We start from the raw sequence: 278,250 nt of genomic DNA, 5'->3' as shown, positions 1-278,250 counted from the left end.
ATAATTTAATTTTTAGTGCTGGCAACACTGAAATGGCTAGATTATAAGTAAACAATGGTGATCTGTTAAACTATTGTACGGGAAGGAGAATTTTTTATTATCTTTATTTCATTAGATCATTCAATCAGTGTCATTAAATTATTATTATTAACGAGTTTACGAACATTAGGATGATGTAAATATTTAGTGCCATTTTGTAATCATTATTCGTGTATTTAGCTAATGCCAAAGTTCTGAATATATTACTTAAATTGGTGTGATGGATAATTGAAATTTTTTTCTCTGTGGGTTGTGTCATGTTCATAATAATCAACAATTTAGTTTTATAATGTTACAATTATTTAGATTTAAGATGTGCAATAATATTCATCACATTTACAGTGAGAACATAAGATTGTGAAATAATTTGTAAATTATATTAAAATAGACATAAATGTTACCTTTTTATGGAATAACTATATAATGTGTATCTTAAAGTTATAACATTCAGTAAAAATAAAAATATATATTTCATGAAAAAGGCTTTTATTAAAATGATGACTTCATAATATTAATTCCATTTTTAAATTACACATTTATTTACATCTTTACATTTTTTCTGACTGAAGGTCATACATTTGATTTGAGGCACCATTTATATTTGTATACATATAGTCAGAGCTGGGCATTAACTCGTTAATCCGTTAATCGTTAATTAACGAAGTTAAAATTTTGCTTAACGGATTAACTTTTAAGTTAACTTCAAAAAGTGTTAACGCTTTTGTTAACTTCCGTTAAACTCAACTTCCGTTAATAATAGTCCGTTAATCGTTAAATTAGTAACTTGGAGACGTGCTTATTTTGTTAAAATTACGCGCCACGCCACGCTCGTAAGTTCAACTGTGTTGGGCGACTGTCGGCGACTCGAATGGTGAATGAACGAGTTGATAATTGATATATGTGAAGTTCGCGTGCAAGTGTGATGCATCAGAGCGTCCGGGAAAGACGTGAACAACAGGACAAAATTAAAAGAAGGTTCGAAATAGTATATTTCATTACGAGTATATAAAAGCAAGATTATGTAATAGCCCACATTCCGAACGCTCTTCGTCCCTGCAATACGCCACTCTTTGAGCAACTGTATTAAAACACTTTTTTACTCGTGCTTTTTCTTAAGCTTTTCCAAACTCGTCCGTTCTCTTTCCCAACTGTCAAAATAATGTCTATTAAAAAGAAAAAACTAACCACGATTTTTACAAAAAAAAATCATTGAAGTTTCTATGATTCATGCAAATATTTCTAAAAAGAAGCTCCTAATTTGTTGCAATATCAGATTTAATGATTTGATTGAATGAATTAGGTTAGGTTTCATTTTATTTCATCTCATTAAAATTTCATTTTCATTTCATATCAATTAAAATAATCTACTGAAGATTTGGCCGTTAAGGCATAGTTCCCTTTGCCTACCCAGAATGGGTGAAGAAAACAAAAAAAAAATCTCTGTTTTTATTCTTTTACGGTTGGCGCCATTTTTCAAACATTTTAGTTAGTTGAGTTTATTGTGTTTTTATTATTCTATTAAATTGCTTAATTTTTTCGCAACTGTATTAAAAATAGAATGTATAGTCAAATTACTATTTTAAACAAGTGTCGCCACAGTAAGTGTGAAATTAGTATGTATAATTTGGTATGGTTAACTGTTAACGATTAACTTTAACTTGCGTTAAATATTCGAGAATTTAACGCTTTAACGATTAACGAAGTTAATTTTTTAATTAACGAATTAACGATTAACGAAGTTAACTTTTCGATTAACTGTGCCCACCTGTGCATATAGTATATAGTTAACTTTCATAAATCTGTATACATATTTATGTTATCACATAAATAGATCTAAATTAATACAATAAAGTGTAAATTCTTTATAACGCAAGATCGTAGCAATCACGGCATATTTTTGAGTCATTCTTTTTGTAATAAAAAGCCCTATACTTACGAAACGCTATAAGCTATATATTTCCACGCCATTTAACTTCGGGAGTGAGTAAATTGAAAAAAATGTTATGCGAGAAAGGGACAAAAATTGCAAGCCAATAACAGCAAATATGGCTGCCATGATAATAATTCTCAGCCAATGGCGAAGATCTTCGTTGTCATTTGAGCATTTGAATTTTGACATTTGCAATTACGAGTTATAAGTAATGTACTAATTTTTGTTAAACAGTAAAACAAAGTTTTTCTTTATAACAAAAATGAATAGAATTGAATGTTAGATGAAGCCGTACGTGAACAATTAGTCTTAGATATATTAAATCATCTTATTTTATTACAAAAATATATTAATTACAATACTGTGTAAACTTTCATATGCAAGATTGTTCACTTGATTTAAAAAATACCAACATGTTCAGTAAAATATACCCAATGTTTTATGATAAGGTATACTTTCGACCTCTTTCGCGTGTTTCCTTCTGTAGCACCAGAGGTAGTAATCAATTAGACTGGAATTAGGCACAGATACATTCAAATGTTTTTCTTTTATCTCATCTTCTATTCGCTTCTTCAGCAATTCAACTGCATGAATAGAGCATCCGCGTATTTCTATTTCTTCATCTGATCCACTTTCAAGAAGCTCATCTGTCAAGGAAAAGAATAAAAATAATTTTCGTTAACTGAATTTTTGTCTGTAATTTTTTATCTGTTTTAAATGAAACTTAATAGTGACATAGTATTGATTAAAAGCAGCACCTATTTAAGAAATTAAGTTTTTCAAAATTAAAAAAAAATTATCAAATGAGGTACTAAGTACTAACCATTCTTTAATTTATTCATTAGTTCATCACTATAACTCATAACACCAAAGTAAACCAATACTTGAGGCACTCTATAATCGGCAAACATTGTCAGCTTGTCAACATCTTCAAACTGTCCCCAGCTAGTACCGTTGAAGAAATTCCACAAGTCGGCAACTAAGATCTGTGCTCTCTTATAGAATGAAACTGCTCGACCGTTATACATGGCTTCATCTCTAAAGCATGGAAAGTTATCAACTACAATCTCAAGCAGTTTTATAGCTGATTTATTAGCTTTTTTTACGCAAGTTTCAAATGTACCATTGTACTTTTCAAGTAGTATATTTCCAATTTCATGTAAAACAGAAATTCTTTGATCGAAAAGTGGTATAATAACATCATTGTCACCTTTCATGATGTCAAGCAGTTGTTCTTTTGTTATTTTGGAATAAAATTCAGGATTTGTTATGTCAACACCATTCTGGTATGAAAAACAAAATAAATTTAATAAAAATATATATGCTCAATAAGCGATCTATGCTTCCATCGCCACTAAATCTGTCTGAAATGTTTTACTACTATATTCAAGAGTTACAAGGACAAGAATATACAGGAATAGATTCTATTCTTTAATATGTCGTAATGAGGAAACCCTTTACCAAACAAACCAAAAAACAAGGTCCATTCTCAACTATACCTTTATTGCTCTGTTTAATGCAGCCTCTAAAGCGAAATATCCAGTGTAACCATCAACAACCCATTGCTTTTCTTTATTCTTAGACCAGAAACAAAAATTCAATGCATCTGTCACAAAAACCCAATCGACTGCTCTCGGATGGTCTTTTGAAGGATGAATTGAATCTGAACCTGTGTCTGGCATTTGTAGCTGATTACATTTTATACTTGACAGTATCTGGAAATTATGATTTTATTATTTGAATAGCTACACAAGATAAAATAACAGATTTATTTAAGGGGTTACTTCTAATTCGAAAAGTAACTGAGACAGAGATAAATACATCTTCATTAATACAAATTATTTACCTCTTTGCACAACTTTTCATTGCCGTCTTTATTAATTTTAACGTGTTTTGCATGCTTAGCAATAAACTCTCCAGACTTAGCTGGTAGCAAAACTCCATCTCGATCCATTATGCCTGTGTAATGAAATTAAAAACTAAAGAAATTAACTTTTATACTTTTTAAATTCTTTATTAACAGGTTTTTAGGACTTTAGATTTGAATTGAGACACATGACATATTTGACATTGACAGCTTAACAGTGACAATGTTCGGCAAAGATTTATGCTCTCGAGATGGATGGCACTTTAAGGCCTAAGCTTATTGTCTCAATGGGGTAAAAAATACTTATTTGACTCTTACAATACTTAAATAAATCTTAAATATGGTTTTAAATCTGCCTTAAATAGTAAAATTATATGAATCTCCAATAATGTTAAGATTGGTAGACATTTTATTGGTTGTGTAGTTTATTTTTAATTTAAATCCGTTAAAGCACCTTTGAAAAATCATAGTGAAAAAATTGTCTTTGTTAATTGGTTGTCAATGTCAATTTAAATATTTAACCTCTTTGAATTAAAATTTGTTGTCAAAACTTAGCCAAACGATTTTAATTCTTTTCATTGATAATTTTCTACAATTCAACATAAACTTATCAAAAATAAGTTGTTGTATAATAAAAAACAATAAGAGATAATGGCACAAGACGGAAATATAAAAGTTACATTTGTGTCACAAAAAATTAGGAAAATACGATGGATACCTGAAGACTATGCAGAAGCTCAATGTTTTTTCACCGGCAGCTGGGATGACGAGGTTAATAATATTAAAGTATGGATTTTGGATTATATAAATGACAACGAAGTGAAATATCCTAAGGATGTATCAACATTCATAGTTGAAGGAAATGTTACTGAAATTCAATTTACGAGTAAAAATGTAATAGCAGTTTCAACGTCGGATGGAAAAGTTAGACTTTTGCAAATAAGCGAATATGAAAGAAAAACTCCACTGAAAGAAGCTTTTATATGGAATAACTTGCACAAAATTGCGTGAGTATTTTAATTTGTTAAATTTATTATTACACTAGCTGTCGTTACATATAATTAGGATGGTAGTGACTATTTTAGAGGTAATCTTTTAATAAAATGTACAGTGGGCGAGCATGTCCCTGCACATCACTAGCCACCATGGAGGGTGACATAGCCACAGTGGGTGAAGATGGCAATGTCAACATACTGAACAGTCGCAGAGGAGACATCACCAGGACCATAACAGAAGCTGACAGCTGCTCCTTACATTCTGTCTGCTTTATTAAGCATAATGAGGTAAATATAGTACGGCTTTAGTGTTAAAATCCGGTATAAAACTTTTTAAATGTTTGTCATGGATTTTTAAGACTATATATTGTATTTTTTAAATAATTAATGTTTCTATTAACTGAATTCAGGTAATCACTGGTAATCTGCGAGGACACATGAAGATTTGGGACCTCCGATCATCAGACAACAAGCCAACAAATTCATTTTTATTTGGTGGTGACCAGTTAGCAACAACTTGCATCATCAATCACCCAACACAACCATATTATATCTTAGCAGGCAGTGAATCGGGGGCTATAGCGATGTGGGATTTACGAGTAAATACATTCCCATCCACATTAAAATCCCATCCATCAGGAGTAACAGAGATGAAATTCCATCCGGAGAATCCAAATAAACTTCTCACAAGTTCATTGTCTGGAGAACTGTGGGAATGGAACATGGAGGCTGTAATGAAAAACACGAAAACTACGGAAAACTGGATCGCTCTACAAGATAAAAATACAACACCTACTAATACACTATTGGAATCTTTCAAACCTCTAAATTCATTTGATTGTAACAAAGGTAATATTTTAGTTGCTGGTGAAAATGAAGCTATACATTTCATTAAGAATTTTAAATATTAAAATAAACATTTTAAAAACTTATTTTCGTATCTTTTTCTTTGAATAAAACTCATTCCCATAGTGACTACCACCCACTAATACCTGTGACTAGGCCATAGTCAACTACACTGGCTCACTTAAATACTCTTTTATTGTAATTACGTTGACATAAGTCAACTACTTTAGGAGCTGTAGGTGTGTCGGTGGTTCAGGGGTTAAGCACTTGACTTGCAATCTGCAGGTCCTGGGTTCGAATCCCGCCATGTACCAATGTGTTTTTCGATTTACATATGTACATTTATCCGACGTTCTTACGGTGAAGGAAAACATCGTGATGCAACCTGCACATATCTGAGAAGAAATTCAATGATATTCAATGGCGTGGTGCGCAATTTTAACAAAATTACAGCACGACTCCAAGTTTCTAATGTAATGATTAACGGAAGTTAACTGAAGTTAACTTAAAAGTTAATCCGTTAAGCAAAATGTTAACTTCGTTAATTAACGGTTTAACGAGTTAATGCCCAGCTCTGCGTGAGTGTTTTAGCCGTTTCTAATTAAGTTCATGATAATGTCTCATGAATAATTTAATGAGTTTATTATTATCAATTTTACATTAAAAAATACCACTATTAAGTATTTAGATCACACGGAAACAAGAGTTAAAATAAATAAATTAAACACAATATTAAATATGTATATTTTATTTAAAATTAGAAGTATATATTCTTATGATGAAGTAATATCAAATATATGATAATACACAAGTCAGTCTTTGCGTGTCTCATTACGTCATAAAACATAGAAGACACCACAACTACAAAGTAATATTTACACAGAAAATAAACAGGAATATTATTAATACTTTATCAGGAAAATATCATTTATAAGGCACTTATTTATAACCATCTTAAAATAACAGCAGGTTTATGTAATTGTTTGGACAATTACTATCTCTGTTAAATATGTTCTGTGTAGTAAATATTATAAGAGAGTAAATAAAAATGTTTATATAACATGTATTTCAACAGTGGAAATTAAATCTGCAACATGGTAACTCAAAAGACAACCAAATTCAATGGCACCAAATTCTGATGAATGAAATAATTTTGTAAGAAAATTCTATGACTGGAATGAATTTTGATATTATTTGTTATTTACGTAACATATGAGTACCGCTGCGGCATTCGTTAACACAACATCGCGTTTGTGCTGCTCTGTGTTTTTTAATTGTTTTAGTTGGTATAAAGTGAAGTTTATGTGATGTAAATTGCACGGCCGTGTGAATAGTGTAGCGCTCTTTAAATTGGTGCTTAGATGACAAAAATCGAGCTAGTTTTACGGAAGTTATAAGTAAAAACATTTCTGAATAACTGCGTCGGTTTAAATAACGAACGCGCTCGTCACTCGCTCGGACGCTCGCAACGTTTACTCGCCCCGCGCGCTGAGTCATCGTCGTCGTCGACGTCGATCGTGAACATTCGACAATACTAAGGTCATCGCTCACCTACCAACTTGACAACGGTTCTCGATAAACGATGGAAGAAATAATATTATCACTTCGACAAATACAAAATGAAATGCGCGAACAAAAAAACATGATTTTAACAACTGCCGAAAAAGTAACGGAGAATGTAACAGAAAATATAAATAAACTAATAGATGAAAAATTTCAACTATGGGACAGTCAATTCGAAAATTTAAAGGAAAGATTAGAAAATCAAGATCATAGATTGAATTATTTAGAGAGGCAAGCAAGGCAACGCAACTTAGTGTTTTTTGGAATCGAAGAAGATGAAAGTTCGTACCTAAATATGGAGAAAAAAATGATAGATTTTATACATAATAATCTTTCAGTAAAACTAGATAACAGAGATGTACAGGTGATAAGGAGAATAGGGAGGAAAACGGAGAAGCCTCGCCCTATTGTCATAACTTTTACGACATTAGGTATGAAAATTGAAATCTTAAAACACAAGATGGCACTGAAAGATAGCCCCTATTATATCCAGGAAGATTATCCACAACAAATATTGCAAAAAAGAAAAGAATTGCAGGCACAGGTAAACAAAGAAAGAGAGAAGGGAAATAAGGCGATAATTAAATACGATAAACTAATCATACTAAACAAAAAAACTGAGCAACCGCCAGGCAATAAGAAAAGAGTTCTTTCAAATTCTCCAGAAAATAATTTACACTCTTCTTTAGATAAAAGAACTCAAGCCAACAAAAAAAATAAAACTATCTCCGCACATTCTTCACATTCTTCACAAAATTCATCAAATATAGGAGGAGTAAGAAGCGGTATGCTTAACTATCTGGTGACAAAAAATACAAAGAGCACGATAAGTGAACAGAGTAGAAGTGACGAAATAAAATAGCAACGAGCGCCAAAGCCTTACTCACAAACAAATTATAATCAATCAAAAGTTACATACAAAAAAAATCTCCCAAGACGGCCGGTCACCGTGGGAGAGTATGACCAAAACCCTCCAAAAATAAAAACGCCCAACAAAAATTCTCTAGCAATGTTAAACATTGCAACATACAATGTTAGAACACTATCATCCTACGAACGTTTAATAGAGATGGAAGAAGCTATAAAAGAAATAAAATATGATGTCATTGGATTATCAGAAGTGAGAAGAAACGGTACCAAAATAGAAGAATACGATAAATTTATTTTATGCTATATAGGACAAACGCCAGGAAAGTACGGAGTCGGATTCATCATTAACAAATCATTAAAGCAAAACATAGAGAGTTTCATTGGTTTAACAGAGCGTGTGGCACTACTAAATCTAAATATTAATGGATACCAAATAACAATAATTCAAGTCTATGCACCAACAGAGGCGGCAAGCGACGAAACCATCGATGACTTCTATAACACAATAAGAGACGCAATGAACACCGCACATAATACTGTAATTTTAATGGGCGATTTTAACTCAAAAATAGGACAGCCTAAACCAGAAGAATTTCTAATTATGAAAAAGCATGGTTATGGAAATAGAAACGAAAGGGGACAGAGATTGATAGATTTCGCAACGGAGAATAAACTAACAATTATAAATACATGTTTTAAGAAAAAACCTAACCGTAAATGGACATGGCTGTCTCCAAATGGACATTACAAAAACGAAATAGACTTTATTCTATCAAATCGACCAAATATTTTTCAAAATATAGACTCTATAAACATAAACTTCCCGTCAGACCATAGACCCTTAAGAGCAACGATAAAGCTTTCTAAACAAAAATTGAGCAGAATTAAGTTCACAAAGACCTTAAATTACGAACTGAAAAGCGAAGAGGAAATAAAGAAGTACAGAGAGAATTTAAATTTATTATTAACTCCATTACTCGACAGTATCTCACAAACGAAAAAACCTAGAGTACAAGACCTATATGACCAAATAATAACTGCAATCAAATCAAGTTTGCAGAAGTCCCGATTAAGTAGAAAAGAAAATAAGCCTCATAAAATACTATCCGCCAACACAATACGCCTATTAGAAAAAAGAAAAGAATTACAAAAAATAAAGAATAAATCGAGGTCCATAAAAAATCAATTATTCGCATTATACAAATTAGTTAACAAACTTATAAGGAAAGATTATACAAATTATAGATTAAATACTTTAGAAAGACATTTACAACAATCAAACAGTGCAAAGAAGGGTTATAAAGATCTCAAAACAAATATAAACTGGATAGAACGACTAACAGATTCGAAGAAGGAGATATACCAAAGAAAAGATATTATAGCCACTGCAACGGAATTCTATAAACAACTATACAATAACATCACGGAACCCAACAACACACAATCATATGAAGAAACCGTCCACCTAACTGGCATAAAACCTATCGACGAACTAGAAATTATGGAAGAGATAAAATCATTGAAAGCTGAAAAGAGTCCAGGCTCAGACAATATAACAAACGAAGCACTGAAAATAGCGAACACACTTTTAACTCCACTGCTAGTTGAACTATTTAATATAATATTACAAACTGCGGAGACACCGTCACAATGGTCGGAATCTAATATTATACTTTTATATAAAAAGGGCGATCCTAAAGACATTAATAACTATAGACCGATAAGCCTGCTACCAAGTATATACAAACTCTTCTCCTCGATCATAAGTAAACGCATAAGCAATATTCTAGAAGCGAGACAACCAATTGAACAAGCGGGTTTCAGGAGAGGCTTTTCTACAATAGATCATATACACACACTAGAATTAATAATAGAAAAGTACCAAGAACGTCAGAGACCTTTATACATTGCTTTTGTTGACTACCAAAAGGCTTTCGACACTGTGTCGCACACGAGGATATGGAAAGACTTAAGAGATCAAGGAGTAAATGAAAGCTACATAAAAGTTATAAAAAGCATTTATAAAAACAACACAGGAAGAGTAAAACTTGAGGCCACTGGTCCAAGTTTCCCCATAAAAAGAGGAGTCAGACAAGGGGATCCATTATCTCCGAAAATATTCATAGCTGTACTGGAGTCCATCTTCAGCAGTCTAGACTGGAAATACATGGGACTACAGGTGCAGGGTACATATCTAAGCCATCTCAGGTTCGCAGACGACCTAGTGCTGCTATCGGAGACAAGCACCCAACTACAACTAATGGTCGAAACACTACACTCTGCTAGTGTCGCGGTTGGCTTGGAAATGAATCTCGCAAAGACGATGACAATGACAAACGCAGAAAAAATCCCTATTAAAATCAACAATATTCCACTAGAATACACAGAAAGCTATATATATTTGGGAAAAAGAATAAGTTTCGAAAGAAGAAGTAACGAGTTCGAAATAGATAGAAGAGTACAACAAACTTGGAATAAATATTGGGGTCTTTACGAAATATTTAAAAGCAAGCTCCCAATCAACATAAAAACTAAAATAATGAACACAAGTCTTCTGTCATGCTTAACATACGGCTGTCAGACATGGAAGTTTACGAAAAAAGTAAAGCACAAAATTAACACCTGCCAAAGAGGAATGGAACGAAGCATGCTCAATATCAGAAAAGCAGATAGAATAAGACACACGGAAATAAGAAATATAACTAAAGCAAAACACGCTTTGAGTTATGCATTAAAGCAAAAATGGAAGTGGGCGGGACATGTTGCAAGACTAGGTGATCAGAGATGGACTGTTAGAACAACGTTATGGAAGGGACCAAAAGGAAGAAGAGGTATAGGAAGACCTATTACACGATGGGAGGATGAAATAAAGAAAACAGCCGGCACTTCCTGGGCACAGGTGGCGCAGGATAGAGAGAAATGGGCGTCTTTGGAGGAGGCCTTTACCCGAAGAGGGGTTCCTACAGATTAGTTTATTAAAAAAAAAAAAAAAAAAAAAAAAATTAAATTAAGGAATTGTAAAAAAATTGCAAATAGAAGTAAATTACTTTGTACATTTTATTTCATTTTTTTAATTTTTTTTAATTTTGTTTTATCTGTATGGAAATAAATGGCTTTATTATTATTATTATTATTATGAATAAAATGAATATTTGGTATGTTTATTCATTTAAATATTTTAAATGCGTTTATAAACAATACAAAATTTGTTCCTTGTTTACAATTAAATACTATGCCTTGATATTTGAGATATATTAACCAAAAAAAATCTTCAAAGTTCAAACCAAAACTTTATACAAACAGAGTTCGTAAAGCCTCTATTGTAAAATGTTATAATTAAAAATAAATACGTTTAAAATTTTCCTTTTTTTCATATAATAAAAAAAAAATAAAAGCCTCAATATTCTGATATTTCTTGATATGTTCTGTAAATAATATTTAAAAATAGAATAATTTTCTATATTTGAATATAGAATTAAAAAGTAACAACTAAGGTCCTATTTCACTGTGACTTTAATATTGCTAAGAATTTTATATAATGTTAAAAACAAAGATAAATTGAGAATATCCTCATTTTGGAAGTTGGTTAAAAAAAGATTCTATGTATAATTATTTAATATCTATCAAAATAGTGACTTAGATATTTATTTAATATATTGGTAATAAAACGAGACAAAACACAATGAGTCACTTTGACGCAAACTGCCTGCATTTCTTAACCTAACCTTAAATTTAAATAATTATCTATTCATATTCGATTTTTGTCTTTTAAAGGTATATTTCAATCGCAAAGGAAACTTGTGATATGAAAACAAACATTGTTATGGCCAACACAAATTGTAACAATTTGCAACATTTTGTTGTTTTGATGATAACAATGTCAACGGTAAATATAATTTTCTATATTTCTGACCTAACTATACAACATTATTTTGTTGAATAGTGCAAATAAAACATATAAATATTGATGTTAATCATATAATAATGTAATTTTTACACGTAATACCTGCTGCAAACTCTTTGGATTGACTGGCAGAACGTAACACACAAGTCTTTCGATCGCCACACCGTAAAGTCGAGCTTCACTTCACTAGTATAAATAAATACACGTCTCGTTCAATTTCAAATTGCACTAAATCCGCTGCACCACGTTCACCTCCCGCACACAAGTCGCAGTGCGCAGTGCTCAGTGCTCAGTGCTACTGAGCACTGGCTCAGGTGTGCTGAAGTCGTGCACGCGGCTTGCGCTGCGCCGCCGCCAGCAGCGAGGCCGGCACCAGCCACAGCGAGTCCGCCCAACGCATCAGCGCCTCCGTCACCACGCAGCTGTTGGCCGCCGTCGCCACCTGCGTCTCCAGGCTGTCCGTCGGCTTGATCAGTAGACTGAGAACATGAACGACCTTTTTTTAATACTAGAACAACACAGCAGTAGAAAGACTCCTTCCCATCCGCTAAGAGAATAAAGCGATCTGTGTGTAGAATACGGTACCTGGGCGGGAAGAGCGTGGGCGCAATGATCATGGCGACGTTGTGTTCGCTCATCTTGTTGCGGTCAGCGCGAGCGGCGACGGCGCGCACGAGGCGCAGCACGGCCCGCAGCGTGGCGCGCTGCTCGGCCGGCAGCAGCAGTACGAGCAGATTGAGCGCGCGCGCCTGAGTGCCGCCGCTGAGGGCGTATGTGTGGTAGAAGAGACGCATCAGCTCCTGTGTGAGCGGCGGCTGCGGCAGCTCGCGCAGCAGCCGCTTGTAGACCGCGGCCAGGTCGTGGCCCGCAGCGCGCCGCAGCGCCGCCTCCACTGTGCCGCGACCCGACCACCACTCGCGCTCCACCAGCTGACACAGCGCCTCCACCTGCACACGTAACACCGCTTTATACAACAAAGTGCAACACCTACATAAAGTCAATAATTGCATTTTATTTTCGAGGGATGAACGTTTTAGTCAAGTAATCAAAAGGGTCCTTCGAGTCGGATAAAACTTAGAATGAAAATGCACAAAATTCATACACAAAACGTAAATAGTCATTTGGAATAGTTTTTATTTAACTCTCTTCTTATCTTATTTGAGTGTGAGTGTTGTTGCACCTTATGTTTATTGCCGGGTACACGCAGCAGGCCCTCGTCGGCGCAGCGCAGCGCCAGCGCCGCGGACACGGCGCGCAGCACACTCGGCACCGAGCTCCACGTCTCTTCCCACAGAATCATGTCCTTGCGCAGTAGCGTCTCCACAGACACCCCGAACACCGAACCCTCTGAAATACGTCAATATTATAGCACTCAGTGTACCCTTCGACAGTAGCGCATATTACTAGTGATAGTCATTCCTTTGGGCTAGCAGACATAGCTGCAATAATCACCTTCTTTCCTCTTCTTCTTGTGCGGCTTGCGCTTGTGGAAGGGCAGCGAGTAGCGATCGAAGAGAGCGGTGAGCTCGAGCCACACCAGCGGCTGCAACTTCTTCAGCGTCGGTTCCGCCACGCACTCGATATCCACTGTGCTGCCCTCCTCCGGCCATTCCTGGAATACCACATCCATATAGTGATCCAGATTAAACCCCAATTTTTTAGAAACCTAAGCAGAAATAAGAGTATTTATAGTTATTATTAAAGTGTTATAGTAGTTACCTCCTCTTGGTTGAGCACTTGCCGGTCGAGGTTGAACTTGTGCTCGAAGCTGAGCGGCTGCTGCGCGGCGCCGCCAGCACTCGTCACACTCTTGGTGCGCGACACGACCGCGTGCTTCTTGCTGCAACAATATACAACCGTATTGATCACTAGCCTGATTCGACTCGATAAACTTGCGCGTTTTACCTCTGCTACGTCACTCTCATCGTCATATACTTTAGATAGAACCGTCTTGTTCCTATTGCGCCCATTTTAGTGTTTGGTGGGAATTTTGGTTTGATGATAAATGGGCAAGGCATATACGTACACGAAAGGATCGCTGTCCTTGAGGATGGAACCGTTGATTCTCTCTTTGCCTATCCTCGGCCCCTGCACAGTGCCGTATCTTTGGTAGCCCAGGAGTTCTATGCCCTCTGCAAACAACACCAACGCGAAAGGTTATTTTGACATTTAAGTAAGAAGTACGTTTCAATCTAGAAAGCCGATAAGCTGCATTGATTTGGCAATCTTGCCAGAGACCTTACCGGTGTTAGAGGCAATGTCAGCCCAGTGCAGATCGTTGGGCTTAAAGAGCTCGTGTCCGCGGTGTGGGGCAGGCGGGGAGTGCTGCGAGGCGGGCGGAGAGTGCTGTCCGGGCGGGGAGAGACGGGCGCGACGTGGCGCCGGCGCCGACGGCGTGCGGCCAAGCGCACTGTGACCACCTCCCTGGTATGTGTCGCTGCGGACATCATTAATTACAAACTTAAGATTTTCTTATGTCAGGTGCATGCATGAACAGTATCTTCCCGCATCCCGAAGGCGGTGCTCTAATGACTTATGAAAATTCGCCTTGAGTTTTAAGTTATTAATATGAAACTCACACAAAGTCTGAGGGCGCCGACGTATCAGCCCACTCGGCGGGCGGTGAGCCGGAGCCGGCGCTCGGCAGCGAGTCCAGCGAGTCCGGGGTCGCGCTGCGCGACCGAGGCTCGCTGCCGCTAGAGTTCTGCAACAAACATACAATTTTTAATCTGCCATTTTTTACTACCCCACGCGAACCTCAGACAAATAGATGAACGACAAATGTCACGACGTGAATCAGAGAAGAAAAACAAACTAAATTTTAAACCGATCGCTATCAAACTGTTCAGGATATCACACTGTCTCAATCTTGCCTGAAAACCACATTAAAATCGGTGCAGCTATTTAGGAGTTAATAAGTAACAAACATAGAAGAAAACCTGAATACTGGACTGCTTGAGTGGCACAGAAGTTGTAAATGAGTCATCGGGTAACTGTGACATGAGCCCTTGCCTATGTAGACGTAACAAAACACCTTTGTTCTTATATGTTATCCCCACGTCTGTGAAGATGAGTAATCGCATGCCGATATGCTACACTATTCTCTCGCTTCTTAAGAGAATTTTTATACCATGACCAATCATAACAAGAAGGCAGATCGTCGGATAATGTACTGTACATGTACTGGATACAAAATATTACAAACGTCCCTGACAAGAATTCCTCCCGTTGCATAAGGCTCAACCTCCATAATACCTTCGAAGTATGTACTCACATTAGTTTAAGCTACATTGTGTTGTGTTTGTTTAGGTTCCTTTAATAATTTGGTGACGACGTTTAAAATTACAGCAATACTCTACGAACAGTACATTATACTTAATACTTACTTATCCTAAAAGGGATAGGTAGAAAGCATTGTAAGTAGCGTGTGAAGCCCAAAAAGAAAGGGTAAACTTGTGGTAACCGCGCTCGTAATGGTCCAACCGCAAAACAAATAAAACTAACGATTGTTCACTCTAATGGAAAGAGAAACTCGCGTTATAATTGATGTGAAGATGTGGGGACATCTCAATGAAAGCATAACATTCCGTTTCTTACTTTTTATGTTTTTGTCGAGGAAATTGAGAAGCATATTTTTATATATTGTTGACTTTTAACAGAAGAGTTAGTTGCTAGAATTTAGCTTGCTGATTCCCGTGCGTGCTCCAGAGGTCAAAAACCATCTCAGTCGCCCTATTTATGTTTTATGATTTCATGCCAATTATCCTTATGCTTTGTGCCACGTGGGCGTTTATTAAGGTGCACGGAATTTTTAAGGACAATTAAAATAGTTGCGGCGAGGTCCCGGATCGCGTTACGTGTCCCCACAATGAAGTCAACCTCGCGTTTAAAATTATTACGGTCATGGGCCCGCGCGCCAGACACAACAATTATAAAACACTTATTCGCAAATTGATATTATCGGGGCCACGCTTATGGTCAATTTATGTATTGTGCGGTGTTCAACATATCATGATAGGGGAGAAAACGTGTTCATAATCCTAATTACTGAAGTGAATTCATTTATAAATTGACGCTTTGGTCAAATTGTCAAAGATTTTATAACTGCGATAAAAGTGTATTAACTATCAAGCAAGGAATATTTTTTTGAGTTAATTAAACTATATAAAAATAAAGTAATATACCGTCCCCGCCTCCGTCAAATTCTTCTTCTTCCCATCTTTTCCTTATAAGAAAGGGTGGGAAGGGAAAGAGGACCAAAATAAGATCTCCGACACTGATTAGTATCAGATATTGTATCATAAATTTTTCCTCTTTATCATTCATTCATCAATCCTTTTGAAGATATTCTAAACATGAGATCTTATCATTTGCGCTGCATGTCACATAATGTAGGAGTGCATTAGGTTGAATGACACCGAAGCTTCCGAGAAGCGCTTCTCTATGCATTAAATCAAACCGTGTGTGTACGTGGAAGTGCCACCACGGAGGTCATAGCTCGAATATTAATATCACAGGAGTGGCTCAGAATGGGAATTAAACTATTTTATTGATATAAAATAAAATGTTAAACCCTTGTTCATTACTGGTTACGAACAAAAATATAATATATAGCTTTTGCACGCGACTCCGTCCTCGCGAGATTTAAACAATCTTAATTAGTAGTCTGTACGTGTTTTTCCAGATTATGTTCTATATCTATGCCAAATTTCACCGATATTCGTTGAGCCGTTCTAGAGATACCTTTATACAAACATCCATCCATCTAAACTTTCGCATTTATGATATTAGTAAGAAATAACATTAGTATAAGAATTTAGAATTAAAAAGTGCTAAGTGTTCCAGAATGTTAATTAACCTTAATGAACCTTCTTCGTTCAAATGTCATTTGACGCTTACAGTGTCTTAAATTGGTCTAGACAACCTAACATGATATGATTACATGATCTTATGATTACTGGTAATCAATCGTAAGTGGAAAGTGAATTTAATTATTTCACATAACATAGCAGTACTAATTTGACAACCCTAATCACTAGGGTTGACACACACACATGCTGTTTGCACCATTAAAACTCCTTCCGGAGTCATAGAACGTGTTTATATAACTATTCTGATAAGTGGAAACGCGTTGAAGACGAGATGTGGTCAGTGGACCGGTCAGGCTCGACATTGACACGCAGCCCCTCCTCTCCCCGTCCCTACCCCGCCCCTGCGCCCCGCGAACACCGGATACCGAGACTTCCGACCGCAAGCCACTCTTATGCCCATATACAACGGACAGGTTTCTTGACCCAGTAAGGGACGCCTTTGCGTGCAGCCCTATTCGATATTAACGATAAGATCTTGGAAAGTTACTAATGAAAGATGGGAATAAAATCTTTTAGAAAACTAATAAATTAATTGACCTACATCTGAGAACCATAAATCACATAGATCTGAACATTTCTTTTGATTTACTTATCCCGTGCTATGATTCGTTTTGATAAGAAACTTGTAACATTTAATTGCAACTTCAAAACCGGTACGTAAATAAAATGAAGTGTGAAGTATGATTTTTTTTAATATCTGAAAGGTAATTAAGTGGCTCATCACGCATGCTGCACGCTGCATGCTACTTGCGAGGCATCCGGCGATTGTAGCCACTAACGACTTGATTTCCATCTTGAAATACATCGCGATTATAAACTACGTAAAACGATCCTACTAATCTTTATACTGGATTTATAATGATTGAATATAATTAATCAAGTTTTCTAAACAAGTATATAGCGGCGTTTTAGGTTCAATTCTGAGTTCGATCTATGTTTTTTAGGTTGCAAATGAGCAAACGGCCATCTGAATTTTCCGATACATCCCTAATTCCAGATACCTGCCTATAATCGACGGAAGACGGAGGAAGCACAAAAAAAGAATCACCTTCCTATACGTCCCCTCCTCCGTCAAATTCTTCTTCTTCCCATCTTTTACTTATAAGAAAGGGTGGGAAGGGAAAGAGGACCAAAATAAGATCTCCGACACATTATCCGAGTGGCCGAGGTATTGCAGCGGTCGAGCCAACCCATTCGTGGAACAAATGTTGTTGCTGACTTCTACCACTGTTAATTGTAATGTTTCAAATTAATTAAAAAAATCCTTTCTTTATTATAGCCAATAAACGTATGAGATTTTTACTCTTTCACTTTATTTAAAGCGTTTTCTTGGCTCCATAAGCAAAGATTTTATAAAACTGTTTACACAGTATATGAATGTATCGTTGTGGCATTTTTTCGAATACCTCATATTGTTGTGCAAACACTAATGAAGTCCCAATTACGAAATTTACAAACAAATACATAATGAACGACAATTCAAGAGAAATCGTTACACGTCAAAGACATGTTCAAGGGAAGTCAGTCAGTAAGAATTTATTAATTGGTATATTATATCTTTTGATAAATTTTGCAGGATCTCTCAATTTCAAAGATGTATCTTTCAACTAATTAGATAAGCGTTTAAACAAAATAGTATTTGTGTATAAAACATCTAAATTTATAGGTGACATAAGTTGCTAACACAGTTGTAACGTAAGTTGTGTAAATATGATAAAATGAATACACAACTGTTATGAACACGGTAGAGTCTTGACAGTGGTAGACGCCAGCAACAACATCAGTTGCACGAATAGGTCGGCTAGACAGCTGCAATACGACGACCACATAAAAGACAAGCGTCAATTTGAAGCAAAAACGTCCTCTTTCCCTTTCTATCCTTTTTTAAAAGAATGGATGAAAAGGGGAAGTGGATTTGTTGGAGGAGGAGCCACGTAGGAAGGGAACAAATTCTGTTTCTACGTATATTTTCTCATCTGTCGATTTAAGGTAGGAAGAGCATCTGCAATTGCGGATGTCTATAAGCAGCGGTCGCTTCTCTATTTCGGCGAATTTAAGTGACCGCTTACTCATTTGCCACCTTATATTATAAAAGAAAACACGAATCTATTAAGCAAGTATTAAAACTAGCACATTATCATTTTTTTTATCATCTATCTAATAATAATAATAATAATAAACTCATTTAATCCATTCAGAAAGCAAATCTCTTTATATGTTGTTTTTTTAGCATCAGGAAGTGACAAAACGAAACCATGTAAGAGGTAGCAATGAACTAACAGTCGCATTGCAACAGTCAAATCTCAAGGTCATAATAAGCACGTGCGCTCGCCTCTGCATGTCTACTTCATATGAAACTACAACTGGAAGATATATCAAGTAGCGTAAAACTCTTCAAGTTATTTTGCCTTGAATGCACACACGAATAGAAACCTACGGTCGCTTCCTTTGCCTACTTTGGAAGTAGAAAACTTAAAGTATAAGTTTGGGAAAAAAATGTATGTAGATAAAAGATTAATTTAAATTATCTGTAATAATTATTATAAAGTAAGTACACACTGGTTTATTTACATGAAACCATATTATTGAAATTTATTATACATCTACAAATCAAAATTATTTTACGAGTTTTAAGTTCCTTCATTAATTACATTATAACTTTTACTTTAATGACGCCGATGTTATCTCGTACCGTATCAACTGTCACTTTATTAATCGTAAACTGATTTGCTTATCAAATATGATAAATTGATGCAGGGCATTCACACTAGTACCAACTTTGATGAAGTTAATGAAAATAATTTAGCAGCCTACACAGAATACCATTATTGCAAATTATGACAGAATATATTACCAAACTTTTTTAAAGACTAAAGTAATGTTGTCATACAGCCACATTTTTTTTTAAGACACGGGTCAAAGCGGATCGTCAAATGTCATTAGAGTTTGGTTTCATACCAAAGCATCGAGGTAGGAGCGCACCATCGCAAGTCCTTTGCAGCTCCCCATCTTCTCGCGTACCTTAACGCGCACGGTGTCACAGATCATGTTGGCACACGCGTGTTCGCATCACAACAACACCACAGCACAATGCTCACTGAACAACCAATACACTTAGTGTACAAAACACTCAATTCAATTTTGAAATTTGCCGGACGCGAGGCAATTTGTGTCGGCACAACGTCCGTTTACTAACGCAGATCGAGCGAGGAACGCACTTTTGTAATTGTGACTAACAACTGAATATTTAACGATTTTTTTAAATTAAACACTGGTATTTATCACTGTTAAATTAATATAACACAGAGTAATCAAAAGGACTAGTATCCAGGCCAGAAAATATTAAAAAAAAATGACACAGGGTTAAAGTAATTTGAAAATGGAATGAGTTAAATTTAATCGATTATTCGCGATATTTTTTTTAAATTCAAACAATTATCAGAACATTTCCAGCCAATTATTTAGACTATAAATTGAACGTGACTATACAAGCGAGATACGTTCGCATTAGTTGACATTATGTTTGAAAACTGTTTACAAATTGTATTTGAAGTTCTTCTTGCTCTTAATTGCATATTTATCTAATGACTGACGTTCTTACTTATCGTATCGTCAAAATGGATTGCCCTGCTCACGTCTAACTAGTGTTTCCATCCATAGTTTGTTTTCCAAACGTTAGATTTTTAATATACAATGTAAACTCTTTATAACGAAACTTAAGGGACTGATCATTTTTTGTCGTTATATAGAGTTATCGTTATATGGAGTGAACAAAAAGACAACCAAATTAACAAGATAACATAACAAAAACAATAATACCGATAATAAATATTTACTGTCTACAAATATGAACATATTTCTTTGTATTACTCTCGGAGATAGCAGGATAGCAAGGTTCGCCATTGACGGATTACGTCACGGATGACATCATCATCATCATTTCTTCGTAATAGAGAATGGCGTATCGCTATAAAGAGTGTTTCAATATGTGGGTTTTAACGTAAACAAACCAAGTTGGGCTCACTTCAACGTTACAGGGAGTTTATTGTTATAAAAGATAACGTTATAAAGAGTTTACACTGTATTTTATCAAGATTTCCAACGTATGTTTGTCGTATGTCGTATTCGATTATGAATTAGAAAATAAAATACTAAAAGAAAAACTGACTTTAAAATTTTCAATTAAAATGGCTTTGTTTTCTTCTGTATGTAACCATAGTATAGGTTTATCTGATATAGTAGCCAGAAAAAAATTTCTCTTTCATACCTCAAATCATAGTTGTTAGAAACCAAGTCGGTCCATTAAAGCATAAACACTTGGTAACCCTATCCAAGGCCGGGTTCTCTTTTGTTGAAACCCGTAATGATTTCTCACAAAAACGTAAATGATTCCGTGACATAAAATTAAGTAATTGTCGCATCAAGATCGGTCAGAAATGTACAACACATATTTGACATTCTTCTAAATAGGTCTTCCTATCATAATGATCCAAATCTTAATAAGACAATTTCAACTTCAAATATAAATGTGGATAGATTTCGTAAAAGTCCTTTAAATTAAACAATTTTTTTATTAACTTATTTCATCTACTGCAATTTACTGTCGTAAATTTTAACTATTTATAGGTCATAGCTAAATCATATTACGACTGTAATTCAATTTCTAAATCTTTTCATAAGGTAAAGAGAGAGTTGCATTTGCTATTGTTCCCATACCAATCAGTCAGAACCATAAACAGCGAACAATAACAGTAGGTAAGCTTACGTTAGAAAATACGACACAATTGCTATGTCAGATAATAGAATTCTTAACTTTGGGTGTAACTATTAATTAAAAAAAAAACATTTCGACACACAAAATTCATGAGAGTAAAAAACATGAATGTTGTCCAATAAACTTCACCATAACAAGACAAAGTACCAGATTATGGCACAGATTGTGATGTCATTATTACTTGACATTGTTTACAGTGTCAGTATTGCGACATTAAAGCAAAACAGTTTGACAGTTGATTAAAATGCACTTTACAGAATTTAGGTTATGTACACACAAATATTTACTGATTGTTACAATTGCGTGTGCACTTAAAGGACATTTGGAGCGAGTTGCGTAATTTTATTTATGTTGACACGTAAATAATGCATAATATGAATATTGAATGACATAACAATTTAATTCAAGTTTACGAATGTGCACATTTATAAAATACCACGACTTAATGATTAATAAAGTTTTATTTATCATAATATTGAACTGCAAAGAACCGTTCCGACATTTCAGAATATACGCATCACAGCGTATACAACTTGTTCTCAGTGACAGGCTAACGGGACACGAAAAAAACAAAACGTGTGCACGGTTGATAAGTTTTGACGTATCAATCGATCTGCATGTCAGTTGTTATTTTGTAACATCATTAAAAAACACTGTTGTTTATTTAATGTGAGTGAGGCTTATAAAATTTCTTGGATAGCGGCAATGTTTCTTAAGACGTCGAGCGAGTTTAAGTATAAGTGTGAATGTAGAAGAAGCGAGAGTGGTGTGTTAGGGAAATGGAAATAAACGATCTCTGTCTACCCCGAGGGGTAATGGCCATATTGTTAATATATTTAATAGGGAATGTACAAACCTCTAAATCTCTGAAGACATCTCTGATGTCTGGTTTACGGGCGCGCGAGGCGGCGCGCTTGCGGCGTACAGTGCGGTTAAGGCGGCGCACGCGGCGGCGCACGGCGGCGGCCTGGTCGCGCGGCAGCGGGCGCACTGCATCGCCCAGCTGCGCCTCTGTCACCTCTAGGCCAACGCGCGCCGGCGCAGCCAACGAGCCCAGCCCCGCCGCCTGCAACCACTCCGTCTCCAGCTCGCCCTCTACAAACAAAACATAATAATATTGTTTTAGTTACTAGTGGATAATAGTCTCAGGACAAACAAGAATGCAACAGAGCAAATAGAAAACATCTTTGTGTGTTTTTTGGAAAGTCTTTCATTTATTTATTTATTTAAACTAAAATTATTTGTGTATGTAACATATAATTTTTGTGACATTACATAAGAAATGCAGTGTTGTACTGGAGAGCTTAACTGTAAAAGAGTTCTCTTACAGCTAACCATAACATAGAGAGAGGTTGTTTAATGGGTAATAAGTAAATGTGTGTACAAGTCGTCATAAGTACAGTATTATTAAATCTCGTACCGATGTTAAATTTCTTAAGACAACTAATTGTGTAGAATGATAAGAAAATTTGAAGTGGCGAACGTGTCCTTTAATAATATTTAAGTTGATCAACTGTTGAGGCCTTCATTCCATAAAATACATTAGAACAAAGACTTCATTTTTATATATTAAATACACACTCCAACAATTGATCATTTAAAAGTTTAATTGTAGGAATAAATAATGAGATATTTTTAAGTTTGATCTTATACGATGTTTGATTTAATTCGCAATTATTATCTGTTATAATAGAGATGTTTGCGAGGCGAGTTCAGATGAACCTTGCTTGATGTGCCGATCTGTTTTTGTGTTACCATCATAAAAACTAGTGACACAGACATAGGATAGCAAAAACGCGGGGAAGGTTAAAGAACTCACTTGCTGAGTTAATTTAAGTACAAGTTACCTCGTACTTATAGTTATTATATATATATTTGTGTACATATTTTACTGACATATGTAATTTATTCAAGAAAGATACTACACTGATTTGAAAGAATGTCAGCTAAAAAATCTTGGTTAAATAGTTATTTTTTTGTTTTCAGAGTAACAATATAATGCGAAGATTTTTTCTGATACCTATACTTGAACTAAATTGAATTGAATAGGTTAATTGATAAAACAATAAAAGTTTTTCTGCTTGAGATTTCAAAAACCAGAGATTTTCATAACTCAAAAAGAATTCAATAACATTATTCCTATTAATAACTTTTTTCTATTGTTAAAATCTAATTATAAGCGTTTAAAACTTAAATATTGTATCTTTAATATAAAACATGAATTAAAAACAAGATTAAATTGACTGAAAAATGCGCACGCGCATTCGTACATAACTAAAACAATATCTGTATATTTATATACTATTTATTTTCCGATATTCAGTTCACTCGTGAAACAAGATTGTGGGCATTACAAATTGGTATATTTCTCTCCGGTTTGCTAAAAATAGGGCGTACAACTAACAAACAACATCCTGTAAAGTCCCGACTGAAATAAACCACTCCTGGGTTACTGAAATGAGATGAGAGCGCCAACTAACTGTTTCATTGCTCTTTTGTTAACTTTGACTTATTAAGAGGCTTGTACATGTTGGTTTAAAAACCGCTGCTATTCGTTTTTTTAACATTTAAATACATGTGTGGTAAGTGAAAATTTGCCACAAGAAACCAAACAATTTGAAACGAATTGAGCGTAAAAATTCTTAAATAATTGATTACTAAGCCGGATAAACCCTTCCTTTCAAATGCTTTAATCAGATATAATATTTAGTAGGATGTTTAACCACGTATTATCCATTAAGGTTCTTCCTGTCATTTACAAATAACGCGTCTTCAACATTAATCTGGTGACGTCATTGATTGTTTCTTGTCAAACAATTGTCAGCCTTGATGACAGTCAGTGTAGGCCACTCGCCTTGCAAGTAAACCTTGAGTACTTGAAAGAGACCTCGTCTTCACTTTCTTAGTCGTAGTAATTGTAACCAAGGTTGTTTGATACACATATGAAAGTGAATGAATCGCATCGCGTGTCATATTGCAATATTTTTGTTAGCATAAAAATAAAACTATCTTTCGAACTTAGAGTGAATCTAAAAATATTGAAATATCCTCAAAGAATTCTTAGCAACATATACTACGATAATATTAGGACAGATACAAAACTAAAATGGTACATATTTCCATCCATCCAGCCTCGTAACGCCCACTGCTGGGCAAAGGCCTCCCCCAAAGATCGGTCCTGTGCAACCCGCATCCAGGATACTCCCCCAACCTTGACCTTGCGGGAGGCCTGCTCACGCTGCGTCGACCTGTACGTGGCCGCCATTCTAGTAGGTACTTTGCGGCCCCACCAGCCGGCCACATATTTACTCAAGCAAAAACAAATCTGTTGTGATTTTGACAGATACAGATAAAATGAAATATATTTTTTGAACGTAATACATGAAACCAATTTGTATCATAGATAACAGATAAAAAATATTTTCATAAGATCGATCTTTATTGTTTCCTGTCATTGTTAAGTCACGAATACAAACAGAGATAGCCAACCTTTAAATAATAAAAAATACATTAAAAATAATCACCATAACTTTTTTAAATTGACATAATTAATTTTTCCAAATGAGTAATTTAATAGATTAAGATTTATTCAAAGTTTTAAAAAAATAAATTCACATTTATTCAATCGAATATTGCACCACAAAATAATATGTCTAATAAATCAAATCTTACTAATATTATAAATGCGAAAGTTTAGATGTATGAGTGTATGTTTATTTGAAGGTATCTCAGGAACGGGTAAACGGATTATATTGAAATTTGGCATAGATGTAAAACATAGTCTAGAACACACATTACTTATAAGGTATATTTTCTCATTAGGTAACTTAAATCCCATCTGATTGAATTTAACAACGGCACAGTTATGTGAATGAATACGGGTAACTTTCAACAAGTACTAGAAGTAAAGAACGAGGTATCTCGCCCCATTCCCTTAAACTATAATTTATAGTTGTTGCAACTTCAACCGAAGCTATTGTTGTTACTAATAGGAGCATTTTTAACACAACAAAAAATGAATACATTATAAAAAAAAAATTATTGACTTCTTTCTGGAAATAAATAGTAAATATATTTCTAAATTTAAAGCGATGTTATTCTTGGAGACAGGACGTTTATGCATCAGTTGATTGTTTCTAACGATGTCACTTAACTCGTAGCAGGGTGAATGTCCTGCGACAGACGCTAACAGCCACACACAACCCAATGCACATCTGATGTATGACAAAAGACATGCTTTGGACTTTGGATGTATAGGAATTAATCTATTTTTTGTTCACGGATGCAAACTAATTTACGTTCAAACCACCATAAGGTAAGACTTTTATGGCTCCGAAAATAATCTAGAAATGAGTAAAGGCTTTATTTAATTATTTTAGGACTATTTAATATTCGATTTTGTAGACCGGGTCAGTAAAGTTAGTTGTATTATAAAAGCACATAGAGTAGCGATTGTCTTGTTTCTAAATAAAAAAAAAAACAAAAAAAAATAGTGCAACATCTGAACTTGAATAACAAAATCATTAGAATAAAATTGTAATTTCATTTACTAGTTGTCGCCCGCAACTCCGTCCGTGCGGAATTAAAATAAAACTTAATAAGTAGCCTATGTGTTTCCAGACTATGTTCTACATCTTTGCCAAATTTCATCAAGAACCATTGAGCCGTTCCTGAGATACTTTCAAACAAACATCCATCCAAACATTGGCATTTATAATATTAGTAAGATCTCTACATCTCTCCATATACTTGGTGACCTATTTGATATAAATATAAAATTTTACCGCAACTAGTTTTTATGAATTAAAAAAAGTTTGTCCAATAACGGAATCGTGGTCCGTATGTTTTACAAGCATCGAGTCCATTCATGTGTGGTCATTGTAAAGCAGTGTGTACACATGCAGTGATTTATAGCTGATATAAATCGCGTATAATGTTACATAGCAATTAACTTTAATAGCGGTCTCTTGTGAACACATGCCGTTATATCAAGTGATCTGAGGGACACTTTACATAATATCGGTGTTGTAATTGAATATAAAACAAAAGAAAATTGTAAAATCGTATATTTTTAGACAAAGCTTCATTGACTCTGACCTCTATATCTGACCTTTAGTTATAAAAAAAAAAACTTGAGAGGTGTCAAGGGACACCCGAATGGAACGAAATTCCTTTCGATTAATTAATGAAGGAACCAATGTTTATTGTATGAATAAAAAACTTAAGTCTTCACAAGAAGTACATTTTATTTCTATGAATTTTCGTTATATATTGTCATGTCGTTGCCATGGTGAAGTAGCGCTCATTCGTCGTTAACATACCATAGCAAAAAGTGTCGTGACAAGTTTTCGTAAGAATTTTTTCCGTCTAACCCCCTTTCACAACGCGCGATAAGGAACTTCGTTCCAAAAAACATATTGATAGAACCTCGTCGAGAATTGTAATCCCTATTCTTAAATTACAGATCGGTCTCTTGCTTATGAACTATCACTTCTTATTGTTAAATCTGATTACAAATTTGGGTACATTTATATACGAAAGTCACTCACCTATAACGTATTTGGCGTGAAATCGGCATAGCGCCCCCATAACACACATCGGTAGCTCGTTGACTTTATTATATTTATAATGCTATCATTAACAAAGACCGTGAATTTCCGCACATCACATTGTAGTTTTAAATTCTAAACACACAAAAATCGGCGCATCCAACAACCGTTGTAATTGCACTAAATTTACAATCACGCGATTTATAAATACAACTAGTCCGAGGATATTATTGTTTAAAAAATAAAGTCTAATTTACCGATCGATGATAAGAACTTAGTAGGTGTTATGAATCAACAAAACGTCATAGTTGGGATAATGTAGGAATCCATTGTCTTAACTCATCGGGCTAGAGTGCGTGACGTGTGATGGGCGTTGGCGGGTGAAATGTAGCGCGATCTCTCTTCGTATTTTTAATTTAGAAAGAGATAGGTATTAAATATTTTTGAGAAAATGACGATGTTTTCAGTAGGAATAGTGACGTATTGGCCGCGTGTATCGTGCGGCGGCGCGTTTCTCACTGCGTGGGCTCGCCGACTTCTCGACTCAGTTTATTATGGTCTTGTATTTATAGACTTGATCGATATACAATTGGAGAATGAGATATATTCAATGAAACGAATATTAAACATAGATTGAATGATCTGTTTGCCAAATTGTTAATACGTAACTAACAAAGCTGGCAATCGATACGACTTATTACAATTTCGCGGGGGAAGTAAAATATTTTTAAAAGTTCATTAAAGTACTGGCCAGCACGAAAGTAAAAAGTTGTCGTTTTGAAATTAGTCGTATAATATTAATATCCATAATATTCCCTTGACAATACATAATTCCGCGGCATTCGGAAGTCTAAACGGCCTCGAATACCATCGCCTTTTAACTTTACCTGTATACCATATTAGTAACAGCTTGTCTGCTTAGGTATTATTTATTTATTATCTATTGCAACAGAAAAAGGAACAAAATGAATATATGTCTTAAATAATGTCGGTGACTGTACCCAGATATATTTAACCTGTCTAGACTAATTCGTGCGTTGACACAAATACCGCTCACGAAGAGTTCCAACTCATGTTGTTTGTTTTTTAATTCCCATATTGTTACATATTACTACGTTTATATACTCATATGTTTTTATGTAATTGGAGATAATAATAGATACATACTCGTATATGTGATAAATTGGAAAATGGTTGACATTTTTGTTGATAATTTTGGTGTAAATGTGAGTGTAATGTTATTAAATAGACAAACAGATAAGAAAAGGCCAACTGGTAGATAATTATTTTACGCATTTATAATAAGGAATGCAAAAAGTAACCGATGTAAACATTTTAGATATTTTAGAACAGGAAGACATCTCGTTAGTAGTTCGGTGTGGCGATTGGCGACATCTTCCGCATTGCTAACGCCACCATAATTTATATCGCCGAACCGAATGTAATGGAATTCCAAGAACTTCCTTTGAAGAATTTAATTTAAAGGATGCCTTTTTTTATTTTCTTCAATTAAATTACAATTACGTCAATGTTCATTATGCAAAGAATTTACGTTGATATGATAACGTAAGCTGTCAGTTTCCATTTCCAAAACATATGTATATACAAAGATATAAGGTGTTTGCAAGGAAAATAAGGGGGAGGACTTTATGATTGTGTAGAAACTAGCTGTCGCCCGCGACTCTGTCCGTGCGGAATTTAAAAAAATGTTAATGAGTAACATAAGTGTTCTTCAAGACTATGTTCTATATCTGTGCCAAATTTCATGCAGATCCGTAGAGCCGTTCTGGAGATACCTCCAAACAAACATCCATCCATCAAAATCAACATTCGCATTGATAATATTAGTAAGAAGTAAAATATTTCTAGTATTTAAAAATCGTCAGAAATTATTCGTTAATCCAGAGCAGCTGAGTTTTAAACAAACGACCGTCTAATCACGACCTAAGATATTATCTTATAAAGTAGACAAATACAAGTAATATAAAGAGAAAGAAGGTTACATAAGAACGTTGGAACATCTTCACAAACAAGGTGAAATGTCTTAGTCAGTGGGCAATTGATGAACGCGACGGAAATATGACTCAGCGAACAAGCACGAAATTACGAACAAAAATATTACGCTTTTAAAACACTTATCGTATTTGTCACGTAACCAGAAAAAGACTATAGTACACTGAAGATATAAAATCAAAGTAATTATTTCCAAAAGACTTTAGGTAGGTCATTTCTAATATAAACTATTGAGAAATCAATAATTAATTAAAACATAAACTTACCACTGTTTGGAGGTAACCAAAATCCATTAAACTTGCATCGTATCAAAACAACCAATTTAATTAAACCGGCGTAAAAATATGCAACATTCGAACACTGTTTCAACGCGCTTGTTTCATTTGAATTATTTCGATAAGTATTTAAATCCATAACGACAAATATATTAAACAAAACTGATCTCAGAATTGACCCTTTGCGCATACCGTCTTAAAATGAACTGACATTCAAAATAAATGTTGAAAGAAAAGGTAAACAATGTCACGACTAAAAGATAAACGTTTAAAAAGATTTAACTAATTAGTGAACCTTTTGTAATGAGCACTTGAACTTGCAGTAAACAATTCCTGTTAACAATTACTGATTACACTGCAAAACAAATGTATGAACAAATAAAATGGGACTTCTAAAGATAAACGAGAACTTAAGTTAGACAATAGAAGCAATGGGTCAAGATAATTATCACATAAATAACTTAAAAGTGAAAATATTTGAGTGCTAAAACCTTGGATGAAAACTTTGTAGTAAAGAAACTCAATTTTATCAGGATACGGTTAAGAATTTGATTGAAAACTTTTTAAATATTCCATCAAGGTATAGCTTATAAAATTATTGTTAATTAAAATATAAAAATTTATAATTAAATCAACGAACTACTTTATTGTTTATTTAATATAATAACAAAAATAAATACTTACTCATTAAAAACCAAATTTCTTGCTCGAAAAACATGACTTAAGTTTTCCATTTAAATATTAACAATAAATAATAACTTTTCACAATAATAAAAAGATAATTTATAAACACTTTCGCTTCCGGTTGAATCGTAATATAAAATGCGTCGTAAATCTTTTTTTTCGATGAATGTTTTTCAATAACATTTGATAAGAGATGTAGGGCTGAAGATTATGATGAGTTAAAATAATACAGATAACCTGTCAACGACCATATAAAATGCGAACGGTTTTTTATCTATGTAGTATTTATTGCTTTTGTTTGCAGGAAGTTTCTTTCTTCGATTGCAAGTAAATCTTGTTTTAATCTACTTAAGAAATAGGTGAATAACCACTTCAGTGAATCAATTGAACAACTATTCTTAAAGAAATCTGTTTCTTCATGCTTTGATGTATTAAGGATAATGTAACTTTAATATGGAAAGAGAGAAGTAAATTTAATAAAGGACAAATATTTAATATTTTAATTGAATCAATTTAGGATTACAAATAAAATGAAACTGGACGGAATACTATTACTGAAAACACAAGAATTTTAATAAAACAACTATCATCACCGTAGGAATGATGATGATTCCTACGGTAAAGGAAAACATTGTGACGCAACCTGTACATATCTAAAAAGAAAAATTCAAAGATATGTTTGAAGTCAACCTGCACTCCGCCGGTCAGCGTGGTTGACTATTGCCTAACCCCTAACTTTGGGTAGGCTCCGAGCCCCTCAATGAGGACGTATAGTGAGCTGATGATGAACTATCATCAAAATAACAATAACAATAACCCCCGCTCGTAACCCAGAGGAATTAAACTCGGGGTCTCCATTTGGCGCGGTCCTGACAAACTTTAATACAGATTAATAAATTTATTGTAAGTTATTAACCTTGTATCATTAAAACTTAGAAGTACTTTTATGTTGTTAATTTAGTAGATTAGTTTCATGATAAATGCATTTATTTTTTATCGATACTTATTCCACGATGTTTGATAATCAAGTGATTGTATTATCTCGTTATCGTTTTTGATACACAACTCACAAGTTAATCATTACCGATAAAAATATATGCTACTAGCTGTCGCCCTCGAATCTGTCCGCGAGCTATAAAAAAACTTAATAAAGAGCCTATATGTTCAACCAGATTGTGATCTACATCTGTGGCAAAAATCATCAAGATCCGATGAGCCGTTCCGGAGAAACCATCAAACAAACATCCATCTATCTAAACATTCGCATTTATAATATTAAGTAAGATGAAATAGGTGAACTTTTGACGCCCAAGTTAAACCATTTGAATACGAGTAATACGATGCAAGAACAATAAAATGTCTTCTTAAAACTAAAATGTTACATATCTACATAGTATAGAATAACAATACATTTTTATATTTCTTTTTTTTTTTGCTATAGCAACATTAATATTACGGATGTCATTAAGGCGAAACAATAGCAATCATTATAGTGTGTGCACCGTTAAGTTACAAATGCGGTCAATTTTGACCGGCCACAAGCAAACGGGAACACTGTGTTAGCATTCACCTACCTGACGAGAATCGATTACGAAGCGATTTCGCATCGATTGTTACCGGCAAATCGTGTATACTGCTTGTTTATAATTTACCTAGGCATATCATACTCGTAAAAATTGTCACTTTATTGACTGTCATTTTTCGTGCAGCAAGCTTCATTTCTTCAAGATTGGTGGGCACAGATGACAGAGCAACTATCATACGATTTGCCCAGGCAATTTACAAACTGGCGTCGTTCACAATTTGTCGATGACAGATCTGCATTTAAACGTGTATGTAAGTATTGGGGTAGAATGACAACCATCTTGTCAGCAATCAAGTATATTTCATGTCGATCGTGAAAGTAGCTTTGTGATAATACACGTTGATTTATTGCAGGCGCAAGAGTACATTTTGTTTAGATAATAACGGTTAAAGATATTGAATGTGGGTGTAAGACATTATTATACGTAACAATCTGAACAAACAAAACGGTCTCCTTATTGACCAAATAACGGTCTCAGTGTGGCAGTTACTTAATTAGGGTGCATTATTTTACACTTAACCTTGTAACTAGCAAAAAATTATTAAGTTAATAGTGATAATGCATAACACCAATAATTTCAAGCTTAATAGACATTCGTTATTCAAATATGCGATGAATTGAATGGTCGGCGCACGCGCATATAATTTAGACAATAGCCTGTCACATATCATTGCTGTATTGACGCATACTTTCCGTTGCTAAGCAAAACATTCTATGCACATCGTTTGAAGTTTTGATGAAACCGAATATGGTTACAAGTCAGAAGCAAAATCAAATGAACACGCTTTTTAATTAAATTACGTTTCCTTAGTGTAAAAACTTATTTAGAAACAACACTGATTACGGCAGTTACAGCTTACGGTTTGTTAAATTAATTTAAATAAGCATCAAATTTTAACAAAATTAACTACTAGTAGGATAGGAAATTAGATATCCACTAACAGTAATTATCCAAATTCACCGTAAACAATTCAATGCATAGATAAGAATGTCTTAATAGATGCACAACAATGGTCGCCGCTAGAGGGCGCTGTCAGTTCCCACGTGCGTGTGAGCGCGTGGTCGGCACCGTGACGTCTGGGGTTCTGTACACCCTCTTTTACATATTATAGCGTTGTTATAAATAAAAATATACGTTCCCAGGAATTTTACACTTCAATGGTTAAATAAGTAATGTACTTTTTTATATAGCGAACTTGATCTCAAAGAAATACGTTAATGTAACCTTTTTCAAAACACGAAAATAAATGAAAGTAAATATTTAAAACAAATTGTTTTAAATTTTAAACATACAAATATAAATGTACATAACAATTATTGTCAAAACGTTATTCATTTCGTCAATCGCGTTTACGAAAGCTTGGCAATGTGTTGGCCTATCGCATCAACATTGCTGTAATGTGCCAAATATTAGAACGAACCTATATGTAATGGGTCCAGTCAAGGACAAACAATGTCACTTTCATACTTTGAACAACCTTATGAACTAGTTTAAATGTAAAATTTCTAGATAACACTAAAAGGTTTATTATGTGCAAATCGAGAAATCGTTAGCAATACACGAGCGAGACAAATCGCAAGAGCTGACATTTGAACATCGATCACGATCGGGAAAATCGATAGAACAAAATCGATTTCCCCATAAAATGGAAGAAAGTACAGTCGTGTTCGAAATCATGTGGCGACATAATGACGGCAAACAATCGGCTCCCACGCGAAAGTGGCTGCGGTGTCAACTATCAACTGCCAACTGACGAGCTCGGTTCTTGTAAACTGTTGTTGATGATTGTACTGTCATGTAACACTACGCATTGTGTAAAACAACGTTGTCTTCTTTATGGAAGAAGAAAGTTTAATCCAATGATCCTTATTTTAAAGGTTCGGAAACTATTGTACTAAATACCAATAAGGAGTATTAAATTAAAAAAAATAGCCGACTTCATAAAAAATAAACTCAAACAAAATGAACTAAAAAGTAACATAAAACAAAAACAATCTCAAATGGTTATCGTGAGAAAACTATAAAAGATAGATATACATGCTATCGCGGACTTTTATTTAGCACATTTAAAGAGCTACAATTCGTCCATACATCATTTTTATGTAGGTCCTATAGTTTAGCCTACGTAAGCGCTGAAAGCAAAAATGTCCCTAATTTTTGCAACACATTTTGAAGCTGAATTCAAAATCTACTAGACCCATCTGCAAGCGCTTCTTTTCGATTAAAATAATTTTTATCAAAATTGGACCACCAGGGGCGGAGTTTCGCGGTAACACACATAGAAGAAAAAAAACAGTCGAATTGATAACCTCCTTCTTTTTGAAGTCGGCTAAAAGTAAATAAAATTGGTACCGTCAACACAAGATGACTTTATATTATATTGAATAAGCACTTAAAGTTAGATGTAATTCAAAACCGGTGGTCTGGTGTCCAGCGCGGGACAAACGCGATACAACTACTGACAGAGCTTTATGACTTGTAGATACACTATTTATGTCTGCAGATTATATACAATAGGATTAATAACATTACGACTTATATTTGAAATAAACTGTAAGAAACACGTTTGTATTTTACATTTAACTACAACGCATGTAATGGCCGTCGTACACATATATTTTAACGTCGAGAGCAAACTGCGGTCCGTGTACGGAGGACTTTGCTGCCGCCGTCTTATTGAACGTAACACGTTTCGAAAATATCGCAATATACTGGTCCGGGGGCCAGCGACAGATTTTCATGACCAATCCCCTCCCAATCGAAAATTCGTAAATTGCATAAGGGACTTATACTATGAATACTCGCGACCGTCAGCTGCGACTCCGTGGGTGGGGTGGGCAGTGGCAGCCTCCCAAACATACAGAAAAAAAAAATTTTCAGTCATTTCTTCTCATTTGAAAATTTATCACAGTATAGTTTATGTAGTATTTTGAAAGAAAAACATAGTCAGCTGACCATAACACGGTGGATTATACGCAGCTGACGGTCGCGAGTATTCATAGTATAAGTCCCTTATGCATTTTACGAAGTTTCGCTCGAGAGGAAATAATTGACCGAAAATGCACCTGGCTCCCGGACCATCGTATTATGAGTACCTAGCATAGCAATTAACAGGATGTTTAATTAGTCCACTTTATTGTTGTTTTAAGTACATTTTTTGTACGCCATAGACTTGGCTATTGATACATCATGTATGTACCGTTATTACAGAGAATGTAGGAGACGAGACGAACGATTTCGTTTCGACGGGACTTCACAATTTTTACTTTGATATCGTTTGTAGATAACGTCAGGGACGTGCGACAAGGTCTAGAACGAAATGGTAATAAAATGATGTCATTTTAATGCCTAATAAAAACTCAACTTCTTATCTTACAGAGCACTGTATATTTAAACACTAAGGTTAATTCTAGAATGTTTTAAGATCAATTTTTCCCGCCGTCTATGAAACATTTTCTTGAATTAATTCTGAGAAAAACTAGATTATTTCATTGTATTTGAAATCGTTTTACAAGAGGGACTGATACAGGATGATGATGGAATCCTAAACAGTTATATATTTTTATGAGTACGATTGCATAGTCCGTGTTGAGGGAAAGTCCGTAGTTTAGTGCATGCAGTTATTGTGCGCTAGAGGCAAGTTTCTACTCAAACTATTGCTACAGACTTGACGGATTTCCTCATAACACGCTAGATCTTGTAATTCTATCTAACTTGATCTTGTAACTAACAATTTAAAGTTATGTGCCAAGCAAGTGACATAATATTTTTAACCTGTACTTTACCCGTATTGTGGATTTCTGATACCTAAATACGTTAAAAACATAGTTATTTCTGTTTTGTCAAAAATAATAACAGAAATCAGATGTTTTTTACATACATTTTGGTCTCAGAAACCAACGGTTAGATTAGCAAACTTTTTGAATATTTAAGTGGTACTCCATGTCATTCGATTCCTCAAAGATATAAAATATACTAGATTATAAAATATACTTAAATATATAAGATATAAAGATTCTTCGTCTTATTTGATTTGATGCATATATAAGCATACCATTATTGCCCAGCGTCGTCACAGTCACATAAACAAACATCTTTGTTTTCAACATTATCTGTTCTGAGCTTCGCAACGCACAATGGCAGCAAGATAAAGCGATTGACAAAACAATGCCCAGCTAAATATTATTTAAATTAATATTTTAATATTGGCATTTGTACATAATATATATTTTATAATATATAATAAATAAACCATTAATCAGTATTTAATTCGACAACAAATAGTAACATTTTTATAATTATTCAAACTTTCGTGAGACATTAACTAATATAGGAACGGTTAAAACACTCACGTACATATATCCGGTGTCGGCACCGACTAGTTTCGAGCCCATCGTGGGCCCTTCATCAGGGTGTGTGGGACTGATATTATTTCGCTGACGCGGCCCGTCGCTCACTCAGAGACGAGAACCGTGATAATACCAGTCCCACTCATCCTGACAAAGGGCCCCCGATGGGCTCGAAACTAGTCAGTGCCGACACCGGATATATGTACGTGAGTGTTTTAACTGTAACATTTTTATAAATATTCTTTCCGACACAATTAATCTTTTTTTTGTTTTTAAATCAATGACTCGCGAAACAAAAAAATTTAATTAACAACTCACCTCAATACGTCAAAAGATAATTAAAAACTACAATACAAATACATTGAGATATAACTACTCTAAAATAGACTCTATGTTATTGTAATACAGGTTTATAGGACAAGATTTAGTTAAGCCGATTAAAAGAATACCAAGCTCCCACGCCGGGATGACGAATGTACTTATCGTAGGCTGAAGTTGGTTTGGACAATTACAATAATTGTAACAAGTAGGTTGTCTCCCAGGACGTGTTGCGGCACAGATGATATCATTGAAACGTCTAGTGGACTTTAAGCTGATTGTAGATTGACTCTTACTGGTTTATGCGACCCTGGTATGTGCTTTGATATTGTGAAACCAATAGCTCAAATATTATAATTGTTTTATTGGTATATACGAGTAATGTAGAGCAGCATATAGTCGCTGTCAACAGCTAGTATAGCATATTTCTACAAACACGAATTAATGTACAACAACACAAAAGAATCTCTAAAAACTGTTTATAATTCTAATGGCCACTTCTTATACAACAATAAATATAGGAAAAAATAGCGACTTCATTCCATAAGAAAGCGAGCAGGCTGGACCCGTCCACGTGTTTAGCGATTTACGTCACATAATGCTCGACTAAATTTGCCTGATGAAAAAGTTAATATGTTATTTATAAATAAAATATTTGGGTTAGATATGAAATTCGTATAAAACTCATCTGACCCTACTAAATGTAGTACAACATTGTCAATAAATAGGTATCATTGAAACACGTATAAATCTAAAGATTTTGTAAAGAAACTCGCGGTACAAAGAGATAGTCGTAATAAATCGTCTTCACCGTTACATTCCGACCGCGGACTGACGGCGAAAAAACCACAACAAACTAAACGCAACCAATTCAAAACGCTCCCGTTGCTCGAGTGAACACACACAAAAACTTTCCTTACTCTTATAACTGTGGAAAATTATAACAAAAAAATAAAGATAAAACTCAACACAACCAGTGAACTATATTTTAAAGTCGGTCACAACTTTGTTTTGAAGTTTTGTTTATGTTTTGGTATCGATGCTTTTGATGGTAATTTCTTTTTTTTATTGAAAAAATAAATCAATGCAAGCTACTAAAAATATAACCTCGATTAAAATTCATATCGTCAAATAAATACTGTATTTTTTTTATTAAAAAGATTTCAAATATTTAGTCGTAAACATTAGGCTAAATATGTAAATCTTAAAATAATAAAAGTAAATAATCAAACTAAAAATAAACAACCGTAAAAATTACAAGTTTTTTTTAATTAAAATAAAAAATACACATCCTATCAGATTTTAATGTCTAAAGTAAAGAACCGTTTGCATTAACGTAGTTGTGTACAAATTGCAGACTACACAGCGGCTGGAACCAACGTAACGGGTATCATTACACCACCACAGTCGAACTTTATTAGAATTTCACCGTTGTACCAATACACATTTTCACAAACTGTCACTAACCATGCCTTTTTGGATATTGTGGTTTTGCTTATTATGCTCTATCATATAAAAACATGTTTTAAAATTTTTGTACTGTCATCAGCTCTATCTTTTTGTAAAAGCATGTCTTGTAGTGACAGATTTTTAAGTAAAACATTTGTCTTATAAATTATATCCCAGTATCCAATTCAGTTTGATATTTTATATATCTATTACTTATACAAGTTTGACTCATACTATACACAAAAACATATAGTAGAGGTTATACTAATAAAACAAGCCATTTAAATACAATAAAAAAAACCAATGCCAAAAAAAACTGAATAACTTCACGCATAAAGTCCAATAAAATATCACATTGATGTGTGTCTTTCGTATATTTTATTTATTAACTTTTATCTATTCGACTGTACCTGACGGGTATTATTGTGACGAAAATCGTTAGGAACAGTTAAGCTGGTCGCGACTGTACCTATGTGAGAGGTCGAGAGGTCAGCTGACAGCTTCCGCGATTATACCACGTAACAATGCGTAAGACGAATTTATAATTTCATATACACAAACCATAAACCACAAACGTGCATAGAGTTATGTCCAGTCGAAGAATTAAATGCGATTACCACTTAGTATCGCATATGGTTCAGTAAACTGTCACAGAACTTTAATTCATCATCAGAATTTTATTTCTTAACCATTACGGTGATATATAATTTGAAACTCACAACGCATTTAGTTAGAAAAATAACGTTTTAAATATATCGATCTTATGGTGACAGTTTGCTGTACTACTTTCGATCGTAAGTGGGTAGCGAATTTATTTCTTTCACTGTATGTATTGATTGGATATAATCATACAGTGTGAGGCTGCAATCTCTAATTTTCCTTTCACTAGTTCACTAAACTATTTTATTATGGACTTTCTATTTAATACTCTACGTGATGTCTTTATTACGTATTTTAATAATGACTGCTGACACCTGTTTAATGTCTTATTGCTATCAATGTGAAAGGAGATTTCTATTTCATTATCTTTTAATATAATAAGGAAATAATTAATAAGCTTTAATAATATTTAGTCTTCTTTACCTTCCCACCCTTTTCTTATAAGGAAAGGAAGGAAGGAGGTGGATTTGATAGAGATGAATAGGAAGGTTAAATATTCTCTTTTTGTGCGTCTCCTCCTTCGTCGATTGAGGGTAAGCAACGCATCTGCAATTGCGAATGTCTATGGGCAGCGACCGCTTCGCCATTTCGGCGAATTCATGTAGCCGCTTGCTCGTTTGCCACCTTGTAATTTAAAAAAAAAGATGAAAATTTTTCTGTCACAAGAGAGTTTTTTAAATAAACGGTTATTGTAAATCTCTTATTGAAAATAATCTGCCGCAGAATAGTGCAGTGATCACTAAGGGTCTGGATAAAGACTATTAAATGATTATAAGAACTACAGATAGTTATTAAGAAAAATTGCGAATAAAATATCTTAGTTCTCACATCTGTACAAGGGTAGTAAGGCGACCTAATCAGACTTTAACAGACAAAAACTGTGAAATAATTAGAGCGTAACAAATAAACAAAATGTTATTGCACTTAATATTGTTATAATCTGTCTAGTGACCGTCATATCATGGGCTTCCACTGTCAAAAGAATACAAAAGCATATTTTTATCTCAGTATTTTTAGAATGTATGAAAGAGATGAATAGATTTTGTATTTATGTTATCGTAGTGGAAGTCCACGGTTACCCATTTGTCGCTTGTAACCGAGGTTGCGTAAACCGTACGGTTGTTAATGAACCGCCAGTAACCACGAGACGTGGTTGTTGAATAACTGCAGTTAAAACCGCTAACTAGTTAATTGAACTTAGTCTAGATCTTCATCAAGCTTGTTTGATGTAAACTTACATGAATAAGGTTAAGTTTATTATTATTAGTATAAACAGTAAATTTAAATAACAGCAATCAGTATATACAATCAGTTAGCCGCGACTCTACCTGCGCGGAATAAAAAGAATATAGTCATAAACATAACCTATGTCACCAAGGGATAGTGTAACTTTCCAAAACTGAAAGAATTTTTCAAATCGATTGAGTAGTTTCGGAGCTTATTCAATACAAATAAACAAATCTTACTTTTTTATATTAGTACTAGCTGTCGCCCACAACTTCGTCTGCGCTGAATTAATAAGTAACCTATGTTCTACAACCGTGCCAAATTTCATCAAGTTCCGTTTCGCCGTTGCGGTGACACCTTCAAACATCCATCCATCCATCTAAATTTTCGCAATTATAATAATAAGTAAGAAGTTAGATTAATATGCACTTGCAATAACCAGATGGAAAAGCGAGTTGTTGGATAAACCAACAACATACAACCAAGCATTTCTTTAAGTCTAATCTGGACAGAAATTATTTTTCATTATATTAGGTCCTTACATATGAAATTGGCGTTTTGTATGGGAGGAACAAAAAGTCGAATATTTTTTAATATAATATATTTAATTAATCAAAGTATGAACCATTATTTTCTATGCACTTTTGCCATCTCATAGGTAGTTCATTGATCCCTTTACTAAAAAAACCAGTTGGACGGGAATCAATAAAATCTTTGAAGGCGATTTGGACTGCCCCATCGGAGTTGAATTTTTTCCCTTGCAAGAAGTTATCCAAATTTCGAAAAAAATGGTAATCTGTTGGAGCAAGGTCCGGGGAGTACGGAGGATGTCTTAGACTTTCCAATTGAAGCTCTTCTAATTTAGTAGCCGTCTGTTGCGCAGTGTGTGGTCTAGCGTTGTCGTGAAGCAGCAGTGGCGTGGAGCGATTGACCAGCCTAGGTTGTTTAGCCGCTAGCTTTTCCATCATGGTTTGCAATTGCTGACAATAGACATCAGCCGTAATGGTCAGGCCAGATTTGAGAAAACTGTAATGAACAATACCGGCACTAGTCCACCAAACGCTTACAAGTAACTTTTTTGGGGTTAATTTTCGCTTGGGGCAGGATTTGGCTGTCTGGCCAGGATCCAACCATTGCGCTGAGCGCTTCCGATTATCGTAAAGAACCCATTTTTCATCACAGGTAATGATTCGGTTTAAAATACCTTCATTATTGTGCCGGTTTAGTAATGTAACGCAACAGTCGACGCGCGTTTGCCGGTTTGCTTCAGTCAATTCGTGAGGTACCCACCTTTCAAGCTTTTTAATCTTCCCAATTTGCTTCTAGTGAATTAAAACAGTTTTATCACTAACATCGCAGCCTGCAGCTAACTCGGACGTGGTTTGCGATGGATCCGCTTCCACAATAGCCTTCAACTCTTCATTATCAACTTGAGTCTCAGGCCGTCCACGGGGCTTTTTCTGCAGATCGAAATTTCCAGAACGAAAACGTTGGAACCAAAAACGAACTGTGTTTTCTTTTGCAACACGACCGCCATACACATCATTCACCCTTCGAGTCGTTTCCGCAGCACTAGTGCCACAGCGGAACTCGTACTCGTAAATAATGCGATATTTTAAGTTTTCCATTTTGTAAAAAGAGTGACGCAAACAGAAAAAAACAGAAGAAAAAAAACAAATGAATGACGGTCATCGAACCACAAATACATGAGTCTATAGCTGTAAAAATTTCAATTTGGAATTCCTTACCAAAGAGGAGAAATTCGTGATTAAAGTGGCCAGTACGAAAAACGCCAATTTCATATGTAAGGACCTAATATTTTCCAAGCATCAAATCTGAAAATTGCAATGATACAATTCTATTTATAATCGGAACTTTATCAACACAAATGATCTATTTAAAAACAAAACTATCATTTATTGATTGAAGGTACACAAAAGCATAGAGCACTCAATTTGATTACGTCACGCGCTTTGACCTCAAGGTACAATGCTTTAAATGGATTGCGTAAGCGCAGATATTTCAGACGGTTACTGAATGTGAATAGGTGCTCTAAGCTATTCAGGCGTTATAACGAACTTAGGACGCATTCACACTATACCGATAATGTTAACATCCGCCTGATAAATGGTCAGTACTGTATTAGGGAACAGCGACATCTATTAGAAAAGTATAAAAATGTAAACTGCTAAATACTGCTTGAATCATTACCTATTATGATGATTTTAAACCAAAAGATGTTACATTAAGTTCTTTGTAAATAAAATGGTTTAATTTAAACTTTGAACAGATTAATTTTCAATGATCGTAAATTAAAAGTTACCATAAAAAAAAATTATAAAAAATATTTTACGTCAGTGTGTTAACCGCTTTATTGAAACTCGGTGAACGTTCTTAAAGTGAATTGTCAGTCTTGATAATTGAAATGGCAGCTATATCATTACTCTCCTACAATAATATTCGTAAAATCACAGCTGCGAACTCGACAAATTGTTGAAATAACTATCATGATTTGGTTGCAAAACCCTTTCGCAAACAAACATTGATAAATAGAGACCTCTAAAAATTGATTAAATAGTTAAACAAAACTTCTTTGTAAAACATATCATCGAATCATATTCGAAAGACAGTATTTTTTGTTTTACTAGCTGTCGCCCGGGACTCCGTCCGCGCGAAGTTAAAAAACACTTAATAAGGGTATGAAAAATAGATAGTAGCCGATTCTCAGATCTACGAGGGTGGGTCAAAAAGTTCGCGGAATGAGGGGTATGGAGGGGGGAAAGGTGACTTTTTACTACCTGCACTAGTTGTGACACTCATTAAGAGTATAAATACTAAGTTTAAAAAAAAATTGGTCATAATTACCTGAGCTACACATCAATCAACAAGTCAATCCGGAAGAAAATTTCAACATGGAGAAAATTGAGTTTCGCGCCGTCATCAAGTTCCTTACCAAACAAGGAAAATCTCCCCGTACTATTTTGGAAGAAATGTCTTCTGTTTACGGGGACTCTTGCCCTGGTAAAACCATGGTTTACAAGTGGCACAACCTGTTTAAGCAAGGCAGGGATTCGATTGAAGATGATCCGAGGCCAGAGCGGACTGTCGAGGCAACCACGGCAGAAAACGTCGAAAAACTTGAAAAAATTATATTGGAAGATGCCCGTTTAAAAAAGAAACAGCTTGCAGAAATGATTGGAGTATCAGCTACAACCATTTTGAACATCCTACACGACCATCTTGGCATGTCAAAGGTGTGTGCAAGATGGGTGCCGAGAATGCTCACGCCACACCAGAAGCTGCGGCGAGTTGAGTGTTGTCGCGAGTTTTTAGCGCTCTGTGGTGAACAAAAGGATGAAGTTTTGAACCGAATTGTGACTGGAGATGAAACTTGGGTTCATCATTATGAGCCTGAGTCCAAACAAGACTCCATGCAGTGGCACAAAAAGGGCACACCACCTCCGAAGAAATTCAAAGTGTCTCCGTCGGCTGGAAAACTCATGGCTACTGTTTTCTGGGATTCAGAGGGAATCCTCCTTATTGATTATAAAGAAAAGGGTGTCTCTATCACTGGAAAGTACTACGCTGCACTATAAGAACGTCTGCGAGATGCTGTGAGAGAAAAAAGACGGGGAAAATTGACTAAAGGTGTGCTCCTTTTGCCACCAATGCACCCGTGCACAAGGCGCAAGTTGCGATGGCTGCTGTTCAAAGAGTGGGCTTCGAAATCTTGGAACATCCTCCCTATAGCCCAGATTTAGCCCCAAGTGATTATTATTTGTTCCCAAAAATGAAAAAAGAGCTTCGAGGGAAGAAATTTTCCAGCGATGAAGAGTGAAGAGCGCAATTTCGGCCTATTTTGAGGACAAAGAGAAATCATTTTTTTTCGAAGGTATTAATAAATTAATTGATAGGTCTAATAAATGTATTAGAGTTAAGGGGGAATACATTGAGAAGGAAAAATAATTTTGTGCTTTATTTCTTACTTTTTACCCTCCATTCCGCGAACTTTTTGACCCACCCTCGTAGTCAATCTTATATATAAAATTCTCGTGTCACGGGGTTCGAACTTGAACTCCTCCGAAACGGCTTGACCGATTCTCATGAAATTTTGTGAGCATATTCAGTAGGTCTGAGAATCGGTCAACATCTATTTTTCATAACCATGGGGGGGGGGCCCATTTAGTTTTTTTTTACTGCGCGCGGACGGAGTCGCGGCGACAGCTAGTATACGTATAAAATTTCATAAAAATCAGTCAAACGGTTTCGGAGGAATATGGCAACTAACATTGTGACACGAGAATTTTATATATAAGAAAACAGTCTAACCAAGAGTATAAAAAAACGTTTATTATGTCGTATACTTGAAGAAATTTGTTCTATATTTTTCCGTAATATAACGAGGTCTTATATATTTCTGGTCGGACTATAAAAGAAGAAGAGATATTACTTATAAATTAAACAGCCATCAGTAGAATGTCAATCCTCATGTCGTCAAATAATTCATTAAACCAAATTATTCAAAGCAAATAACTATCAAGGTTGACATTTAAGGTTTTTTTTTTGAGCAAATTACGCGCATCGCAAGGTTATATTAAAATTTTCGCATATAAAATACGATGTTGTTTGCATAAAATACCTTATCCATTATCTATAATTTACATTGAAAATTATTTGGTGATTACCAGCATGATTTGTTGTTATTACACTTAAAAATTTTGCGCAGTTTCGTTTTTATTTTAATGATCTCAAAGCAAATATCGAATATTAGAATCCACTTGCCTGGATTCTTTATTCAAAAGCATTTAAAACATGTTAAACAATAAAAGATACCTAGATACAAAATTTAGGGCTTCACCATAAAAATCTTAGACAGTGTTTCATTGTAACTTAACACAACTTAACAGAAGTCATGATTATTGAAATATGATTATGCGTAGGTTTCCGAAATGCCATTTTGTACCATAAGTACTTATGCGGGAAGCAGTTTTAGTGATACGTATTTAAGGATATAACATACTACTTTACACTTGACGTCTGTTCTTACAGTGAAGGAAAACATCGTGATGCAACCTGCACATACCTGACCTTGGCACCCGCACTTGGCCAGCGTGGTTTACTATGGCCTAGTCACCCATAACTTAGGGTAGGCTCCAAGCCCATCTGTGGGGACGTATAGTGACCTGATGATGATGATGATGATGATAATGATGACGTCTGTAATATTAATCACCGTCGTCGTTTAAAAAGATAAAACACGTGTTTAACAAAACAGTGCCTAACTGTTTTTTGGAATAATAAGGTTGATATTTATAAATTGAAATAAAATCTGGCTTCTGAACCGAAAAAATACCTAGTAATAATATCGTATTGTAAATAAGAATTAAATAACAGATTAAATATATTCCATAATGAACGTCACTATTATTTATTTATTCATTCTTTACATACATAGAAGAATACTCACGTATTCAATAAATATGATATTAATATATAAAAACAAGACATTACTTACATTGCACATTCTTCAACGGTTCAAATGTTAGATTGCGAGCACAGACAAGAATGCTTTCTTCTGGTATGCTTACCGTATGCTTCGAGAGATTAGCATGCGCCCGGCGGCCGGCATTCCGATTTACGCTCAACTCTAGAATTCCTCAACTCTAGTATTTATTACTGAGCATACCCGAAACTAGATTACTTTAATTTTGTATAATAAATATTTTTCAAAACGATTTGGATTGATAGAGATTTTATCTGTCTAGTCTACTTCGTGTGAAATACAACTAGTTGTTGTTCATTTCTGCTACTGCTACAACATGATTAAATTCCTATTCAAAGGGCGTTGAATATTCAGTTAATTCTAATCAATTCGTAAGGCATACACAAGCTATGTCTCGAGAAAATTTCTGAATTATTTGAATTTGTATACATATTTAATTTAATTACAGGTATCAATTGTAAAAATATCTTACAAAAGTAATTTTTTAATCGTACAAAGTTAATTTAAAAACATATAAATAATCAAAAATAATTAACACAAGCGTAAGAGCGTCTAACGAACATCCAGCGTACATAATGCGATCAGCAAACAATAATTAATGTCACATTGTTTACCAACCATCACAGTTCGTCGCCAGGATACGTTGCGTCTTGATAAACATGATGTAATAGACGTTTAGAACAGATTCTGAGGTCTTGATAAGATATACAGCATCTGTTTATCTTACCCGTGTCTTTGACCATCGCAAAGAGCATATGGAATGCACAACAGTTACTGCAAAAGAGACCTTTATAAAGATTATATGCCAGAGACATTTATATTTAAAGAAGGAGTCGTAGATACCGCATTCAGTTGTGATCTTGTCGTTAACTGGTGCACTTAATTTAGTATGGGAAAATGATGATAGTACAGGAGTACCTTAGTGGTCAATTTAAGACTCCCATGCTGCCGCATTTGGTGTCATTAAGTGATCCCATCACAAGTACGTCAAAGATCTTCATTAGTGATCAATGGGCAACTATGAGTACGACGGAGTCCACAAAATTTTAATCACCTAGCATCTAGCATCTCAAATACAATCAAGTGCATCAGACAGACTGATAAGGTTGCACGTCCTTCACATTACAGTATGGCAGTCGGGCGCGACCTTGTGACCCTGGCGGTCGCATCGCACCTCGCACGCCGCCCGTCGCGCACGTTCCGTTATACTGAATCTCATTCTGATATAACAAGGCTCACCATACATTACAAAACAAAAATCAGGACAAGAAATCGATAATTAAAAAAAACAATATTTTTAACTAGTTTTACTTCTTGTATATTAAATCCTCCTTGTGTATGAGTGCTTTGAGTATTAGTAATGCAGTATTACTAAGAGTCGATACTCTTACTTCAAGCTATGCCCATACGTAATGAATGCACCACAAAGAATTGTAAATTGTAAATTTACTTGTAAAGTTTTGAAAAAGTAGCACTTTTTAAACTACATTTTTGTATGAATTGCATTACAAAGTTTATTCGTAGTCAAAGTAGACTATCCTTGAAGTTACCAAAAACATGGTACGAGTGAAAATAACGGCCGTAACCGCATTATTGGTCGCACGGCTAACAGCGCGCCAGAGTAAACATTGCAATGCACACGCATTTCATAGCAGAGTCGGTCGGCGCCATAAGTGACTGTCTTCAAATTAGTGGCCCGTTAAAGAGTTTGTGTTCATGGTCATAGTGTTAAGAAATTCTTTCACCTTTTCAGAAACGGTATTTTTAAAGTACGGAAAGTGTAAATTGTCTCATGTCTCATAACTCTGTCGATTTTTTTTTTGTCTCTGGTATGGTTAGCACTGGTAGTTATCAAATAGTGCTAAAATATGCTAGAATAGTGGATATTCCTATATACATAATTGATGTATTTTCCTCGTATATCTAACCTTAGGTCACGATTTTTTCTACGCGAAATTTAAAAAAAAAAAATTGTAATAACTATAGCTACTAGGGTTGCCAGGTCGCCAAACCTACTAGCCGGACAGACCAGCCAGTTTGGCCGCACATTTGGGTAGAAAGGTCGAACACCCTATATTATTTAGGATTTTGTCTCAGTATTAATAGGTACACTCTCGTTCGGGAAATTTAAAAAGCCTAACAAAAACCGGCATAATTTTGGCCGGACACGCAATCAAAAAGCATACCTATGTCCGGCTTTATCCGGACGCCTGGCAACGCTAACTATAGCCTATGTTACTCAGTCATAATGTAGCTTTCTAATGACAAAAGAATTTTTGAAATTGGTCCACTATTTTTTTTAAGTTTATTCGTAACTGTTCGCAGAGTATGTTTTCTTGAACAGTGGAAGTGGATTGCCATAGAAACACTTGTATAATTTGAAAAGAACGTTTATTTTAATTTAAGAAAACTTTTACATATTTTATACCGTGTACTTATCTTGACACTTGCACAAGAAGGAGGAACCATAGATCAACAAACTTGTTTTTTAATAGAATTGAGTGTTGCCTTTATCCAACACACCCCCTCAACAATCAATTCAATTTTTTCTTTTATATTATACCCTTAACATTTTACATGACACCCCCTTAATAAGTACAGTTAAGAAACTTAATTAACAAAACTTTGATATTCTTTGACTGACTGGCTTCTTTAAATGAATAACAAATATATAATACTTATTTTACTATACAATCTCTAAACTTCTCAAAACATTGCTTACCTAATGGCTTTGTAAACATGTCTGCTACATTCTCATTTGTATTAACATATGTCACATTAACTTCACCATTACAAACTTTTTCCATTATATAATGATATTTTATATCTACATGTTTTAATCTTTTATTACTGTCACTAGATGATGAAATTTTTATTACACTTAAGTTATCTTCTAAAATATTTATATAAGTATTATATCCAAAATCAATTAATAATTGCTTAAGCCAGCAGCCTTCAGTTATAGCTAAACATAATGCAATATATTCTGCTTCACAAGACGACAATGATACAGATTGTTGTTTTTTTGTACCCCATGAGATAGGACAATTAAATATATAGTATATAAATCCAGAAGTTGATTTTCTATCGGCTATATCCCCAGCCCAGTCTGCATCACTGTAACCTTGTAATGTTATATTGTTATCATTATACTTATACACTAATGACAAAGAAATAGTACCTCTTATATATCTCATAACTCTCTTTAAACACTTATATAATGCCATACTTGCACAGTTTAAATATCTACTAAGAAATCCTATTGCTAATGATAAATCAGGTCTTGTACAACATGCATATAACAAACTACCTAATATGCTTCTACAATTATTTTCAATTTCTTTGCTTTCTGGTTTATCTCTCTTTAACAATTCAAAATTAAAGTTTTGCTCTAGTGGTGTAGACACTGTTTTACATTTATACATATTATATTTAATTAGTAAAGATTTAAGATATTTTTCTTGGTTTATAACTGTTACAAAATTTTTAATATCTTGTTTAATACTTATACCTAAATATGCATTTGCTATTCCCAAATCTTTCATATTAAATTTACTACATAATGAATTTTTAAATGTTTTTATCTCTATATCATTATTTCCAAAATAAATTAAATCATCTACATATAACAGTAAGTATATAAACTTGTCATTTTGCTTTCTAAAATATAAACATGGGTCATTTTTGGATCTAATGAATTTTTCTTGTAACATGAAATTATTAAATTTTTCATTCCAATAACGGGGTGATTTCTTTAAACCATACAAAGATTTTTTAAGTTTTACTATTTTATCATTATGAAGTTTCATAAATACCTGTTCTTTAATTTCACCATGCAGGAAGGCTCCTACGACATCCATCTGGAATACAGGTAACCTCTTCTGTACTGCAACTGCCATCATAGTTCTGAAAGTTGTTAAACTTGCAACAGGTGTATATGTATTGTTGTCACAATTCTTCTGTTCAAAACCTCTTGCCACTAGCCTGGCCTTGTATAATTTGTTGCCATTTGTTTCTTTTATTTTAAAAACCCATTTGCTACTAATTACATCTTCCTCTTTAGGTATATTTTTCACCTCTTCCCAGGTTTCATTTTCTTCCAGTTGTGTCATTTCCTTTTCTATGGCCTCTGCCCACTTTACTTTTTCAGGACCAGCCATCGCGTCTTCATATGATATTGGCTCTTCGCCTAGACAAAAAGGGTTTGTTTCATAATCTTCCATCCATTTCGGTGGTTGTGTTTTTCTTTTTTGTGATTTAACTTCTTCCTCAGGTAAGATATTTTCTGTTTCAGGTAAATTTATTTCATTTGTTTCCGGTATGTCATATAATTCACAATCTGTGTTTTCTTCTTCTGTTTCAGATTGGATTGGACCTTCTTCATTGAATGAGTTAATATTATCATCCTCCTGTTCCTCTTCTTCAGGGTCATCTACAGGTAAGTCTTCTTTTTGTACATATTTTTCTTTATTTTTATTATCATGTGTCTGATACTTCTTTTTAATTACTACAATTTCTCTTTTTAATTCTACATCATTTTTCTTCGGTAAGTATACTCTATAACCTTTGCTTGTGTCACTTTTATTAAATGGTAGCTTATATTGTTTGCCTTGTAAACATGATATGCATATTTCTGAATCATTTTCTTTATATTCAATATTGTTTTGTTTCAGAATGGTCTTCACATGCTCAATATTTTGGTGACCTAACTTCGAATGCCACTCAGCGAGTCCACTATTTGATTTACCAACCATTGCGATATCTGATTCATATTTAAAATTCATTAAAAACATTTTACCTTTTCTGTATGCAATTGCTTTAATTAAATTATCTTTTATAAAAGTGCATTTCTTTTGATCACACATCATTTTATAACCTTTATCCATTGCTGCCGTTGATGAAAATAGGTTAACTTTTATTTCTGGTATAAATAAAACATTGTATAAAATTGTAGGTATCCACTGTTTTCCATTGTATGCGCTTAAGTGTATTTCACCTTGACCAAGAGCTTTTATGATTGAACCATCACCGATTATGACTTCTTTTGGCACTGATAAAGTTTTATAGTTTACAAACATATTTTTATTCTTGCACATATGTTCTGAGGCACCACTGTCCAACACCCAGTATGTCTCTTGAAAATTGTTTGCACATGAAAAGTTTATTGCCGAGGTAATGAATGCATTTGTATTACTTCTTAAGTTGTCATCTTTTTGGTAATAATTATTTTTATTTCTGAACCAACAGTCTTTTTCTTTATGATTAAACTTCTTACATATTTTACACTGTTTATAATTTTTTTTACTGTTTAGATTGATCATGTTTTTCTTACAGTCTTTTTTATAGTGTCCGACTTGTTGACATTTAAAACATTTTCTTTCACTGTTTCTTGATTGTGTAGATAACGCCATTTTCTTCTCATAATCATTGTTGCGTTGCTCTTCTAGCATCAATCTTGATATTAATTCAGATAATTTTCTGTCTGCCATAGGAACTGAATCCCAAGCTGAAATGAAATGTCTAAAATTTTCTGGCAAAGAACTAATAATTTTAGTGATGAGCATAGATTCAGGTATTTTTCCACCTGCTTGATTTATTCTATTTGCCAATTCTTCTAACTTTGCTATATATAATGATATTTCTTCATTTTTTATATATTGAATTTCAAAAAACTTTTGTTGCAAAATATGTAATGACGTGTCTGATTTTGATTCATATATTGAACACAACTTTTCCCATATTTGTTGAGCAGTTTCACAATTTGACACTTGTAAAATATTTTTGTTGCTCAGTCTTGTTACAATTATAGATTGTGCCTTTGCGTCTCGTGTTAGCCATTTTTGATCTTTTCCGTCATTTAAATCTGATCCGTTTACAACACCAAATAATCCTTGTGCTTTTAATATAACACGAATTTGAAATTTCCAAGACGTCCAATTTGATAATCCTTCCAATAGCAATATATTTTGGTTTTCTGAAGTAGCTTCCATTTTATATACCGTTTACCCGGCTCGTTCTTTTGACCACGCTTTACCGCGCTATTGTATCTATTGCAATCCAGTATTCTGGGCCCATAACCTGTTCGCAGAGTATGTTTTCTTGAACAGTGGAAGTGGATTGCCATAGAAACACTTGTATAATTTGAAAAGAACGTTTATTTTAATTTAAGAAAACTTTTACATATTTTATACCGTGTACTTATCTTGACACTTGCACAAGAAGGAGGAACCATAGATCAACAAACTTGTTTTTTAATAGAATTGAGTGTTGCCTTTATCCAACAGTAACAAACAAAATACAAATCTTCCCTCATTATAGTATTAGCATGAACAGGTACCCGAGAGAAGTTAATCTGAAAGTCAAATTTATTGCTGTACAATTGGTAATAAATCTTAAGGGCCGCTGTACAAGGACAGCTACAAGTACAGCGGCAGCAATTACCGCTGTCAAAAAATGGTCCAGCACGCCGACTAGTTCAAGCTGCCGCAGTCCTTTCTTGACCGTGTACAGCAGCTCTAAGTATATCTGTTCCAGTGACCTTTAGCGTATGATCGTATATTATGTTTGTCTGGTTACGAGCGCTATAGGCGAAAGGTTTGCGTTGGGCGATTGAGAAATGCAATGGGAGTGTTGCCAGCGCTTTGTTTTATCGATTAACATTTACTCAGTACATTGGTCAATAGTTGCTTCATACAATATAGCTAGAATATAAATTAAGCAATTGCCCAATTGACAAAAAATAGATTTCACAGATCATAGTGATCCCTTTAAAAAAAGTTAACTAAATAATATGCTTTTAATAATTCAATTGTTATCGCACAAACGTCATAAGGCCACAAAGAGTTTAAGAGAAAGCAGGTTTTATTGATACTAAGAGAAACGAATAATTACTGGCAGGAGCACATAATTACATTAAAAATAAAACAAATAAAATAAAGATCAAATAGTAATTTGAACGTTTCCACGATTAAAGAGTTCTAATAGTCAATTTTATTCATGAAATAATTTATAATGCAACTAAAATGCGGATCTTATTAACGCAATATTGCACTATCGATCAATCGGATTCCTGCTACAATATCGATATCTTGTGGTCAATAATCGATTGCTTTACGATGTTGCATTTTGCTGCCAGGCGGCGCTGTGAAACGCGGGAAAGCTAACGTAATGATAACGTAGCGATGTCTTATATATAATTGTGCTGATGATTAAAAACTTATATTATCTCACTAATATTATAAATGCGAAAGTTTAGATGGATGGATGGATGTTTGAAAGTATCTCCAGAACGGCTCAATGGATCTTGATGACATTTGGCACAGATAAAGAGGAGTCTGGAAGAACACATAGGCTACTTATTATTTTTTTTTTAATTCCGCGCGGACGGAGTCACCAGCGACATCTATTCACAATGAGTATAAGTTTTTATGGAAATATAGCGCACTATGAATAGTGCATTAAAACGTGATTGCATTTAGTTTTTTAACTAGAAAGTTCAACACTGTTAAAAGTAATACAGTACTAGATAAAACTAACTTGGAATAAAAAAAGAAAATGAGTCTAGATTATTTAAATATGATTCCATAACATGTCCATAATACTATAAAAATCTTAATTGTACTAAATATTTCAACGTGATAAAACTATTAAATAAATTTACTACTATTTAACCGAATAACTTATTAATGATTTCTCTATTTATTTATTACTAGCTTTTACCCTCGGCTCCGTCCGCGCGGAATAAAAAAAAAGGCACACAAGTTGAAAAAGTTCCTATGTCCGTCTCCTAGTTCTAAGCTACCTCCCCATCAATTTTCAGCTAAATCAGTTCGACCTATCTTGAGTTATAAATAGTGTAACTAACACGACTTTCTTTTATATATATAGATAAGATATATTTTTAATCTGCAGTATCTGCAGGTTATTAACATTGTACACATTATTTATTATCTGTGCTCGATTGTTTCAAAAATGTAGTCGAACAGGAAACTGGCACGGGCGTAGTTTGCATTCGTCCTTAGCGCTTGCCTTCTGTATTTGTTTACTTCCTTGTAACATCATTTATTTGATAAGTTTCACTCAATTCTGAGTATGTAAATTATAAAGGAAATGTAAGGTTACTTTTTCTTTACATTTTTAATGTATTCAATTATGAATAACCTCTTTAAAGATGTTGCACTTGAAGGTTGTATTCACTAATTTAAAATAATTAAAAAAAACCATTTGGATTTGTTTAATGGTCGTCTTTTTTATTTCATAGTAAAGAGACTAACACAAATTCAGTGTGAAGCAAGAAAAATGCAGTCACAATATGCTAACAAGGATTTTTGATTTCGGGCGAAGTTTCTCAGTTTTGCAACATCCGAACTTAAATTTCTGTTTCCACAGAGTGATTAGCAAAAAACTTATTTCACTATAAGGAAAATATGTTTGTTTGTCAAATAATAAATGTTGTTAAAGTTGACATAGCGTGGCGGCGACGCGATGGTGTAAGATTTGGGTGGGCCGGCCTTGCCGTGCTGGGGACGGCCTCAAACCAGTTCCTTGAAGGCCTCTCACGCTGACGAGTAAAAGTTATCTCGAAATTTCTTTTTTCTTATTTAATTGGATTCCATCCATGCATATATATGGAGGGTTATATTGTGAACTAGTAAGTAAGTAGTAAGTATTCTAAACCCTTCTGAATCTAACAATGTATTTAAAACGAATCCAGTTTCATAAATTTAAAGTGAACTTGGTAGAAGTGTGCAGAATTCCAGTAGGAACTGTAATCCTCACGTACTTATGTTAGAGTGAATTAACTGAATATTTTGAGTATATGGTCCACAAATACTCATAAAAGACGAGCGAATGGTATTCGGCCTTAACATACACAAAATCCGGTGTTAGCCAACCGGATAACATTAACGTATATCTCGAGAGATTACTCTCAAGCGGTTCTTAATACTTGCCAATTGGAGCGAGAATTTTTGTTAACGCTTCGCACAGGTGGTTTTATTGATGTTAAATCTCCTTTTCCACAAAACTAATAATCGAGAGAAATTTTGCTGCATAGTGGAAATACATAGTTCATAGCAATCGCACGCGACTTGAAGTTTACTGGAAAAGAGGTTTAAGTTTCGTAATCTCTAGCTTACTGAAAATTATCGCCTCCGGTTATAACCTTCGTGTTTCTATTTAGTATTATTAAATTGCTTATTACACATGTAGACCTTAATTAATTTTAAGTAATATATTAATCGATGTTACACATTTTTATTTGGTAATTACAGCAATAGGTAATGAAGCAATTGATTTTGGTTTTCAATTTGGAATATTTGAATGGTATTATAATTAGGTGATTAATATGATTATTGAAGGTCTAATATGCGACATAGTTTTTATTTATATTATAGCTAAAGTAAAGTAAATTTGGGGAAAGATTGAAAACTAAAAACCTTAAAAAATATAATATAAAAACTAAAATATGTCATTAAAAGGTGTCCCTTTAGGCAAGGTTCCGAAGATACTGGCAGCGTTCCCCCTTTAAATGGCTAAACTAATTCTTTGTCCGAGGTAGCTGCCAGCTCTTCGGTCTCCTGTGATGTCGACTAACCTTTTTGCTGTTTCCTTAAAAAGCCTTCTAGAGCTAGGACCCCACGGACCAAGGTTCTCGACATCGAATGGGACGAATTCATATTCGGAGCCTAGACCCCTGTATTTGTTAGCTTTAGTTTTTTTTATTAAGTTGGCAACGAGCAAGCGGTCACAGACATCCGCAATTGCAGATGCGTTGCCTACCTTTAATCGACAGAAAAGGTAGGCAACGTCCCCTCCTCCGTCAAACCCACTTCCTCTTCCCATCCTTTACATATAAGAAAAGAGTAGTTTATAGCTATCACATACGCAACTAAAAATCACCGGGAAGTTATTTGATGAGGCGATTGCATTAATAACAATACTTGTTTATCTTCACATAATTAGCTACATACCTTCGTAATGATTATCGTCATCATCATTGTGGTGCGCGGTGCTGATCTGGCGACACAGGTCCTCGTACTCGGCCCAGTAGGCGGCGAGTGCGGCGGGGTCCGGCGCACGGGGCTCCACACCGCCCGGCATTCGGACCTCCGGCGATTCCTGCCAACAAACACAGACTTTACCCACTGTTTGGATTTAACGTTGTAAAAGAAGACCTAGCTTAATTTTGACTACTTTAAAATTGAATTAAACATACGTAGATAAGCATCGAATGAGACAATCGTTTACAATAGTCAAGTGGGTCGAATGCGTCGCCTTTACGAAATATTTATTCACTAACCTGAACACTGAGGACAATGGATTACAACATAGGCGTATAATAAATAACGAAATAATCGCAACTGTGAATCACATAACAACTGTATTTCAAATATTAATTTAAAAAATATAAGCCTAGATATAAAAAAATATAAGCCGTTTTTCACTAAGGCAGCTCGAACAAACTTAGGCTTATATTCACCAATTAACAGATTAATGACTACATACAATGTATGGCATAATTCTTGTGTAACAGAAGATCCTAAACAAGATCATGGTAGTCCAAATATCGCACAATCCATAAATGATGCGTCTCAAATTGATATCTTCTCTAACAAATTGTCTAGGTTTAAAAAATATCTTCGAGATGTTATGATTTGATTTTAGTTGTTCCTCTTTTTTATAACATAATTAGCTTTATCACATAGATCTTACTAATTTTGTTTATATAAAGTTTTGGTGTTTCCTTTTGTTGCTTTATTATACTTGTATGATGTGTACACCTATAATTTGGATAAATTATTATTCCGTTTTAATTTGCTTTTGTTATATTAGTTATTGTGCATGTGTTATAATTTACCTGTTGGTGTATCTAAATAAATATATAAATAAATAAAAAAAACGCCTGTCACTTTAATGTACTCGAAGTTTTGCTGAAATTAAGAACAGATGGGAAACTAGTTGAAGTTAGTACAAATTAATGTCGTGTGACAATCTAATCTAGTCTACTCCTTTAACAGCTGTATTCTTCTGAAAATTATTTGAATTAACCCAAGTACACGAGAACATTAGTATTTAATAGTACATCAATTCATAGTATGTATTACATTTTCTTTGACCATTTCTACGGTTGACGTAGTACATAGTAGAACGTCTATAGATAAGTTCCATATCTATTCATGTAATACATCGATCTTTTATCTCACACAATAAGATTACAAACGACTTCGTCTCACGTGCTGCGTCCGCAACATTAGCAAATACAAGTGGCAAGGCCGTCACTTTGAAATATTCCATTACAAAACATATCAATACAATTTAAACCTTATTCTTAAGTTATAAGGTAAGTTTTAAATTATCAAGTTAGTGCAATTTACTTATAACTAGTAATTCAAAGTAATAAAAACTTATATAGACGTTCAAAGTCAAAGGAGTTTGTACGAATTTAAATATTATGTTCATAGAATAAAAAATATTAACAACCAATAGACATAAGATATCGTATTATTTATTCAGTACCAGCGATCCTTGTTTTGTTTTATAGCAAGTTCTTAACAATGTAGCCATGAAATTCCTCCCTTATTAATATAACACTTGCAGGTGCAAACAATTTAAAATAAACCAAATATAGCAGACGTAATGCTAATAACCTACTAACGGGTAAAGTCATGAAGTTAATTTAGACGTATTTTAAAATCTATCTATCTATACATATATAAAAATGAATTGCTGTTCGTTAGTCTCACTAAAACTCGAGAACGGCTGAACGGATTTATCTTATCTTAGTCTTGAAATGTTCGTGGAGATCTAGGGAAGGTTTTAAAGGCGAGAAAAAATTCATACCGCTATTAAATTTTTTTTAACTGCGCGCGGACGGAGACGCAGGCGACAGCTAGTATTCAATAAAATACCCAATGGATATTCACGTATAAAATCGATAAAGATAATCTAGCATTTAAAATAGAACCTTAAGTCAGAGTGTTAAGATATTTAATGCCTCAAAGTTATTACTTATGATTCAGATATGAGTTGCAATTTTATTTGATCTAGTGTTCGACACTAAAAGAAATCGAACAATACATCTTACGTATTGTTTATTGCAAAAAAACAGCGGTTAATTCTGAATTTATACTCGAATGAAACATTGTGAATCGATTTCCCGCAGAGACGAGCGTAACATAAGTAAATTCACGCCGCATTTAGATATATGGGTTAGTTACAAGTTTCTCGTCCGCAGTTCAAACATGGCGCGATAACTATGACAACGTCCTGTTCCGTTTCCGTCGTTGACAATATATAGATTATAAAAAGGACCTTCTTTGTCTTTTGTATGATTATAAAACTTTTCATTTTATGTCCACTAAAGGGCACTACTATACGAATGCGAAAGTTTGGATATATGAATGGATGTTTGTTGGAAGTTATCTACAGAAACGTTCAATTCTCGGTGAAATTTGGAACTGGTGAAGAACATAGTCTGGAAGAACACATTGGCTACTAATTAAGTTTTTATTTTTTTTATTTCGGCGCTAACGGAGTCGCGGATAAAAGCTATATAATGACAAGAGAAATTAATATAATTATTTATTTTAACCTTTTATATATGTATCTTAAAGTTAAATCTTTATAGTGATAGATTTTATTCCCTATTGTTTGTCTAAGAACAGGGCTCTTGATGTCATAAATCATTTTTATTATTTTAAATTAATAAGGTACAATATTAATTATTAAACAATACAAATGACGTAATGTAATGAGATTCAATAAAAAAAAAACGTGTTCAAAAACAAAGAACCTTTGTTAAAACACGAGAAATCAAGTTCAACGTCTTCAAACAAAAATTTCAACAAAATGACACGTAGAGTTTACGTCATAGGTATATGATCCGATCACATTTCTTTTTAGGTTTTAAAGAAAAAAATATAAACAGACATCTTTTATATCTTCTTATAGTAAGGAAAGACCACCCTTGGACAAGCTTCGCAACGCATAGAAATACTTCGATATGTATTGTAACTTTGCGCCCTTTCTACATTAGGTACAATTGAAACTTAATATTTTACTTAGCAGAACCCAACAATGTATTTTTAATGTAACTATACTATATAAATAACCTTTATATATATTTTTAAACGAAATCCTAAAAAGCAAAATGTAACTGGGACTTTAAAATGCTAGGCTATTGCATCACAATTCACCGCTTTGATATATGAGGAAGTTTATTTTAAAGAATCTAAAATTTGCATAGTTTCAATGTGCAACAAATGAAATATTAAATCAGTAATATTAAAAGATATTTTCATAATGTTCATTAATACTGTAGTATTAAATCAATTTATATTTAAATATAACAATACTTAACCTTCTAATTAATAATTTTTGCATTGAATTATAAATAGATAACAATAAATATATTAATAAATAAATATACCTATATATTGATAAATTATCTTTTTAGAATGTTAATTTAGTTTAACATTAATAAAATAACGACTTGTTATTCTATTTTTCATCGATTTAAATAAATTTATTTACAGTTTTCTATTTTTAATTATTGTGTTTAATTTTATTACATTTATGTAATAATAAGAAATGTAAAATTCAATAATGTTTTGTTTTACATTATAATAACACGGCAATAAATTATACACTTTCTTATTGGCATTTGTGACTTATAAATGTGTAAATAAATGCTTTATAATTTCCTTTATTTATATATTCTTATTTCTACCTATTGCGGTAACTTTATATAAATAAAATAACAAAAGAATTTCATTATTCATGACTTATTCCGTTCACCGGATATTCAGGAATTTTAGGCCACTTACACACTATAATAACTTTTCAACCGTAATCTAATTAACGAAATATGTACGAAAAACTTACATCGACTGTATTAATGTATATAAATATTTATTTTAAAGTTATCCCCCCCTAAAGTAACCCTTTAATTGGTTAAATGTAAACTAAAATGATTAAAATTGATAAACAAACACAAATCGAGATCGTTTATTATGTTCAGAAGATATTGTGCAGGTGCAAAGAAACAGTTTTTGTAGCAAAAGGAGTTCACCAGATGTTTGAGCCACGCCTTCCAATAGACTGCTACAATATACAGGTGCATTCCTAACCTTTAATAGTTCAATTACCTTTATTATGAAATTAGGTTCTATCATTTTATAAAAACTACTATCCTTGGAACCAAATATAGCGGTAACTCTATCAACAAGTTCGAATAAAACAAAACAATAATCATTATAAAACCAGCTGGCATTCGAGATTCGCCTTGATCTTCGAAAAGGACGATGTATCAACTTTAACAGCTGTAATATTTTAATTAAGTACTAAAATGTTTTGTATTACTACACCAGAACATAGAACTATGTATTTTAATTTAAAATTTAACTATGTCACTAATGCCACTCATAAAAATTAAAACACTAACCTTTAGTACAGATTTCTCGTCCTAAAATGACTGATGACGACACAAACGACAGTAACACTTATTACAAAAAATGATTACAGTGTTAATTACTAAAACAAGTCCAGTGTGTATACACCTTACTGTTTACTGGATTTAAAAGATATGTGGGTTTATGATGTCATCTTAGTCGCCTGAATCAGCCGCCGGCAACGCGAACACGACCCAAGGCTCAATGAACCGATCTTGTAATGAACACTCGTTTAACGTATCCTGACAAAGGATATTCACAAGCATTTTAACTGCATTCTACAAAACCGAGTTACTGTACTTAATTAGAATATTAAAGGCAAAATTATTGTTGTTTTCTTTGTTAAGTTTACGTATTTCTGTATGAAAATATGCAATTATAGCGACTTCGTAATTTTCATAGTTAAGTAGCTGTCGCACGCAAATCCGTCCGAGCGGAATTAAAAAAAAACTTAATTAGTAGTCTATGTGTTCTTCCAGACTGTGTTCTACATCTATACCAAATTTTATCGACATCCATGGAGCCGTTCTAGAGATACCTTCAAACAAACATCCATCCATCTAAACATTTACATTTATAATACTAATAAGACTTCATAAGATATCAACTAAGTTCGTTAAATATACCTACTAAAATCTTTATTGAATTTATACATATTATTTCATACCTTAGACTTAAATTAAGAAGTAAGTACTAAATCAAATCTCGATCAAATCGCGTGCAATCCATTGAACCATCACACTTCATACATGACCATAATAAAATTATCAATAGGATGTTTTTATTACGTTTAAATAACATTAATTTCGCGTCATCGTTCATTTTAAAAAACATAGTTTTTTAGAAATACATTAGTCATTTCATTTTAAAAACATAAGCAATAAAAGATCCTATTCTGTGATTTCCGAAGAATATAATCATACCGTTATTACTCAATCTCAATATAGTGACACATAGTAAATAATGGGGAAAAATGTCAAAAACAAGTTAATGAATGAAAACTAGATTCTATCATGTAAATAAAAAATATCATCTTTATTTTTAAAACTTTACAGCATTATCTAATTCGTATTATCAAATAATGATAAACATTTTACGTAATAAATTATATTTTATTATGCATTTTTAAATTTGATACAAGTGATTATATAAAAAAGAAAAAGGACATTATTATTTTAATGTTGGTTTCTGAGACCAAAAACCCGTTTACAACATATTGCAGCTGTGTTTTGTTAAAGATGACAAGAATAACGATATGTTTTTTTACATAGATTTTGGTCTCGGACACCAACGGTTAGTTTATTTTTATAATTTTCATTATTGCAATGATTGATAGTTTTTTTTTTAATGCTTATACTAAATATGAGAGTAAAGTTAACGTGAACGACATTAAAAAGAAAGGTCTTATATAACGTGCGGTATCTCGTTACTAACGAGTTTCGAAAACTCTCAGAAACAGAGATATGATTATTTTTTATTAGTTAATTAATAAAAAAGTAAAGGGCAACTCGCATTTAACTATACATAATTACTAACAACTTTTACTTAGAGCACTAATAAAAGAAAAAAAAGTTGTATTAAAAAAATATTCAACGTTTAAAAAAACTAATTACTAAACTAAAAAAATATTCAATATGTTTAAATTATTAAATATTTTATTATTAAACTTTTTCGTAATAGTTGATCAATATAAAATTAACATAATCTAACTAATATTATAAATGCGAAAGCTTAGATCGGTGGATGGATGGATGGTTGAATGAATGAATGTTTGAAGGTATCTCCGGAACGGCTCAATTGGTCTTGATGAAATTTAGCACAGACGTAGAACATAGTCTGAAAGAACACATAGGCTACTTATTAATAATTTTTTTCTGCGCGGAGTCGCGGGCGAAAGCTAGTATTATAATAACAACAACGATTTTAATGAAATTGTAACGATAAAGAAAATCCGATATTCACGAAAACACAATACAGGCAAATTAGAAACAATTAAGGTACGAAAGAATAAAAAATACAACAAAAGACGTTGCAATTATTTCATAAGCTAACAGCAAAGAGCAGAGCAAAAAGCTGTCTCGCTCCAAATGACAGACCGCGATGTAAAGACGGACAGACAGACATAATTAATATTACATCATTAAACGCAACTCACTTCAACATATCCGCAGCGCCTATACGAATATATAATGACATAGTAATTACCTACTTTCATTTTTCATTTTAAATTATAGATATAAATTGTCAAAAATTAAACAGTTAAAATTCTAGAAGTTAATAGAATAAAATTCCTATGTAATTTCTGAGTGTATGTCTGTCCGCAAGGCCGCGTTTATTCCCGGTAATCTCCAGAACGGCTAGACAAATTTTAACGAGACTATGACGGGAAGGTAGCTGATGCCTGCAGGCATGTTATAAGCTTTTTTTTTAATTCTGCATTGACAAAGTCGTATGCGACCGCTAGTTATGAATAAAGGCATAGATGCCTTGTTACATTTCAGTTCTTCTAATCCTCATTCTGACTCCTACATTACTTAACAATAACAAGTAAAATCGTGTTTTGTTCTGTCTAGGAAAAGTCACGTGAATTCAAATTTTCCGCAACATATATCCGGTAACGTGGCGTTGGAGATAATACGATCTCAAAACACTCCACACGATAAAAATTGACCACTTTATGATTGATGCCTCATTCATACTGATTACAGGTATATTTTTATTTGGTAGTCAATTGATTACGCACAATAGCAACAATAAATCACAGGTTCTAAGAAATGGGAAACCCACAAGCGATACCACAGACACGTTTTGTATTGGTAATAACAATCTTTCGATACGATCAGGTTATGGAATACGTTTTCTTCTTGTCTTAACATTTTTTAATACGTCTGCTGAAAGTAAGAGAAAATTAAAGTAAACTGTAACATATAACTTTGAAAATATGAATTCTGGCCAAAGAATCTTTAATCTTCTATTGTACACATCTTTTCTGGACACCCTGTATTATTACAGATAGAATTATGTACCTTCTAGCATTACTAACAATACGAAATGCATAATCAATAATCTTATATATAAAATTCTCGTGTCACGGGGTTTGAACTTGAACTCCTCCGAAACGGCTTGACCGATTCTCATGAATTTTGTGAGAATATTCAGTAGGTCTGAGAATCCGCCAACATCTATTTTTCATAACCCCCCCCCCCATTTACTTTTTTTAACTGCGCGCGGACGGAGTCGCGGGCGACAGCTAGTAACTCAATATAAAGATGACTACACATGATTTCTTGTCAGAATAAATTAATTTTAATTCGAGAGATCTTTCGTATACTTGTAAAATAGCAACGAGATGTTTACAAATGTGTGCGATCATCTTTATCTGGTCAGATCTAAGCCCGCCTGCGTAACGGAACTGAAGAATTTACAGCGTTCTTCTGCTGTGCCGCTATGACCCACTCACCAAACCGGACTCGCTGATTTAACAACTAAAACTTCAAGCTACAGGAAAACAAGTAAATAATTCAAGTAGATTATTACGTAAAATGTATTAAGTAAACACTAGAAAATTTTAAAATACTTGATCAACGGTAGTTTCACTGTTTTGGCGAATTTAGGTGGCCGCTTGCCATTTTATAATATACTAGCTGTCGTTCGAGGCTTCGTCCGCGCGGAATCAAAAAATAAGGTAGTAGCCTATGTGTTTTTCTAGTCTATGCTCTACATCTGTGCCAAATTTCATCAAGATTCGTTGAGTCGTTCCGGAGATACTTTCAAACAAATATCCATCCATCCATCTAAACATTCGCATTTATAATATTAGTAAGATATAAAAATAAAACTTTTGGAAGCAGCTTAACATACTTGAATTTTATTTATAATCGTCATAATGTAAACTACATAGATTGTTTAACTTTCATAATCATTACTAGTAAGTTCATAACACTGTTGGACTTTTTGAGTTCAAAAAAATGTTTGGTATATTTTATAATAGTGTAAAAGTCCATAAAATCGATTCAATATTTCCAGACGTTTCTGACTATTTAATATACATACATAATAAATTCCCATTAAAGTGTTTAATATAATTGCTACCCGTTCGGCAAGAAGATAGCATAAAGTTCTCTTAATGTTAACATTATTCAAGATCTGATATCAGAAATGATAACCAAAAAATCAACATAAAGTTAACATAAAGATAACATAAAGCTCTCTTATGAGCCATCTAGCGCCATCTTTTAGAGATCATTAAAAAGATATCAGAAAGATAACATTTTCTAGATATCATAAAGTTAACGTTTTTATGTTAAAATTAAGAGGCTAGTGTAAAATTAAAATCGACATGGTAAATAGGTTTAATTATTGTTTATTTGATAACACAATGAATAATAACGATATGACATACCAATATAAATAATCTTATTATTAAAATTATAAATACTTTTACGGCTCAAGTAATGATATAGGAGTTTTAAATGTTGGTGGTGGTTGCTGATCCTTTTGGCTCACGTACGTGGCAGGTGGCATTGGTATATTATTTAAGCCGCATTCACATTTGCCTGACGTGTCGTGTCGTGACGCTTTGTGTCGTGATGGCTACTGTTCACATCTATGTGACGCGTTATGACGCATTTTTAATCAGTTCCGTTATAGCTCTCGGAGAGTTTACACATTCGCAATGTTTTTTCATGAATCATCCGATTCGGATTCAGATTATGAAGAAGATATGCAGTTATTGGCACTGGCAACACTTCTAATAAAACAAAAAAAGAGAAGAAGATATTGGATACATCCAGTAAATACAAAAAGATAGTTTAGTTTTAATAGATTGATCCTTATATTGTTTACATTTTGTATCATAAATCGCTTTATATTGTCGTACGTACTCGATCAGCTCGTCGTCCATACCTTCTGACGCGTCACAACACGACACGTGCGCGTGCACACTAGTCCGACCAGCTGTGTCGTGTCGCTGCGCCGTCCCCCGCACCTCACCCAACTGACGCGGACCGGGATCGCCACTGACGCGACACGACACAAGCCATCACGACACACTGCGTCAGAGAAGTGTGCACGCAACCATATTAATTGTATGAGACCGATACCTTTCTGACGCATCACGACACGACACGTCAGGCAAATGTGAACGCGGCTTTATTCCGCTATCTGAAAATAAAGTGTTTTATTAATAAGGAACAAAATAATTATATATAATTGAACAACTTTATTTGTTACATACCCTCATTATCAGAAGAACTTGACGATATTATCCTCTTTCTACTTTTAGTTTCTTACTTTTACATCTTGTGTTGAATCCTAAAAAAATATCAAATTAGAAATTGAAAATATTCATTAAATTTTAGCGCATTCTAAATTTTATCAGACACTTTTACAAAGACGATGCTGATAAGTTTTTTTTTTTAATTATGTATGAATGTATGAATTAAATGAACAAAATTGTATACAAATGTTTAAAGTTAGAAATATTTTAAAAAGTAAAATATTTAAACTGCATTTAATTAAAATAGCGACGAGCATCGTCTTACAACAATTTTAAATAATTTAATTAGTTATAAAATATAAAAAAATGTGTTTATAACCTATATTCATACTTACAAGTTTATTTGTTCGGCAATTAAATTCTATATAACTAACTGAATAATAAGAATCACAAATACTATTAATTATAGTTTCAACCAGTATGTTAAGTCAAAAATATTACGTTTATGTTGTAATAATTGAATAAAACCACTTAGCAATGCCGAACGAATTACGATGCAATTCACGCTTGTCAACAATCACTCTTTAATGGATGAGTGAGAGGTCCGTATAGAACAAAATGGCCGCTGTTGTCGCGAAAAGTACTAACAATTCAATTTTTCGTATATTTCAATTTCGAATTATTTTTGAATTGAACACCAAATTTATTTTTGAAAAAGTAACTAGAATTGTTTTTTAAAAATGATTATTAAGGAAATTCAATAAATCTGAAATTTTTTTAAAGTTTTATTAACAAAAAAATATGATCTCGAAAAGTCATCATTTAGTTATCATTGAGATTGCTTTAAAATGACATCGACAAAAAGTTATCGAAAAGACAACATTTTTCTGAGCTCTAAAAGTCAACATGTTTCAGACAACATTATGTCATCTTTCTGACTTTTATGCCGAACGGGTATTCAAATACAGAACGATATATTGGTTTACCAAATAAAGTTGTAACGACGTCCATAAGTAATAAATATAGACTTAGTTTTATTCATACTTAGCTTATGTTATTTTGGGTAAAACCCCAATTATAACTTCCTCGTACCGGTTTGTTTTAATATTTATATTATTTTACACAATCAATAACTCTAACGAACATAACTAAAATTGTTTTAATAAAAACATCGTTAATTTAAGATTAACATTACTTTAATACGTCACATATTTTTTTTAAATTACATGGCATTTATATGAATTGGTTTTGGAAACATAATTTGTTTAATCTATGCAGTATGTTTTTATTAATATATGATTGAATTTAATGGCTGTTTTTTCTAACCTATAGTGTTATCCCTGACACAATAAAAATAATATTGAATTGCTTCCGGAGACCTTGGATCAAATTAATAGTTGATTTCTGATACCAAAACTCCTTTATGAAACATACCGTCATTCTATACAGTTATGTTGGTCTCAGTAACCAACAATAAGTTGTCTATAATAAGGTTTAGGGTTTTGATAACGTGTTAATTATAGTTTTCATGTCTTTTTCTGTTTATTAATATAACTTCTCAATAACTTCACAATTTTTTTAATCTTTAACATAGATCAGAAAAAAATAATGTTACTTTAACATAAAACATTTTTATACGTTTTCAACACAAGTTGAATGCACTGAAAAAAGTTCTTATCAGTTTATTTATGTCGCAGATGTGTCAATTTGAAATTTAAATTAAATTCAACTGTGAACTGCTAATGGTAACGAGATACGATAAACTTTAACAAAAGGTCCCATCCTTTTGTTAAAGAACGAAATTAAAAATGGTATGCCAGTTAAAAGAAAAAAGGTGTTTGTCACAATCATGAAAATCCGATTTAAGATTAATTAAAAAATTAAAGACGTCATATGTAAATAGGAAACTTAAAAAGTAAGTACACGATACATGATTATGCAACAGCAGCGTGCATCAGTGACAAGAGAAAGGTCTGTCCGGGACATGTCCGGCGCGGCAATCCCATTTGCCACTGCCACTGTCCGGTCCGGACACGCGACTCACTCCCAATCAGAACAAACGTACATTCGAATTCAATGGAAATGAGAAATTAGAACAAATCTATCTAAACAGTTTTACCTTTATAAGGCTGTAATCTCAGACTTTTATTAAATCAGACAAAATAAATCTAACGCATGCCTTATTCCATTCCAAGGGTTGACTGCGCAATATCAACTTATGCCTTGTTTACATTAAACCAGTACAGTAAGACAGTAGCGCTCCAAAACCAGCGCAGTACACAACTGGCACAATGTAAACACCAATTGGCCAGTGAACTAATACAGTCAGGTTTTATCGTACTGGCATAACGTAAAGCAGGCATTAAGGAAAACGCAGCACCTCATCAGATCAAAATTCTACGAAGACTTTTTTTAAAACAACGTACTGCAAAGTTCAGGCAGAGGGCATAATGACATGGGGCACCTGCGCATGTCAAAACGCGCCGTGCTCCACAGATTATAAAAACATTAAAAACAATTTTTCGTAATTGCGAATGAACGTGGCCGGTGGCTGAATGTTAAGAGTTGCCATTATCATTACGTTTAAAAAGCGGGTAATGGTTTTAGCGTTTGCATTACGCTTCTGGACAGAAAGGCCAAACGATTAGTTTTTGCACATTAAATAAATATTTTTAATATTTTTCTTGCTACAGACACTGTTATTATATAGAGAACAAATGACTATCGTTTACAAAATGATGCTTTTTATTTTAAACATCTATTAAAGCCTCATCATAATTTATTTAGTTTTTTTTTTTATTAATATTATATTGTTTTGAAGATCGATCGACCAAAGCTGAAAGGATCATTTTGATAACAGTTTAAAAAGCTTTTAAGTTACTAAGATAATCGCAAAGCTTAAAGTGATCCTCAATAAATTACGAATCCTGCAATACTGGAGATAAGCTCTTTGATACTTGAATAAAACTATAATTTAAAATTGAGACGAGATTATTTTAAATTGGAAGAGATGGTTGTGATGAAAAACTGTTTTTTTTTATAATAATAATAATGTAAAACAAATCAAACAATTGTTCATTTAAATCTCACATTCCAACTAAGACTTACGCTTATAGTTTATTACAATAGTTGATCCCGTAACTTTAAAGTCAAAATTCACAAAACATTAGGTTTAGCTTAACACATTTTTAACGTGTTAAAAAACCGGTTGATTATCAATGCCGTAATTGCACGATATAAATGCGCAAAAAGAAATAAAAAAAAAAACACTTATAATTACGCAATTCACTATAAATCGAAATCGATAATGTTACAAAGAGTGAAATAATAAATATCGCACGAAATACATATCTCGAACGCGAAATCCCGAATGATGCACGAATAATTGACAACGCAACGAACGCAACATTTACAGTCGATGAATTACTTTTACTCGCCCATTAATATTCTGTAATCTGTGATGCTGTGATGCTGCTATAACTAAATACGAGTGAGAGCACTGACTTTTACGTATTTTCTCACGCAACTGATAAACTTTCAAATATACCACGTTAAAAGCAACGAAATACATTTAGAAACACAAAATCAACTTGAAATAAATAAATATTATTTAAAATAATAACAATAATATTGTTATTATTATACAAGTCTCTCAATTTTATTGGTCACTTGTTACCTATAACTTTTTTTATATAAGAGAAGGGGACAAACGAGCAGCGGGAACACCAAGGTGTTCATCAACGCCCATGGACATCCGCAATACCAGAGGAATCGCAGATACGTTGCCGGCCTTTAATTTAATGATGAAAAGAAAATTTCAACACCAATACGTTCGCTTGTAGTTAACGTTAATGTGTTAACATGAGTTATCATAGTTGTCTTTTAGAAGTGCCTCTCAGTTGACACTCAGGTTTAATATCATCGAATAAAGATACATAAAATATCCAAAAAAAGAAATAAATAATTTCGTAATCTTCACTTCAGTCACTATAAAGTCGAGGGAAACTGTTAGTCGTTTATAAAAAGTGAAAACGTCCGCCTCTGGGTCACGGTCGTTTACCTTAGAAAAAGTAAGATCTAACTTTTTGAAATTTAACATATTTACTTCAATATTATTTAGCATGTTTATACGACGAAAAGTAAACTCTACAAACATTAGAACTTGCGACATAAACAAAAATTTACATGATTCTTCATACAAACTGAACCATTGCTTACAAAAACATGAATGTATTTACAAAATATTAACCTATAAACATTGTCATAATTATTATCTATGTATGTTATAAGTTTACGTGTTTACAACGAACGTCGCAAAGCATTGGTTCATTATATTTCATACTTTAATTACTTAAACTAGTCAAACGAAAAGAGTCTACTATCAAATTACGTAAACGATATGGCAATAGAAATAAACGTGCTCTCACGACCGTGTTACACTTTTAAGATAGGCAGTAGACAAATGTCATTGAGCCTAATTTAACAAGAAGAATATCCTACGTTGTCATGTAGGAAACACAGAGCTGTACGTCTATAACGTACCCTAAGTATAAAAACAGACACTGTACGTTTGTGTATTTAGTGGAAACCCACGGAAAACATTATTTCTAACAACTTACAAGGCTATGACGTCACTAGTTATATACAAGATAATGTACTTCCACAAACTTTAATTATTATCAACTTTTTAAATTTACACATTATGATACGGTTGAATTGTAATTATCTTATCATAATCAGATACGTGGAGAACATATCAATGAAACTGCAATCAGTGTTGCCATCAATTTGAAATTCAAACAAGAAACAAAACGGACGTAAAAATTCCAATAAACCGAAGCGTAATTTATGAATGAACAGTACAGAATACAATCGACTAACCGATTAAAAATCCGGTTGTAGTGTTTATGCGGGTGCGCAGTCACAGGTCAACATTCAATCAGACTTACCAACTTCAACATCTGTGATCTCGATGCCCACTTAGGCCTTAGTCCACAAAACAAAAAAACCCTAGTAAAGTACTAATTTAACCATCGGCGTCCACACACACTCACTTTTACCAAACTATATACCGGCTAACATTCGAAACACGAGTTTATTGCGGTCTTTCGTCCAGACGAAATATGTTTTGATACAAACCGACCACTGTTTCACAACACTTTAATCCGTTTATAAAAAATTAGGGAACAGCAATATTTGTTTTTTGATCAAATCACTCGAATCTCGTAAAGTTTTGGTGCTAGCAACATCAACGCCCGACATGCGACGACGTCAACGGTCGGCGCGACACTGGCTGGCGTGGCGGGTATCGAAATTGAATTGTGAATCGTGTAGAGTCTTGAATAGGGTGACAATAATTTACTACTCTCAAACACACTGATATACACAAAATTTAATTAAGATGTGTTTTCGCAGGGAAAACTCAAAGCAACAGCAATGCAAAGTTAACAAAATTACAAATGACAAAATATCAGAGTGGCAGCAATATCTAAACCTAAAATTATTTGTTGCGTTAATTAGTTCTGCACTAAGGGTATTTAATGGTTCCTTAGAGACTGTTACAAAATGTTGCAGAAGTAAGAAATATCTCACATATTTGAGAAATGATGGTGTCAATAGTTGCGAGGCATTGTGCCTCTCTCTCAGGCAGGCTGCGCGGGCGCAGGCCTGACGCAGCCAATAAGCCTTTTATTTGTGTCGACCTCACGCAATCAACCTGACACCTCTTTCTTCTTCAGGTGCATTTCGAATCCCACGAGCATTACAATGTTACGAACGTAACCGATTTGTAACCTCTTTTTATTTCCTTTTTAATTTAAAACACCATTTAAATTTCATCGAAAATAAAAAAAAATCCGTTGCAAAAAATCACTGTATGTGTTTATAATTTTAAAAGAAAAATTCAAACTTGTGTTAAGTACACTAGCACCAATAAAAGGGAGCGTAACGTAATTACTGAATTTGTAATCGAATACAAAATTAGTTCTAATTGATATTTTGTGTAATCGATTTTGCAATTAATATTAAATATACACTTTTGCCGATGACGCAACGAATAAAAATGTATAATAATAAATGTATACTTATAAACAAAATATAATATATATAAAATACATATGTATATATTTAGAAACTAAAACGTAGAACGTTTATTACGAAACAGAGAGACATATTGAATTGGTCCAACAATTGTATAAATAATGATTCATACGTGATTAATATTACACTGTATTTAATATTAAATGAGAAGAAAGTAAAGAAAAATTGTATACAATAACTTTAGACTAAGATTTTTTATTATTATTTTGAAATTTTATTTAAAATTAACATTCCATATACCTAAGTTTAACGTAAGCGCATCTACAAACAATAGAATAAATATTATTACTGTTTTCTACATTACCAACAGATATAAAAGGAAAAACTGAGATACCGAGAGATAAAGGCTCAATAGAATTAAGATTTCTTTTATTAACTATCTTAGTATCTAATTTACTTGGATTGATTTAAAAAAAAAAGTCAATAAATGTCGGTTTCGCATCTCTCAGATATAGACAGTCGTAATCAAGCAGAGACTAGTGTAATATAATGTTATTCGAATCAAAACATTAATATAATGATAATATGGAGTACAATGTATTCAAGACATACGGAAGACAGTGACACGATCATTTTTATAATATTTTAAAATATAATTTTCAAACAATCCGGACAATCAATCTGAAAGAATTAGCAAGTAGGTATTTTATATCTCATCACAATTTATCATAACAGACTAGCTGTCGCCTCCGTCCGAATTAAATTAAAAAAAACATAATAAGTAGCCTATGTATTCTTCCAGACTATATTCTACATCTGTGCCAAATTTCATCAAGATCTGTTAAGTCGTTCCGGAGATACCTTCAAACAAACATCCATCCATCTATGTATCTAAACTTTCCCAATTATAATATTAGTAAGATTATAGTTAATCTCATATCATCATACAATTTTGAACGAAATTCCCAGTAGTAGTTTACTTTGATATATTAGGGCAGTGATAATTTCGCTATTTTGGCGAAAAATTACATAGTTTCTCAAACGGTTAAGGTTTCCACTATCGAAGTAGTTGCATACAGATTAATGAACAAAAATATATTGTAATCTCTTTTCTCTTCTATCTCTCTTTTTTCATGAATCAGAGTGATTATTGTGTCTTGATACAGATATGTTACCAGTGCCAACCCACTGGTATAAGTAAAAACTAATTTAGCTATCATTAATATTATCTAATATTCAATCAAGCTTCCCCAGCCACGTAACCCACGTTTCTTCCTGCAAAATAAATATGACTGATGACATAACAAGTGTCATAATTTGATATATGTCATAATCGTGCGTAATCTTTTCTTACATAATTTTATCGGATCGATCATAAACCGATTGGATTAACTTGTTTATCCTTACCTGTGAGTTTTCGCTGTCGGAGCACATGTGCGAAAAATGTATTGTTGTCTCAAGTTTTATAATAAGAACTAGCTGTCGCCCGCGACTCCGTCCGCGCGCACTTAAAAAATGGGGGGGGGGGTTATGAAAAATAGATGTTGGCCGTTTCTCAGACCTACTGAATATGCTCACAAAATTTCATGAGAATCGGTCAAGCCGTTTCGGAGGAGTACGGGAACGAAAACTGCGACACGAGAATTTTATATATTAGATGTAAAGGATAACAACATGTTAAACCTGCGAAAGATTTAAGGGCGCTGTTTCAACAGTCGTTAGCATCAACATGCGTTTTGCGATAGTCCTTACTTTTTCTTACCGCGGAATATTCTCGTCAACTGAGTCCCCGCACGACACTTGCTTAACATCTTTGTCCGTACGAGGGAACTCCCCACATATACCTAACGATTTAGATCTAGTAATGAAAATGTGCCCTAACTCTATCTTTAGCTTTATATTAACAACCTACCAAAAATCATCTTGTTTCTTAAAGTCCCGTAATGTAAAATTTTATACTTATTCTACACTTAGGGATTTCCTTGATGAACTGAGTCTCACACTGAGTGAGGCAGTGACATTATGCTTGATTTTGTTTTGAAGTAGGTATACAATTCGAGATGAATGATGAGTAAACGTGTTAGATCATCGTTAAATTGCATTTCATCGTCACATCACAGATTATGTTAAAAAGATAAGATATTAACGTCAGTGAGATACAGATATTGGAATATTGGTACATTATATTGTTACACTCTACTATTTTAAAGTACGACATCTTCAATTTTACAGCATAAGTGACAAGATGCGTCGTAATTTCAGAGGAAAATTTTCCTCACGCAAATAAAGGTGATAACAATTATTGCTTTATTATATTTACATGCACTTATTTTGCTTAGGTAAAATTATATTTAATCAAATTAACTGCATGTAGTAATTATAAAAGACTTTTCTCAGACAATCATCAATCTTAATATAGGTAATCTAATTTCCGTACCTCGAAAGAAAAAAACGAAACCCTTATAGAATCACTTTGTTGTCCGTTCGTCTGTCTGTCTGTCAGGATCCTTTTTTCTCAGAAACGCGTGGATCTATCAAGCTGGACTTAACATCAAATACTCAGATCTACTGTCCCTCGAAACTGTGAAAAAATCAAACTTCTAAGCCAACGCAATCTAAAAATACAGCCGTTTATGCCGAAAATTTAAGCAAATTTTCGACACTCGCAAAGAAATCAAACCTGCAGGGTACTTCCCGTGAACTCAGAATCTTAAAATTTGGTACAAAGCAACGTGTCATAGTACAGATGAAAGAAAAATTTCGAAAACCGTAAATTTTACTAGTTTACCGACAGTTTTGTACGGAACGCTTGATGCGTAAGTCTGACTCGCACTTGGCCGCTTCTTTTCTATAGTTCTGTATCCTTTTCGTAAAGGACAAATGTTATCATTATTCTTCGTTTTAACATAAATTCAAGCCACATATAATAAGTTATCGCTAAGTTATTTACTTGATGCATTAACTAAAAATTTCTTTCTACCATTGTTGATTAATTTTAAACATAATAATTCATTTCATTTTAAAATAAATTAAGTGTTCACAAAATATTACAAAAAGATTTTATTTGTAAGTACTTTGCTCGAAACTTTAAATAAAGTACCACACTACCACACCTAATTATCTCACTGTTAGTTCCTATTTCCACTTAACGGCTAACAGCGCGAAAGAAACGCGCGCGGCTTTTACATTCGCACTGGAATTAAGGCACGGCGCTCCATACAAAAGACGCGGTCAGAGTGGCACGGCTACCTAGTGGAAATTGTATTTTTTTACTTGTGCAATCTGTTGGCATTGCGTTGGAATAAATTTGATTACAGCGCAAGTATCGGCCGCCTTTGAACGCGGGACGTCTCGCCCGCTTTTTGCACCAACACAAGTCGTTCAACTCGTCTGTAAGATAAATTGCTTCTGAGAAATGAAGAGTCCTTGCCCTGACTACACTCCTACCATCCAAAGTTGTTTTTTTTTTATCTTTCAATATAATTTTAAAGGCAGATTTTAGTTAAATTACTGATGTTTATTTAACTATTAAATAAGGTAAGCTCGCAGCTTCTGCTAGAGGTTCACGATAACAGTCGAATGTCGAGACCAAAACCCTAAGCCGCTAGATCTATAATCCGTACCCTTAATCATTAAGCTATTGGCGCGTTACTAAGTATGTACTACGCTTAAATTATAGTCTTTTCAAATTAAAATAAGTTCCACCAAAAGTTGTTATAATAACAGTTATTTCCTTTAAGGCTAATTATAGGTAAATCAACCTTATTTGAACTTAACGCCCCCTTGTGGACAAACAATCACATCCGGGAGGCGAGGCTAGTAATGCGTCCGTCTACTGTCCAATGACCGGAACGACACAATTACCGAAGAAAACAAAGACCTTATTGAATTTGTAACAACTATGAAATACAGGAAAGTAAAAAGCGATATCGTAAGTTGAGCATAAGTAATTTCTAACAGTATTATTGACGTCAAAGGGACATATGGATACAAAGACTATTGTTAGCTACTTAAAGAAACCGCAACAACGTCGCAGACCAGCGTTTTGTCACTTAACATGTTTGTAAAGCAACAATTCTTGTAACACCATTAAATCAAAACAATCACCAAACAATACAAATTCGCTTACCAGAATATACGTTGATATTTACGTGCACTGTCAACAACGTGACTTTTTTGACAGATATGTTAACTTGCGGTAAAGTTGTGATTTTTTTATCACGTTAATTTATTGTGGCAAAACTTTGTCATTAAACCAGACACATCTCCAGTTGAGCAGAGTGAACTAGAGTTATGCTATCGATTTTGAATTTCATAAAGTAACTAGATTCAGAAAGAGCCTCCAAACTAAAAGAAAGATAATTATGTCTAGGGAAAAAATGCTTACATATTTAACCATCTAAACAGAGAGGCCATACAAGACGATACGAAAAACGTTATTAAAATAAAAAGTAAAAATTTTATCATACTAGTAGTTACCCGCGACTTCGTCTGTGCGGAATTTTAAAAACTATCAAGTAATAAATATAGCCTATAGGATAGTGTAGCTAACCAACAGTGAAAGATTTTTCGAATCGATTCAGTTGTTTCGGAGCCTATTCAATGCAAATAAACAAACAATCGTATCTTTTCTCTTTATAATATTAGTATTTTAACTATAGATTAATAACATGGAGGCAAGTGGCTGAAGAAATTTAAAGACATGTTTTCCAATTGTTACACCTGTTACTATCATATTGGTACGCCATTATAGTAAAACACAGTTGTAGACCGGTGCATTTTAGCTGTCAACTTTCTTCACTATCTATATATAAACGTCGGGCGTGGCGGACTGATATAACAATGTCTGTCTGTCTGTCAGTCTGTCTGTCATTTCGTCACGCGTTAGACGATGCGATATATTACAGATCACATCGCACAGCAACGCTTTCTGACCAGACTTTTATGATCAATTATACGTCATGCCCCCGCCCCACTGCCCCGCCCCCCTTCTCCAGTCTCACTTCACGCACGTCAAGCTATTTTTTAATTAATTAGGATTTTCTCTAGATAAGATAGACATCTAGAAATCATGACATAACTAGTAAGTGATATAATTTACACGTCTAGCTTAATTAATATAAAGTCTAATTATATTTTTTTTAATTTCATGCTTGTAGAGCCAAAAAAACACTCGAAAATCTATTGTTTTTCGTATAAATTGATCGATAAATTGAATAAACAATAGTTAAATGGTAAATAATTCGGAAAAACAAAAAAATCTGGTACCCCGCTTCCTTTGAGCCTTTCAAAACACAACAACAATAAGCTACTGGTTCTTAATTTATAGTCGTTAAGTGGAACAAATTGACGACCATTGTTACTTGAACCCCGTGGCCTTGACCTGCGGCAGCGGGCAACGGTCAAGTGCTCTCGGGTCACGAGTAGCGTGCGCCTGCGCAAGACATTAGTTACGTACATAATATACGCTGGTTATTACGAGATATTATTCAATGTTTTCTTAAATTAATCATAAATAACATAGTATTAAAATTAAACGATTTAAATCAATAACGCATCACGCTATAACAGATAAACTTGAACTCTAATGATATGTTTTATTTATAGCAATAACTTACAGTGGAAGCCTACCTTAACATTAGCTTGAACTACAGTATTGTATTAATACATATTGTTGCCCCTTTTTTTAAAGACAATGATAAAATTGATAATACTTTAGTAAACTAAGTTAAGGCATACAATAAAATCCTTCCAAGCGTTGTAAGGATATGATATATATATCATATATATATACTAGGATATATATATGATATATATATATATATATCCTAGTATGATTCCTTGAAGACGACTCAACATTGAGTATGAATAATGGATACTTACACAATCGGTGTTGAGCGAGCGCCAGGATATAAGGCTACTGGACCTGCGCAGAGCAGGTCGCGCCCTTCCGCCGCCGCCGTCGAGCCCCAACATCTTGTAGCTGCCCTATAACAACAGTATTAATGTCAATGTTTCTAAAACTGTACCGTGGGTGTCCACTGTCGAAATAGATTAACAAACCAAAAAACTGAAAATCATTTTTTGGTGATTAAGTCTCATACAATCTAATAAGTCTCAAACGCATTGGTAATATGTCCTCTGAAAATGGCCTCGTAACAAACTTGTCTAGCGCGGAAAACTAACTAGTGTGTGATAAAGTTATACAAATTTATGTAATCATGCATCAACGATGATTATCACACGTAGTATGGAGGTCTATCGGAAGGTCTATCGGAAGTGACACACTTGTGAGCGCCGCTGGGGGCAGACACGAGTTGAAAGATAACTGCAGTCGATTAAGTTCACTCTGTTTACGGAAGCATGCAGATAAAAATGTTTCTAATTTGTAGAACCACACTCTATCGTATTTCGTTATTTCTCAAAGATCAGATTGTCCTGTTACTTGATCAAAGCATGTAGTACTTAGGGATATTTTTTTAATATGTGTTTGTCATTTTTTTGCTTGGTTAATGGTTCACCATGGCGCGCGACGCGGCGCTGTTGGTGCATAAAAATGTCTCTGAGCCGAATGTTAACGTCGAGAAAGTGTTGTGAAAGCGCGCGCGTGCTCTGTGCGTACACAGACTACACTCGTACAGAGATAAATATATTTTTCCGAATTACTGAAACTTTTCAAAACTTATCTATTACTTTTCTAAACGAATTCCATGATTATGACACTTTTTAATGACACTTTCAGGCTCAAAATATCTGATATGGATAAAAATAAATCAATAATAAAGTCAAGGTGAACTGAGAACAAAACACTTACTAGTTGAGGCCGGCGACCTCCTGCCCGAATTTATTGTGTCAAACGATGTGATAGACATCCTAATCCTACTTTATCTATTTACAGTTACCGTGTTACCGTGGGTTTCCACTGTCGAATCACTCTTTCAGAAACATATTGTTATATTTTTCATTCTGAACTGAAAATATTAAACACTGAAGTCTCTGTGCGTTATTACTCTGTGCATTTAGGATAATATGGGAAGCAGTCTAGTCTATTTTTTTAAATGTTACACTGACCAATTGACCCCTATAATGTTTTCTATTAATGATTCTCATTTTTTTATTACATTAATTACTAGTAAACTTAACTTATTTACTTTTATTTTTTATTAATTCAAATTTAAAAAAAATTTTTGATCCTACAGTCAAATTATTTTAAATAGTTTTGTGGGACGTAGTTCTATTTCCAAGGTTAACATTGTATTATAAATAAATAAATAGTGAAATGTCCTATCTTTCCGTCTATATCCTATATTTTTTTTAATCGTCACATTGCAAGAAATTTCATGCCATTTTAATAAAGTACTTTAAATAAGCCAGAGATAATTTTATCAACTGGAAAAAAAACAATGAGCTAATAATTTTAGTTAGTTCTTGACCAACTCGCAAAATTTTACTGATCTCATTTGAATGCAGATAAGATTGTAAAGAAGTGTGCCAAGTAAGATCATTTGTCACTTCTGTGTCGTGTTTATCGTAGATCTCATGTTATACCAGCTGATTTTCTTTACGCAACTTTTAAACTAATTTCGTATACACAACACAAGTTTACTCCACTTTCGAGGAATAACAATAATGTAAATGTCAGACCATTTTTTTGATTATCTGTGACGCCTAAGTTAATTCTGTACATTTCAGCTACTGACCAGAGACAAAATTACTTTTCTTAAACAATAACAAGCGATTTAAATCCTTAGAAAACTTAAATAGAAGTGAATTTAGGCTGTTACGCTCGCTATAATCTGTGGGCTCATGTCAGCTAGGAAGTATTTACTAATGCGATCTACGTCAGGTTGGTCGACAAAATGGGCTACGCTGCCCCAATACGTATAGCTGAGTTGCAACCGTTGCTGTAATACTTGCGGTAATATATTTGCGAAGTGTTAGCACCCGTACATTGCTCTGATTTACGAAATTGTAGTTTCACCTACATTATAAATCTCTCATGTTTTTACTTCATTATCATACTTGGATCAGAACAGAACTCCGTAGTAGACTTGCACATTTATTAGGATTCAAATTAGCAACAGTAATGGTTTACAGCATTACTTTGCGTATGAGATCTCATAAGCAGTGAAATAAACTAAAGTAATTTACAGAAATAAACAACATTAAATTGAATTTTTCTAGTATTACGCAACTACAATATTTTAATACATTCACGGTTACACAAATGAGATACGACACTGCAGTGGTAGAACTAACAATATGTATGTCTACTGATATTGATCAGATCAAAGTTTCCTACTTGACAAAAGATGAGGATGGCAAGGAACCGATTTCAATGGCGATCCATTGCGGGAACCTACGTTCAACAAGACGTGTATTGCTTAATAATCAAATAAAGCTTGATTGTTGTTTATAAGATTGATTTTATAATTATGAAAATGTATTTAAACAATCACAGTTCATAAGTTAATATCAAATGAAATTCTCATATCGATTTCCATCAGAACCATTCTTCTATGTTCCGAGCATGACAAAGAACAAAGGAGCGCTCACAATTGAGTGTCGAATAATGGCTTCGTTTTGTTCCGGCTATTTATTATTGAAATTGGCATAAACCAGACGAAGGCTACATCCGAAACAAGGCCTCGAATTACCTAATAACGTTGTGTGCGAGAATTAATAACTTCGTATTGCTAATGTACACGAAAACTCAATGCTTATTGTAGGATCTTGTATCTGACCTGTAAAGTATTATTCGTATACGATAATTTGAGACATGTGAGATATATTTGTAAATGAAATATCACACGCTTTCAACCAACAATAACGATAATAATAATAAAATTTAAGACAACGTTAAAACTTCTTCCGCATTCAGAATAGTTACGTTCAATGGTCAGAAAGACAAAATAGAAATCCAATTGTGAGAGATACACAGCGATTTGTTCTAAAACAGAATCTACAAATTGACAATTAATATAAAATAATTAACAAGTATATAATAATAAGTACAGTGTGTCAGGATACAATTTACTTACCAACAGACTACGTATATGTTGATATTAACTGTGTAAAGACCCTCTGCTCTGAATTTCAAGAAGAGCGGTCACTACATTGATCTAGATTTTACATATAGACAAAATAGCGACAGCGACTCTCAGTGTAAACTGACACAATGTAAACGCATATTACGGTGTTTTAATACCATAAGTACCTAATATTTAACGTGTATTTCCACAGCCGAATACCGTGTACAGAAACAGTATAGTTATCCTCACGAAACTTATGGTAATATTTTTAAAACTATCAGTATTTGTAACCAAACAGCGAATAAAGGAAATGGTGGCTTACGATTACATAAAAAAATAATCAATAAATAAATTGAGTTCTCTAGAATTGTGTAATCATGGTCTCAATTCTAGTTCTTACAGATTCAGCAGATCAACTAATTTGTATGTGTCTCGTATGTCTGCATAATTAGCCTTCCAAATGGCAACACTGACAAACAGTTGACAAAATTCTATGCACGTGTAAGGAAGTTTGTCGAGGCCGCGATCAACTACAAAATATGGAAGCACCATATAAATGCGGCTGCCGTAACTTCTGTTGGTTATTAAAATAATTGTATTTAAACATTGTAACATGAACACAAACCATCACATTTATGAACAGAATTTAAAAAATAAATTACATTGCGTGTTATATATTGCGACAGGTTAGTTTAAATAAACTATAATAAAAAAAGGGTTTAATCCTGCCATCATGACATACCATCAACACGTAGATAAACTTTGTAGTTGGTACCAAAAAAGATGAAATTACTAGTTCTAAATTTATGTAGTTAAACTTGTTCAAAGGTTATCATTTTTGGTAACCCTAATTGGGTTAAACGTGAGAACTTAACATACCTTGGTTCTCTGGCTAATAATTATGCAAGGCGAGGGAAACCGCGGCACAGAACATGATGTAACAGAAGCTCTGTTGAAATACACATCTTCTTTTAATGAGCAACTTCCTTTTTCATCGTATTCATATAATTAATTATTACACAAAAGCCGTTTCCGAGATCACGGTCTGCTTGGCGCTTGCCAGATTATTTTTTTAGTGCATCTCCGTTATAAAACTAGGTTTGCTATTAATTAATTAAATATCAACAGTAACATTTTAACTTATGTAATTGTTAATTAATGACCACTGAAAGTAAGATTTTAAAAAGCAACCTAGATAAAAAAAGAACGGAGAAAAAGAGACACGAAACTTAAAATGTTAACGGACATGCAGCGAGCTAAACAGTTAAATATGAAGTAAAGATGTTGTAACTGACGTCTCAATATTTCATAAGAGTCATGCCAGCGGAGTGTCGTGCTGATTGGATGGATTGATAGACGACGTCCTTCGTCACTCACAAACGAAAATTAACTCACTTTCAAGTTATCACAAAGGATAACAGCAATGATGTCATAATGTCTGTCACTTCAGCAAACATAAAATGATAACGTCGTATACAAAAAAGAACAAAAAATTCAATTAACATTAACAACCTCACAGATAAATTCATGATCTGGTTTTGCTTTTATATTTATTTATTTCTGATTGATACTCGCTTATTGTTTGTTTTAAGCTAATAGCATCAATAAATTTAGTTCTGGTCCTCATAATTCTGATTACACAAATCCAAAAGAATTAGTATTAAATGTATAAAGGTGGGTATAGACTAGAGCATTTACTTGTAACAAAACAACGAGCCGCTCTGTAATATGTTGTTGTGTATCACCCCTTCACTAACCAGATGTGCTTTGGAAACTATGCTTTTACCTGTATCATATCATTCGTTAAAACGTTACATTACATAGAAATGCTTGAGAAAATGCTCTAGTGTATATTCACCTTAAATCGTTTTACGTAAGCACATGTCGACCCTTCTAATGACTGAGTCTGTCCATTATCAGGACATAATTTTGAAAGGACATCCAAAATTATGTCTTGGAATCCTAATCGATAAAATATGTGACAGTTTACATTTCGCAAGATTTTATTCATTAATGGTTTTTTTCTTTTGTAAATCGGATCCACATCAGCATAATAAAGTTTGATAATTTCCTAATACACATCGAGAACTGTTTATGCTCTTTTCGCTAACAAAATAACATGTCTTATTTTCTGCTATTTTTTAACACAAGTTGTCGCCCGCGACTCTGTATGCGCGGCATTAAAAAAACCTTCATAAGTGGGATATGGCCTTCCAGACTATGTTTTTTTATTCCATGTGGACGGAGTCGCAGGCGACTGCTAGTCTAAAAATAAACTCCACACATTGTGTCTGGATCAAAATCCCTAATGAATGCGACCTTTAAAGGGCTTAAAGAATTTCAAAAGCCTTACGTCAGCAGAGCTTAAAGCATTGTTAGGCTTCTGCAAAACATTCGCATGGAATTACGCAGGAAAATTTATTGTTAGAGTAAAACGAACCATGAGCAACACGGTTAAGGTGTAAAACACATGTCACAGACTAATTCAATACTAATCTCTATTCAGAAGACAGGTTGAGTTATGTAAAACATGGTTGTATAAGTTAATTAACTATATACATATATATTTACTTGTAGTCTACTTATTTAGACTTCCTGCGCTATTTTATTTATATTATAATTTTGCGAGCTATGTTAAATAAAATGATTTGTTAAAAAATAGCTGTTGCCCGCTAATCCGTTCGCGCGGAATTAAAAAAAATAACTTATTAAGTAGCCTATATGTTTTCCCACACTATGTTCTACATCTATACCAAATTTCAACAAGAGCCGTTTTGGAGATACCATCAAATAAACATCCATCCATCTATCTAAACTTGCACATTTATAATATTAGTAAGATCTTATAAAAATATTTTACATTCTTTATATTGAATCTAGACAGAACTTATTTACATTTAAAATCCTAATCCTATAAATAACTCCATAAAGAAATAAATACCATTATTCATATGTTAATCCGTACGTCAACACAATGAAACAAACCTTAAGATATTTGCATCGCAATTCTCGACTCATATTTGCTAAAGGAATTCGCGCTTCGACAAATGTACAGTCGGACACGTCGCTGGCTCCAATCATTAAAATGCAAATAGTACTGCTAAGACATACGGTAACGCTTGTAGAATATATCAACTCTTATTCATATTATTTATATATATGAATAAGACTATATTATAACAGCTATTATTTTAAAATATAAAAGTATATGTAATTAGAAACATGACATAAAAATGGTATCAACTTAGTTAATCCTGTGTTCCCCAGTAGATATAACGTGATGTTTTGCAGTTAAAAAAACATATTGTTTAGAGTAATATTCTCCCACTTAAAAAATCATCCTGTGTCGCTGTGCTACACACTGCTAGTCGGACAACGGTCAATTAGACACTACTTGTAATTAAAGAAAGATGACATCATGTCTTAGATTGAGTCTCCAATACTTATATTACATACAGGATGTTCATTGAATATTTCAATTATTTACAACTTTATTCCTCCATATTCCTCATTCAACTTTTGAACATACTTGTAGCAAAAAACCGTTTTCCACACTTGACCGAGAAAATTCACAACTAGCATGTACATATTTTAAAAGCTAAAATTTAAATTCTTCTACATGTCCATCCATCCATCCATTCAGCCTCGTTACGGCCACTGCTGGGCATAGGCCTCCCCCAAAGATCGCCACGATGATCGGTCCTGTGCAACCCGCATCCAGGATACTCCCGCAACCTCGACCAGATCATCGGTCCTTCTTGCGGGAGGCCTGCCCACGCTGCGTCGACCTGTACGTGGCCGCCATTCCAGTACTTTGCGGCCCCATCGGCCGTCCGTTCTGCGGGCAATATGGCCGGCCCATCGCCACTTAAGGTTTACAATTCTTCTAACGGTACAGACTACAGGTCTTCTACATGTAATTCCATATTATTTAATAATATCTCCGTAACAAAGGAAATGTTATAATAAGCTATACGGAACATAAAGATTTCTTTCACACAAGATATAATGAAATCATTTAATCGTCTATTGTAGTGAGTTTAACTTGTAAAGATTTGATAGAGTTAATCTGAATCACACGTTTTTATTCACATTAGGATCTGTGTTTCCTGTTCCTATTTTTCATTATAAAACGGGAAATTCACTCAATGTATTACTTTCTATTTATAACATCGGGCGTGCGAACTACACACGCGACAAATAGTTTTTGAGTTATCTGTGTGGATCTAAAGTCATAGTAGTTTATATTTTTCTAGCATTCTCACGTGTCCGTCGTCGCCTGCGTACGTCACACCTCCTTGCTCAAAGGACGGCCATAACATTAGACTTACTGTTGGTTTCTGAGACTAAAAACTCCGTATAAAACATATCGTCATCCTCCATTATCTTTGACAAAATAGAGATAGCAATATTATTTAAACGGAGATTCTGGTCTCAGAAAGTCACACTTACAGCAGCCGTACATGTGATCGTCGTTTAATTGTTCTCTACGTGATTATGTCATTTGTTTACAACAGACCATATAAAGACTGATTGATTAATATGTATTATTAGAATAAACCTATGTTGCATTATAATGCTATACAAATATGGCGGAACATGAACAATTACGTCGTAACTTATGTGTTGATAAAGTTATTTAAGTTCAATATTCTTAAGAAGCTTTACACACTTTTTATTATAGGTTTTTTTTTTAGAACACGTACAAGTGGAATAGGTTCAATAAAAAACATTACAAAATTTGAACGCATCTCACACCTTCAATTAATAGGCAGTGAACACAATGGCCCGTACTAAGGGCGCGTACAAACGAAGCATTATATAATAGGGTCCGACCGCACGGAAATCACGTTTACCATGTGCCTTCTAACTGTTACCTCATATGGCAATAAAAAAAACAAAGACGTTTTTAAATGTCTATGGCATGATACATTCAGCGGCGTTACGTTCGACCAAAGTTATGTCGCACTTATATCAAATTGTGTAACCAAAATTTTTGATTTTTATAAAATTAAAACAGAAGCTGACATAAAAATAAATTCTTTTATATCAAATAGTGTAACCAAAAATTTCCATTTTAAAACAGAAGGTAACCTAGAAATTCTAAACTGATGAATTTTAATGCGAACTGTAACGATATAGTTTGTGTAAAAATTGAAGACAGTGCGACACAAGTGTGATTTTCAGTAAAATAAAAATTAATAATAAACTAATTAATAACGAGAATTAAGTCTATAAATAGTAACATTTTAAAAGATCATCTTTAAGTACTACTTTTTCTAATATATCCTGATAAAACATGAAGTCATGGTCACAAGAACAGTGACAAAGGCATACTGCGGAGACTGCGGACCTGCGTTGCTTTCTAACTCAACATTGACGTAATTCTCAAATATTGCCGCTTCACTGCACCGCATCACAAATCACAACCCACGACGACGTGTGGACACTTTCTACAAGACTCTACTCCTTCTCAACCTTACATAACATTTATATATTTAACTAACTTCCATTAATGGCTGGTCGTAGAGCTACTCTATACGTCTTGTCAGACAATTTTTAATTAATTTAAAAATCAAGTAACAACGTATCGAAAAGAACTGGAACCAATTTCCACTCATTGAACACTCCCATTGAAAATGACTAAGTCAACATTGATAGACGCCAGCAACAACAATGTCAGTTGTGCTAATGGGCTTGCCCGGTGCAATACCACCAAACAGATGGCAGGCATCAAGTGGAAGTCATTCCGCGTTTCGTCTGATGAATGTGCATTCTGGAGGTCTAATTTTAGTCTTCTTTCCCTTCACGCCCGTTTCTGGGAAGAAAAGGATGGGTAGAGTAAGTGGATGGAGAAGGGAAAGCATTGGAAGAGGAAATATTCTCTTTCTGTGCTCCATTGACTAAAGGTAGAGCAAAGCATCTGCAATTGCGGATGTCTATGCCGTGGTCGCTTTGCCATTTCGGCGTATTCCACCTTAAAATATTTTTTTAAAGTTTTTCTTTAAATTCCGGGCAAAAAAAGTCGCGTGCAAAAGCTAGTCTTTATCTAAAATAATTATTTCAGTGAAAAAAAATCTTAATATTGAGCATAGCTTCTTTAGTATTCGGTGATTTTCGTCTAAATTCGTTTGTCAGTTTTGGATTTTCCTCTACGTTTTATCTTATCGTGGTATTTAAGAATCGGATTTTGGTGGGTAATACATTTCTTGAAAACTTTTGAGTCACATGTATGATAATGGTCTTAATACAAGAAAGACAATTCAGATAAAAAATTGAAATTAGGTAGGTATGTGGGTGCACAAAACGTGAAGTCTAGTGACATTGATGCAAGTTCTGAAGTTTCCCCATCGATTTTAGCAGAGCTGGGCATTAACTCGTTAATCCGTTAATCGTTAATTAACGAAGTTAACATTTTGCTTAACGGATTAACTTTTAAGTTAACTTCAAAAAGTGTTAACGCTTTTGTTAACTTGCGTTAAACTCAACTTCCGTTAAAAAAAGTCCGTTAATCGTTAAATTAGAAACTTGGAGACGTGCTGTCATTTTGTTTAAATTACGTGCCACGCCACGCTCGTATGTTCAACTATGTTGGGCGACTGTCGGCGACTCGAATGGTGAACGAACGAGTTGATAATTGATATATGTTAAGTTCGCATGCAACTGTGATGCAGCAGAGCATCCGAGAAAGACGTGACCAACAGGACAAAATCAAAAGAAGGTTCGAAATAGTATATTTCATTATGAGTATATAAAAGCAAGAGTATGTAATAGCCCACATTCCGAACGCTCTTCGTCCCTGCAATACCCTCCCATTTTTTTTTTGAGCAACTGTATTAAAACACTTTTTTACTCGTGCTTTTTCTTTAGCTTTTCCAAACTTGTGCGTTCTCTTTCACAACTGTAAAAATGATGTCTATTAAAAAGAAAAAACCAACCACGAAGTTTTTACAAAAAAAAAAATCATTGAAGTTTTTATGATTCATGCAAATATATCTAAAAAGAAGCTCCTAATTTGTTACAATATCAGATTTAATGATTTGATTCAATGAATTAGGTTAGGTTTCATTTTATTTCAACTCATTAAATTTCATTTTCATTTCATATCAATAAAAATAATCTACTGAAGACTTGGTTGTTTGGGCATAGTTCCCTTTGCCTACCCAGAATGGGTGAAGAACTTTTACGGTTGGCGCCATTTTTCAAACATTTAAGTTGGTTGAGTTTATTGTGTTTTTATTATTCTATTTAATTGCTTAATTTTTAGCAACTGTATTAAAAAAGTTGTTTAGTACACGTGCGGAACTGTCATTACAACTTGTTCCAACTGTCAACCCTCACCTTCGGCTGCGCCTCGGCTTGGGTAGACATTTGTCGGAACTCTTTGCAATGACAGGCTTTTCGAACTCGTAATGAAATATACTATAATGCATTCATACTTGTCTCTAATACTAATGTGTTATAGAATGTATAGTCAAATTACTATTTTAAACAAGTGTTGCGACAGTAAGTGTTTAATTAGTATGTATAATTTTGGTATGGTTAACTGTTAACGATTAACTTTAACTTGCGTTAAATTTTCGAGAATTTAACGCTTTAACGATTAACGAAGTTAATTTTTTAATTAACGAATTAACGATTAACGAAGTTAACTTTTCGATTAACTGTGCCCACCTGTGGATTTTAGCATTATTTTGTATTAAGGTATCGATTTCAATTTATGTTTTTTATTCGGATTAAATATTTTATATATCTTGTCAGTACACAATATAAATGTACGCTTTAAGTAAAATATGTTAACAACAAAACACATACAATCTTGAAGTAAACAAAGGTTGTTTTAGCACTTTGACCACAAAGCACTTTGGTGTTCAATTTTATGACAATACGCTGCAAGTGTAAGTACCTTTGCAAGTAAATAAAAAATAAATTCTAGTGAGAAAATGTTCACGATATGTCTTAATCCTTTTCTCGTCACGATTGTAAATACTAACAAAATACCTAGATTGTGTTTATTTTTGCATAAAGATTAAAAAATAAATTTTACCTTTACAGGGTCTGTGTCACACTGCAACATTATTGGTGCACAAAAAAAACAAAAGTAAAACAAAACTTTATAACAGTACAAATCATTTGCTACTGGCAAAAACTAACCACAGATAAATGACACAAGTATGAGATAAAGTTTAAGATAAAACATCTGTAGATAACACCTGACTGAAAACACCAAACACTTTGAATTATTTAAAAAAATATTATGATTGACAACCCATCACTGATCCCTATAAATGGTTATCCATTCCAGTCCAGGCCAGTCTTTGTTTAGTAGTAACAGCTTCTGCTCCGATCCGACTTAAATGTGCCTGTTGAAATACCTGTAAGTTAATTCTACCTCTGTTATCAGTTCGAATCTTCACCATCGCATCGCTAACAACCGCAGCTGTCTGTGTCTAAATGGCGAAAACCAAATAGGCACAAAATACCACAGTTTCTAGCCTATCCATATGTATAGAGGTCAATGCAGATAAGGAAGAATGTCATTGGCGGGAACTACGCAATTATGTCACATGTCACGGTCTCGCCAACTGGCAATATATTGAGAAAAACTCCTTTATATAAATCTGTTAATATCCTTTTAAAGAAAGTCGACAAATAAATTGCTATTATTACTCAACCTTTTTTAAATTAAATTTCAACCTCGAGATTGGCCATTCTAGCTTTAGTGTTATACTAGCTGTCGCCAGCGACTCGGTCCGTGTGAAATTAAAAAAAACTTAAAGAATAGCCTATGTGTTCTTGCAGACTATGTTCTACATCTGTGCCATATTTCATTAAGATCCGTTGAGCCGTTTCGGAGATACCTTCAAACAAACATCCATTCATTTATCTAAACATTCGCATTTATAATATTAGTAAGATTTATGATCTATATATACAGTTAATAAAATTGGGGTGTCTGTTTATAATATCAAAATAAAATTTTAATATCTAGTGTACATGATAGGTTTGCGTTACTTATAAAGAAAAACCATTTTTTTTTAATATTTGTGTTTGTCTATCTGACTATGTCTGTCTGACTATCTGTCTGTCAGTTTATCCATCCGCAAATCCGCGTTTGTTCTAAGTAATCTCGGAAACGGCAAACCTATTTTTTTCATTTCTATGTTGACGAAGTCACAAGGAACAGCTCTAATGCTCAAATAAATCCCTTATATTGATACGGTATTAATCACAGCAACTCTAGTAACTGGCACAGATAATGTTGCAGTCTTATTCAAGGAGGTTTCTCTACGACCATTAATAAGGCCTATGTCGGTGGCCAGTGAAAATACTTCCTGTCATTACCTTCCGTAATAGTCGAAGAACACACGCCTCCCTTGTTACTGGCCATTTGATCTTATAAGGGTGTCATAAAATTAACTTCATAATAAAATGAAATCATATGCTACCTTTATTTCTACCAACCATTATTTTCAAAGGATTATTAATGAATGTTGAATATTCGTTGAAACAACGGTTGAATTTGTCACGGACTTAATACAGCCTAGAACATATGACATATAGAAATAGTCTTAACCTACAAAAGACTAGGAAGACTATTAAAATAGCACTTGTAGAACGCTTCAAGCAAATTCGGCGAAGTTACGAGGCTGTTTTAATATTGTTATAGAAAGAATAGGCTCGTGCACAGGACACGTAAGGTTATGCTATAAAATCAAGATCAACGTGCATCCTCGTGCCGACCAATACTGTAGGCCTGTAGGCGTCCTGCATTCAATGACACGCTAATTAAAAAGGCAATCGCCTGTACTTTCTAAATACAATCACATTGTATTATTTATATTATAGAAATTTCCCTGTCTTATATTAAATGCTTTTTTTAATATTTTTTTATTTCAAAACACAATTATTATAAACATATTTTAGGTTAATGCTTACTTTTAAAGTTTGGACATAGGCAAATTAAAAAATATTACCAACTACTAAGTTAATACGATCAACCATCCTTATCTTTCAAATATGTGAATGTGTTTTTCTAATGGAAAACTGTATTTCAGTATACAGGTACATTTCCGAAGTCTAACTGTCACTCTTTAATTCATTAATCGTTGGTTTCTGAGATCAAAATCTCTATATAAAACATATAGTCATCCCTGTATCTTTGACAACAGAGATAACAATATGTTTTAAACGGAGATTTAGGTCTCAGAATCATACGATAAGTCGGTCACTACAGGAGCCACTTGTGTAGATCTCATAGTTTGTAATTTAATATTACATATCACAGTTAGATTTAATCTGATTTTAAATGCTACATTATTGCCTTGACCGTTAGATTAATAATTGGTCGACATCAATACGCCCGGTTGTAACCCGGGACTTATACAAGTACCGGGACATGGCAAATAAATTAAAACGGAACGATTAACCGCCGATTAAAAGAAATGAAGTCCCACACGATCGTTTCGGTTTGCGTAACACACATGAGTACTGTATTATATCATTAAAATATTTTAAGAAATTTATTGTTCATCGCAGAGAGCGTGTTCTACACATCATTTTCATACAGTTCGGAAGTCACTCAGACATGACCCTGGTTGAAGTTTAACTTAAATGGTCACACAAGACAGGGATGAAGTGGAAGTAATTCCGCATTTCGTCTGATGAGTGTGATGCCTGAGGCCTAATTTTAGTCCTCTTTCACTTCCCACCCTTTTCTCATAAGGAAAAGATGGGAAGGGGAGGATTTGATGGAGGAGGAGATGCATAGTTAGGTTAAATATTCTCTTTTTGTTCGTCTCCTCTTTCGTCGATTAAGGGTATCGCATCTGCAATTGCGAATGTCTATGGGCAGCGGTCGCTTCGCCATTTTGGTGAAGTCATAGAATTAATATATTTTTTTAAACATTGAAAAACGTTCATACGATACCAAAATATTAGTCTGAATCAGCTCTTATATTGGCAATTTTCATTGTCATTTACGCTTCACAATCTTATAGTAGAGCTACTGGTAGTAATGGACCCGTCACCCCAGTCGTAGTTAGTCGACCCAGATCCGCTAGAGAAATGCAAATGCACCCTGCGAATGCATTATAATGGCACCTGCGCAATGACTACTCGCACACGACATAATGTTAGTTTCACAAGAGGGTAGCAAAGTGAGCCGGTGCAATACTGCTATTGTTTGTAAGTAAAAGTCAAGAGGCACTTCAAGAAGAAGAAGAAGAAAAGCCAAGATTCGAGTGTACTACAAGAAGTAGACACGTGTATAAGACAAGATATATTACAACTTTTTGAAAAAGGGACAGCAATATTTTTAATACAAGTATGACGGCAAGTGTGCGTTTGAAAACTACCAGTACAATAAGTAGTACGAATATATGCGACAAGTACATCAAAAATCTCTTACCAAATTTAACGTTGCACTGTTTATTTTCCTGGCTAATTGTGCTACCCTTGTGTGAAACAGCATAACGGAGTTCCGCGCTGCCTCTGACACGTTCGTTGAATTGTATAGGTAATGTGTAGGTTTACTTCCGCCTTCTGTAACGTCTCCCTCACCTTGATCCATTCATGCATCTCGCATCGCTAATCAACTTATAATTTCCTGGTAGGACATACTTGTAACATGTATTTCCTCTTATTACACAATAAGAGATGTTTTACTTTATTAATTTTCTTACAATATCTTACTAGTTTATGAAATACAAATTATCAAACTAAACCTCAAAATAATAAGAATAATTTTACAATAAGAAAAACTCTCCTTTACTTGCCACAAGACTAAAAATGGCACTTTTCTCAGCGTTTGGCTGCGTCTATGTACTCTTTCAGACTGCACTAGCGCGTGCGGCGGTCTTGGCGTCTGCGTATTCACAGTGGCGATCGAGCTAGGAGTGTCATTGCACATGTGATAGGTCGTTCTCAAACTTTGCTACGTATTTAGAAGACATGGATGAAGATTTGTTTTTATTAATGGAAAATTCATACTTTAAATGGAAATTTCAATATATGAAGTTTGGCACACACGATTTAAATAAAGGAAGAGAAAATTTTGGAGAATTTTATGTATTATACGCTGATTTATTACTATTAAATGTTGCAGATGTTTGCTTTGCCACATAGCAGTGCGATGTTGTACTGCAGATATAAATTCTTCAGTATTGATATCCATGACGATTGACGACGCTTCGGCGGGTGAATCAAAATGGTTTAGAACCACACGCGTAGTCGCCTAACAGACGCTATATCACTGTGAACGATACGGGCGTACTGAGCCATTAGAAACTCCCGCGCCACGCGCGCCCGCGCCCGCCTCATGAAGACGCGCAGCTCGCGGGAGCACTGTGAACGCAAATGGCGTCTGCATACATTTTGATTTACACGCGCCCGCGCTAGCACCCGCGCCCGCCGGCACTCTGAAAGAGTACTATGAGTGCCCATATTACTTCAATCATCAAGTTCTATTCTATAATACTTCCAATATGAATATTCAGTTGTTATTTGAACATCATAAGTAGTGTAGAATTATTTACAAAATTTTTATTTCAGATAGAAGTCGGTTTACATAACACGCTAATGTTTTTATTTGAACTGTCAATTGTCAACTCCGTCTTGATTGGAACACATTGGAGCGTGGTGTGCGCCGCTCAAGGAAATGCCGTGAGAAAACTCTCAGTTATTTACACAATTATTTATTTACATACGCACTACTTCATAACATCTTACAGTACATAAACTAACGATGTTAAAATGTGCAATAAAAAATGTACGTTATTATTGAAACTTACAACAACATGAGTAACTAATCTTATATATAAAATTGTCGTATCACAATGTTCGTTCCCGTACTCCTCCGAAACGGCTTGACCGATTCTAATGAAATTTTGTGAGCATATTCAGTAGGTCTGAGAATCTATTTTTCATACCGCTATTTAGTTTTTTGTAAATGCGCGCGGACGGAGTGGCGGGCGACAGCTAGTAGCTATATAATATTAAAAACAACTTAAACAGCAATACTTTTTATTTCCTTAGATATAAACGCATCAGGTGAACCTCTAGATGTTTAATTAAAAAATAAATTTTATTAATATGTATGCATTTCTCACAGTTACGATGATTATGTGATGTTAAGTAAGATAGATACAAAGTACGACGTCACTTTCGATTTCATTGCAACAGATGGAGAAAGCGTAGTTTATACTATACACTGTTACCGACCTTTCCAGTCGGTTAGTGGTCAACAGTGGTAGAGCCAACATATGTTGTACGAATGTGCCGACTCGAACGGTGCAATACCACGACCACACAGACAGACGTCTAATGGAAGTAATTCTGCATTTAGTCTGATGAGTGTGCGTTTCCAAGACCTAATTTTAGTTATCTTTCTCATCCCACTCGTTTCTTAGAAGGATGGGAAGGGAAAGTGGATTTGATAGAGGAGGGGACACGTAGGAAGGGAAGTTCTGTATTCTCTTTTTGTGCCTTCCCTCCTCGATTTAAGTTAGATAACGCATCTGCAAGTGGATGTCTATGGGCAGCGGTCGCTTCGCTATTTACCATAGTCCATATATCATATATGTATTATCTATGTCGTTTAGTACCTTTTAATAAAAAAGTAATAATTTCAGATATGTCAGCTCTTTACTAAATAACAAAAAACTTCTGTAATAAGCTAGATCTTGCTTGATTATTAATTTACTATGAATGATGACTACTTCCGGGTGTTTGAGATTCTTCGTTTGCCGCATTCATGAAATAACCGATACATCATTGACTTCACTTGGTCCAATATCCTCAACCATCTTGTTTTCAGAAGAAAATATTAAATACTTCAAAAAAAAATGAAACAAGCATTTATTCCAAAGGTTTTAATTCGCGTCTATTAGCACATTACGAGCACAAGGCAAACCTAAAAATAGTCAATTCTGTTTGTGTTCAATGACATAAAAACACCAATAGATGGCGTTGATCAATAAAAAAACCAGTACATTTTTAAGGCGATCACTCTTTTTAAAAATTGTATTGTAAATCTCAGTCACTAGATGGCGTAGTTTATGTCGTCTGCTATTCTGGATGTTTTAACAAGTCAGACGCTAGATGGCGTTGTAACTAACTCCTGTTGTGTCTGTTACCCCAACCACGGCGGTGGTCGTCTTTATATTCGTCCATGTTGCGTTGCCGCTCCAACTCCTCAGGATCATCTTCCTCAATTAGACGCTCCTACAACACGTATGAATGTATTAAAACAATTATACGCTAAATTCAGCAAGCGTGAGAAAAGCAATGAAAATGTAAAAAAAAACTTGAGAGGTGTCAAGGGACACCCGGATGGAACGAAGTTCCTTTCAATTAATTAGTGAAGGAACCAATGTTTATTCTATGCATAAAAAACTTAAGTCTTCACAAGAAGGACATTTTATTTCTATGAATTTTCGTTATATATTGTCACGTCGTTGCCATGGTGATATAGCAAAAAGTGTCGTGACAACTTTTCGTAAGAATTTTTTCCGTCTAGCCCCCTTTCACAACGCGCGATAAGGAACTTCGTTCCAATATAACACGAAGTCAACAACAAGGTAATCAAAATTCTAAACTAACCTTGTGTATTTGTTCTGCCTCATCTTGATCAGTGTCCGCAGATTGTATCTTAGTATGAGGTATATTTGGTCCGGGGAATCTATAAATCAGCAATAATTAAATTAAAAGAAAATAAAACCTTATTCAATAAGCTTAAAGGTGTAGTCTAACATATACTTACGTTCCCTCTTTAACTCGTTTATCATAGAACTCCTCAACAGTCATAGTAGGCAGGGAAGGATAGCCGGCTCCGAACACAGCCTTTTGTATCGCATCTCGGGTTATTATAACTGGTTTCAGCGGAACTGACCGCTCCTTCTGCCTTGACTTCGGTTCTAAAAATACAATATCAAAAAAATCTTAATTAAAACAGAATTTTGTATCTATTAAAGTAACTTTAGTATATACTAAAAACTTCTTTTATAACTTAGCTGTCGCACACAACACTATACAAGCTGGATTCTTACAAACTATGTTCTAAATCTATGCCAATTTCATCAAGATCCATTTCACCGTACATAACAAACATACCTCCATCCATTCATCTGTCTAAACTTTCGCATTTATAATATTAGTAAGATTACTGATCTTGAACAAGTTTAAGATGAAAATAAACAGCAATTGATCAAGTTATTTTTAAAGAAAATTATCTATATCTATATATATAAAAGAAAGTCGTGTTAGTTACACTATTTATAACTCAAGAACGGCTGAATCGATTTGACTGAAAATTGGTGGGCAGGTAACTTAGAACCAGGAAACGGACATAAGATAATTTTTACCCCGTTTTCTATTTTTTATTCTGGGCGGACGGAGTCGCGGGTAAAAGCTAGTTTAAAATAAACTTAATGTTATATTTACCTCCGCTATGTTTCGCCATATATTCTAAGATAGGTTTTTCCTGTTCAATGCTGGCAAGTTCATCCACCGCCTGATTGATGTAATGCAGTAACATTGTCTTAGCATACTCCCGCTTCGTCTCTTCATCTACACCAGCTAGTGACATCGCTTTGGACAGGTTTGTTAATTTATCTTTTAGCTCTTTAGCCTCCTTGTATCTCTTGATCTTTGCTTCTCTTGATTGAACCTGCAATCATAATTCTCGAAAAAAAAAGTCCAGGAGGCCTAAATTTAGTCCTCTTTTTTTTTGGAAATAATTGGATTTGGCAGAAGAGGGGACACATAGGAACGAGAAATATCCCCTTTCTGTGCGTCCCCTTCTCTGTTAATTAAAGGTAGGCAACGCATCTGCATTTACGGATGTCTATGGGCAACAGTCACCTCGCTATTGCGGCGAATCCAAGTGGCCGTTTGCTCGTTTGCCACCTTGACATAAAAAAAAATAGCACCATCTATTTTCAGTTAAAAGGTCATCTAATTGTTTAATTATAAAAAAAATATCTAATATATAAAATTCTCGTGTCACAGTTTTCGTTCCCGTACTCCTCCGAAACGGCTTGACCAATTCTCATGAAATTTTGTGAGCATATTCAGTAGGTCTTAGAATCGGACATCTATTTTAAATTTTTTTTTTAACTGCTCGCGGACGGAGTCGCGGGCGACAGCTAGTATATATATAATTTTTCACCTAAGTAGGAATTAATTTAATTTTTGTTTGTATGTACTAACCATATTGGTAATTTTAGCGATTTCACTCTGTGGTCGTGTTGTTATTGTTTGTGTTTCATTTTCACTGGACGACACCATCACATCTGTGAGGCCGTAATCTCTGCATCTTGTTAAGAAATCTCTGCAAAATAACAACTACAATGTAATCATATCATTACAAAAATTAAAAGTGATACTTATATGAAAAAAAGTTACGAGTTACAAGGTTTTATATTACACTAGCTTTTACCCGCGACTCTGTCCGCGCGGAATAAATAGAAATAGAAAACGGGGTAAAAATTATCCTATGTCCGTTTCCTGGTTCTAAGCTACCTCCCCATCAATTTTCAGTCAAATCGATTCATCTTGAGTTATAAATAGTGTAACTAACACGACTTTCTTTTATATATATAGATGATTAAGTGTGAGGAAATTTTTAAATGTTGTCAACCAACAAGATAAATTATAGAGGTTTACAGTCAAACAGGGATGTCTAGGGAGGTGAAAGAGATTGTTATCTGTTGGTTCTGTAATAAAATATATTAAACATACATCCACAAAGGAAATGGCATAAGAAAAAAATATACATGACAGCTACATTATGAAAAGGATCTCATGACACTTTTTTAAAATTGACAGGTCGCTAGTGAGCTATTATAATTAACTTTTGTTGAATTATGCTCAATGAGTCAGATAATTTGTTGGTCTATATTTGTAGAAATAACCTTGGAAAAAAATTATATACATCAGATGACTGGCCAGTAAAAGTCTTTGAAAAATTAAGAATATGAAACATACTTGAAATAGACTTCAGCTACATCTATAATGTCCTTCCTGTGTCTGCCACATAACTTCAATGTCAAGGTTCCGAGCAGTGCAGGCAACAGCAAATATTGCAGGCTGTCTGTCGGCAACTCCTCAAAACTCTCATTCTTACTGAACATTTCCAATAGCGAGACACGGTTTGTTGTCTTCTCAAATTTGCCTATTGCAGATTTAATTGTCATCTAGAAAGCAAGTAATTTTTTTTAATATTTAAGAATGTTAATTTTGTGTCAATCTTTTTGGTTGCACAAAGTCATCAAGTGTTCCTCCCTCACAAACCTTTACACCCGGTCAAATCTAAAACTGTATTCTGCAGTGACTCATACAATTTTCTGAGCTGCCAACATTTTTGGATACCAAGTTGTTACAATTATCACTAAATTAATTATAATTAACTAGCTTTTACCCGCGACTTCATCCACGAGGAATTAAAAAATGCACACAAGATAAAAAAAGTTCCTATGTCCTAGTTCTAAGCTACCTCCCCATCAATTTTCAGCTAAATCAGTTCGACCGATCTTGAGTTATAAATAGTGTAACTAACACGACTTTCTTTTATTTATATAGATTTCATACATTCCTCTGAGTTATACTTTTTAGTTGATTGCAACATTTTATTGTTTTTTTCTATTTACTAAATAGCATAAAATATATATTCTGGAATAAGACAAATTCAACAATATTTTATTGATTTTTAATTTTAACGATATTTATTAAATTAAAAACTTTAAGGGCCCATTTGAAACGAAATTGGTCTTCTTCTTTTATTAATTAATAGTGGACCCCATTGTTTTTTTTTTTTTTGATGATTTCACCAACGACAAGGTTGAAGATAAATGAAAAATTGGTGAGATAAACACAACACAAGACTGTTTTTAATTGACTTGACATGCTACCTTAAATGCGTATGGTACTCTACTATAATATGAAATCTGATGTCGCGAAATGTTTGCCTTGGTCCTTTTTATTGATTTTATTAAGCAATAAGTGTGCATACCTGAACCGGATCACTGTTGGTAGCTTCTTTGCCATTTTCTATGTCATTAAACATTTTCATAGCACTGTCGAACATCTCCTTAAGACTTTCATCATTTGAGGACTGTGGTGTACTGACTTCAGCCATAAGTATCACATGAATTTCTAAAACTGCAAGAATTCCTTTTTTCCGAAAAATCGACTTATAATGAAATTGAAATGTTTTTATAATTTTCAACCAATGGCAATGTCAAATGAATTCTGACAGTGACAGTGACACTTCGGTTAATAAATGAGGTAAATGTTGTCCTATCTAATGTTTTAAAATACGATTTAGCAAAGCAAAGAGAAATAGTAAGTATACTCTAGTGGTTTAAAGTATCTTCGTGCTTATAGTGATAGTGCTTAACCTTAAGCGTCGACGATATGCCTGCATTATGTATCTACGTAGTACCTTACCAGCATAGATGCATTATATCCCGGTTCCCGTTTATTATAGAACAACCAGACAAAAGCCAGAAGCCACAACGGCCTCGCGGTTCCGGCGTGTTTCCGGTGACCCATAATATAAATAGCTAAATAATTATAGTACTAAAGCTAAATGCCAATATCCAAGTTTTTTAATGGTCACCAATCACCAAGGGATAAAGGAGTTTCTTAGTGCTGTTTTCATACATAGCATTAAAATTAAAACTCTTAAAGATTTTAAACAAATATACTACTAACTCCTATTGACGGGAAGGTCAGATGTAATAATGTCAGTTTGCGGCCTGCAATTCATGATGCGGTGCGGGGCGTTGCGTCGGTAATAAGCCGCAGCGGCGCCGCTCGTGTGGCTCCTCTTTTACTCATGGAATCAACTCTCGCTACGTAGTACGTACGTACCACATACTACGCTAGGAGTATTATGTGTTCTGTGGCAAAGACGCAAAGAGTTTGTTGCAGTTGCAGTTGGGAGTTGTCGTGCGAGGCGAGTGCGTGTCTGGTGTCGCGGTGTCATGTAAGTTTATTCCTTGTAAGCAACGAGCCGGAAAAAAACAACAGACATGACCTCGGAATATGTGTAGTTACATTTTACTGTTTTTTTTTTGCCTTGGTCGTTGATAAAATTGGTTTTCTGTCGGTTGTTTCTTTTTTAATTTTGCTCTTCAAAATATGTAGTATTAAAAATCGTAGATTCTAAAAGGAAATGTTGATTGCATCTGATGTTTAGTAAACTGATACGGCTTACTTCTTAATACCACAACTAAAAAAATTGCATCTCATGATGTTTTTTATAAAAACACGATGATAGCGACAGATACCTATGTATATATTTTCAGAAATAAATACATTAATATTTATATTATCAATGATGTCTAATGCAATACATATTAGTTACCATCCAATAGTTAATCGTATTTATAAGATTACCAGAACTTAAAATAATAAGAAAAATAATCCTAAACACGTGAGGTGATTCCTGGTACCTATTCCTAGCAGATTTATTTTATTTTAGGCTGATATTCGCAGTAGCGTCGCGTCAACAGAAAGAAAGTTTTATAACGCAATACCAAAAGTGTTTTAACTGGTGCGCCCTACGAACGTCCTTTACGAAAGAAAGTATTGATTAAAAGTATGCGTTCGAAGAACAAATATGCTAGAAGCGTAAAAGGTGTGGCAGAAAAATTAAAATAATGGAAAACTTAGTATTTTTCCATCATAACACATTCACTATTGAGAACATCTGATACTTTCGCTTATGTTGTAAGATTCGTATAACCGTGCGTCCGCACTCCAAAACGTTCACATAAAACTTTGTTGTGGTCTCATGTTTTTTTAGAAAGAAGTATTTTATAAATGTTTACGAACTGCGCAGTGCGAAGCTGTAACACCAATGAATTGTAACTTAATACCATTACACATACGTTTAACTTGCTACATAAGCTAACTGCAAATGCAAACAGGTGCTAACTGTTGATTGCGCTCGTTATATAAACACTCACACACACACACACTCACATCTTTAGCTACACATATAATTGAGCATTACATTATGTTCATCATGTCGCTAAAGCCCTTTCAAAGAATTTTCAAGCAAAAAAGTAAACTTTCATAATTTTTTTAGTAAACTCTTATAGCTCCTTTAAAATGATTTAAAAGGACGCACGAAGGCAATGCGAGGTAAAATGGTTATTGTTTACTTAAAATTAAATTTTATTTACACTATTGTTTTTTTGCCTTCAGCATTTTACCTTCAATGGTACTAAACGTACCATTTAATTTAATTTAATTTATTTTCAATACAGTCTGCGCAAATACGAATGACATTCCAAAAGGACACAAATCTCTGACTCTCGAAATTTATCAGGTAATACAGTGCTTTTACGATTTTCACTTACTAAACTGGACTCGAGTTCGAATGGGGGAAAAGGGCGAACAGGTGGCACTGAACGTGTTAAATAAAAGGACATTTAAATAATACCTCAGTTCTATATTATGTTGAAGCTAGTCTTGTAGGTTAGGTTTCAAGGTTAGTACTGTCCATTGTCAGTCAGTATAAGTACATCATAACATAAGTGCGCGGCACTCCCCGGCGCAGCGGTCAACACATCGTCGTTACGCCACACCGCGCTGGATCACTGATTCACTATGAACCTAGTTAAAACTGCGTCTGTCTCATCTCATTGCCTAAAGTTTTATTGAACGTAGATAGAGTACGAAAGAACATTCAAATCATTCTTAGAAAGAGACAAATATAGTGTCACATACGATGCCCTATGCCTTGTTGCCAGTAAAAAAAAACAATTAGTGCTGTGGCCAAGTTTTCTTTGCAAACGGCAAAATTGATAATTTTGGTAAAAAATAGTGATAATCCGAGGTACAATTTGTTGTTATTATTTAAAGTTTTACTTCATCTCGAATAATTATGATAAAATAAAAGAAAAGTTATTTTAAACAATAAAACATGATTAATTAACTAGTTAACTATAACTGCTAAAATGACTTGAGCTTTTTTTGGATAAAATGATTGACAATAAAGAATATTACTAATCATTTTTTAGATAAACAACATTATCCTTAATATTTTACATCGGAAAAATAATTAACAATATTTCATTGAATTTATTTAGCGCTGATGGCCAACTGTTTGCCTATATGTATAAACAAGCTATCGCCAACGACTCCGTACGCGCGGACTTAAAAAAAACTTAATTAGTAGTTTATGTGTTCTTCCAGACTATGTTATCCATCTATGCCAAATTTTATCAAGATCCGTTGAGCCGTTCCGGAGATACCTTCTAACAAACATCCATACATTCATCCATTCATAAAAATTTTCGCATTTATGATATTAGTAAGAAGTGTTTACTCCTTCCTAAACAGGTTCATCGGGACTCGAGTGCACTTAGTCTGACCCTTAAGATCATTGCGCGGTTTTCTATATTTAGATACGTACCTTGTCGTCAGAACCACAACCTGTTTTTATCGCTTGTTTCCTTTGGATAATGCAAAAATAGAAGTAAGGAATTGGCCTCTTTTAAATTCCTCTTAGGTTTTACTTTTAAATAGCACGTACCTAAGGTGCAAGTTGTTTTAATTTGTACATAGTAGCCATGAGTCCTAGACCTTTCGTTAAAGTTGAAAAAATTAATTATAATTATGTCAAACGTATAAAATGCAATCAAAGGATTGTGAAGCTAAATCTCGGCTTACGGTAATATTATTGGCACGTGATAGAGAGGGCCTAATCAATACATGACCTAATCACGGTAATCGCTACTTCTGGAAAATTCTGGCGGGAAACGAGTAGTGGCCAGCGCAGGATGGCAGCCATTAAGGCGATTGTCGCGCCACTCCGGATTACGCATAATGTCACAATGGCGGGTACAATTCAAGGCACGGTGCGGCCGAGCGGGAATGACGAATTGACCTCGGTCCATTGATGATCCATGGGAAAAATAAGACTGTTGAATGAATATTTCCAACACAGTGCAAATAGAGGTTGTATAAGATTTATCTGTTTAACATTTATTAATACGTTTATAAACAACGCCGACGTTATGTTCAAAGTTGTAATAACACACATAAAAAAAAAAAATACAGTCGAATTGATAACCTCCTTCTTTTTGAAGTCGGCTAAAAAGGTACTAGATGTCGAAGTCAAAAGCGCTGTGAATAGTAGTTGTAAAATATAATTTACTATACCTTGCTATACTCGGCATTTTTCTGACCTCGCTGTCACATTATTGTTGGTAAAATAATTATCTATAAACATCCGGAAAACACAATAATCTCATTCAATTAATATTTTTATTCCAAAAGAGTTTTACACACAGTGACCTATCACCTTAAGATCGTTTTATTTTTTATTTTGTTAAGAATATTGAACAGCATTCAAAACATGTAATATGTATTCATTCAATTTGTCGTTCCCAGCGATTGTTTGTACACATAATTATTGTTTGTGCACGACGTAACTTGAATCCTAATCATGTCATAATATCGCCATATCTTAGCAACATAATAGTAACTGGATGCACAACCTATGTAATAACAGAAGAACAGAGGTCAAGAGCAAATTTAGAATTATTGAGTACCTATTAAAGACCAATTTCATTCTATTGGCTGCCGCACGTTGGTAATCACTTTTTGACCAGACAAAGCCAATAACAGTAAAACCATCTGGCCGGTTCCTATATTGTTATATTTTTTTATGTTATATATATATATTTTTGATTTCACAAGTAAACGCGTTTACGTTAATCATTATACTGACTTGAAACTTTAAAGCTTAGTATGGACCTTACCTGAAATAACATCATCTTTAACTTCTAAAAACCCGAAACGGGCATGGACCTGAAGAAATTTTATAAGAATAAATATTAAATATACTTAATTGTTTTTATTCCAGATCTATTCTCATCTAATATGGGTGCGAATGTATTGTGAAAATCCCGTATACGAAGACAATCATCAAATCAAACATGGCTGCCGTAACGGTCTTTTCTCTATGCCTCCTGGCGAGCGTTGTATATGGTTTCAATGGCGACAGCTTCGAGCTGGAGTGTCCGGACGAGTGTGACTGTCACTACTTCAGAATCAACTGGGTCACCGACTGCTCGGAGAGCAACCTCACTGAGGTTCCCTACGATGAGCTCAGTATGAGCGTGTACATTCTGGACCTCAACGGCAATAACATAACAACGCTACAGACATTCCCCCCTGACATCAAGATGAGGAGATTACAGATCGCGAATAACAGACTCACCAGGGTTGAGAAGAATTCATTCAAAGGACTCGAATATCTCATAGATGTCGATCTGTCCGGGAACAATATCACATATGTGGATCCGGAAGCATTCTTGTAAGTTTATTTGCTTCTTCTTTTTCTATTCAGTCACGTAACGCCCGCTGGGCATGAACATTAATTTGCTTACTTATTTTAATGATATTAGTTTGTAATAATGTTTCGTAAAGAAAAAAATGGTTATTGTGAGAAAACTATAAAAGATAGATATATGCTATTGCGGACTTTTATTTAGCACATTTAAAGAGCTACAATTCGCCATACATCATTTTGATGTAGGTCTTATAGTTTAGCCTACGTAAGCGCTGAAAGCAAAAATGTCCCTAATTTTCGCACCAAATTTTGAAGCTATATTCAAAATCTACTAGTCTTCTAGTTATTTAAAAAAAAAAACAAAAAAATGGGACCCATCTGCAAGCACTTCCTTTCGATTAAAATATTTTTTATCAAAATCGGACCACCAGGGGCGGAGATTCGCGGTAACACACATAAAAAAAAAAAAAATTCAGTCGAATTGATAACCTCCTTCTTTTTGAAGTCGGCTAAAAAACAAAGATCAACGTTGATAACATGGTGTGTACCTCTATTTGAAATTGGCGTAATTGAAAACACGAAAACTACAAAAGTTTTAAAAGATACAATGGAACATATGTTTCCATAACGATTTATTAATTCAAGAGTAAAGAAACTTTAATTCGCGTATCGTATCGTATATAGCTCTTTACGTATCGATTATTTGTAAATATGATCGTAATTTCCCGGAAACCAGTATGACTAAGTCAGAGAGCGTCTTTTCCGCGTTTAATCCCATTATTTCAACAGAAGGCAATGTCAGACGGAAAGCCGATAACTGCCAGGTCATTGCGTTCAATAATTATAATTCACGCGAGGTTAGCATACAGACTGTACTAAAATACCCTTTGTTATAGCACTCAATAAATAAATATTTATATGAATAAATAATATTCATAAATAATTAAAAAAACGAATATATACTGAGTTCAACCATGTACTATTTAACTTGATTCTTGATAATCATCAGATAAATTTAACTAATGCACGTTTTACTGCAACTGATATCCAATATATTTAATATGTAATTTAATATCTATACATAGGTTAATAATAATAACACAAGCAAGTAGACTCAGAATCGTAAGACGATCAAACGGAAGTGCAAACTCCTTGTATGCGATCTATATCTGATAGCTTTGACATGATTTATATTGTTTACCTTCGATTATTTATAAGTACTTAGTGTTGTCACCAGTAGGAAATGTAAAGCGCTTGAATGGTAAGACTCTAGAATTTGTAGATTCGTAATGCGGATGGAAAAAAGTTTAGAAACGTCACTCGTCAAAAGAATAGATGAAGATATGTAATTAGATCATTTGTATGTTTGTGGCCAATGAATTCAGTATCAATTCATAAAACAATATAAGTAGATAGGTAGAATATTAACAGGTGGCGAGACAGTTACTATCACAACACAATAAATGACAAAATTGTAGCAATTGTTGCTGAACTTGCGGCGAAGTGGAATGACGGCAAATTGCCTCAGCTCAGGCCAATATTAGATAATGGGCGCATAAAGAAGGCAAATTGAATTCGCCACACACACACACTTCTTATACGTTTTGAGGCCCCTTCATCCTTGCTTTGTCTGTATCAAGATTTACATTCATATGAAAAATACAATCAAATAAGAACATCCGAAGTTTTATCTATTCATTTTAATAATGATAATTTTTACGTCTGTTACAGAGACTCGCGAGGCCTCCTTAATGTGGAACTTCAAGACAACCCGATTACAACTGTGGACGGGCCATTCCTGATCTCCAGCACGCTGCAGTACCTCGACATAAGTTCCTGCAATCTTTCTGTCATCAACACACAGTTCTTCGACAACATCACATCTTTAACAACAGTGGATCTCTCTAGTAATCCTCTCCGTAAGCTGGATGTCGGTGTTTTTGATGTCTTAACAAGTCTAGACAACTTAAACTTAAACGACTGTCAACTCACAACAATTAGCGATGGTGCATTTTCTTCTTTGACAAACCTTAAAAGGCTAGAACTCGCAGATAATTTCTTAACTAACACAAACTGGTCCGAAGTACTAGGAAATCTAATCAGATTGGAATATCTCAATTTGAGAAAGTCAGGCATAACTTCTTTGACCGAAGACACTTTTTCGAACTGTACAAATTTGGTCACACTTATTTTAGCAGACAATGAATTGCGAGATTTAGAAGTTGCAGCCATATTAGGTAATAGCGTCACCCACTTAGAATTATTAGACCTATCTAACTGTCACATCAAAGGTCCGATTTCGGGAGAAGCGTTTGCAAACGCGACTAAATTAAGAGTTCTTTATCTTTCTGGTAATCCGCTGTTTGCACCAGATTTACAGGAAGCACTCGAACCTCTTCCCAAATTGGAAAGACTATTCTTGAGCAACTGTGGTTTGCATAATCTCCCAGATAACTTTAACGTTTTTGAGAACCTGTTAGAACTAGATATATCACATAATCCTCTAGTCAATGTGTTTACTAAACTCCTAGCTCCCCTAGAAAAACTGGAATATTTAAATATGGGCTACAGTAATTTATCTTACATAGGACCAGACTCTTTTGCAAAGATGACCTCTATGAAACGTCTTATTCTTTCTGGTAATGATCTACTTTCTCTAGAAGCGGGTCTCTTTGGAAATTTAACGCAATTGACAACATTAGAGTTGGAATTCTGCGGACTTAAACGGCCGCTTAACGCAAACGCATTCTTTAAAAATCTCACTTATATGGATTTGCGAGAGATCCGGCTAAGTGGAAACCCTCTTGTAATCCCTGAATCTGGACCTCTGTTCCCGAGGCAATTGTCCCAGGTTACGATACTCGATCTCAGCAACTGCAACATTCTATCTTTGAACAGAGATGCTTTCAAAAACACCGAGAACATTACTGACCTAAACTTAGCGGGTAATCATATTAAATCCGGCGATAACAGCCTGTCTTTCTTAGAACGACTTCGTCACATAGAAAAAATTAACCTTAGCAACAATAATTTGACAACTATAGAACCTGAAGTATTCATAAACAATCCTAAGTTACGATCACTAAATCTGCTCGGTAATCCTTTCTTATGTAACTGCAAGATAGCCGAAATGTGGGATTGGGCAAACATGATAAAGGGAGACTTGGATATGTTGGTCGGAGCCAAGAGCGCAGAGAAAGACATCGTCGTAAAAGGCAACAAAAAGAAAAAGAATTTGTACTGCCATTACAACGAGACTCAGCTCCGCAATTTGACGCTAACGATTAACAAATCAGTGCCGGGTCGAAGGCCTTTCGTAAAACCTAGAGAGCTTACTTACGCTTATAGAACGTGGGCGAAATATGTTAGAGAGTCGGGCTGCGAACCAGTGGTGAAGATTTTAAGACCCGTTGCTTTAGTGGCCGACCTATTTGATGTCAATAGCGGGCATATATCCACAGCGGCTTTAGTTCTAGCTGTCCTCGCGTTAATTTTAGGCATGTCCACCTTAGTTATGACGATTAGATTGTTTCGGAAAAAAGCACACATAATGGTGGATACAGAACAAAGAAAGTTAAGATAGAAATTAAGACATGTAGTTATTTCCAATTTTATAATATTAATTTAATTACAAAACCTATTTTTGTACCTATTTATGTTAAAGATTGTATTTTCTTAGGATACTGTTTAAAAATTCTTCTAAATTAAGTAAAAATGTTTGCCTAAATAGATTTAGCATATTTTATTCAAATATAGTTTTGTATATTACTAGTCAAGTAACATTGTGAGGTTGATATTTCTCACGTAACTTGTTAAAGATTTTTCAGTATTGATTTCACTAATAAAACTATCTAGATCTTCTCGTTATTTTATTGAATAATTTATATTTATATACATGTCACTCTATGGCTATATACTTAAGTATATACTCAACGATGGCATTAAAACCAGCCTAGGTTTGTTATTGCTTATTTCCTTTTCAGTTACTCAGTAAAATCACAAATATTTTACATAAACCATTATGTAAAGTATAAAAGCCATACGTATGCGACTCTTTAAGATGTAACCCTAGTTCGATGCAGCCTTTTTATTTTTCGTTTCGGGTTGTGAGTGTGGACTCACTAAACTCTTCTTTGACTATCCTCAAGTGCGACTATAGATGGAGATGGTACCGTGACCACCAAAGGACCGCAATAAGACTGAGTTCTATGTAGTCTGTATGAAATTAATTATTACCCGATTGACTCGGGAGGTAATGTTTATGCACACATATAAGTTTTTATGTATGTACACCAATTCCATTATAACCTAAACGAACATATCGATTTTGACGAGTGAAGTTTCGTTCAGTTCGTACCTTCTTTCCCTGAGTGTCATAGTCAATTGTGTTTTTAAGTAGCAAATTGTTTTATTATTTGTTTTAAAAGTTTCATAGAATAAGGAATTTATTAACAAACTTCTCTGTCACTGCCATGTTAACTCATGGATACTCACACTTTAATAGTACAATTGAGTGACGCATTTGACTAAATAAATAAATATACTGATATATAAATTTAAACATTCGTGCTTTTTACTATCATAATATTCGGAAGAGACGGAATTTTAAGGTTCCGATATTTCGACACAGTAGCCCGGGAAATAAATTTCAAATACATCTCATTTCTTACGAAAATTAAATAGAGTACTGTAAAAACCTAGGTGTTTCCAATCCAACCGGAAACACCCACCAATATTAGATTTCATTTGCAAATTTAGAAATAAAAAGTTATAAAAAAATTATGTTTTTATCAATTAGAAATCCGTAAATAACTTTAAAATTGCAAAAATATTTTTCGGCAAAAATCAATTAGGTTTTTCTTTGCTTGTTTCAACGTGCATAATGATCTCTTAGGCAATGCAGCCTTAGCAAATAGTTACACTTTTTCAAACCAAATAAAAAACACCAAGAAGTGTTTGTGATCTGATTGTATACTTTTTAACTTATTTTATTTTCTCGCCCTCGACGTATTTCTTCATTTGTGAAAAGCAACCTTTCGCGTCACTCGATTGTTGCGGAAGCATATATAATCAGTGTTTAGTGTTTTTTGCTCCCTTTACGGTACGGTAGCTGACTCCACTGAAGACCGGAGAAATTTTTATTTTATTTCTATTTATAGTTGATTGGCAAAATCGGGGCAAGAAATAGATAGCGTCACGTAACGTATCGGCGGAGAAAGTTTGTTGCAAAATATTGAACAATTATTTAACGATTTCAGTTTACAACCGCAGTACACATTTAATAAAATAAAAAGTAACATTGAATTAATTTATTTTTATACCACTACATTTAACTTACACTAACTTTTGGTTCAATAAATAACTCTATCAGCTTTTGTTGCTACCTCCTGATGTACTACTCTTTGTAATGTACCAATTTTCTTTGTACATTTTTTTCCTTGCCCCAGGTTTTTCACTCTCGAGCCTTACGTTGCTCGCCATCGGCGACAGTTCGCTGTCGAGGAGATAAGGTAAAGAGGAAGGCTCGAAACCGTATTGGAACTGAGGTTCTACGAATTGTGTCTTCGTTTTAAATCGTTGAAACGGTTGAGAATCACGAGCGGTATTGTCACGGGGAGTTTCTTTGGTGTAATCAAATTCGTACAAAACTGTCGGCGCCGCAGCCGCATGGTACCTGGCAAACTGTTGCTTGGGTTTTTCTTCTGGATCGTAGTAGTAAGGAATAGCGGAGTACTTGGCGTTTTGCTTTTCATGCTCCTCGTTTTCATTTTCATTTCTCTTTGCGCTAAAATAATTTTCGGGTTTATGTTGTTTATACATCTCAAAGTATTCCTGTTTGTTAATATGTCTATCGTTGATACTTTCAGGTTTAGCGGCGGTAAAACCTAAGAAATAATCTTCTTTCACTTTATCTCGACTGTCTTTGTAACTGGAGTGGGTTTCTTTCGGAAACTTATCACTTTCCTCATAATATTGCTGGAAGGGCGCATGCTCAAAATCAAAATTATCATTCTCACGAGCTATGGCGTACGCTTCCGGATTGTAGATGTCCTTTTCGATTTCTTCAGAATTCCTCTCGTATCCTGGAAATCCGAAAGCTGCATTTTTGTAGGCTCTTTCGAAATTTTCTTCTTTATCTTCTTCTTCGTTGGCCGGTTGCCTGTTCTGGTTTTCATTATTATTACCTTCAGAAAATTCACGACCGCCTTTGGGTTTTTCATACGTATGTGAATTGCGGACATAGTCATCATGGTGTTTCCGGTGTTGTCCTCCACTCTGTTGTGTTTCTTGCGGACGGTCAGGTTGCTGGTTGTGTATGTGCTGTTCAGGATCAACTCGAATATGCTCGTTGGGTCTATGTGCGGGTAATTGGTTGTTATGATTATTATTCTTAGAAATTCCGGCATGATAATGTCTGTGTTTGATTTGAGAATTAACTAGGTCCATAAATGATTTTGGGAACTCATGATTATCTATATGAGATTCATCTTGGAGATTTTTCTGATTGTAAGTCACTTGTCTATGCTCTGGCACCAATTGGTGTGAGGGCTGAGGTGCATTTGAATATTGGTCACGTTGTATGTTGTAGGTATTTTGCGGAGACTGTGGCTGTTTCGGAATATCATCTTCAGATGAATTTTCTGGCAGCTCGATAGAAATCACCGGCTGCTTTGCACGGACGTGATCACTTTGCTCTTCGTTTTTATTCTCGTCTTTGGATGTGTACGTTAGTTGCTTTGGATCTTGTTCACGATTTTTGTTATGCGCTTGATTTTCTTGCTGGGGAGCCCTAGAATTATGCTCGTAACTATAATGTACAGGTTTTGACTGAACTTGTTTCTCGTATGTGTATTGGATAGGTTCAGACCTTGTTTCTTTGTTGTAGCTGTAATTAATGGGCTGCGATTGCTCCTCTTTGTTATAGTTGTACGTGACGGGCTTTGATGTCATTTCTTTATTATAACTTATAACTTGTTCCTTGTACGTTTCCTTATAATTAGGCGACTTAATTTCATGGGAGATCTCAGGACTTGCATTCGGAGTTTCGTTCATTGTGATATCTGGAGTTTGATGGTCGTCTTCATTTTCATTATATTGTGGTCGCGGTTGTTTCTTTTTATTTATGTTTTGCTTTGACTTTGGTTTATTTCTAACCACTCCACTTTCTTTAGATTTAGGTTTGAGTTGTCCTGATTTATGTTGTTTTTTGTTATTAGCATTATAATCGTGCAATGAATGATAAGTTGCTTCATTTATTCTTGGCAAGAAATGTTGTACTTGAGGTACCAGTGGGTTATCGAACGTCAATGGTTCAAGCAGACTGATGTCTAACAAAGGTAGGGGCGGTCTAGTTTCCAATGATAATACAGTTTTTTTTCCATTAACATAAGTAGTAACTTTGGCGGGAGCCGCTTGCAATTGTTCTTTATCAACGCGCAGCGGTTGGGGATTATTAAGATTTGAATTTTTGTGTTCTTGGGCAACTGCCGAATTTCTAGGCGACTCTTGTAAACGCTGAAATTTCGGTCCATTGCTTTGCTGTTCCACAGACTGCAAGTTGACAAAAACCGATTTGTTGCTGGAGGGTTGTTGTTGTACCACTGGATGAGGAGTAAAGTTATTTTGTTGAACTGGAAACGAAGCAAAATTCCTTGTATTTGCATTATGTACGACGTGTTGCGGTACTGCGTATCTTGCAAATGGCGATGACCCGGGTGCTTGGAATCCGTGCACGTTGAACTGTGTAGGTGCAAAAAAATGTTGTGCTCCTTGTTGTGCCCCAGGTGTGCCAGACACCAAAGGTTGAGACAGGTGTAGTGGCAGATCTTGAAGGCGCACAAACTGTTGAGGTAATGTTGTCTTAAATCCCACCATTTGAGGCGTCTCCGCAAATTTTCCGTAGGAATCCGTCAAAAAACCGTTTGTGTTCTGTATAACAACTCTCTCTCGGTTAACGGGCACGAGCTGCATATCTCTCGGTGCAGTCGCGAGCCCCGGGGCATGGAACGAGTAGGCGGCGTAGGGCGCAGCACTGGCGTACACTACCGCGGGAACATGGCGGTACAGGTGGGAACCACTTTCATTGGCAATGTTGTCTACCAGATTCACTTTAGGCTTTTCAGGTTCACCTAACGTTTCACTCAACGCAAGGCACGCCAATATCAGTAATGCCTGTGAAGAAAAGCGTTATTCAAATTAATGTATTATAAGAGACTACTTTACACCACGATAAATAATGATTATAACCTGTGACTTAAAACCTTCTTCATCAATCCAAACCATGATTTTTATTCTATAATAAGTACGACTAATAGTTAATAGAAAAATTATAAGTACACTCTTTTATTCACTAAACACAAAAAAATAAACTTTTGTTTTTAAACGCACAACGCTAAAATTAAATTATCAAATAAGATTTTAATAATCTGTTAAATTACCTTTCTCCTCATGATGGGCGTTGTTGGATCTAAGAACGCGGGAGCGGCACTGCAGAGTCACTCAACTGTTCACCATCTTATATTGAAAAGCGCGCGAAATACGGACCTGTCATTTTCCGACATTCCCGCGCTGCGTTATGTCATACCTTCAAACAAATATCAACATAAATAATATTATGTGACTGAATGTAGCCCGAATGCACTCCTCTTATTGATAAAGTAGATAAAAGATTGCATCACGGCGACTTAAAGGTAGCCAACGACACAACTAATAAAACTTACAAATAAAAGAAAAAAGTTTGATTACAACGACGTTTGGACGAACTCACCCGTTCCGCTTTTCGTAACGAAAGGGGCCGTCTTTGATCGTCGTTTTATAAAGCGATCATTACATTTAAAGAAAGATTTATTAATAATTAATTCACGTCACAACATTGTTAACGTTTCAGATATAATTGTTTATTAAACTTTATTTACCAAAACTTTAAAGCTTTATTTTATTTATTTGGCTATTATTTCATTTTCATTACAAAATAATATAGAAACAGAATTGTTTAAGACTTACGAATTACTATGTATTTAACTATGCCAATGATATTTTGAAATCTTAAAAGTATCTTAGCGTGGAACTACGACGAATCTGTCATTTAAAGAACGTTTTGCAAGATAGCTTAACGGTGAGAGATGACAAGGTTAAATTGCGAACTTACCGCGTTTTTTTAAGTCAGCTGGGATTTGAATCTTTCTTGACGCTGGTAAGTCATAATCTCAGCCACCGAGCTATCGTTTTGTATTTAAAAAAAACCACCACAAAATGAAAAATGTTTTAATTGAAATAAACATGAAATAGTAGCTGTGAAAGGATTAGCTTCATGCTTCGCGGAGCGGATCTTACAAAATTGCGCTGAAAACCTCAAATAAAAATAAGGTTCCGTCACACAGACAAGCCGTCAGAACTCCATAGTTTCTTCATCAGTCATATGTTTCTTTCTTTATGCGTTTAATTGCCCCATTTATGTACGTTATTTAACCGAGAACTTTTTTTGAATGGTATTACAAATTCGTCGAACAGAGCAAAGCGAAGAAAATATTATGCTCTGTATAAATTGTTAATAAACACCATTATTCTCTTCTGATTTGTTTGTAATTTCTGAAGTGTTCGACGCATCTTCTAACTGTTAATGTAATTGGAACGAAAATGGAACTTATAATTGTACGTTAATGAAACAAAATATACGAGGACATTTAATGAATACGGGTAAAATAGCAATAGAGCAATTGAATTGTGCGTGTCGGATGAAAACGAGCGGCAACGTGTGCCTGTACAGCCGCGATCAGACAATGAAGATACTGATATACTTTTAAAATTAATTTAGACATGCTTCTTTATTGAAACGAGTAACTAATTATCTTCTTAGTTTAAGATTTCTAAACAAGAATTAACAGGAGTTTCAAAACAGCTAGAAGCCAAACAAGTACAATAATCTGTTAATTCTCTGGTGTACAAGAAGCATATGAAAAAATTATTAAAAAAGAAAACAAACAATATAACGTAAACGAACCGATTCTTTATTCTGTTATAGTAGTTCCGTCTGTTATTTTAGTCTGTATTTCGAAAATATACACAGACAAAAAATAGCGAACGTAATCATAAGCTGACTTAGTTTACTTTCATGGACAGTTAAAAAATTGTATAATAAACTTTGTTTCTTTTTCTTATGGAAGAAAAATAGGTGAAATTCACAGTTTTCGCGGGAGAAAGCTATTTACAATAAGAAACAGTTGGTATTTGGTAATTTGTGTAATTTCATGCAAAACATTGATCAAATCTTAATAATATCGTAAATGCGAATGTTTGAATGGATGGATGGATGTATGTTTGTCTGAAGGTATCTTAAGAACGGATGCATTGAACGCTGAAATTTGGCATAGATGTAGAACATAGTCCGTAAGATAACATAAGTTACTAATTCAGTTTTTTTTAATTCGCAACTGCTGTTTCCCGCTGCTTGTTTGCCACCTTATTAAAAAAACATAATAAAAATAAACTTCCTTACTGTACGCAACTAACACTCGATAATTTTGCACTTATTGTATTAAAAAGTTACTTTTTATATTTTTACTTAAGAAATATATGCGATATTGCCATTATAAAATAAAACAAATTATTTATTTTTAATTTATTATTAATATTTACAAAACTTAATCTATTTGATGTCAAACTTTTCTTATAATTACAAAATTACATTCTATCACAATGATTCGACAGACATCGACAAGATGTAGTGATCAATTACTGTACCATAGACAACCTCTATGGTGTGGCTTGTAAATTCGACAAAAAAAACAAATAAAGAAAACAAACAATTTTATAACAAGCCATTCCGTATGTCTATACAATGATTTATTTTTTATTTGAATTAAAAAGTAAGAAATTATAAACCAAACAGTTCAAAACTAATTTAAAAACAAACGGTTAACACGATTTTAGTTAACCATTTCTATTCATTATAACTATGAAGTTACAAATGCGTTTGAAAAGTTTTACTTACGAAATAACACGTGTATTGTAAAATAGAAGTAACTAAAGTTATTACATCTCAAATATGTTACGATAAATATGTAGAAAAAAAAACAGAAATATCGATTAAAGCTTTTAAAACTTTATGCATCAATTTATATTAATAAAAAGCGTTTTTAGATTCCATAAGCCTATTCACACGTTAAACATTTTTTGATTAACAAACACAAAAAGATTCATATCCTTTAACTTAGCCTCTTAAGAATATGTCTGCAAATAACAAAATGTCTAAAAAAAATAGACACCTAAATGTATTTTTAGTCATTTACGTAGAAATATCATGATTGTATACAAAAATTATCCATATAGTCCTATCAACTTATTTGGCCCATTTCTACCGGACCACATAACTTTGTAGCACTATATATGTTGCAAATTCAATACAAATATCAGGAATACGAATTTATTTGTATCCTTAGTATAATAGTGGGTATCACCAGTAAACTTATTAGAACTTTATTAGAAAAAAATACCCCACAAAAACAAAGCTTTTTTACAGATAAGCACCATGTGGTACAACAAATAGTTCACCATCACTTTCTCTGAACTTATCAAAAAATAAGTCACAACCAGTCAAACACCTAGTCGATTAAAAACATTTCTTGTGATAGTCAGATCTTTAGGATCCTTATTACCTAACCTAGACTTAACTCCAACACCCTCCGGCATAGACAATCGTCTTTCTGGTTTGTTGAAAACTTGAGTGTGTTTTGGCGCGAAAACTTTCTTAGTGACATTGACAGGTGGATTCTTTGGCGCCAAAACTTGATTATTCAAATTAGCCTTTTTAGTTGCTTCAATTTCTTTATATTCTACATGACTGGAGAATTTAACCGATTTAGGTTTAGGTAAAGCTAATTTTTCTTTAACACTGACTGGTGTTTCGTCGGCGCGCATTGTCCCGACTGCAATTTTCCTCACATTATTCTTCGTTGCAGTAACAGTAAAAACTTTTTTCACTAACGGATTTCCTTTCAATATACCTTCATACTTAAGAGCATCCTTTGGAATTGGGATAACTTGTTCATCATCCTTCTGTTCAGACTTTGAACCCAATCTGGAATATATCTGTTTAGAAACCGGTTTTAATGCGACAGTTTTGACAGCTTCAGAATTACCCAAACGAGCGAATACAGTCTGTTTGCTAGATGCACCTGCAAACAAATATTAGCACATAGTACATTTCCTAACCTTTATTTATTATATATTCAAACGAAAAAGTTCCAATATAAAAACTTTTTTAATTTCTTTTTATTTAATAACTTACTATAACAAAACCTACCAGTATCTTTGACAGGAGTTGTTTTTGGTGCCAGCGGGGCAAAGCGAATGAGGCGCGCTCTCTTCATCTCCACATCATCATCACTGGAAATTATATTTAGTTATATAACTGCAAATGCCATACTAACTGGACACTAATCAATGTCATTAATGAAGGTTTTGTGTAACTTGTCTTCATTGATGTGAAGAAAATAATGTATGTAATCCATAACAGAAACAGAAACCTGCGGCATTGTAACACATATTTTGCAGAGCAGTGTAACATGTAATTTGTTTAATTTTAGAGTACTGCTGAAGACCCACACTATTTTACGAAAGAGTACCTTATAATACAATAAATTACAGAATATATATATTGTGTTATACTCTGAAGCAAAAGTTAATGCCATTAATGCTATGAAACATAAAAAAGTTATAGGTTTATAGAAAATAATAATTGTGTATAAACAAATGTATGTTCCCATGTATGAAAATAATCAAAAACTATACTTAAAAATCATAAATATGAATTAATCAATTTATACAACATAAATGTCATAAAATGGATGTGTCGAATTACGAGGGGTGCCATATAAGCTGGGGTACCGTGGATCTACTCGTCAAGTAAGTCATATTAGTAGGTAAATTAAGGAAAAAAATCTGAACATCAACCTCCTATTTAAATTCTACTGACCTAATTTCATTAGATTTCCTTTTTGGTAATGAAGAATTTACAGGAGAGGTCTCTTGCACTTGCGGGTTCCGTGTGTAATGTTCTAGTATACGGCTGGCAGCTGCAATATGCAAAAGTATTGTATTATTTCTCATAAAGTGTTGTAAAGTATCTTTTTATTTATCACCACACAAACTTTGGATGGACAAGTTGATTCAAATTCAGCCATTTGTATGGTGTTTGGTGCACAAACCATTTCTGTATAGAAAATCTTTTGTATCAATCTTTTGTTTTTTTATCAAGAAATAAACTGACGTGATGATGGTTGTGTAACAGTTGCACGTCCAGTGACAGCAGCAACAGGAACCTTCACCGATACAGCGGTGGTGCTGAGCACTCTGTCTCGAGCGGTACTTTCATGCACTTGCTTAGCATGCCTAAAACAATTACATTTTTGAAATAAATTGTATGTTAATTAATGTTTTAATATTCTTTAACATATAAAGACTAACCGCAGAATTGCAATAACATCTCCCATTCGCGTGATGCCCATATCTCGGAGATATTCCTTGTTCAAATCGAGCAACATGTCATTTTGTATGCGATTTTCTGTGAAAGTCAGAGCGTAGGTTGCGCCTACATCGGACGGAATTCCCGCAGCTGTGAAAAAGTTTACCCACAAACCTGCAATGAAGAAAACATGTATAGAAAATTATTAATCGCTAGCTAACTTCTGCCTGCAGTAGATCCTCGTCCTCGGTCCTCGCATACTTAAACATTGTGTGGAAATAGAACTCTTCATTATTTATGTAAGCTATTAATAAAAGTTTCATACTAACTTGTGAGGTTTGATTCCATTTTAATTATTGTAGAAAAATCTAAAATAATAAATAAACAATGAATACAAGAAAAGTATCAGATTTCAGAATTCCACTTTTGAGTTTTGATTTTGATTTGACACCATTTTACTACTTTTTGACATTGACATTTGTCAATTGTTGCACAGAATAAATAAAATTATGGTATTATTTTACAAAAGGGAATTTTCAGAAAATTGATTTGTTTAAACTTTCGTGACACATAATAATACATTAATTAGGAACGGCTTACCTCACGTGTGATCGTCCGGTGACGGCACCGACTAGTTTCGGACCCGTAGGGGATCCATCTTCAGGGCGAGTGTTTATTTTGAGGACTTCGCGGTCACGTGGCGTCTAGCACTGACTTCACGTCTCGCATTTTTCATAAAATTGATTTTAAACGACACTGAGAATTAGCTTATTTGTCTTATTTAGAAGTTTTTTTTTTGGGTATCGTAATTTAATTTGAAGAAAAATAACCAGTTTTAAAAACATTGGGTGACCCTCGTATCAGTCACAAGTTTTATTGGCTCTTTGATCATTCAGCTAAAAAAAACAATTACCAAGTGTCAGTGTGACACGTGCCAGTGTCAGTTTCTTTTTGACAAGTTAAATTTTGAAATATTAAAAGGTTTATGCGGTCGGTATGTAAATGAATAGTCATTTTTGCGTAAACCATTATTCAATTTTAAATTTTTAGCGCTTGCTATTCGACTCGAGTACTTCATTCATTGATATGCAAAAATTTGCGCGGGGAACGATTTTTATCCGCAGTCACTTAACTTTATTTCAACTAAACTATCAAAGTTTCAATTCCTTACTCCAACAGACAAAGTTACATTTAGGTAGATAATTAATCACCAACGAAAAAAGCATAAATGTCGGTTAAATTCGGTTTATGATAGAAATTTATTCAGTCAATGTTGTTTACCAATTTACAGTTGCCTATTCACAACAAAAGCATCCTGAAAAATTTACAAAAATGTCTTCATCAGGCGTAACTTTGGATGCCATACCAAAAGTGGACATTGATAAGTCGGGTGTATTTAAATATATTTTAATTAATGTTACGGATAAAAATAAGCAAGAAGAAAGTCCGGTGACAATTGTTAGAGGTTATGCCCACTGCAACTATCACTCTGATATATTAGATGAGGTACAGTATTCTGGGTTCTGCTGCATGTACAAATAGATACTTATATATTTTAATTTAGTTACTAAAGACAGAAGCAGTATTGAATATGAAGTTTTTGGATACAGACCATAAATGAGAGAAGTGTAGGGCACTCTACTTGAACTCTCTTTGTTAATGCTGTTATCAGATTCAGCCTGATGATTATTTTTTGATATTCTTTTTATTATTTTTAGGTTGAGGGAAAGCTTCACCCGCTTCAATGTGAAGTGTTAGGAGGTGGCCGCATTTCTCATGATGCTGACTTTAAAAGGTTTAAAATATATGGTTATTCCCAAGGCTTTGGGAAGGCAGATCATGAGGTCACTGCTAATATTATAAAAGATGCATATCCTAAATACACCATCACAATAAGTGATGAAGGCTATTAAGGAAATAACTGCTACAAACCAGTAATATGAGACTGTTTCCATTTAAATCTTTGATATGTGTAGCATGCTTGAGGTCAAATAATAAAATGCCAATTTTGTATGAGTAAATTTATTTCCATAGACTTATTTGCATATTTTTTTATTGTATTAATGCCTTATTATAAAAACATTTTGATCAATGTTTAATAAACTTAACTTGTTGGTGGAGCTATTTATATCTAGACATTATGTCAGTTTCTTAATTTCTGATGCAACAAAGTCTATTCTTGTTTCCGTCCCGAATTTTTCTATATTTAATTTTTTCTTCTTACAAAATACTATTGATAATACACAAACAAAATAGAAAACACTATTATTGCTAAAGTATACTTAAAAAATGTTAAACCTAAAAATAACATCCCAAATGATAGTGATACTTTGGCCGCAAGATTTTAATGTCTTTATTTTAATCTGCTGTCAAACTCTAATGTCAAAAAAGAAATATGTCATTCCGTAAATCACAAAGTTTATGATTTCATGTTAAAATTTTACTTTTATAAGACTTTTGCTTAGATAAATACATTAGATGTAAGTTATAGCTCTTGTAATTATGGCAAATTTCACTATTGATGGAAAAATATGCATTGAACGCGAACTTGAAGTAGTGCCTTCAAACAGAGAATTTGAAGACTTAATTTCTCATCTCGATGTACTTAAAACGTGTAAATGGATATCTGATAATAATTATTCGAAGGTAATAGATATATAATTATACTAGCTGTTTGAAATTGTTTCGCTTTGAAACACCTATGTTTAATAGTCCGTCACTTTGTTTAAAATATTTTGCAGGTGTGTTTACAGTTTCCCGACGAACTTTTAAATGTGAGTGCTGTTATATTTGAAGAGATAAAGAATAAATGTGATGTTGACCTGTATATCTTAGGAGACACTTCATATGCTAGGTACAAAAGTTTATATGAAAACAAAGTATTTGTTAACTAGTATGTCTCAATTTTCAGATATATGTGTCATAGTATTATTTAATATTGCAGCTGTTGTGTAGATGCAGTGGCGGCTATGCATGTACAGGGTGATGCAGTGATTCACTATGGTCGTAGTTGTTTTACAAAATCAAACATACCAGTGTTCACAGTCTTACCTAAGAAAAAATTGAATTTGGAAGCTTCTATCAAAACTTTGCAGGATAATTTTGGATCGGATGAAATTGATAAACTTTGCCTGTTTTATGATGCTGAATTTGAACACTGCAAAGGTACTGATAATCTTACAAATATAAATGCGAATGTTTAGATAGATGGATGGATGTTTGTTTGAAGGAATCTCCAAAACATCGGCTCAATGATGAATTTTGGCATGGTTGTAGAATAAAATCTGGAAGAACACATAGACTACTTATAAGTTGTATTTATAAAGTATGCTGGCCACAGCTAGTAAATTTATAAAGATTGCTGGATCTCCACTCTTCAAGTCTTACTTAGTTACATTGCCACATCACTCACAATCATTTATACCTTACTTAGTTGCACATATTTCCATCACAGCATTTAGCACCTTGTCTTATGTCTGTTAATATATAGCTTTGAGGTATGTATACTCAACTTAATTAATAGTATAATTAGTAGTAGCAATAAAATAGTAGCTTTAACAACTTTAACAAATAAATTGACAACACTTTTTTTAATATAAAACCTTTTACAGATGAAATAGAAAAGGCATGGTATCAGCAATATCCTAATAGTTACATAGCATATATTGCATTGGAAGAAAATAGAAATAGATTTCTAGGTCGTTTGGTAAGAGATTTAAATGGTGAAGTATACAATTCTGATGTACTTAAGAACTGCACTTGCATTTACATCGGCCTGAACGGACAGACTTTATTTATATATACTATATCTATTGAAGGTAAATATATTGAGGATGATATTCTATACTTAAACAAATTGATTAAATGTCTAGTAGCTGCATATATTGGTATATTTTATGAAAACGTTAAAAAGGTTGTAATTTTTCTCAGCAAAACAATGGTTTTCACTAAATCCAGAAACATTAGAAATTGTCAGCAAGACAGAGACTGCTTGGTTTAAACGAAGACGTTTCCTAATTGAGAAGTGTAAAGACGCCAATGTGATTGGTATACTAATATGCAAACTAGCCGGAGATCAGACAAAAGATATTATAAACAGACTGAAAGATTTATGCAAAGTTAACGGAAAGAAAAGTTATATTATATCTGTAGGAAAACCTAATGTTGCTAAACTTGCTAACTTTCCAGAGGTTAGTTAAAACTATGTTCAACACATCTACATATATAAAAGAAAGTCATGTTAGTAATACTATTTATAACTCAAGAACGGCTGAATTGATTTGAACCAGGAAACAGACATGGGATAATTTTTACCCCGTTTTCTATTTTTTTTTATTCCGCGCAGACGGAGTCGCGGGTAAAAGCTAGTATATCATAATCAGATTACAGAGATGTAGATTAATATCTGCTTCCTCATTTTATTTTCAGATTGATATTTATGTCATGGTTGCATGTCCAGAAAATGATCTGTACAACAACAGGGATTTCTATAAACCAATTGTATATCCGTTTGAACTCGAAGTGGCTTTAAATTCGAATCGGCAACCTTATTTCACAAATCATGTGACGGACTATGATGAATTACTTCCGGGCAATAAACACTATTGTGATATAAATGAAGCTAAGGAAACTACAGATGTTAGTCTTATAACTAACAAAATAAGAGAGACAAAAGTTCATAGTTCAATTGAAAGTTCATTGGAGTTAGCTGAAAAACAAAGTATGGCTTTAGAGACTATTGGACAGAATCTTCAAGAAAGATCATGGAAAGGATTGGAACAAAAATTAGGAGAAACCGAGGTTAAGAAAGCAGAAGAAGGTCGCAAAGGGATACCACTACAATACAATAATGAACCAGAGTAAATTAGAATCATATATTTTTATTTACAAACTCGGAAATTCTTTTTAATCTTCATACAATAAATCTAAACATGACATGTTGACATCTTGTTTTGTCGTCTTAATTTTTGAAAATAAAAAAGCTTTGATTTTAAACATGCAACAAAATTCAGCCTCAGGCTATCAGATAATACAAATTATACAAGTTTAGATCTTTTGATTGATTGGATTTTGTGGAGACTTTGTCCATTCTTTCCTGAGCATCTGTTTAAGTTGGGACAGTCTCAAAGAAGGATTTTCTGCCTTTAATCTAGGCAGATTAACTTCTTCAAATGCTGTGAATGCTGCTTTTAAGCGTTTCTCGGGATGTTTATCAGTATCCAATTTGTCACTGTAAAAAAATTATAATTTATGTTACTAAATAAAGAAAAAGTTTTAAAAGCACACAGAATTGTACATATACACACTGAACAACACAAGCTTACTTTATGGGGTATTTGATCAGTAGGCCTATTGGTCTAATGTGATTTTTTTTGGATTCTATAGATTCATTCAACCCAATGGGAAATGCTTTATTACATATGCTTAAACCCTTATTTGCATATATTATATACCTCCCAATAGATGAAATAGTTATCTATAGATATGGGACTCCATGCTCCTCACAAGCATTTATAATATATTGAGGGCTAACCTCAGCAATGTTGGTATCCACAGTTTTGTTTTAAAGTTGATAATTTTTACCTTAATATGGAGATAGCTTCATCTACTGATTGCGCCACTTCACCCTCCAGCTGCAACCTGTTTAGATTCTCTTCTAGTGGAGGTTCTTCAACTACAACTCTTGATGGCTGTAATAAACAAATGACCACAATTTATAATAACTGCATCCTCTAGTATTGCAGATGTCCATGGGCGTCGATGAACACCTTGGTGTTACCGCTGCTCGTTTGCCCCCTTCTCTTATAAAAAAAAAAAAAAAACTAATGCAAAAATTATATCTACCTCACAGTTCACACTTTTAATTATGCTTGGTATATTCCTATGGAAAGCCAAGTTAATAAACACCCTTGTAATACTTATACTGCCACTAAAGTGCTATATGCAATAACATAACTACATTTGAAAAGCTCCTTCATCTGGAAGTTGATGGACATGATCATGAAAATAATGCATAATCGGGAAATTACGTCCAGCAGTGGATTTATTCAGACTGATGATGATGATATTCTGTTAATAACTTACCACAGGTTTTTCAGGCTCTGCTTTCATAGACCTTTCTTTTATTTGTTCAATTTGTGCTCGAGTTATCTTTGGTTGTGGAGCTGCTTTTACACTGCCTTTAATTGATTCCATCTCCTGTTCCAACAGTGCTTTAGCTTCAGCTTTTTTCTTTAATTGCTCCAATCGCTTTTTCTCCATTTCTTCCTAAAACAATAAATATTCTTTGTCATTTTTTTCAGCAGAAATTACTCCTTCGCACATAGCAACACAATATAACAACATAATCCATGAGTATGTTTAAGACTAATAAACATTATATATCAAATTACTTAAATGTAATTAACTTGAGGGTAAATCCTTAACATAATAATAATTGCACCTTCTTTTGCATCTTCTTTTTCAACTTATCATCGTCATCTTGCCAAGCGGATTCTTCTATCATTTTCTTAAGTTTTTGATCTTTTTCTTGCTTTGCAAGCTCCTTCCGCTCCCGTGCGGCTACCGCTTTACTGTTTTCACCCACAAACTTTTTCGGCATGTTAATCTAAGAAGATATACAAGTATTAAAAATCGCAATAGCTTTATAGTATATAAGTATCACTCAATCAATAATTATGGAGAATTATAAAGCTTTTTATGAAGCAGAAATAAAAGAAATCTTTCCTAGCAAACTTACAATCTTTTTCGTATAAAATTAAACAGATTTTCTTTATTTTTGTGATATTTGACAATTTAAAATTTTTCCACAACCCACAACTCCAAAGAGCATGTGAAAGAAACTCGACAGATTAAAAACTTATTTAACGTCTAAAAACAATGTTTTTTTGAATATTTATTACAAAATGCATATTTACGTATAGAAGATTTTTCGTTAAAACCCCCAATTTTTACACAAAAACTATAACTTTTTAATTTTACTTTAGTACCTAACATAAAACGAAACTATAGTGAGACAGTGACGTTGACGGCCTGACAGCTCATTGGTTTGGTGATTTTTTTTTTGACATAATATTACGATTTCTTTCTTGTCCTGTCATTACTATTGTTTTTTTAAATAAATAGTTTATTGTTTAAAAAATTCTATCAATAATTGTGCTTATTAAGGTAATGTGTAATTAGGAATCGCATGATTGACACTTACCGCTAATCAAACTGATAAAATCCATCATGGCTTTAGTTGCTTACGACAATAGTGATTCGAGTGATTATGAAGACGACGACCAAGAATGTCCGCCAGTCCTATTGACAAAATCAGTGGAAGGTATAAATCTGTCACATTATGGTTTTGTTTCCTTCATTTCATAAACTTTGTCATTAGATTAAGTGAATAATTATTTAATTCTATTTTAGATCAAGTTACCAAACCGTCTACCTCACAGAGCATAAATGAAAAAGAACTTGAAATTGACAATGATAATAGTTTGTTTAATGCTCTGCCACAACCAACAAAGAAAGTATCTGGTATTATTGAAGAGGAAGATGAGTTTCTACACAAAAAAGAGACCGCAAGCATTGCAGTTAAACCCAAATCTAAAATAACTGTACCATCACTGAGTGATGTAAGTAAAATAATTAATTAGTGAAGCACCTTTATCTCTATAGAGATAAATTTATAAATTTCAAGGACAGTTTATGAAAATTTTATGTTTTTTTCTCTTACAGTTTAAAGATGTAACTGACACAGTACCTATTGCAAAACCCAGAGCAGTAAATGGTGTAAGTTGATATACAATTTTCTTTAATTTATTTGTAAAGAAACACTAATTAACTTATATTAAAAAATATTATTTTATTTCATAGAAAAAGTCTGGATTACTAAGTATCTTACCACAGCCTAAAAATGGAAGTATATCAATTAAATCAACAAAATCTCTAATACCAAATGTCTTGAGACAGAACACAGGCAGTAGTAGCATTAAGAAAAAGGAACCTTTGCCAACTCAAATAAAAAAAGCTAAGTCAGATACTAATACAATATCAAAAGACTCTGATGAAAGTGACAATGATGAAGTACAAAATGATTTCTTTTCTATAAACAAACCTATTCATATTGAAGATATACCCTTACAAAGTGAAGACACAGAGAATTTGTCTGAAAGCAAGATTACAAAAGAACCGAGAAGTATAGAGTCCTATTTCAAAAAAGATGTGGACAATGTTGAAGTAGAACCAGGTCTATCTTCATACAATCAGATGGAAACAGAGTCTGTAGTAAGCTTAGATACTGCATCCAGCACACAATCTGATGATAGTAATTTGATTCTTGATGAAGAAGCTGTAAGTAAAATTTTTATACTCTTTTGATTAGTTCAGCTATACATAATGCAGTAAAATCTTTTCATATTATCACTGAATCAAATATAAAAAAAAAAACTGGTTACTATCATTGTCTATGGATTACCATAAACATGTTCTTTCCCTCGTCAGTTAAGTTGATTGAAATGTTTTTTTCTATATTCATTATTTATTTTAGATATTGAAACTTGTTGGTGCTAGAGGGAAGCGTAAGAGAGAAGAAATTCAAATAGTTGACTTCAATCAACAAGAGGTACTTGTAGAGGCGAGGCAGTTGCTGCTCAAAGGTCTTATGGATGACACCAGCAAAAGAGTTTCCGCAAGCAAAAAGAAAGGCAATGAACCTACAAACATGCAAAAAAGGAAACACCAGATCACATACTTGGCTCATCAGGTAAGTTTTTATTAGAAGATTTATTTATAATTCCCACACTTGATATATTTAAGTCTATGTATCAGATAAAATAGCATTTGTGTAGAAAAAAAAAATGTGAGCCGTCATGAGACGCCTGGCTGATGTGAAACATCGTGTGTGTACAAGTAATATGCATAAAATATTAAATATTATTAAAATAATATATATATATATATATATATATATATATATGCTGGAAAGCATAAACGCTGTAACCCTTGAAATCGCGAATATGTTTTTCACACGTTTATAATTTCAACCATTATCAAACGATAATGATTTTATTATAGGTTAGCACAAACTACACCACATTGCTAAATACCGCATGCTTGTAGGCGTATCAGCTCAGGAGTTATCATTTTTTGGCTCTCCTGTAAAGTTCATACTTTCAGGGTTACAGCGTTTACGCTTTCCAGCGTCGATATATAGCGTCGCCACGCCAACAATTCGGTTTACAAGTGAGCCTATAGATATTTCACATCAAAAGTAATTCATAAGCAGATAATTAATAACTTTTGTTAGTTAACTGCTAATATAAGTATTGTATCCATTTTATGTTACATTCAGCAAGTTTTACTTTATTATTATTTTTTTCAGGCTAAGGCAAATGAGGTGGAGCTCCAAAATAAATGGGCAAATAACAGAATGTCTAAACGGCAGACTCAATCTAAATATGGATTTTAAGTTTTTTTTATAATCTCAGTATAGATTTAGATGTGTAAATAATAAGTTAAAAAATAAAACATCAACATATTAATATTTGTTTCTATTAATTTAAACCTACATAAGTTTACAAATAACTACAATCTCTTAGCTTTCCTTGGTCGTGGAGGGTTCCAAGACACATGTGTATTGTCAGTTACTGACACTATATCTAAGCCACCCATTTGTAGACCTTTTACTGCAGACTGAAAAAAAAAATATTTTTGTTTAGTAACATTTCTTTTATTTTAATTACCAATATTTAATTTTTTCTTACCAATCTACCAGGTCCTAAACCTCTGACTCGCACTCTAACAGTTTTGTATCCTTTATCTATGGCTTTCTGAAAATAGTTTTTATTAAGTAATGCAAGTTTTTTGTTTAAATTAAGACTTAAGTTCTACAACATAAATTTACATTTGATGGATTTATCACATATTGAAATATCTATCAAAGCTACATATTTTCTTTCAATTTATTGTTTTACTAGCTTTTTCCCGCGATGCGGAATAAAATTCCGTCCGTGAGGAATAAAAAATAGAAAACGGGGTAAAAATTATCCTATGTCCGTTTCCTGGTTCTAAGCTACCAATTTTCAGTCAAATCGATTCAGCCGTTCTTGAGTTCTAACACGACTTTCTTTTATATATATAGATTTGAAAACAAAATTTAAAAAAAAAATTTTTGATTAGGAATGGTAAATACAGAAAAGATAACTTACCGTAGCAATACTGATGGCAGTAGTTTGTGCGGCTATGTTTGTACCTTTCTTTGTGTTCTTAAAACCTTCCATACCACATGATCTGGTGAGTTTTACAGATCCAGCAGAGTCCGTTACAGTGAAAATTGTGTTGTTGTGAGTGACTCGGATATTGCATATCGGAAGATCTTTGTATGGAACACCATCAAATAAATAGTTGTCCGATTCCAAAGTGGGAAATAAATTTTGTTTCCTTAAAATTTGAATAAAATGATTACTATGATAAAACTACATTAAATCTTAACAAGTAGTATTTGAGTTATGTAGCTGTAACATTGGTATGTTAATCTTTTACTTTACTTACAACTTTAAGACTGAGTCTAAGTCAATAATTTTCTCCCCTTGGACACCCTCATCATCTGCGGGTATCCTTTTATGGTCAAACTTTTCTGTCGCTTGCGGAGTGGTTGTGTAAATAGAACGTACTACTGAATTAGTTGTTACTCTGATAGTATTTCTTATAGCGCTTAACATTGTTTATTGATTTATAATGAAAATTATTCAATATAACCTACTATATTTTACATTAGTGGCATGACAATTAACTGACAGTAAGTTTATTGACAGATGACAGCTGTTGGATGTATCACAGGGATGGGCCTTGTCTCAACCGTTAATCACCTTTCAACCGTTGACCGTTTTCACGTAACTAGTTGGATTCAACGCAAATTCACGTAGGAGTCACTGATCGTTTTTTTTTCCGCCAGTCTTTGAGTTCATTGAATGTTTGTAATATGATTAACTAGTTGACAAAGTAAACAATGTTTTTGGCCAGTTAACACCAAATTAACCGTTTCATAGGGTTAACGCCAAACTGCTAACGACGCAGTAGGGGATAAAATTTTGACACCATATATCGTTTTATGGATAACGATAATTTGTATAATTTTCTCTAATTTCTCGCTTCTTGATATTCAAACTTTTTAAGGGCGGTAAATTAAAATAAAACTAAATTTTTCGTATTGATGTATAATTTAATAACTTATTACACTGTAATTGTATAATTGGAATAATATTTATAATTTACTGATTAAGAATATTCTTAAAATATAGCACAGATTGTGTGAAACCTCTAAGAGGCGCGGGCACTCCGATGTGTAATAGCTGCAGTTGCCCAGCTTCAGCGATGTAGTTGGCTTTCTTCAGTTGATCTATCGCCCAGCTAACTGTGTATGTGTTAAGTTCATCTTTGGTTGCGTCCTTGTTGATTATATAGTTGATGATGTGGGTGTACAGAACAGTGGGTACGAGTGGAATGAACATATCATTGTCGAGTAATTCCTCCATGAGATCATCTTCTATTTCTTGTTTTTTCACCCATTCCTGTAAAACACAAATTTTAACTTTCAATAACTATTCCAAGTATTATGCTTGTATTTTTCCTGATAATATTCAAGATTAATTAACCTGTGTGCAGAAGATTGTCTTACCTTGTGCCGGTCCAGTAGCAACAACACGAGGCGCGGTGTGTGTTCACAACGATTGAGCAGCGCGAGCCAAATGCCGCATAGCGCGCCATTTTCTGGTGCACTCTCGCACAACCACTGCACCTCCTACACAATACAAATTTAACTTACTATATCCCTACATCTATATATATATAAAAGAAAGTCGTGTTAGTTACACTATTTATAACTCAAGATCGGTCGAACCGATTTAGCTGAAAATTGATAGGGGGATAGCTTAGAACTAGGAGACGGACATAGGAACTTTTTTTTATCTTGTGTGCATTTTTTTTATTCCGAGCAGACGGAGTCGCCGGTAAAAGTTAGTATGAAATAATAAAAAATATGTGTTAGTTTTTTTATTATTATTATGATATTTTTTAAATCGGATTCGAGTAAAATGCGCCAAACACCAAGATGTCATGTAAACAGTTTTATAGTAAAGTTACTAAGAGACCTCGTCGTCCAGTATAGGCTCTCGCAGCAGCAATTTGATGAGTACGAGCGCTTCAACCTGGTCCGTGGAGTTCAGTAGCGCGTTCACGTACTCGCAGTGCAAGCTCCTGCCGTCTCTGTGGCACACGAACAATACGTATATCACCAATTCTATTCATAATCTTAATATAGCAAGTAAGTTCGCATTTCCTTAACATTACAAACAAAGCACAATCTAATATATAAAATTCTCATGTCACAATGTTCGTTCCCGTACTCCTCCGAAACGGCTTGACCAATTCTCATGAAATTTTGTGAGCATATTCAGTAGGTCTGAGAATCAGACAACATCTATTTTTCATAACCCCCCCCCCATTTAGTTTTTTTAAACTGCGCGCGGACGGAGTCGCGGGCGACAGCTAGTGAAAATATACTTTTACTGTCAGAGAGATATAAAATTTAAATTTGGAGACGTAATTTGATTACAAATTTGCAATCGAACAAAGTGTAAAACTGCATTAGTAGTATATTTTCAATGTATATGTTCAGTGATGTCTACTGACTGTTCTTTGGTTGGAGGCCAGCAGTTGAGGACATCGACGAGTGCCTTCTTCTTCTGCCACGAATCAGACAGCGACATGAACTTGCTGAACACATCACGACGACCTTCCTCCGACAGCAACTGATCATCTATTTGAAAAGAACTGAACTATTGAATCAATCGGAAGGAAACGGTACGTTATACGAAAACTGGTATAGTTCGTTTCAATATTTCTGTCGGCTCGAGATCAGCTGTGCTCTGTGCAATGCCCTCTTCCCACATAAAACTGTATTCTGGGCATCGATTCCGATTCGCTACAATATTTAATTTCTTGTATACCTGTGATCAGTCCTGTACAACCTGCATCCAGGACACTCCTGCAACAGATCATCGTGGCGATCTTTGGGGGAGGCCTATGGCCCAGCAGTGGGCGTTACGAGACTGAATGGATGGATGGATGGATACCTGTAAGTTGTTGTGCGTATTCTTGATCTGGCCACTCATTGCGCAGCAGCGCAGCGGTGGAGTGAGCGAGGTGCGCAAGATGCGGTGTGCGCGTGCGCCGGCCCAGCGCCAGCAGGCCCAGCTGTCTGTGGGGCGGCAGCTGCAGCGCCTCCGCACGTCGCACCAGCTCACTCACCACTTCCTCAGGGAACTTCACCCCCTCCTTATGGTACTGGCACACTCGGTTCACTAACACCTCAATTGATCTGAAACATGGAATAAGTCTTTTTTATAACTAATTTCAGAAAGAGAAACATGACTACATAATCCCCCCTCACACCTTCGATTCTCTTACGTTTTTTTGACCATGATTGGTAAATAGTTCGATTGGTAGATAGTTAGATTGGTAAATAGTTCGATTGGTAGATAGTTAGATTGGTAAATAGTTCGATTGGTAGATAGTTAGATAGTTAGATTGGTAAATAGTTCGATTGGTAGATAGTTAGATTGGTAGATAGTTAGATTGGTAGATAGTTCGATTGGTAGATAGTTAGATAGTTAGATTGGTAGATAGTTAGATTGGTAGATAGTTAGATAGTTAATTAGTTAGATTGGTAGATAGTTAGATAGTTAGATTGGTAGATAGTTCGATTGGTAGATAGTTAGATAGTTAGATTGGTAGATAGTTAGATTGGTAGATAGTTAGATTGGTAGATAGTTAGATAGTTAGATTGGTAGATAGTAAGATTGGTAGATAGTTAAATAGTTAGATTGGTAGATAGTTAGATAGTTAGATTGGTAGATAGTTAGATTGGTAGATAGTTAGATTGGTAGATATTGGTATATTAGTAGAAAAGATAGTCGTGTAAAATATCGAACCGTCTGTTAGGAATAATTTTACTGAGTTTACAAGTTTTAAGTTAATGAACAATTAGTGTTAAATGTGTATATATATATATACAAACTGTAGGTCGTCAGTATGGTGTGAGATCATGTGGTTGCAGACTTGATGCGGTGTGAGGTCGAGATGCAGACAGTGCAGCAGTGAGAGGAGTGAGGCTGAGCGCACTCCGCCCGCCACCAGCGAGCTCAGCGCGCACGCCGCACTCTCCATCTCCCCGTGACTCATCTCCAGCTCACTGTACCATATAAAAAAAAAACTTGAGAGGTGTCAAGGGACACCCGGATGGAACGAAGTTCCTTTCAATTAATTAGTGAAGGAACCAATGTTTATTCTATGAATAAAAAACTTAAGTCTTCACAAGAAGTACATTTTATTTCTATGAATTTTCGTTATATATTGTCACGTCGTTGTCATGGTGAAGTAGCGCTCATTCGTCGTTAACATACTTATGCCCGAATACTGAAACGTCACTTAAATATGTAAGAGCGTCTTAAATTATAAGACCACGCTTAAACTCCAATATGCAATTTTCGTAAGTCAGTTAAAGACGCATCTCAACTTTGATGCCACTCAAGTCGTACCATGCTTAGAGGCCACTCAATATCACATTTCTTATACTGGATCGTCACTCAACGACATTTTGCTGTCAAAAGAACTGTCATGTCGACTTAAGTACGCCAACAATTTAAGAGTGGTCGCGAGCTATCTTAAAATTGAAAATCTAAGGTGTTAACATGTCTGCTTCATCATTATCATCGCTTTCGGAGAAATAAAATTCTCATGTCACAATGTTCGTTCCCGTACTCCTCCGAAACGGCTTGACCGATTCTCATGAAATTTTGTGAGCATATTGAGTAGGTCTGAGAATCGGCCAAAATTTATTATTCATACCCCTATTAAGTTTTTTTTTTAACTGCGCGCGGACGGAGTTAGTATTAGACGGGCGACAGTTAGTATTAATATAAAAATGCCGACTGAACGAGAATATATCGAAATCGCAAATAGGTTTATAGCGACATCTGTCTGCGCCCGCTTAAACTGCTTAAAAAGTGTCTTGATGATATTATGATTTATTAAAATTTTATTAATTTAAACTTGTCAAAACAAAACGCCAGATGCTTTCCATTCTACAAAAGTATGGTCAAATTTTTTAATTTTTTTTAATTAAAAATACTTTAAACAGAAAGGATATTTTTTAACAACCTTCTTTGATTTTTGAGTATTTAGTATTTATATTTTAATTTTCTTTACTATTTGGGAATAAACGCGTCTTACAACTATAGGTTGTCCAAGCCATGCTGCGTGAAACGGATACGTAAAGTGAATTTTAAGAAAACGTAATCGAGAACAAGCATTTTTTATACACTCTTTGACCGAAAACAAAGGATGTTGCCATGACGTAAAAATAATACGCCTACTTACGGAATCACGCGCTTACATGTCTTGATTTGCGTTTGTGTATTCCACTTAAATTTTGACGTCTGTTAAATTGTAAGCAATGCTTACGAAACGAGATATTTAAGTAACGTTTCAGTATTCGGGCATTACTATAGCAAAAAAGTGTCGTGACAACTTTTCGTAAGAATTTTTCCGTCTAGCCCCCTTTCACAACGCGCGATAAGGAACTTCGTTCCAACTCTATACATCATCAGCTCATTATACGTTCCCAATGAGGAGTTCGTAACCTACCCCAAGTTAGGGGTGTCTAGGCCATAGTCAACCACAGCCAAGTGTTGGTTGACTTCACACATATAATTGAATTTCTTCACAGATATGTGCAGCATCACGATGTTTTCCTTCATCGTGAGAACGTCGGATAAATGTACCTATGTAAATCGAAAAACACATTGGTACATGACGGGATACGAACTCCGGGCCTGCAGATTGCAAGTCAAGTGCTTAACCCCTGAGCCATTGACGCTCATACCTCTATATCATACTAATATAAATGCGAATGTTTGTATGGATGTTTGAAGTTATCTACAGAATGACTCAACAGATCTTGATGAAATTTGGCACAGATGTAGAACATAGTCTGGAAGAACACATAGGCTAATTATAATTATTATTTGTTAATTCGGCGCGGACGGAGTCGCAGGCGATAGCTAGTTTTTATTTTCATATTAAAAATTTGTGCTTTAATAACGTAAAATCTAGTGAACGTATTGACAAGTTACTATAACCTATCGATGGGGAAACCCTCCTAGTTGGTTATAGGCTATTATTTTTTAGACTTCTACCTATTATTCTTAATATTTTTACATTTTTAATAGATATTTTGTTGAATTCCATAGATATATGTTATAGGTTTTACTGACGTCCAGCCATGGTCTTCAGGTATATCGCTGGCTTGGCGCAGCGCCTGTACAGCTGCAGAGTGGTAGTTGTCCAGGAAGCGCGCCCATCTCGTCACCTCCTCCCCCACCTGGCACCATGACTGCTCGCTGCATATATAAACACTCTTAAATCTTACTAATATTATAAATGCGAAAGTTTACATGGATGGATGGATGTTTGAAAGTATCTCCAGAACGGCTCAATGGATCTTGCTGTAATTTGGCACAGATATAAAACTCTAATAGTAGTCTATCTATATCTAGTATCTAATAATAGTCTGATAAAACACATAGGCTATTCCTTTTTTTAAATTCACGAAAGGATTCGCGGGCGACAGCTAGTTAAAATATAAACGGAACTTCTTACTCACTTCTTACTAAACTTGTAGTCGTTTTCCTGCTCCTGTTGGCAGTAGTCCACAGCTTGCATTAGCATTAAATTTCTAGTTCCTGCAGGTACACTGTTTAAAAAAACAATCTTTAAATTATCTATTTAAGGCTAAGAATACACGATACGGTAAAGATCCTGTTGTGTTATTTCTGGCCTTCTAGTTACCGTTTAACGGCGTCTGAGCTGAAGCAGGTGTCGTTGAGGAATCTCAGCAGGTCGTCTTTGGCCAGCTTGTTGAAGTAGCTGGAACATTGCCGGTACTGCTGCATCCACTTCTTGCTGCTCGCGTTAGCACCTACCTGCACATACTCAAACTCTTGCGTAGGAGTTTTTACGATGGATATGACGTCACACATTATAAGACCGTACTGAGCGTGGTGTTAGATGGAGAAAGAGAGTTTAAGGGCGAGAGAGAGTTAAAGAGAGAGAGAGAGCAAACGGCTCGACATTAACTGGAAACGGAGTTGATAAATGCCACTGACTGTTGAATACGGAAATACGTTAAATCTAAAATATAAAATTCTCGTGTCACAGTTTTCGTTCCCGTACTCCTCCGAAACGGCTTGACAGATTCTCATGAAACTTTGTGAGCATATTCAGTAGGTCTGAGAATCGGCCAACATCTATTTTTCATTATTTTTAACTGCGCGCGAATGGAGTCGCGGGCGACAGCTAGTTGTACTATATTTTTCTCACTAATTGCCTAAGCAGTTTATTTCTGAATAAAATATTTCTAATATTGGCCTGATTTTCTGTCCTTCCCTTTTCCACCTCTTTCTAGTAAGGAAAGGAAGAAAAGAGGACTCGGATATAATGGAGAGGACACCTCATCCGACCATTAAAGGTAGGCAAGTCATCTGAAAATAAGGATGTTAATGGGCAGCGATCACTTCACTTCGCTATTTTGGCGAATTTATACTGTAAATAAAAAAATAAAAACTTTCAAAATATACACTCACACTAAAGAAGTGTTTAGTGAGCCAGGTGGTATAGAGTGAGTTGACGGAGAGAGGCAGTTTGATGGCGGGCGGCAATGTGCGCAAGAACTTGCCCACCATGCCCACGTTCTCCGGCCGCAAGATGCCCAGCAGGTGATCTGTCAACTCCTGCGCAGACGGCTGCCTCAGCAGTAACTTGTAGTCCAGCTCTGGAAAGTATCTTGTTATCTTAATATAAAGTATTCATACTTGAATTTTGTTTCAGAATTTTTTTATGCCATTATGGTGCTGTAAATGGAATTACCCAAATCTCACTTCTTACTAATATTATAAAAACGAATGTTTAGATGGATGGATGTTTGAAGGTATCTCCGGAAAAGCTCAACGGATCTTGATGAAATTTGGCACAAAAGTAGAAACATAATTTGGAAGAACACATAGGCTGCTTAGTATATATTTTTTTAATTCCGCGCGTACGGAGTCGAGGGCGAAAGCTAATAAATAATTAAAGCTAAAAAAAAACTTAAAACATCAGTTCATTATACATTTGGTAAAAGCAATGGCACACGTGTTAACTTTAATGAGAAGACTCCATGCAGGTACTTTAGTATGAAGTAAGTTGAGGTTACCTGATGAGGCGGCCTTGGCTTTCTTGATCAGTTTGATGTGCTCCTGTGCGGTGAGACCGTGTATGTGAGGGCGGTCGTCCACACGCTGCAGCAGACCCAGTATAGCCAGCAGCTCGCTGTGCTCTGAGCCCTCACACACCTCCCATAGCGCTTCTTTTATACTAATATCATGTATATTATTTAGTTATATTAACCTAAATCTGAGCTAAGATATAAGTGTTATTACTAAAGTTATTTTGAATAAGACTTTTTTTTTATTTAATTTTTTTTTGTACAATTTTTTCATCGTTTTGAAGTTTTTATATCATAAGATGGCAAACGAGGGAGTGGTCACCCGAATTCGCCGAAATAGCGAAGTGACCGCCCATAAACATCCGCAATTACAGATGCGTTGTTTACCTCTAACCGACGGAGGAAGACAGAACGAGAATATTCCACATTCCTATGTAACGCCTATTCCGACAAATCCACTTCCCCTTCCCATACTTTCCTTATTTGAAACGAGTGGGAAGGGAAAGAGAACTAAATTTAGACCTCCGACATCATAGGAAACGCGGAATTTCTTTCAATTCAAGTCTGTCAAAATGTTAATGACATTTGGCAAGATTAGAAGTATATAAAACTAGCTTTTACCCGCGACTCCGTCCGCGCGGAATAAAAAAATAGAAAACGGGGTAAAAATTATCCTATGTCCGTTTCCTGGTTCTAAGCTACCTGCCCACCAATTTTCAGTCAAATCAGTTCGACCTATCTTGAGTTATAAATAGTGTAACTAACACGACTTTCTTTTACATATATAGATAGATGATAATTTGCAGTATTATTTTTGACATACCGTGTGTGTGCATCAGGCTGGTTGTCAGGCATGAGGTTGATGAGGCGTGTGTCGGCGCGCGCATGCGCAGCGTGTGTCAGCCATACGTCCAACTCGTCGAGTGCGTGTCGGCGTGCCAGCGCACACGCCAGCCGCACCTGCGCCTCCTCTGTACTCCTGGTACAACATATATAATTAAGGTTCTCATTATCACTCAGAGAACATAATAAAACAATTAGGTAATTAATTAGGTATATGTAACTCTGAAGTAATATAATATTATGCCAATTTAAGTTTTTTTTTTTAATTAACTTAAGATTTAAAAACTACCTATTAAAGATATGCGATGTAATTTAAGCACACACTTGTGCCCGATGAACAAAACCAATCGTAAGAATTAAAAAAAATTGAATTATGCCGCATAAAAAACTTAAATCTGTCTACCCTTTAGGATTACCGGTGTTGTTATATTAACTAACCGATAAACAATTTGAACATAATAAGTATCGCCGAAATAGCTCAGTTGGGAGAGCGTTAGACTGAAGATCTAAAGGTCCCTGGTTCGATCCCTGGTTTCGGCAGTCGACTTTTTGTGACTTTTCATAATTTTTCAAAGAAAAAAAAGTATAAACTTTATAATTAATGCACAATTTGATAACGCATGTATTTTTTAAAATACATTTTTTTTAGGAGTATTTCTGCATACCTAGCGAGCCTGTAAATAATTTCCCGCCTATAGTCGGGATCCGCGCCAAACAGCAGTCCGTTAACGTTAACTCCGAAGTCGCGCATACGCTGCACATCCAGCACACCGGCTAGCTGCTCCAGGCATGACCTGATGGTGGCCAGCTGCTCCTCCGTGGCATTCCTCTCCTTTAATGTGCTGCGAGCCATCTAGGCAACAAAAATAGAACATTTTTTTAACAAACAAAACTTGAAAAATCCGTCTAGTAACTGATTTTTTTTAACTTTACCTGTTTAGGTTGAGCAAGATAGACATTGTCCTTGAGTTCCGATGAGTTGCATTGCAGCAGCGTGGCATAGAGCGCGGCACTGGCGGCGGCTGGTGTGTGATGCGCGCGCGCCAGTCGCCCCGCACCACCTGCCGCGCGCACCAGGCACGCCACGCTCAGCGGAGTGTCCTTGTATAACATCTCCTCGCCACATTTCTCCAGCACTAGAATCAAAATCGCATTTGTACTATTAGATTTTATGTTTGATGAAAATCTGTTAGTTTAAAACTATTTAAACTTGTTTCGTTGAAACGTAGTAAGTTTGTTTAGAAAAGAAACATTGTTTCAAACTTTTTAAAACTAAACTAGCTGTCGCCCGCGACTCCGTCCGCGCGCAATTAAAAACCTTTTTTTTACATCTGTGCCAAATTTCATCAAGATCCATTGAGCCGTTCCGAAGATACCTTCAAACAAACATCCACCCATCCATCCATCCATTAATTCGCATTTAAGATAAAATTGGGAATAAAACCATGCGATCGTTTATGACTAAGTACCAGGCGTACATAAAGTGTGAAGGACTTACCGTCAGCCTCAAGCTGTAGATTGGCGTTGTCGTGCAGTGCTGAGTGCGTGTAGTACCAGGCGAGCAGAGTGCGGCCGAGGCTGGCGGGGGGCGTGGGTAAGGAGAACCGCTCGTAGCCGTACTGTGTGCTGCAGACGCCGTGCTCCGGGTACAAGCAGCGGTAGAACTCCGGACAATGTACGCTACGCTCTATTACCTCTTCAGATGACTCTTTGTTGTCACTGCAAATTGTTATGATGTAAGCAAAATCTCGACCTGTTATTGATTTAAGTAATAACTAAATAAGACTTACCTTAAGTTTAATTTATCACGGAATGTTTCAATAAGGTAATTAAATATTGGGACTTTTTGAGGCACGAGATCTTTCTTTTCGATGATTGGCTGGAAATAAAACAAAAAAATCAGTTAAAAAAGACGAAATTCAGAATGATATGAAAATCAGACAAAATTAGAAAAAAAATCATTACAGTGGTGACAGCGTCGGCAAACTCTTCATCTGCGGATTGGCGACGAGTAGCCAGCTTCATCTGGTCCGCCAGGCCGACGCCGGTCTGCTGCAGGTTTTCTATTTCCAGATTCAAACTGTAACATAATAAAAATATTTATAATTTTCCGCATACATTCACTATACCATTTTTAACCCAAATCAATATTCGATCTCGAACCACTATTGTTTATCGGCAGTTATTTTAATTACCATTTCTAATCTATTTAATACAAAAATTAACTGATCTAAATATCTCAAGCCGTTAAAAAACAAGATGTATTCCCTTTCATACAAAGTGGGCAGTGTTTCCCAAAGTGGGCGATAACGCACCCTTGGGGGCGTTTGACACCTAGGAGGGGGCGATAAGGGGCCCAAAAAATGGGGGGCATTGAAATTAATTAAAGTAATGAAATTGTGGTTTTTAAGTTTTAGGGGGCTCTGAAATATAATTGATTTTCAAAGGGGGCGGTGAAAGAAAATAAGTTTGACAATCACTGATCTAAAGGATTGCTTATTGATTTGTGTCATTTGTAGTAACAACAGACCGGTCACAAAGTACTGTCTCGAGGTCCGAGGGTGCTGCGTGTGCTGCGGCGGCTGCTAGCAGAGCGCGACGCTCGTCTAGGTCTGCGTGTGCGTGCACGCGCTTTGCGGCATCGGCCAGCAATGGTGCGGCTGGCGCGTACCGCAGTGCGGCCAACCGTCGTGCCGCAGCCGCACACGCCGCACCACCTGCACCACCAGCACCTAGCGCCTGCTCACCCACCAGCTGCAGCACCAGACCCTCGCTGGAATACACATTAACCAAGTTAATAACTGATCTATGATTATATTTAAGCGTTTCTATCTAGCTTTTGAGCGTCGATGGCTCATCGGTAAAGCACTTGACTTGTAATTTGCAGGTCCTGAGTTCGAATCCCGCCATATACAATTGTGATTTCTTACAATGAAGGAAAACATCATAATGCAACCTGAAATTTATGTGTCAAGTCAAACAATCCGTACTGGGCCAGCGTGGTTGACTATGGCCTAGTTACCCCTAACTTAGGATAGTTTCCAAGCCCTCCATATGTAAGTATAGTGACCTAATTATGATCTGGTTTTTGGTTATTTTTAAAGGCAATTAACTGAGTAACTCAAAGTTTACGAGTAAGAGATAATAAATACTTACCGTGCAATCTCATCATCTCCGGCAATTCTGAGCAGTTTAGCTAAATCGAGCAACTTGTGACTGGCGAGGAAGGCGTTACGGTTTAGAGTCAGACATTCCTTTATCAACAACATTCTGTCTTCACAGAGACGAACTGAAAATTAAATTAAAAAAAAGTTAAATTTAAAAAGATTAGATTTCATGAGAATAATACAAAAATAAAAAATGGGGAGTACCTTGTATAGGAAGGATCGTTAGTCCAAAACTGCTCAATAGACTGAGTGCACTGATGAGATCTATCTCTTTCTTTATATCTTCATTTTCGTCTTCTATCAATGATAGGCAGCATCTATGTACAATAAATTACATTTTTTAATGTAATATTTCTAAACAAAACTAGTAAAGTATTCATTAAAGCTTTACTTCGCTAGCTCCAAAGCTGGATCAGTGAGAGAGGATGCTGAGTTGAAGTACTCTTTGGATGAGTCTAGCACGAGCTGTACGGAGCGCGCGTAGGGCAGTGCGGGCGGAGGGCGGGGCTGCGCACGCGCACACGTCAGGGCAGACGCCGCGAGACGAACACTTGCCGCCTCACCTGACGCCAGCAGCGCGGAAGAGTATATCTATAAAAATTAATAAACTTTTTGTTTAAATAGCAAGACTTTCGAGCATTATAAAGCTGTAAAACTGTTCAGACAAAAAAATGAGAAATTACCTCATAGCACTGCTCCTTGGTAACACAGTCAAACAACGTTGCTTGAAGTTCCAGAATATCTTTGAGGAGAGATTCCCAGTCTTGCGGCGTTGGTTTCTCTTCTCTAAAAAAATGTGTAATTTAACATTAGGTTAGTTGCATTCGATATATATAACTAGCTTTTACCCGCGACTCCGTCCGCGCGGAATAAAAAAAAAAGAAAACGGGGTAAAAATGATCCTATGTCCGTTTCCTGGTTCTAAGCTACCTGCCCACCAATTTTCAGTCAAATCGATTCAGCCGTTCTTGAGTTATAAATGGTGTAACTAACACGACTTTCTTTTATATATATACAATGTATGTTTTGTTCGTATGTTTGTTTACCCTTGCGGCAGAGTGCGCGCTAGTCTCGCCAGCAGTCTTTGCGCTGCGCGCGCATCTCCGAGCATGTCGCGCAGATCACGCAGTGGCACGCGCACGCCGCGCCAAGCTGCGCGCGTCGCCCCGCCCACCAGCCGCTCCAGAGCCGACACGCGCCGCACCAGCTCGCTGCTGCTGATCGTGCCGTCACTGACACAACACACTATTAAACTACGAGTAACTACCTCCCATTTCGAAATATAAACAATACATAATTGACTATAAAAAAGATTAAGTCTGAGACACGACGCGACCGCGAAATACTCAAAATAAACACTCGCCCTGAAGATAGACCCCCGATGGGTCCAAAACTAGTCGGTGCCGTCACCGGACGATCACACGTGAGTTAAGCCATTCTTAATTAATTAATTATTATGTCTCACGAAAGTTTAAACAATTTAAATGTTAGGGTAGTTTGTTTGAGGGACAGATTTATGTTGGTAAATTAGAAGACCCTGAAGATCTACTAAGATATCCTATTTTTAGTGAAACTAAAGTTTTTTAACAGTATTAGTACAACTCACGTCTCCTTGAGGATGTTATTGAGGAGGTCTACGGCCATGTCGAGTTGGTCGGTGCCGTTGTGCGCGAACAGACAGCGTTCCGCCAGCTCGATGTGAGTGCGTACATCCAGCTCGAACTCTTTAGGGGACTGCAGCACCTGATAAGCAATACATCAGTGAACACCAGCCACAATAATATTATTACAGCACTGTATTGTGAAGTTATGAATAGTTACGAGCAGTATATATGAGAGGTCGTCAATGCTGACGCTCTCCAAGAAGTCGATGATGCCGCCGAGGCAGGTGCCGGCGCGCTGCGTCAGGTTCTCGTACCGCTTCAAAAACGGCACCACGAATTGCTTCACATCCGCCACGAAGTTCTCCGGCGTCGACTGACAACATAAACAACATATTTCTAAAGATAGATATTTCGGCCATATTCGCCACGAGGAGGGGGGAGGAGGTCGTGATTATAATGAATTGCACTGGCAATAAAAGCTAATTACTCACCATTTTCATGAGCATCTTGCAAGTCTCAAGCGGGGACATCTTCTCAAGGTCACTGAGCGTGACCCCTTCCACATTGATGTCGTAGAGCAGAGTGCTGAGGGTCAGGAGATGGAAGAGTATATTGTCGAGGCCCTTGACTCCACCGCCGATGGCCGCGAGTGTGACTAGTGCTAGTGCGTGCGAGGCGAGTCCGCTGCGTGCTTCTATATCGCGTGCTCGACGTTCGTACCACACCCCGTAGTCAACGAACTCCTCGCTTGCTGACTCCGTCTCAGGAGTTGTGTCCTCCGACCAGTTGGAGCTCCAGATTGATCTGTATATTAATTAAAAGAGTTCACGTTACGAAATATATTTGCAACGTTGAAAACGTTGAACAAATTAACGTCTAATGTTCTTAGACGGTTCCGGTTGGATATATAATTACCTAGATGTTAATGTCTTATAATTTATTCACCTGAAGATCTGTTTCCTGCACCAATCCTTCTCAATCTCGAGTGGTTCAACTTTGACTGGGGGTCTATGTTCGAACAACTGTAGGGGGTGCGTGGTGGGTAAGATGTGCTGGAAGTCGAGAGGGTTGATGGTCTCGGGCAGGTTGTCGAGCACCGTCAGCTGCATTTGTACGGTGCGGATGTGCGGCCAGAGGCAGGTCAGGGCTTCGATGCGGCCTTCTTTAGCTATCTCGACCGCGCTGTGCACTATACTGTTGCTGCGAAGGCAGTCGTACTCCTCTTTGTTGTAAGTTGACTTCTCACATTTTAATATTGACTGTAATCATAACATATTATTTTAATTCATTGTGTATTTGATTAGAATCATTGTATAACAACTTTACTTCTTTCTGTTGTATGTTACCTCGTACAGACGCAGCCTCTCCTTGTAGAAGAGCATGACGTGTCGGCAACGCAGCATTTCACTCGTGTACGCGTTCAGGTCCTCCAGCGTAATGTCCTCCGGGTCCTTTAACTTATCTTCACCACGCTCTTTATTGATTTCTGGAAGCATAGAGTTCACAGAAAAAAATAACAAAGAAAGAAAAAAAAAGAATCCGGTAGTTAAATCATTTTTATGCGTAATATTGTTTTAATCGTTAACTTTCCCTCCCCCTATTTCTCTCTCTTTTCTGACTATTCTAATATAGTTTAGACAATTTGTATGAAGATGTAAAGAACTATATATGTTACCATCGAGTATCCTCTCGTTGGTGAGCTGCAGCCCGAAGTGCAACAGGTCGTGGGCGGCGGGCAACGTCTCCGGCAGCCGGTCCACACACTGGTGCACCGCCCAGATCTTCTTTGACACTTTGCTCTGCAACATATAAACTGCACGGTACAATATTGCAATCATCTACTTGAACATCTTCACTTTCAAGATTAAACAATAATTGAATATTAAATTCACTTTAAAATTGGTCTATGGAAAGCTTCTGGTGATTTTGTTAGGGGGGGGGGGACCTCAAATAGTTAATAGCACAATGTAAGTGTTTGTGTTGTAGTTTATGTTACCAGATAGTTGTTGATGGCGTCAGTAGAGACGGGGTTCTTCCTCCACTGCTGCTGGTACACGAGGTCGCTGTCCAGTCCGAACTGCTCCGCCAGAGACAGCGCATCCGAATAATTTCCACTCTCGATCTAATACAATCGCATTTATTTATTTTTCATTCAATCATTCATTAATGAATGAAAGATGAAAAGCTGTCATTCACCTTTCTGGAAAACAGTTCAGTTGGTGTGGTACTCTTGACTCCCAGTAGCCTGTACACTCGGGACACAACTGTGATCTTCTTGGGTTTGGGTTGGAAGGTCTCCATGTCGGTGATGGCGAATAGCACCGTCTTGAACAACTCCTTAGTCAGCTCCAGCATTGAGTCGTCCACATCCTCTTCCACTTTGACAACCTCCATCTAGAGAAATTAATTTAAATTTACAAAATTAATTTACTTTGACTTTGTTTTTTTTTTAGTTAGAATTTATTTAGTAAATTATAAAATACAAGAAAGTAAATACAGTATATTACGATGTAAATATCTTACAGTTTCATCGCTGGTGGACTTCTTGGCAGGCAACACATTGGACTCGCACTCCAGCACCATGAATGCGCCTTCGTGGGCGCGTGTCACCTGAAAATAAAATATTTTTTATTACTGTAAATATTAAATTCATATCAGCTTATAACTTAACAGTTATTGTGATATAAACCTGCGGCGTGCCCTGGAAGAACTCGGGCTGGTTGCCGAGGATGTTCTCCATGTCCTGTATACCGCAGACGCTCACCGCGCCGCTGAACCGCGACAATATTATCTCCTAAACAATAAAAGTTTATATATCGCAATGAGTTTTTTAACCAAGAAGGAGGGTATTAAGAGCACTCGAAACACACATTTATGCGTAGATTAATTAATGTAGAAGCGAGAGCAGTGTGTCAGGATCGCACCAAATGAAGGGCGGCGGTCCCTGCCTACCTCTCTGGGTTATGGGCGTGAGTTATGTTATTGTTGTATAGCTATTAATATTAAATATAATTATGTGTGTATTTTAATGTACATGCGAAAAATGGGTCCTTCGAGCCGGATATCCAGCATAAGTATAATATATTGGATCAAAATACATGAAATATAAATTTTATATGGCAAGTGTTACAATAGCAAAAAAATAAAGAAATAAAAATAGCTATAATTAATCATAATAGTTTAAAGCTAATACCTGGAGGGAACAATTCAGGAACAAAAATTCTTTCCTAAGATCTATGTAAACTATTTATTTAGGTGTGCCACTGACCTCATTGGTCCACCAGTTGACATCTGCGGGGTAGTAGAGCGCGGGGTCGCTGTGCTTATTGCGTGCGAGTGTGTGCGGGGGGTGCGGGGGGTGCAGGGGGCTGCGCAGGTGGTGTGAGGGCTGGCGGGCCAGCGGCCAGCGGTGCAGCAAGCGCAGCAGCGGCAGTCGCCACACCGACACCTCACCATTGCAGTGAACGCAAACCACCTTACTGCTATCCCCAGATACCTCCATGCGCACTATGAAGTTCTGATCAAAAGGTAACAGATTATTATATTTTTATGAATGAACGAAATATTTAAATGATAGCAACTAATATTTTAATTAATATCTTACCATATTCTTAGAGGTGATGAAAGGTATGTAGAGGTTGAACCTTTCATTGTTGAGTTGCGTTTCAAGCTGGTCGGACACAACTGACAACTTGTAGAATGGCTCCTCGTTCAGGATGCGCCACGCCGTTATACCTGCACTTAGCGGCGACGACGAATCCTAACACAATACATACTTTATTTACTGACAAATACAAAAAAAGTGTTTTTTATAGTACAAGGTAATAAGCGACCGAAAGGCCACCTGAAATCGCTTAAACACCTACCGAAACTGTCATTTTTATTATATAAATGTCAGCTAAAACGCATAGGCAAATGTTACAGATTAATGGTTGGTCGCGACTTCGTCAGCACGGAATTAAAAATGTAAGAATTGGTAAATACATCAAGTTCGAGAAATAATTTTTTTCATATTACATACAAACACTCCGATTTCATTAACATGTATCAATGTATAATTTAAAATAGGTTAGCTTAAATTATTAAGACGATTATTAAAAAATACATACATGTAGCATTTAGAAATACCTTAGTATTCCTGGGCACACCCGCGACGTACAGAGCGTCGTGCGGCGGGCAGTATGCCAGCGCGGCGACACCCGCGGGGAAACGGAAACTGTGCCGCAACTTGAAGCCCTCCGTCTGCGAGACCACGTAGCCACGCAATCGACCGTCGAAAGTCACCACAAGCACCTCCCAGTTCCTACCACATATATATAATACTCGAAAAGTGCTTCGAAAAAATCAGAGACGATAGGTTGATCTGGCGACCGAAAACCTAGTGCGTCTAATATAATTAAGAATATATAATAGTAACAATTTAATAAAAAAATTAAATTCTTACCATTTAGTATCCTTAACCCTGAGTGGCATAAATATAATGTCAGATACTGCATGAGTGTTATCTGTGCACTCCAGTCCACCTGGCCTTGCACAATCCTAGAAATAAACATAATATTTAAGAAATCTTATAAGAACATAATTTATTTAACACTTAACACAACTTGATAGTTATAACACTGATCTGCAATGAAATCCTCCTTTAAAATTTTTTGACATAATTATGACGATTCAAATGTTCTGAATCTATCCCCGTTGGCCGATTTTTTCCATCACATCTAGGTTTTTTTTTCAATTAATTATTTTTTCAAATTTCAAAAATTTGGTTTTTTTTTATTTACACAATATGAAGAATTAAAACAAGGAGAAAAAAAAAATTTTTTTTGCAGACCAGTGTAATTCACAATTTTTAATTACAATAAAATAACTTACAGCTGGAATGTTGAAGAGATTTGAGGCGGTGAGGTCAAAAAAGCTGACTATTCCATTGCCATAGGCAAGCACCAAGAATGAGCAGTCAGGACTCCACACCAACTTACGCCACTGTGCATATCCATCACGACTCACTAAAAAATCATTAATTTAATAATAAATCGGTAAAAGAAAAAATATATTTGCTTGGTACAGTTATGCATCAATTTATCTTTCTCTTTTTTTATTTCATATATATGTTTACCAAGCCTTAACGATGTCAAAAATATCCACATGCTTAACATGTTTATGCTATCCATGTTTGAGTCTTTCAAATTGATTTACATTATTTACATTTTTTTCTTCAGTCATTTGTTTTGTATTTTTACATATATAATTCATAACTCTGTAATTGACAATTACATTAAACTTTAATGATTAATCTATCAGTATGTCCTTTATACTTTTGCATAATATTTTACATATAACATTGACCTGTAGTTCTAGCTGCAATAGTCGCATATTCTGACCGTTTAGTTCTGATTTCTAAGATATTGTCAGTGAGCACCGCTATCACTTTACCCTCATCTCCAAGTGCAATGTGCCACTTCTGCTGTTTCTCCTTATGTCTGTAATAAATTAATAGATAAAAAATATATATTCTATTTTTACAACAAATAAGAAAAATCTGTGATGTCAAATTCTTGGAAAAAAAAAATTGGCATATTGTTTAGATAATGATAATTATTTTCAGAAGTCACAAAAAATGCTAGAAATATTATATTGACCCAATATTATATCTGTTGTTCCAATCTTTAAACGGGTTTTATATAATAAAGTAAAAATTACTTACGCTGTAACACTATCAATAAGACTTTTCTTAGGACCAAAAAATTTAAACCATCGCCAAAGTGCTGAGATATTTTCCGGCAAAATACTGTCGTTTTTTTGCTGTAATTCCAATAACATCGAATATATTAGAAGTGCAATGTAAAGAAAGTAAAACAATTTATTCGATAAAACTTACTAAATATTCTGGTTCTGGTTTCCATTCGGAAAACACATAGAGTTCGTGTAAAATAGATTTACTTTCTGCCATCTCTTCTACATGTAACACCGATAAATTACAACTTAATGGTTATTTTTCTGATTATTTTAATAAAATTCATTATAAACCCGACAGTCACTACAGTATTGCACGGTATTTAACTGTCTTTTTGACAAGATATTATTTTGTTGGCGAAAATATTGACGTTTTGCAATCGCTTTACGTTACGTTTTTCGTAAACATTTCATTTTTTTCTTGTTCAATCTCAAAAGTATACAAAAAATATAAATTGTTTCTTGAAAGACTACAAAAATAATGAAATATTAAAATTTTGCAGCATTTTATCTAACTGTAATGACCAAAACTTTCTCTCTTTATGTTGTATTGGTATATTGGAATTTATACTTTTTGACTGACGTTTGATGTTTGGTTGTCCTCTTCCGGTTAATTTAACTTTTAATAAAATAATACCGATCCCGATCGTATCGATTGATTACTTAAATTATTCTTAAAATTAATAATGTATCAATCAAGTCAGCTAATGAGGCAAAATTAGTGAGACTAAATATTTGATAAGCCTTTATTGAAATTGTGATAAAATGGATTTTTTCAATCAAATTTATGAAAAGGTAAGATGAAGATGAAACAAATTCTTTCATATATACATATTTAATATAAACATATATTTAAATTAGTTTATTTGTAGAAATTGCAAGAAAATGGTGAACTAATTCGATTTTGGGAGGACCATATAAAAGCGTTAAATGACGTTCAATTCAAGTTATATTCAGATAAATTAAAAGTCCCAGTATTAGTACCAATCGGCAGCAGAATTCTATTCCGTGGGGAATTGAAGCATACAAATGAAGTGACAACATCATTGGGTATGGGATACTTTGCAAAATGTTCCACAGAGCAGGCTGAGATTTTAAGACAACACAGAATTAAAGGTTATTACATTTTTACTTTTTATCTTATTTATCATGTAAAATTTTAACAATTCCTGTTGAAGTCATGTTTTTATTGAAGACATCGCATTTAATTTAATTTTCTTCAAATAACTAAAATAAAATATTTTGTAGATGCCAAATCAAAATTGGACATTTTGATGAAAGAGAAGGAATATCTAGAAGTTCAAATAAAGTTAAAAAATCAAACTGTATTTGATGACGGATCCGATATAACTGAGTACCAAACTGAAGAAGAAGACAGACTGTGGAGAGAAAAACATAAACAGAATCTTAAAATCTACCATCAAAATAAAAGTAAAAAGGAAAAATCAAATAAAGATGAAAAGTCTGATGATGAGTTGTGGAATAGACTTGAAGAATTAGAACTTCAAGAGGAATTACAAAATGAACTAGCCAAAGATACTGAAAATGCCGAAGATATAAGAGATTCATTAACAAATAATAAAAAGAAAGAAGATCTCAATGAAAATGTCGGAGAAAGCAAATATGATATTACAAAAGAAATACTTGAAAAAGCAGTACCTGATGCTACACATATCAATCCCGAAAATACAAGTAGCTTGGACCTTCTACAAAATGTGTTAGATAAGCAAAAAGAACTGGAGGAGAAAATATCGGAGATTAAAAACCGGAAGAGAAATGTGACCAAAACTGAATCGGATTTGATGTCTCGGCTGGATGAGTTGGAGCAATTAGAGGAAGTGGAAGATGAAATGGACAGGTATAATTTACTCTCACTTTGATTAATTCAGTGTCAAAATTATTAAACATATTCTATATTTTACTGACATAAAAAGTGAATGAACGGACAGCAAAGTGATCCTATATGGCTTCCTTTTTTCCTTTCAAGGTACGGAACCCTAAAAACACTTCTTATCAATAATATGTTAAATTCTTTTTAATTAAATTACAGGTTAGATGATGTTCTTTATGAACCTAAACATGGAGAGGAAGAAGAAAATAAAAACAATGAAAATGTGAAAAGGAGTGTTTCCTTTGCTGATCAAGATGAAAGTGAAACATTGGAAATAACTTTTAAACATTCTGATGTACCGGCAAATGAAGAGTCATATGATCCAAAAAAGGGGATATTAAAGCCAAGTGACATTTATGACGCATTTTCTCATCTGTTCACGGAAACAACATCAATATTAAGGAAAACGAAATATAAATCAGAAACAGAAGAACGGAGCAATGATCTTGAACAACATAAGAAGATAAATTTCGAATTTAAGAAGGATAATGCCACAAATATTTTAATAGTAGTTGATGATGTTAAGGAAAAAGAATCATCGAGGCAAAGAATATTAGATAGCAGACATAAAAGACCTGTGAGTATTTTCAAAAAACGACGGCAGCATAAATATTAAAATTGTGTAATATAAAAACTTAACAACAATTTTAGAAATAAGTTTAATAAAAGATTAATTTAAACATATTTTAATCATGTAACACCTGTTTTATTTAAAATCCTTGAAATAATGATAACTCGCAGCCTAAACTAGGAATTATCAAAAGGTAGGTCTAAATGATGTCCTAGAAGTTAAAACCAATTTTATAGATTTTTTGTATTTAGGTCTCTTGTTGTTGGACGCCAAGACCCCATTTTGAATTGCTGTTTGTGCCAATGCACTAAGAAGGAGCAATAAGACTTCAAAGATTGTGATAAAGAATTTATTGATAGAATAACCAAAGTGAACATAAATATTCCAGAACTTGAATTGCTTATGTCGCAATTAAATATCTGAGTCGTTTCAGTTCACCTCTTTTCGACTTATTTTGCGTTAAGGCAAAATAGTATCTCAGCAAGTTTCCATCTGACCCTAAGCTTTGGCTTAAAAGCCCAGTAACCAGGCCATAAAATCTCCAAAAATAATTGACACTGATAACTGACATTTGATTTAAGGTTATGTTATGCTTTTCAAATATAATTGATAATAATTAAAGATTGCAACAATAGGTTACAAAAAAGAATGTTTTCCCGAAACTTAAGAAATATCTGCCGAAGATATTCACAAAATGTAACATTTAGAACTGTCGAGGCGTCCCCGGTAAGAACAAATTTTGGTTTCATACTTTGGTATAACAAATCTAATATTTTTAATAAAAATATGTAACATTAATATATCATTGTTTTTATAGGCGCAGCAAAATGATAACCAAATAGGTTTATTTTATACAATGGATAAAAATTTGTCTAAAAAGTTGTTTGGCCAAGGTGGTTTGCCAAAGAGTTATATGAAACAGACAAAAACGTTTACAGAAACAAGTCTCATGGTCCGGCAGCCGGCTCTTGATGTTATTGAATGTATAAAGTCAAGCGATTTAAATCAACCTGCAATCAGATATGTACTATGTATCCTTTTATTCTAAAGTTACCCAGGGATTTTTCATGCTATTATTATCATCTCGCTCTTTTCCCTACGGAGACTTGGCACAGTATTTACTCTTCCATACAACTCTATCAGCCCTCATATCTGAATTCACTTTCTTTTTATTCACATTCTCCTTTACTAAATCTATCCATGTGGCCATAATTAAATTACAGAATTTGTCAAAAGGTGTATTTTAAACATATTATTTAAAAAAAAATTATTACACTTCCTTAATTCAGCAAACAGATGGTGAAATGGGAACAGGCAAGACATTGACACTGGCACATCTCATTCACTATGCACATGATGATGGCTTTTTAATTGTACATGTACCTGGTGGTGAGTATTATTTTTAAATACACTAAGAAGAAAACATATATTTTTAGTTATATCACAAATAATTTTATCCTAATAAGTCACCAAAACGTGGGAAGCCTGAATTATTTAAATTTTTAAAATTATGTGCCCTTTGTGTACAGTATCACAATGGCTATGGAAGGTGCCTCGGCTGAAAGAGATGTCCAACTCACAAACGCGAGAGGGATTTGTTGATCTTCCATTAGATGCTGCCGCCTGGCTCCTGCACTTCAAGAGCCAAAACCAAGTGCTATTGAAAAATGAAGATGTATGTCATAGTTCAAATATGCCTTCTTATATGATTAACAATGACATAGCTATTTTTTATCTCTGTAATATATAAAATTCTTGTGTCGCGGTGTTTGTGGTTAAACTCCTCCGAAATGGCTTGACCGTTACTCATGAAATTTTGTAAGCATATTGAGTAGGTCTGAGAATCGGCCAACATCTATTTTTCATACCGCTATTAAGTTATTGTTAACCGCGCGCGGACGGAGTCGCGGGCGACAGCTAGTTATCTATAAGATTCTATTGTCTATTTTATTCTTGGTGAAAAAGCAACAACATGAGGATACACTGTAGGACTTGTGATGGTGAATTGTGACTACGAAAATTTGTTACAGTTAAAAATATCCAAGGAATATGTTTGGAGCAAACGTGAGACAACACCTGCAGGCGCCCCCCTTGCTGACCTGGTGGAGCAGGGCATTGCGCGTGTTAAGTACGCCTGTGACGTCATCGATGCACTCGTCTACGAAATAAAGCAGCTGTCAAATAATAACAAGTAAGATAGAGTGGCTTCGTTTTTTATAAATTTGGAAAGTATGATTCATTGATGTATGTAAGAGGAAGTGACAACGAGATGTGTCAGGACTCCACCAAATGAAAGCTTAATGGTCTCTGCCTACCCAATCAATTAATGGGTGTTAGTAATTTTGTTGTTAAGAAGAATTAATTTAAGGACTAGAGTTGTTATATATTTAGAAATGAAGTTTAAGTATTAGATTTTTTTTTAATTCCAGGTGTAAAACATTTGTAGCAATAGATGGATACAATTGTTTCTTCTACCCACGGACTAGACTCAGCACTCCTACTAAGAAGGTTGTTATGCCAGAAGAAGTTTCTCTCACAACCTCCTTTATGGAAATTACAAAGAATGATTGGGTAAGATTTTAATGGATAGTATATATAGTTATAGTTATTTATTTATACAAGTAACTGCCCACTTGAACATAGTACCCTCTTTCATATTATGTTCTCAAGTAATGTATCAATCACAAAATAATCATAGGAAGAAAGTGTAAAATAAGGGCAATATAATTAATGAAAGATTTAATTTATGCTATAATTAACAATTGTAACTGATAATTACAGAAAAATGGTGTGATTGTTGTGACAGTGGAGGATATATCTGTACCACGAGACCATCAAGAGAGCTATTTGCCTAGATATTTGCTTTACAAAAAGGTAACATTATAAACCATACTTGTGATTTTATAACTTATTGTTATAAGCAAAGCAGTACCAAGAGTACCAGGATTCCATGTTTTGTTGTATTTTTTAGCCAACTTCAAAAAGAAGGAGGTTATCAATTCGACTGTATTTTTATTTTTTTATGTGTGTTACCACGAAACTCCGCCCCAGGTGGTCCAATTTTGATGAAAAATATTTTAATCGAAAGGAAGTGCTTGCAGATGGGTCCCATTTTATGATTTAATATCAAAGATCAGATGCAATAACTATGTGAATTAGAAACTATTAATATTATGGGCTAGTTTTTTTCCCACCTGAAATGTGTCTAATGCATTGTCTTAGTTTTAATATTCTTAATTTTTTTTCAACAGGGATTTGAACACTTGGATCCATTTGTTCCAGTAAAAGTTGATAGGTATTCAGAAAAAGAGTTCCTTACATGTGCTAGTTACTACAGGGACCGACTGTGGCTGCGAGGGCCTGAACAACTTGAGAGTGAACTGAAGCTGGCCAGTGCTTGTAATCCTTACAAATTCATGGAGCTCTGTGCACCACTGTAGATAATGTTGCCATTAAATAGTATTTATAGTTGATGAATTGTTTCATTTATCCCGATGTCTTTTAAAATGTAATATATAAATAAAAGTAATTTTAGGCATACATGTTTTTTTAATTTTTATTTCATTTTCAAACAAATAATTTATCAATGTTTAAGCAATACAAATTTTTATTAGATAGAAACAAAGAATAGATACACATTGAACCAGTTAAATATTTATTTTAGAACATGAATTATCTACATAGTTACACTTATTAGAATCTTATACATTGTAGCCGATAATGTGACGCTTTCCGATACATTCTCCAACATAGAACCAGAAAAGAACTTCGGCACCAACTAGTGTGTTAAGTGTGGCCTGCTTCACAGTTTGCTGTTTCCATGCGCCACTTTTCGCACTCGATAGGAGCTTAGAAATACCAGCTCTGATTTGAGGAATTTCGCTTAATTTGGGCGGCGCTAGTTCGACTCGAGCGTACTTCATGAAAATATTGAACTTAGGCCTGGCTTGTGTGAGGGCCGCTGTAAGTCAAAACGGATTTAATGGCAAAAATGCATCAAAAATAATCAATGCTTTTTAATGATAACCTTCATGTTTTTAAGGTAAATTACATAACACAATCAATAGTAAGATATCACACATAAAATACTTTATTTGACTTACACGAAATCATAGACGGCACTTTAGCGATTGCGTTTGCCATGGTGTTAATTTATTTAATCGAAACAAATGAATTAATCAGAGGACTCCGAAGTTTTAATATCGGAATGAAAAGATCCGATTCGCAGTAGAAGTAGAAGCAGATGTCAAAAGTTACTGCAGAACGGTGTTTCCACAACTAAAAATGAACCTAAAAACCTTTTTTTTACCTAAAATTCTATGGAAAAAATTCCATATGAATAAAAAACTTTAATTTAACTTAACTGAAACTTTTCTACGGAATTGAAAAGACTAGTTTCAGTTATTTCACTGATTTCCTTTTAAGCAAAATTCATTAAATTAGAAACCGAAAAAGAAAGTCCTATTTGTGATCTAGCAACACACAATGCTACGTCTTGCATTTGTGTCAAAAAATCAACGCCGGTGGACAAATACTATGAATTATTTTATCATAGATTTATTTCTTAAATTAATCTAGATTTATTTAAAAAAATAGCATAAACACGGTTTAAAACATATTCGTGTTTATCAGAAATAAAAATGTATATCCGTGGTATGTATAATGCTTTATCGTACAAGTAAATAAATAAAGTGTACTGGCGTGGCCGTACTTTTATTTTATATACAAAAGATTGCGTTGAAGAAGGCCTTTTAATTGTATTAACTAAATCAATATTATTTTGTCCTCATTTACAAATAAAATTAACAATTAACATTGTTGTTTTTAATGTTAAGTATTTGTTTGGGCCACGTCATTGCTCACTACCGGCGAGACAAATTGCCGATTAGGTTACATAAAATTATACAAAGCTACTTAAGAATTACTTAATTTATAAAATCCTTGTTTCAGTGATATGTGTACTTTTTATAAGTTCCTTGGCACTTAGTCAAGGTAATGTCCTGCAGAGTACAGTTAATGTGAAAAAACTGCAAGGAATCTTAGAAGAAGGTTTGAAAAGTAAAGATGTAGGCGCTCTTCACTTTGCGATCAAAGGATTGAAGCAAATCAATGCTAAAATACCTGAAGTCTGTGATGTAAGTATTTCAAATTGAAAGTTTCTCTTTTAATTATTTAATATTTTAAAACCCAGCCATGTAAATTAAACATAAAAGATGATTCTAAAATATCTTTTTCCAGGTTTTGAAAAGTTTAAAATATGACATTTCCAACTTAGAACAAGTGTTTTATATAACCAATGCAGCTGCCCTAGCAAACTGCCTGACCGTTTTGAGCCCAGAGCTTCTTGGCACTCCAACAAGGACTCTGGACAAAAAAGATGCTACTCTACAAGAAATATACTATGCAGTATATTCATTGAAGGCAATGGGCAAAGGCACCATCATGGATAAAGAGGACTCCCTGAAGAACCTTATACAATTGTTGAAGAAAGATGACTCACCTGCTAAGTATGTTTTTTGATATAGTAATAAATAGCTAATAAAATTATATTATAAAATAGTTGTATAGTAAGTTTTTTCATATAAAATTCACATCTTTATAAACACATATCACAAAAATGTCGTAGTTATTTCACTTTTTAAATTATAATAATGTTAACTATTAGTTCTTATAAATTAATACATTTCTAATTGCAGTTATGGCTATGTGTTTGCCCTGTGCGAGCACATGGGTTGTGGTGCATGGACAGCATCACATGCTGAAGGTGTGCTACTAGCAGCTGATGAGACAGATGCCCGCGCGCTTCACTTTGATGGTGGACTGCCTGCCACTGCACTCATACTAGGCAGCATAGCAAGGTAATTTATCACTTATACGGTAAGAATTTGCAGTTGCAGTTTCAGTTGAAATGGCCTAGTCACCCCTAACTAGGGGTAGGCGCCGAGCCTCTCAGTGAGGATGTATTATTTTATTTTGGAGCAATTGGGCACTTTATTTTTATTAAAGTATATATAACTTTTGGCTACAGGACATATAAAAGTTTAAAGAAAGCATCACCTCTGAGTGAGGAGCAGCGCTACAAGTTCAGCAACTATGTCTCTGGGAGGTCGGTGAGCACGCCCCGCGGCGCTGCACTGATGCTAGAGGCAGCCACTGCGCTTGCCGATGACGAGGTCAGAATCATATTATTATGCCGATGTTTAGTTATCTTTACCATTTTTACTATTTAGGTAATGTAAATTTGTTATTAATCCAAGATTTGTGAGGACTTTTCTTTCCCATGTTTAATTATTGATATTGTAATAAATTATGGTTTTGTTATAAATTTAACAATGGTTATTTGCAAATATTAATAATTACACATGTAGTTTAAATATCAGCAAATCATAAAATTAAATATTATTTTCAGCCATCTCCTATTTGTATTGTGATCAAAGGCAAGAAATATGTGACCTCTGAGTCAGACTCTGTAGAGATTTCGATCACTGACCTTATTGGCCGTCCAGTGCGCGGCTTGAAGCCTGAAGAAGTCGTCGCCCAGTCCGCAACCCGCCTCGCTGACGACGTGGTCGTTTTGTCCAAACAACCACTAACTCAGAAATCCAATGATCCAACAACTTTCGTACTTAACCTCGGCAAGATTAAAGCTCAGTATGGTCTGTACAAGATATCTCTCAGTGCTGGCTCTAAAACGGCCAACCTGAATGTAGCTGTGCTCGGTGAGATTCAAGTCAGTAGCTTGGAAGTAGGAATCGGTGATGTTGATGGCACCACCAGTCCAAAGATCACCACAATCAATTACCCCAACAAACTGACAGAGGTACTCCAAGCTGATCACATGCAGAAGTGAGTACTATAGGATATCCTTAAAAATTTCATAAAATCCTAGTTGTTTTAGCAATACAATGGGCAACCAATATTAATATTATGTTTTCATTTATATAATGTATTTGAAGAATATTATACATTGAGTAAATGATTGGATACAATTGTTTTTATATTCAAGCTGTGTTTGGTTTGTAGGGTAAGCTTGAAGTTCAGTGTTCGCGACAAGTACAACAATCCAGTGTCAGTGCAGCAAGCGTTTGTACGTATCGCCCCCGCACACTCCGCAGCCCCCGCTGACCTGGAAGCCATCTTTGTTGCCGAGCCCAGTGCTAAAACATACAGGGTCGAACTGGTCAGTGCATAAATACTTATATATACATTAAACATATTTGTGTTAAGAATTCTACTTGCATTTGACCTCAGTGGTATTTGATTTGATTGCAGTTATACGTATTATGAAGGTTGTGAATGCTTGTTAAGATATTTTGCCAGACTTTATAGAAAATAAAAAAAACATTTGTTCCTGTGGAAGATTATTTATGAGCAAAACTACCAGATATATCTAATATATAATTCATCAATGTTGTTTTTTCATGATATAGAACGTAGGCGCAATCGCAAAGCACCTGAACCACCAGTCGGGCGCGCACTCGCTGACGCTGTACCTGGGAGACAGCGCCGTCTCCAACCCCATCGCATGGCAGCTTGGCGACATACACTTTAACTTCGGAAAGGACACCAATGCCCTCGGTTAGTCATAATCATCTTCATCAGCTCACTATACTTCGGTCGACGGCCATAGTCAACCACGCTGACCAAGTGCGGGTTGGTTGGCTTCACACATATCATTTAATTTCTTCTCACATATGTGCAGCATCACGATGTTTTCCTTCACCGTAAAAACGTCGAATAAATGTACATATGTAAATCGAAAAACACATTGGTACATGGCGGGATTCGAACCCAGGATCTGCGGATTGCAAGTCAAGTGCTTAATCCCTGAGCCACTGAAGCTCTCGAGACGCTCAGTCATAATACTATTAACAAAATTAAATGTGTTTTATATTACATACTGCTGTTGTCAAAACATCCTTCTATATAATGGAAAGTAACTGAACTTAAATGTCCACTATTATTATATTTAAGTGTAATAACTTAACAAAATATCATATATGTATTAAGTTGACATGGCAATGGCGGTTTACATATAATTCTGATAATAAAGAAGTGAAAAATAATTATATATAATATATTTTTGTGTATATCAGGTGCAGTAGTTAGCGAGAGCCGGCAGTCCCGAGCTCGTGGTCCACTACCGGAGATAGTGCACCAGTTCCGAGAGCCGGAGGCGCGGCCGGCGCGAGCTGTATCGGATGTATTCGCGGCGTGTTGCGCAGCGCCGCTGTTGCTGCTGCTGGTCATGTGGGCCCGTCTCTCACCCCGTCTACGTCTACCTCCCATGCCTGTCGCCCTAGTCTTCCATCTTGCTCTAGGAGGTACATGGATATACCACAGCTATAAACATAGTACCGAACTGAAATAACGTAGAACTTAACTCTTGAGTATATCTTTGTTGCGGTAAAAGCCAAAGCTAGTTCTCGTTAATTTTACTACGGGTATGTTCCGATATGCACTGCGAGCACTGCACAGTGCTATCACTGTAGAAAAATTCGTTCCGTTATGGACTGCCAGTATACTGCCGCAGTACCCTAGAGAAATATATGACGTCATAAATCTCCGCCATATTCTACTGTGAGCACTGGCGTTTTCGAGGTAAGGTACTCGCAGTACTTTGATGACGTGATCAGTCAAAACCACCCGAGTGCCTGACATCTTATAAACAAAGCTACAGTTTAATCAGAAAATGTTAAAGTTCTGTAATTAGTTTGGATTAATAAATAAAACAATGGAAGAATTGCAAAAATTAACCTTATTAGACTGTGTTGATAATGAAAAACATATTCTTTTTTATGAAAAAAGTACTTATTTTTATTACATTATAAATTCAATTTATAATTAATATTAATTAAAATATTTTTAATTTGACAGTACTCCAAAACAGTTTTTTTTAATGTACTAGAAAACTTGAATACACTCATTTGAATGTTGCGTCAAAAAATGCGGCTGACAGTATACGAGATTGCGTTCCGTTTTAAATCGTAACCAGTATAACTGGCTATAAAGGAACGGCTTCACAGTATACTGAATTGACGTCACACTCTACAGTGGTCGCAGTGCATATCGGAACACACCCTAAGTAACATATGGTATTTATTTTACATTGTTGAGGCGAAATAATACAGATTCTAATGTATATACTGTTACAAATATGTTGATGTGTGCAGGCTCGCTGGGATTGTATGTTCTACTGTGGCTGCAGTTGTCGATGTTTGCGACACTGCGCTACCTGGCGCCACTCGCGCTCCTCACCTTCCTCTCCGGGCACCGGCTGCTGCGCCGCCTTGCTCAGGACAAGCAGACACGCTAACACCCAATCATATACTCACATTTACATAAATACATAATTTATTATTTGATTTCAACATTGTTCAAATAAAATTCTGATTTTTTGCACATCTACAATGTTTAAAAAATCCTATTTGGATATTTCTATTTGATATAAACTCTGGAATATTATTTGTAAAATGTTAAAATCATTAAAAAAATGTTCGAATTAAATATGTCTACTGTTCTCTTGATTTTTATTCTTTATAAATTGCATCTTATTATTCAAGTGTCCGATATGTAGTTGTAAGTAGAGAACTTTCCTAAAATTGTAATGTCTAGTAATTTGTGAAAACTAGAAGTTTCTTTGATAGTTAAGAATGTGCAGATGTTTATTATTACATGTCACAAATAATTACAATCAATTCGTTGAGAATTGTGAAACATTCAATTTAAATTTAGTAATAAAAATGTGTTCGTATCTGCAATATAATTTTAAGGTTATGTCTGAATATGTTTGTAATATCTGAATAAAAAAAATAAATTAAAACAGCAAAATTGATGTACACTTCATAAAAAAATGTTAACACGATTTTTTGCAAAACCAATAAGGTTCAAAGTCGCACGTGATTTATAATGAGGTTAGTTTGTGTACTAGAATTATAATTTAATGAATAAACGAGTGATTTTGTTATATCTAATGGTTTTTATTTTTCATTTATAACAATAAAAAAACTATTTTCCATTTATAGTATGCCACTGTTTGTGGTTGAAAAGTGCCAGCTAATTTTCCTAAACAGTGAAAACTCTTTGAATAAAACTACTTTCTCATAGAAATTATATTTATTAAAAAAATCATATCACAAATTTCAATGATACAAAATCATTAAATTTTTAATGATTTCATCATTACACACTATAACACGCATTACAATACAATATAATTAAATCATTTATACTATGTTATTATCATAGGATCAGTTCAAATCACTGTTTGACACTCATCAAACAATCTATTATTATTAATAATTAAACTATTCATAATTTAAATTAAAAATACATAGAAAATTGCGAGCACATTCAGTGCTACTGTCAAAAAGAGAAATAATTAATATATTTGTTATAAATTATTATGTTTATAAATATTGTAAGGTTCATGCAACACTGGGCTCCAAAGTATCAAAGAAATGGTCAAGTCTCCTTCCATTTTAGTACTAAACCAATATTCATAGAGCTTTTATCTTTCCTTTGAGCTATCTTTCAGAGGATTGCACAGATAATGTATAATTTTATAACAGACATAGCCAATAGGAAAATATTTTCTTGGCAGTTAAAAGAGGCAATTGTGCCAAGTGAAATGTTTTGTACAAATTTAAAAAGATTCAAGTATTGGATATCATTAATTAAAATATTAATTGTGAATGTTATCCATAATACTGTCAAAACTAACACTTATTTATAATAACTTAAAACTCTGCATCTAATGTGAATACATTATCCATTCTGTTGGACATCACCCCCCACTTCTGGTACTCTCCCACTTTCTTTTCAAAGAAGTTTGTCTTACCCTCTAATGATATTAGATTCATGAAGTCAAATGGATTCTTTGTGTTGTAGAACTGAAAAAAAAAAAAAAAAGTATATTTTACAAGCCAACACAACTTAAACAAAATGTAATTTTATAAATGACAAAGTTTTTAGTGGATGGATGGATGAATTGATGTTTCTTAGAAGGTATCTCTGTTACGGCTCACAGATCTTGATAAAATTTATTAATTTTATTTTTTATCCCAAGCAGACAGAATCGGTGTCGCCTGGGACAGCTATCTAATATATAAAATTCTCGTGTCACAGTTTTCGTTCCCGTACTCCTCCGAAACGGTTTGACCGATTCTCATGAAATTTTGTGAGCATATTCAGTAGGTCTGAGAATCGGCCAACATCTATTTTTCATTTTTTTTTTAACTGCGCGCGGACGGAGTCGCGGGCGACAGCTAGTATGTATATAAAGTTCTGATATGGAATTGCCACCTTTTTAAATATTCACCACATCCATAATATGTAAAAGTGTCATAATTGTACTCAATTGAATCAATTTTATTGCAAAATGTTTACCTTCTCTCCGATCAGATCTACAAGTAGTCTGTCAGCAACAAACTCAATGTACTGCGACATCAGTTCACAGTTCATGCCGAGCAGCCGAACAGGTAGTGCATCTGTAAGGAACTCCTGCTCAATGACAACCGCATCCTTGATGATCTGCAGCACACGCTCTTTGCTCGGCTTCTGCACTAGGTATTTGAACATCAGGCACGCAAAGTCCGTGTGTAGACCCTGGAATTAAAATTAAATTTGTTGGTTTTTAATTTACATTGGTATTTTTAGCACAATAATTTAAATATGCAAGTTGAAGTGATTACCAATTATAAAATATAAAAACAAAAAAACTTGAGAGGTGTCAAGGGACACCCGGATGGAACGAAGTTCCTTTGGATTAATTAGTGAAGGAACCAATGTTTATTCTATGAATAAAAAACTTAAGTCTTCACAAGAAGTACATTTTATTTCTATGAATTTTCGTAATATATTGTCACGTCGTTGCCATAGTGAAGTAGCGCTCATTCGTCGTTACCATACTTTCTATAGCAAAAAAGTGTCGTGACAACTTTTCGTAAGAATTTTTTCCGTCTAGCCCCTTTTCACAACATGCGATAAGGAACTTCGTTCCAAATGCATCTAATTTCAATTCGTAATCTTGCAGATTGAATAAATTGTTTTGACTATCAAATAATATAATGAAAATTGTAGTTGTATGAAGTCATTATTGCATTTAATTTGCATAATAATCACTAATATCAAATGATGTATAATTACTAGGGATGAAAAATGTAGGCATAAATAATAGACTTGAATACATGATTAGATTAAACCTATGTGAGATAACTGTGGTTTAACTTAGAACATGTTATGCTTACTTAGAACTGATAACTTATCATTTGTCCTACTTTTCAATTTACTATCAGTAAAACTTTTGTGATATTAAAGACTGAAGTCATTGACACCTTTCTAGAATTTATAATTAGGGTGTAGGCATTTTAAAACCATAAAAATTCTAGTTACAATAAACAAACAGAAAATTTAAGCAATATATTGATTGCAATTTATTCCCTCATCTAAATATAAATTATATTTTAGTAGTCATGCAATTCTAATGATAGACATTTGAGGTAAACCAACTATGGTGTTGATTTCAGGCTACATTTCACATAATTATATCTGGATATTTCAGAAATTTATAAGATTAAATTTAAATTATAACATTTCTTACCTCATCCCTAGAAATAAGCTCATTGCTGAAGGTCAGACCAGGCATTAAGCCACGCTTCTTCAACCAGAAAATTGATGCAAAGCTACCAGAAAAGAAGATTCCTTCCACAGCAGCAAAGGCAACTATTCTTTCCCCAAAGTTTGCTGTCTTGCTAGCGATCCATTGCAGTGCCCAGTCTGCCTTCTTCTTTACACATGGTAAAGTTTCAACTGCATTGAACAAGAAATCTCTGTAAACAAATAACATTGTGTTACTATATTAATAACTAGCTTTTACCCGCGACTCCGTCCGCGCGGAGTAAAAAATAGAAAACGGGGTAAAAATTATCCTGTGTCCTTTTCCTGGTTCTAAGCTACCTGCCCACCAAGTTTCAGTCAAATCGATTCAGCCGTTCTTGAGTTATAAATAGTGTAACTAACACGACTTTCTTTTATATATATAGATGTATAACTGAATCAGGTGTTTATGTACCATAGAGGTTTACATATTCAACAATAATGATTTCGAGATATATGGAAAAACATACCTTTCTTTGGGATCCCTAATATATGTATCAATCAGCAAAGAGTACATCTCAGAGTGTACATTTTCCATAGCGATTTGAAATCCATAAAAGAACCTTGCTTCACCGATTTGAACTTCTTGTGAAAATCGCTCTACTAGATTCTCATTAACTATACCATCAGAAGCAGCAAAAAATGCCAACACATGTTTAATAAAGTGCCTCTCACAGTCCTTTAAACTTTCCCAATCTGATAAATCCTGGAGACAAGGATAATTTAAATTACGATAAGTAAAATATCATTTGCGAAATTCCAAACAAGTAGAGCAACGAAGCATGACGCATGTTTAAACTGAACTTTACCTTGGATAAATCAACTTCCTCCACAGTCCAGAACGAAGCTTCAGCCTTTTTATACATTTGCCAAATATCAGGATATTGGATAGGAAAGATGACGAAACGCCGCGGATTTTCACGCAACAGTGGTTCCAATTCTGGATTAAATGCCGCTACTTTTTCCGTATCTTCTTTCTCCACATCCATTTTGTACTCAACAACATTTCCATTCTGCGGGGCCAAAACATTTTTCACGGGGGACTGTAAATAGAAATAATGACTTTTAACTTCCTTGGAAAAACACCGGAACAAACCACTTTTTAAATTAATACTTTGCCATATCCTACCTTTATATGAACATTCGTCATTGCTTCGTAAATATTTTCTTTGTCAAAAGCGTTAGACATTATACAAAGTTAAATTTCACTAATTTTAATTAAAAACTTTAGAGGCGGCTAACCTCTGTAATTTCAACTGAAAGATAACTATAAAATGAAGCCTCGACAACTCTAAACTTGTTGACATAAATATAAAGGCGGGAAATAGAAGCATGTTCTGAAACCACAATTGGAAAGACAATTTGAAAATAAAAAATATATGTATTTTTTTTTAATTATGTTAAAATCCTATTAAATGTTTTTTTAACATACATTCTGTTTATAAGTTATATTCTAAGAGTTGTAACTTAAATTAACATAAATGTTAACAAAATCGAGGGAGATTTTCAAGGAGTTTCCAAATATTTTGCAGCATTTTGAACGAATCTTTACACTTTTGAAGTTTTTCAATAAATGGCGCGAAATGGGTATCCCCTCCCTAATAAAATTAAATTCACGTTTTTATTTAAATACCGATTAAAATTAAAATAAAAATGCCGATGATGATTTGAAAAGAAGAATTTAATTTAATGCTATACCAAATGGATATGAATAATTCAATGTTTCTGTGGAACATTCAGAAAAACTGTTAATTTCCCGCGAAATTTCCATGCTTGCATTTATCATGCTGTAAAGTCATTCGCCAATGACTCTCCAATCCTAAGATAGTGTTTTTTTTTAAATTATGTACCGTGGACATGGGTTGCTGCTGCCGAAACCTGAAAAAACATAAACTGTTATCACTTTTATTCTCTATAAACAAAAGAGATAACAATATGAGTTTGGCATTTGGTAGTGAAAACTCACGTTAACTTGAAGACAAATAAAATAAATATTATATTTATATATGATATATGCAATAGTTTAGATGGATGTTTGTAGGTATCTCCAAAACGGCTCTTGATGAAATTTGGCTCAGATGTAGAACAGTCTGGAAGAACACATAGGCTATTTAAATTAAATTTAATATATATTAATAGATTCATTTTAAGATACTCATTTTTCATAAAGCTGAGATTTGTTGGTTTTATTCATCACTCGTTTTTTTAATCGTCACTTAATACTTAAATATTTATTTTGTACAAAAAGATCTTAAGAATAGATAAAATAATAAAATAATATTAAATTGTTTACTGAATATATTATATTCAGTGAATAAGTTATTATAGTTAATTATTTTTTTATAATTAACTAGCTTTTACCCGCGACTCCGTCCGCGCGGAATAAAAAATAAAAAACGGGGTAAAAATTATCCTATGTCTGTTTCCTGGTTCTAAGCTACCTGCCCACCAATTTTCAGTTAAATCGATTCAGCCGTTCTTGAGTTATAAATAGTGTAACTAACACGACTTTCTTTTATATATACATATTTTAATACAAATTCACACAATTCGTTTACAGGTAAAAAATAGTAACCCAATAAAATGGTTTATGGCATCTTTGATCTTGGTCACACCGGAAACTGTCACTTGATTGTCACTGTCCATTTCATCTCTGTCAATGAAAAATACAAAAGTTCAGTCATCAATAATATTTTGAAATATATCAGTGTAATACATTCAATTCAAGCCACAAAAATATCTCAAAAATGTCAGATAATGACGACGATTATATGTGCGAGGAAGAAGAAGACTACGGTTTGGTAGGTCAATTATTATTGTTTCTGTACATTTTAGGTAACATTTCGGTTAACCATTAATAATACGTTTTACATTGAAACCTTTACAGTATATTGATATTCTTCTCGCCATCATTACAGAGTTAGAGAAACTAAATATTATAGTGGATATGGCACAAAACTTTTCGTTGTAATTTTTATAACCTAAATCATTGCATAGGACTGTTTGTGTAATTATTGAAATTCACCCATTTATGTAACTTATAAGCTTTGTGCGAGAAAACATATTTATTTAATGTACTTTATCCATCTTTTTCTCGTATCTTTTAAATATTACATATTATTTCAGTTTTGTGCATGCCTAAAAATAATTAACATATATTTATATGTGGCAGGAATATTCAGAAGACAGTAATTCTGAACCTGATGTTGATCTCGAAAACCAGTACTACAACAGTAAAGCGCTCAAAGAGGATGAGCCAAAAGCAGCCCTCGTCAGCTTCCAGAAAGTTCTGGAACTGGAAGGAGGAGATAAAGGAGAATGGGGCTTTAAAGCTCTTAAGCAAATGATAAAAATTAATTTTAAGTTGGTAAGTTTTTTAATTTAATCTTGTATATTTGTTGAACTAGACCACTGAATGGCTTTTTATAAGTATTATTGAAATATGTGTTTGTCTTCTAAAAATATTAAAGTAGTTGTTCTTAAATAATTAATTATATAAGTGTTCATTATGTACACAGTAAGGACTTTATTTAAGCCAAAGAGGTTTATTGTTTTACATTTTTTTTTCAGGGAAATTTTACAGAAATGATGTCTCGTTATAAGCAACTCCTCACATACATAAAAAGTGCAGTGACACGGAATCATTCAGAAAAATCTATCAATTCTATACTGGACTACATATCTACATCTAGAAATGTAAGTATATATTTTTAACTTGAGGCAGCAGTTGCAGGTGACATTATGTTGGATTATGCTAATACATTTTAAAAAGCTACTCTAATACAAATGAAAAAAAAAAAGTATTTATTCGAATTTTAGATAAAGAAATCAATGCAGTAGTAAAAATTATTTTCAAAAATCATCCTTGACCTTGTCCCACTTACGTAAGGTCGGTGTACCAGATTTCCGTCCAAATCAATCTGTCTGCCGTCATCTCCATTGTCACCCCCTTCTTGATCATGTCACCTTTCACACAATCAATCCATCTTTTCTTAGGCCTACCTCTACCGGTGTACCTCCACACTTATACTTAACATTCTCTTTGTCACATGCTATTCTTCCCTCCTCATAACATGCCCGTACCATGTTAACCTTTTACTTCTCAATTTTTTTTCACTAACAATGTACATAAATAATATTAGTAATATTAGGTCAGTTTCATAACCAGAGTTATTATATCTATTATTATAATGTCTGTTGCAATTTTCAATGTAAGTTATGAAATGAACAGATGGAGTTATTGCAAGACTTCTATGAGACAACATTAGAGGCGCTTAAGGATGCAAAGAACGATAGGCTATGGTTCAAGACAAACACAAAGCTGGGCAAGTTGTACTACGACCGCGGAGACTTCAACAAACTGGCCAAGATATTGAAACAGTTACATCAGAGTTGTCAGGTAGGTGTTACTGATGATATTTTTTTCATTAACTAGCTTTTACCCGCGACTCCGTCCGTGCGGAATAAAAAATAGAAAACGGGGTAAAAATTATCCTATGTTCGTTTCCTGGTTCTAAGCTACCTGCCCACCAATTTTCAGTCAAATCGATTCAGCCGTTCTTGAGTTATAAATAGTGTAACTAACACGACTTTCTTTTATATATATAGATAAGCTGACAAACAAAAATCTCCATATCTTTTGATTCTCTAAAGAAGAGCCTCACTGATAATGTAAATGCAAAAGTTTGGTATTGATGTTTCTTACCATATAACACCAGTACCACATTCAAGAATATAGCATAGGGTGTAAACCCTATTTTTATTTTATTTTCTAAACTAACCATCTTTTTTAATGACATCTAAGATTAGTAAATTTTATTGAAAAATGGTAAATGATGATCTTAAATATATCACATAATTGTAAATATAACTGCAGACGGATGAGGGTGAAGATGACTTAAAGAAGGGTACTCAGCTGCTGGAGATTTACGCACTGGAGATCCAGATGTACACAGCGCAAAAGAACAACAAAAAACTGAAAGCCCTCTACGAACAGTCCCTGCACATCAAGTCTGCTATCCCGCATCCCCTCATCATGGGTGTTATTAGAGGTACACAATGTCATATGTTATATGGTCATTTTAGCTATGTTATTAATAGATTTGACTTTTCGTTCTAAAGCGTGTTGCAAGGTGAGAATTGAGAGCAGAAAAATAAGGAATGGTATATCTTCTGATAATTTACACCGTTCATTATAGTTACAGGTAACAATTTTCTTTTTAAAATATTTCATGCTATTACGGCTTAGTCAGTCGCATAGAATGTGTTGCCTAAAGTGAAGTATGTTTTAGAGCAGTGTTTCCCATAGTGGACGATTACGCCCTCTTGAGGGCGTTTGAAACCTAGGAGGGGGCGATAAGGGGCCAAAAAATGGGGGGCATTGAAATTAATTAAAGTAATGAAATTGTGGTTTTTAAGTTTTAGGGCTGAATAAAAATTAGGGGGCTCTAAAATATAATTGATTTTCAAAGGGGGCGGTAAAAGAAATAAGTTTGACAATCACTGTTTTAGAGTGTGGAGGCAAAATGCATCTCCGCGAAGGTGAGTTTGAGAAGGCGCACACAGATTTCTTTGAGGCGTTCAAGAACTATGATGAGTCCGGCAGCCCGAGACGCACCACCTGCCTCAAGTATCTTGTGTTGGCTAACATGTAAGTTTACACTAATTTGAGTTATATTTGAGTTTTCTGTTGGTAGAAAATGTTTTAAAATTGCAGATAAATATTTAATTTTTTACTATAAATATTTTTTTTATTTTAGGCTTATGAAATCTGGAATAAATCCATTCGATTCACAAGAAGCCAAGCCATACAAGAATGATCCAGAGATTCTCGCCATGACCAACCTAGTTATGGCATACCAGAACAATGATATCAACGAGTTTGAGTCCATACTCAAACACAATAGAAATAACATAATGGATGATCCGTTCATCCGGGAACATATTGAAGATTTACTGAGAAACATCCGCACACAAGTTCTCATCAAACTGATAGGTCCCTACACCAGGATACATATACCTTTTATATCCAAGGAGCTCAATATTGACGAGAAAGAGGTCGAGAATTTACTTGTCACATGTATTTTAGACAAGTGAGTATTAAACTTTTTAAATTCAATATTTTATGTTACTTGTGCGATTTTTAACTTAGAAATCATCTGAAATTATCTTTTTAAATAACAAGCTAGTTTATTTTGTTTTGGAGTGTGCTCGGAAAGAACGGTTTAGACTTAATTATTTTAAGGTATTTGGGTATAACGTCGGTCAGATAAACACTATCCTGGGTTACCTGTCTTCTGACGAGGCCAGGATGATATTTGACCGACATATGTTTAAGAAACAATGTAGATGACTAGATGTATTGTGTATTAATTGGAAGGCTTATGGGGCGGTATGGTCGCAAAAGACAAAGCCTCTTAAATAACTAAATAATAAAAAAAACTAGTTTTTTTTAAATATATAAGCTTAATAATAAAAAAAAATATAGTATATTTGTTTAAAGATAACACAAGTAGAATGTTTTTGATATGAAACATCTATAGGCTCACTTGTAAACCGAATTGTTGGCGTGGCGACGCTTGCCGTGGCGACGGGTCGCCAAACTATACTGAGGTATACATATATATATCATCATCATCATCATCAACAGCCTTTATTTATTATCTTTTATGCATATTACTTGTACACACACAAAGTTTCACATCTGCCAGGCGTCCCATGACGGCTCACAAGTTTTTTTTTGTGTTCAGCACGATCAGTGGACGCATTGATCAGGTGAATGCAGTACTGGAGCTGGCGAGTGGTGCACGAGGAGCAGCGAGATACTCCGCACTGGACAAGTGGACAGCCCAGCTCTCCTCGCTGCATCATGCCCTCGCTAACAAGATGGCCTGAGACTTCATACTTTAACACAACCCCACAGATACACAAACAGACTATAAATGACATACAATATATATACATACAACGGTCTCTATAAAATCTTTGCAGTTGTATCTCTGATGTGGAATTTTTAATGTATAAGACGTTCATATTTACAGCTGATTGTATATTTTGGTAATATTCTCCGAAACTTCATAAAGTTATTGTATATTTCTTTTCAAATATCTTGGAGGTCCAAGATCCAAGTATCTGTCTCGCAACAAGTTCAGAGCCGCCATATCTGAAAATTACTATATACTGATTTAGAAAAATTCTTTCATCATTATAAATTTGTTATTTCTATTTTGTTCCGTGAATAGTAGCTGTTAGTGTTTGTGATATTCGATAATTTAATTTAAAACGATTTTTGCTATCACATCGTATTCTGCAACGCGTATACGATAAAAAATAATATTTTTTTTTTTTGGTCGGTAAAAAACATTTTAGAGATAACAAAAGAAAAGAAAGTTTATAAAAATGCAGAAATTACTGAACACTGCTCTTCAAATTGTAATAATTTGTAAATAAATCGTATATTAAAAAAAAATGTTCTTGTAACCTTGAATTTCAACTGTGGTCTCACTTGTTTATATTGTCTCTGTCTTATTCAAAGAGAATGACAAGGACGGGAATATAGTAATACAAGATTCCACTGCAGTAGAATTAACTAACAAAGCAATATACTCATAAAGTTAATAAAATTACGTAAAATCAAAGTAAATTGTAGACATTTCCTTCAAGCAATTAGCTTACACTTTTGATATATAACTGCTTCTTTTAATCCATTGACTGCGAAATACGATGTAGTCGTAATAAACTATGTACTTTAGTCTTTTTAAACAAAAAATAAGTTCAGTGCTGAATAAAATGCATATGATGGAAAACTAAATTTTTGTTTTTTTTATACCATAAGGTGGCAAACGAGCAAGCGGTCACTTGAGTCCTCCTAAATAACGAAACGGCAACTGCCCATAGACATTCGTAATTGTAGATGCGTTGCCTACCTTTAATCGACAGAGGACGCACAGAGAGAGGATATATTCTCTTCCTGTATCCCCTCCTCGGTCAAATCCACTTCCCCTTCCCACCCTTTCCTTATAAGGGTGGGAAGGGAATGTGGACTAAATTAGTCCTCCGGCACCACGCGGAATCTACCACTGTTAAATGTTGTTTTTTTTTTTATTAATATTATTTTATTGTAATAAACAACTGTAGCTTCCATTCTTTCAATGTATTATTAAACTTTACGATTATCTACCAGGGAAAAAAAAGATATTTTAAAAGGTATACAAAATTTTATTATATTTTTATAGTCATGTAGTATATAGACAAAATGGACGGTTCGATATATCACAGGTTAGTTTATATTTAATTTTTTTTTATAATTGCTTAATTTTATGTTAAACTTCTGCTATTTTTAATACAATACACAAAAAAAGTTAATAAATCAGTAATTAATTTTTAAAAAGTAAAAAATAATTATATATTTCATACACTCTTGTTAAAAAATTGATATGTAAGTAAACAGTGTAAATATTTTAAAACTAGATCTAGGATAAAAATAACATCTGAAATCCAATATAGTATTTGCCAAAAAAACTTTTGAGTAGCATAAACCAAAAGGTTTTCATTCAACGATAAATGGCACTATTAAAAATCAATAATTACAGCAGTCAGAAAAAAAAGTACGCTATGTGACTCAAATAACTTACATTTAACATTTTCAAGATAAAGATAAAAATACTAGCAACGCTTCCCGACTGAGGGGATATTCGAGATTTTTTATATAAGAGGTATCCAAAAACATCCGCACCGCCTTTGAAAAAGGTTACTTTCGTTTCTTGAAAGACCTTAAATTGTACTGTTTTAAAAATACCGCTGAAGACAGAATGTCTCCTAAATTATATATTACCAAATAATAATTAAGTCTTAATTATACTATAAATGCAAATGTATGGATGGATGGATGTTACAAGGTACATATCTCCAAAACGGCTGCATAGATCTAGCTAAAATTTGGCATATATGTAGAAAACACTCTAAAAGAACACATAGGCTAATAAGTTTTTTTTAATTACGTCAGAACAGAGTCGCGGGCGAAAACTAGTATTTGTATAAAAAAAATATTATCAAAATACAATTCGCATTCAAAGAGTAATCAGCTTCATAAAAAAATATAAAGTAAAAATTAAAGCTCTACATTGAGCAAAATTTATATTGAAAACAAAAATGGAATGCTTGAGTATGTATGTATGTATGTATGGAGTCATACATGTGATCAGCGCGGCTTGTCGTGCAGCCAGGCGCGGAAGACGGGTAGTGTAGTGGGGTAGTGTGTAGGTGGCTGCTCCCCGCGCTCACCATCCTCATCACGTTCACGGAACGGATATGTGCCGAGTACAATAGGTAGTTGCAGCTTCACCTCTTTTTCCAAACTCTTCGGCTCAATTATGAACTGGGGATGTAAAAAAAAATAATCAACTGTTGGTTTTTAAATGTAAGATGAATTAGCAGAATTATTTTACGATTTTTTGTACAGACAATGCCAAATCATAAATATCTTATATACATAACTACAATTATGTATTAATCTATATATATAAAAGAAAGTCGTGTTAGTTACACTATTTATAACTCAAGATCGGTCGAACTGATTTAGCTGAAAATTGAGCTTAGAACTAGGAGACGGACATAGGAACTTTTTTATCTTGTGTGCATTTTTTTTTATCCCGCGCGGACGGAGTCGCGGGTAAAAGCTAGTTTTATATACATAATACTTGAACAATGAGATATGTAAGCTTCTATTTCATAATAAACAATAGTCTATGTGTGAATTTCACACCGTGTTTTCCAATTAACTTCAAGCCTGTAATTACACAATGTTACATAATATAATGGCAACACTAACATATACGTCATAGTGTACGGCGATGAGGTGACAGCCGCGTAGATTTGTGGGTGGCAGTGGAGGCACATAGAGCAGCTCGCGGCGCCACACGTCGGAGCCGCCGGGCCGCGTCTTACCGTGCGTCAGAGTCGCCAGCTCGCGCACCTCCTTCGCCGCCACTTTACCGTGTGCCGAATACTGGATTGTCTAACAATAAAACACAAGCAATATTATGAAAGAATATGTATATGATATATACTCCATCATCCATCTCATAGTGTCAGTGGCTCAAGCTTTAAGCACTTGACTTGCAATCTGCAGGTCCTGGGTTCGAATCCCGCCATGTACCAATGTGTTTTTCGATTTTCATATGTACATTTATCCGACGTTTTTACTGTGAAGGAAAACATCGAGATGCAACTTACATATATCTGAGAAGAAATTCAATGATATGTGTAAAGTCAATCCGTACTTGGCCAGCGCAGTTGACAATGGCCTAGTCACCTCTAACTTGGAGAGGCTCGGAGCCTCGCGGTGGGGATGTATAGTGAGCTGATGATCCCATTAGCTCCATTAGTATGTTACTTCTAATAACTGATCCCCAACATTAATTAATTAAAATGGCTGACCTCTGTTAATGCAGCTCGTGTACACTTGATAGCGGTGCGCGAGTTGTTGACGAGTCGTGCAGAGAGCGCGATGCTCTCACCGGGAACGTATGCGCCGCGGTCGAGCGACACGCTGCACGCTACCGCACCACCGCCCACGCATCCCACACCCACGCGGTGCTCGATACTGCATTCTAGCTCTTGCTGCAAACAAATACATGATAAAATAAATATCTCTTCATGCAAATGTAAAATACATCCAAGTACTGACAGGGTCGCCTAAATATATTTGGCTCCAAAAGGAGGTCTCGCAGACCTAAAAGTATGTCCATTGGTTAGTGCCCCCTAGGTTCATCACCCAGGTGGCCATAAAACCTGGGGGCCATGCACCCCTAGTACCCTTGGTTTTGAGTAGTGGAATAGTAGTATTAATAAATATTATATATATAGGAATAGTATATTAATATTATTCAAAGAATTGAATAAGTAACATTTTCTCAGTTTATACAGGAAAGTCTATAAATTATTTAAAAAATTTCACCTTTAACATAAAATTATACATACAGATAACACAGGAGGCTCCAAATTTAGATCAATTGGATTCATAACAATAAAAACTTGCTGGTTCTTGTGTGTTAACCCATTTGGTTCTCTTAAAGCAGCTTTACAATAGTACTGGACCCAGCCGTGTGTGCCAAGGAATGTTGATGGTAGTCCCATAGGTAAACCTAGCTTAAATGGAAAACTGTGGATGCCCGGAGATAATAATGATGGTGTATGACCTGTGAATAAAATTGATAACACTTTAAAATTTTAAAAATAATTTTTGAACAAGAAACATCAATGACTAATAAATCTAACACAACTACATATGTAAATAATAATCACAAATTCATCCTGATTTATCAAATATAGTGTTTACCTGATTCACCAAGAAGACGCATCCTGAAATCAATATAATTCTCTTTATCAAACAACCGCTCATGACGACCGGAGCCCACTCGCACTACACCCTCACCGATGACATGGAAATGTAGACCTAAAAGATATTACGATGTAAATAAAGATTTTTCTTTTATTTCTTATTAAGTAACAATTAAGTTTCAACTTACCTAACACTGGTGTATCTTCTTGCAATTCCATTAACACTTTCCCAGACAAAAATTGACCCGGAAAGTATAACAATGATGTGTTATCAAACACAATCAAAAATTTCAATAACTTCCTTGGCATTTTCGTGAGCTTTTATGTCTTTTGCAATTAACGTAACCGTGAATACGATAAATATGGACAACAATGCTACGGTCTAATGTACACAATAATTGATGCGATTGATATATGTAAATATATGAGGATAAAACGTGTGCAGAATAGTTTCGTAATTTAGATTGTTACACGGAAGCAACTCCAGTAGAAAGTAATTGAAAAATACTTATACCAAGGCGCAGAATGTAAAAACAAAACCCTAAGTTACGACTCTCTTGCCTTAAATGACCTAATCTAAGCACTTCTCACATAATCCGTAGGTTGAACAAAGTTAAGAAATATTTTAAGTGAAGGCCATCAAGTTCAAAACGTTTGTCTTCAACTCGTAGGAGTATTATAAATTATTTTACTTTACATTAGAAAATATCATTCAATTGATTTATCTATTCAGATTTATGTAATAGTTTTCACCATTAAGAACTAATTAAAACATTACTTAAATATAAAATTGATTTCGCGATCATCCGCGACAAAACTTTTTTGCTTTTTTATTTTGACTTTTTTGTCAAAGACTAAACACAAAAGTAGATATTTGATATTTCATGTAGTTGTTTTGATAAATTCACATGTAACAATTTTTGCAGAAATTGCATTACTTTTTTAGTGCATGTTGAAATCGGAAAACGCGGCACATCTCAAGTGATCACCGCCAGTCGAAAAATAAAAATGTTGTTATCGATTCAAAATGTTTTGGTATGATCACAATAAGACATAATATTTTGTTATCTGTTGTCACCGATTCATTGAATGGCGGTTTGAATTCGTTCCTATTGGTGCATATAAGACATCTTGTTATATTGGCCAATAACAATGAAGTTTTTGACATTGATCAAAACATGTAGGAATAATAAAATTTAAACAAATAATAAATGAGAAAACAACGTACTGTGGCAGCCAAAATAAATTAACCTTTGATTGGATTATAAATCTTGCTAAAGAAAGAAAAGGATCAAAAGATAATAAAAATGCCGAGTGAAATGATAACTCTTCAACTTGGTCAATGTGGAAATCAAAGTAATTTATTACTTTTAATTAAAGTGCCGTTTTGTATACGATTCAGTTAATTTCAAATTCTATATTTTTGTCACAGTCGGCTTCGAGTTTTGGAAGCAATTGTGTATTGAACATGGAATATCTCCGGAGGGAATTTTGGAAGAGTTTGCTTCTGCGGGATCAGATCGGAAAGATGTATTCTTCTATCAAGCTGACGACGATCATTACATACCTCGCGCTGTTTTGCTCGACTTGGAACCTCGAGTTATACATACAATTATGAATTCACCATATGCCAAGGTAGAGAGAGGGATATCTTTGTTTACATTTGAAATATTTGATATCTTTTTCATGCTCTCATGGACATGTTTTTGCAGCTTTATAATCCCGAAAATGTGTATTTATCAAAACACGGGGGCGGGGCGGGCAACAACTGGGCATCAGGATATGCACAAGGTGAAAAACTTAATGAGGAAGTATTTGATATCATAAATAGAGAAGCCGATGGTAGTGATAATTTAGAGGTATTATTTTAGAATTTTTATTTTTTCTTATTTGTGGTAATTTTGTAAATTTTTATTAACATATTACTTATATTTTTAGGGATTTGTGCTCTGTCATTCAATTGCAGGTGGCACAGGTTCTGGAATGGGATCTTATATATTGGAACATTTATCAGACAGATTTCCCAAAAAGCTAGTACAGACTTACAGTGTCTTCCCCAATCTTGATGAAATAAGGTAAAAATTTCTATTTAAATAACTAAGGAAGTTTTAGAAGAAAAAACAGAAATTGCCTTGACACGAAAAACTTTTATCTCTACCTCTTTAATATCTCTCTACAAGAAGTGTTAAAAATGTTGACAAAAACTATATACAAAGTTAAATATTATGGTAAGATATTTATACAAATTTGTATTCCTTTCAGTGATGTAGTTGTTCAGCCATATAACTCATTACTCACATTGAAGCGTTTAACGGAGAGTGCGGATTGTGTTATGGTACTGGACAATACGGCTCTCAACCGTATAGCCAGTGACCGCCTGCATATACAGAACCCTTCATTTGCACAGATCAACACTTTAGTGTCTACTATTATGAGTGCCAGTACTGCTACACTAAGGTAAAACTCAATCTTACAAGTATTATTAAAAATTGGGATAGATGGATTATTGTTACCACATAAATCCAGAATGACTAAATCAATCTAGATGAAATTTAAAATAAGTCATTATGACCTGGACCACCTTAGCTGGAGAAAGTCATGGGCATCAGATATACAATTTTTAAAACAAAGTTTGTTGTTGGAAAATTAAGAACAATGTCATCCTTGTCAATTGAGCAATTTCCAGTGCTCCATCTCTTGTACCATTCCCTTTACCTCCCGATACATATATACACATAACAAAAGTTCAACAAACTAAAAAAAGTATGACTGCAATATTTGTAAATTCATAAAAAAAAAAAATTGTCAACTAAAGAATGGCTAACACTTGTGAAGTACGAGGTGTCACGCGACCACGTGTACAGCCAAAAATCACACCCTGAAGGTGAACCCCCAACAGGTCTAAAACTAGTTGATGCCGTCACCAGATAATTATATGAGAGTGTTGGCCATTCTTAATTATTTTATAATAATGTTTTGCCTGCAGATATCCATCATACATGAACAATGACCTGATCAGCCTGGTGGCACCTCTGATCCCCACGCCGCGCCTGCACTTCCTCATGACCGGGTATACACCACTCACCGCTGATCATGAACTCAACACTGTTAGTAATGTGGAATTAAATTTATTTTACTCACTACAATATTTATTCGGTAGTAATTTTTTCCTTACTTACATTTTTTTGGAACATCCTCTTATCCATCAACAATCTTATCTGAAAATATCCATTAAATCATTCATAATAAGCTTAAGATGCCTATGATCAAGCTTTATAAATTAAATGTTAATATTATTTTTAAGGCCCCAAAGATTCGAAAAACGACAGTACTAGATGTAATGCAAAGACTGCTGCAGCCAAAGAATATGATGGTCTCTCTCAGCCCTGATCGCACAAATCAGCATTGCTATATATCTATACTCAATATTATACAGGTAATCACGATTTGTTTTATTTTAAGCCAGTCCTGTAAACAGTAAAAAAACATTGATATGAGGTTGGAAGCCCTTTTTTAAGATTGGTATGTGTAATCTGTTTTTTTAGCCGACTTCAAAAAGAAGGAGGTTATCAATTCAACTGTTTTTTTTATGTGTGTTACCGCGAAGCTCCGCCTCTAGTGCTTTGATTTTGATAAAAAATATTTTTCGTAATGAATTTGTAAATGATGTTAATCAATGTTTCCACAAATTTAATGTAAAATAACAATAATTATTCTAAAGGGTGAAGTGGACCCATCACAAGTGCACAAGTCACTGCAGCGTATTAGGGAACGAAAGTTAGCCTCGTTTATACCATGGGGTCCCGCATCTATACAAGTGGCGTTGTCGCGACGCTCACCTTATGTGCACGCCTCACATAAAGTATCTGGTTTGTTATTGGCCAACCACACAAACATCTCCTCGGTAAGTAGATGATCATATATGTCCGTATTTATAAGGATTTAAGCAATTTCTGAATGCTCTTGCAAAGTTATAATGCAATCATACTGATATTATAAAAGCAAATGTTTAGATGGATGTTTGCTTGAAGGTATCTCTAGAATGGCTCAACTGAACTCGATGAAATTTGCATAGATGTAGAACATAGTCTAGAAGAACATATAGGCTACTTATTAGGTTTTTTTTAATTCCGCACGGACGGAGTCGCGGGCGACAACTACTATAAACATAATACTTCTGCATTTTGTATTGTAGTGTTTATGAAACAAAATATATATATTTGATACTGTACATTGCATTATCTTTGCAGCTCTTTGACCGATGTCTCCAACAGTTCGACAAACTGCGCAAGCGTGAAGCATTCCTCGAGGTGTTCCGCAAAGAGCCCATGTTCAAGGAGTCATTGGAAGAGTTCGATGAATCGCGCGGCGTGGTCGACGACCTCGTGCAGGAATACCAGGCTGCTGCCACGCCGGACTATGTGCATTGGAACCCTGGTTTGTACATGTTTTATAACTAAGAATGAGCAATATAAATATTTGACAAAGTTGGCCTTGTGCCTTGTTAGTATTAGCACTAACATACACTTTTGGTAATGTGTTAAATTCTATATTTACAGAGAGCAGTCAAATATAACAAAGGCCATATACTAGGAAACTCCATGTGGTGTTAAGGTGTCCCTCGCTGTAAGCATTCCAAAGGAAAGCGGAACCAAGTGAAAGTTTTACTCAGAGAATCTCTGTCGTAATTTTTTTTATAAGTGCCATGTAATATTGTAATCTCAGAAACGTAACTTACGCCTAAGAATCTTCCATGTCTCATATTGTTAACTTGCCTATTTGCACTAGTTTTCGTTTGTAGGTGTTAAAAAAAAAAAACGAAAATTTTCTTATACAAGAATTTATTATAATTAAATACAACTAACTCTCAACATTCCCTTTGCATATATCACTCCCGTGCGTAACACATTGCGGTTTCTTTGCCACGAGTAAAGCAGTAACAAAAATAATATCACAAAGTAAATTAATTGCATAAACAGATTTACAATGTAATTGTTTTATATAAGTGTTATGTATTGTAACAATTCGTTATTTTAATTAGTCTGCATTAAATTACAATAATAAACTGTTTAATTCTTACTTTGATTTTTTTTATTTTTACTTTAAACCCACAAATGTTACAAGAGAGCACAACCTACACCATTTGCTTATATTAACATCACTTTAAGTTCAATGGCTTTATTTACACAGTCCAAGGTTAATAACATAAGCGAAAATATTGTTAAAAAATGAATGATTTAATTGAATTTACAGTTGCATTATTACTTCAGAAGCATAAGAAAATGACAACAGAATGTTATAAAATAATACATGATGAAAATTAAATATTAATGCTTTTAAATAATATTAAAGTTGAAATATAATAATGGCACAAAACATGCAGTGAGTTTCAAAAATAGAGGACTACAAAAGTGTGATTATTTTTGCAAATTCTACAACACTTATATTTTCCTTCTTAAAATAACCTATAAAAAATTTTGTAACATACACACATTGATACTTGTCAATCTCGTGTTTTTTTCCCAACAAAATTTCTATTTAAATGTGTAGAGTAAATTACTGACCAACAGGGTTAAAGGTTAACTTGTTTCTATACTTAATTTGTATGAGTGATAGCAATTCTTGAAACATCGGCTACAGCCAACATTTACCAAAATAAAATACATACATTCTTGACATAACATTAATACCTAAATTGTATAAATATAACAGTTGTTTTTATAAAAATTATAGTTTTAACATACATACTAGTTATTTTCAAATCACAATGAAAACATCAAGTTGCAAAAAGAAATAAGATGTCTACCCGCATAGGGTTTTAACTTAGATTACAAATTAAAAGCAATTGCATAGTGATATGAATTAGCAAAATGAAAATAGGAATTAAAATTAATGGCTGGCTGCCTCCATTCGGCGAGGCTAGGAGGTCTGGCTCGGAGCCTGGTACTTGGGCTGTATGATGGAGGTCTTTCGGAGTGGGACGGTTTCAGGTGTTGGGATGGCATCTCCTGTTGGCAACTTGGCAGGTACAGCTGGTGCTTTGAATGGACCTGCTAGATTACTTGGCCTCTGTTTTGCCATTTGGTAATCACCGGAATCAAAGAATTTTTGCTGTAAAGGAAATTTATTTATAATACTAGGACTAATATAGGATATATTTAAATAGGATAAATATAATATTACTCACTCCTTTAGCTAATCTCTTCTGAAGAAAAGCCGAATGTCCTCCAGGCCCTTTACCTAATATAGCATTTGGAAACTTTGCTTTTAGCTTAGCTTCCTCCAATTTTTCTACTTCTTTCGGCTGAAATAAACAAATAATAAAAAGTATTTGTTGTAAAGAAAATCAGTTTTATTATTTAAATAAGTAGTTACTGTATAAACTTACATCCTTTGTTGGCTCATTTTGATCAGCTGATTCACTCATCTTTAAAACCTGCAACAAAGGTGATTGAAAAAATTTTTTTCGCAAAAAATACAACGTTTACATAACATGTAGGTACAATATAAACACAAATTCATTTTATATCATTGTCTTCATATAACCAAAGTGCTTTAGAAAGAACATTACTTTTACGGGAATAAGAATAATTTTGTTTGTCCTACAGTTTTTGTAATACAAGTACAATTTTCATGTCTTATACTAACACTATGGAAGAAATTGTTGCTATGTCGTAAAGCTTTGTTTTGTTTACCCTATTATTTTTTAAATTACAATTTATCTTAGGCAATTGTTTTTCACCGATATCACCAATTCGTCATCTAAATGGAATTATTTACAGCATATGAAGCACAATAACATATCATTTCACACATGGTACAAATATACGAGTTTATAATGACAGTTACAGTATGATTTCTAACTTAATTGTTTACCTCAAGTCTTGCAACAATAAGGTCACTTTCTTTTTAAATGCGGCTGATAAGATAATGAAGTGATGGAAAATACCGATCTAAGAATCGTAACCGTTGCAACAAGAAAATAGTCGTCAACAAATAAAAACGCTCTCGTTCGTGATTTTCTTCAAATCAAAAATGGCGTTTTTTTAAATTATTGCCATAGTAGTTTGTCAAGCATTTCTCAATATCAAATCATGATGTTTTTAAAGGCGTTTTTAAGTTTTCAGTATCAGATCATAGCGAAAATGTAAAAATAAATATTTTGCCATAACTACTTTTCTTAATGTAATATTAACTAGATTTTGAATAAACTCAGACTTCTTTTCAGTTTGGAGTCTGGAAACACTGCTCTCTCTCAGCTGGCAACATGCCAAATGCCAACAGTTGTTAAATGTCAATGTCAACAGTTGTCAAATGTCAATGTCAAACGTTGTCAATAAACTTTCACAGCTTTACGCGCTTTACGTTAAAGTTTGTTTATCTTATCATAGTTTAATGTTGATTTGTTAAGCAGTTTATGCAATTTCTTGAATTTATATTATATTGACTCCAAGTCTAGAGATACTTAAAAAAACGGTAACTTGAAAGCATAAAAACATTTATAAAACTTTTTGGTTTAGAATACCTGATATGATTAAAGGTTAATTTTTATCGTGTATGTTAAAAAAATGGACGAAGATGTAGCAGATGATATCGATGGCTCCATTCATAGTATTCACGTCCGTAACTTCTTTTGTCATGAAAACTTAGAAATAAATTTAAACAGAAACGTAAATTTTATTGTTGGTCGAAATGGCAGTGGCAAAAGTGCAATTCTGACGGCTTTGGTGGTCGGTTTGGGAGGTAGAGCTTCTGCTACAAATCGTGGAAACAACCTGCATTGTAAGTTTTAAAAAATATATTAAATACCACAATCAATAGTTTTCATATCAGACATAATACTATTTTTTTCTTCCAGCATTTATCAAAAAAGGCTCCAACTCTGCCACCGTGGAAATAAAAATTAAGAATAGCAGTCCAAAAGCCTACAAGCACGATATTTATGGAGATTACATTACCATAGTTAGAAATATAAATGCATCAGGTGGCTCCAGCTATAAAGTAAAATCTGCCACAGGTATGAAAAACAATTAAATTATAAAATTTGTTCCTAATTTGGTGAAATAATTATCAATTAGTATGGATAGTGACTTGTTATAAGTTATCAATATTATTTGTATGAAAACCATGTCCTTTATTTACAGGTGAAGTGATTTCAACAAAATTTGAAGAAGTAAACACTATAATCTTAGCCCATGACATACAAGTGGACAATCCTATCTCTGTGCTCAATCAGGATGATGCGCGTAGCTTCCACGCATCTGATGCTAAGAAGATATATTCATTGTTCCGTAAAGCAACAAATCTCGATCAAACAGAAGGGAATTACTTGAGGTCACTTGAAAACTGTAAGAAGGCTGTCTCTATCTGGAACAGAAAAAATGAAGTAATTCAAATGTTGTTTCTATAATTTTTTTCCAATTATTCCTTTAAAAATTTTCGTGTATGTATAAAATCGAACCTGGATAAGTGTGAATCCTAGGGACTGCAATGTTGTTCTTGCTTATCTTTCTCTGTTACCCGAGCTTTTTGCTTATGAACGTTGTACGTTGGGTATAATGACTCTCATTCATCCAGATTCAATTGTATTTATCCTCATGAATTATTAACTTGAGCCATACGCATATTATCGTTATTATAGGCCTGTGCAGAATTGGAGAAAGAATATCAAAAGTGGAAAACAAGTTACGAACAGATGCAGTCACGTGACGAAATTGAAGCACAAAAACAAGCTTTACAAAATGAATATTATTGGAGTGAAGTAGCGGAGCTCGAAAAAGAGGTGGATAACATACAAAAACAACACGACAAACAGAACGAAAAATGTGAAAGACTATTGGCATCCTTGCGCAGGATGGAGGAAGAGTTTGGTGGCGAGAGCAGCGTAATTGCGTAAGTAAATTTTCATTTGCTTATTACTTGTTCGTATGTGTATATGTTTAGTTGTAGCATTACCATGTTATATTATTCAATGAGGTATATTGTGTTGTATTTGAATTAAAAAACAAGAATATTTTCCATCAGTACACTAAAAGCGCAACTGGAAGAGAAGACAAAGAAGAGGTCAGTTCTGGAGCGCGAGGTGGAGCAGGCGGAGGGCGAGGTGCGCGAGTTGCAAGCCGCCTGGCGCGCGGACCAGCTCGCTAACGCCAAGCTGTACAAGTTGCTCGACAGGGAGCGCACCAAGGTCACCGACTTGGAGAGGGAGATGAGAGAGAATTTCCAGTAAGTTTTGTTTTTTTGATGTTGTTTTTAGCTTAGTAAAATGTTTCACTAGAATACAAAAAAAAACATGAAAATTAATTCCGAAATTCTAATGTTTGTATTAATTACAATCCGTTAGATTCTAGGTTTCTAACGTAAAGAGTAATCAAAATTGAATATCTAGAAGATCTTCATCTGGAGTATGGAAGTAAGTGTGTGTTTGTTAGGTGTGAGGACGCGGCGGGGAGGCGGCGGCTGCTGGAGCAGGCGCTGGAGGCGGCGGAGCGCGAGGCGGCGGCCATGCGCGCGCGCTTCGACACCGCGCAGCACGACGCCGCGCAGGCCCGCGCTCACGCTGCGCACGCGCAGCAACCTGCAGATGCAGCCGCAGCGCGCGCTCAGCAACAGCGCAACACTATCAGTTAGTACAAGCAATATCGAGATAGTGGTCTTCATCTTATACTATTACAAGGCTAATCATGCATCAGCTTGTTTTGGCTTTGATGGTAGTTTTGAGTGTTGTGTATGTGCAGAGCAGTTGAAGCAGCAGTTACGCGAGCTGGAGTCGCGCGGCGGAGACTCGCTGGCGGTGTATGGCGGGCAGATGGTGGAGCTGTGCCAGCGCGTGCGCCAGGCGGCCGAGGCGGGACACTTTAGCGCTCCGCCCCGAGGACCCGTCGGTACGTCTGTTAGAACTAAATATTCTGAATTACACAACATTGAAATCATCTTCATTTTACATAATTTTTTACAGGACATTATCTGAAGTTGAAAGAAAAGAAATGGGGAGGCGCTATCGAGCATATCATCGGTGGTGCGATAAAGAATTTTTGCGTCAACAACGTCGAAGATTCCAGAAAACTGTTCGATATTATGAAGCAGGTATGAATAGATAATAACGCTCCCCACGGCTTTTGAACTTTTTTTTTAAATACATATTTAAAAGGAGGGATGTTGTACTTTTATTATAGGTGTACGGCAGCAGCTCGAAGCCGGGTGTGACATGCAGCGAGTTCCTGAGCCGGCAGCACGATGTGAGACGCAGCAAAGTGCGGGCGGCGGCCGGCGTCTGCGCACTCGACGCGCTGCACGTCCCAGATACTGTCGTCGCCAACTTCCTCATAGACAACCTCGCCATTGAGACCATACTCCTCGTCGCCGAACACGGTCAGCCACTGCTCGATACTACACCCTGAATGTGTTAAAATACAAGGCAGTAAAAAACTGATTGTTTGTATACATATATTGAAATATATACTAGATCAAATACTGCGACGCTAAATGACTACTTATATTCATTGTTAATATTATAAATGCGAATGTTGGGATGGATGGATGGTTTGTTTGAAGGTATGTCCAACGACTCAACGGAACTCGATGAAATTTTACATAAATGTTGAAAATATTCTGGAAGAACACATAGGCTACTTATTATTTTTTTGTTATCTCGCGCGAACGGAGTCGCGGGCGACAACTAGTTTATAATAAATTTGAATATTTATAAGTATATGCTATGTTCCTACAACTTGTACTACCAGAAAATAATAATAGTCAGTACAAAAGTCGGTTGTGTACAGAGGATGCGGTGCGTCTGGCGGATACAGAGGAGAATGTACCGGAGCGGTGCTCCAAGATCGTGACGCTGGACGGCACCGAGTACCATCCTGCGCCCAACTACCGCAGCTACGGCGGTGCAGCGCGACCTCTGCGCTTCTTACATCTCAGCACAGCCGAGAGGAAGAAGTAACATTACATTTTCATAAGCCATTAAGCGCTGCACAAACACATATAATGGCATAAGAACTAGCGAATGTGACAGTTAACACTAATCACTATCTGGTATGATATGTGTAGGCAGATAATGGGTGAGATTGAAGAGGCTGAGAGAGTGCTGAAGGAGATGGAGATGAAGGCGGAGCAGCTGAATGTAGAAGCTGCGAGGGCGAGGGGTATGGAGCGCGAGGCGTCGCGTGCGCTGCAGGCGCTGCTGGCGAGCCAACATGAGCGCGATGAGGCTGTGCGTAGTGCACGAGCCGCACTCGAACTGCAGGCAGCGCCGCTACAGTCCGTACTGGTCAGTCATACCACTCAGAGTCGTTAATTGGGCACAAAAGAACTTTAATGTAGCTTCATACTAAAGGAGACCAATTCACTATGGTAGAGGCAGATACTATGATTATCATCCCTTTATTAGAAAAAAAAATTATTGGTCATATACGGACACATAAAGTTATTTAAAATATTTTCTTGGGTAATAAAAAAATATAGTTTTGAATTTACTAAATGAATTTAAATAAATGTAATTATTTTTACAGATGGAAGAATTGAAAGTGTCAAAAGAGAAGTTAAAGACATTGAACGAGCAGGCGGAGGTGTGCGCGGCGAAGGAGAGTGAGTTCAAACAGAAGATACAAGAGCGGCAAGAGATATTGAACAGTGTTAAACCCAAGCTGGAGAAGGTCACCGCCGCATGCCGCAATCTTGCTGTAAGTACATTACGAGACTACTTTAATTGAATACAAAGTTTATTTTAAGTTTTTGGAACGAAGTTTCTTATTTTTTAAATATTTCTATCATACTAATATTATAAATGTGAATGTTTAGATGGATGGATGGATGGATGTTTGTTTGAAGGTATCTCCAGAACAGCTTAACGGATATTGACAAAATTTAGCACATATGTAGAACATAGTCTGAAAGAACATGCATATAGGCTACTTATTTATTTATTTATTTATTTTGGAAAATTTACACTTACACAGTTATACTTTCAAATATTACATGCCCCGCAAAACTGCTTACGCAGTTTGACTGCAGGTCACTCGCTTTACATTACTTAGATGGTTACAATGTATTTAACAAGTGTTTTTTTAATAATTGTTTAAATTTACCAAGTTTAGGCTCACGTCTTATGTCCTCAGGTAAACTGTTGAGTAAATATGGAACTCGTTTTTTTAACATTCTATCTCCATAGTAATTTTGTACCATGGGTATTTCAAATTTACCTTTCGACATAGAACTTGTGCCCGTTTTATGTTGCACCAAATTAGCGAATCGATCCTGTTTACTATGGTTATTTACAAGTAGAAGATATTTATGTTTCAGGCTAGCCGGTAAAATTTTACATATTTTATATAGTTTAGAGTAATCTCCTTTACATTGATTCTTTGTCTTTTTATTTACGAGTAAATACTTATTACCTATATTACCTATTTTTTATAATTCCACACGGACGGAGTCGCGGGCGACAGCTAATTCCGCATAAAAAGATGTCTAATTTATTATATAGCGTCTAATCAGTCGTATCATATAGCTATGAGGTTACTGATAAAAAACTCAATTTTCAAATTGAGCTCTCCAGACAAGTTGTGATACTGAATGTGTTAAAATGTCGTTATTATGATGATCTTATTTATAGTTACTAGCTGTCGTCTGCGACTCCGTCCGCACAGAAATAATAAACTTAATTAGTAGCCTATGTGTTTGTATAAGGTATGCTCTACATCTATGCCAAATTTCATCGAGGTCCGTTGAGTCGTTTTGGAGATACCTTCTAACAAACATCCATCCATCCATCTAAAAATAGGGTTTCTTAGTAAGAGAGGAAAATAAATGTTAATAAAAGAAAATAAAGACTGGCCACCATGCCAGGGGAGAACGAGAGGACGGCATAGTGCCGTGCATAAAAAAAAAATAGGGTTCTTTGGTTCTTCGGCGGAGTGATCCAAGATCCTATCCTCAGAAATACGTTCGGAAACTATAGCAAACTATAATGAATCATTGTTATTTAGGACGAGATAGAAGAGGAGCAGCTGAAGGTGGAGCGCGGGGTGTCTGAGCGGCGCGGGCTGCAGCAGCGCGAGCGCGAGGAGCGAGACAAGTTGGTGCGCGTCGCTGACGTGCTGCAGGAGCGCCGCGCTGAACTGGACAACAAGGTGCAGCTAGCAAACAACATATGTCCTAGGACTGAACAGACCAGGTATAGGAAAAGTACACAAATAAACATATTCATGCACACACACGTTACAACTATATGTATAATTGTGTGTAGAGACAAGGCGATCCTGGTGAACGAGCTGAAGAAGGTGCAGCTGAAGCTGAGGTCTATCCGTAGCGACGGGTTGAGCCGAGCCGAGGTGGCGGAGCGGCTGCTGGCCGTTGAGCGCTCATATCGCCGCACCAAGCGCGCCCTCGACAGCCTGCGACAGCTCATAGACGAGGTCACCTCTCACATATATACATACTGAACTCTGATCATGAATATGTGCATATTGTCTACAAACATAACGTACATAGTAATATGAAACGTTTGGAATAACATTTCGCAGCCATATTTAATGTGTCATTTAAATTTCGTTCATAAACAGTTGCAAAGCAAAATGTATTTGCATCGTAGCTTGCACGTAGCAGTCTACAAACGTCTACGAGAAAGCGTAGCACGCATTACTCACGCGAGTAAAATTAGAATTGACTTGCCATCTTTAATCATTTGAAAACTATCTCGCTCGTATAATATTTTTTGTGTAATATTTGACGGCTTTTATTATAAATAGTTGATTTTTTTTACAGATAAAGGCCACTACGAGCAAACATCTGAAATTGTGTCACAAAGTGCAGTCGCTGATAGCGCGCCGCGTACAGCACTGCTTCCAGTCGATACTCACACTTAGAGGGTACTCGGTAAGTTAAACTATGTTCAGTATACAATCCTTTATCAGATGTCACATCGGCAACGCGGCCATTTTATATTTTGCAAAAAATTAAGGGTCGAAATTAAAAGTACACCTTTATATTTTAAAAACTAAAATGTCGTATATTTTTATATATCAAATATTTTTTTTAATTAGGGTCAATTAGAGATTGACTATGCGAACGAGTCGTTGCGCATAGCGTGCGCTGGTCGCGGCGGGGGCGGGGCCGAGGGCGGGGCTCGCCGCGCCGCCTCCACTGCCTCGCTGTCGGGCGGCGAGCGCTCCTACTCCACTGTCGCCTTCATCATGGCGCTCTGGGAGTGTGTCGAGCTGCCCTTCTACTTCATGGACGAGTTTGATGTTTTTATGGTTAGTAATAAAACATTGATATTTAAGATTGAAAAATAAGTCTACTCTACTAAATCATTTAGAGATTTTGCAGTATGCTATATGTTGCGTCCTCAGGGTTCTATACAGCCTTTTTGGACATTTTATAAAATATTCTTTTTTTACATCATTCAGGTTTTGACGTGTTTGTTTTATATCTTGTACGCATTTTTATTTATTTTTTTACACTAAATTTAATATGAGTTTTCACCCAGAAGGCTCGGGCTCGATTTCCGGTACGGGAACCACAATGAATGAATGTGGTAGGAATGGACTGAAATAACTTTTCACTATAAATTTAATATAAAAAAAAACTTAAAAAATGCGTCAAAAACTGAATGAAGTAAAAAAAAATATTTTATAAAATGTCCAAAAAGGCTATATCGAACCTCGAGGCCGCAACACTATAGGTTTTTCAAATTAGTTTTAAACCGGATAGCAACGTAGTATAGTCGTCTGTTGTATACTTGTGTTTGGTGTTGTACAGGACAATGTGAACCGCAAGGTGGTGCTGGAGCTGCTGGTGGCGCACGCGCGGCGCAGCGCCGGCAGACAGTTCGTGTTCCTCACGCCGCAGGACGCCTCCGCCGTCACAGCCTCCTCTCACGTCACCATACATATGTACTTACCTTTTACTTCTTACCTTATGCTTAATGTTTGTAAGACGAAGAACTATTTCAGTGACCAAAAATTTTTTCTTACGAAATCAGGTCAAGGATTAAAGATTTCCATTTCTCTCTCATTTATTAATATCAATTTTTTTCGTAAGAAATATGTTTGAGTTGGTCGATTTATTTTATTATTTTTTTTAGGATGGCGGACCCTCGACCGTAGTACAAAGATGAAGAAACAATATGACTTTTGTTTACTCGTACGAGTGTTATTTTATAATTATATTTTATATACACCAGTAATTTTATAGGTTAAATAAAAAATCTATGATTAAGTCATCAACACAGTTTTATTTAATACAATTGACACCCGTGGCAACATTGACATGTGATATAGTGTGGGGTGTCATGTCGCGAGAATCGAACCCCGCACTGTCGGGGACCGGCCGCGCACCATGCACCTATGAGATCACGCACTATACGGAATACAAATGAAATGTACAACTTAAATATAATTAGTACTTGTTATATTAGCTTCAAATAAATTGATATAAAAATAACTTATATATCTACTAAGCGAACTACCTAACAATAATGGTTATATTATTTTCTGATATATATATAAAGTAACAAAATCCATTTCTAAGTCTTATTTATAAGGTGGGAGTACACCTTGACGTATAAGCGTAATCGTTCGACTTATATATAATATTTAAATTAACTAAAATTTCAGAACTCAAATTGTCCCCATTGAAAATTATTTCTACAATGTGACGTCACGAGTTCAATGAACTTACAACTATTACGATGAACTTTACAATTTTGTATAACACATGTCCACCACACAACTAAACATTTCTCTAATGAAAACTGAACATGTTATTTAGTGTTGATAAATAAAACATTGACTGTAATAAGGAGTATATAAAAAACAATACTTACTACATTTTATTAACCTTCAAAAATTGGAGCGAACAAAAAAAACGGTGTTATTTTGTCACCTGATAAAGTGATAAGATCTAAAATATTTATTCAGAGACATAGAGATATTTAAACAAAATATAAGATTTGTCCAAAATAAATGAGACATGCAAATTATTGGTTTACGACCTAATTAAAATTTGTATACAATTAGAAAAAGAAGCAGATTATATAATATTGTTTATATATTAAATAGATGACACATAACATTAATTATATAGTAAATAAACTCAGTTATATACATTATTGTAATCTAACAAAATTAATCAACACTAAATCACATCTGCAGTATATAAGGTAATTATATAATTCTTCTAAAGAACAAAGATCTCAATAACTTGTATCTAACTTATATATTATATATTATTGATGCAATTATATATTATATACTTATAATACATCACAAACAAACACAAGGATAACCGTTTAAACGAAAAAAAAAATCTTACTGGATCACTCGACTTGCGAACAAAATAAATAAATAATAAATATAAAACACAAGTGTAGTGATTTCATATTAAACGGTATACTGATTGTACTTAACATGCGTAATTATGTTATTGTTTGGATTAATTTTATTTCTTCTCTACTCTCTCTACGTCGTCCGACCGACATTCTTTGGCTAAATAGAGCTTCGTTTTTTATCTCTGACTATTGTTCGCCCATTGTATGTATTTTGACTATAATTCATACATAGTCAAAGATTTCTTTCTAATGTTACACTTTAATTGTGTCAAATTCAAACTTTTTCTGTCCGTGCATTTTTTTTTAAAAAAGATATGCAAAGTTTTCTCTAGAAAGTGAACATCTTGTCATTAAATCTAGTAAATTTTTATCTGAGGAACATTTACATGAAAAAAAGAGTTACATGCTACATACTTAAACGAAGAAAAAAAACTTGTTATAATTGAAATAAATAAATTTACAACCTTCTGATTATGGCATTAAAGTGTACGATTTGGAAATACAAGGGTTTTTTTTTCTTTTTCAAATAAATGAGATATATATATATATTAAATAATACTCTATATTAAATTAATGCGAACCTTAAATGAGTTATAAAATATTTTACAACAGAGTTATTATTACAAAACTATATAGCACTAAGATATATAACGATAAGCGTGAGTTCGCATAGCCGAAAACACTCACATAAACCATGTGTTTTGAAAACATGTTTCATGTAAATGTTTCGTCAGTGCAAACTCGATTTCTTCAAACAAAAGTAAATCATGGAATGTTATAACATATGAACACACCCATATCATTTACAAATAACTTATTCAGTTAAGATGAGTTTCCACTGTCGTATAACATGTGTCACAACAACTGTTTCTCTTTGTATAAACATATGATAATGTACGGTAGTTGAAACTGATGGATTTGTCAATATGTATGTATATTATAAAGAACCAAATACAAGTAGCAATTTTAAATACATATAATTGAAATGGTTTAAGATTTATAAAAAAAAATCTATTATTGATGGAAAATATTTTCAAATAAAGTTAAGGCGTTTCGGGACCAAGTTTCATAAGTAAACTATAATTTTATTTTAATACTAGCTATTGCCCGCGACTCCATTCGCACGAAATTGAAAAAAAACTTGATAAGAAGCTTGTAATCTTTCACACTATGTTCAACATCTGTGCAAAATTTCATCAAGATCCGTTGAGTCATTCCGGAGATACCTTCTAATAAACATCCATCCATACAAACTTTCGCATCTATATATATAAAAGAAAGTCGTGTTAGTTACACTATTTATAACTCAAGATCGGTCGAACTGATTTAGCTGAAAATTAATGGGGAGGTAGCTTAGAACTAAGAGACGGACATGGGAACTTTTTTATCTTGTATGGATTTTTTTTATTCCGCGCGGACGGAGTCGCGGGTAAAAGCTAGTTTATAATATTAGTAAGATAAGTTTATAAATGACGCATCAATTGAGAAATCAAAGTGTCATTTGTCACTACAAATTGCATACAAAATCACATTAGCATCATAAACCTGTTTTTTTTTTCGATTTAGTGTTGGCACAGTTTGTACTATTCCTCCATACATACATCAGCCGTCATATCTGAATTCACTCCCTTCTTACATATATCCTCTTTCAGACAATCCATACATTTCTTTGGTTCATCCACATTCAATCTCATTACTCTTATATATGTGATCATTTCTTCGCATAGTATATACAAAATGATATTGACATCAACTATCAAATTATAGTATCCAAAGTTCATACAAATTATTTATATCAATACTAGCTGTCGCCCGCGACTCCGTCCGCGCGCAGTTAAAAAAAATGAAAAATAGATGTTGTCCGATTCTCAGACCTACTGAATATGCTCACAAAATTTCATGAGAATCGGTCAAGCCGTTTCGGAGGAGTACGGGAACGAACATTGTGACACGAGAATTTTATATATTAGATATATTTTTAGTATAATTTTAAATTGGAATACTAATCATAACTTAGTGCCAGCCTAAGATTTCCTTCTAGTTGATAATTCATAAAGAAACGCTATGGTATTTCCCGTACAAAATTAGACTTTTTTTGAATGAAAATAATACATAAAAACTCCGAAAAAAAAAAGCATTAAAGAGTATTTTTAAGAAATATGATATTTTGTTGCAAAATGTAAAGTCAAAACATATATTGTCAAAATGTAAAAAATACTTAACAATAGCCTTTTTTCTTCAGAGGATCAGCAAAATTTCAGCCGTTATGTTTGAATGGGCTATGTAATTTGAGGAGTAAATATATTGTTTATAAGATAGTAGTGCTCTAAAAAATTTACATCTCTTCAAAATTCCGAGAAAATGTAATTAGTGTGAACACTTAATCTATATTAATTTATTAGTATATTAAAAAAAGCTGAAATCATATTAGTTCACTCTTGCATGCATTGTTATTTTGATTTTCTCGGAATTTTGTCCAGAATATAAATATAACTGTAGAGTGTAGTTATGTACTTTTGTTGACGTTATGTACTTATTTTTTCGTATATATTTTCAATGTATAAAAAAAAATTAGTAGAACCTAAAAGTATTTGCAACATATTGAAATTATTATAAAAAAAACACTTCCTTCAATTTTGTCCTTATCTAAAACCATTTCAACATTTAAATATCTCACAACAAAACATATGTTTTCGTCCGTTAACTATTGTCAGATCTTGACATCTCAACTGAGGTATTTCCCGCGCTGTCAATCGACAGACTATCCCTTATTCCAAAAGAAAGCCTAAATTTTATAAACAATACATCGCAAATTATACACAAAGTTTTATATTACAAAAAAAAAAAACCAAAAAGACACTTTAATATTATACAATTTCACTATGAAACAGCTTAATGGCCGCCATGTATGGAAAATGATGCATGTTTAAAAAATGTAGGCGTTCATTTTGGAATGGGTTATATAAATATTTACAATAAGAAGAGATAAATACAGGATGTTCAGTTCATACTTCAGCATGTAGCAAGTCGGGCACTTGCCTGGTGGAGGGCGTGGCTGCGGTGGGCGTGCCCGGCGTCTTCTGATTGGACAGCGGCGGCGTGGGCGGGTACATCTGCTCCGTGTTCTGTGTCGCATCACCCTCTGTACTGCTCGTCTGTTCTGATGTTTCAGGTTCATTTTCAGTTAATAATTGGTATACTTTGTCCTGTGGAAAGAAATTTCTATTTTAACTATGAACTTATTTCCCTTTGTTATGAGTCAGAAAGAAATAAGTGCGTCTTCTAATATTAGTTTAAAAGGTTAATAATTTATATAACACAATGGCTAATGCAACTTGACTACGACTGTACTGAAAATATTTTAACAATAACTCATTAAAATATCAGACACCCAAAAATTAAAAAAAAAATAGTAAAATAAAAAAAAGCACACACATGCACTTTCAAAACCACACAAAACACATACTATTACACACTAATTGTTTTTTTTTAATATATCTAAATATAATGTATCTTTCAATATGTATAACAACTAACACTTAATACCTTTAAAAAATAAATAAGAGAAGGCGCTGCCTCCAGAAACATAGTTTTAATTAGTTCGGGAGACGGAGCCCCACCAATTTTGTGAAAAATGGTTTTAAGAACAAAATATTTTTTTTTAATTAGTCTGTAGAATTTTTTTTAGACTCCACATAAGTAAATACAGAATGTTGTATATACTAACAAACATATCTAAGGTGACGTTGTGATGCTGTATCCGGTGGCTCTCGTCTCGGTTGAGGGCTGGACAGAGTAGTTGTAGGCCGGCGGCGCGCTGCACGAACTCGCCGTCTCCGCCGCGCACCACACTGGCCCCGCCCGCCGCGCGCACCACAGCAACGAAAGCCCGCATCCACTCGTAACACGCCGCCAATGACTCCCAGCTGTAGCCTACACAACATATATTCAATTATAACACAACTAGCGTTCGCCCGCGACTTCTTCAGCGAAGAATTAAAAAAAAAAAAAGTTTGCTACAATATTCCCGCAATCAGCTTCCTTCCAATGAAAATCCCGACAAAATCGTCCCGAAAGACAGACAAAAATATTAAAATTTGGTTTTCGTTATAGGTAAAGAAATTAAATAATTCACGTAACCGAATTAAGATTTTTTTATTTGGAGATTACATACCGACACCCCAATTTAATTAGATGTTTAGATATAAATAGATAATATTTTAAGGATACTGTAAAATCCTGAAAATGCCCATAGTTTGAAATATTACATACTAGCTTTTACCCGCCACTCCGTCCGCGCGGAATAAAAATAATGCACACAAGATAAAAAAGTTCCTATGTCCGTCTCCTAGTTCTAAGCTACCTTCCCATCAATTTTCAGCTAAATCAGTTCGACCGATCTTGAGTTATAAATAGTGTAACTAACACGACTTTCTTTTATATATATAGATTAACAAAAAAGTCTACATACCTGAAACCCTCATAGCGAGCTCTTTGTTGAAAGCGTGTGCCATTGCGGCGGCGGCCACCGTACTGTATGCGAAGCGATTAACATCAACATGCAGCACTGCGAGGTCGACCAGTTGTCCGCAAACTACGAACTCGAGCGAGGAGTACTGCGGGAAGACGAAGGTGTACCCGCGCAAAGCGTTCGCGGCCACATCACTCTCGCCGATGAGACGCCTCTTGGCACCGCGCGCTTCACTCGCCACCTGCATGTACACGTTCAGCCAGGCGTTGATGGTCAGCGGCGTGATGCTCCACGATAGCACCTTCAGGATCAGTAGCTCCTCCAGAAGGATCTCTTCCGTTGTGCAAGCTCCGTCTGTTACGTACGCGAACTCGCTCACTTTAGGTGGGTACACCTCTTCAACTTTGGCCGCGATAAATAAACATGTTATACCTGGAAGAGGGGATGAAAATAACTAAAATTTTCACATAAGATGTGGTAAGCGTGAGACCTTTTTAAAGTAAATTATTGAATTTTACATAATTTCTTTGAAACTGACAAAAATTTTTTTTACGAGTAACTAAAATAAAATGAACCAATAACTTCTTTCTCCATACACAAATAATTTAAGCTTAGTCTACATTTTATGGACTGCAAATATATATCCAAATAAGTCAACGAGGAAATAGCAGACCTTATGTTTCGATTGAAATTTTAAAAAAAAATATTTTAACTGGGGAGAAATTTCATAAATGTGCATGGCGACAAAGTGAGTGCGATATCGCGTGTGTATCAGTGCATGATATCGCTCGATAAATGTTAATGAAATAAACAGGACTCAATTCTATCTTCATATCATTCGATATGATCTTTAGCATTTGTTACGTCATTATGTCCTAGTCATTAATAGACGCCTATAAAATTTTATAATGTTTCAAAACAATCAACAACAGTGTTTTTTGATCCCTTTTTTAAGACTCCTAGAGTAAAGAGATTACAGTTACTATATTATAACCGAGTACTAAGATAGATACAAGCTGAAGAAGGGGAGGAATATTTTTTTAATTCAACAAACTTTGACAGTCGTATAAGACGAAGAAGTTCGTTACTAAATAATATGTTACCTATAAGCTGCAGCCGGCTCTTGGGCAGGTCGTCGGTGTGTGATAGATACCGGTCGATGTAGTCCACCGTCAAGTGGAACGTCTCCCGGTGCAGCTTGTATACCTCGCACACCTGCAATACACATACCTTGTTGTACAATTTGTTTCCTTACACCAGGGGTTCTTAAACTTAATTTACTACAAAACCTTTATGGGAAGGTATCTTAGATTCTAGGTTTGATTACTCTAGGCCCTAAAATTTGTAATTCTTTTCTTGCATCCATCGTTCAATTTGCGTCCTAAGTTTTTGTACATTCGACATATCAATATTTCATATCTATACTTTAGTATTTTTTTTAGAAATTTTTAACTTTTTTTAATTTTAACACACTTTAATATATGCTTCCCAGCACAATAATACTACTAATAGCTGTAGTATTCCAATGTTTCCATTGCTTAAACACATGTACTAAGCAATATCTCTGTTTTAAAAAGACTCTAGTTGATATATGTTTGGTAACAGGTATTTCTAAAATGGATATTCGCGAAACTGATCATATTGTTAATGTTGCCAAATGAGACATCGGAAATAAATGTGATAAAATCGTAAATAGTATCCCTTAATCATTGGTGTCGGAATATTGCTTCTGTTTTCTAGCTTTACCATTATTGACAGTGAATAGAATTGAGACTTAGCTAAAATTACTCGAATTCAAAAATATGTAAATATTTTGGCATTCGATTTACTACACCAGCAAGATAATAAATTCATAGAACAATATGCACGATTTAATAGTTATTTAGTTTCCTTCCTTATAAAATTTTTACTAATCGGGTATAACAATAAAATACTCATGCCTGTTCGTATAGAATTATAAAAACTATGGATTTACAGTTTGCGAAACGGTGTTCGCTTTCGGCCTCTAAATTTTTGTGAATTTATGGGTCAGTCACCAGTCAGATAATTACTGATAGACGTTAAAACTGGAATACCAGTGGAACGCAAGTTCTTTCGATGCAAATCACTGGCTTTAAATAAAAAATCTTACTAATATTATAAATGTGTATGTTTAGATGGATGGATGGATGTTTGTTCGAAGGTATCTCCGGAACGGCTCAACGGATCTTGATGAAATTTGGCACAGACGTGGAATATAGTCTGGAAGAACACATAGGCTACATATTACGTTTTTTTTTTCATATAATTCCGCGCTGACGGAGTCGGGGGCGACAACAAGTATTTAATAAATGTATAAACATTGTCAAATGATTTGGATTTCTGTTCTTTTTAATCTACCTTAGCTCTTAACATGAAAATAGTCATAAAAAAAATGACGCGTTATAATCAAGTAGTCGAAAACGAATATTTCACAGGAAATCATTTTAATTTGGTACTAACAAATTAAAATCTAATGGGATTGCTATGCGATCAGTTGGGAAACGATGTGATGTTCACTGGGTCGAGTAACGGGAAATCACGCTGAATCCTTTTTAGGGCTCTTCTTATCTTAACCAAAAATAGCGACAATAATGGCCGATGTAATGATGTCGACAAATTCCATTTAAAGACTTTGCTTAATAATAAGTATCCTAACGTATACATTTTCGATTCGTATAAGTAAATACAACTTATTTTACAATTTTAAAATATCAAGTTAACTGCCGTGCCTTTTCGTAATAAGGCGTAATATGACTCACTGCACACAGATTTTTGTGCATTTCGATTTATAACTTTAAGAAAAATAATAAAAAGAAGAGTCTTTTGACGTAGTCTATTAACTGTTTTCAATAAGAGTGCGAGTGATTTAAGGCACGTGACAAATAACATGGACGCTACGTCAAGATACGTACTCTACGTTTCTCGCCACCGCATTGGGGGCACCAAAGGTCTACTAACGCATTCCATCTTATCTACCCCAACAAAATAAAGTTTACCAGAGATAATGCTCCTTTATTGGAATCTTATTACAAATGATTTGATCTCAAAATGTTTGTGTTCTGTCTTATATCACGTATAGAAATTTAGAAAAACAATCATGAAATTAATACTGTCTTGACAATTTTTTTTTAATAAAACACTCAACAACATTTAAATTAACTGTATTAACTCAAAAATACAGTTAGACACTGTTTACTTAAACACGTGTTGTAATCCTTTGGCCGCCGGTCATTGATATTAAGAACGTCGACACGATTATAAAATAGTGTTTTTAAATAGGTATCACGAAAATAGCTTCCGGTATAAGTATTTGTGGTAAGAGCGTCGGTGACTCAGGGGTTAAGCACTTGACTTGCAATCTCCAGGTCCTGGTTCGAATCCAACTATGTACCAATATTTTTTTCGATTTACATATGTACATTTATCAGACGTTCTTACGAAGAAGGAAAACATCGTGATGCTACTACCTACACAAATCTGAGAAGAAATTCAAAGATATGATGTCACTGGGCCAGCCTAGTTGACTATGGCCTAGTCATCCCTAACTTAGGGTAGGTTACGAGCCCCTCGGTGGGGACGTATAGTGAGCTGATGGTGATGATAAGTATTTGTTAATTATTTGTCGAGATCGCATTTCGGAAGCTTACTCATAATCATATTTCAATTTCGTGATTACTGGTAATGTCAATATCAGCGTCCCATAAGTAGGATGACATAATAATTGAAACACTAAGTTTTTTATGATTAGGCTCTCAGTGTAAATTTAATTAAAGATTTCTCATTCGATTTTGTGCCCAGGTTCTTGTATTCTGTATCTATTCAGACTTCATTAATAACCAACATAACTTTTTTTTTTTAGGAAATTTTGCATTAGAGTTTATTTCTTCTTACATAACGTTTAAAACGAGACGAATAGTTCGTTCACCTGATGATAATTAATACGCCCTGCTCATAACAATGTGCTACGTGTTCTGCACGACTTTTTTTATACAAGAAACCAATTTGAAAAAAATACAAAAACGATACTTAGATGCAAAATGTTCTTAGCTTTAGTCGCAACATTCTTTATAATTCTGAACACAATTAATTGGGTTAATAGTCACTACGAAGTGTAGCCCACTTGCCTCTACTAGTTTGTAAGTAATTGAGTAACGCAGGTTTACACTATTCGTTTGTCATGTTGAGTGCTAAGATATACATTTCCCAAATTTAGTCAAAAGGCTTCCCAGAATTATATCCAACTCGATCCTAGATAATTTCAATCATTCATTGAAATGGTACAAACAGTAATGGTATTTCGTAATCTGACAATGGTAACGATACATTATAAAGACTTAATGATAATTGTTCCCAACATATTAATAGATTACGCCAGTTTTTGAGCGAACTTGGATTTGCTATTTTAAAAAAATACCCACGCGGCGTACACAAATTACAAATAGAACCATAGATATGTTCTAAGAATACTACAGATATAGAAAATTTGCAAGTTGCTAAGGAATAGACTCTATAATAAATCACTATTTTTTTTTTACTTTTGCAATGAAAAATCTAGCGCACGACCTCAATCTCGCCTATGTTAGGTTGCTATTTGGTGAAAATGCAAACAACAATAATCTGAAATCTAAGCAATCATCACGAACATCTTGTCGTCAAGCGGAAATTTAATATTGTAATTATTACAAAATCAATATTTTCTACGTGATAAAAATTAGATCAACATAATGGCTTGTAACAATCGAAGCATATACTGAAAGGCAGTCGGACTCAGTGCGGAGCTCCTAAGTTTCCGTCCAAAATAAATATTTTTTTTAACTATAAGGATTACCTTCAACTTAACCGTCATTTCAGCTTAATTAGCTTTAGGTATTTACTTAATTGATTACTGATATAGAGCGCTCAGCTTGTTCTTAAAGTTTTTAGACATCAATCTCTTGACATCTTAAAGCACGACTGCTTCGAAGGATATGGGTAAAATAAATAAAGGCAAGACATTAGTTCTAAGACGTAGATTTTATGTTAGTTATCGAATCATTTTTACGTTAGATTATAGAAGACACTTGAGCCTGTCACATTTATCGCGCAACAAGATTCTGCTTGAAATATAAGTATTACTAAATCTATTGAGATATTTATATGTATTGATATATTACTAAAATATAAGTAATCTTACTAATATTATAAATTCGAATGTTTAGATGGATGGATGGATGTTTGTTTGAAGGTATCTCCGGAACGGCTGAACGGATCTTGATGAAATTTGGCACAGATATAGAAGAGTCTAGAAGAACACATAGGATATTTTTTTTTATTCCGAAAAGGCGACATCTAGTACAATATAATTATCTTCTCAGTGCGGTTTACAATACGGATGTAATAACCACAATAGGATAACAATCGGATACGTATACCTACTCTCGAAAAATTAATGCTTCAGTGTTTAAATATAAGTTATAGGTGTAACAGAACTTATTCATGGAAAAAATATACAAAAACGATACGGTACTGATTATAATCTCAGAGGAAATAGAATTTTTAAACCTAATCGATTTCTAAGACGGTTAATTTATTTTAATATTAGCTGTCACCCGTGACTTCGTCCGCGCGGAATTAAAAAAAAAGTAATAAGTAGCCTATGTATTCTTTCAGACTATGCTCTACATCTGTGCCAAATTTTATCAAGATACGTTGAGCCGTTTCGTAGATACCTTCAAGCAAACATCCATCCATCCATCTAAACATTCGCATTTATAATATTAGTAAGATTTTACGATTAAATGCTGATGTACTGTTAAAATAAGTAAATTATACCGACCACTGATAATATTTAATTTCGGAATCATCCGAAAATATTTAGTTAACAAATATTTAATTCGAAGTATATTGAATTATAGATTGCACCAATAAGTTTAAAGGTTCAAGGTCTAGTGATTACAATACGCTAAATTACCTATAACCTCGATAATATGCGGTAACTTAGATATTACTAAGGTATACTATTGTATGTTACCTACGCTGTCCCTAAGTATAGTTTTCTTTCATTAAATCTACACTAAGGATGACAATTAGACGACAGTGCCAGATACCATGAGTGCCTGTGATCAAAATCTCCGTCCGAAACATATTGTTCTCTGTTTTGTCAAAGATAATGGACAAGGATGACGATATTTTCGTATAGTGATTTTAGTCTTAGAAACGTCATTAATCGTCTATTGAAGAAGTTCGACAACGTTTTTATAGATAGTCGAAATTGTATAAAACACTAGTTACGTAAAGTTTTACGATTTATAAAAAAAAACATATTTTTAAGAGACATTTTTTTGTATTGATAAAACAAAATGCAACTATGAAATTTAAAAAAAAGAATACAACAAAACGATAGATTAGAGTCCAAACGCGATGGTTCTGAAGAGGTCAATGAACATTGCAAAAAAGGGGTCAATGCTCCCAATGTTACTTCATAGACCCATTTATACATGATATACAATATTTTTTCAAACAAACAAACTGCAATACTTACATTTCCTATTTAAATCAGTGGTAAGCAGCATGGAAATAAATAGTTTGCATGTAATTTAATAACCATTTTCATTGCATATATAAATCTTATTAACACAACTAGCAACTATAGTAAAGACACTGAGAATGTACTACAAAAACCTTAATTTAAAAAAAAATCAAATGAACATCTCTACAAACAATACAAGACCCTGCTTACCTCATTCAGCCAGTCCAGTAATATAGCTCGCATCCTCAGTTGTAAGTTAGGATGATTGTCAAACATGTTAGGATTTCTCCTCATACTGGATCTAGCGTCTCCCTCACACATACTTTTCCAGAGATCATTCTGGTCCGCCCAGTACAGTCCTGGCAGAGGACATTTTCTTTTTGGTGGAGTGGGATACTGATATTTACTTGTACTGCAAGTGAAGTAACTTTGATAAAAGATCTGTTACATAAGATCTACTGTAACATTAATAACTCACAGATTTGTAAGTGCATATATTTTTGACCAATAAGAAACTTATACCCTAACTTACCTTGGCCTTTTGTTGGAGTGCGGTGTAGAGTCGCCTCTGGCTACATTTTCTAAGGGACTCAGAACATAATTAGGAAGCTCAGGTATACTCGGTGGGCTTAAAAAGGTATCTGGGTTATAATCTATGTCTGTGAAAACACTCCTGGGTTGCTCATTGTTTTCATAGTGAGACCCCTCATCATCACTAGAGCAAGATGAAGATTCAACAACAACATTGTGTGCTGACAAGTCAGTAAACTCCTCTATTTTGGGTGATCTCTTGAGGGGTGGCATGTTCTCCACCTCCTATAAAGGAAATTAATCATGTATTGATTTCTATGCTTCTGATTTCTAATTAGTACATGCAAAATTAATAATTAGTGCACACTACCTCATCGTCTGATGAATTTCTCTTCCTTTTGAAGCATGGCCGATTTATATGACCTTCACTGGAGCTACTGCAAACATAAGATCAAATGTAAACAAAGTCTACAAGGAACTTTTACTGTCTACATTGGAACACATACATACCCCGTTTGAGCCATCGTAGAGGCGACAAATCAGCTGGCACGGGATCTATACGGCCTAAAATATGTAACTAATTTAACAAGTTATCAACAACATAAAAGATATCGCCAGAAAAACTACATTAATAGCTTAAATTACCGCATGTCATGTCGAAACCGCAAAATAGGGTTATGTCAGTTGACAAAATCAATCGAGGACAAATTTCCATTTTTCTCGGGGGTTTATAAAAGTTCAGAGGTTTTAGAAGACTGATATAACAAAAAATATCGAAATAAAATACATTAACATAGCTATTTTGGCTTTCGAAAAGGCAGCGTGCCCCCTGCTGGTTGGCGGGAGATTTTTTTTCAGAGTCATTTTAAAGCAATAGTAGGCGGTAAATGTTATGATTTCCTAGTTTTATAATCAGAAGAATATACAAATTATGCATTTAGATCATAAAACAACGAAAACATCTAAGTCAGCAGGTAAAATAAATGCCACGAATCCGTCACAATCGCGCGCGAAATCCTCCGTCACCGCCATTAGACACGTCGCAAGCTTGGGTTTCTCGCCCCATCCACTTTAGGAAATTGATATAAATAGCACATTTGCGATGCTGTGATAATGTCATATACATAATTTTCACGAGTACTACATAAAAACCGAATTAAAGACTGTTTTACAGGTATTGTCAATGACAGCATAAATGGCAAAGCTTATCGTCGACTGCAGGTTTATAACCTAATTATGTGTAGATTTGATATTTACTTGTAGATTTTTTCATATAAAAAGATACTGTATATTCTAAGCAACATAAGTAGTCACTTAGTACATACCTGGTCATTCACAAATTGATGCAAATTCTATAGAACAAAAATTCCTTGTTAATGAGAAATCAGTTCTCAATTTAGATCACAATTTCACTATTTTTAACACTTTATTTTACAGCTATGATATTAAACGGATGAAAAAGCAATTAAAATACTACACTTGGAGTAATTTACTACATTTACATGCTTCTTTTCAGCTTTCCACGGCTCGATTACGCCCGGCTTTCCGCGCGAAAATGTCGCGGTAAAACGTCTAGCCTCTCTGGGTGATTAAATAGCTAACTTCACGATTGTTTCTTCTGAAAACGTTCGTCGTTATCAAATCTATTCCTATACACGACTTGAACACAAACGTTTGGAAGAGTCAAATACCTTTTTATTCTTCAATTTTTAATTAGTTTTTTTGGTATAATTAGCATTAAAATTATGTGTCGCTTAAATGAGGATTTGTTAAAAACCTTGAATTAAAGTAAACAAAATGAAATTACCATTTAAAATGCGGTTTGGTTAAGTTACGTATGAGTGCTTATTAAAAATGTCAAATGCAAAAATATTATAATGAGTATAAGCTATTTAATCACAATTTTTAATAAAGTTTTGCAGTATTTTGATCAAAATAAAATAATCAGTACGTGACACAGAACACAAAGTAAAAGTTATTTGCGACGCTATGATTGGCCGAATTCACACAGTGGTGCCATAATTTCACGGCGTGATATCGGCATTTTCGTTTGTATGTTGGATAAGATTCGTATACTAACTTCACGTTACTGTACAGCTGGGCGACAGCTGATAGAAAACCTGCAAGAAAAGTCAATAAGACGCTATCTACGTTGATAACATATTTAATAGAATTCTTTCGGATATTTGTAATGAACAGGTGAAAAATTTATCTTGTATCATGGCGCAACAAAATCTTGCTGTTAAATTATGTGGTGTACTTCAATCTCAAAGTGAAGATGGTATGTTTCATATTGTTGTATATCGCTAAGTATAATTACCGATTGATGACTTAAGTAACAAAATTAACTATATTTACAGAGGTAACTGCTAGAGAATGGCGTTTAATAGGGCAAGAGCAAGACGGCTCTCAAGTTTTTACTTGGGTGTCCAATAGAAATGACAAAGAAGTTATGAACATTGGCGTCTACACCAATAACACAAAAACTTTGACTACACTACATACTTTCGAGGAGAAATTGAATATAATACAGGCTTCAGTGAATTCCACGCGCAGCTTGCTTATTTATGTTATTAAAATTCTTCCCAAAGAAGGTGATGATATTCAGGAAGCTTTGTATTGTCCATATTTAATATCTCTGCTTCCTGATAAATCTAGTGAGCCTGAGGAAGTAGAAGAGGGTTCGACCAGACAAATAATGGTGCAGTATATATATGGCAAGAGTAAGAAATACAGCCCTGGTATCAGAAATGATAGATTTTTACTATTTAAGCATTTGGAATGTAAGTTTTTCATTGATATTTTTGATAGCATTAAATGAACTAAACAATTTTATCTTACTAGAATGGTTCATTAAAATAACTAGTTAATACAGAACAGCTATTATTACTAATGCCATTAAATTGTCAGTTTTAATTTAATTAAATGTAATTTATTAAAATGATATGAATAATTATTAAACTATGTGCTCAGTAATCAAATCAAAAATAACAGAATTCAAAAGCTTTATTCTAGATATATGTCAATTATGTATTTCCACTCAATAATTTTTTGTTATCATTCTAGTCTGTCTTTCTAACTTTTTAATCATCATCAAAAGGGAGGTTCTCAATTTGTCTATATTTTTTACTAAAAGCAGTACATAAATGTTCACTATTATTTGAATATTTCTTTTTTACCAAATGTGTTGTATGTTTATATTTTTTTAAATATGTTAACTGATAATAAAATAACACTCAAGTTATGACATTTTAAATAAATATAACTTGGTATTTTATTAGGCATCAAGATATACAGAACACCAATGTTTCTTAATGAATGTGATGATGGTAGTGAGAAGTGGGGCTTTGATGGTATCTACCCCGAACCAGAGACTATTGTGAAGGTATTCTCATGGGCGCAATGGGATTGTGTCAATCAAGTGAGTATAATGGTGGAATAAAGAAACATACCAGTTTTCCAACCTTTTCCAAGATATTTAGCTATTGCCTACATTATGCTATTATTGTTTTTGGTTTGAAATTTAAGAAACCGACAAAAATAAAGGTATGCTAAATAAATTAAATGTTTTCTGTTGTCAGGTTGATGCACATTTTTATTTAGTTTAAACTAGCTTTTACCCGCGACTCCGACCGCGCGGAATAAAAAAATGCACACCAGATAAAAAAGTTCCTATATCCGTCTCCTAGTTCTAAGCTACCTCCCCATCAATTTTCAGCTAAATCAGTTCGACCGATCTTGAGTTATAAATAGTGTAACTAACACAACTTTCTTTTATATATATAGATAGATTTTTAGTGGAATAAACTTGTCTCATTTACAATATACTAATATTTGATGTCTTCTAGGTATTGTTCTACATTCACTACCGGCAGCCGCAGCAGAGCTTCGCGGAGGGGGAGGAGGTGAAGTCTCCCAGTGAGATGACACCCACACTCTCCGCGCTGCAGTTCCATGCTGATCTGCCTCATGAGACTGTGGTAAACTATTTTTTATGATACTAAAACCGTTTTTACCTATTGTTCTCGGTTATGGCTGTGAGTTGTATCAGTTGTTATAAACACTATATAATTTTTAAGTAATGACTAGAGTTGAAAATGCTTTAAATCGTACAAAGAATAAGGACAATATTTTTTATTTATCAATATTAGAGGTATGCACAAGCAGTAGCTTGACTAGGATAAACAATAAAATTAGACAAAATGCACTACTTTCTGTAGTTGCGCTTTTTGTGACATCTTTTTAGTGCCATAGTTGGCCTCTACCATGTTTACGTTTTCTTACGCTCCTCTTCTATTCTTATATATCTATCATATTATCATCTTATATAATTACATAGCCCTTTATTCTAAAATTATTTGAAATTTACGTGTGTTAAAAAAATAAAAACAAAATATAAAATGTCACAATGTGCCTCTTGGCATAGGCCTCCTCTAAACATTTCCATTGTTATCTGTCTTGAACGAGTCTTGTAGTTGTTGTAACTTTAATTTTATTATCCGTTTTATATAAAAACACGTTTCTTTTACATTTTTTTGATTAATGAGTTTTGATAGCTGGTTTGAGTCTCTTATTGTGTTTGCGCAGATGTTTTGCGTCACCTATTTCTGTCGTATCTTTTATACAAGTAGAGTATATTTGTAAGAAAATGTTTGATTACGTCACAAAATGTTTTACATTTATATCTATACATAACAAACTATTTGATCGAAGTCTTATTGAAAATCAATTATTAAATTCAATTATACTTTTATGTTAGAAGTTACTTATATTTTTAACATTTGATGCTCGATTTTTATTGACAAAAAACTGAATGTTTTTTATAAGAGAAGGGGGCAAACGAGCAGCGGGAACACCAAGGTGTTCATCGACAAAAATGTGTGTTAATTCGGTCGCGACAAGTCTAGAATTATTTTTTATAAATTTTTGTTTGTGCCCAGCTGAATATTCCGCTGAGCCTGCCGCAGGGGGCGGGTGCAGGAGGTGGCGTGGGCGGGGCCGGGGGCGCGGCGTGCGGCTCGTACGAGGACGACGCGGTGCCGCTGCGCGTGCACGACTGCGGCCTCGACTTGCACATCGTGTGCGACGCCCGCGGCCTCCTCTGTGTCTGCCATCATTACCTTTATAAGGTAATCTCACATAATAACAAATTTTACAGCTAATGTACATTTGATTTCAGTCAGTTTCTACGCTTCGGAAATATATTTGGCGACATAAAAACTGTTATAACTTTATAAGCCGTCTAATGATTAGGTGATTTTCAAATGTGTACTTTTTTGTGTTAGCCTCTTGACGATTCGACCACGTCCCTGGTGCTGGAGGACAGTGCGGAGCTGAAAGAGGGCGGCGTGAACTTTGCATACTCGGTGACGCTGCTGCACCACGGCTGCGTCGTGCACAGCGTGCTGCCCGACCTGCCCTGGAACCTCGCCAAGTCCCTGCGACCTTCGTACACACTCTACGAAGGTATCTTCTATATACTGAAGTATTGTCCTTTAAAAAATACGTGCAGTTGTAGTCAACATAGACAATGTTAGTCACCTCTTTGGTTAGATTAATACAATTTTTTTACTGGAGCTCGTACGTCACAGATAATCATCTCCTCGTGCACATTCCAATGCTGTTTACGCACTTGATCGATGTGAGCCTACACCACGAGCCATGCGCCCACATCGTGATCCCGGTGGAGGCGAGCGAAAGTGGGCCCAGCCTCGCCCCGCTGCTTGGCTGGGGCGCCCACACCATGGTCGACATGAACACTCTGGATGTTGTCACCATGCACGTGGCGGAGAAAGACCTCGCTACTACATTTAAGACGACGCCCATTGAGAACAAACTGGCCATCATTCACTACTTGATACAGCACGAGGGGAACTTGGATTTGGCTGAAGAGGTAAGGAGACTTAATTTGTTAAAATAATTACATAATAGTTAATAGCCTTATTTAAAGTTCAAATTAACTCAAGATGCAAAGGAATAGATAAAAAAGAAAAGAAAGCATTTTTTTTTACTATTGAAAATTGTAGTCATATTGCGTTTTTTTTAAAGTATTTGTGTGAATCTTAGGTAACACTAGGTCCTTGTTTCAGCTGATTTCGTGGGTGTGCGTGAACCAGGGGGCGGGGCTGTCGTGTGTGGGGGCGGGTGTGGGCGGGCTGCAGCGACTGATGCAGGAGTACCTGGTGGCACATACATACGCCAGCACGCGTCGTGCCCTGCCCGCCGCCGCGCTCACCTTACTGCCCATGCTGCCCTTCACGCTGCATCTCAAGTTCACTGACATCAAGGTGAACTCCGGTCAATACATCGACGCCCCCACCGAATAGCCCCGTAGTAGGAAAGATCATTTTTTTCAGGAGAAGCAAAAAACGCATTTCTTTAATTACTTCATCAATAATTATTGTACAAGAATCTTTTAAATAGCAAAACAAAGCTAATATTTATAGCTACATTGTATTTAATTTTCATTCATGTATTCCGGACGTATTCTGTGCTATGAAGGAAAAATGATAATACCGGAAACAAAAAAAAAATGTTTCATTAATGACTTTATCTCCGTAATTAACATTAAGAAAAATATAAAAAAAATTCACAACGTGTATTAGGACCTCTAGATGCCAAATTCGACGGAAAAGCAAGAACCCGGTAAGAGTGCATTACAGGATTATTCGATGGGGGCGTCGACATGTTATTTATAGTTGTGTTTCATCTCGTAAGAAACTTATTTCTAATTCTAGATACAGCTGTCTAAGGACCTGTAACTCATGTCATTTGTGTATGTAGTTATATATAAAATTATTTTACTTTGTAGCAGTATGTAACAGCTATTTTTTTTCTTAGCAAATATTAATTATCATCAATATTACAGGTGAATTATTGTTGTGTTGTGTCAGGTTGGGGAGACGCAGGTGCTGGTGAGCCAGGAGAAGGTGTGGCACAGCGCGGCGGTGGTGCTGTCCCCGCGGCAGCGCGTGTGCCAGTTCGCGGAGGACACGTGGACGCGGCTGTGGGCGGCGCTCACCGCCGCGCCACGCCCCCGTCTGCGCCCCGGTGATGTACTAGACCGTCTGCGTGTCTCACTGCACTGCTATCAGGTCTTTACTTCGCACAACTTTTCACACACATCTATCTATATATATAAAAGAAAGTTGTGTTAGTTACACCATTTATAACTCAAGAACCGCTGAATCGATTTGACTGAAAATTGGTGGGCAGGTAGCTTAGAACCAGGAAAGGGATATAGGATAACTTTTACCCCGTTTTCTATTTTTTATTCCGCGCGGATGGAGTCGCGGGTAAAAGCTAGTTATTAATATTAACTAATAAGACTTTTTTAGCTGCCACAATCCGGTGATTGTAAATACAATTATAATGCATACTACATGTCGCCCGCGACTCTGTCCATGCGGAATTTAAAAGAAACATAATAAGTAGTGTATGTGTTCTTCCAGATATTCTACATCTGTGTCAAATTTCATCGAGATTCATTGAGTAGTTCTGAAGATATCTTTAAACAAACATTCGTATTTATAATATACTAGCTTTTACCCGCGACTCCGTCCGCGCGGAATAAAAAAAATACACACAAGATAAAAAAGTTCCTATGTCCGTCTCCTAGTCCTAAACTACCTCCCCATAAATTTTCAGCTAAATCAGTGCGACCGATCTTGAGTTATAAATAGTGTAACTAACACGACTTTCTTTTATATATATAAAAGTAAGATTATTGTGACAATGTATGTGATGTAGCCGGAGGCGCTATCACGCTGCAGCACTCCGCTGTCGCCGAGCGCGGGCGCTCCACTGCCGCCGCGCCGCCCCTCGCTGGCGCCGCAGGACGCTCTGCCCTTCTACGAGCTCGACGTGTGCACCGCCAGCCGACAGGAGCACGTCATCGCCGCTGTCAGTATACAAACTTTACATAACCTTCGAACACACTGACCTCTATAAATGGTTTGGCTGTAAGACGTAGTATTTTGTGCCTATTTGATTGTAGCGGTGAGGATTCGAACTAACGAAATGGATAAAATTAACTGTCACGTAACAACAACAGTTTAAATCAGAAAGAAACAAAAGCTTTCATTTCCAAGCAATCGCTTATTCATTAATAGAGTTCAGTGTTCTGACATCATTATTTTTTTTAATCACCTTTCTCCCTGTTTTGGGTAAAATAAGTCTGAATAATTAATTAATGTCCTTATAGAATGTTGTATCGGAAGTCGCATATTGTAACGAGCTTGAGTACATAAAAAACATCGACACAGTCTATTAAGATAAAGATAGTCTTGATGTTTGACTGCTCACAGAGTATTGTAATGATGGTATTAGGACAAGTTGACACACGTCATAGGGCCTGCTGTCTACAACTGTCTGTCGAACCATATTACAGTGGCTACCAGCCTCACTTCATTTAAAAAATAGATTAAAATCATGGCTTACCCTGAAAGCTCTGTATAGCTATGAAGATTTTTTTAACTAAAAAAAATATATGTATATTAATAGTGTGCTAATTTTTAAACAAATAATTTAGTGTAAACAATTTCTTTGTTTATATATTTTTTTAATATTACAAGGTGGCAAACAAGCAAGCGGCCACATGAATTCGCCGAAATGGCGAAGCGACCGCTGTCCTTAGACATTCGCAATCGCAGATGCGTTACCTACCCTCAATAGACGAAGGAGGAGACGCACAAAAATAGAATATTTAACCTTCCTATGCATCTCCTCCATTAAATCCACCTCTTCTTCCCATCCTTTCCTTATAAGAAAAGTGGTGGGAAGGGAAAGAGGAGGAAAAATTAGGCCTCCAGTACCACTCTCATCAGACTAAACGCGGAATTACTTCCACCTGACGCCAGTCTTCTGTGTGGTCGTGGTATTTCACTGGGCGAGGCCAATTCGTGTAACTGGTGTTGTTGCTGGCGTCTACCACTGTTAGATTGTGTTATCATAAGGTAAATTATTATCAACTAGCTGTCGCCCGCGACTCCGTCCGCGCGCAGTTAAAAAAAACTAAATGGGGGGGGGTATGAAAAATAGATGTTGGCCGATTCTCAGACCTACTGAATATGCTCACAAAGTTTCATGAGAATCGGTCAAGCCATTTCGGAGGAGTTTAACCACAAACACCGCGACAATAGAATTTTATATATTAGACTAGCTGACGTCCGCGACTTCGTCCGCGCGCAGTTAAAAAAAACGAAATGGGGGGGGGGGTATGAAAAATAGATTTTGGCCGATTCTCAGACCTACTGAATATGCTCACAAAGTTTCATGAGAATCGGTCAAGCCGTTTCGGAGGAGTACGGGAACGAACATTGTGACACAAGAATTTTATATATTATCAATAAAATAGTAATTGTATTGTACTGTGGTGTGCGGAGACAGAACTTGCGCGCTGTGAGCGTGCACGTGATGCGGGAGTGTGGTGGGGGCGGGGCTGAGGGCGGGGTGCACGCGCTGGCGACGAGGTGGGCGTCTGCGCAGCTGGAGGCGGCGCGCTCCTTGTGTCGCGCTGCGTGTCGCGCATGCGCACTGCCGTACTCACATCTGCGCGGCTTCTCTCTAGTGTACGATCCCGCACACTTTGATACGCCTCATCGTTCAAATGCCTTTGGTTTTGTATTTATAAAGGACCTTTAACGGAGATCAGTTATAATCAGGAATCAGATTTTGTTGGAGTAAACATTTTCTTTGTAATCTATTTGAAAGGTATTATAGCTGGTCTCTTAAAATTTTGTTGTGGTTTTTTGTTTTTTTTCTTAATTTGGTTGCAGTCATTTATAGCTTGTTTGGTCCGTACAGCTTTTTTGTTTTGGCCGCAGTAAAAATTCATTTGATGTTTGGTTTTTTGGATGGTTTTTCACTTGTTTTAGGTTTTGTTTTTAATTTATCTTTTGGTTCACTTTGCTTGGATGTCACGATTTGTGTAGGTGATTTTATTTGTTGATTTTTTGTGTAGTTTTTTTATTTGTAATTTTCCATCGAAATCAATATATGTTGCTTTAAATATGATTAAGGTAAGTTTAGTGTAGCAAGTGTGTATTTTTTAAATGTTGTTTGTAATCATTTGAGCTAATTTTTTAATTTATGGTAACATGAAATAAAAATTTAAATAACAACACAAGATACACTATTCATGTAACAAATGTTAAAAATTGTTCATAAGATTTTACTCAAAACTTTTCACTTACCAATAACTACTCTATTCATGTTGTTAAAAATCTTTCTTATGAATTAACTTTCTAACTTTAAACACTCCAAACATGTTATTATTACCAGAGTGTACTAAGTTCGATAAATTAGCTGTTGAGCTTCTTTATTTAGATTTTTTGCGACTATTAATCGAGTCTGAGTGCGGTGGTTACTACTAAATGAAAGATGAAGCAAAGTTGTGTATATCCGACAGAGATGAGATGGAGCCGACACACGCGTTGGTGGTGTTCAAGGTGCTGGAGCAGTACTACCTGGCGGCGGAGGGCGCAGGGTTCCCTCTGCCCGCGGGCTTCAGCTCCTTCTTCACGTACCTGGGCTGGCGCGCTCTGCCGCATCACGCGTTCATGCAGCGCGTACACCGCAACGTCTTCGAGCTGCAAATCGACGTACTCAAAGCTATTGTCGCCGGTACCTTCATATTACCTAATCTAAACAATAATAAGTTACGTGGTTTGTAGGCTTTTTATCGGTAACCCAGTAGGACTTGTAATTACTATTATTATTAACTAGCTGTCGCACGTGACTTCGTCCTCGTGGAATTAAAAAAAAAAAAAAGTAGTCTATGTGTTTATCCAGACTATGTTCTACATTTCTGCTAAATTATATTAAGATCCGTTGAGTCGTTTCGGAGATACCTTCAAACTAACATCCATTCATCCATCCATCCATTAGTAAGATAGATTTGACCTATTTTTAATTTGTCATTTAGAAATATAAATTAACGCGGCGACAAATACTTAAAACACCGGGTTTTAGTGTCTGGAATAATTGAAATATATTAAAGTAATTACTACTCAGTGTAGTAATTAACCGACGTTTGTATTAGGTAAAGATGAGGACGACAAGCGCAGCGTGAATAACAAGCTGCGGCTGATCCAGCTGGCGGGGGAGGCGCGGGGGCGGCGCGCGCTGGGGGCGTGGCAGCACCGCGCCGCCCTGCAGCTGCGTGCGCGCGAGCACGCCGGCGCACTGCTCAGCGGCGGACACAGCGCCACACGCGACCGGCTGCGGCACAGCGCGCTGCGGGATACAGGTCTACTTCCACTTCTAGTCTAACACTTTCTTACAGTATTATAGTATCAAGTTCACACAATCTAAAATGACCATAACACTAATATCATATTAAATTGTTTCTTTAAAATGAGTTTCTTTCTTACTAAGATCAACGCATTACAAACATATAGCACTGAAGATAAATGATCTGGATAAATGTCATATATTTCCCAATGTTTACTGAGGAAATAAAATTTCTAGTTTCATACTTTATTCTATCTACGTCAGTGTTTCCCAACCTTTTTAGATCCATGTGCCATTTTTCAGGATGAACATGACTATTGCAACCTTATAAATTTTATTTAGAAATAAATTTCTCTCGAGGCCTAAATTTACAATGTTAGAGAAATAATTAAATACTACTTTTGGCTGACTAGATCAATTTCATAAAAAAAAATTAAACACGAAAACACATATAAATAGTTTAAGTGCAACGGATTTTTGTCTCTAAAACGTTTTTATGTACTTTTTCGAACTGGCTATCATTGTAAGGATGTAGCCTTAAGTTTTAAAATCTCCGAATTGCCCCCATCTAAATCCAAATGTCCCCCAGGTGGGGCGTACGCCCCACCTTGGGAAACACTGATCTACGTTATGTCGGTCATCCATAGATTAAATAAAATATTTACCTTACTAAATCTATGTGACCGACTATCAGTCATTTCCAAAATGCTCTGCAATGTTAATTGTTTCAGATGATTTTTTATCTGTGTTACTCAGGTGGTATAGCGGCGCTGCCATCAGGCGAACGTTTGTCGCCGCTGGACACATTCCTGGATCTGCTGACGGCGAAGGCCAGCCTCAACGAGCTGGACTTCAACCTAATCATAGAAGCAACCCTCGCATCCGTGCATCAGCAGACTGCTCAGTAAACCTCTACAATGGAACTTGATTCATACACCTATACATACATAGTTAGGCACTTACTAAACTAGCGGTAACTTGCCATCTTTAAGCCACATTTCCACTTAACATCAGGTGTTAGTTTGTGTATAAAAATGCGTTAACAGAATATTTTAAATCATATACTTGAAGTAGTTTGAAATAGATATCAATAAGGTAAAGTTAAAGTAAAAAAAAACCTAATAAAATGCCAAAACAAGTATTATCTAACATTCCATTGACAAAGTGATCAGTTGCTTGGAACTTTGTTATTGCAATGCAGTTTTTTCATTCATTCCTAATATTAAATTAAATTACTTTAGGTAATTAATCTAAATCTTTGTATTAAAATATATAATTCTTAATTTTTTTAATGCATCATTATTTGTATGTTCATCCCGACATAATCTCTTTAGTGTTTAAGTATTTAATTGTTTGTTATATTTACAAAAACTTATATCTAGTAGATAAAGGCACAAAATTTATAAAAGTTTATATGAATTTTAACATTAATTAAACAGTCTTACTTGACTATATGTCACCAGAATAATATTAATCTAAATTGAAAATAATTTAAAAATTAATTAATTTTATAACTCACCGAACATATTTTCCTTTTTATGATCATGTTTTTCATAAAATACATAACTCATAAAAGTATTAATCTAATTGTTAAATATAGGAGATTACATTTAGATAATTGTTCAACTTGTATGTGAACTAGTGCAATATTTATTAAAATAAAATAAACAATTATAGAAAAGTGCTTTTTATTTATCAATTAAAATGATTAATTACATTTATTAAAATAATATTTAATTGTAAAATGGGTTGTAAGTAACCCAATGTGCTCTTTGTTGGTTTTGATCATTTTTATGTGATGTGAAAATAGATTTGTACACTTCACTGCTTTGAGGGTCCTTAGCTATACTGTAATCTTTCTTAGTCTTTTTGTACGAGGGATCATCAACAAGACCGGATGGTAGTGCTCTCTTTGATGATCCAAAGTGACCTCTGGTCTGTTTGTTTGGATTGAATTTGGGCAGAGACAACGGTATTGTGTCTATTTCTTTTTTTAAAGCTTTGCTACAGCCAGCTTCTTGTTCATCCTTTTCATTTTTCACTTCTGTTTTGGAAGATGATGCTTCGTTTAAACTTTCAGATGTGACAGTTTCTGGTTTAGTTTCTTTTTCAATTTTTTCAGTTTTAATCTTCTTACCTTTCCTATTTGCAATACGAACAGCCATTTTTTCCTTTAACACCTCTATATCCTCTTCTGTTCCATTGAGTACAACAACATCATTATCAGTAAAAGGTTTTTGACACTGCAAATAAAATGTTCAATTATATAACTAAATTAAGCTTTCTAAATTTTCATATAACAGTTATTTTGACCAAAAAAGATAAACAATGTAACAGATAAACAATTGAATGTGGGTCTTCATTGTTAAACCCTTTCACACTCAAGGGAAATATTTTTCCCTTCTACAAAAATCGTTATTGATTGTTCAATTATTATTTAATTGATGTTTTTTAACTGAATGTCAAAATAAAAATGTCCAATGCAGCAAATGTGTTTCTGAACAAATAAAAAAAAAAGAACTGTGCTAAGCTATTGTGTTGCATTGGCATATTTAGTCTTGGAAATCTTATGGTGCTGTAAGGGTTTAACGTCTTTGCAAAAATTAAGTGTTAAAGCAGTTAAAACTAGTTGTATATTTAGAAGTTCTAGTAATTTCTATGTAGACTATAGTAAGCCAACTTTGCACTTTACCTCTGTTTTATGTCTTTTAAATTAACCTGATAAATACTAATTTCTGTGTAAATTAGAAAGTAGTTTCGAAGAACTGTATATTTCGGATGCTTATAATTGTTTGTTGTGTATGTTCACGTTTGATGCATGAATTGTATTAATGTTTAACATTTTGTCAATTATTTAATGTAAAACAATAGCAAAATTTGTGTTTCAAACAGACAATAGTTTACGGAGGAGCCATCAATTTATAGAGTAATATAGATAAATCTCACCATATGACAAATATTTTGTTTAACTTCTTTCAATGCACGTTCAGCCAGCACACAGCCACAGCTCCACAGAAATATGAAGCGGAATTTGCCCGTCATCTCCAATCCACTAATGGGGCATATGAAAGGTGCACTGCCATCACCCACAGCACCATCAGTATGCTCCACATTGGTATATGCTGGGTTCTTTGTCAGGTTGAGGTCTTTAATATCCTAAAATATTGGATGTATTTTAATGTTATGATGAGTCATATTGCGATAACTTTCTTTTGTACTCTATTAAAATGAGGTTTGAAAGGAAAGGAAAACTATCAGGCTGTAGTATTGCTGATTATCCTTTAATTTTGTACTAAAACTTGTTAATATTTTCTTACCTTCATGTTTTTAATGTGAGCTATAGATTCTGGCTTAGTTTCTTTGTCCAATAAGGACTCCAAAACTGAACTCTTGCTGTACAATCGACCTAAACCACATGCAACTATGGGCTGTTGTAAAGGTTGCTGAGAAAGGGCACAATTACGCCATTTGAATGCGCGTTCGGCGTCTTTATCTTTCTGAAAAACAAACGAGTGTCAAAACTTATATAAGAGTACTAGAATGATGTAATGTAAGTAAATCTTATTACCTGCTCTGGTTTCTTTTTCAAACGGACGAGCTCGTCCCGTCGTGGGATAGTACCACCATCGCAACCCATTTCACAAGTTAACTGTAATACTTTTATATACTATAAGCTTTAACTAATCAAATTACAATCAACAATTATTATCTTTTCGCTGCACTCAGTTCAGTTCAGCGGATTGGGCCAGTGTCGAGTCAGTCAACAATCTTCGCAGCAATCTCAATTCAATTTCCAAGCAGTGGCTTTTAGGTGTGCCAGCTGCAGCAATCTCAATACATTAAATAAAACAATGACATTGACAATGTCACTACGACACAACTGTACGTATGTGAATGATACCATAGATATCGTAGATGTTTGTATAGTATATATACAGGTCGGTAAACGGTACGCAATGACAACGATGACTGATGGCGATCAGACTACAGTGATATGAATAAATTAAGTAGGCGAGCATTAAAAAACGAATGGAACGTAATACTACATTACGGAATGTAAATGTTAGAATGTCACGTAAAATTTTTATTCAAGGAAAAAATCTACATATTAAAAACAATATTTGAAGGAGAATTTTGTTGCAGACAAGGTTTTTCCATTCCCATCTCTTATGGAGTTACCGAAATCGTCATCATCATCATCAGCCTTTATCTGTCCACAGCTGGGCATAGGGCTTTTCCAACGGTTTCCACAGTACGCGGTCTCCGCGTTCCGCAGTTACAGAAATGGCGAAAATTAAATACGTACAACACAATACCTATTATTATAGCCTACCATTAATTTGAGATTAGACACAAACAGATGAGATGAAATTCTAGCAGTTTTGTTTTTAGAATGATATGTTAGCATTTATAATATTTTGCTTACATAAAATTTTTAACTTCATGATGACGTAATCCTTGTGCACTAACTTTTTATCACATCTGTCTCTGTCACTGTCATTTTCATGTGGTTAATTTTTATGGTTAAATATTTGTTGTGGATATCTATAATACTAATGTATTAATTTTGTCTATATTCAAAGAAAAGGTTCAAGATGCCTGAAGCTGATACCGCTAGGGTCCCCGAAAATGGATCCGAATGTGACTCGAGCGCGGAAAACGATGGAAAAAACACGGAAACAAACATTCTTCAAAAGAAGAAAAAGAAACGTGGGATCATTTACTTATCAACAATACCTCCATACATGAATGTTGCGAAGATTAGAGAAATTTTTAGTCAATACGGCGAAGTTGGTAGGATATACCTTCAGCCGAGTACAAGTAAGTGTTTTACTTATGAGGTTATAACAAATTACTAATTTTGATGTTTATTATTGTGTGTAGAGCCAGAAACATCTGTTGAAGATTGGCTGGTTCAACCACTGAAATACCACTACCATACAGAAAAACTCAGGGATTGGAAGCAATTCCTCATTTCGCCTGATAAGTGTCCAGAAGACTAATTTTGGTCCTCTTCTCTTTCTGTGAAAGAGTATTTGGCGTAGGAAGGGGAAATATTAAATTTCTGTGCATTCCTTCCTTTGCTGATAAAAGGCAAGCAATGCACTTGCAAATGCATGATGTTTTAGCTGTCCCTTCAATATTTTTGTCAGTTAGGTGGCCGCTCCTTTATTTGCCACCTTATACTATTAATAAAGCCTGCTCATCAGGGTATAAAAAACTCAATACTTTTAGATAACATTATGAGAGCTATAAATGGTAAGAAAATAAATTATATCATTTTAATGTATATTTTGACAAAGAAAAGAGAAAATAAAAAAGTATCTTAATATAAATCCGTAATATAAACACAAAAACTTGCTTCATTCTACTTTTTTCATCTCTAGGAAATGGAATTAATTCCTAAGGTTGTTCTACACTATTATAATATAGTTAATTGCTCACTACGTAATACGTATTTCATGTATTTGTATGTCTGCTATGTCACAGTGTTATACAAGGTAATATAGTTTTTTTTCTTAATTTACAGAACCTGGCGAGAAACGTAAGCGTGTACCAAACCAATTCACGGAAGGCTGGGTAGAGTTCCAGAAGAAAAAAGTTGCCAAACAGGTTGCAGCTAATCTCAATAATGCTAAAATTGGAACGAGAAAGAAGTCACGCTACTTTGACATGATATGGAATATAAAATACATACCCAGGTTCAAGTGGGTGCATCTTAGTGAGAGGTTGGCATATGAGAAGGCTGCCATTAAACAGAGGCTAAGGGCTGAGATATCTCAGGCTAAGAAAGAAGCGCACTTCTTACAGAATAATGTTGAGAAGAGTAAGAAAATCAAACGAAAGAAAGCAATGGAAACTGCAGATTAATGTTGATTAAAATTTTATACTTATATGATTTTATTATTTACTTAAAAATTCTCGACACACTCAATAGATTTATTTAGTATTAACGGATGAAAAAAAAATCAGAAATCAGAAAATAGTATGAACATGTTGTGAAAGATTAGGATAAAATTAATATTTTTGAAATTGGGTATAAATCTTACATTTTCAGAATTTTTCTAATTATGGTTCTGAAAATGTCTATGAGTTTTACAGTTTATTTTTCTTATATCAGGTACTCTAGTTTACGTAACTAATAACAATGAGCTAACCAAACTTAACCCCTCGACTGACAATTTCTTCCACACGCATCCTTTGTCGCGAGTTTAAAGGGTCTATCGAAAGTTTTTGTATGTACCGTCGCGGTGGTATCTTGTGAGACAGTATCCCTTGAGAGAATTCCCGATGCACTCTTACCCCATCTAAAGCATTTGGTTGTAGGCGTTCAAAACTGTGCAATTCCTGCATAAATTGCTTATGTTGTGCTACCTTAGCCCAGTGGTAGCGATGGCGGCAAACGACTAGGCTGAAAGTAATCGTGTAAGAAATAAGCGGGTAATAAAAATTACGATATATATAATAGTAAATTTTTGGTGTTAGTTTAGCTGAAACGAAACGTTGGTGTTATGTTATCCTTGCTATAAAATTAAAAAAATAATTTTACAAGTATTACTACAAGTATTTTTTTAACCTGAATTTGGTTTATTTTATCATAAGGCCACTAGACCTTTTGTGACATCTTTATAATGTGAAAAAGGTATATAAAAATGTACTTACTATGCTAGAGATAATTTGGTATAACTGGGATAAATGCTAACATCAGAACGTGCCAACTCCGGGAATCCTGGATATAAAGGAACTCTTCTTTTTTTTTCAGGAGGATTAATTAATTCGTTGTTTTTCATCATTTTTTTTTCGATTTAGGACCAAAACATTTAAAAAACTAGTGATAAAGGAATTTTAAATCATGTTTGTTAATTGATAAATGTGTCTCAAAAGTAAGTTGCCATGGTAACGGGAAAAGTAATTTACTGCGTTTTGGCACATGACATTGACAGATTGATTGACAACTGTCAATGTCATGTTTTCGAGATAGATATTTTGTTTGAAAATTTTATTTTAAACGATAATAACATGCCTCCTAATAATAAACAATTAAGAGCTCAAATAGTGAAGTTACACAAACAAGATGTAGGTATACGCGAAATATCAAGGCGGTTAAGTGTGTCAAGAGAGACGGTGCGTCGCTGGATTCGGCGATACAAATCTGTAGGTTCTCTTGTGGACCTAAGGCAAAATAATCATCGTCCGTCTATTATATCAGAAGAGGAACGTCGTATCATGCAAACGCAATACATTTTAAATGGCTATACACCAACGTCACAGTTTGCGGAAATGTTTGATGTACACCCTAGGACAATAAGGAATTGCCTTCGTAATATGGGTTTTCACCATAGATGGCCTCCGAAAAATGTAGCCTTGACAAATGCTCAGAAAACTGCCCGACTCGAATTTGCACGTCAATATTTAAACTTTGACTGGACATCTACAGTGTTTATAGATGAAATGACATTTTCAGGTTCTCAATCAGGTAGATTACATTTGTGGCAGTTTGATCGGACACGATTGACCGAAGAGCAAGTACTGACAAATGACACTTCAGATCCAATTACTGCTAACATTTTGGGTTGGATATGTTCTGCAGGTGTTGGGGAACTTGTGAATTTGACACCTGGAGCGACTGCACAGGACTATGTTAATCTGTTGGAAGAAAGTGTGCTGCCGACATTACGAATTTATTTTCCGCAGCAAGATTTTCCTATAATTAATATTGTGCAACACAATACTATTCATAATGCAAAAATTGTACAAAGTTGGTTTAATAGTAATGAAGCACATTTAAAACGTATTCCTTGGCCAGCAAAAAGTGCAGATTTAAATCCTATTGAGGACATTTGGGGGGCGATAGTCCAAAGATGGAACAATCAGAATGAAACTACTAAAGAAGCACTTAGTGATCACTGTCATAAAATCTGGGAAGATTTCCGGGGCACTGAGATCTGTCAGCAATTAATTGGATCCATGAAGAAGCGTCTATCAACTGTTATTCAAAATAATGGTGGATATGCATGTCTTCCAACTTGAACCCGTATGTTATGTTAAACATATTAATCTAAAAAAATATCTCACCTATGTAACAATTTAGTTGCTGATAATTGTTTTTGTTTTCCAGTTTTTTTGAACTATTTTAGGAAAAATCTTTTATTATTATATTTATAGTGAATTAATATATTAATTTTATTATTACATAAGATAAAGTTTATCAACAAATATAATTTTTTTGATTTAAACAATATGTTATTTGTAAAAACCTATATGTAGTATAAAAAATCAGTTTGCTTTCCCTGTAAACATTTAATTCATAGTAGTAGAGGATGGTAGAGAAGAATTGTGTTTTATAAAAAATAAAAGCTTTGTCTATGCCTAAAGATGATTGCATTTAGATGGATTTATATTTTAAATGCACCATCATTTTATATTAAGCATTTTTTCAATTTCTGGAATACAAATAATATTTATTTTGATTTATTTCACCAGTGCACTCAGACTGGTTGGTAGTAAGATAAACAATAAGATAAGATAACCAGTTTATTCATACAGCAATAATAATAATTAAGTCTACATTAGAGCCTTACACATGAGGCTTTGATGGATGCATTTTTTCCTATTGTTGTCCCCAATTATATACAGTAACGCCACCTAGGATGTTCCGGACACAGCTGCAATCCTACTCTTACATACACAGTCATTGAATTGATTCACTATCACTGAACACACTAAAGACTTGTTGGGGTTCGTACTGTAGCATTCTAGAACCTGAAAGTAAAAAAGTAATAAGTTGGAGGTCAAATTATGAAATAGAGTCTAGTGAGTTGAGTCATAACTTCTGTATTGCAATAATATTGACAACTCTCACATTCTCTTTAGTAAAAACAGTTAACAGCAGTGTTCTTAGACATGTTATGCAACAGTAGATATTCATAATATATTTCTTAAGGTTGTTGCAATGTAAAAAAAAAAATATTACAAAATTAAACTCTACATAATTTTTTCATTTCGGATAAACACTGTCACAGCAATAAAAAGAAGAAATCAATATTTTTAAAAGAACAGTCTAGAAACATGAATAATGATTTTTTGCATGAACTTGACACCTGAGTCAAGGGCACTGAACATTTTAACACATTGGTGACCGGAAATTTTACTGAAAATCAATCAGATAAAGAATCCGCTTATAATTCATTGAAAGAGTCTTTATTACATTCTGTCATTGTTTTTTATTTTTTTTTAAATCATCAAATATTTTTTACAATATAAGATTTGGCGGTTTGGTTTTATAAGCGAGAGAAACAGCTTGTGTTATACTAACAATTGTACTGTATGGTTGCCAACAGAGAAAACAACAGCGATACGAAAAAAAGCTCATCCCGAGTTAACTCGTGACCGGTCAACAAACTGTTAAGATATGATGTCAAAAACATAGTTATTTACCTTTTCTTTTTCTTCCTGACATGGTGGTAGTTTATTGGCAATTTTATCTTCTTGCACTAGATTGAACAGCTCATTAGCTTCTTTCAATGTTTTTTGGTATTCTAATTGCATCCCGCTGTTTATCTTTTCATGTGTCCTTTTCAGTTTTTCAATTCGTCTCGCCCAGTAGGCCTCTTCAGCAGCGAAGTCTTTTTGACGTTGCTGCGACTCGTAATTTGGTGGCGGTATATACTGGGGGGGAGGTGGAGGTTGTTCAGCTTGCTGTAAAACACAAATTGCTATATTTACTTTTTGTTTCTAACAACAAATCGATTTTTTGTTTTAGATATAAAACATTTTTATGTTTTATATAAAATAATTATGGATTGGGCTCCAAGCAAAGATTTATGTTTGTTTTATATAAATAAGTCTATTTGTTCACAACACAAAATGAATAAAATGAAACATGAAAAGTTTTTACTTGATATTTTCATAGCATAATCTAAGTTTCAATTATAAATAAGACCTCATACTATTAAATCATTTTTATCCGAAAAATTTATGCCACTGGAAGGAAAGCCCACACATGAGGTCATGGCAAATTACGATAATGTGCATTACAAATGTAGAATTGAATTGTTTCTAACCTATAAGTACTTAACGCATATAAAACGCTATGTAACAAGGTTATGAGGATATCATTCTATAGTTTAGTTGTTTGTGTACGAACTTTATTTGACGAAAACCTAATATTTTGATTAATCGCTTCGTGACATTGATAAAATTATGTAATGTAGAAACATAATTACTTTAGCAGCCAGCCGCTCTTGTATCCGGTCTATTGCTTCCTGAGAAACTTGAATAGCATTTTCATTCTCAACACTTATTTTCCGAGTACTCTGGGAGCCTCCCATCTTAAGAAAAATCTATATTTTTCAAATAACTTCATCGGCAAACGCCGTCAAAAAGACATTTTTGACAGAACACGCACTGTTCAAACACGACAAGAACCCTTGTCTATGACCGCCGTAGGCACAGATTAAAAATTTATTCGTTGTTTGGTGAATTAATATTTTTAAACAAAATTAATAAGAAAATACAGTAAAAAAACAGTTTTTAATTTGATTTATCATATGCTTTAAAGTGTATGTAGATAGGTATATAATTACAAACAGAAATTGACTATTATTTAAATTAGTGAAAATATCATTAATGGACTTGCTACTAGATGGCGATACTGGTAGCGATTTTGTTGGTTTTGTTTTGCTGTGTGCCATCATTTTAACGTGGTTTCATCCACAGAACACATAATAGCGAAACATCATAATTTCATCGGCCGCGGCAATCGAAGTCTGCTTTTAGTTCTTATGAATCCCAGGATTATCTAGGTCTAGACATCCGTTCTCGGGAACATGTTGTTCCCAATTCTTATGTTTAAAAATTATGAACATTGTTAATTGTTAATAATTATGAAAATAACGCACTTACGCTTTTGTTGTATTGTCAATCAGACTAAAGTTTGAATAATTGTAATAACAACAAAAGTTTACCTCATAAACGCAAAAATATACATGGAAGCAGCAATAATTTTGAGGCCCTTGCTCATACAGTGCAGGTAATATACACAGACTCTAATATCAAAGGCCGGCAACGCATCTGCGATTCCTCTGGTATTACAGATGCCCATGGGAATCGATGAACACTTTGGTGTTCCCGCTGGGCGTTTGCCCCCTTCTCTTATAAATATATATATATATAAAAATATAAATATATATATATATATACTAGCTGTCTTCCGCGACTACGTCCGATCGTGATTAAAAAATCTTAATAAGTAGCCTATGTGTCCTTCCAGACCATGTTCTACATCTGTGCCAAATTTCATAAAGATCCGTTGAGTCGTTCCGGAGATACCTTCAAACAAACATCCATCCATCCATCTTAATTTTCGCATTTATAATATTAGTAAGATAATAGACACAGATATTTAATTTCGCCAATCTTTTGTAACCCGTTACTTCCTCCTTCCTCCATACCTAATATATTATTTGATATGCAAAGATTTGTATTTTTTTATGTAATGACTGAACTTACATAAAAACAACTGAACTGATTTCATAAATTCTTTTGCCATTAGAAAGTTACATTACCACTGAGTAATTGGCTTGTAGGAGTATCAAGTTATACGTCATCATGCGACCCACCAAAGACTATGTTTATTATTAGTTTTTTTTTAATTCCTCGCGGTATAAGTCACGGGCTAAAACTATTCAAAGATAGCTAAAGTTTCCTAAAACTGCTTAGTGTTAATTTTGTTTTCAGTGTTTAAGAAAATTATTTTTTATAGTATTATGCACTATTACAGTAAAAGAATGTCTGAAGGTTTGAAATAAAATTGATACAAGCAGCAGGATGTTGGTTTACACAAGAATATGTACCAGGAAATTCCATAGTATTAAATAAAGTGGTAAGAATTTTTATAAGGTAAAAAACCTCATATCGTGATCATTTTTGGCATGTCGAACTGTTTATTCGTTCGCGGAACATTTGCGATGAGGTGTCCTGGTGTGCGGGATGAGGGGTACGGCGTGCGGGGTGTGGGGGAGGGGGTGCCGGTACAAAAAGTGACCACAATGGGGTTTAGCATAACCGGTCGGGCCGGTCGCAGCCTCCGCCGCTATCATCCCGCGCCCGACGTACTTTCTTCTGTCTGATCGGAACGCGATCCGGCTCTCCGCTTACAAAGCCTTTTATTGATTCGATTGGGCAGAATTTAAAATGGAATCTAAGTAAAAAAATATGAAATAGTTTATTTTTAAGATTCATACTGTCACAGACATAGTCGTTCAATGGTTAACAGTCGCTTAGTGAATAATTAACAACTCTGAATATGGCAGAGTTCGTATTGTAATAATTTTATAATAATAATCTACGCTTATATTTTTTAATTCTTAAACACTATCTGTATGTATTTAATCAATTTGAAATGTAGGTAAATTTATGTTAATAGAAAATTCATGTTAAATAATTTGTAAGAAAAGTAGTAGTGCGTGCCGTATCGCGGTTAACTCGCCCATAGGACGAGCCCATTGCTCGTCGATACTATCAGTTGCAGGCCACAACTGTGGCATTACATACATTCACTCTAAATTAAACCTTTTCGCGCTATGATAAGTACCAAAATCGAATAGTAGTAACAACAAAACTTTCGGCTGGACCACAAATTGTCCAACACTGGACCAACATTTTAAAAATAATTACTCATACTTTAAATACTGTCTGCGGTTTTAAATACTTAGTGGATATGTAATTTGTCTTGACTTGGACTTAATATTTGATATTTTTTCTTCGTTTATTTTTCTTTTATTGATATCATTTATTTGTCCGACGTCACCAATACTCGAAGTGTTTGGTTACAGTAAACATGAGCACGGTGGTCCGTGTTGGTGATCATAGTTCAGTTAACAAGCTTCCTGTTTTCATTGGACACTTTCTACTATTACACGAAAGATATAATTTGTAAGATTATCAACATCTTGTCGAATAATAAAATATCTATTGATTTTTTTTACATAAATCTTAGCATTACTTTATAATATTCCAGTATAATAATACATTTTTGCAAAGAGTAAAAGTATCGTTACGTGATAACAAATATTCATTCATCCAAACTTTTATTTAAAATATGTATACCTACAAATGATTGTAACATTACGGTCAAAACGTTTGTTTAAAAATACTATATGAAGTATCATATATGTAAGAGATCTGAAGCCGTCGTATGCCAGAATGTGAGTGGAATGGAGCGCGATAACCGCAAACTGCGCCAAAGCTAATTCCGCCGCTACAATTGGAAATCAAATTACAATTCAGAATTCACTCGCGGCTCCGCACAGCTCGGCTCAATCGTATTAGCTCAGTAACGTAGATGTCAACATCGTTAGTAGGGAATAAATATGAAGCGATATTACATATAACGTGTTTTTTAACTTGGGAGACATTCTATTATTTTTTTTATTAATATTATAAATGCGAATAAGATGGATGGATGTTTGTTGAAGGTATCTTGAAGGAACGGCACAACGGATCTTGATGAAATTTGGCACTGATTTCCAAATTATGTGCCTTCCACATAATTTGGAAGAACACATAGGCTACTTATTACGTTTTTTTCCGTGCGTACGAAGTTTCGGGTGTCAGCTAGTTAGAGATAACAGATAACAGATACTCACATGATAACTGAACGTAAAGGAAATAAAATTTTAATTACATTACATAACAAAGATGCATATACTAACTTGGTAAGGAAACCAGATTTGGAAAATGTATTGTAAAAGATAAAAATATAAAATTTATGTAATTTCCACCATCTTTGATATGATGTGACAGGTGTTTAATGTTGAATTCAATCCTTTTGTCTGACTTAAAGTTAAAAATAGTCGTGGAATTTTTCTGACGTCATTATGGTCGGTTGAAATCGAACAACAATCGATTTCCTACCTGCTCGCCCCGGTTTTGTCAGTGGACTCATCTTCTCACCCTTGTATTAAAAAGAAGACATTAAAAAATATTTTCAAACGTTACCTTGCTAAGCGATTATAAACCTTAACACATCAACACAAGAGATAAGGTAGATTATCACAAGGATATTATTTTATTTTATTAAAAAAAAAGTAACCAGTCATCGAAATCATCTCGAGGTCCGCTTTTATGTACAGGTGCTCGTTGAGTGAAAAAAAGGGACGAAAAAAATCGAATCCCGGCAATTAATATAAAAATAAGTCTGAGTATACAGGGTGAGCGTAAATGGTACCATAAAGATCGTAACGCATTCCATAACAGTGGTACTCAAACTTTTACATATAATTTGATGCGTCGCACACATTATCCCTTTAATATGGAGAATATTGAATAACAAGGGATAAAAATTACCTTTTCAACAGATTTTGGTTTAAATTATATAATCAGATATTTAATAAAATAATATGTATAATTTAACTAAATATAGTTTTGATAATAAAGAAGCAAGATATAATAAATTCAAAAAAAATATGTGAAACCTTTTCATGTTATTGTTTAGTTATTAAAGACACGAAGTTTGAGCGTCCCCTGTCTTTTTGTAATTTACAACTCGAGCTACGTAGCGCAATTTATAGGCAAGAAGGAGACGTCTCTATGCCGATGTCCATTAATCACTTGAAGTAAATGCTTCTGTATGGATCCGGTGAGAACTGGATTAAACTGGAACATCTTAAGACAAAGGCTTACCATGCTAATGAAGTTAGTCCTTCCCATGGGGAGAGATAATTTACTATTGGCTTTTAAAAGCTAATATGATTTTTTGCGCATAATCCGTATTTGCAGTTATGAAGTTAGCAGAGTTAAACGATTTTCAATTGAGTTAGCATTCTGTTAGCGTTATTACTGTGGATTTCTGACATTAAAATCTATGTATAAAACATATCGTCATCCTTGTCATTATCTTTGACAAATTTTGAGATAACAATATATTTTAAACGGAGAATTTGGTCTCAGAAACTCACGGTTAGTGGTCTTATTCATGTGTGTAATGTGCATTCAACATTGTCAAGTGTTCTTATAAAAGACTAGCTTTTGCCCGCGACTTCGTCCGCGCGGAATAGAAAATAAAAAAAAAACGGGGTAAAAATTATCCTATGTCCGTTTCCTGGTTCTAAGCTACCTGCCCACCAATTTTCAGTCAAATCGATTCAGCCGTTCTTGAGTTATAGATAGTGTAACTAACACGACTTTCTTTTATATATATAGACTAGCTTTTACCCGCGACTCCGTCCGCGCGGAATAAAAAAAAAAAAAACTGGGTAAAAATTATCCTATGTCCTATTCCTGGTTCTAAGCTACATGCCCACCAATTTTCAGTCAAATCCATTCAGCCGATCTTGAGTTATAAATGGTGTAACTAACACGACTTTCTTTTATATATATAGATAAGATGTTCTACAACATTGCACACGTATTTGTTTTAAACCAAATTCAATAACGAAAGCAAGCCTTACGAGATCAATACAAATATTCTACAATTTTTATTGATAGAACGGTATGGGCTATACAAGTATTGGTAAAAGAAGTGTGAAAAACATATATGTACCTATAAGTTAATCATTTGATTTTGAGTGAGAACAGTTAAAAGTAAACTTTATAAGATGATAAACTATTGGTTAACCACATCAAAACAAGACTAAGTCTTAACTTAATTATTACGAGTACTATAATTACTTATTTCATTTATTTTCCCACAGTCTTGATATTAACAAGATTTAAAATATATAAAAAAATAATGGCTATGTAGTTATCAATATTGACTATAATATGACTATTAAAGTTACGACTCTAGGTTGGTCACAGACACGATCTTAATATTAAATCGATAATATCTTTCCTTATTTGCTTTATAATGTATACAAGGTAAGCAATAAACACGAATTTATGCACATTCTTCTAATGCACAGTCAGATAATTTAACTCAGATTAAGGTTATGGAAAATTTATGCGAATGACTGCGCATAATAAAGTTTGAAAAACTTTTAAAACGACCAATAAAACAGTGAATTCGGCTTCCATTCCACATTTTGTTTGGGATGTTCGAAAGTCATGAATTCCGAAAAGAAAAGATATAAAATAAGGTGATAAATACATTTACAGCAAATATGCTGTGGTTTTATATCCACAAGGCGAGGCCGCGCGAATGTTTCAAATTCTGCATAAATATCGTATCATTTATGGTCTTGGTTTATACGTAGATATAGAAACCTATTCTGGAATAAATTCGTTCAAACTTATGCGTTTTTCTTCCTACTTTATTTGCTGGTTATGTTTGGTTGTTAACGAAATATTTGTGAGTTAAAGTTTACATTTCCTTGGCTTAAAAATACCGCATACTTATAAGTCTATAATACATTACCTAACATTGTATAAACAAAAGATTCTTTTATATTCGCCTGACTTACAATGTTAAACATTGTTGCCAATCCTTGTACCAGTAATAATGTGTTAAAATTTGTGTTTGTCACATGATACATGATGCGTAATATAAAAAATAGAGACAAATTTATAACCTTCTTCTTTTTGAAATCGGCTAACAAAATAAAAGGTATTGATTGCGTGCCATAAAGGTTTTAGCTGGATATATTAGTACTAAAATCTTTATTAATTAAGGAAAAATATTGCCTACCTTTAATCGACAGAGGAGAGGCTACACAGAAAGAGATTCTTTCTCCTTCCTATGCGTCACCTCCTCCGTCATATTCACTTCCCTTTTCCATCCTTTCCTTATAAGAAAAGTGTGGGAATTGAAAGAGGAGTAAATTAGGCCTCCGGCACACACACTCATCGGGCTTCACGCGGAGTTGTTTCCACATCACGCCTGTTTTATGTGTGGTCTCTACCATTTTTAAAGTTTGGATTATAAAAGTCGTTTTTTTTTTTAAAGTTAAGATCAAAAAGTGTTTTGATATAACTTCTTAGTATTGCTTGTGGTAAAGCAATCAAAAGGGAAAGGTGTCTAAGGATTGTTTGATGATAATGAATATTCGAATTATTCATGGTAATATATGAGTTGGTTGAAGTACACATAAACGTGATACTCGTACGATGTTATTGCTCAAGTTGTGTTTTAATAAAGGCAATAACAGTAACTTGAGATGGCCGCGAGCGAGATTTCGCCTTTTCAAGCTGTAAATCTCGCTGGAATTAGCCTTTTATGGCGAACCAAAGTTATATTAAGGCGCCAACACACTGCAGTATTGTCAAGTCTTTATCTTTTTGTAACTATAATTTTTACTTTAGGGTTGTCAGTCGCTTTTTCGAGTTGTTATTTTAAAGTCAAAAGTGTTTCTGCATTAAAACATATAATACCTCTATAATTATAATTTCAAAATTAAAAATGAAGGTACGGTTAGATGACAAAGGTACATTCGATAGACATTTGATGTACCGTGCCTGTGTCGTAGTCTAATCGTACCTTAAAATTAAGAGTGATTTACCATGGGTTACTTAGACCAAAATCGCATTTTAAAAAACATTGTTATCTTTGTTTTATTAAAGATAGCAACAGAGATGACGATCTGTTTTATACAGAGATTTTGGTCTCAGAAACTAACGGTTAATAGACATGTTATTACTTAATATTTGATTAAAATTAGCAGCAATTAGTAGCATAATATGTAATTGTGATATTACATACATTATATAAATTTAATTGTAGCCGCTTAGAATTTAATAAGCTATTAAATATATAGAAAAATAAACAAGTGTTATGTATTATATCACCATCACTTGTACATATTAAGCTCCTTATTACCTTCGATCTTAATTCTTACCCTCACCCTCTTTCTAAAAGACCAATGGTGATATGTGCCGATGGTTCTATCAGGTGACTCCCTTGCTCGTTTGTCACATAACTAAAAGTACTCTCTTTATGATAAGTATACGAAATAATCTGGATGCGTTAGTGAATTTTGAAATTATATTTAAACGAGATTGGAAAGTTTTATAAATTTGTATTAAAGTATCTTTTCAGTCATAATCATCATCTATTATATTATTATCTATTCAATTTCCAAAGGAAAATATGAGACGTCATGTGGCGCTGGTAGATGGACTGCGCGTGCGCAGCGTGGTGGGCGCTCGTTGATGTCTATTGTATGGGAGTCGTTGAACTGCTCTCTTGCAGCTTTAGCATATTATTGTTTGTTACCATTTTATATTATTATATTATGTATTTGTTATTTAAATATATATGTAGCGTAGTTTTTGAAAGGAATGGAAAATAAAACAAGAGCCTGATTTATGTTCTGTTAGTTTAGGCTATCGACTTCCCTATCCTTCATTATTTATTTCACAGGGACAGGTTAAGATGAACTGCAAGTTAGTAAAAAATAAATGTAACTAATTCAGTACATCACTAGTCGCGTCATTTACAATCGAAACGAAGAAAAAAAATCGAGTCTCTGAGTGGTCGCTCTGGTCTGGTTATAAACCGGTTCAGACGAAACGGTTTAAAAAATAACGACTGAGTTTATAGCTCATTATTAGGACAACGGGATGCGTGAGTTAGAAACTATCAAGCACCCAATAATTACGTCTGATATAATTACATACATGAATAAACAAATATAAAAACCATGAGAAAAGAATTTATACATGTAACTACTAGCATTAAAATTGCTACTATCATATTCATAAATTGTATATTGAACTTATAATATAAAATTACTCAATTAAGTTTGTTGTAATTCTACTAAGAGTATATTTATTTAGTTTATATAAGATTTATATGTATCCTAATATTATAAAGAGGAAAGATTTCTATTATTGTATGTTACGAATAAACTTAAAAACTACTGGACCCATAAAAAAAATATTTTGCCTTTAGAAAGATTTTTACATTATGAGTATAGGCTATTTTTATTACTAGATTGTTTTTGAGGGAAGCGTAAAAGGTAGTACTTTTATAAAATAATTAAATCTAAGCATCCTAAAAAGGTTATTTATTTTTGTTTCTTTGTAATTTTTATATTATTATATAGTCTAACATTAAATAGCCTTTAAAATTTGTATGCAAAAATTACGTATCAATTAGTCAGTTCAAATAGAACTCATGTGTTATTCATCAGAATGGATTTAATACAAATCAAAAACTATTAGTCGGTCTCGTTGGTTTTTAATTCTATAAATTTTAACGTGATTCAAGATTACTTAAATGAGTAACTACTTTAAGTAGCATTGCATCTTAAGATTAAGAAATAAAATATTTGTAAATAAAGGTTATTTATCCTTTTTTAAAAGTAAAAAAAAAAATCACGTCAAGAACTTACATTTGTTTTTGTGTGTGTATAAGTGTATATATGTGTGCACATTAAAACAATTTTAGTTCTAAAGCGAGTTGATTTCCGAGAAGTGATCCGACTCGGTCGACTTTATTCAGCTATCTCAATCACGACATGTTTTAAACGTGTGATATTTATCAATGTGTTTTAACGGAACGGTACATTGAGGTGTTTGCGGTTGTTAACAGTGTACATTTTTTATTAAGATTGTCAAAGATTATTTTGATTGCCAGATACGACTGATGCTTATTGTCAGTCATTGATACCATGAATTCTTGAAGTATATAGCCCTCTTTGGTGTCACGTTTCTTTAAATTAAACTCTGACATGACAAGTACATCTCATCTTAATGGCACATCTCTGAGCGCATGAATGGTATGAGATAAAAAAAGAGAAAAATCATTGCAGTTAGAAAATGTATTTTGGTTTGAATTAAAGAATTATTTGAATTTAATGATAGAAGATACTTACTGTTCTTTACTTATTCTACGGTTATTTAAATTTAAAAATCAACGATCTGTGGACGTTGAAGTGTCGTTCGGAAGCGACGGTGCGGTGCGGCGGCGGTGGAGGTGCGAGGAATTCAATAAACGTTGTTATTTGAAGTTGTGAATATATTAGCGTGATTGCAGACAGCTGTGTGGCGAATGAGGCGCGGGTCGGCGACCGTCTAAGCGAGTAGGTATTTAGCGTTACTACCAATGTGCACTGGCGACTATATTATAAATATATAATATACAATGACTATTATATATTTACTTCATAGACTATAACTTTAGTGAAGAAGTCACAATTTAGCGAAGTTATGTGTAATATCTATAGGTAAATGTACCAGAGTCACATAACACTGCGGCTTTGATAGGGTTAATAAGTGCAACAAACCCACATACGAACTAAAATATTCAAATACATGATGAAACATGAAAATATTCAAACAATAGTGACGTAAAGGAAAATAATCGATAGTTAGGAATAATAGTACTTTTCAGTGCAAAAAAGGGCATATGTTATTTCTGTTTCTGGACCGGTCAATGCTTGCCATTACGTCAAGTGCATCGTTTAGACATGGAGTACACAAATGTTCCATTTAGTATGATAGTATCTATATATATAAAAGAAAGTCGTGTTAGTTACACTATTTATAACTCAAGAAGGGCTGAATCGATTTGACTGAAAATTGGTGGGCAGGTAGCTTAGAACCAGAAAAAGGACATAGGAATTTTTACCCCGTTTTCTATTTTTTATTCCGCGCGGACGGAGTCGCGCGTAAAAGCTAGTTTTTAATAAAATAAAAGCTTTTTTTCTACAGATATGTTAGAAACAAGATGTAGCGAGTGAGTGTATTTGAATTTAGAATTTTCTGCGTTGCATAATATATTCAGGGTGATATTACTCATTTTTATTTCGACAGTAACTTTAGAAATTTAAATATAAAGGAAAATTTACGACCAGTAGTGAAGACTCAATCTTATGAATTAAGTTTTCGAAATATTTACTAAATCTTCTTCAAAAATTAGAAATCTTCGTCAAAATTTAATATAATCATGAAATTATGATTTATAGTAATGTTTATTTTGGTATAAAAAAATCAGGCACGTCTCGAGATACTAGTCATTTGGGTAAACATGGCCAGATCATACGGAATGAGTCATTGATGACGAAATTCAGAAAATAGATGGCGTTGTCATCGTGAGGACGACCGTTGAACGTTTCGTAATATTTAATTTGTGACATTATTATTGAACTCTTGGTACTAGTCTTCAAAAGCGCAAGGTTATAAATCCGGTTCATACAGTATTTATTAAGCATATTAAAAGTATTATGGCGTAATTAATATGGCGGCGTATGTCTTTTCAAAAGTAAATCGACTGCAATATAATTCCTTGATTGGATTTTAGATAAAAATCTGGACTGGATTGATGTAATTGTGGCAGTGAATAGTTTGGATTTACGTGTGAAAGGAAAGGGTTGTAATTTGAACAGAAAAGACATGTAGGTATGTTTCTGTTAGAGTGTAGAAAGGATGTGAAAACAAGAAACATGTTTCAAATTAGTAATATTATTTGTCTAAAGCAAAATGCTATAAAAGTGCTTATTGCACTAATTTATTTCGTATCTTATTTGATAATTTATAGGTTAGGATTTAACATTTCATAGTTTATAGCGATATTCTAGTGCGATATAATTTATAGAGAGCAATAGAATGTTATTAGCCATTATTTCAAGAACAACGGACGTATTTACGAGTCTTTATTATTTTCTAGAACAAGGAGATAAAGAGTTTAACAGTCAATTTTTGGTATTATTTAATTTAGATCTTTTTAGGCCTAAAATGTTATTTGATGGTAATGAAAAGTCTATGTCTCTTTTTTATTGATATGCTATTTGAATATAAGTACTAGTTTATTACCTGATTTAAAAGCTTAACTAAACGAGAGTCATATCTAAGTACTAAACTCATCTTGTGAAGTCTAGGCATTAAAAATTAAAAACAAATACAGTTGTAACATTTTTAAAGTTTATCTTACCGTACGCTTATCCAAACAGCGCTGTAGTTGTAAATGAAGATTTCTTTAACGTTTGATTTGAAAGAGAATGAGGTAAGTGGTGGTAACAGTCCTACGTCCGGTTCGAACCGGTTACCTTCAATGTAGATGGACCAATGGATGTCATTATTAAATGATAAAGTATTCCGAAAATTTATACAGGATTTGAAATAAAAAAATACAGGAGATAGAGATAACTACCTTAGTAACTACTGACAGGATTGTAATGTGCTTCGTGGATATGAATGCGGACTTTTACTACCTCACTTAGATTCATTATTTCCTTTGTATAGATTTCTAAGGGCCTTTAGTGACAACGTAACTAGTAAGAGTATTAAATAAACTTACTTGTATTAATATTGGCCGAATCTTTGCAGCTGTCTTTATCAGTAAAAAAAAAGAAACTCACAAAGTATACCTACTTCAAAGATATTGTATGATTCAGAGAGTGGGCTCGCATACTTCCATGTCATGCTTTTCACCGGTCGTGGCGTTTATACAACAGTTTATTTGCTTTAAATTAATCCCTTCCGTGGTTTCGACGTCGGAAAAAGAAACTGCTTCGATCGCCGCGAACGTAAGAAACTGCAATGTTATATTTGCAGTTGAAATAACTTGATACATTTCAAATTTGAATCTTATACTAACGGGTTAAGGGTTGATTTATTTTGTGTGGTGTCTGTCGCAAGTTTGTAAGTATGGAAACATGTCCAGGGCGAGAGGGGGCGCGGGCGAGTGCGGTCCAAGAATGCGGTTCCACTGAGATATCCCAATGGCTATATGCAGTATTGATAGCTGTTCGTGTGCCGGCAGTGTGGGGAACACAAAAACTGCGGTTTAGGATTTATGATTTAACGAAATGAGTGATGACGTCATACGTGAAAAGTAGACTTATTATTTATATTCAATTTGTCATCGAATATTTTTATCCATCTTTTTAATAAGAATGAAAATGTAATTGTTTTTGATTATATACATGTGAATTATATGTCATATATCAGAAGAAAGTTAAATTTAGAAGCTTTTAGAATTTGGATACTATCTGTAACAGTGGCGCCATCATCGCATGAATCTAGAATGTGCAAAGAACAACTTTTAAATGCCAAAATTGCTATAAATTATGATAAAGTCCACAGTCTCAGTAGTGCAGTTATCAAGATATAAATTGTATGAGCGAGATGGTCCGGGGGAGGGGGGAGTACAACAGCCGCGGGTAGTTTTTTGGTCGATCTGCTGCAGGTCAACGACCCCCGGAAACAATCGCGAACTGAGCCTCCGTATGTGTGGCCTTGATTGCCTCTTACAACTTAATACTACGAATTAATCATATAGATATACTGAGGTACTGGACTTTACTTTGAAGTACTTTTATCATGATGCCTTTGAATTAATAAACGCGGGAAGTCTTTGAAGAAAACGCCTTACCAATTTTCTCCCTTTTAACTACCACAATTCTTATTTTATCATGCATAAAATGTGTCTTCGCTTCGCGGAAAATTTGATTCATTACCCTTGGATGTTATAAAAAATAGGTATCGTAAACTAATTCTGCATCCTTGTTAACGCTGCTTTAATTCAACTAGCAAATTGTGAAATGATATGAATCATTTGACGACTCTTTAGTACCAAGTTAATTGAGACACTAGCGTATGTTGAGATAAAGTACTGTTTCTATGCAATTAACACGATTGCTGTAATGAGTATTCCACGACGGAATTAACTGTTCAAACGTCACTAGCCACGTTCTTCTACAAGTTATTGACCAGTATAAGATGATCCGCGAAGCAAAACTGCATCTTTGTGCACCATTAGTGCATTCCACCGCGTGGAGCGTCTCTATCTATTTGGTGAATCTGTACGAACAGCGCCACGAGTCGTTTATAGTGAAATATACTTAGTTGAACTAAAGATTAAATGGAACATTTTTTCATTAAAGTAATTAGTCTAATATTATTTATAGAAGTGTAGTGACAGTGACAGAGAGCCGGTCGTGACTGGATTAAGCAAATGCCTTAGCCCTTGTGGTACATATATCAAACCATCGTGTACCGCGCTCACGAAATACACACATTGTATGTACTTGTGATAATATTATTCACTACTAAAACCAGATATTTCTATTTTGGTTTTAGATTCAAAATTTATTTCTTGGCAACAGCCGACAATTATTGTTGATAACACTTTGGTAAAGCGCTATGTTAAACAGTGTGTATGTTTCGGCCCTGTTGAAGGCGTAAGTAATTTATTACTCTAATGCCTAATGCCTGTTTACTTCTCACACAACGGACGCGATATTAAACTTCATTCAGTGGTAAGCACCGAAATATTTAAATTAGGAATTTCATCAGCAAACGACTGCGAACGCGAAATTAAAAAGTTTAGGGCCTTAACATAAAAAAAACTTAGACAGTATTTCAAATACATTTTAGCTAAAACAACAAACAATCAGCGGCGGTCAAAGGGTTAAAACACGGGTCTAAGTAAACGATGTCTAACAGTATTTTTTGGAGTAATACAGTAAAAGTTTAGAAACGTTCCAGTTCATTTAGGAGGAGAGAATTCAGCAGGTCATTTAGATTAGAGGTAAGATTAAAGATAGTTTCAAAGCAAGACTGAATCAAATAACAATCTTAAGTAAGAAACACAATTTTTGTATTTCGTAAAGTGAAATATCTTTTTGCGTCTTTAGTTTCGCTGACTTATTGTAAAATGTTTTTATAAAGAAGATTAATGGTTTCAAGCTTTCTGCTGCCCACATTATTAAGACAGATTGTTTTTTTTTAATATAGAAAATATCTTAAGTTGGTGAATAATCGTTAAAATAGAATTGTTGCTTTTCTTCGCTGTGTAAGAATTAATTTAAAAACATTTCAGATATGATTTTACGAGATGTAATTTTACTAATAATATAAATGTGAAAATTTAGATGAATGGAAGGATGGATGGATGTTTATTAGAAGGAATCTCCGGAACGACTCAATGGAACTTGATGAAATTTGGCATGTATGTAGAACATAGTCTGAAAGAGCACATAAGCTACTTATTAAGTTTATTGTTTATTCCGCATGAACGGAGTCGCGGGCGAAAGCTAGTATATATCTTTGCTATGAGAAAATATATAATTAAAGGTTTTAAATGTTCGTTTAGTATTTACTGTTACTGGTAATATTTAATTGAGACTCATGTAAAGAGAGAAAACTTTATTATAAAAGTTCTTAATTTCTTACCACAGAAAATAAAATCATTGCACCGGTCATTAAAATATTCGAAAATAATTTATGTATCGACCGGTTCACGCCTTATAAAGTTACATTAATATAACTGTAATTATTTCTATAGCAATAAGGTTTAATTTACAACATAATATTACGATTACCGTTATTGCTCCCGTGGTACATTTATTTAATTACCGATGGAAAAGTTTTAAAACAAAAGTCGTCGAAAATAGTGGCCGTTTGACAGGTCTGCCTTAATTAACATGCCAGTACCATTTAAGATACAAATTACTTGTATTTTTGACTAGTTAAATATTCTTTCAGGAAGACATCCACCTTGTTGTTTTGGAGTGTGCTCGGAACGAACGGCTTAGACGTAATTATTTTAAGGTGTTCGAGTATAATGTCGGTCAGATAAACACTATCCTGGCTGACCCGTCTTCTGACGAGGCCAGGATGATGTTTAAGTTGACCGACATGTGTTTAAGAAACAATGTAAATAATTAGATGTAAGGTGTATTTATTGGAAGGCTTATGGGGCGATATGGTCGCATTGCGACAAAGCCTCTTAAATTATTAAATAAAAAAAAAAAATATTCTTATTTTTTATCGTTTACTTGAATATGTGCACCGCAATACATAGCTATAATTAATACTCTTTCACTCAAAATCTATTGAATAAATTATAAATTAAATTATATAAATACGTATTAATAATGCCTAAGATAATAAAAAGGTTAAATGTGGATAGACGCACTATTTACGAACGTAATAAATTAATGCTAGTTTATTAATGTAGTTTAAATTTTTATCCAATCTCCAATATTATAAATGCGAATTTATAGATTAATGGATGGATGTTTGTTACAAGATATCTCCAGGACCGCTAAAAGAATCTCTCTGAAATTTGGTATAGGTGTAGAAAATATCGTGGAGGAACACATAGGCTACTAATTAAGTTTTCTTTTAATTCTTCGTAGATGGAGTCACGGTCGATGCCTAGTCTAATATATAAAATTTTCGTGTCACAGTTTTCGTTCCCGTACTCCTCCGAAACGGCTTGACCGATTCTCATGAAATTTTGTGAGCATATTCAGTAGGTCTGAGAATCGGCCAACATCTATTTTTCATACCCCCTCCCATTTTTTAACTGCGCGCGGACGGAGTCGCGGGCGACAGCTATAATTTTATAAATGTCAACAAAAGTAGTTTAGTTAACATTAAGTAAGGCTAGCATAATCAAAAAGCGTTTATTTGTTTGAATTCAATCACTGTCCCGACGACGATACTGCATTAGCTTGACACAAACTTGAAATATCCATCTCTTTAGTTAAACTCAGATAAATAACACACAAATTGAATAGAGAGCGTCTCAAGGGAGTCTGGATGTAGTGTCGTTCCATTCACTCTGTCTAACTCGGTTTCGTTCAGTTCAGATCACGGAGCGACATAAATTGCGTCGTGCGAATGTAGATTCGCTGCAATTCGCTAAATCGCCGTTGTAAATCTGTAAGCCAGACGTCGGAGAAATTTTCTAGCTTTACTACATAAATGACCCACTCCGTCTCGCACCGCTCCAGAACTGGTCGTAATGAGACTTAGAACTAAAAATGTTTGTGTTGAAAAAAGTACTTTCTTTGATTTGTGCTTTCTTAGATTCATGCTGCTACTTTTTTTTTACATATTTTGTTCCTACATTTTGACTTTTTTACATATTATCTCTTGTGCATTTATCATAATGGTAGCAATGATAATGAAAGAATAACGTATTCGTTGTCTGATAGCTTTTTTTTTTTTTTTTAGTTTTACTATTAATCAATAAAATGGAAATATTAGCCTATGTTACTAGAAAGGTTAAGTTCAAATTACCTTTAACTTCTATCCATGTATTGCTTTTATTAAAATACAAAAAATTATGTTACTAGCGAAGAGTACCATTACAAATTCAAAGTCTAAAGCAGAGATTTCCAAACAATCTCATATATCCCTTTTATTTTTCCTAGTTGTGGTGCTATTTTCTTCAAATTGTGAACTGATAAAGTCTTTTAAAGACTCCAGGGGTCCACCTGGACTACTTTGGGAAACACTGGTTTAAAGCAATATGTACGCTATCAATTGGAAATCAAATAACGTTGACCTGCGCCTGAGCCAAACTGATATATCTAAATTGATTCTCGTAGAAAGCAAGTTACTTACTTCCTCAGTAATATCATACGCGTGAGTTGAATAAATTGAATTTGAAATGAGTTAAGATATTTATAGATTTAATTCAGCGGATACATTTGTTCACAACACGACTAACATAAATAAATTTAAAAACAATGTAGGTAATTTCTTGGTAATTTACATTTATAGCTCCTAGAATAGTGTACTAAAGTTCTTATCTCTACGGCCTACGTTGATTAGTAGATGATTTTTATTTCGAATTCTGTAACATCTAACTGTCTGAAGGCAGTGGAAACTATCAGTTATAAATGTTGCAATTTAAGTGAATTAAATATAGAATAGGACTATAGAAACTCGATATTTGAACAACTTTCATATCGTGTATGTTACGTTAAATAAACGCCGGATATATAGCATAAAGTTCGCAAGTATTCAACGTTCGCAGTAAAATCAAATTTATCGGTTCCGGGTTAGTTTGAGCATAGTGTTCGGTACAGTGCAACACGGGATCAATGTTGTTGCCAGTAATCCCTCAATATAATGCCTCGACCGTTTTCATACGTATCCTATTTGATTCTAGGGTTGAACATAAACTTTAATTGAATTACACAGGTGTTAACATGTATAGCATTTTATGCAGATAATTGTGTTTCAGCTGCAAACAAATAAGAATTAAATTACCTATGTTTTCCTTGATTTATGAAATGCATTTCATAGTTTTTTTTTTACATCGGAAGGACCCACAATAACGTCTATTGCATTTTTTTTGACTGAGTAGTCACTGTTTGCGCTTATCCTAAACCTCGTTTAAGAGTAACTAGACTCGAGGGCTCCCTCAGGAGCCTCGGCTCGGGCTGTTACTTCGTTATTATTATCGGATTGGTGGTCTAGTGGAATACCACGATCACACAGAGAAAAAGGAGTGAAGTGGAAGCAATTCTGCGTTTCGTATGATGAGTGTGCAGTGGAGACCTAATCTTAGTCCTCTTTTCCTTCTCACCCACCCACTTGTTATTGCGGATATCAAAGATTACGTTGTAACGTAAGTTTAATATATATATATGCATGATTTTTTTGACAGCCCTGAATAGAACCAGAATCCCTAAGGACGTCAGGGCACAGACGCGGGGCTGTAGATTGCAATTGCAAATTGGACGGAGCGACATGAGCGCAGAATTATTGTTATTTTTGTTGTTGGCAGAACACTCAAATTCCTTTGCCTTCTACACATAATGTGATTAATGTTTCAAAACTTCACGTCATTCAATGATGGTATAACTTTTTTAACTTTTTTCAAGCTTTTTTTTGGATTGCGCTCAATTGCAAAAAAACATTCCTGTGCTTTTTTATTGACTTACATTTCAATGGATTAAAACAAAGTTGTCACGATTTTATACACCGTAAAATCGACTCGGAGTCATTCTTAAAATTACATATAGCGTTATTTTTTATTTTCTATTTCTTACTTGTAATAGATTCTCACAAAGTATTTTTTCCTACTGAACGTCTCATATACTTACTGGAAATGTATGCTGAAATGTTTAGAAAGCCTAAGTAGGAAGTCGTGTAAACCGCGCTGAGTGGTCGATTGATCCTGTTTGTTTGTTTGGCGTCCCATTAACTGGTTAACTCGATAACATTGTAACCGATATCATATGGACAGAAACTTTATTAGCGTTTGAATAGCGAATTGACTGCTGATCAAATTTTTTTTATAAGTTGACTAACGAGCATGCTGGCACCTGAATTCGGTGAAATAACAAGTCTTGCCTACCTTTAATAGATGGACGGAGGCGATACACAGAAAGTGGATATTTTTTCGTCCTATAACCAAATCCATTTCTCCTTTCAATACTTTTTATAGCAAAAGGGTGGGAAGGTAAAGAGGACTAGAACTAGGCTCCGGGAACGCAAACTTATCAGGCGAAAGCCGGAATTCCTTCTACTTCACGTCTGTCTTCTGTGTGGTCGTGGAATCGGCTCATTCGCGTAATTGATGTTGTTTGATGGTAATAGGTTGTGTTGCCTTTAAGAGGCAGAAGAGAGAAACAGAAAGAAGATACTTCCCTTTCTATATGTTCTCCTCCCTTATCGAACAACGAAAGAGAGATGCTAAGAATTTGACCTACAGCACAATTTTTTTCAGTAGGTATTTGGAATAGAAAACCCGAATATACTGACATGACTATGTCTCTTTAACCATAGACATGCAATTAAGATCCTTATTAATAATACTTTTTATAATCTTAATAGGTTTTTAGTTGTTGAATTGAATAAACTTAATGTAAAAGTTGAACGGCTTAATAAAGTTAAATCGCATCATGTCGAAGTTGAGAAGATTGACGGCGGTGAGACAAACGTGCTAAAGATTACGGACGTAATACGATTACAATTTGGTATTAAGGTAGAAGTTAGATCTCTAATGTTATGTTATCTTATATAAGACTGGATTGTTCACAGCAATTTTTATTTTATTATTTCATTTATATAACTGTATTCGCCGAAATAGCGAAGAGACCACTGCCCATAGATATCTGCAATTAAAGAGGATAATTTCGCTTCCTATGCATCTCCACCAAATTCACCTTTCCACTTCATTTTCTAATAAGAAAAGAGTGTGATTCATCAGACGAAATGTGAAATTACTCCCACTTCACAAACAAGCGAAGTCTTCGTCGTTATTTTTTATAACAAAGTAGTTAGAATAAAAAAAGATATTAATTGTTCAAGTACCAGGTCCGAAAGCTCTAAAGAAAAATACCGATCGGTTTTACTGCATATTGGACGTTGTTAGAGGCCTGTACCACTCGGGAAATTGCCCTCGTAAATTAATTAAAGTGCTAAATTCTTCAAAGTCTAGATGCTGTACTAAACTAAAAGTTTTATTAAGAAAATGAAACAATAAATAAAAGATGATTTGTAACATGAATTTGAAGTGCTAAGCATTTAGTGATTATATTGATGGGCGAGACTGTATATAACAGTATTTTAGCCATTTTGGTTATCTGTACTAATAGGTATTATAAGAGGAAAGATTTGACTGTTTGTTTGTACTTAATAGGCTCTGAAAATACTCAAACGATTTTGAAAATTCTCACACTATTGGAAAACTACACTATCCCCGGGTGACATAGGCATATTTTATTAATACCGCGCGAACAAAGTTGCGTGCAACTGCTAGTTTATAATATAGACAGTTATGTCACTAATATTATAAATAGCGAATGTGAATTATTGGCGATAGATGGATGGATGTTTGTTTGAAAATATCTCCAGAACGGGATGTAGAACATAATCTGGATGAACGCGTAGGCTACTGTTTAAGTTTTGTTTATTAATTCCGTGCGGACGGAGTCGAGAGCGACAGCCAGTTCACAATAATCAATAAAGCTTCAAAAAGTGTGTCGATGCAAATTATGATAGAATGTTAAATTTTTTAATAGCTGAATATTTTTAAACAAAAAGGTTGTTATCTTAAGCACATTTTTCGCATCTATTTACTAATTCCCGTTGTATGATTTTTGATATATTCAATATGAATATAATGGCCATTATATTATTGGAAATAAAAACAAATTTGAATAAAAAAATTTAAAAGCTTGTATTTTAAATTTTTAAAAGAAAGTTTCTGAGAATAACATCCGATGGAAATTTTTAATGTATACAAAGTCACAATTATAATTCGATAAAGGTGGCCTAAAATTTTAAGAGTAAAATATAAAAGCATGAACTCAACAATAAACAGTTAAACAGAAATAACAGATTATAAAAAAGGTTTATTTTTAGGGTTTTTAATAAAGCAATCGCACCATATTCACATCGTGATTCTGTGTTGCGAAGTTTAAAATTATCTTATTTTAAGATATGTCACTTCTATGACGAATTAATTGAAAGTTTTTCCTCATGACATCAGTCTTATTCTAAGAATAAGCCCGTTACAGTTGTGAGGTATCAAAGGAATGCAATCTTACTAAGGTGGGTCTAACCAATGAGTGGTATGCTGTCATTTTCTGTAATATACTTGCAGAATCCATATGAAAAAAAAAACGTACGCTAAAATGTTTTCATTTTCCAAAAAGTCATCATTTAATACCAAATAATCGTATATGCATTCTCAATAAAAAAATATACCGTAACATAACCTGAATGCTTATAATTGACATTCCATCTCGGAATCAAGTTCCACATCCTCGAACAGTGCTTCGATTTGTTTGTCAGATCGGGATCACCCATATTCCTATTGCGTTCTCTATGTGTTCTAAATGTTTCGATTTTTTTTAATTAACTTTAAAGAAATTTAATGTTCGAAATAACAGAAAAATTTAAGTGGGGTGGTGTGGCAGGCGACGGGCGTTGGTACTTTGCCGAGATTCGGTCGGACCGGTTCTGCGGCCAGTTTTTGCAAGACTCCTTCCTGTCCTCGGTCTGGCCTGTTCTCACACGAGTTTTCGATATCGCGCCACTTTGATAACGTTCATTTTATATCGTAAGAGTACAATTAGCGGCGGTAAACTTTATCAAAACGAGCAACGTGAATGTGCTCTCAAAATGACGGTCGTTATGAAGCTTGTTAACTTTTATGGATTTAAAATTTTCCTTGCCATCTCGAGACATATTAATGTTGTGAAAACTATTAAACTTTTAAGTTTAAACATTAGATTTTTTATTTAAGTGTAGTTTTATATACAAAAATGGATAAAGTCTCATGTTTAAAAGAATAAAATAACAACTGTTTCGGCAGTTGATTCGATTGCTATATCTTGCAGATTGGTACATTATATACCTTCTTTATCGGAACAATCATGTATTAAAACTTGTAAAAGACGAAGAATTTAGCGTTGCATATTATTAATGTGCAAAATGTAATTGGCTCCACGGATCTATTTCCACGTTCTAAGCGACGCGACGTAACGGTAACTGGCGGTCCTTTATGTCTCCAGGCCGCACGACTCAGTGATAGGTATCGCAGCCTACAAGCCGCTTGCATTAACCCGGTAGCTAGAATCGTAAATAAAACACAACTCAATATGAAAGTAGAGTGATACTATTGTAGATAAGATAAATGCTTCGATGTAACGCGAAAATACATAGGTAATAGTATAGCGTTGTATATTGTGACGCAGTTAAACGATTAACGGCTTTAATTGCCACATATAAAATAAATTAATAGTTAGGATAAACTACCCATTAGATTAGTCCCACAAAACCTACACTAATCTATTTGTGACCATTACTGGACTGTGAGTGAGGCAATAAGACCATTAAAACTACTGTAAGGCACTTAATGTAAAACCATTTGCGGAAAAGAACATTCGTTTCACAGTGGGTTTCTGAGACGAAACTCTACATTTAAAACATGTTGTTATCTCTGTTATATCATAGATAATGACAAGGATGACTATGTTTTAAACAAAGATTTTCGTCTCAGAAACCTATGGTCAGCAATTGTTTGTTTATAAATCCTTCGAACTGAAGTTAGCAAGCTTACCTCTAACACTGGTGAAGATGTATTTGTTAGCTTTTAAGAAGTAAATTGAGTCAAAGATAAAGGCACATTTAAGCCCATATGTGAAATACAAAGCATATTCTATGAGTTAGTACAAGTTAGTAGTGTCTAGGGCTGACCAGTTCTTGCATAATACTTTTTTTGTCACAATAGTTGCCTGAGAACTATTTAAATACCCGGCTTCTTAGTTATCGGTACACAATGCATACGAATAGGGAGTCTGGTTTTACTTTAGTAAGTTAATCCCGCTTATTAACGGTTTTTTTAAAAATATAACTGAATTCGCCGTTTAAAAGCTTGTATCCTTTACACTGGTAAAGAATCATTACACAATATTTATTTCACAGGAAACCATTAGTTCTGTCCTGTGGTGACAATTTACTCGAGAAATACCTACATGGCGATTAATCGAGTGCCACCATGTTTAAACCAGTGATTACCAAAGTGGTTGAAGTCGACTCCTTGGGGGCCAAGGATCTTACTTGGCTTTATGTTGGCGGGAAGTAAAGTTAAAGGTTCAAAAGTTGAAGAAGAATTGAAGCTCGGGCAAGCAGTGTTCATCGAAAACATCAACATTTTTAAAAGGAAATGTAAGAAAAGAGTTTGGGAATCTTTGCTCTAAATGATGTTGCTTAAAAATTAGGACCTGTCTAATGTTCGGTCTAAATTCGCGGGTACAATAACTTCATAGCTGAACGTTTTAATGCAAGTTCGTGTCAACATGTTTTATATTCGAACTGTTTGCGAATCTGTATCCATTCGACGCAGATATGCTATAAAGCTAATGATACAAAAACCGACAGAATTTTGTTTTGTTTGTATTTTCATTGCAAATGTTTTGTGCAATAGTATTTATATAGATTTTGATAAAACAAAAATAGTTTAATAGGCAAAGGAAGTAATAGTAAATAGCAAAGTTCAGTTTAATTTGTAAGTAATTCTCCAAATATTTATCAAAGAAAAGGAAAACGATAAAATGTTATATGCAAAAAGGAAAAACTATCGATGTAAGCGGCCAATGGAAACGCAGCGTCCTCCCACACGCGTGTCCCCTCCCGCCTTTGTATCTCGCCGTACCCTTCCCCCGCAGCCCGCGCGGCGCGAGCGCACTCACGACGCGCTCTCTGATCCGGCCGAGATTGTTTTGTCTAGGCTGCGGCTATGTATCCTCTACATGTCACTGGCAAATTGTCAAAGTCGCACATTGGTAATTTACCCAGACAAAATGCAATGCATTGGCAAAATGATGACTTATATTTCGATCAAATTTACACACTGTGACGGTGACATTTTATTGGCTGCTATTTCTGTGCAGTCAATTCAATTCCCACGCTATTAAGCACTGACGACAATGCAAATGCCAATGTCACCTTTGCTGTAAGATATCACGTTACTTTTGAATAAAGTCGTTAGACAGGCAATTTGCCAAATCTTTACAATTTGTCTGGTCAAAATACAAACGGGCGGCATTAACAATGTATTAGTGACATATCCTATGTAGTCAAAGCGCCTAGTACCTATTGTTTGCAACGGCTACCTATTATCATTGAGGCATTAAAAATATTTGCGCTCATTATCTCCGCGTGGGCTTTATTCTCTTGGTTACCTACGCCCATAAATTCTGCCATGAGTAGCAAAGACTTGTCAATTAACAAAATATTTATTATCTATACATATATACAATTAATATTACAGGAGTGTCTGTGTGTATCGAAAATGAAAAATAATATTTCGTACACATGATGTGTTCATAACTCGTTACCTTCATCCATTAAAAAATTAAGTTAATGTTATCAATTTAGATCAAAGCTAGCTCAATACATTTTAGATTGTTGTAAAAAAGTAAATTGACAACTAAAACGGTGACCATATTGTATTATGTATAGTTTATGATATTGTTCTCATGTAAGTGACTTTTTGTTTGTCTTTTTGAGAATAAATTCTTTAAAAACCTAATCCTATTTGCGTTATTACTAAAAATACGTTGGTTACATATAAAAACATAATAAGTAGCCTGTGTTCTTCCAGTCTATGATCTACATCTATGCCAAATATCATGGAGATCTATTGAGCCGTTCTGGAGATACCTTCAAACAAATATAAATTCATCCAAATATTCGCATTTATTATACTAGTAAGTTTTTTTTTAAATGGCTGTCTGTTCGTAAATCCGGGCAAGCTAGTTAGTCCGGTAGTTACGTATTTAATCGCGGGAGGTATATTCGAAGCACACAAACCCTACCATATATTATAATTATAAAGATTACATATATTTATATGAATTTCTAGAACTGTTCCGTTCTTGTATTGTAAACGAGTTGCAGGATCAAATAATTCAGCTCGACATTCTCTAAATAAGAATGATTTAGAATGGCTATAATTCACGAGAGAAAGCTGAGTCATGGTATCTAGGACAATGCTCTGCCTAGACTCTACATAATTGCTTACCAACAAAATTGTATGGAAGTTTCACCTACTATTTTATTAGTCAGGAAATGCGTCGGTGTCAGGAAGATGATTCAGTAACACAACCATTGTTTTTGAGCTTCAAAATCTAGTGTATAAAAGTGAATAATTCTGAATTTAGATCGAGATATTCTTGTATCTTTGCACTGCTTAATTCTCATGTATAACTTTTAAACCGTTTTAAACTTTTAGACCATGATTATTTCTACTCCAAGTGTTGTACGATTAACCATAACTTTTAACAGTCAATATTCCAAGAACGGAAGTTGTTCACCATTTCCATAATCACCTTTTTCGTTGTTATTTACGAAAAAAAAGTAAAAACTTAACACTTGAATGCCAATTAAATCTACACATTACATAGTGTAGTGTTGTGTTGTGTGTAGGGACAGTAATTCCGTACATTGTAAACGCACTTCTGTTGTGGGTGGGAACATTGTAGACCACCTCGGCCGGCACCAATGATTCATTCCTCAGCGACAGCATCAAAGCAGCGAGTCCCTTAAGGCCTCCGCGTCGTCGCGCCGTACCTTAATTGACAGTTGAATCGGTATCGAGCACGAATTAATCGGACGTATTGAATTATTTATGTTGGCGCGGCGAGCGTCGCCCGGGCCGGCGCAACAGGTCCGCGCGGGAATGTCGGGATGCAAGGGATGACGGACGTAGGGCTGACAACTACTTATTATTTTAAGAAAGATTAAAAATTTATTTAAAAAAGATATGTTATGTTTATTACAAATTATGGTTTTATGTATTTCGTTTACTTTTTCTAAGTTAGATCAAATTTCTTATCTCGAAATAAAAATGACATTGAATGTTACTTAAATAAATTATAAGGATAGCGTGTTGTTCGGTCTAGTGGCCAATATTGTGGTGCATTCAGTACATTATTCTCATCGTCGGAGATAAAAGACTTCATCTTAATTCCCAATTTTCAGTAATTTAACAATAGCTAAAAGCTAATATTAGACTAACAATAAAAGACCAAGAGAAAGGACTTTATAATTTAAAAAAAAAAATAACTATTAGTTTTAGGGTGTTCTAATTTGTTTTTACATATTATCAAGAAAAACAAGATTTCGGTTTTTCAATAAAAATTAAATAAGATTAAGCTGTGTCATCCCTAGGTACAGTGCGAGGGGAGTAGAAGTATGCGCGGGTCGCGGGGCGAGGCTAGGAATGCAGGCTCTTGTTCGTTTTGGGGAGCGTCTGCGCAGGCGCAGGTAGGCGCGCAGCCTCCGCACCCCCGCACCCCGCCGTCTGCCGTCCGCCGCGCGTTCTCTCGTTGCTAGGCGATACAGGTTTTGTAACTCTGTATACGTATTTTCGAATTTCCCATGCGTCCAATTTTGCCGTACTGGCCACTATCAATACGAGATGTGTTTTAGAGTCCTATTGGAAAAAAGTTATTGATAATGCAGTTTTAATAATAATGCAAAAACCATTTTAATTTAATACTGTTGGCAGAGTTAGAACCACTACTTTTTAAAGGCAAAAATTTGTAAATTCGTCAAAATAATCTGAATTCATTATTGCATATATTAATCGTTGCTTTTATTTTTATAATTAATGGAATCTGATAGAATAATAATTAGTCTGTAATAGGAAAGATGCGAGCCTGTATATTTATTACAATGTATCTTTTATTTTTGGTTTTAAACGGACACATATAAAAAAGCAAGAACAAAGTGAGTCTTGACCGTGGCCGTGGCGTATTCAGCTCTGGTTTATAATGAAGCTTAACGCGTTGCCGATCGTAAATAAAAAAGTTGAACCGCGTGTAAGTCGGCTATAGGGCAACAAAGCCCTTTATTTTTTAGTCTTACCATCGGCCGGAGGTCAGCCAAGTTGTAAAAGTATTTCGACCAAATAAAAACAAACGTCCGCTCATGGGAGCCGAAACCAGGTCATAAATAGTGCGACCACTGAAACTAGGATGTTGGAATATTTTAGTTTGCGGAATTATTCTTTTTTTAATCATGAGAAATTGGATATCCGTGTCGTACTTTAATATCCTGCAGATAATTAATTTATTTGGGTATGAAAGTAAATTTTTTTTAAAATAGTTTAATGGCAAATCAAAATAATAATCCTATAATCAAATGAATTCAAAAGTAATGTTATTATATTAGACATATCAATAAATTATTTGACGTATATAAAACCATTATACACAACACACACACAAAATCATTTTAAAATATTAATATCAAATGAAATAGTCACAGTATTATACTACAAATAAACTTCATTATATTCTTAAAGTCTGTAGTGTATGTGGTGGGCTTGCAAAGTAGAGCCGACCGAAGTGGTAAATCGGATTGTGCATTATTAAGTAGCTTTTAAGTAAAATTTTGACAATCTCAGTCCATTTAAATGTATCTCAACAACGCATTAAGGTACGTTTTAAAAGAGACTGCTGTAATCTGCTTAGTTATTTGTATCGTTCAAGTGTAAAGTAACAGCGATTAACAGTCGAGAGACTTATCGAATGTTTGATTACTTTGTATTGCAAATAGAATAGCTTAATTTTTAATTATAACATATTAGGTATTAAAAGCAAAAAACCTTGAATAAAAAATGAAAATAATTTTCTTCGGCCCCTTGCTTTCTCGTTCATCGTTCTATCTTGTGGGACGCCTACCCACGCTGGAATGTTCTGAGTACGACTAGTATGTTCCAGAAGGCAACTCATGTTATATTTTTGTTTCCATCGGTCATCCGTACACTATTTTCTTTTTATATACAGTTCAATCGAATATTAAAAGGAAAATCGATTGGTTTATTCCCAAAGAGTCAGTGGAATGATAAAGTAGAGAAATATCTCTACTGATACAAATTATATTACAACTAGCTTTTGACCGTGATTTCATCTGCATAAGTAGCCTATGCGTTATTCCACGCATTAATTCATCTTTGTGTCAATTTTTTCCAGATCCGTTTTGCCGTTTTAAAGTTGTTTTTTAATTGATTAAAAGATGCGGAGTTAAAATTCAAGTTAAAAGTATATCAAATGTCAGGTGAGATGTGTCTTGATTCTGTCTGGATAATAATTACACGGCTGTCCGTTCAGAATGGACTTCTCAAAGGGAATGTTTGTGTTATTTGTAACGCAGAGAGCCCATGTCGTAAATAATTTATATTTTCATATTATGTTACGAAGCTAATATCAAAATGTCTGTTTTATTGAAACAAAGGTTTTTTCGTTGAAAATATGTCCCATTTATTTTGTATTGTTTTCACATAAATGAAATACTTACGTCATTTTTATAGTATGAATGTTTTAGTTTTAGAAATAATTTTATTATCTGTGTAGGAGTAATAATTTTATTAATATTTGTCTGATCAGTTTATCATGAAAGCCTTAAGTTTTCATTTTAAGCAATGAAATAAATAAATAAAAATCTTACAGAAAGCACAATGGCAGGGTAAGATATACAACATTGATTGTAAATGAGATAGTGAGCAAAAAGTTTCATTAATCTTAGTTTACGTGGAAAGAGCGCGCCGGTTCTGCTAAGTTGTAGTGGCGTTTCACTTATTTCGCTCAGTCGTTTGTTATCTTTAAATGGCTGCACTTATGTATGTGTTGTTTTGTACAGTACTTGTGTATATTATTATACTATTCATTAAAAAAGAACGATACATAAATAACACTTTCTTTGGTCAAAGCAGATTAAAAATGTTGTAAATGCAATCGATGCAATAAACCAAGTATAAACTAAATGTTATATTTCTTTTATCGAATTTTTTACTTTTAGACACTTTACATAAGGCAACGTAAATTCTTAGAACTAATATACTGTACACTTGCGTCGCGAGTATCGCGTAGCGCGCTTCGTATACACAACGATGAATCCAGTTGTCTATTAACAACACGATTGACATATATTTACAAAATTTCAACTGTAAAGATTTGCTCCGCCACGCCAACTTCCAAATCGCAGCGATTTCTCTCTGGACGATGACAGATAAAAATGTCGACTACAACGCGTGTCTGTGTTACCATTATGATAGTGTATTCTGTAAGTCACTTAGCAACTAAAATCGGCAGGTCTCGAAAATTTTCATCGTCTCGATTGCATCTTAATTGCTTCGAAAGAAATTTTGTACATCGAGGATACTGTCATTTGCGCAAAAAACACTAGATGGAAAAGTTTTATTTAAGGGTGGTTACCGATCTATTGTTTATTGGAAAATGTATGATAACTTGCTACATGACAACATGTACACAAGATAAAAGCAACTTTCAATATAGTGTAGTAACACAAGTGACATGTGCCACGCCTTGTTCGCATTACAACTGGAAGGTTCGACTTATGAATGAATGTTACACTCATTTCTGCGGTCAAAAAAAAACAGTGTCTGCACCGTAGTCGGCTTTACGACTGCATTCTGGGTCCTGACTGCATTCGCTTTATTTTTAGATCGACTGCACCTCCAGGTTAGATCTTATGCAGTTGAGAAAACTAGTTCAAGCGAGTCTTGTAGTTTAAAATAGTAATAAACAGTCTTTAATTAGATCTTTAAAATTGTAATCTGTTTTAGACAAGGTGTACGACAACATAGTACCCTCACTACCCTAATCATATTAATATTATAAAAATAATATGGATGGATGGATGGATGTTTGTTTGAAGGTATCTCCTGAACGCCTCATTGGATCTGGATGAAATTTGGTATGAATATAGAATGTAATCTGGAACACATAGGGTACTTATTACTAATTACGGACGGAGTCGCGGCGACACCTAGTATACGTTAAATGAACACATAAATTATAAGTAGCAATACATATTGAATAAACAATTGAAATCTCAACGCAGACTCCGAGATTGAGAGAGATATTGGAATGAGTTACACAGAGGCTTCAAGTAAAGGTCACTATCGTCTCATGCGCGGCCATGATGCCTACTTTCTCTACATGGGATGGAAAAGGACAGTTAAATGATCATTGAGTTTTTGTTATAAGTCGCCACTTGAACGATGTTAACGGAACGTATGTGTTGAGATTATCTCGTGTATTATAATGTTTACTTGAAATGCACCGTTCGTAAACGTGTGATGAGTATAGTTGTTCAATTGACTAAGGTAAACGACAGATTGTACTAATGACGTGCAATTTAAATGCAATTTTAGGTAATAGCGATTAAAATTCTGGCTTTCCCATTTATTTGTCATTGGCACCTTGTAGACTATTATTTCAATGATTGTCTAAAAATCTATCGTTTTGAAATACTTTACTGGTTTAATTCCATTAGTAATGTTAAAAATAAACGCGTGGAGGGGCATAACAACGTAATATTGACATTCCGTCGCCGGCTCGTCTCACGCGCACTGTAGCTTTTGTCCGGACTCGCCGGATTCTGCACAAAATTATGCACAGAGTAACTTTCAGAGGAATTGTAGACTGCGCTCGTAAAGTTGACTGTGCGTTTACCGACGCCGGCTGAGACAATGCGTCTACATTCCAACAGCATATGTACACATTATATATATTTGTATACAGTATAATATACAACATTATTGCATAGATTACTTACAAAACAGAGATATCTTTATGTAACAAAATTATAGAATACTTTTGGTTAAGATTATTGGGATATAAAAGTAATTGAGGAAAAATATCTATAGAGTTCTTATTTAAATGTTAAACGGTTTCGAAAAAAAAAACTATTGTTTTATATGTTTGCATGGAGTAAAACTATGGTATTTAATATTTAGCGTCCATAATAGCGGCTTTTCATACCAAGTACCAAATTATCTTAAATTGAAAAAAAAAAAAATTAATGGCAACATATTTGTAGCGGTGTTACTCTATGCCGGCGCATGCGCGAAAAGGCAATCTTGGTTTAAAATATGCGAGTACGGGCCTCTGGCGGGATTTGGTTTTTTGTACGTTTTTGCAATGGTTTTTTCTTCTCGTTCGCGTTGGGAGGGACGGCCGGACCACGGGCGGAGCACAGCCTCTCACTGATAGGTATTTCAAGGTATTTATTCATTGTCTAGTTCAGTTTGATATGTCATTCGATCATGGGATACAAGTTTTTTTTTTACATACAGATATATTTTTTTATTTGATGTCATGCCTTAGATTTATTGTGGTGTAATGATCAAACGTTATGACGATTGAAAACATAAGCTTATCAAGCTTGCTCAAAGAACAGAAATCATAGATGTTTCAATTTTTTGATAACTTTAGGGAATGGTGCAACTCAATTTCCGTAGTTCAGTAATACTTTCACGGAATACCGCAGCAAATGACAGTTCATCGCTGCTGTTACCATGTTCGGGAACGTAACCGGAGAACTAATTAATAATAATAATGTTACCAGTAATTCGCTTTACAATTTACATATTATATATATTTTACCGCAATCCATAGGATTTCATGCTTACTAGGAGGTCGTCTATTACTGTGACTAATTTTAACGTAGAAAAGATGTCCGTAAAATCCAGCGTTGTATAAACAAGAGACGACATAAAAAAAGAAGAAAAGAATAAAAGATTGAATATGTTCTTTATTTAAAATCTCCAATATCGAAGCACCCGTGTCAAACCAATATGGCTCTCTTCCTCGTTTTTTTTAATAAAAACAGAGATAGGGATAATGATAGGGGTAAGAAAACGTCTACTAAAATATTCGAAACTTCGAAATTTTTCTCGGTACCTCTAGCACTTTAAGAATGTATTTTCAAACTTTTCAAACTTTCAAAATTGGGTTGAGACTCATTTGAGTATGATTTTAAATAGATTAAGATAAAGTTTTACTCGTATTTAAACAGAGAAGACATAGAAAATAGTGTTTAGTTTATTAGTTTCTCATAACACTGCGTTAGTATGCCGCGGGATTATAATAAAAAAACTTGAGAGGTGTGAAGGGACACCCGGATGGAACGAAGTTCCTTTCGATTAATTAGTGAAGGAACCAATGTTTATTCTATGAATAAAAAACTTAAGTCTTCACAAGAAGTACATTTTATTTCTATGAATTTTCGTTATATATTGTCACGTCGTTGCCATGGTGAAGTAGCGCTCATTCGTCGTTAACATACTTACTATAGCAAAAAGTGTCGTGACAACTTTTCGTAAGAATTTTTTCCGTCTAGCCCCCTTTCACAACGCGCGATAAGGAACTTCGTTCCAAAAATTTATTAAGTCTAAAACGTTTTATAATATTTAATTACGTAATCTGTTTGTTATGTATTTTTCTTACGTTTTCTTTTTATCTTGGTACACATTGGAAATGCTGAAACATTGTAATATCATCTATTTCAACCAAAATTAATTGTAAAAAACTGAAGAGATTGATCTGATATGGTAAGCATATCAGTGTTAGTTTTGTTATTGATGTGGTTATTTATAAATAAAAAACTACAAAAAACGCCACAGGCAATCGGATCGTGGGATCGAAAGAACATGTGTCTATATAATAAATAGCGTTGTTATTAAGTACTTTATAAACGTCAGCCATCATGAAAATACGCTTACTTCTGATAATCCCACGTTTGAGAAATCCCCGCAGCCATAAAGTAAAGAAAATCTGTCACTGATTTTTTATTAAAAAAGTAGTGCATTTAGAAGTTTCATTTATTTTTAAATTTGATGTGAAAGATTATCGTATGGTGTAAACATTATTGATAACGTGAATCTTGTGGAAAAAAAATACAGATAATTCCCGTACTGGGAATCGAACCCGAGCCTCCTGGGTGAAAGCCAGGTATCCTAGCCACTAGACCATACGGGATTGTGATGAAATTACTAACTTGTTGCTTCGTTATAGTATTCATTTATTTCAAATGAGACAACGACAGACATTTTCTTATTTATACTAATAAAATAAAACATAACTTTTATTAATTTGTATATCTTATTAATATTATAGATACGAATGTTCAGATGGATGGATATTTGTTTAAAAGTATCTCCAGAACGGCTCTACTGATCTTGATGAAATTTGACACAAATGTAGAACATAATATGGAAGAACACATACATTTATTACGTTTTTTTTTTATTTCCACGCGTACAGAGTCGCAGGTGACAGCTAGTCTTTTATATTCTTTCTATAATTATAGGAGATAAAAAGATAAACGACGCAAGTCTTAGGTTAATAAACTATATTTTTAAATTACTGAGAACGTTATTACTCAAGAAGGTAAAGCTAATTTATAGCTTTTAGTATAGTGAATAGAAAAAGACTTCTGCTGGACTCTAATAAATCATGTTGATAGGTGATCTCATTCCCCCTCACTACACATATTTTACAGGCTAAGTCGGGACGTCTTTTCAACATTCTCTATGATTTATTAAATTGTAAATAAAGCTTTTTGTATCTTGCAACTTAAATACGTTGGACATCTTGTTTAGCTGTGTTAGTGTTCGTTGAACTTGTGTCTTTATTCATTTTAAATCTTTTGTCATAATTTTTTTCTCTTACGCAAACGTATTGGTTATTTGCGTTGTGGCTTCAGAAAGGAGAACGTGAAGATTTAAAGACTTTTTTCTTAAATAGATTTGAATCAATTCGAAGTATAAATAGCTCAGCTTGAATAACTCTTGCCAGTATTTTTTAGGTAGTTAGTAGGGAATTTGATAATAAAAAAAGGAAGAACGGATGATTAGTTATCACTTTTACGGAATTTAAAAAGTTAAACTAAAATTATGAATTTATTATAAAACCCAGTTACCCTTATAGTCAAATTTTATAGAAATGCGTATACATATGTAGTTGAATTTTGAAGCCAAAAGACACTCGTTAAATTCATGGCAGCTAAATCAAAGGAGGTCGTTTGGTACAACAAACGTTTATCTGCAAGCAGGAAATACACAAAATGAATTATTGGTAGAGTCTTTGTAAGGCGCGCGGTGCCCTCGGGGATGACGAGAATAAATTGACTAACATTATTCCTATAAAACGTAAATTAACATTAAATAAACGTGGTTACGATTTAATAAGTTTAGTGTTGTCTTAGAATAAGTTCTAATTGCTTTTCTATAGAAAATTAACAAAGTTCTACGATGGATTAACAATTAATTTTACGTGTGGTTATTCATAATTATAATAAATGATAACTGTTGTCTTATTTAACACATCTATTATTATTAAATTATAAAAATTCTTTGTCTCCCTACTAATAAATTTCTTAAAAGATTTAAACACTCGAGTCAATATGAACACGTCATATGTATCCAACAGTTCGTTTGAGGATCCTGCTATTTGGCAGTTGTTTCTTTTTTTTAAGAATCGTCTTCCAAAGAGGCTCTCATTATGAGTCATGAAAGCGGCTGTATATGGTATAGCGTACCCACGTATTGATGAGAAGGTATTAACCGACAGAGTTCAAAACACTCGGCCCGCAACGATCATTTTCAATAATAGTACCGTTACATTTTGACCCGGAACTTGAGACTAATGTTAGTTTCACACGAGGTCAGAATAGCGAGAACAGTTGACAGTGCAGTAACATTACTACTTAGTATGATACAGTGTACACAGTTAAAGATGTTTATTTTTATTGAAGAATATTATTAACTAGCTTTTACCCGCGACTCCGTTCACGCGGAATAAAAAATAGAAAACGAGGTAAAAATTATCCTATGTCCGTTTCCGGGTTCTAAGCTACCTGCCCACCAATTTTCAGTCAAATCGATTCAGCCGTTCTTGAGTTATAAATAGCGTAACTAACACAACTTTCTTTTATATATATATAGATATGCACATCATTAAAAATATGTTTTAACGCACATTTATTGTGAATTCAGTACTACCCGCGCCATGCGTTTAAACAATAGCAGTACTGCAGGTTCTACTGCTGTTCGAGAGTGTTCTACCGTCGTGTGAAAATAATAACTATCGACTTACGCCTGTACATAATACGCCTTTAAAAACTTAGCTAAACAGTTACCGATTCTCTTTAATAGTTGTGCTTAAGTTTAATGTTTTGATCGATTATAAGATTTTGTATGCGTGTGTATTGGAAATAATTTATGAAACGAAGTTTCTAGAAGCATTATAAATTTCAAACTTGGAATATCTTATTCAAACTTCGAATCTTATTCGAAGTTTGAATTTTTCATTGAAACAATTGTGGTGTAGCAGATTTATCGTCAAAATGTTTCTCATACATTTGTTAGTAGAGCTTTAAGTACTCTATACTTACCCATATCTGATATGTATAATTTCCTCAATTTTTTCTCCCCAATTGTACAATATAATTTTTTTTAATAGAGATTATCATCAGACTAGCCTAGCTTGTTGAACCATATTCGATATATGTTCGTACAAAAAACAATTTCAAAGACCCCGTGTACTATAGGAGGCTGGTATTAGATAAATTGTTTATGATTGAAGAGATCGGCGTGCGGTTGACGGCGCGGCCCGAATTGTTAATGATGTGTGGTACCAACAGAAACAAGAGGTGTTGACGGGTAATGTATCGCCGCAAGCTGACATTGACTTCTCATGAATGTATAATTACCATTAGTTTTCACTGCAGAAACTCATACAAAGACGTATTGTTATCTCAATTTAATCAGAGAAAACGAGAAAGACGATAATATTTTGTACCAACGTTAGTAGGAACCCTAGGAAGTATTAGATACATGCTTTCTGTACAAGCTTCTAAATGGTTCACTTCAGTGTCAACAGCTGCTTAAGAATGTGTTCTTTTTGGTACCGAGATCGAACACACGCGGTGCCAAAAAGCTTTTTCACGTCCCTAGGTGTAGGACAAACCTCGCCCAACATTCAACTCTGAACAGGATTTGTTCTGGATTTAACAGACTAGTTGAACAGAATACTACAAATAATATAGATGTTTTTGGCATGAACTTCTTTCAGAAAAATTATTACAAATAATTACTGTATGCTTAATCAATAGAATAATTACATAGATATAAAATAGTGCTATTTTATAATAATTTCCAAAACGTTAAACTACTACTTGAACAAATACTATCGTTAACGTTAAGTACACCAATATTTGCATATGTATAAGGTCTATTACTGTTTAATTGATAAGTTGTAAGTGTGTTATATATATGTTGTGGTTGTGCTTGAATAAATTAATAAATAAATAAAGATTAATGCTTTCATGATACTTTGATGTTAACTCAAAAAATGTAGAAGTTAAAGAGTATATATGTAATGATAGAAATATTATTAAAATATCGCGATTTCTTTTAACGGTTTAAGGAAAGAAATTAATAGTTTTTTTGAAATTATGTTTTATTTCAACCATAGGAAAAATCTCGAGACACAATAACATATACAGTTAAAATGTATAAGTAACTAATTAATGTAAACTGCGCTACTGAGGTTTTAAGGTATTAATACATGAACGATGACATTTTTAAAACTGGTATTAACATCGACAAGACCACACAACTAGAACGAATCTCACCCAATCATTTATAATAAAGACATAATACTGTAACTAAATGTGTTTTAAACTAAAATCTTCTTACTTTTACGCATTTTAAATGAATTATCTTACATTAGGGAATGTACAGAGGTTAGTTGTATTCATGTTTGAGGTCTATTACAGATGTGTAACGCAAATATATGTATATAGTTAGTTTAATAAATCATCATCATCAGCTCGGTATATGTCCCCACCGAGGGGCTCGGAGCCTACTCCAACTTAGGGGTGTTTAGGCCATAGTTAACCACGCTGGCCAAGTGCGGGTTGGTTGACTTCACACATATCATTGAATTTCTTCTCAGATATGTGCAGGTTGCATCACGATGTTTTCCTTCACCGTAAGAACGTCGGATAAATGTACATATGTAAATCGAAATTCGAAAAACACATTAGTGCATGGCGGGATTCGAACCCAGGACCTCCAGATTGCAAGTCAAGTGCCACCGACGCTCTATATAATATATCATATTTCAGTATATTTCTGGCCACAATTAATACACTTTTTTATCGTGGTGGTATAAACCCGTTGATTTTTTTTTGTTCAATATTATTAAATACAGTCAAAATCTGTTATAACGACATCGAAGGGACTACTCATATTGAGTCGTAAAAACCGATAGTTGTAACAACCGGTGACAGGTATTAGGGAAGATATGTAATAACATTCAGCCAGGACCTTTGATTTTGGTCAATTTAACCGGTATGTTGTTCTAAACGATGTCGCTATAAACGGTTTTGACTGTACTAGCCTGTGACTTTGTATTCGCGAAATAAAAAAAAAAACTTGTAATAAATTAAGCCTGTGTTACTCAGTGTAGCTTTTAAATGGCAAAAGATTTTTCGAAATTGGTCCAGTAGTTTTTGAGTTTATTTATTACATACAAAAATACAAATCTTTCCTCTATAAAATGTTAGTATAGAAGAATAGATAACAAGTCGCGTGTGTATTTGAATTATCTTTAACTAAATTTAACTTTACTTGAGGTAGTTCAATGGATTTAATGTTTTGTAAAGACGCGAGGTAAAGACCCACCTACGCGGAGTCTGGAATCTATTGGTTTGTAACGGTATTTAACCGTCGGTTATTATCATCCCACGGGAGAAAATGTTACGAGTATTCGAAATATGAAATCACTAGCTGTCGCCCGCGACTCCGTCCGTGTGGTATTGAAAAAGAACATAATAAGTAATCTATGTGTTCTTACAAACTATGGTCTATGCCAAAACGATATTTCATCGAGATCGGTTGAGTCGTTCTTGAGATACCTTCAAACAAACATCCATCCATCTATCTAAACTTTCGTATTTATAATGTTACTAATATTGTTAGTAATTTAATGTGTTTTCTTTTGTTTCTTTTTTTTTTCCGAACAGTACACAGTTTGTACAATAAATAAAGTTAACTGTAGCTTGAGAATATATTTCCATATTGTACGAAAAGTAAACAACAAACATGTCATAATTACATTACTAAAAGCTACGAAATATTTGCCGAAAAAGCTCTATTAAGCTTTACTTTGTCCTCGGAGCTTATAACTTCAGAAATACAATGAGAGAAAAATAACATTCAGAAAAGCTTTGTCCGATAAGAACAAACGATTTCATTAACTATTATTACGAAGTATTTGAACCTCCACATGACGTAAATAACCTTTTATTAACTAATACATACTATGTTATGACGACGAGTTTAAGAAAGAAAAAAAAAACATTTATAATAATAACATCTATACCCTTATTTTTTTATCTAACCTCTCCTGTAAGCAACTTTAATTGTCAGTGTGTTTATAGGTGTTTATATAAACAAAATATATCACAAGTAAATCCATCACGTTCTTTAGTATAATATTAGATAGTACTTTGTTGGAAATCTCAGATAATCTTGTAAATAATTTAACCATTATTTTTCGTCATTGTGTACATATAAAGTAAAAAAAAAAATCGCACCGAAAGGGTAATGGATACTATATACAGGTTTTGAAGTATCGATCGTAAAGACGAGAGAGGTTCGTGAGTTTTAACCTCCCATTATTACACTAAAGTTATACTTAAGAGGGCAGACGCAAAACGCTAGTTTGAGACTGTCTTATTTTGTATACGGAACGTGACTTAGGCTTATAATGCGCTCGATAATTTCTTCTAACCTTCGCAAACATAAGAACGAACAAATGAAAAACGAAAGCAAAATGTTTCTATAATTTTTAAATTAAGAATGTAGTTTTCCTTCAACTTATGTCAATTGATATTGTACCTAATCTGGGATTGGGATTTTAAATATATATTACTGAATAAATTAAATTTCTACCAGTCATGCTTATAAGAACATTTGGGCTCCGGTTTGGATAGTGTTTTACTAAAATAACCAATAACCTTCTTCTATCCACGTTGGTTTTGAAATAAAATGACTCCCAGGCTCACGTTGCTCGCATCGGTATCCAAAACAAACTGGCTCTCTAGCAATGGATATCCTACGGGTGCATTGACTAGGACATTCTTTAATCTTAGAAATGATTTCTGACATTTTTCATCCCAGTATAAGCGTCTATGTCCTTCTGTCAAAAGTATAAGATTGCTAATCACGAGAGATCTTGGCTTTATTAGTAGAATACGTTTGAGAGATATTAATCGATGCTCTTTTTGCTAAAATATTCCTGTGAATTAAGGATAATTGTATCTATAACACAATAAAGTACGTGAAAACTAAGCTATCAAGCAAAATAAACTTCCTATGTAGTCGTAAACCGCAGTAATGAAACAGTGAACCCACATATAAAAGTAACTACGCAATTCTCCCCGCATTTAAGCTGAGGATAGTAAAGATCGTTTTGTCGTCTCGAAGCATTCAGTAAAAGCAATTTGGGTTCGGCCGCTACGAATTTCTATTGTTCGATAGATAAGCCGTTAACAGAGGTACCCTCACTGTCCTGCCAGATACGCCACTCTGCAGATCGTGATGTAATCGTGGGGGTTCATTACATTATCCTTCGATATACTTAGTTAATATTTCAGCAAATTCAAAAAAATAATTGTGATAGAGAAAAGCCGCGAAAGGGACCGAAACAGTATCAAAGCTCTTCTATGAAATATACAGGGATTTAAATTATTCTAGCAATCTAGTAGAGGTCACTACGCGAAACCAGATGTAATATGGATAATACTCTGTGTTCCGTTTATGCTTTGTTTTCGTGTTGTAGTGTGCTTCATGCGTATAGTTTCATTTCGATTCGAAGTGATTACGATACGAATTTCGAACGACTATAAATAGCGTCGTTAATGTTTAACGTTCACATAATCGCCGACTTAGGGCCGACAATGCCGTACAGCCGTAGCTATCTCACAGACAGGCTGTGGCCGCTTCGTGCTCAGCGCTCTCCGGAGATATAATCTTGACGCTCATTGTTCATTGGACTTGACTTTTGCTTCTATATACTTCAATCTTATATCGCGGTTTAAATATGTTTACTGCGAAATACAGGTAATGTAACTGAAACGATTTTTCTACATTTCCTGTCGGGAATATTAGATGTGTACTATCATGAAGGGTGTTTTGCAAATTTCTTTAAAAATCCTGAAAGTATTTCAAGAGAAAGGCATTTCTTTTGTCTATCTTTTCAAAGGATAACAGTAAATTTTACATAACTCAGTATCAGATGATAGCTAGCTTCTGTACAGTGATAGGTACGATTTTTATAACAGAAATTATATTGCTCAGCAGCGTGAAGTTTCGATTGAGGACAGGAAATCTAATTTCAAGATGTCATTCATGTCACAGGCAATAATAAATTCGACATTTTACGTATTTTAATTAATATTAAGTAACAGATGAAGAGGCTTCATGTAACGAAACTACGCAGCGCACGTTCGCTCTAGCCTCGAGAGGCAAATTCGCGCCTTCGCTCGTCTTAATAACTTAATAATTTCACTTAGCTCTGCAAACTGGAATGTGGTTAATGTGTGCTTACTAATGTAGTGAGCAGCATGTGTACTTGTATAAGATATTTTTTGAATCTTGCCAAGCCATTTTCAGTGGTTTTAATGATCTTTACATAAGTGTTATTTTTTATCTTAGCTACAACATCGGACAGTTGTATCAATCGAGTGGGCTGTTACGCAGTCAGCCACGCCCAGTATGTTGTCATCTAAGAGGAAAAGTCATCGGAAAATGTTAGTTTATTGTAAACACAAACCGGATTTTGCGTTTGAGTCATGTCGCTTGTGTTAAGTTCAGTCGCCCCGCAATATTAGGTATGATATCAAATTGTCGCGATGCTAATTCAAATCTTGATGTAGAAGTTTACGGAATAGATAAATATTTATAAATAACTAGCTGTCGGTCGCGACTCCGTCCGCGCGGAATTAAAAAAAAAAAAAAAAAAAAACTGTAAATCTAAACCATTCTCGAATCTCCACGAACACACACAAAAAATTTCATCAAAATTGGTCCAGTCGTTTAGGAGGAGTTCAGTCACATACACACGCACACAAGAAATATATATATTAAGATTATACCAAATATACTAAGTATCCATCTTGGCTCGAATCGTTAACGAAAATCATCGAAACGGCTAAGAAAGTATAAGTAATTTCAAATAACACAAATTCTCGTGAACCTTTTGAGTAACTTGAGAATTTTGTTGACTTATATGAAATTTGTATAGAATTAAATAATAATAAAGATTCTTTATTGCATACTTAAATGATTACAACATCAGTATCGCCTTGGCTCCTTAACTAGGTTCACAAATATTATTATAATTTCAAGTTAAGAAACTTATCCTGGATAAATATTAGATCCATATAAATTATGAATCGCTTCTATAGATCCAAAGATTAGTATCTTCGTACCAAAGGACTTATCTTTCTTCTTTAATCGTAATCTGAATATTTGTGAATGTCTCGTACATGCATTGATACAACAAAATCGCCCTTAATTTAAGTGAGTTAGGGACGATTTTGATGTAATAAAGTCTAACCTTAAAATCATTTCTTGAGTAAATTTGGAGCGTTTTAAAATAGAACCAATTACGTAGATTATTTACTGAGAACTGATCACAAGTAATTCACAAAATTGCCGAGTTGACGAAGATTGTCCGTCATTGGAACCAATTAACGTATGTCGGTTAAGTTGACCGACGCACACACGTGGTCTCATTTTCTATATATGGTCAAAACGGACCGAAGGTCGTATGATTCTTGATCAAATCATTACATATTTATTTTACTATTTTTAAAGTGTAAAAGTAACTATGAAAACGGAGTTTCTTCTGTTCCTTTTATTATAATAATTAATGAAGTCGCTTTTGTATTATTTAGAAATAACTGTGCGTTAAGTAATCCTCTATATATATTAATAAAATTGGAGTGTCTATATGTCATATTGAGGAAGAAAAATCACTTATTTCTAACTGTGCGTTAAGCAATTCTCTATACATATTAATAAAAATGGAGTGTCTGTCATATTGTCCTCAATAAGAAAAATCACCTTTTATACACGTATTTGTGTTGCTGATAACGAAAAACCAATTTAAAAAAAATTGTCTGTACATATGTCCGCAAGGCCGAGTTTGTACAGGGTAATCTGTGGAATTGCTAGACCGATTTTGACAGAACTATGAAGGGGAAGGATACAGACATAGTATTACTACTTTTTTTAAATCCTGCGCTGACGAAGTCGACCGTTAGTATATCTATACTTTCTTGCGTGCTATACTTACTAAAATTTTTTACTTATAAAAGCCACTAATAATTGTTATAGTTAAGAACAAGCCAATGTTTCGCATGTCACAATCACAAGTGCAAATATTCTTCGAATAACATTCACATATTTTGCACAGGGATTTTGTTTCAAAGTAAGAATTTTGTCATAATTACAAACGAGAAAACCAAAGGAAAATCACCTGTATTGTAATTGTATTTGGAGTCAAAGTTGTCTGAATCTTCTTGGCCAAATGTGATAAGCTTCGCTTCATACATTGTTGTTGGTTGACAATATAGACCGGACTTTCAAGTGGCAAATATTACAAGTATTATTATTGGTATGCATAAGTCATTAGCTTTGTTGTCAGCCAATAAAGAGGTTATATTTGAAATAACCTACAAATTGGAATCAATTCATTTGAATAATATACAATAGCAATATACATAAATCTTAATAATCTTAACCTATTAGTATTATGATGTTTCAACAGCGTCCATTTCAAATTTATTTTGTAAATGCAGTAGTTATCGGAAAATGCAGAATCTCTTTTTGAAGAAATATTTCTTATATTTCCAACTTTTTGTTTGTATGTTTCGATAAAGAAGTTTGTTGTCACAGCGTTAAAATATTTTAAATTTTAATTAACATATGCATTCTCTTTCACCCTTTATTTAAATTTTTTGCGTTAAATCTATATATATAAAAGAAAGTTGTGTTAGTTACACCATTTATAACTCAAGAACGGCTGAATCGATTTGACTGAAAATTGGTGGGCAGGTAGCTTAGAACCAGGAAAAGGACATAGGATAAGTTTTACCCCGTTTTCTATTTTTTATTCTGCGCGGACGGAGTCGCGGGTAAAAGCTAGTACTTCATAATTAAATCCCAAACCTCAGTTTCAATAGAAGTTAAGACAATGTAGGATCGAAATAGAAAACGCAAGCTACATCTTTGCCAACAAAAGTCCATGTCACTTCCCTTCCATACAATCAACATCAAGGGACAACACTGACAGTTGAATTCATCAACAAAAAAAGAAACGTTTAAACGATTGATAAAAATACAGATTACATAAAACAAATTGTAATAAATGACAGCCATTAGTAAAAGAAAAATAAAACGTTATCATGCATTTATTGTGAGGTAAACGCTCGACCGGTCCTCTCAGCTCGAAAATTCTAGTCAGTGTACCAACTTACGTCCATATAATTTATAACGAGTAATCTAATTCAGCCGGGGTCGATGACTCAGAGACCCGTTTGGCAGCGCACACCATGCCATACGAGATACAAGTACTCTCAGAACAAACTTCTTACCTTTTTACTGCGCTTTTTTTGTTCAATATTTAATATTTTATGCTTGCCAAGAGTTTATAAAGTGGTCTCGGAAATTTATGGTAGGTATGAAATTCATTTTTTTTTAAATTTTAGTCATGAATGGTACCAATAAAATTATGTAAAAGAGTAAATAAAATTGTAGAGTTGACTTTTGAAATTCATTGTTAGTCTGAAAGATCTGAAGAAAGCAACTTTAGAGATTTTCCTCAAGATATACATAATACTATTATTGTGAAGGATCGGAATGAATTATATAAATCGGTTTAAATATGTATTAACATATAAATAGCCACAAAAATAATTTTTATTGTTATGTTAGTCTATAAGCTTTAGTTTAAACTAGGTTTAGACAATTAAAACTGCGTCCCCGTCTGAGGTTTATAGTTAGGTTTATAGTTACTCTTTTATTTTTATTTATTACACAATAGTCCACGAAACGTGCAATAAATGATGTCTTAGAATAAATTTAAATTTATTTTCAAACTAACTATTGCCCGCGATTTTGTCTTTGGAATTATATTACCCTTTGTTATCGACTAAGATTACTATCAGTTGATATAATCGTATAATAAATCTTTATTGTATCAATAAGGTTAAAGATGATGCTTTATCTAGCTGATTAAGTCTGTATAGAAATAGAGGTTGTCAAATGATTTAAAAAAGCAATGATGTACTTTTGTAAAAAAACATCACTTTAATCTTACGAACATTGGACTATGTCTGTTTGTGTTTTATTAACTGCCGAAATCTATATTTGATCCTTGAGATTGATCCGAAAAAGATTTAACTGCTCTTTATATGAAGCGGAGTATAAAAATTATTTGATCGTGAAAAAACATCTGAACAAAAGATTATGTTTCCAGATTGGTATTGCGAACTTTAGTTTGGTTAAATTTGAACCAAATGGATTGCAAATGTTAATTAGGAATATGACAGATAAAAAATGGTTAGAGATCGAATATTGATTTCGTCCGTAAGTCAACAGAATTCAATATCGCTACGAAACATAATAACGTGTATTTTCCGTTCTCGTTTTGCGGCGGTCATATCGGAGAGATATCGCAGGCTTTCGTTCCGGCGCTAACTTTCACCCAGCCAAAGTAGGTACGGCTCGCCCACATGGAATGCAGACTAGACTAGCGGAGCCCTAGGGCTGGAGTATGTTGCTACGCTGACTCACTGCGGCCCACGCACTAGGATGTTGCCACCATTGTATGCAGCAGTGACTTGGCCATTTATTTTGAGAATAAACACGTCAAATGAATACAAATATCTACTGATTATTCCGCGAGCGAAGGTTTCACGTCCCCTTTATTCTAAAACCTTGAAAATTTTTATGAATCCTCGTGTTTTTAGGAAACACAAAACGTCGGTGAGGTTATTTAGCCATGATTCGTGCAGCGTAACTTAACCTTGTCCCAATGCTATTTCCTTCATCTAAGCACGTTTTATGATTGCTAATTTTTGATAAATTCGTAATGCTGTTTGAATATATATAATACTAACGGTCGTGCGCGACTTCCTCGGCGTGGTATTAAAAAAATAATAATTAGTAACCTGTATTCTTCCAGTTTATATATTATATTTATGCCAAATTACATCGAGATCCGTTGAGCTGGTTTACAGATATCTTCTAACAAACATGATCCCTCTATCCATCTACACATCTAAACATTCGCGTTCATAATGTTAGTAAGATTTTAAAAACCGTAAATATCGTTCTTGTCCTAACTATTATTATATGTCAAGTTCAAAGCATATAACATCGCATGTTATTACTAATATGTCTTTGAATAATAATCATTACATAAAAAGAAGTAGCTTAATGTTTCTAAATTGATATATAAAAGCTGGTTGGTGTAATGTCTTTAAATTATTCGTGAATACTCCTTTAATTCGGCTGTGATTTGGAGCGAATATTGTAATGTGTTACGTTCCGCAAGGGCTGCTTTGGCAGGTTCATTGTGTTGTGCCGACGTCGGTCGGTGCAGCTGTCCCATGACTTAAACTGATTCTTGACTGTCGATGCGCTTCTTTTAGGGTACCGTTGCCCAGATACAAAAACCACCGGTATAGAGATTTGAGACCCACCCAAAGCACCTTGAATACATGTTAATCATTAAGCACTATCTCGCTTTTCGCACCCCATGAGGTTAACTTAGCCTTAGTTAAAGTTAACTTAGTTAAAAGTGGCCTGCATTTCTATAGTAATGTAAAAATTTATATTACTATAAAAAATTCAATGTAATTTAATACATTAGTATTCTAGAAATGATACGGAGCCCTGAAAATATTTATTATAGCTCCCAAAATCTTGTCAAGTGTATGCGCAATGTACGGGGGCGCGCTCCCGTGACCGCCGCCCCTCTCAGCGCCTCCGCTCTCGTCATGGTGCTCGCTAATTTGTTATTCTAATTTGCCTAATTATTATCTTAAATAATTTTCTTGTGATAACACTGTACTGTTTTCATATAGTTTTTGTGATTTCATTTGTCTATTCGTCAGATTAATCTTTTCCACGTGTCTCGAGTTCAATAGCACTCATATTAAGGCTTTGGACTATTTATTTAATTATGTCCTTATAGAAGTGCTTACCATCCATTGACTTGATATGGAACTGCATATGTGTGTGCATCGGTTAATCTTACTAATAATATAAATGCGACTGTTGGGATGGATGGATGGATGTTTGTTAAAAGGTATCTCCAAAACGACTCAACGGATCTCGATGAAATTTGACATAGATGAAGATCATAGTCTGGAAGAACACATAGGCTACTTACTATTTTTTTTTAATTCCGCGTGGACGGAGTCGCAGGCTACAGCTAGTTTATAAATCATCCAAGTATTTGTTGAATATATATTCAGAGTGTTAATAAAATATGGAAAAGTGTTAATTTATTTTGCTCAAAGTGAGAAATGTGAAAATTTTAATTATTGAAGAAAATTAAAAGCATTTAGTAATATCAAGGTTTGGAAAATAAAACTTGGACGTAGGTGCATGATGATTTTCATTCCTGTCAAAAGATGCCCAAAAAGTCATCTTCCCGTACCGGGAATCGAACCCGAGCCTCCTGGGTGAAAGCCAGGTATCCTAGCCACTAGACCATACGGGATACATCATAATTGGTTAATGTAAAGAAAATATGAATTCAATAGATAATTTCAAATGAACAATTTTATTTAGAATTTACAATTTCTTGTAAAAAATAAATTGGGTAAGAAAAACGTAACTCTTTTTGAAATTGCAAGCGAGTTTACTGTAAAAATATTTCTTTGCTGAAAACCATTCAAATATTGCTGTTATATAATAAATGGTACAAAATGAATATCTTATTATTACATTATATTATATTTAAGACGTTATTTCGTACATAAAAATCGCAATCGAAGTCAATACGCGAACATTTCGTTTAAATCCATGAATTATTCATTCAATACGCGAACGAACGCCATCAAATTTACGAAATGACAACTTAAACAAGACATTACGAGAACGTCTGTCGTAACTGATGCCAATAAAAAGTAAATATATAAAAATTACAACATACCGAATGAAGGATAATGCAATACAATAGCCATGAACTGTTGCCAGATGTATGATAGAACACATATTTATGTTCATTGTATTTTGAGGTCTGATTAACGTTTATAAAGGTTTTAAATACCAAGATTTGTATCAACAATTGTTTTATATACATGTAATCAATTTACTGTGGGTTTCTGAGACCGAAACCTACGTTGAAATCATAATATTGTTATATATGTTTTGTTAGAGATAGGGATGACGATTTGTTTTGTGCAGAGATTTTGGTCTCAGTAGCCTACGGTTAATCAAAGAGGAACGAATTCCTAAAAAAAATGTATATGTAATATGTGGTATTAACATAATTTTATAAACTAAGATATGTTTTAACAAAGTAAATAAGTTTAAGAAAATATTACATATAAGAGATTATTACAACACATTAGTAAAATAATTCCTCTCTACACTAAATTTAATAATTAATATCTAACAGTAAGCACTTTAGCTTCTTCCATTATTGAGAGTGACATGAAGTACTCTAAATGCCAGGACATTGAATTATGAAATTACACACTGAAATGTGTAAAATTATGTTAATAAATGTGTCGTGTGATTAACAACTAAGATGATTGTGAAATATTAAGCACAAATAATTTACAAGTAAACGTATATGAAATTTATAAGTACTAGTTTTATTTTCAAACAAGCAGTTGCACAAAAATCTAATAATAAATATAGCCTATATCACCTATGGATAGTGTAGCGTAGCTTTCCAACAGTGAAAGATTTTTCCAAATCGGTTCAATAATTTCAGAACCTATTTTTCAATGCAAACAAATAAATCATCAAATCTTTTTCTTTTTAACATTAGGTATAGATTATATATAGATTCCTATAACCTTAATCTGAGCATAATAAATAGTTTATCCATACGAACAACTACGCCGCGCCGGACAAGATGCAGATGCGCATCATAGTTTTAAATTAAGTAAGTAGATCTGTACTTTGAACAGCAAATCCTCACCAACTAACCACTTTTACCCACGAAACTTCAGAAATGTCAGGATTACAACAAGATGGTTTAGATGGAAATTAAAAACCAACCATAGGTACAGAACAACTTAATCTAAGTTTGCATGATTTGGTTGATCATCAAATTCGCCTAATAAATGAATAATGTAATTGGGGATAACATTTTTAATGAGATGCCTAGGTTTGTGAGAACGTTTTTCGAGCTGGTAGACGCGGTTTTTTTATGAGTAAACATTTTTAGGAATGTCTATCGGCGTCTTTGTGTAACGGCCGACGTGGCCTTGCTCGGCCGTGACTCCGCCGCGCTCGCCGCATTTCACACGAAACAACAATGCACAATAATATAACACATACAAGGTATGACAGCGATTTTAAGACATTTATAAATGTCTTACTAGAGATTAGTTTGAAAAATCAAAAAGACTTACTGTTTTTAATTCATATAACACCCCGAGTAAGAATACGAAATTACACCACCAAGTTACTACAATGGAATGGATATACATGCAAAACCCATTCCTAGTCGTATTTACTCGAATTTACAATCTACAAGCGTAGAAAACAGATAGAGAAAATTTAGATTTTCAAGAAGAGTTTGCCCTGAGGTGAAGTTGTGAATTAAGGATTTCTTCTTCAATGTCACATGTTATAATCACAAACTAGGATATATCTATAAACGATCAACGGAATATGTAAATTCATATAGGTAAAGATCTGTGTAAGAAAATTCGTAATTACGCCTACCTTCTCTTAAGTCAGAAAGGTGAACATTTTCCTCTTAAAAGGTAACCGAGCTTTCACTTCATAATCATTGTCAGTAGGATCTTAGCACGAGAAGATTGCGGTCGCTGTACAAATAAAGCAAGATTTAGTGCCTACTTAATTAGCACCTTCTGCATAGAAAACATTTTATGAGTATACGCAGAATAGCTCTGGATACATATACGAACCTGTTCTTTAGTTTTACACGACGACTAGTTCGCAAAGCATTTCACGCATCACTAACAATAATGGTACAATGTAATTGACTTTAAAAGAATTCATGTTAAGAATTTGTAGTATAAAACGAAAAGTATTGGAACGAAGTTCCTTATCGCGCGTTGTGAAAGGGGGGCTAGACGGAAAAAATTCTTACGAAAAGTTGTCACGACACTTTTTGCTATAGTAACCATGGCAACGATGTGACAATATATAACAAAAATTCATAGAAATAAAATGTACTTCTTGTGAAGACTTAAGTTTTTTATTCATAGAATAAACATTGGTTCCTTCACTAATTAATCGAAAGGAACTTCGTTCCATCCGGGTGTCCCTTGACACCTCTCAAGTTGTTTTTGTTTTACTTCCATACATTTTTGCTTTTCGATTAACGACTTCGCTTATCAAATGTTACTTTGTCTAGCCCCCAAGATATGCTTCCGCCGAAATGTTAATTTTGTCTATTTCATGATTTTCAATATTAGGTAATTATTTATCTGTGCAATATTTCTCGTGTTTATAGAATACATCGTTTTCTCAAATATGTATTCGTTGGTTTTCGCACATTTCAGATATATTGCGGAAATTTAAACAGTAATCCATTCGTTTGACACAGTCCGCGCATAAATATTAAACAAGGCTGTTCAGCCTCGCACGATGTCCGGACTAACGTGAACTTCATTACAACTATATACTTAGGTCTAACACACACACACGCTTTATGCTGTTTATTAAGAAATAATTTTTGGCTTTTAAAAAGTGTTTTTTTTTGTAATTAGTACATTTGATTCGACAATATTAAATGAACAACAGTCATTACTAAATTATTTTTTTCCTTTCAGCAGCGAAAGAGTAACTTATAGCGTTATAAAAAGGTTAAAAAAAATAAAGGCAAGTGTTTCAGAGTAACAGAATTCTTCCCTTTTAAACTTTTGTTTTAACTTATTATTTAAGGGAAATACTTATTTACAAAAATCACTGATTGCCGACTGTAAAACAGAACTTTACATAAGAAAATGTAGTACCGTGTGGATGAGGCCTTGCTTTGTGCAGTCGCAATAGCTTTACACCTTCATTAGTTATAACTTGTACTCTAAATCGAATCCCGTTCTCTCCACTTGTATGCGAACGTTGCACTTGTGTCATAATGATTATAAATTATTACAGTACCGTTAAGAAGTCTGTATGCGGTATAATACACGTCCAATTAACTTTGATCTTTTAAATCTCTTTCAATATTTGTCAAAAAGTATTCGGTTTATTGGAGGGTAGAGCGCTCTTTAGTTTGGACGTGGTAATGACGTGTGTATATTTTGACTGGGGGAGTCGAATTTCTGAGCGACGCGAATCGTTCTTCGTGCCCAATTCTACAACAATGGCGTCTTAATGGCGATAAAGTTTCGTTGTGTTCGCGTCGCGTGTTATGTCCGACTTTGCCAAATGGATTTTTATTTTACAAATCTGGCAGCGTTTTTGTATCGCTTTTGTGACTCAAGATTTCCGACTTCCCTTGTTTGAATGACTACAGGCTGATGTATCGCAAGATAAATTGTCATGACTTATGAAATATTGTGTTGAGGAAAACAATGTTTTAACATTCTAACCCATAGCCAATATATCAGAAAAAATATAACGAAATCATCCCAATGGTTCGAATTGTTATTCTAATACGTAAGTTTTGGATTACATAAAACTGATAGGTACATTTTTTCCGATAACTTTACTAGCACCCTTATGAAAAACATTTTGAAAAATTAACGCAATCCTTCGTTTTCCGTTCTCAAAGGTCAAGGGGAAAAAGCGAAGAACGCAAATCGAACACCGGTAATTGTAAAATCTAAAGCAAGGAATAGAAATTGCAATATGCCGGGGAAAAAATCTCTGCAGTAAGGTATGCAGTTTTTTAAAGTTTTTTATTATTATTACTAAAATAAAACTTCATACTATTGTCGTGGGAATTTTGTTTTTACTAACAGCTCAATCTGGTACTAAAATCAAAAACATTCGTCACTAAACAGTGCTAAATCAAGCGTATACTAAACAACTTTTTGGGCCATACAAGCTAATATGTTTTGTAAATACGTATGTCCGCGAGTGTGTTACGGCTCTCACACATCGAGTCAACACGTAGGCGATGTCCTAATGGAGTGTCGATGATTACGTCACCAGATAAGAACAATAGTCATTTCTCGGAATTACTTCACAACTCGAAAACAATTGGGAAAAGACCGTTGTACAGTCGAGGACTTTTATTCCCTACCCTATCGGTGAAATATCCTTTAATGCTCACAATGCAATCAGATTGAAAACTTTAGGCAAAATACTTACATCCGTGATGAATTATAATATAACTTGTGTGACTTGTTGTACGGTATTCGATCCTAAGTGGGAACCGAATTTAATTCTTTGAACGAATTAAGGCTGCTGTTCTGAGATTTGACGTAATTCAAACTGTGCATGTGACTGTACTTTACACAGTTTTTTCAACTCTTTGTAAATTAAATTAGGGAACGAAAACGATATTTATAAAGTTTAATATGAAAACAATTGTAATAGAATTGCTGGCTGATTATAAACTTACCTTTTAAGTAGTTGATTTTTTCTTTGCAATTTGTGTGGTACAATGTTTTTCCCGTCAGCGTTTTTATTGACGATAAACAAATGTATTGAAACAGAGAATTACTTAGATATGGTGGGAAATGTAAGGGTCTATTAATTTAAACATATTCATTATTTTGCTTGTTGACAAGAATGACTATTGATTATTCAGTTTGTTTATTTTTATGAAACATCGACCTCGTCAATAAATTTCGACACAATTTTTAAGATCGTTAAAATGAATGACCAAGCAAATGTAAGGGATTGTAGAAAATGTTTATTTTATTTGTGGTGGACAAGAAAATAAAAATATACATGTCTATAAATAAGGAAAACAATATACTATGACAGCATTTAATTTAATTTAAATTTAATTTATGAAAAATATACTAATTTTTAACTTAATTTACCGAAAAATATCTTGTTTTGTTTCTCGTTAATCATTATCGAAATTAAACAAGTGAGCTTCAACTTTTTGTATATCAATTCTTGACGAAATTGAAATAACGACACACTTACGACACACACTGGTTCGCAACAAGGCGAATTCAGTTACCTTTTTCTTTTTCGAGTCGGGTCGAAGCGAAGAAAGGCCGAGTTGTTTCAGGCCATTGTCGCATACCACGCCTTATTTGGAGCTGGTTGCTATAACGAGTCGCGGAGCGTGTGTACGCGCCCTAAGGTATGGAGAAAACGACCGCGCCCAACGCTCGGCTCAGATAAGCTGCAACATTGAATTTGCATGGACAGATACTCGTTAAAGATTAAATGTAAATCCGATCTTGTTTAATACCTAAATGAATCTAGTTTCTGAAAGGTTGTCTGTTTTTAATAGATAAAATACATATGTTTTATGTCGTTACGTCGCCTACAAGATAAGCATTTCCAATATAAATATATTTCTTTGGTAATGACACAGAATTTCAGTTTTTTACATAACCAAGATTTACCTAACTTCTGTGTGAAGTAGTCAAGTTTTAATTAACTAAATTATTGTTGATTATCTTTAAAATCTAAGCAGAAAATTGACATAAAGATGTGATTAACAAATATTGGTCGCTACAAACGATAGGTGCTTTCGTAACGTGCACCAATTTGAACTTTCAAGTAAGTAACACGGTCGCTACAGCCTCTAACAGGTTGACCTTTAAGTAATCGTAACAAGGAGCCTGTAGCGCTTTAATTAAGATCACCGGTCAACTGGTTAGTAGCTCGATTTTCCTCTGATTACATTGCTCATTTAAAATAAGTGAGCGGTTTTTACAGTAGGGTTGACAGAATTAGATAATTGAGGGTATGTTATCTCTTATTAATTATATAATATTAACTACATGTTTGACTTCTGAATAAACGATAGTAATAGATTATTTAAAATCATTAGCCGTGGGTTTCTGAGACCAAAATATTCTTTTAAAACATATCGTAATTTCTGTTCTATGAAAGTTTATGTTAAGGTTTATAACCTAGGCTACAGTTATTTTTTAATACTTATGAATCTATTAACACGAGTTATCGTAGGGTAAGAGGCTAGTGTGTAAATTAGGTTTTATATTCACAGTTAACTTTTTCCAAATAACGTCACACAAACACATTTTTAAACATATTGTGTTGTATCATAAAATGATAAGAAAACATCGAAAAAACACTCAAATATCTCTTCGTAATAAGTATGTAACAATGGCAAAAGATAATCAGAAACGGCCACGGAATATTTAGATCGAAAAAAATACGTTGCAAGTTCGAGATTCAAATTTGAAACGTTGGTCCGGTATTTGGCGAAACTTACATCACGACCTTATCGGAGTGGTCGTTATAATCCAAACCGACTTGGGGTTGATGACCTCAAGCAATGCAGATGCGTTGCTCGCCGGTTCGCATGTAGCGCTACAACCTCCCACGTGATACAACTTACAAGTCACAGGAGGTGGCGGTAGCGGACGCGAGAGCGATCCCACTTAATTATAAGAAAGGTCCTTTTTTTGTTAAATATTACATTCTATGAAATGGATTTTCAACATTACAGAGCTAATAATATTGTTTTTATGGATTTATTAATAACTAGCTGTCGCCCGCGATTCCGTCCGCGCGGAATTAAAAAGAATAATAATTAGTAGCCTATATGTTCTTTCAAACTATATTCTATATTCATTCCAAATCCAATCCAAGATCCGTTGAGCTGTTCTGGAGATACCTTCAAACAAACATCCATCCATCCATCTAAACATTCGCATTTATAATATAAGTAAGATAATTTGTCAAATAAAAGCAGCAGTTTCTTGATTATTTTTGGGAAGCATATGTTTCTGCTTAATATCTACCTTTTAATACCTTTGATATCTGGACTTAAGTTAACTAGATTCAGGCTTATTATCAATATAACAAATGGAAGTCATTGTGTTGATAAATGTAAAAATATAAATGGTGCAAATACATAACCTAAATAAAAACGCAAAATACGCGCTAGCCGAGGAGTTGCCGAAAATCGAGCCCTTAAGACTAACTAACCTAAAGACTAACTAGCCACTTTAGACGATGAAATGTAAAAAGATGAAATATTCATATTTGTCTTATTCATTTATCAATCTTTGATTATGTAAAAATCGCTTAACTCTTCTGACTTGTACATTATTCGTGTAAGAAGTCCGCCTACACAATGACTTCTCGATTTAAATCCGAGGTGATTTGGGAACTTTTTTGTTGCCATTCAAATTGGGCGCTTCGTTACAACTATAACCAACGGACTTTGTACAATGATTTCAGAGTACTCTAATTACATTTCAATGTAATTTGAAACATTTCGAGAAATTATTTTTAACATACCTTTTAATTTGCAACAGTTTAAGGCGAGGTATTTATTTTATTGTATGCTATAAATTTTTTATAACTTAATTTTAAATTATTAATTTACTTTAGTCGAAGATGTTGGTATTTAATACCGTTAACTCTTTATTATTCTTGATAAAGATAACAGATCATTTAAGATAACAAACAATACAAGAATAAATAATGTCTTTGGTCGATCGTCGTCCATTATTTCCTTAGATAAGCGTAATTTTTTAATGCTGTGTTAATTTTGAATAAGATACTGATAGCGTTTTTTATCTTTTGGGTATTAATATTTCTTTTCTTATGAAGTTATTTTATTCGTTAGATAACAAAATATGTAAAAAAGAAAAGCATACAATAATTAAGAATGGTGCTTAGATTCAGCAAGAAATGTGGAAACATTGAACCTTTATAAAAATGTTGAAAATCTAAACATTTAATGCCGTCAAGACTGGATGTAACGGAAAAGTATAAACTATACCAGAATCTAGATAGATCAGAGTATGAGTCATGCTTCAACGGTCCTATGCGACACACCTTCACATTTGATTACCACGCCCTCTATTGTAAGCTATAGAAAGTTTTGATGCAAGCGCATGGAATAAAATCTTTCATGTAACGAACATAAGGTACATAATATATATTGAACTAAGTTACATAGACAGTTTTCATTATTTTGAGCAAAATATAATTTTAAAATATCATCATATTTGTGGTTGCTTTTGTTTGATTATGGTACTTCAGTTTTTTATTTTACTTTAAAAGCCGAGTGAAGTTCTATTCTCAAGTTCTTTTTTTAAGACTTCTTAAAAATAAACATGTCATTAAAGGTAAAAACGTGATCATAAACTTAGAAAAACTAACAGATACCTAAACCAAACGAAAACTAGAACTTACGTAATGATTGGTACAATTAATCCAGGATATTGACGTGGACAGACTTAATGACTAAAGGCATACATTAGTGATGTGTTTTTTTTCTTGTTTAGAAGCTAATTCAAGCGTAATATGAGCGGTGTCTTTTTTGATCCAATATCTTACATTGGTAAATACTTTTTTAGTTCTTTTACTAGTAACGTATGTGCCTTTTGGCTGTACCTAAATTTTTGATTTATATAGCATACTAGCTGTCGCCCGCGAGTCGGTCCGCGCGCAGTTAAAAAAAAAAAGAAAAACAAATGAAAAATAGATGTTGGCCGATTCTCAGACCTACTGAATATGCTCACAAAATTTCATGAGAATCGGTCAAGCCGTTTCGGAGGAGTACGGTGACGAAAACTGTGACACGAGAATTTTATATATTAGATATAATACTAAAACCAAGTATTTTTAACAACTGAAGAGCTTATAAGTATTATTACATTAATATTATTTAGTACAATCTTGTGTATTATATTTTATTAGTAAATTCTATTACATATTCATATATTCAACTGAAACTTTTGAATTAAATAAAGACGTATTGTTTGTTCTTATTTCTTGCTTGTGGCTCGGGAACGTGAACACAAAGTCACGTCTGGTGTTATTGAACGATTTTACGAATTCTCCAGACAAGGAGAACTTCCACAAACTCTTGTTTCTACAAAAATTCACAGATGAACTTTCCTGAAAGCCAACGGGATTAGAATTTTAATCGAGAAAT

General features: G+C 34.4%; 28 protein-coding genes and 3 non-coding genes across 32 annotated transcripts; 14 read left to right on the top strand and 17 right to left on the bottom strand.

Annotated features, from left to right (window-relative positions):
* Positions 1-2,263: 2,263 nt before the first annotated feature.
* On the bottom strand, positions 2,264-3,934 carry LOC106710475 (queuosine salvage protein). Its single transcript, XM_014502540.2, has 4 exons — positions 3,816-3,934; positions 3,469-3,684; positions 2,793-3,252; positions 2,264-2,616 (listed from the first exon to the last, which is right to left on the bottom strand). Exons 1-4 carry the CDS (start codon positions 3,921-3,923, stop codon positions 2,387-2,389), a joined length of 1,014 nt encoding a protein of 337 aa, XP_014358026.2. The 5' UTR covers positions 3,924-3,934; the 3' UTR covers positions 2,264-2,386.
* A 520-nt stretch (positions 3,935-4,454) lies between these two features.
* Positions 4,455-5,742, top strand: LOC106710472 (nucleoporin Nup43). The gene is made up of 3 exons (XM_014502537.2): positions 4,455-4,843; positions 4,948-5,119; positions 5,242-5,742. Exons 1-3 carry the CDS (start codon positions 4,488-4,490, stop codon positions 5,740-5,742), a joined length of 1,029 nt encoding a protein of 342 aa, XP_014358023.2. The 5' UTR covers positions 4,455-4,487.
* Positions 5,743-12,324: 6,582 nt separating this feature from the next.
* Positions 12,325-76,961, bottom strand: LOC106710492 (rho GTPase-activating protein conundrum). The gene is made up of 11 exons (XM_045680689.1): positions 76,863-76,961; positions 55,244-55,391; positions 22,516-22,754; positions 14,594-14,718; positions 14,258-14,451; positions 14,041-14,146; positions 13,734-13,854; positions 13,467-13,626; positions 13,195-13,361; positions 12,600-12,961; positions 12,325-12,493 (listed from the first exon to the last, which is right to left on the bottom strand). The coding sequence occupies exons 1-11, from the start codon at positions 76,953-76,955 to the stop codon at positions 12,325-12,327; spliced, it is 1,884 nt and encodes a 627-aa protein (XP_045536645.1). The 5' UTR covers positions 76,956-76,961.
* Positions 76,962-93,978: 17,017 nt separating this feature from the next.
* Positions 93,979-98,220, bottom strand: LOC106710473 (immunoglobulin-binding protein 1). Its single transcript, XM_045683403.1, has 7 exons — positions 98,022-98,220; positions 96,998-97,206; positions 96,221-96,341; positions 95,453-95,678; positions 94,773-94,926; positions 94,613-94,691; positions 93,979-94,234 (listed from the first exon to the last, which is right to left on the bottom strand). The coding sequence occupies exons 1-7, from the start codon at positions 98,145-98,147 to the stop codon at positions 94,124-94,126; spliced, it is 1,026 nt and encodes a 341-aa protein (XP_045539359.1). The 5' UTR covers positions 98,148-98,220; the 3' UTR covers positions 93,979-94,123.
* Positions 98,221-98,900: 680 nt separating this feature from the next.
* On the top strand, positions 98,901-106,948 carry LOC106710490 (slit homolog 2 protein). Its single transcript, XM_014502559.2, has 3 exons — positions 98,901-98,999; positions 102,894-103,346; positions 105,054-106,948. Exons 2-3 carry the CDS (start codon positions 102,967-102,969, stop codon positions 106,903-106,905), a joined length of 2,232 nt encoding a protein of 743 aa, XP_014358045.1. The 5' UTR covers positions 98,901-98,999; positions 102,894-102,966; the 3' UTR covers positions 106,906-106,948.
* Positions 106,949-108,657: 1,709 nt separating this feature from the next.
* LOC106710494 (GATA zinc finger domain-containing protein 14-like) lies at positions 108,658-112,177 on the bottom strand. The gene is made up of 2 exons (XM_014502569.2): positions 111,761-112,177; positions 108,658-111,494 (listed from the first exon to the last, which is right to left on the bottom strand). Exons 1-2 carry the CDS (start codon positions 111,770-111,772, stop codon positions 108,690-108,692), a joined length of 2,817 nt encoding a protein of 938 aa, XP_014358055.2. The 5' UTR covers positions 111,773-112,177; the 3' UTR covers positions 108,658-108,689.
* Positions 112,178-114,539: 2,362 nt separating this feature from the next.
* LOC106710478 (uncharacterized protein C19orf47) lies at positions 114,540-117,253 on the bottom strand. The gene is made up of 6 exons (XM_014502542.2): positions 117,114-117,253; positions 116,787-116,958; positions 116,590-116,711; positions 116,296-116,395; positions 115,624-115,706; positions 114,540-115,495 (listed from the first exon to the last, which is right to left on the bottom strand). Exons 1-6 carry the CDS (start codon positions 117,130-117,132, stop codon positions 114,915-114,917), a joined length of 1,077 nt encoding a protein of 358 aa, XP_014358028.2. The 5' UTR covers positions 117,133-117,253; the 3' UTR covers positions 114,540-114,914.
* Positions 117,254-117,728: 475 nt separating this feature from the next.
* On the top strand, positions 117,729-118,813 carry LOC106707537 (14 kDa phosphohistidine phosphatase). The gene is made up of 3 exons (XM_045683825.1): positions 117,729-117,979; positions 118,076-118,290; positions 118,503-118,813. Exons 1-3 carry the CDS (start codon positions 117,871-117,873, stop codon positions 118,695-118,697), a joined length of 519 nt encoding a protein of 172 aa, XP_045539781.1. The 5' UTR covers positions 117,729-117,870; the 3' UTR covers positions 118,698-118,813.
* Positions 118,814-119,187: 374 nt separating this feature from the next.
* Positions 119,188-121,682, top strand: LOC106710463 (2-(3-amino-3-carboxypropyl)histidine synthase subunit 2). Its single transcript, XM_014502524.2, has 6 exons — positions 119,188-119,430; positions 119,526-119,638; positions 119,729-119,949; positions 120,396-120,602; positions 120,715-120,974; positions 121,213-121,682. The coding sequence occupies exons 1-6, from the start codon at positions 119,287-119,289 to the stop codon at positions 121,645-121,647; spliced, it is 1,380 nt and encodes a 459-aa protein (XP_014358010.2). The 5' UTR covers positions 119,188-119,286; the 3' UTR covers positions 121,648-121,682.
* A 54-nt stretch (positions 121,683-121,736) lies between these two features.
* On the bottom strand, positions 121,737-123,578 carry LOC106710464 (coiled-coil domain-containing protein 124). Its single transcript, XM_014502525.2, has 5 exons — positions 123,524-123,578; positions 123,227-123,391; positions 122,869-123,051; positions 122,368-122,474; positions 121,737-122,014 (listed from the first exon to the last, which is right to left on the bottom strand). The coding sequence occupies exons 2-5, from the start codon at positions 123,383-123,385 to the stop codon at positions 121,831-121,833; spliced, it is 633 nt and encodes a 210-aa protein (XP_014358011.2). The 5' UTR covers positions 123,386-123,391; positions 123,524-123,578; the 3' UTR covers positions 121,737-121,830.
* Positions 123,579-123,866: 288 nt separating this feature from the next.
* On the top strand, positions 123,867-126,301 carry LOC106710465 (proline-rich protein PRCC). Its single transcript, XM_014502526.2, has 6 exons — positions 123,867-124,108; positions 124,198-124,406; positions 124,510-124,563; positions 124,648-125,124; positions 125,321-125,536; positions 126,155-126,301. Exons 1-6 carry the CDS (start codon positions 124,015-124,017, stop codon positions 126,239-126,241), a joined length of 1,137 nt encoding a protein of 378 aa, XP_014358012.2. The 5' UTR covers positions 123,867-124,014; the 3' UTR covers positions 126,242-126,301.
* A 10-nt stretch (positions 126,302-126,311) lies between these two features.
* On the bottom strand, positions 126,312-127,559 carry LOC106710466 (28S ribosomal protein S11, mitochondrial). Its single transcript, XM_014502527.2, has 4 exons — positions 127,324-127,559; positions 126,981-127,212; positions 126,537-126,602; positions 126,312-126,465 (listed from the first exon to the last, which is right to left on the bottom strand). The coding sequence occupies exons 1-4, from the start codon at positions 127,491-127,493 to the stop codon at positions 126,358-126,360; spliced, it is 576 nt and encodes a 191-aa protein (XP_014358013.2). The 5' UTR covers positions 127,494-127,559; the 3' UTR covers positions 126,312-126,357.
* A 483-nt stretch (positions 127,560-128,042) lies between these two features.
* On the bottom strand, positions 128,043-146,763 carry LOC106707273 (neuroblastoma-amplified sequence). The gene is made up of 41 exons (XM_045681572.1): positions 146,587-146,763; positions 146,413-146,510; positions 146,055-146,188; positions 145,581-145,714; positions 145,153-145,247; positions 144,837-145,011; positions 144,313-144,468; positions 143,977-144,225; positions 143,398-143,502; positions 143,232-143,318; positions 142,905-143,102; positions 142,705-142,830; positions 142,384-142,507; positions 142,055-142,194; positions 141,654-141,967; positions 141,200-141,512; positions 140,926-141,081; positions 140,711-140,847; positions 140,151-140,336; positions 139,788-139,890; positions 139,496-139,695; positions 139,309-139,421; positions 139,094-139,226; positions 138,468-138,710; positions 137,903-138,017; positions 137,728-137,816; positions 137,436-137,656; positions 136,871-137,073; positions 136,603-136,790; positions 135,918-136,073; positions 135,083-135,243; positions 134,475-134,662; positions 133,681-133,814; positions 133,496-133,585; positions 133,107-133,232; positions 130,850-131,023; positions 129,906-130,150; positions 129,463-129,589; positions 128,922-129,036; positions 128,450-128,572; positions 128,043-128,342 (listed from the first exon to the last, which is right to left on the bottom strand). Exons 1-41 carry the CDS (start codon positions 146,656-146,658, stop codon positions 128,043-128,045), a joined length of 6,546 nt encoding a protein of 2,181 aa, XP_045537528.1. The 5' UTR covers positions 146,659-146,763.
* On the top strand, positions 136,405-136,477 carry Trnaf-gaa. The gene has a single exon. It is a non-coding gene; the product is annotated as a tRNA-Phe (tRNA).
* A 326-nt stretch (positions 146,764-147,089) lies between the features above and the next one.
* Positions 147,090-148,966, top strand: LOC106713907 (unconventional prefoldin RPB5 interactor 1). Its single transcript, XM_014506811.2, has 4 exons — positions 147,090-147,236; positions 147,314-147,557; positions 147,690-148,299; positions 148,492-148,966. Exons 1-4 carry the CDS (start codon positions 147,207-147,209, stop codon positions 148,946-148,948), a joined length of 1,341 nt encoding a protein of 446 aa, XP_014362297.2. The 5' UTR covers positions 147,090-147,206; the 3' UTR covers positions 148,949-148,966.
* Positions 148,967-149,488: 522 nt separating this feature from the next.
* On the top strand, positions 149,489-152,374 carry LOC106713919 (28S ribosomal protein S29, mitochondrial). The gene is made up of 8 exons (XM_045683442.1): positions 149,489-149,629; positions 149,721-149,934; positions 150,200-150,292; positions 150,433-150,578; positions 150,934-151,094; positions 151,333-151,474; positions 151,685-151,777; positions 152,155-152,374. The coding sequence occupies exons 1-8, from the start codon at positions 149,552-149,554 to the stop codon at positions 152,341-152,343; spliced, it is 1,116 nt and encodes a 371-aa protein (XP_045539398.1). The 5' UTR covers positions 149,489-149,551; the 3' UTR covers positions 152,344-152,374.
* Positions 152,375-152,541: 167 nt separating this feature from the next.
* LOC106713921 (ATP synthase subunit g, mitochondrial) lies at positions 152,542-153,156 on the bottom strand. The gene is made up of 2 exons (XM_014506826.2): positions 153,007-153,156; positions 152,542-152,864 (listed from the first exon to the last, which is right to left on the bottom strand). The coding sequence occupies exons 1-2, from the start codon at positions 153,044-153,046 to the stop codon at positions 152,605-152,607; spliced, it is 300 nt and encodes a 99-aa protein (XP_014362312.1). The 5' UTR covers positions 153,047-153,156; the 3' UTR covers positions 152,542-152,604.
* A 369-nt stretch (positions 153,157-153,525) lies between these two features.
* On the top strand, positions 153,526-158,279 carry LOC106713909 (dolichyl-diphosphooligosaccharide--protein glycosyltransferase subunit 2). Its single transcript, XM_014506814.2, has 10 exons — positions 153,526-153,556; positions 153,854-154,038; positions 154,142-154,410; positions 154,600-154,761; positions 154,932-155,076; positions 155,313-155,749; positions 155,927-156,083; positions 156,334-156,481; positions 157,000-157,227; positions 158,077-158,279. Exons 1-10 carry the CDS (start codon positions 153,544-153,546, stop codon positions 158,217-158,219), a joined length of 1,887 nt encoding a protein of 628 aa, XP_014362300.2. The 5' UTR covers positions 153,526-153,543; the 3' UTR covers positions 158,220-158,279.
* Positions 158,280-159,537: 1,258 nt separating this feature from the next.
* On the bottom strand, positions 159,538-162,864 carry LOC106713913 (ribonucleoside-diphosphate reductase subunit M2). The gene is made up of 6 exons (XM_014506818.2): positions 162,690-162,864; positions 162,370-162,603; positions 162,031-162,266; positions 161,505-161,733; positions 160,292-160,510; positions 159,538-159,795 (listed from the first exon to the last, which is right to left on the bottom strand). Exons 1-6 carry the CDS (start codon positions 162,747-162,749, stop codon positions 159,643-159,645), a joined length of 1,131 nt encoding a protein of 376 aa, XP_014362304.2. The 5' UTR covers positions 162,750-162,864; the 3' UTR covers positions 159,538-159,642.
* A 1,332-nt stretch (positions 162,865-164,196) lies between these two features.
* Positions 164,197-168,585, top strand: LOC106713910 (COP9 signalosome complex subunit 2). The gene is made up of 8 exons (XM_014506815.2): positions 164,197-164,361; positions 164,733-164,927; positions 165,131-165,256; positions 165,792-165,959; positions 166,437-166,611; positions 167,072-167,210; positions 167,320-167,652; positions 168,310-168,585. Exons 1-8 carry the CDS (start codon positions 164,308-164,310, stop codon positions 168,452-168,454), a joined length of 1,335 nt encoding a protein of 444 aa, XP_014362301.1. The 5' UTR covers positions 164,197-164,307; the 3' UTR covers positions 168,455-168,585.
* A 2,130-nt stretch (positions 168,586-170,715) lies between these two features.
* Positions 170,716-173,668, bottom strand: LOC106713914 (arrestin domain-containing protein 4). Its single transcript, XM_014506819.2, has 6 exons — positions 173,089-173,668; positions 172,899-173,015; positions 172,541-172,758; positions 171,998-172,180; positions 171,390-171,575; positions 170,716-170,936 (listed from the first exon to the last, which is right to left on the bottom strand). The coding sequence occupies exons 1-6, from the start codon at positions 173,207-173,209 to the stop codon at positions 170,760-170,762; spliced, it is 1,002 nt and encodes a 333-aa protein (XP_014362305.1). The 5' UTR covers positions 173,210-173,668; the 3' UTR covers positions 170,716-170,759.
* Positions 173,669-174,088: 420 nt separating this feature from the next.
* Positions 174,089-177,833, top strand: LOC106713912 (tubulin gamma-1 chain). The gene is made up of 10 exons (XM_014506817.2): positions 174,089-174,256; positions 174,333-174,535; positions 174,613-174,759; positions 174,839-174,975; positions 175,163-175,357; positions 175,887-176,007; positions 176,205-176,336; positions 176,622-176,804; positions 177,151-177,337; positions 177,460-177,833. The coding sequence occupies exons 1-10, from the start codon at positions 174,208-174,210 to the stop codon at positions 177,474-177,476; spliced, it is 1,371 nt and encodes a 456-aa protein (XP_014362303.1). The 5' UTR covers positions 174,089-174,207; the 3' UTR covers positions 177,477-177,833.
* Positions 177,834-178,314: 481 nt separating this feature from the next.
* LOC106713918 (alpha-endosulfine) lies at positions 178,315-179,808 on the bottom strand. 2 transcript variants are annotated; one of them, XM_045683155.1, is made up of 4 exons: positions 179,777-179,808; positions 179,289-179,336; positions 179,088-179,204; positions 178,315-179,011 (listed from the first exon to the last, which is right to left on the bottom strand). In XM_045683155.1, the coding sequence occupies exons 2-4, from the start codon at positions 179,325-179,327 to the stop codon at positions 178,820-178,822; spliced, it is 348 nt and encodes a 115-aa protein (XP_045539111.1). In that variant the 5' UTR covers positions 179,328-179,336; positions 179,777-179,808; the 3' UTR covers positions 178,315-178,819. The 2 variants fall into 2 exon arrangements, with proteins under 2 accessions (XP_045539111.1, XP_014362308.2); XM_014506822.2 differs by lacking the exon at positions 179,777-179,808 and adding an exon at positions 179,549-179,709.
* Positions 179,809-180,327: 519 nt separating this feature from the next.
* On the top strand, positions 180,328-188,073 carry LOC106713906 (structural maintenance of chromosomes protein 6). Its single transcript, XM_045681567.1, has 18 exons — positions 180,328-180,682; positions 180,759-180,917; positions 181,045-181,286; positions 181,542-181,792; positions 181,925-182,125; positions 182,332-182,525; positions 182,638-182,784; positions 182,859-182,986; positions 183,076-183,271; positions 183,682-183,847; positions 183,959-184,178; positions 184,420-184,590; positions 185,896-186,083; positions 186,156-186,324; positions 186,674-186,784; positions 186,952-187,164; positions 187,670-187,803; positions 187,995-188,073. The coding sequence occupies exons 1-18, from the start codon at positions 180,469-180,471 to the stop codon at positions 188,014-188,016; spliced, it is 3,126 nt and encodes a 1,041-aa protein (XP_045537523.1). The 5' UTR covers positions 180,328-180,468; the 3' UTR covers positions 188,017-188,073.
* Positions 188,074-191,883: 3,810 nt separating this feature from the next.
* On the bottom strand, positions 191,884-202,305 carry LOC106713917 (G1/S-specific cyclin-E). Its single transcript, XM_014506821.2, has 9 exons — positions 202,096-202,305; positions 201,281-201,334; positions 201,141-201,207; positions 200,772-201,055; positions 200,450-200,651; positions 194,814-194,925; positions 193,711-194,142; positions 192,967-193,172; positions 191,884-192,445 (listed from the first exon to the last, which is right to left on the bottom strand). Exons 2-9 carry the CDS (start codon positions 201,292-201,294, stop codon positions 192,245-192,247), a joined length of 1,518 nt encoding a protein of 505 aa, XP_014362307.2. The 5' UTR covers positions 201,295-201,334; positions 202,096-202,305; the 3' UTR covers positions 191,884-192,244.
* A 569-nt stretch (positions 202,306-202,874) lies between these two features.
* On the top strand, positions 202,875-213,131 carry LOC106713904 (protein pigeon). The gene is made up of 14 exons (XM_045682334.1): positions 202,875-203,051; positions 203,131-203,553; positions 204,052-204,191; positions 204,619-204,750; positions 205,711-205,899; positions 206,056-206,236; positions 206,362-206,663; positions 206,860-207,057; positions 207,664-207,864; positions 208,520-208,672; positions 210,158-210,339; positions 211,179-211,393; positions 211,812-212,018; positions 212,759-213,131. The coding sequence occupies exons 1-14, from the start codon at positions 202,991-202,993 to the stop codon at positions 212,908-212,910; spliced, it is 2,736 nt and encodes a 911-aa protein (XP_045538290.1). The 5' UTR covers positions 202,875-202,990; the 3' UTR covers positions 212,911-213,131.
* Positions 213,132-213,689: 558 nt separating this feature from the next.
* Positions 213,690-215,753, bottom strand: LOC106713915 (replication termination factor 2). Its single transcript, XM_014506820.2, has 4 exons — positions 215,571-215,753; positions 215,320-215,499; positions 214,949-215,158; positions 213,690-214,245 (listed from the first exon to the last, which is right to left on the bottom strand). The coding sequence occupies exons 1-4, from the start codon at positions 215,637-215,639 to the stop codon at positions 213,736-213,738; spliced, it is 969 nt and encodes a 322-aa protein (XP_014362306.2). The 5' UTR covers positions 215,640-215,753; the 3' UTR covers positions 213,690-213,735.
* A 742-nt stretch (positions 215,754-216,495) lies between these two features.
* Positions 216,496-217,900, top strand: LOC106713920 (pre-rRNA-processing protein esf2). The gene is made up of 2 exons (XM_014506825.2): positions 216,496-216,823; positions 217,533-217,900. The coding sequence occupies exons 1-2, from the start codon at positions 216,598-216,600 to the stop codon at positions 217,871-217,873; spliced, it is 567 nt and encodes a 188-aa protein (XP_014362311.2). The 5' UTR covers positions 216,496-216,597; the 3' UTR covers positions 217,874-217,900.
* A 2,624-nt stretch (positions 217,901-220,524) lies between these two features.
* On the bottom strand, positions 220,525-222,424 carry LOC106713903. Its single transcript, XM_045681491.1, has 3 exons — positions 222,229-222,424; positions 221,441-221,701; positions 220,525-220,765 (listed from the first exon to the last, which is right to left on the bottom strand). The coding sequence occupies exons 1-3, from the start codon at positions 222,331-222,333 to the stop codon at positions 220,649-220,651; spliced, it is 483 nt and encodes a 160-aa protein (XP_045537447.1). The 5' UTR covers positions 222,334-222,424; the 3' UTR covers positions 220,525-220,648.
* A 32,438-nt stretch (positions 222,425-254,862) lies between these two features.
* Positions 254,863-254,934, bottom strand: Trnae-uuc. The gene has a single exon. It is a non-coding gene; the product is annotated as a tRNA-Glu (tRNA).
* A 13,758-nt stretch (positions 254,935-268,692) lies between these two features.
* Positions 268,693-268,764, bottom strand: Trnae-uuc. The gene has a single exon. It is a non-coding gene; the product is annotated as a tRNA-Glu (tRNA).
* Between the last annotated feature and the right edge of the window lie 9,486 nt (positions 268,765-278,250).

The sequence above is a fragment of the Papilio machaon genome, chromosome 2 (genome assembly GCF_912999745.1).
Source record: "Papilio machaon chromosome 2, ilPapMach1.1, whole genome shotgun sequence".
Lineage (NCBI taxonomy): Eukaryota > Metazoa > Arthropoda > Insecta > Lepidoptera > Papilionidae > Papilio > Papilio machaon.
This window is presented reverse-complemented; position numbering and strand designations above follow the sequence as displayed.

What these genes read in the sequence shown, in the direction of transcription:
- LOC106710475 (XM_014502540.2), bottom strand. Translation starts at nt 3,923, where the DNA reads ATGGATCGAGATGGAGTTTTGCTACCAGCTAAGTCTGGAGAGTTTATT. An exon ending in ATGAAAAGTTGTGCAAAGAG is followed by an intron (nt 3,685 to 3,815) that starts GTAAATAATTTG and finishes CATAATTTCCAG; the next exon opens with ATACTGTCAAGTATAAAATG. An exon ending in AATGAATAAATTAAAGAATG is followed by an intron (nt 2,617 to 2,792) that starts GTTAGTACTTAG and finishes TTTCCTTGACAG; the next exon opens with ATGAGCTTCTTGAAAGTGGA.
- LOC106710472 (XM_014502537.2), top strand. Translation starts at nt 4,488, where the DNA reads ATGGCACAAGACGGAAATATAAAAGTTACATTTGTGTCACAAAAAATT. An exon ending in AATAACTTGCACAAAATTGC is followed by an intron (nt 4,844 to 4,947) that starts GTGAGTATTTTA and finishes TAAAATGTACAG; the next exon opens with TGGGCGAGCATGTCCCTGCA. An exon ending in GCTTTATTAAGCATAATGAG is followed by an intron (nt 5,120 to 5,241) that starts GTAAATATAGTA and finishes AACTGAATTCAG; the next exon opens with GTAATCACTGGTAATCTGCG.
- LOC106710492 (XM_045680689.1), bottom strand. Translation starts at nt 76,955, where the DNA reads ATGTTGGGGCTCGACGGCGGCGGCGGAAGGGCGCGACCTGCTCTGCGC. An exon ending in TGACGATAATCATTACGAAG is followed by an intron (nt 22,755 to 55,243) that starts GTATGTAGCTAA and finishes TTTTGTTTGTAG; the next exon opens with AGGGCGAGCTGGAGACGGAG. An exon ending in AAGTGCTCAACCAAGAGGAG is followed by an intron (nt 13,627 to 13,733) that starts GTAACTACTATA and finishes GTGGTATTCCAG; the next exon opens with GAATGGCCGGAGGAGGGCAG.
- LOC106710473 (XM_045683403.1), bottom strand. Translation starts at nt 98,147, where the DNA reads ATGGCTGAAGTCAGTACACCACAGTCCTCAAATGATGAAAGTCTTAAG. An exon ending in TCGCTAAAATTACCAATATG is followed by an intron (nt 95,679 to 96,220) that starts GTTAGTACATAC and finishes TTATGATTGCAG; the next exon opens with GTTCAATCAAGAGAAGCAAA. An exon ending in AAACGAGTTAAAGAGGGAAC is followed by an intron (nt 94,692 to 94,772) that starts GTAAGTATATGT and finishes GCTGATTTATAG; the next exon opens with ATTCCCCGGACCAAATATAC.
- LOC106710490 (XM_014502559.2), top strand. Translation starts at nt 102,967, where the DNA reads ATGGCTGCCGTAACGGTCTTTTCTCTATGCCTCCTGGCGAGCGTTGTA. An exon ending in GTGGATCCGGAAGCATTCTT is followed by an intron (nt 103,347 to 105,053) that starts GTAAGTTTATTT and finishes CGTCTGTTACAG; the next exon opens with AGACTCGCGAGGCCTCCTTA.
- LOC106710478 (XM_014502542.2), bottom strand. An exon ending in GATGTTATTGCAATTCTGCG is followed by an intron (nt 116,712 to 116,786) that starts GTTAGTCTTTAT and finishes TAATTGTTTTAG; the next exon opens with GCATGCTAAGCAAGTGCATG. An exon ending in TGTTACACAACCATCATCAC is followed by an intron (nt 116,396 to 116,589) that starts GTCAGTTTATTT and finishes TGCATATTGCAG; the next exon opens with CTGCCAGCCGTATACTAGAA.
- LOC106707537 (XM_045683825.1), top strand. Translation starts at nt 117,871, where the DNA reads ATGCAAAAATTTGCGCGGGGAACGATTTTTATCCGCAGTCACTTAACT. An exon ending in ACAGACAAAGTTACATTTAG is followed by an intron (nt 117,980 to 118,075) that starts GTAGATAATTAA and finishes ACCAATTTACAG; the next exon opens with TTGCCTATTCACAACAAAAG. An exon ending in ACTCTGATATATTAGATGAG is followed by an intron (nt 118,291 to 118,502) that starts GTACAGTATTCT and finishes TATTATTTTTAG; the next exon opens with GTTGAGGGAAAGCTTCACCC.
- LOC106710463 (XM_014502524.2), top strand. Translation starts at nt 119,287, where the DNA reads ATGGCAAATTTCACTATTGATGGAAAAATATGCATTGAACGCGAACTT. An exon ending in CTGATAATAATTATTCGAAG is followed by an intron (nt 119,431 to 119,525) that starts GTAATAGATATA and finishes AATATTTTGCAG; the next exon opens with GTGTGTTTACAGTTTCCCGA. An exon ending in TGAATTTGAACACTGCAAAG is followed by an intron (nt 119,950 to 120,395) that starts GTACTGATAATC and finishes AACCTTTTACAG; the next exon opens with ATGAAATAGAAAAGGCATGG.
- LOC106710464 (XM_014502525.2), bottom strand. Translation starts at nt 123,385, where the DNA reads ATGCCGAAAAAGTTTGTGGGTGAAAACAGTAAAGCGGTAGCCGCACGG. An exon ending in AAAAGAAGATGCAAAAGAAG is followed by an intron (nt 123,052 to 123,226) that starts GTGCAATTATTA and finishes TTATTGTTTTAG; the next exon opens with GAAGAAATGGAGAAAAAGCG. An exon ending in CAGAGCCTGAAAAACCTGTG is followed by an intron (nt 122,475 to 122,868) that starts GTAAGTTATTAA and finishes TGTTTATTACAG; the next exon opens with CCATCAAGAGTTGTAGTTGA.
- LOC106710465 (XM_014502526.2), top strand. Translation starts at nt 124,015, where the DNA reads ATGGCTTTAGTTGCTTACGACAATAGTGATTCGAGTGATTATGAAGAC. An exon ending in ATTGACAAAATCAGTGGAAG is followed by an intron (nt 124,109 to 124,197) that starts GTATAAATCTGT and finishes ATTCTATTTTAG; the next exon opens with ATCAAGTTACCAAACCGTCT. An exon ending in TGATTCTTGATGAAGAAGCT is followed by an intron (nt 125,125 to 125,320) that starts GTAAGTAAAATT and finishes TATTTATTTTAG; the next exon opens with ATATTGAAACTTGTTGGTGC.
- LOC106710466 (XM_014502527.2), bottom strand. Translation starts at nt 127,493, where the DNA reads ATGTTAAGCGCTATAAGAAATACTATCAGAGTAACAACTAATTCAGTA. An exon ending in TTAGACTCAGTCTTAAAGTT is followed by an intron (nt 127,213 to 127,323) that starts GTAAGTAAAGTA and finishes TCAAATTTTAAG; the next exon opens with GAAACAAAATTTATTTCCCA. An exon ending in GTTTAGGACCTGGTAGATTG is followed by an intron (nt 126,466 to 126,536) that starts GTAAGAAAAAAT and finishes TTTTTTTTTCAG; the next exon opens with TCTGCAGTAAAAGGTCTACA.
- LOC106707273 (XM_045681572.1), bottom strand. Translation starts at nt 146,658, where the DNA reads ATGGCAGAAAGTAAATCTATTTTACACGAACTCTATGTGTTTTCCGAA. An exon ending in AGAGGCTGCGTCTGTACGAG is followed by an intron (nt 141,968 to 142,054) that starts GTAACATACAAC and finishes TTATGATTACAG; the next exon opens with TCAATATTAAAATGTGAGAA. An exon ending in CCAAGGAGCAGTGCTATGAG is followed by an intron (nt 139,696 to 139,787) that starts GTAATTTCTCAT and finishes TAATTTTTATAG; the next exon opens with ATATACTCTTCCGCGCTGCT.
- LOC106713907 (XM_014506811.2), top strand. Translation starts at nt 147,207, where the DNA reads ATGGATTTTTTCAATCAAATTTATGAAAAG. An exon ending in TCAATCAAATTTATGAAAAG is followed by an intron (nt 147,237 to 147,313) that starts GTAAGATGAAGA and finishes GTTTATTTGTAG; the next exon opens with AAATTGCAAGAAAATGGTGA. An exon ending in AAGACAACACAGAATTAAAG is followed by an intron (nt 147,558 to 147,689) that starts GTTATTACATTT and finishes AATATTTTGTAG; the next exon opens with ATGCCAAATCAAAATTGGAC.
- LOC106713919 (XM_045683442.1), top strand. Translation starts at nt 149,552, where the DNA reads ATGTTTTCCCGAAACTTAAGAAATATCTGCCGAAGATATTCACAAAAT. An exon ending in GAACTGTCGAGGCGTCCCCG is followed by an intron (nt 149,630 to 149,720) that starts GTAAGAACAAAT and finishes TTGTTTTTATAG; the next exon opens with GCGCAGCAAAATGATAACCA. An exon ending in TGCTATTGAAAAATGAAGAT is followed by an intron (nt 150,579 to 150,933) that starts GTATGTCATAGT and finishes AATTTGTTACAG; the next exon opens with TTAAAAATATCCAAGGAATA.
- LOC106713921 (XM_014506826.2), bottom strand. Translation starts at nt 153,046, where the DNA reads ATGGCAAACGCAATCGCTAAAGTGCCGTCTATGATTTCGT. An exon ending in AGTGCCGTCTATGATTTCGT is followed by an intron (nt 152,865 to 153,006) that starts GTAAGTCAAATA and finishes TTTGACTTACAG; the next exon opens with CGGCCCTCACACAAGCCAGG.
- LOC106713909 (XM_014506814.2), top strand. An exon ending in AAATACCTGAAGTCTGTGAT is followed by an intron (nt 154,039 to 154,141) that starts GTAAGTATTTCA and finishes ATCTTTTTCCAG; the next exon opens with GTTTTGAAAAGTTTAAAATA. An exon ending in CTGCGCTTGCCGATGACGAG is followed by an intron (nt 155,077 to 155,312) that starts GTCAGAATCATA and finishes TATTATTTTCAG; the next exon opens with CCATCTCCTATTTGTATTGT.
- LOC106713913 (XM_014506818.2), bottom strand. Translation starts at nt 162,749, where the DNA reads ATGTCTAACGCTTTTGACAAAGAAAATATTTACGAAGCAATGACGAAT. An exon ending in TGACGAATGTTCATATAAAG is followed by an intron (nt 162,604 to 162,689) that starts GTAGGATATGGC and finishes TTCTATTTACAG; the next exon opens with TCCCCCGTGAAAAATGTTTT. An exon ending in AGCTTATTTCTAGGGATGAG is followed by an intron (nt 160,511 to 161,504) that starts GTAAGAAATGTT and finishes TTTTAATTCCAG; the next exon opens with GGTCTACACACGGACTTTGC.
- LOC106713910 (XM_014506815.2), top strand. Translation starts at nt 164,308, where the DNA reads ATGTCAGATAATGACGACGATTATATGTGCGAGGAAGAAGAAGACTAC. An exon ending in AGTTACATCAGAGTTGTCAG is followed by an intron (nt 165,960 to 166,436) that starts GTAGGTGTTACT and finishes ATATAACTGCAG; the next exon opens with ACGGATGAGGGTGAAGATGA. An exon ending in GTCACATGTATTTTAGACAA is followed by an intron (nt 167,653 to 168,309) that starts GTGAGTATTAAA and finishes TTTTGTGTTCAG; the next exon opens with CACGATCAGTGGACGCATTG.
- LOC106713914 (XM_014506819.2), bottom strand. Translation starts at nt 173,209, where the DNA reads ATGCCAAGGAAGTTATTGAAATTTTTGATTGTGTTTGATAACACATCA. An exon ending in GCGTCTTCTTGGTGAATCAG is followed by an intron (nt 172,759 to 172,898) that starts GTAAACACTATA and finishes TTTTATTCACAG; the next exon opens with GTCATACACCATCATTATTA. An exon ending in TGGAGCCTCCTGTGTTATCT is followed by an intron (nt 172,181 to 172,540) that starts GTATGTATAATT and finishes ATTTGTTTGCAG; the next exon opens with CAAGAGCTAGAATGCAGTAT.
- LOC106713912 (XM_014506817.2), top strand. Translation starts at nt 174,208, where the DNA reads ATGCCGAGTGAAATGATAACTCTTCAACTTGGTCAATGTGGAAATCAA. An exon ending in ATGGTAGTGATAATTTAGAG is followed by an intron (nt 174,760 to 174,838) that starts GTATTATTTTAG and finishes TTATATTTTTAG; the next exon opens with GGATTTGTGCTCTGTCATTC. An exon ending in CTATACTCAATATTATACAG is followed by an intron (nt 176,337 to 176,621) that starts GTAATCACGATT and finishes ATTATTCTAAAG; the next exon opens with GGTGAAGTGGACCCATCACA.
- LOC106713918 (XM_045683155.1), bottom strand. Translation starts at nt 179,327, where the DNA reads ATGAGTGAATCAGCTGATCAAAATGAGCCAACAAAGGAT. An exon ending in AAAATGAGCCAACAAAGGAT is followed by an intron (nt 179,205 to 179,288) that starts GTAAGTTTATAC and finishes TGTTTATTTCAG; the next exon opens with CCGAAAGAAGTAGAAAAATT. An exon ending in AGAAGAGATTAGCTAAAGGA is followed by an intron (nt 179,012 to 179,087) that starts GTGAGTAATATT and finishes TTTCCTTTACAG; the next exon opens with CAAAAATTCTTTGATTCCGG.
- LOC106713906 (XM_045681567.1), top strand. Translation starts at nt 180,469, where the DNA reads ATGGACGAAGATGTAGCAGATGATATCGATGGCTCCATTCATAGTATT. An exon ending in TCTGGAACAGAAAAAATGAA is followed by an intron (nt 181,287 to 181,541) that starts GTAATTCAAATG and finishes TCGTTATTATAG; the next exon opens with GCCTGTGCAGAATTGGAGAA. An exon ending in TCACACTTAGAGGGTACTCG is followed by an intron (nt 186,785 to 186,951) that starts GTAAGTTAAACT and finishes TTTTTTAATTAG; the next exon opens with GGTCAATTAGAGATTGACTA.
- LOC106713917 (XM_014506821.2), bottom strand. An exon ending in CACTCCAACAAAAGGCCAAG is followed by an intron (nt 200,652 to 200,771) that starts GTAAGTTAGGGT and finishes CTTCACTTGCAG; the next exon opens with TACAAGTAAATATCAGTATC. An exon ending in GCTCGCTATGAGGGTTTCAG is followed by an intron (nt 193,173 to 193,710) that starts GTATGTAGACTT and finishes TATGTTGTGTAG; the next exon opens with GCTACAGCTGGGAGTCATTG.
- LOC106713904 (XM_045682334.1), top strand. Translation starts at nt 202,991, where the DNA reads ATGGCGCAACAAAATCTTGCTGTTAAATTATGTGGTGTACTTCAATCT. An exon ending in ACTTGGATTTGGCTGAAGAG is followed by an intron (nt 206,664 to 206,859) that starts GTAAGGAGACTT and finishes TCCTTGTTTCAG; the next exon opens with CTGATTTCGTGGGTGTGCGT. An exon ending in CTGCGCGGCTTCTCTCTAGT is followed by an intron (nt 210,340 to 211,178) that starts GTACGATCCCGC and finishes TATATCCGACAG; the next exon opens with AGATGAGATGGAGCCGACAC.
- LOC106713915 (XM_014506820.2), bottom strand. Translation starts at nt 215,639, where the DNA reads ATGGGTTGCGATGGTGGTACTATCCCACGACGGGACGAGCTCGTCCGT. An exon ending in CTCACATTAAAAACATGAAG is followed by an intron (nt 215,159 to 215,319) that starts GTAAGAAAATAT and finishes CCAATATTTTAG; the next exon opens with GATATTAAAGACCTCAACCT. An exon ending in AACAAAATATTTGTCATATG is followed by an intron (nt 214,246 to 214,948) that starts GTGAGATTTATC and finishes TTTTATTTGCAG; the next exon opens with TGTCAAAAACCTTTTACTGA.
- LOC106713920 (XM_014506825.2), top strand. Translation starts at nt 216,598, where the DNA reads ATGCCTGAAGCTGATACCGCTAGGGTCCCCGAAAATGGATCCGAATGT. An exon ending in ATACCTTCAGCCGAGTACAA is followed by an intron (nt 216,824 to 217,532) that starts GTAAGTGTTTTA and finishes CTTAATTTACAG; the next exon opens with AACCTGGCGAGAAACGTAAG.
- LOC106713903 (XM_045681491.1), bottom strand. Translation starts at nt 222,333, where the DNA reads ATGGGAGGCTCCCAGAGTACTCGGAAAATAAGTGTTGAGAATGAAAAT. An exon ending in AAGAGCGGCTGGCTGCTAAA is followed by an intron (nt 221,702 to 222,228) that starts GTAATTATGTTT and finishes TGTGTTTTACAG; the next exon opens with CAAGCTGAACAACCTCCACC. An exon ending in GTCAGGAAGAAAAAGAAAAG is followed by an intron (nt 220,766 to 221,440) that starts GTAAATAACTAT and finishes TTTTACTTTCAG; the next exon opens with GTTCTAGAATGCTACAGTAC.